The following is a 288,358-nucleotide window of genomic DNA, read 5'->3' on the forward strand; positions in this document are numbered from 1 at the left end:
TCTCTCTCCTACCCCCAAACCCCACTTCTGCCCCTCCTCTTTCCGTCCCATTCCTGCCCCCAGGAGGCTGGGTGGTCCAATGCCCAGGTTTCCTCCCTGCTTAGGGAAGTCTTCTCCCCCACCCCGTTTCCCCTGCTAACTCTGCCTCTCTCCGCTATCCCTCCCAGGTTGGCAAGTCCGTCCCCACGGGTGTAGGAGGGGGTCCTGGGCCGGTCTGTTGGAGCTGCGGGGATCCAGGGCATTTCCAGGACCATTGCCCCGTAATGGAGGTGAGTACACTGGTGTGGATTCCTAATACTCCACAGGCCACCTCCGATCGAGCTGGGGCATATGGGATACCGGTGAGTACCCAGGGGGATACATATCAAGCTTTGGAGGATTCTGGCTGTTCTCCAGAACCTCCATCCACCAACGCTTGGTGCAAGACGGGGCATTGGGCACAAATAATCAGATGAAGGTGTGGTGTGTGCATGGGGATATTCACACGTATCTGGTGGTTACCACTGAGATACTATTCAGGGGGAGAAAATATAGAGTGGAGGATGCGGTTAATTCCCGCCTCACCCATCCGCTGATTTTGGGGATGAATTGGCCTGATTTTAAGAATTCAGTTTCTCTGACGTCACCAGCCCGCTGACTGATCTCACTCAAAAGGGGGCTCCCGATCCGTGCCAACAGGCTTTTCTAAAGGTGAAATATGCACTTTGTGGGGGACCACTCTTTCATGAGGTGGAGGGGGAGGAGCGACCGGTGCTGTACATTAGTCGTAAACTCTCGCTGAGGGAAACTAAGTACAACACCATTGAAAAGGAGTGTTTAGCGATCAAGTGGGTGGTCTTCACCCTCCGCTACTACCTGCTGGGGCAGGCCTTCACCCTCTGTTCTGATCACGCCCCACTCCAGTGGCTCCACCACATGAAGGATACCAATGCGCGGATCACCCGTTGGTACCTGGCACGTCAGCCGTTCAAATTTGAGGTGATCCACAGATGGGCGCAGATGGCTGTGGCTGACATTCTCTCCAGAAAAGGGGGGGAGTTGGCAGGTCGGATGTTGCCCCGGCCTGAGTCGGGTGGTGGGGGTATTTGGTCATGGAGGTGTGGTTGTGTGTCTCTCTGTGGGAGAGAGGGAGTGGTGTGGCTTGTCAAGCTGGTTGACATGATTTTTAACAGCTGTTTCTCATTACAGTGATAGCGGAGAATTGCCTTAAAACAGCTGAACACGTCAGAGAAGGCAGAGAGAGAGAGAACTGCAGCGCTGACGTGTCTTATGTGTGTCTCTGAGTTTTGAGAATATTATTATTTTAAAAAGTTTATGTTCATTGAGAGTGTTGCATACTGAATTGAGTGAATTAAGAAAATATTGCATATGGTGCTGAAGGCAGAAAAATAAAAGCCTTACCTCCCGTGTGTCACTGCTCCCCATCTCCTCCTTTTCCATACCCGAACCTGTTACAGGGTATTTTCAATGCTTTAGCTATTTTCTTTTAGCCACTTCCCATTTTGTGAATCTCAACAACCTTTTGCCGGACATCATAACTATATTCTTTGGTCTTACACATTGTGATGGATGACTAAGGGAATTTGGATTGGCTGAACAATTTCATGTTCCTAGTCACCCAGTTGTACTAAAAAAAAATGTAAATATGAATGGGAATATACGTAGCGATGACGTAGTGGATCTAATCCATGCGTATTGGATTTTAGTGACGTAGTGGATGTTTTAATGCGCATGTGTATTAACATTTTAATGTTTTGTTTTATTACTGTAGCCTACTTAACGGTCATTAATACAGTATACAGTATATTCATATAACACACACACAGACACACACACACACACACACACACACACACACATTTATGTATTAGGGCTGCACAATTAATTAAAATAAAATTGCGGTATGACATTGTGCAATTATTTAACGCAAAGGGCTACGACGATTGAATCAAGCTGTTCGCTTCAAAGTCTATGCACGCTTCTCTGTCCTATCTGTATTGTGTATATGCATTATTACAGTGTATTCAGAGTGGTTCTGTGCTCCACAACTCCATCTCATGCTCAGAGTAGGCCTTAACAGATGTGATCCATTTGGTTCCGTGTGCTGAGTGCGTCATTTTTAAAGTGCTCCAGATTCACTTTATTTGGACTTTTACATACTTCCAAGTATTTTTGACCACTACATGTTAATATACAAATAATTCACCCCATGGCATTTATGTACAGTGGAGGAGATGTTAAAATGAGGAGCACATTATAGTGAGGAGTATATTGCTTAATTTATATATTTGTTTTCTGTGGGTGAAGAGGAAAAACAAGGAAAAGTAATTTACGAAATCCATGGTTATGACCATTTTTAAACACTACGCTATATTAAACAAATGTCTCAGTGTAATACTTTAATACTAAGTAATAATGTACTCAGTGCAACGCATAAAAACCAAAACATCCACTATGTCACCAAAATGCACTACGCAGAGGATTAGATCTACTACGTCATCGCGCTACAGTCTACAGCGAGAATGGCAGGCACTTTTATCATTTAATATTCAGATTTGACTATCCATAATTATGTGACTAGTCAAAACTCCAATTTCAGATATCTGTTGTGCATTTCTGACTAGTAGTAATTCACATTTAAGATATCTACAAAGCATTTCTGACTAGTCATAATTTACATTGACGATATCTGCTATGCATTTTTGACTAGTCATAATTAACATTTAAGATATCTGCAATGCAACTTTGACCAGTCATTTGTTTCCAATAGATTGCATTGAAAACTATTTTCAGATATCTATAATAGAGTTTTTCCCTTGTAGAAATTTTACAGATATCAACAACTGATTTATTACTAGTACAAATGATAATTTAAGATATCTCTAATTAAGTTGTTACTAGTGATAAAATAAATTGTAATTGTAAAACTGTAATTGAATTATGACTAGTCAGAACTTAATTAAATATATTTGTAATATGGTTTTTACTAGTCATAATTCAATTGCAAATATCTACAATTCTGCATCTTTAAAAATATCCTAATTACATTTTTTGATATCTGAAACTAAGTTATGACTAGGAGATATCTTTAATTTGAACTATTACTAGTCAATTTTCATTTAAAGATATCTATAATGTATTTATGGATATCTCAAATTGATGACAGACCAGGGAGATCTTTATTTGGAGACATCTGCAATTATTAATCTGACTGGGAAGAATTTTAAAAGAGATATCTTAAATCATCATTCTTACTAGTGAAAATTCCTTCAACAGATATATAAAATGCTTATGCAAATTGACTCTCTGCCATGCCCTGCCTTAAAAACAAACAAACCAAACCGCCCCCCCCCCCAAAAAAAAATTAAGTAAAAAAAAAAAAAAAATCCTACCTTGGAAATGTTTGCTGTCCGCCATTTTGTCTGATAAAGAATTTATCTTTTAATGTTAGTCTTGCATGTTTGGTTTATTTTAAACTGAATTTTGCAATTAAAAAATAAATAAAAATCCAATAATAAGCAACAGTGATGATGGAGCACTTGTAAAAATAAATTGTATCAGCCATCATTCCCAAATAAACTCAAAAAAAATCAGAAGGGACCCCTACATTAGCTCAAATGTCAAGTGCACATTGCATGTCTACAGTGGGCTTATAATAATTAGAAACGAACTTTATTGATCCATGTCTCTTCACTCCTACACAGCAGTCCTTCTCTCAGTGTTGCTGTTACACACTGCCATCAAGTGGGCTATAACGGTATTGGCAAATAATACACAAGCATGTTTAATATACTAATTAAATAAATGTATTTAATTGTTAGTACTATTAATTAATATAGGCTATGTATTAATTCAGTATGCAGAATTTATAGTAACTAGTAAATTCACAGCCGCTTAAAAGCAGTTATGATCAATTATTTAAATTGTTGAACGAGGCTTCTCTCTTTTCAATTGACTGTATTTTTTTATTTTTTTTTTAACTGTGTTTAAAATTTTTAACGGATTAAAAAACATGGGTGCCTTGATTCTGAAGCATTAAACCACTACATCATGAATTTATTTGCCCAATTTCACATTTTTACAGATTTTACCCGTTTGTGGTTGTCTGTCTTTATTAATCATTTAGGCTACACTTACATTGGTCCGTGCTGCAACATATAACAATCACTTTGCTACACATAGTTAACTGGAGACCTTTTAACATATATAAATGCAACAATAATTGTTTATTAAGTTCTCAATCATCGACTTAATCTTTCTGTTGCAGCTAGTTACTTTAACAGCTTCGATAGCGCTACGTAATGAAGAGTCATTGTAGGTCACAACACAGCAGATCGACTAAGGGTGAGGGCAATTTAGATATCGGAAAATATCATTTTGACTAGTCAAAACTGAATTACAGATATCTCTAATCATCTTTGTGGATGTGTGACGTGACTAGTGACGAAATGTGTGACGTCATTGCAGATCTCTTAAATGGAATTTCGACTAGGCTAAATATATTAACAGATATCTTTAATGTTCTTTCTTACTAGTCAAACTATAATTGTAGATATCTCTAATTAGCATTCTGACTAGTCAAATTATAATTGTGACTCGTCAAAATGCAATTGTAGATATCTAAAATATAATTTTACGGATAGTTAAACAAAAGCTTTAAACGACAAAACGGCTTGCGATATAGCGAGGACCCTCTCGCATTGAACGTATTCAGTGTCTTCACATGGTGTTATTCTATCAGTCTGTCGCATGAGGGCGCTTCGCCTCTTTTTATTATAAATCGGCCCCCACGTCGAACAAGCAGATAACGGAGACAACCTGAAGACGAGGCGTTTCCAGTCGCTGTCTAGGCTGCTGTACCTTCCCGACCGTCTTCTGGTGCCTTTCCCGTTGTTTGGAGTACGGACGAGGGGGAGAAAAACAACAACAACAACAACAACAAATAAAATAACCCATGCATAATGGAAATAGAGAACGTTCCTCAAACGAAGATCAAAAGATAACGAACGCGAGGAATATGACGACAAATGGACGTTTTAACTGTCGGCAACAACGAAACGGATGTTTGCCTGTCTAAAAATGTGCGAGACCATCGAGGAGACTTGCGGGCTCGGGATGTCCCATATGACTGCGCCGAAACTCTGCATTTGGTAAACGGTTTAAGTGCGTGCTTAGGAACAAAGGGGAAAAGTTTGATGAGATGTATTTATTTGGTTTAATACAGCACACATTTACTCAATCATGTTTCACAGTCTTCATCTGGTAACATTTGATGCTTCCTGGTGGAAGGAAATAAAGCAATGAAGATCAATGCGTTGAGGTCTCCAAGACTATTTTAAACTGAGATTTAAACTGTGACTGTCATTTTGTCGCCATTCTAAAATATTTTTGACACTGTTTTGAGAAATTGGTGATGGTGGATTCTCCAAAGCACAAATATTTTGTGTGTGTCTGTACTCTGAAGCCTAGACAGCAATACAAGTGACTGAGAATAAAGCAGAAAATATTCTGTTTAAAGAGGAGGAGAAAAGAAAACATGGCAGTTGAAGGCCGAATAACCATTCTTGACGTTGGACTGTTTGCCATGGTGGTTCTTCTTGGCCCTGTAGCTGGTAAGTAACAGTAACATGTAAGTAATAGTAGAAATAATGACAATAGATATCTCAGAATTACAGGAAAATTGCTGTTTCACACCCTAGTTTTCCAAATATCCCATATCCTCTCATATTGAAGGCGTAATTATTTATACCATGACCAATGTAAATATGTAAATGCTGCACGCTGCAACCCCCCCAAATGTTCAAGCCAAATCTACGCCCTTGTGTGTGCGTGTGTGTACTTGTGAAGAAGAAATACAGTGAGTAGGTGTGTGTCAGCAGACTGTGTTCGTCATTTATCAAGCAACATTTGTTTGTATGTGGTGTGTGTGCCTTTAAACACTTGTGGGTCTCTCTATGTGTGTAGGTGTGTTTATGTGTCCATTTATATATGTCTTTCTCTCTCTCTCTCTCTCTCTCTGTTTGTGTGTGTTTATGCTCTTTTTCTGGTACCAGCCCCAGAGCTGCAGTGGAGCTACTGAGCATCGCTCAGATAAGATAAGAGCTGACCCTGCATATGGGGTTCATGAGGGGAGAATAAAGGCTAAACACTGATTAGCTGATAAGACAAGCATGAAAAGTAATTTCTCATTATGCGGTTTGAAGCTTAAATGGCACATTGTGGCTCATCGCTCCGCCTCCTCCACAGCTAACCCTGCAGTCTGACCATTCAGTCTGAAACCAGAGCCAAATATCTACTCAAATAGATATTGGCGTATAGTACATCACTCAGCAGTGCTAAAAGCTTGCTTATGTCCACTACAGATCTGAGTTCTTATGGTGTCATAAAAGTAGTTATGTGATTACGTTGTAGAGTGTAGAGGGATACCTCTGATATCCCATGTTGCCTCAGTCCGTGTAGCTTGACCTTTAACATTTTTCCACCAAACCTATGTGTTTGTGTAAACACTGCTGTTTCCTCCCCTGTAATTCTTCTTTTGTGTGTGACAGTATTTTTGTGTGCTTCCTGAAATAGTCACCACATTCCTTAGTGTGGAATTGTCTCTGTTTCTTTTGTGTGTAGTGTGTGCAAGTGTATATACATCACACATTAGAACTTAAAATCAAAGGCAGGACAGTAAGTGTCATGTTGCCATAGAGACTGACATGTTTTTTTTGACACAGTGAGTTGTGAAGCATTGAGATGGTGTGTCCTTTCAGTGGTGTAGTTCTGATTTGTTCTGTACTCTCTGTAGTATGAGAGCATAAGGGATGGTTTATCTTTAAAAACATGCTTTGTTTACATACCCAGGTTTAAAGGAATAGTTCTCCCAAAAATGTCATCCCCCATGTCATTCCAACCATTTATTATTTTCTTATTTGTGTGAAACACAAAAAGAGATCTTCAGAAAGTGGATGGAGACTAATACCACCAAGCTCCAAAGAATAAAAAAACACCATCAAAGTATCAATGTGGTCCATATGACTCTATATCAAGTCAAGTCAGTATATTCTGCATAACAATTGAAAACTAATTTCCTGTTTCCTGATAATGTTTCCTAAGGCATTTGTTTTCAAACTGGGGATTAGGGAACCCCCAGAGGCTCGTAAGGGGGTGTTAGGGGTTCTACAAAAAAAAATGTTTTGGAAAAAGGGTAATATTTACCACGTTTTCTGCATTTTCTGCTTTCTAAAGACCGAAATCATGAGATTAATCATGATTATTTTATTCTATGGACCAGTCATAACTTAACGGTAAGAAATAAAAACAAATCTGCATACATTTTTTGTGAAAAAAATATTATATATATTAATATTGATATTAACATACCAATTTTTTTTTTATAAATGTTTATATTTATATTAAAAGTGCTGAGTTCTGCTTCCTTGCAGTGTATATACTTTCAAAAATAGTTTGTATGTGTCATATCTTTCTAGGGAGTTTATTATGAAAAGCGCTAAATAAATTTTTCTCCTCTGGTTTAGACATTATTACTCTAATAGTGGGTAGAAAAAAATATGCTGTCAGCTTAATACAAAATTAATATATTTTTAGATAACACTTTAATCTTTTTTATTTTATTTATTTTATTATTTTATTTTTGCTTTAGTCCCCCTGTTTACATTTAGCTTAGACAAATAAAAGCCAGTTATTTAATTTAGCAAACAACATGGCCTTTATATTATCATGCTTACTATTTCCTTACATAGTATAAATGGGTCTTTATGCACAAAAATATATAGCTGCCTTTATATTTTAGGAAGGAAGTACCTCACAAGGAGATCCGTATATTTGGAGGTCCTTGGCATGAACAAGTAAAAATAAAAACCTGTTCTAAGGAAGCGTGTACAGGGAAAATAGCAGAGGACCTAATACAGAGCCTTGTGGAACTCCATGCTTAACTTGTGTTTGATTTGACAGATTCTCATCACATGAGACAACCAATGGCATTTGGCTTCAATCACTCTAAAGGCAGCATTTTTTAATTGAACTCAAGTGCAAATTAGATTTGAGAGCATTAGCAGAGGGGAAGATTATCAGTGTATAATGGTTGTTTCTCACACAAAGATGTGTTATCTCTTCAGACTTGGAATATGCCTCTCAAGTCATACTTTTATGATACTTCCATGATGCTTCTTTGTCTATTTTGGAGTTTGACAGAGTGAAACACCAACCATTTTCACTGTATGAAAAAGAGCAGTTTGGACATTCTGCCTAACAACTCATTTTGTGTTTCATGAAAGAAAGAAAATAACATGCAGTTGTAATGACTTGAGGGTGAGGAAATGATGATAAAGTTTCATTTTTGAGTGAATTATTCCTTTAAATTCAAAAACATTTGCTCCATTCTAATTACTGGGATTATGGGATGGCAGATGACAAGTCTGCCCTAAAGGGGCATTCACCCTAGGCTTTGAGCATGCAAATTGTTTTCAGACAATGGACCAGGCTATGATGTCACGCGGGAGGGCTTTTGGTGTAAACAATTTATGACAAATAAAAATAATATTATATTTAATATGTAAAAATATATTGTCTACTAACTTTCCTGCAACAATAAAACACAGCTTTGAAATATGTATTCTTTGAATTGAAGAGGCCAGCATGTGAAGTTTCGATCTTTCAATAGTCATGCGTACTCTTGTCATACGGATTCAATGCTCAGAGTTCACCAAACTTTAACTTGTTTATGCAGCGGAGTACAAAATTTCTACGCATGAGCTTGCGAAGTTTCGAGTTCACCCAGAAATAAAAATTCTCTCTTCATTTACTCACCCTCATGCCATCTAAGATGTGTGTGACTTTCTTTCTTCGGCAACAAAGATTTTTAGAAGAATATCTCAGCTCTGTAGGTCAATACAATGCAAGTGAATCGTGATCAGACCTTTGAAGCTCCTAAAAGGAGATAAAGTCAGCATAAACTTAATCCATCAGACTCCGTTGGTTAAATCAATGTCTTCTGAAGCGATCCAGTTGGTTTTGGGTGAGAACAGACCAAAATGTAACTCCTTTTCCACTGTACATCTTAACAGCAGTCTCCTTGGCGATCCTGATTTCAAGCTTAATTACACTTCCTACAGCGCCATCTAGCACGCTGCGCTTGCGTCAAGCACTAGGTAGTGTAATCGAGCTTGAAATCATGATTGTGCCTAGAGACTGCTATGGCAAGATGTACAGTGAAAAAGGAGTTATAATTTGGTCTGATCTTACCCAAAACCAACTGGATCGCTTCAGAAGACATGGATTAAACCACTAGAGTTTTATGGATCTCCTGTTTGGAGCTTCAAAGGCCTGATCACCATTCACTTGCATTGTATGGAGCTACAGAGCTGAGATGTTCTTCTAAAAATCTTTGTGTTCAGCTGAAGAAAGAATGTCATACAAATTTTTGGCTGAACTATCCCTTTAAGTCACTTCTTTTTTTTTTACTTCTGACTCCCTCTCTTGCTCTCTCTCACTCTCTCCCTCACACACACACACACACACACACACAGACACGCATATTCAATATTTCTAATTTTGTGAAATTTTTCTGTGTACTCAAATAGTTAATTAGAGCAGCTGTATGTATGGATGGACAGATTAGTGCAAAGGCAAGGGAGTATTTTTTGGCTGCAAGTGGTAGATGTGAATCAGTATGTAGGTCGGGAGCACATTGCTGTGCATTGTAGCGCTGTTAGAAGTGGAGAGTCATGAATTATCCACTTCACCGAGTTGAATTTTGTTTGCTGTTGTGCTGTTGAAGTGCTTTATAGAGCAATTTGCTGTGGGATTAGCTTGTCCAGGGTACAATTAAAAATTATTTTGCAGCTTTCTGATGAGGCAAAAATGCTGCCATGACACTTGGCTGTACATCACTTTGTTCCCTTAGTCCATTCAATAACACACTAAATACATTTGAAAAGACATTTTATTATTTTTCTTTTCTTTTTCTCACTTGCTTTATGCTTCAGCAAGTCAGGTTTTCTCCACTCAAGCCATCAGAACAGTCCTCTTTATGAACAAACACTTACAAACACATAGAGTCTTCCTCCCCAAGGTGTTAGTCACAGAGGGATGAATAGACCACATTCATTATCCTGATATGTCAACCTGTGTCAGAACTTCCTATTGGCTGACTGCTCATTAAGCTGATGTGTCAGCCAGTGTCAGAAACCACCATTGGCAGATACTGTACAGGAAAATTCGTTTAGCTTTCAACCTCACTGAATAGTTTGCATTTGTATTATAACTGGTTCAGTAGTTGGCAAATAACATGGACATGAACTTTTTTATTTAATTGTTAAGATTTTAGGATGAAATTTATAGATTTGTATAATAAAAGTGTATGTTTTTCTCTTCAAAGAAACTATGGATGAAAATGTTTATTGACAAAAGTTTTTTTTTTTTTTTGACTAAAAATTTACGAGAAAAAAATAATCCTGCAAAATATTAACAATGTACTTACACTTTTTAAATTGATTATTTATTAATTTTTTTAAACAAAGAAAAATCTAGAAAGAATTCCATTCATAGTATATTGGGGATTTCCCTGCTTAAGCTGAACACCTTTACAATAAGCTGTATTACAGGTTTATTACCTTACTCTTACCTTAAACAGATCCTATATACACCGATCAGCCACAACATTAAAACCACCTGCCTAATATCGTGTAGGTCCCCCTCGTGCTGCCAAAACAGCGCTAACCCACATCTCAGAATAGCATTCTGAGATGCTATTCTTCTCACCACAATTGTACAGAGCGGTTATCTGAGTTACCATAGACTTTGTCAGTTCAAACCAGTCTGGCCATTCTCTGTTGACCTCTCTCAACAAGGCATTTCCATCCACAGAACTGCGGCTCACTGGATGTTTTTTGTTCTTGGCACCATATGGAGTAAATTCTAGAGACTGTTGTTTGTGAAAATCCCAGGAGATCAGCAGTTACAGAAATATTCAAACCAGCCCATCCGGCACCAACAGTCATGCCACGGTCCAAATCACTGAGATCAAATTTTTTCCCCATTCTGCTGGTTGATGTGAATATTAACTGACGCTCCTGACCCATATCTGCAAGATTTTATGCACTGCACTGCTGCCACACGATTGGTTGATTAGATAATCGCATGGATGATTGTTGGTGCCAGATGGGCTGGTTTGAGTATTTCTGTAACTACTGATCTCCTGATGTTGTAGTGTCAACAAACCCTAAAACGACTGTAAAAATGACAATTTAAACAACTTTACAGCTCAAATAATACATTAATTTTAACAGAAGAATTAATGTGTGCTTTTATGGAATTCTAAGTTTCACATTTCCGCCTTTAAACCCTCCAAAAATTGGCCCCATTCCCTTCCATTGGAAGTACCTTACTGTAACTTTGATTTTTCCTTTTTTAAAGAAAAGGAGGGATGAGTCAAATTACATTTTCGTGGTAATCAACATTATGCCACAAATGCTGTCGATTGAGCTTAACTTGTATTGAACCCGAAATATTCCTTTAATCTTACACTTACAAAATTAACCTTTAATATGTTTGATTCATGTTTAAATGGAAGTAGTTTATACATTTCTCAAAATTAATATTTGGTTAAAGTTTGGTCTGTTACAGTTTCATACATATTTTATCATTTTGCACATTATCGCCAACTGAAATGTTATTTTTGTCAACTAAAATTCTATGCCTTTTTTGTCAGACTAAAATAGACCTGATGAAATATTGATTAAACATGAAGGACATTTTTGTCAAAAGAAAAAAAATAAACAATGGTTTTCACCACTTTTAGTCAACTTTAAGGCTTCAGTAGTTTAAGGCTTACATTTCAGTGGTGCTGCAGTGTAACAAATAAACTTGTTAAAGAAAAAATATTCCATGTACTCTCTCAATTAATATGAGGTCATGAAAATTACACGCACAATAATTATAATACCATAATACATTAGAGGCAAACTCTGACAAATTTAGAAAAATGATGAAATTATGTAAATGATAAAATGATAAATTATTGAAATATAAGAGGAAAATGATTGGCCTTTTTTTTTTGTAAACAGTAAAATTGCATGTTGGGTCAACTGCCCATTAGTATTGATATATATTGTGTGTTTCCTGGACATGTATAAATTAAAATCAGGATAATATGTGTTTGTATAAGCCTGAGTGTGTGCACGCACATGATTCTGTGGACATAATGTGGGTAAGGAAATGTCTGTGTGTCTTTGTACCAGCTCCCAGGGTTAGCATGTGCGTTTAGTAGAATAGAGCCTCCTGAGTAACTGCTCAGTTGTGTTGCTATCAGAGAATGTTCACAACCTCCTCCGCAAGCAGACAAAGGAGAGAATGGAAGGGAGAGAGAAAGACAGAGAGTGGGAGACATTTCTCTTTGGACATCATAGCAAAGGATGACCTTGGACATAACATTCTAAAGTTGAGCTCACTTCCGCGATAAACATTATCTGCATTCCTCACAGATAGCGTCTTCAATCTGCCACCCTTAAGAAAAAACTTTTATCATACATACTGAAAACATCACCTGCACAGCCCTGTGTCTGTCAATAAGTAAGACGCTTTAGAAAGATTTGTTCTCACAAAGTCTTTCTGATTGAGATATTGCATTCTCAAAACAACTGATGGCCACAGAAATGCACCAGTCACATCCTTGTCCTCTTCTGCTATTGGCCAGTTGAAATTCTGTTTCATGAAATTCAAGCTCCCTCAGGCCCAGGTAGACAATAAATTATATTATGTCATAAGGCTTTATATAATTATATATATATATATTTTTGGACTTTTACATAATAAGCAAAATTATAAATCTGTTTTATTTGTCACATGGATTGCTGTTCTTTAATAATAGCCTTTTTGTGTGTTGCCCATTGTTTAGTGTAAATTCACAACATTCTACTTTGTATTATATTACGCTGGCTTTAATTACTTTTTAATTAATGTAATCTTCTAATATAGCTGCTGAGGAAGTGACATTAAAGGCCCAGATATACTTCATATGAAATAGAAGAATGAATGGGATGTCATTTAGAACAAAATCTGGGCAAAAAGAAGGTGTTTTTGCATTTGTTTCGTGGTTCGTAATAGCTCGACTGGGCGGACTTTTAGGAACTTCTTACTGGCTGCTAAACACCTTCTTGCTGCCATTGGTCCATGTCATCAGTAGGTGTGACCTGGGGCTCCACCTACTACTTTGTTTACATTTTTCTGTCAGTATACAACAGAATCTAAACAAGACAAATTAAACGTGTTCTACTGCATATACACTGGTGGCCAAAAGTATGGTTTGGAATAATGTACAGATTTTGCTCTTATGGAAAGAAATTGGTACTTTTATTCACCAAAGTGGCATTCAGCTGATCACAATGTATAGTCAGGACATTAATACCGTGAAAAATTACTATTACAGTTAGAAAAAAATTAAACTACTTTAAACTACTTCAAAGAGTTCTCATCAAAAATCCCTCCATGTGCAGCGATGACAACTTTGCAGATCCTTGGCATTCTAGCTGTCAGTTTGTCCAGATACTCAGGTGACATTTCACCCCACGCTTCTTGTAGCACTTGCCATAGATGTGGCTGTCTTGTCGGGCACTTCTCACGCACCTTACAGTCTAGCTGATCCCATAAAAGCTCAATGGGGTTAAGATCCATAACACTCTTTTCCAATTATCTGTTGTCCAATGTCTGTGTTTCTTTGCCCACTCTAACCATTTCTTTTTGTTTTTCTGTTTCAAAAGTGGCTTTTTCTTTGCAATTCTTCCCATAAGGCCTGTACCCCTGAGTCTTCTCTTTACTGTTGTACATGAAACTGGTGTTGAGCGGGTAGAATTCAATGAAGCTGTCAGCTGAGGACATGTGAGGCTTCTATTTCTCAAACTAGAGACTCTGATGTACTTATCCTGTTGTTTAGTTGTATCTGGGCCTTCCACATCTCTTTCTGTCCTTGTTAGAGCCAGTTGTCCTTTGTCTTTGTAGACTGTAGTGTACACCTTTGTATGAAATCTTCAGTTTTTTGGCAATTTCAAGCATTGTATAGCCTTCATTCCTCAAAACAATGATTGACTGACGAGTTTCTAGAGAAAGCTGTTTCTTTTTTTGCCATTTTTAACCTAATATTGAACTTAAGACATGCCAGTCTATTGCATACTGTGGCAACTCAAAAACAAACACAATGTTAAGCTTCATTTAACGAACCAAATAACTTTCAGCTGTGTTTGATATAATGGCAAGTGATTTTCTAGTACCAAATTAGCAATTAAGCATGATTACTCAAGGATAAGGTGTTGGAGTGATGGCTGCTGGAAATGTGGCCTGTCTAGATTTGATCAAAAATGACTTTTTTCAAATAGTGATGGTGCTGTTTTTTACATCAGTAATGTCCTGACTATACTTTGTGATCAGTTGAATGCCACTTTGGTGAATTAAAGTACCAATTTCCTTCCGAAACAGCAAAATCTGTACATTATTCCAAACTTTTGGCTGCCAGTGTATATATTACTTTAAATCATTATCGAGTGGTTAAAACAGCTTCTTTTACTGACCTCATGTGCATTCTACTCATAGAATGAGGCATAAAGTAATTGATAACACATTTTATCATCACATTTTCCATCTCTCTATATTTTTTTCTTCCAAAAAGTCGTGGAAATGCACAAGTCGATTCATTCTTAAACTGTGGGAGGAAATGGGAATGCAAAAATATAATTTGCTGTGGTTTTCCATTCACTGCTATAGAAGCAATAGTTGCAATAGTTTATTCCATCCTGATCTCATGAAAATTACATGACCGTGGCAAAATTCTTGCAAAACGAAATTACGTGCTTCATTAGGCGCAAATATTTGCTGCAGTTTCCCTGTGAAATATCCAGCGGAGGGCACCAAACGCGAGTGAAATGGTTCCATAATCAGACATGGTTTTTAAGGTGAATGATAAATAGGGCTGCTCGATTATGGCAAAAATCATAATCACGATTATTTTGGTCAGTATTGAGATCACGATTATTTAACACGATTACTCACTGACTTTGAAAACATCATGCATTTATTGAAATTTTTTTTTTTAAATTGTCTTTTTAAACAGTGGATTTCCCTGAACTTGAAATGTAAACTGCACTGGGTAGGGGAGGAGGCTGTTGTCATGTGGTAGTTATATTTTGTTACGTACAGTAGTCAAATAAATAAAGCCTCCATTACCACCATTTACAGCAGTGGTGCTCATACTTCTATGGAATGAGATCTATTTTTTCACCATGTTATTGCAGCAAGATCTACCATGTACAATAAAGGCTATACATTATCAAAATACCAAAATTTCAGTAGTCGGTGAAATTTGTCAGTTCTCAATACCAGTTCTTCAAAACCACAACCAATAATAACACTAACTAATTTATTAATTATGGATGAATGGTTTCAAGTTCTTAATTACTCAAGACTAATAAACAGTCAGTAATAAAATAACAACAAAAAACAGCAATGAATAGATATAGATTAAAAATAATAGAAAAAAAAATTAAGAAAATTCTGTGCTTTTTTTAACAGCTTTAAAAGTTTTAACAGCAGTAGTCTATCAAGTATTCAAGTAAACATTTAGAATGAAATACAACATAAAACCATTTCTGGTCTTCACTGTATGATTATAATACATTAATACTTTTTAAAGCTACTAAAGTTACCCAGTCAAGGGCAGTGAGTGTTTTCTCGTTTTCTTGTTATGGTTGTTTGATTATTATAATGACACACTAGATGGCAGCAGGTCTGTTAGCTTACATTTATACTTACAAGTCCACCATTTTAATACAAATCTGATTTTTTTCTCTGCTGTTTACATTCACTTTAGACATCACTCTCTGTGTTTACATGAATACCTCACCAAGACAGCCATTTTGGCAGAATTTTGAAATGTATTTAACCGTTCAGGTGCACATTAGCGTGAGCATTTTCGGATCACGTGCATGTTCAGCACACATACATATGCCGCCTGTCAATCAAACAGGGAGCAGCTGTTATTAGATCGCTAGCGAATTATAAAATTACATGCTCTGGATTACTTTCAACAGCAGAATAAGAATATGAAATTTCTAATAAGTGACACAGGCCTAGGCTATCACAAATATAGCCAGTTATTTTTTCGTTATTGACATTTTAATCAGTCTGCTTGTCCGGTCGGGTAAGTAAAATTCTATTTCACTTGCCCCTTCAAAAATCCACTTGTCCCAGACAAGTGTTAATGTCGAGCCCTGATTAAATATTGTATTTAACATTCTCCGATAAAATGTTTTTCTTCTGCAGTATAGCTCCTTAAGTAAATAAATGTACGCTGTTTTAAATGAGTTTTAGATATTATTTTGGAAAGCAAGCCAAAAAAGACTAATCAAAAACTTATTTTGTTCCAGTGTATAATGGGCTAAGACTACACTCTCTTACCTTAATGTTCACTTCGATCCATCTTTAACTCACAAAAAACAAACTTTCTTTTCTTATTAGAGCTGCGTATCGGCGATTGTCTTCATGATAAGATACACACAGTGAACGTAACACATATGTTATGATTCACTACGTCGCGAGCCATCATGGTATAATCTAGCTGCAACAAACGTGCGCGAGTGACGAGCGTCCCCGCGCCAGAGTGTGCATCACCCGGGAGAAGATTCAGTCTCTTCCCCAGTCACTTCAAGCAACTCATAGATGCGCTGTTGACCGCACAGAGAAATACCAGTTTCGGAGTTTATTTTCATAACCCACTTCCTTATTATTTGAACTTTAATAAAGAATCTTTAATTGCGGCACAGTAATCATTTTATTCTTGTTTTCATAATCGTTGGAAGCCAAAATCATAATTGAAAATAAAATTTGATGAATCACCCAGCTCTAATATTAAATGGAGGTTTTAATGAGTAAAATGTACCTCCTTTACCTTAAACTTTAACCTGAACCTAACCGATAGTGTCCTAAAAGCAAATGCGACATGAAAGCAAATTTTTTGTGTCACTTGAATGACACTTTCGGCTCACATGTCAGCTTGTGTGCATGGCTGGGCTAGAGCCTCGGTCTTCCCAGCTCAAAGTCCATAACTTTGTCAGGTGAGCTACTGCGCAACCTTATCATGTTGGAATAAGTGTGTAAATGTTGTTGAGACTGTAATACAAGCATTAAAATATATCGTTTTTGAAATAATACGTTAGAGTAAAAGTGTTTTGAAATCATTACATAGCAGTGTGTGAGTAACAGAGCAAAAAATAAGTGTTTATAAAGTCATAATCAGCCATTGTACTCGTGATTTGTGTGAAAGTGAATGAAATGCATAATTGTTGTAGCACCTCTAGTGTTAATTTCACCAAGAAATTGCAGCAAAAAGTAGAACGTGGCACATAAATCTCAGTTTGCAAAAATGTAGTTATAGTAACGTTCATTCAATGAGACTAGGTTGCTTTATTCCGCATTCCAAACCCAGAAATTTTAAAAGGGTCCATACAGGCAGATAAATAATTAAGCAATGAGGTACATGAAGCCATGCTATATTTTCAATATAATTAATTTTACTCATTTAAACAATGGAGTTTCTAAAGATATTTTTACACAATCATTTTAACGCTGCTTAAGCAGACTCTGTGCCTGGTTGCTGCATATAACCTACAGTAAATTAAAATATGCCAGCTCTGACTCACCTCAGCTTCTGGTGTCAAAGGAGGCTCTGATGCTGCACTGGTTCTGTGTAAATAACATGCAGCTTCAGTGCAGCCTTAATCTTTGCCATTGTCATGACAGAGTATATTTATAAGTTATTTTTAATTTCATATTTTAATTCATAATTTCATATTTCTATATTGATAATTTCACAATTAAAACACTAATGTCATCTTTATTTCTGCAATTGTAATTTCTCTGTAAATGCATTTGTCACTTGTGCAGCATTAAACAGTCTCCGTAAATGCAACTTTCTGTGAAATATTTTGATGATGTCTCTCTGTCTGCCTTTGTCTTGCTCTCATTTTTACTGTTTTCTCTGTCTCTTTCTATAGCTGCTCAGAGTGAGCAGAGGGAGTGCGCTTATGCAGAACAGCTGCAGGCTCTGGCAGAGCAGATTGGTGGACGTGGAAAAGGGCATGTCTTTCTTGAGAACTCAACCATTCGCTGTAATCATGGAGGTCACTGTTTTGGACTCTGGGGGAAAAAAAATAATGAAATTTTCTTAGTGAAGCAAGGTTGACAGTTACACTCCAACAAACACAAAAACAAATGCAATGAACTTGGTCACATGCAACCTCTCTCACCTCGCCTCTGTGTGCCTACAGGTTGCTGGACAAATCTAGGTGACTATCAGGAATGCTCTGACCGCTGCTTGGTGACCAACCCACCATCAGTGGTCAAGAATGGAACATATCGCTTCTGTTGCTGCAACAAAGACATGTGCAACATGAACTTTACTGAGGACTTCCCTCCCCCCTCCCCAACCACTGCACAGCCTCTCTGTGAGTTTGTAACCCCATTTGCACCTGGTTTTAAGATGGGTAATCTGATCACATGTGGCCAGCGTTAAATACAGGTCTAAATGAGGTCTAAAATGTTTTGTGATCAGATCTCAAAAACTAGATACGAATGAGGTCAAAAACACATGTGACCGCATCGCATTTGAGGTGTAAACGCTGATCCGTCCTGTATACTTCCGGCAGCAGTGAAGCGTCACTCCTCACCTGTCAATCAGCCACTGCGCTAAAACAAGAGTTTAAACTTTGCCGGCTTTAAAAGGAAATAAGGATACCTGACATGCATCTTAATACCAGGTGGATACAAGGTCAATGTGTGTGTGTTTCAGAGAAAAATAGACAGTTTTTAAGTTCAGCAGATGGAAACGGAAGTGTATGTGAGTGTTTGTAATAATGGCCAATCTGATCACTTAAACCAGATTTGGATGTAGTTTAAAATGCATGTGACCACATCACATTTGTAGTGTAAATGCTAATCCTGCCTGGTGTTTCCCGAACAGCAGTGAAGGACCGCTGATATACTTGTCAATCAGTCATTGCATTAAATAATAATTTAAACCAGAATCAAAAGCCTTGATTATCTCTTGCAAATATAAACTCTTTAATAACAACTTTCATGGTGAATATTTGCATGTAGTTCACTTTCCGGTCAGTTTATTAACATTTTGTCTTTGATCCCTTTAAGATTCTCGCCGGCTTTACAGAGAGGAAGCCATTGTTGTCACACTAGCAACTGTCTCCATGGTCACTGTCCTTGTTGTGCTGCTTTTTTTTGGGTATCGCATGCTAAGAGGTGAGTTACCATAGTGATTTTATGATTCCTACTTTAAATATACTGTGGCCCCAAAATGTCATTGCATTAGACACATTTTTTTTAAAAAACTAAGTGACATTCATTTTAAAGAAAGAAACGCACAAGCATACTTTTCAAGCAAAACATTACAAGTGTAACTGGTGCTGCTCAATCCGCTCTGAGTGGGATTTGAACCGGCATCTCCAGCATGGGAGGCGGGCACGCTAATGAGGAGGCTAAAGGCTACAGCATCTAGTGTCAGTTGCTAGTGCACCTCTTGAGGCTAGGGGAGTGAGGTTTACACACCGCACAGCTACCTACCAGCTGGCTACCGTTACACTAGCACAACAATTGTGTGAACTTAAAATTACCTTGAGATATGTAGGTAAAGCAATATTCCGGGTTCAATACAAGTTATGCTTAATCAACAGCATTTGTGACATAATGCTAATTACCACAATAATTTCGACTCATCCCTCCTTTTTTATTAAAAAAAGTAAAAATGGAGGTTACAGTGAGGCACTTAAAATGGAAGTGAATGGGGCCAATAATCATTATTATGCTGGAAATGCTGTCGATTTAGCATAACTGTTATTGAACCCGGAATATTCTTTAAAAGTAATTTAAAAGCGCAAGAAGGCATAGTAGATTTTATTTGACTTTTGGGGTCACAGCATGATCTTAGATTCATTCTACCAGTGAGGGCATGTAGATTTATGTGCTTGCTTGTATTTCAGGACGTGGTAAACACTCTCTGCACAGCCTTGACGTTTTGGAGACGGTGTTTTCTCCTCCTTCTCTAGATTTAGACAACCTCAAACTGCTGGAGGTAAGAGACCCCAATCACAGCTTGATTATGTCTGTATATCTTCCTTTATAACTATCTTTCTTCTCCTGTTTTCCATTCATGTCTTTCCTGTCTTTTCCTGACAGCTAATTGGCCGAGGCCGATATGGAACAGTGTATCATGGTTCACTGGATGAGCGTTCTGTGGCGGTGAAAGTTTTCAACTCTGCTAACCGCCAGCAGTTTACTAATGAGCGCATGATTTACCACCTCCTCCTGGACCACGAGAATGTAGCACGCTTCTTAGAGAGCGAGGAACGTGTGGGCACGGAAGGCAGGACGGAGTATCTTCTCTTGCTAGAGATCTACCCTCATGTGAGTATTTCAAGAACTCTGAAAACCCCAAACTAGAAAATGTTCTGAACAGTAAAGGTGCATTTTCTTCTTAACCCTTGTGTTGTGTTGATTTGTGCTAACTCTTTTTGTGTTCCCAGTCAAAAATTACCTGCCCACAAAGATTTTTAATAAATCTCTCATACTGCATATATAATCCCAAGATATTGCATTAGATCTTTTTGTGACTTTCTTTTTTAGTAATTATGACAGGCTTTGTATTTCTTTTTTTAACATACAAAAAATAAATAAATTATTGGTAGAAGAATTCTTTGAACTGAGCTTATACCGTGGGGGGAATTCCTTGCAGAAAAAATAAATATTATTATTATTTAATAAATGAATAACCATTTGCTTTATCCAAACAAAATAGGTGTCATTTTAAAGTTTAGAATCTAGACTTTACAATGCATATAGCTGATCCTACCAATTTGCTGTCAAATTAGATCCGTTTTAGTTCTAATAATTTGCAAATTTGTTATCACAACAATTATATTCAGAGTTGGTAAAAACCTAAAAAAAAAAATATATGTTGTATACCGTTGGAAAGGTCATTGGATTAATAAAATGCAATGAGCAAATTTGTTTGACTCAGAGGCCAATATTCAGTGAGTTAGTGTATGAAATTCCCACTAACACATAGTAAACAGAAGTGTCTATTTGTCACATCTTGCCTAATTACTTCCTGAAACATACAAATAACATTGTAAATTACAGCAGACTATCCCGATTCGAACTAGCATAATATAACATATTATACAACATAATATGACATAAGTCGATCTTGAAATATTTCTCAAAGTTTGTACATGGAAAGACAATGCACAAAAGGGCGCTCAACAAACATTGTGTGTGTGTGTGTGTGTGTGTGTGCGTGAGCACGTCAGAGGAGTTTGTATGTGCAAACACACATCCACGTATGTGCTTATCTAAAGGATTGGGATGCTCTTGAACACTTAATATTTCTGTTCCCTTACGACTCAGTACACTTGACATTGCGTAGTTACGCATATGGGGAGTGCCTTCATACAGGACCTAGTTGAAACCTCTCTACAATAACGGTGATATTCTAATATTGGCTATGGTGTTTGAGCCCCGCCTGTTTTGCCGTGAAAATGTCCGCCTTAAAAAATGGTGCATAAACACCATTTCCTCAGAATTTTTTCCTTCAAGACAGTGATCATCTCTTGTCTAGAAGCCCTGTACCTTCGCCGTCGATATACATGAGTCAGCGGGCGGAATCTTTGAGGGAAAACTTTCCGCTCCCTTGCAGTGTTCCGGTGAACATCACACCGCCTCGCTGATTGACGCTTCGCAGGTGAACGGGCCTCAGCATCCTAATTCCCCGCAGCGCTTTGGCAGGGTTTGTGTATCCTTACAAAGCAATTGTATATTGTGTATTGTATACTGTGTGATATAAATATAAATATGTATTAATTGATATATTTATATATCTAAAAGAGTCACTTACGTGTTCGCATCTTTTTAAAGATGTCGTTCCGTAAGTGTTCCTTGTGCGAGAGGCATATCCTGCCGTCAGATCAGCATGAGAGCTGCGTTTACTGTCTGGGCCACGGCCATGCAGAGACAGCTCTCATGGAGAGGGCATGAGTCTCAAGACGCTTTGCTCGTGAATCACCCTCATTCTGAGGGATGATTCAGCCGCACAAGCCCTCCCACCCGCGAAGTCGAGCAGGATGACTTTACACGCCCCGCGAGCCCCTCAATCTCTCCGAAGTGCATGTTTTCTGATACACTATGTGCGAGACGAGCTTCGGCCTCCTGAAAGAGTGGGCGGCCTCGTCTCGTGCAACGGTTCTGACGCTGGGGATACTAATGATAATGTCATTATGTCTCTCGCTGCATCAGGCGAGTGGTCAGTGGATGATGCTGCCTCCCCTCCTCCCAGCGAGGGCGAGGAACGTGCACGCACCACTGACAGGGTGATGCTCCGCGTCCTTACAAGGGCAGTCGAAGAGCTTCACCCTGAGTGGTCTCCCCCAGAGGAACCTGTACAGTCTTGCCTTGATGAATGGTTCCAGCAGTCCAGACGCTGTCAAATGGCAGCGTCCCGCAAATTCTTACCCGAAGTTCATAACGAACTATCCAAGTCCTGGCGCGCGACCTTTTACAGCACGCTCGCGCAGTGACGCCATCCTCTTTAATGTGGATCACGGGGAAGAAAATGGTTATTAAAGCGGCACAGCTCTGCCCAGTGAGTAATAGAGCGTGGAAATCACGGTCCATACAGCTTTCCAAACCGTGTCGACAAACGTCCGCACTGGCGGGAAAAGCTTACTCAGCAGCAGAACAAGCTGGTTCAGCACTCCACACAATGGCGGTGCGCCAGGAATTTCAAGCCAAGCTCCTCGATTCGATCCAGAGATATTCAAAGAGCTCCGCACCGCTACAGATTTAGAGCTGCACCACGAAATTCACTGTGCAGGCCATCGGCAAGTCCATGGGCAACCTGGCAGTTCTGGGTCGACGGATATGGCTGACCCTCATAGAAATGAATGATAAGGAAAAAGCCACTCTGTTGGATGCTCCAGTGTCTCCAGCCGGCCTTTTTAGCGGCTCTGTGAATTAGTTTGCTGAGCGTTACGAATGGAGTATATCACAGCCGGTTCACACTTGCTCTGTTTCGAGCCAGCGCTCGACTAAAAGCCCTGTCCCGTTACGTGGATGCGTGGTGAGCCCTAATGGGTATTTCAGAATGGGTGCAAAAACGAACGAACATGGTTATACGATCCAATTTTGCAAACCGGTCACCCCGTTTCAACGGCGTTCTGTCTTCCACGGTTTCGTCTGAAGACGCGCCAGTGTTACGAGCCGAAATACACAGTCTCGTCGTGAAAAACGTGGTAGAGATTGTGCCAAATTGTTAAGCACAAAAAGGGTTTTACAGCCATAATTTTCTTGTTCCAAAGAGAGACGGCAGGCTTCGGCTGATCCTGGATCTGAGACATTTAAATCGCACACTTATAAAGCGCCCATTCAAAATGAAACATTACTTAGAAACGGATCTTATCGCATGTACGCCCACACGACTGGTTTGCGTCGATTGATCTGAAGGATGTGTACTTTCATATCCAAATTGTACGACATCACAGGATTTTTTTGAGATTCGCGTTTGAGGGAACAGCGTATCAATTCAAAGTCCTGCCCTTCGGACTATCTCTGGCTCCTCGCACATTCACAAAGTGCATCGATGCAGTTCTGGCCCCTCTGAGACTGAGCGGTGTATGCATCTTGAACTACTTCGACGATTGGCTGTTACTGGCACAATCAGAGGCTCTGTTAGGCCAGCACAGAGACATACTGCTTCAGCCATTCTACAGTGTCCGTCTCAGTTCAGACTGGGGAGAACACTTCCACTGAAACTGTTTCAGAAAGCATTGGGATTTGTGGTGACGGCATCTGCCGTCATTCCATTAGGTTTCTTACACATGAGACCTCTTCAGTGCTGGCTGAAGCGCCGTGTGCCACGACGTGCTTGGCACCAAGGGCGCATGCGCATCACTATATCCCGCCGCTGTACAGCTGCTTTAGCACCACGGACAGCTCCTGCATTTTACCAGCGAGGTGTTGCGTTGGGGCAAGTTGTCATGCAGCGCCTAAAGCTATCCGCTGTATTTCTAGCCTTAAAGGCTTTTCAATCAGAAATATCAAACTGTTATGTCCTGGTTCGCTCAGACAACATGACAGTTGTGGCATATATAAACCGCCAAGGCGGAATTTAGGAGACTTCACCCTCAAACTGTATTGAGGATTTGGGAAATATCTGGCAAAGCAGAAATCAATCTATTTGCCCCAGTGGAGAATACCCACTGTCCCCTCTGGTACTCGAAGTCCCAAGTTATCAGGCAGAAAGTGGTGACCACGGATGCTTCCAACACAGGTTGGGGGGTGGTGTGTGATGGATGCCCGACATTCGGCACCTGGACAGGTGCGAGGAGGGCGTGGCACATCAACCGCTTAGAGCTATCGGCTGAAATTCTAGCCTTAAAGGCTTTCAGTCAGAAATAGCGAGCTGTCATGTCCTGGTTTGCTCAGACAGCATGACAGTTGTGGCATATATAAACATATACAAACAGCTGTAGGGCTTTACTGGTTGTTTAGATTAGTGTTACTATCAGAAATAATTAACAATTATTTCATTAGTTATTAATTATTTAAATTAATTAATTGAATCTAACTCATTAAAACCTCATATGGGGCTCCAGTAAATTTAGTGTGCTACGTTTAGGAGCAAGTTTGGTTATTAGCAATAAATAATAATTATCAAAGATAATTATTAATTATTAAAATCAATAGAACATTGATGAGAATCAATGTTAGCTTTTTTAATCCTTTAAATCAACAATTATCAAAGATAACCGTTAATTGTTAACATCGATGAAACATTAATTAAAATTAACACTAGCTTATTGATCATTCAAATTCAACAATCATCAAAGATAATTATCAATTATCAAAAATCAATAGAATATTAATAAGGATTAACATTGACGGGGCACCACCCTGGAATCAGGGACTAATAACCAGATAGTAAAACAGTCTCAATATTAGATTGTTTTCTTAGGAAAATCGACATCCGAAGAATATCGATTTTCGAAAAAAAAAAAACAATGAATGAAGGTTTGAATCCGAGCACTGACATCCCGTCAGCATGACACAGGCGTATGCAAAACAAACCAAAACACTTCTCTTTGTAATATAAACAAAGTTTATTTATGCAGTAATATCAATTAATAATTAATACAATGCAGTCAATAAACTTCCGACTTACAACTACAAACTAAACAGTGATATGATTAGATATGGAAATAAAAATAATCCTATAACACATAAGGTGTGTGTGTGTGACAGTGTGTGTGTGTGTGTGTGTGTAAGGAGGGACGTGCACAAAATGGCGGACGTGACTCTCGTGGAGAGTATGTCACGCGAGACTTCCGGCCAGGGAATATGACCGCGAATGGGGGCGGAGAGAAACCAGTCAATGGCGTCTACCAGTTACTGCGTGTATCCGCTTGTACGATAGCTTAGGGACAAAGCTGGGCTTTAGCATTTAAGCTATCTACGAGCCAAAAATGTGTGCCAGAATGTTTGTGAGGGGTCGCGTGCATGCGTGTGTGTGTGATTAGTACGAGAGAGAGAGAAATAACGGCCCTAAAGCCGATTTCGCGATCGTGGGAGAGAAAGCAGCTGTTAGTTCATCGCTCAGAGACGCGGTGGACGGCTCGTAAATAGTCCCGTGTTATTTGACTCTTTAATGGATGAACTCAGTTTACCTGTCTCACCCGCGATGACGAAATTGCCCAACAGTCCAGTTTGGTTGGACCACAATACAGCAAAACAAATTTGTGATAATTAATACCCTGAGTATTAATAATGAGCGGACATGGCGGTCCGTAAACTGTACAGGCAAAAAACCTTGAAAAACACAAGAATAACACACTATAATATTCTGTCTCTGCCCAGACGTAAACCTCTTACTTGAATTGCATGAGGACACAGGTAGAATGTGTTTTCCTCCGTCCTTTAACTCCGACCCGGTTCCTTGAGGCTTGGGTGATGACGTTTCCTCGCTCTGTCAACGGGCGGTACGGCTGTTGATTCTCGGCGGGCTGGCGGAGAACTCAGAAATGTCGACTTGATTGAAGATGGAAGAGAAATCTTTAATCTCTTCACTTCTGTAGGCAAACGGATGAAGATGCGAATTGCTCGGCGGTCTCCTTCGGATCCGTTAGAGTGTTCGGTTGAACACAGAGTAATCTCAACTCGTCCAGTGAGATGGAGATTGTATGGCCACAGTTTCAAGTCGGACATTACTTCCTTGTGCCACGAGGTTGCACCTGAGAGCAGCGATGAACTGCGTCTATACAGGACGAACAAAGTTGCTGGAAGCAAATCCTGGAAGCATTTCAGAGGTATTTCAACTCCTGATGATGTCATGTTTGAGGGACGTTCTGTTGTGTGCCTCATCCAATAGGAGTTGAGAGTTCGATCCTTTAGTGAGCAAGGCTTCATGGGATTTGTAGTCTGTTTTGGACTCCCTTTGTTTGATTTTGGCGTGATTTTTATCAGTATAATTTACGACTTGGAATGTGGGGGCCTGAGTTAGGTTTTTATGACTGTGTTAGGCCTGCCTTTGTCTTCTATCTGAATACACGAGGCCCAACACAGCCAAGGCAGAATTCATTCACTGCCACTGTTGAGATACTGGGCGAATGGAGACTACATCCTCAAACTGTACTGAGGATTTGGGAAATATTCGGCAAAGCAGAAATCGATCTATTTGCCTCAGTGCAGAATGCCCACTGTCCCCTCTGTTATTCGAAGTCCCAAGCCCCGCTGGGAACTGATGCAATGGCACACAAATGGCCGGCGAAATGCAAATATACATTTCCCCTGGTATGCCTTATTCACTCTGTCATATGCAAAGTCTGAGAGGACAAGGAAATGGTTCTATTAGTTGCGCAAAATGGCCCAACTAGCCATGGTTTCCGGAAATGATAGAGATGCTGTACAGCTTGCTCACCATGGGAAATACCACTGAGGAGGTATCTCCCCTCAGGCGCGAGGCACAATCTGGCATCCCCAGCCCCATCTGTGGAACCTGCATGTGTGGTCCCTGAACGGGGCACACTACACATGCCAGAACTGACGTGTTCATTCATGAACACCATTTTACAAGCCGGAGCACCGTCCATGAGACGCCTCTACGCACTAAAATGGAAGGTGTACACTGACTGGTGTCTCTTACATGGCAAGGACCCAGTAAACTGCCCCATACATGAAATTCTAATATTTCTTCAACGCTCAAAGTGTATGTGGCAACTCTATCTGCGTATCACGCACACGAAGCTGGCGCCTCTATAGGCAAGCATGATTAAATCATAAAGTTCCTTAAAGGAGCAAAACGATTAAAACCCACATCGGCCGGCTACAGTTCCGACTTGGGACTTAACTTTAGTCCTAAAAGCTCTCACAGGGCCCCCCTTCGTGCCTTTGGACTCTGTTGAACTGTGCATGCTCTCTGTTAAGACCAAACTACTGCTGGCTCTGGCCTCAGTAAAACAGGTTTGTGACCTGCATTCACTATCAGTCGACAATTCATGTCTGGAGTTTGGCCCCGGTCTTTCAAGAGCCACTGTCAAACCCAGGAAAGGCTATGTACCCAAGGTCCTAACCACGCCTGTCAAAGCGCAGGTGGTTCACCTTCAGGCCATCTTCCCTCCTCCATTTAATTCGGATGAGGACCAATCATTGCATTGTTACGTCCTGTACGGGCACTACATGCATATGTTGAGCATACTTGCCAGTTCAGACTGTCTGATCAGCTCTTTATATGCTATGAAGGACACACAAAAGGAATGTCCGTCTCCAAGCAAAGCCTCTCTCACTAGATTGTCGATGCAATTACCCCGGCTTATGAGTCGCAGGGTAAGACTTGCCCAATTGGTGTTAAAGCACACTCAACTAGAGGCATGGCCTCCTCATGGGTAAGGACGAATGGTGTGTCCTTACAAGACATATGTTTTGCAGCAGGATGGTCCTCTCAAAACACATTCGCAAGGTTTTACAACCTAGACGTAACGTCTCTTTTTTTCCACAGTCCTCTGTGTTTAAAGCACTTGCTATGCATTAGCCAAATATATGTATACTTATGCCCTTCCCTTTAAGTATGTGCTCCCCATCATTTACACAACAGCCTACAGTCAGGCCGTTATAATTTACCATAAAGTTGCAAGCACTTTCATTATAAATATACTCCCTTCCCGACTGGGTTCATAAGGAGTTAATTCATACTATATGACTATAGTTCCTATATTAGTTATGAGTGCTCTCCTCCTGGTCATCACGAGGATTACTCACTGTGGCATACTCATGTCGGTCGCCGTCCCACAAGACTGCGCCGCCATGTTTCCTCTCTGGGAAGTCGTGTCGTGTAGTGCGGCGTGATGGGATTCTGTTCCCCATATGCGTAACTACGCAATGTCAAGTGTACTGAGTCATAAGGGAACGTCTCGGTTAAGTACGTAACCTCGGTTCCCTGAGACGAAGGGAACGAGACATTGCGAACGCTAGCTGCACTACAAGACTCAAAGTTCTTGAGGCATGAGCGATGCGCTCCTTGTTCTCAGTCAGAGATTCTGAGGAAATGGTGTTTGTGCACCTGTTTTTATAGCGGACAGTTTCGTGCCAAAACAGGCGGGGCTCAAACACCATAGCCAATATTAGAATATTAATCTACGCAATGTCTCGTTCCCTTCGTCTCAGGGAACCGAGGTTACGTATGTAACCGAGACGTTTTTAGAAATAAAAAATGTTAATCTGTCAGTTTTGACTGGAACAAAACATAAGGGTTAATAAGGAATTGGGAAAAATACAGTGGGCCTATTTGGACACTTAAAGGAATAGTTCACCCAAAATTTATAAATTACTCACCCTCAGGCCATCCAAGATGTATCTGAGTTTCTTTATTCATCAAAACAGAATTTAATATTTTTAGGATTTCATTTCAGGCCTCCTCTTTTATACAATGCAAGTGGATGTACTCCATTTTTTGACAGTCCAAAATGCATATTTAGGGTGCATCAAAATAATCCACACGACTCCAGTCGAGAAATAAAGTTCTTCTGAACGCAAAAGATGTATTATTTTGAGAAACAAAACAATACTTATATACTTTTTAACTACAAATGTTCGCTTCCGTACATCTTTGTGATGCGCGATCGTGAGAGGGATGACGTAAGGTAAGGTCACGCGTCACGTGGAGGAGGAGGCAGGAAGCACGTCATTGTTTACAAGAGAAACTTGCACAGACCACAGACCAAGTGCCGTTCACAAACCAAAACAGTCAAAAACAATTTCTGTAAATAACCATCCTTTATTTCGGAGCAATGCCGTTGCATTATCTACTTGTGCTTTTTCATTAGCAGAAATATATAGGCTATATGACTGTCAGGAATGCAAGCCACACAAGTTGTAGTTAATGAAACCAAGTGCGAGAGCATTTACTGAGATTCACAGGATTTACACAGTTAGATCAATGGTACAGGTGATATCACACAGAAGAGAAGTTTCACAAACTTATTTATGCAGGCAGTGATGAGCGAGTAAATTGAGTGCAGGTGCGGTGAATTAGAATTCGGTTGATGAGGAGCGGAGCGCTGAGGGAGGTGCAGAGCCCGAGGGAGGCGTGACAATGACAAAGTTTTCACACATACCTGAGTTCGCTGGAAAAACAGCACGGGCACAGCCGATGAATTCAGATATCGACCCTTTATTTCTTTCAATGGTCTGAAATCCTCAGGTGTAAAATGTTCACTGCACACCCTCCAATATTTGAGAGAATGTAGGGGTGTACTGATATCCAGGTTCAGGGCGATAAACCAGAGATTCATTCGCTCATGATCATGTATAGGCAATCGATGAAAAGTTAATATTTTTCCCGGCGTGCATTTTCTTTGGGGTTTCTGAAGGTTGAAGCATCCAGTATACACATGCCAAACGACCATTTTAGACAATACACTTATACAAATACAAATCTACAGCAAAGACAATTAAACTTTTGTACAGCGCTCCTTCTCTTGTAAACAATGATGCTTCCTGCCTCCTCCCCCACGTGACGCATGACCTTACCAATGAGCTTACGTCATCTCTCTCATGAGCGCGCGTCACAGAGATGTACGGAAGCGAACATTTGTAGCTAAAAAGTATATAAGTTTTGTTTTGTTTCTAAAAATAATCAATCGTTTGGGTTCAGAAGAACTTTATTTGTCAACTGGAGTCGTGTGGATTATTTTGATGCACCCTAAATATGCATTTTGGACCGTCAAAAAATGGAGTACATTCACTTACATTGTTTAAAGGAGGAGGCCTGAAATAAAATCCTAAAAATCTTAAATTCTGTTTTGATGAAGAAAGAAACTCAAATACATCTTGGATGGCCTGAGGGTGAGTAAATTATCAGCAAATTTTTATTTTTGGGTGAACTATTCCTTTAAAGGCACACTTAAAAATGTATGAATTTCATTGCATCGTATTCAAAATAACTAGCAAGTGGCATCTGCGAGCATATGATGCTAGCTAGACATTTTCTCAGAACTAACTTCACTTTTTTGAGCCATTTTTGCAATGAATCTAACCAACAAACTCCTTAAAAAAAAAAAAAAAAGTTTGCTTGAAAAAGTGTGCTTGTGTTTTCTTTCTTTTAAGGAATATTCTGGGTTCAGTACAAGTTAAGCTCAATCAACAGCATTTGTGGCATAATGTTGATTATCAAAAAAATAAATAAAAATGTTTTACTCTTCCTTTTCTTTAAAAATACTAAAATCTAGGTTACAGTGAGGCACTTACAATGGAAGTGAATGGGGTCAATCTGTAAACGTTGAAATTCTCACTGTTTCAAAATAATAGTCACAAGGCACAAAAAAAATGCATGTCAACGTGATTTTAGTGTGATAAAATCACTTACTAAACTTTTCTGTGTGAAGTTATATTAAATTTGACAACTTCATTGTCATGATGATGTAAAACTCTAAACCCTGTAATCCTGCAAAAACGCTGATTTATTTTACAGCTCAAATAATAAACTAGTTTTAACAGAAGAATTAATTGTGGTTAAAAAGCACTTACCTTTTTATAAAATTATAAGCTTCACGTTTCTGCCTTTAAACTCTTTCCATTCATTTCCATTTCAAGTGCCTCACTGTAACCACAATTTTGCTTTTTAATAAATATTTGTGGTAATCATAATGCCACAAATGCTGTCAATTGACCTAAACCTGTATATAACCCAGAATATTCCTTTAAAATAAATGCCACATGGTTTGATATTTTGTTATCTAATGCAATGATATATTCATACTCGTATCTTAAGTGTGATTTAAGTGTACAAGTGTATTTGGGCCAGTGTATGCCCATGTCTGTTCTCTGAAATTTAGCTAGCCAGAAAGCACTGAAAGCAACAACAACAACAAAAAAAGTATCTCATTCTTTTCCTCCCAGCCACTTAGCTCTTCTTTTTTTCTCTCACATTCCTTCTTATTTACCTCATAACTCAAAGTGTTAATGCAGGCATTTATTTTGTCATTATATTTAGAGCCCTATGGGATCTGATGTCATGTTTGATCTTGTAACAGCAGCCCAAAAACATGATACGATATCTGCGGAGATCACCCAAAACTCTCACTCTCTTCCTCCAATTTTCCTCTCTGTCTTTTCCCCACTCAAACAAGCAGCTTAAATTAGCCTAACTTGGTTTGCTGGTCTCCCAGCCTGCTCAGGCTGGTTTGTGGGATGGTTTTAGAGGGATTTTAAGCACTTGTCAGACAGGAAGTCCAGCTGAGACCACTTGGCCAGGTTGGTTTGCTGGTTTGTGTTGGTTTGCTGGTTATAGCTGGTCTCCCAGCATGGTCAGGCTGGTCTGTTGGCTGGTTTTAGAGTGGTTTTGTCAGGCTGGGAGACCAGCTAAATCAGCTGAGCACCAGCTTGGCTAGACTGGGAGACCAGCTTAAACCAAATAAACTAACAAGCCACCTTAGGCTGGTTTAACCTTATAACTCCGTGTGTATCAAATATGATACACAACATTTGATGGCTCCTGTTTCACTCTCTGTTTAAGCTGACAAGCCAAACAACATATGATATGTAAGTGTCACATGTCTATGGCACCATATAGTGGTTATTTGTGAAAAAAAGTGGTTTCAATGTTTATATCGATCTATTTAAAATGGCGGCGGACTTGCGTGAAAAGAGACTCTTATGTTGAGATAAATGACAGCGTATTTGAATAAAGTAAAAGTGACAGTAATGATTATATTGTTACTGACATTTTAAAATGAGTATTTGCTTAATATAAGAAACTTGTGCTTGGTTAAAAATTTGAATATTATTTTATCGAAAACCCCCTTTGAAATCCTTGTATCAAATGTGAAACAACAGACTTCTGAGATATATCTCTCAATCACCATTATATTCCATTCATGCCCACCACAAAAAAATTAAAAAAAATAAAATGTAAAAAAAATTCACAGAGCTTTGAAAATTTTGACATATACATTTTATAAGATATGTTTAAAGTGTGAACTAACATTTCTGTGTGTTTTCATATACTGTATGCAGCCTGCTCTGTCATTCTAAAGATCTCATTATTTTACATTACAAGCTAATATGATGTCATCTTACCATAAGTTCCTGAGACCTAGCAAAAAAGTTTTACAATTTCCCTTTTTTAAATGTCAATATAGTGTTTGGTGCATAAAATTTACAGTATATGATAAAAATTGTTTATTGAAAAAAATCGTATTTGATGTACTAAATTGAACTGTGATACATTTCAATCTATATTTATAGACCAAGGAGAGGATGTTTTCATGGCCAAACTCTCAAAAATGTAGTATCTCTGAAAAGCCCAGGAAGTCTTCTGATAATACCCGAAGATTTATAACTGTAACATGTATGGGCTAAGAAAAACTTCAATAAAAAATGTTCTACACAAAAATGAATTGCTGGGCCTCAGGAGGATAATGACCTTTAAAGTCTAATGTATCAAATATGATACACAGATTTTTTTTAATTTCTTTTTATAGTTTGTTTAATGATATTAAAAACAGTTTCATGTCAAAATGTCAGGCTTTACAGGGCAATATATTCATCCTCTCTTTCTTTTTGTTTGCGATAACTGAACCAGAAAAAGGTCACAGCTCACTACAATATCCTTAATTTACCCTGTATATTTCCGAGCTCTAGCCACATACACCCATCCACAAACACTTGTTGTTTTTTAATAGAGGAAGAGAGATTATTGACTGAGCTGAGAATTTTTTAATTATTCATAACCATGGGCTCTCAGATCGTGCTTCCTGTGAGCTAACCTCAAGCCATGTTGCTATAGCGCAGCCCTGAGGTAGTCCCAAGGTAAGGCAGAAGTGCATTTAGACAGTTGTTTGTGCTGTAACTTGAATACACTGCCTCTATTTCTCCTTGCTCTACACCTTAATCTTAGCATCCCTCAGTTCACCCTCCTCTTCCTCCCACTGACTCCCCCTCCCTTCTGTTTTTCCTGTGAGTTACTCCCTGTTCTTTGCAGCTAATTTACTCCCTCTGTCTTTCCAAGGGCTCTCTGTGCACATATCTGAGTGGACGAACTGTGGACTGGCTGAGCTGCTGTCGTTTGGCTCTGTCTGTCACCAGAGGGTTGGCGTACCTGCACACAGAGACACAGAGAGGGGGTGAGACACAGTAACGGATACACAAACACTGAAAGTAATAGTTCACCCAAAAATTAAAATACATTCCGGTATGACTTTCTTCCATGAAACACAAAAGGAAATGTTTTGAAGAATATTTATGCTGCTCTTTTCCATACCGTGAAAGCATACAGTGACCTCTGCTGTCAAGCTCCATAAAGGCACATAAAAGCACCAAAAAAAGAAGTCCAAACAACTTGTGTGCTTTATTCCAAGTCTTTTGAAGCCCTACGAAAACTTTGTGTGAGAAACGGATCGAAGTCGTTGTTTAATGAAAATCTCGTAACATGACCATGACTTCAGACCTGACATGATACATCTTATAGCACTATATTTGATTTGAGAGCTACAGCAGAGGGGAGATTTTTAGTGAATAACTATTAAAAAATTTTGTCACACAAAGCTATCTAATGGCTTAAGAAAACGTTTTTTTTTTTTTACTTTTTTTTTTTTTTGTCATTTTGGAGCTCAACAGCCATATGGTGTTGTCATTCATGTGGTTGTGTATATGTGTTCATTATTTATAGCCTCAGTCTGAGAAAGCAGGAAGGCAGACTCGCAGGAATGGGTGTAATTCTCAATGCTTTTTTTAGTTTTCTGTGTCTTTGTTTCAGTGTGAAACAATAGTCATCAGGTTTTATTTAGTATCAGAGATGTGCATGGAAATGAGAGGGAGAAAGAATGAGACAAAAAGGAAATTAAGAGAAAGTGTTGCTATGTTTTCAGCTTAAGTGCAGTCATCCTGATATATACTGACATGTCCTTTTTTAACTCACAAACACTGGAATTCACAAACTCGCATATAAATGCACTCTCATATACAGTATATACTCTCATATACAATAGCATTATTAAAAGTATTTGTAACACTTTACAATAAGTTTCCATTTGTAAACATTAGTTAACAACATTAGTTAACATGAACTAACAATGAACAATACTTTTACAGCATTTATTAATCTTGGTTCATGTTAATTTCAACATATACAGTAATACATGTTTAAAATCAAAAGTTTACTATGTTAACATTCGTTAATGCACTATGAACTAACATGAACTAACAATGAACGATTTTATTTTTATTAACTAGCATTAACAAGGATTAATAAATGCTGTAAAAAATATATATTGTTCATTGTTGGTTCATTATGCCTAATGCATTAACTAATGTTAACGAATGGAATCTTATTGTAAAGTGTTACCAAATATTTTTATAAAACTGATAGGTCCGCCTATAAAATCTGATTGGATGGACCATGTTCAAACTGTTACAGGTGTGAAAGTCAATATATGCATCCACGTTATGTGACAGTCTACGCGTAGGCTAATGAACTGCGAGGAATTGTTTATTGTGATTATTATAATTGGCAATAAATGTAATTATTTAATGAGCATTTCGTGCTTTTATTAAAGTGCTTTTATAAAATGGCGTAAACAACAATCATGGCCACCCAAGGTCATTTATTGCAGTGATTTTACCACGGTAAAGGATGTTTTGGGCACTCTTAACAACAATTACTGTTATGTACAGCCTCTCGTGGCTTATTCCTTTATTCCAGATTCTCTCAACTGGTGGGTCAACCCGAAAATGGACCGCAGGTTTGCCTGTGTCATTTTGTATGTGTATAAATGCAAACAAATGGAAGAAAAAACATGCTAAATGCAAATAATAAGATGGAACAAACTTTGTAGTCATACATAGATATGATAGCAAAATACATAGGCCTATACATTTTTGAAAGGAAAGAGATAAACTTTCCCATATCCTTAGTTGTTAACATCAAAAGGCTGTGCATCCAATCAAACTACTGTATTTTGGTGTATATCTTTAACTTGGTAGAAGCTATCTAGCCAAATTAGTCAGGTGCTGACATGGTCGAGTTGCATGACATGCCCCATCCTTGAAATCATAAATGGAACTACGTAAGGTGAAAGATATACAGGTGCATATCAATAAATTAGAATATCGTGGAAAAGTTCATTTATTTCAGTAATTCAACTCAAATTGTGAAACTCGTGTATTAAATAAATTCATTGCACACGGACTGAAGTAGTTTAAGTCTTTGGTTCTTTTAATTGTGGTGATTTTGGCTCACATTTAACAAAAACCCACCAATTCACTATCTCAAAAAATTAGAATATGGTGACATGCCAATCAGCTAATCAACTCAAAACACCTGCAAAGGTTTCCTGAGCCTTCAAAATGGTCTCTCAGTTTGGTTCACTAGGCTACACAATCATGGGGAAGACTGCTGATCTGACAGTTGTCCAGAAGACAATCATTGACACCCTTCACAAGGAGGATAAGCCACAAACATTCATTGCCAAAGAAGCTGGCTGTTCATAGAGTGCTGTATCCAAGCATGTTAACAGAAAGTTGAGTGGAAGGAAAAAGTGTGGAAGAAAAAGATGCACAACCAACCGAGAGAACCACAGCCTTATGATTGTCAAGCAAAATCGATTCAAGAATTTGGGTGAACTTCACAAGGAATGGACTGAGGCTGGGGTCAAGGCATCAAGAGCCGCCACCGCACACAGACATGTCAAGGAATTTGGCTACAGTTGTCGTATTCCTCTTGTTAAGCCACTCCTGAACCACAGACAACATCAGAGGCGTCTTACCTGGGCTAAGGAGAAGAAGAACTGGACTGTTGCCCAGTGTTCCAAAGTCCTCTTTTCAGATGACAGCAAGTTTTGTATTTCATTTGGAAACCAAGGTCCTAGAGTCTGGAGGAAGGGTGGAGAAGCTCATAGCCCAAGTTGCTTGAAGTCCAGTGTTAAGTTTCCACAGTCTGTGATGATTTGGGGTGCAGTGTCATCTGCTGGTGTTGGTCCATGTGTTTTTTGAAAACCAAAGTCACTGCACCAGTTTACCAAGACATTTTGGAGCACTTCATGCTTCCTTCTGCTGACCAGCTTTTTAAAGATGCTGATTTCATTTTCCAGCAGGATTTGGCACCTGCCCACACTGCCAAAAGCACCAAAAGTTGGTTAAATGACCATGGTGTTGGTGTGCTTGACTGGCCAGCAAACTCACCAGACCTGAACCCCATAGAGAATCTATGGGGTATTGTCAAGAGGAAAATGAGAAACAAGAGACCAAAAAATGCAGATGAGCTGAAGGCCACTGTCAAAGAAACCTGGGCATCCATACCACCTCAGCAGTGCCACAAACTGATCACCTCCATGCCACGCCGAATTGAGGCAGTAATTAAAGCAAAAGGAGCCCCTACCAAGTATTGAGTACATATACAGTAAATGAACATACTTTCCAGAAGGCCAACAATTCACTAAAAATGTTTTTTTTATTGGTCTTATGATGTATTCTAATTTTTTGAGATAGTGAAGTGGTGGGTTTTTGTTAAATGTGAGCCAAAATCATCACAATTAAAAGAACCAAAGACTTAAACTACTTCAGTCTGTGTGCACTGAATTTATTTAATACACGAGTTTCACAATTTGAGTTGAATTACTGAAATAAATGAACTTTTCCACGACATTCTAATTTATTGAGATGCACCTGTATGACCAAGACTACATTAAATATAGGTTAACTTGCAATGAGGATAAACAAAGTTTGTGCTGACAACATTGTGCTTTGGGCCGTGAATTATTGGCTGCCGAAAGCATGAACCCATCGATAAACACAACTGAAATGTCTGTGAAACTGGTCCAGTGTTTGTTCTATGTGTTAGGCTGATAAACACTGTTACTATCAGTTACTATACTATAAGTTAATAGTCTTGCATGTTCATGGGACTATTCAGTTTTTGATTTTTACGGATATTTTTGGTGTATGTTGAGTCGCCTTTTGATGTCCAACATAAAATCTCAGGCCTGAAGCAAAACAAGAGAATCACTGATTTATTCTACACTGTTGTTTCTGGAGACACTAGTGGGTTCTAGTGCTCTCTAGTGGCATTTCTGATGGTAACACTTTAAAATAAGTTTGCATATGTTAACATTAGTTAATCCATTATGTATCATGAACTAACAATGAACAGTAATTTTTTTTACAGCATTTATTAATCTTGTTTACTGTTAATTTATTGCTAGTTTATATTAGTTCATAATACATTGACTTATGTTAACTTATACAACTATTAAGTCTAAAAATATATTAGTAGATGAAAAAATTAACATTAACCAAGATTAATAAATGCTGAAAAAGTATTGCTCATTGTTAGTTCATGATACCTAATGCATTAGCCTCTCTCTTGCTCTCTTCCCACCCTCCCTCTTCCTCTTATTGTTAGATGCGTATAAACCAGCCATGTCCCACCGGGATCTGAACAGCAGGAATGTGCTTGTGAAGTCAGATGGCTCGTGTGTGATCAGTGATTTTGGACTCTCCATGATTCTGACAGGAAAGAGACCACCCAGGGATGGGGAAGAGGACAACAGTGCCATCAGTGAGGTCAGCACACAGTAATCCAGACAAGTCCAGTCATATCCATTCCAGACTAGTGGTGTACTGTATATCTAATCATATCTGTTGTATCTCTCTCACTCTATAGGTGGGTACAATGCGGTACATGGCCCCAGAGGTGCTGGAGGGGGCGGTGAATCTGAGAGATTGTGAGTCTGCGCTGAAGCAGGTGGATGTTTATGCACTGGGTCTGCTTTACTGGGAGACATTCATGCGTTGTGCCGACCTCTTCCCAGGTATTGCACACAAATACGCACATGTGCAGCTCTCTCCATGTCATATCTGGTATTTGTTCTTAAAAGTGCTGTAAGCAATTTCAGCTGTTTTGCTCAATTTAACCACATGCCCTCTCTCATAAAAAATTGCTTACAGCTCCTTTAATCTCTTTAAAACTCATTTCCCATCAGGTGAGACGGTTCCAGAATTTCAGATGGCATTTCAGGCTGAGGTGGGCAATCACCCTACCATAGAGGACATGCAGGCACTTGTGTCGCGAGAAAAAGAAAGACCCAAATTTCCAGAAGCCTGGAAAGAGAATAGCCTGGTAAGAAATTAGGATGTGAATACTCCCTCAGCTTATTAACATTTATTAACACAAACTATAATATGTTTGTTGATGTTAATATATGATGGTGTGTGTTAATGTGCAGACGGTGCATTCTCTGAAAGAAACCATGGAGGACTGCTGGGATCAGGATGCTGAAGCCCGACTCACGGCTCAGTGTGCGGAGGAGAGACTCACTGAACTGCTGCTCATCTGGGACAGAGAAAAATCAGTCAGTCCTGCTCTCAACCCCAGCATTGCACTGTACAACCACAGGTAATCAATAACCAATAATCACTGATAACCCATCCCCAGCCGTACACTTTACAACCATAAGTAGCAAGCAGATGCTTTCTCAATGAAAACTTACTCATAACAAAAAGACATTCACTTGTCGCTACCTACTGGCAAAAAATTGGAATTTCACAGGGATGAATTAAAATCCCTATGTCTATTTCTCTGCACTGCTTTCACTGCTCTGGACTGGAATGACACGAACACAAGAGAAGTGATACAAACAGTAAAGCTTCCCAGTGCTGTTGGACTATATATTGTGCCAATGCCAAGAATGCTAATCAGATTCAAGGACCGCAGCTAACTGTTGATGAACATATTTAAGATGAACATATTTTTTTGTTTTCCTAACTACATAAGCATGTAATTCAGTTTGCTCTATCTCTCTGCAAAAAGTGCTATTACATTCCACTAGATGGCAGTACTAGGAAAAATGTTTTTCATCTATTACCTTAAATCACAAAATACAGATCTGAAATGTAGGTGGCGCTTTAACACAGCTGAGCACTCACACCATAGACATCCAGTAAAATTTTGGATCGCATGCATGTTTCCCTGTTTCGTCATATATCTTGGCCTCTGAATGGACTAGAAGCTCAATATAGGGTCATTGAAAAGCGACAAAGATGATATATAACATTTAATTGTCAATAGTTTGTAACATATTTTGCCAATGATTTGTTTATCATGCTTTTTCTGCTGGACTGGCATTTTTTTTCTGGACATCTGGACAAGTGCTATGTAAAATACTTTTATATTCATATGCATATTTCTACATCGTCACCTCTAGGCGGTGCTCATTTGCCACGCAAAGTTTTTAAAACTTTATTTTGTTATTTTATATAACATAAATACTAAAGTGATCAAGTGAAAAAATTTGAAAAAAATTAAGATTCTAAGCTTTCAAATGATACCAAATATGTGTGACTTAGACCCCGTTTACACCTGGTATTAAAGGGTTAGTTCACCCAAAAATGAAAATCCTACTTACCTATTTGACAGTCCAAAAGTCATATTTAGGCAGCATAAAAGTTATCCACACGGCTCCAGTCGATTTGCTTCAGAAGACATTAATTGATCGACTGGAGACGTGTGGATTAATTTTATGCTGCCTAAATATGCCTTCTGGACCGTCAAATAGCCAGCAGACCGGTGGCACCTGTTTACTTCCATTGTATGGACAAAAAGAGCTGAAATGTGCTTATAAAAATCGTCACTTTGGTTCTGCTGAAGAAGGAAAGACATACAAATCTGGGATGGCTAATAGGTAAATAAATCATGAGAGAATTTTCATTTTTGGATGAACTAACCCTTTTAAATGCATTTCGGGTGATCCGATCACATGTGGTCAATGCCAAATACAGGTCTAAACGGTGTTTAAAACTTTTATGATCAGATCACAAAAACCATATACAAATGTGGTCAAAAACGCATGTGACCACATCGCATTTGAGGTGTAAATGCTAATCCATCCTGTATGTGTCCCAGACGGCAGTCAAGCACAACCACTCCCCTGTCAATCAACCCCTAAAGCAAGAGTTTAAACTGTGCCGGTTACAAGCGGTTTTAAAAGGAAAATATGTCCAGGGCCGTTTCTTGGCTTAGGCGAACTAGGCGGTCACCTAGGGCGCCACCTGCCCAACGAGGACAGCAATAGGGATCTCGCCTAGGGCGCCATCGGGAAAAAACAAAAACTGATAAAGCACAAGAACTTCATGGATCTACTTTAGTTTGTCTGATATCAACATGGAGAGACACAAATGAGAAGCACAAACATCTGAAGCTCGTTTAACACAGGTAATTCACTAACATAGAGAATTCTGCTCAAAATTTTGCTTTTGTGCTTAGATTAAATTTAAGATGCATCTGGGAGAAACAGCACGCCATTTATTACTTTTTTTGCATTTTATTATTATGCAGTAACACAATTACACAGTGATTGATGTACAGTATGTCATCATAAAACAGAGACTCTCCCCTTGAAATCTGAACACAAGTGGTCATAGCAGACGCATTTAAGTGACCAGGTGTAAACGGGGTCTTATATATCCAGGGACTTTTACAATTTAAGCGCAAACTTAACATACATGTTTGGCCCCGCCAGTGGACCCACTGCCGGGTCCAAAGAGTTCAAGGGGCTTAAAACAGTATTATTTTAACTGTTACAAATCATCGCTGATTTTTAAAATTCATTTAATATGTTCTTGTGACTGTAATAAGTCTTTGTGCTTCTGTATCTTATATAGGAACTTCTCTATGGGACGGCTGACGCCTAAAGAGGGTTCTTGCCTCGAAAACTCATCCACAAACACTGAAGACCATGAGAGTTCCGCACTCAACAATGACACCTCAGCAGGCCCATCCTCAGTGGCAGCGTCAAATCCTGCAGAGAAGAACAGGAACTGTATTAACTACGAGTGGCAGCAGGCCCAATCACGGCAGTCTGGCGTAGAGAGCTCCACCCCCACACCCATCTCAGACACCTGCCCTGCCAACCAACCTCCACCAGAGGGCAATAGTGGCCCTCTTTGTACTCTGCTGACTCAGGAGGACCTAGAAACAACAAAACTGGACCCAAGCGAAGTCCAGAAGAACCTACGGGAGAGCTCTGATGAGAATCTAATGGAATATTCGCAGAAAAAGTTCTACCCTCCGGAAACAGCAAACTTGCACAGACCGCTCTACCCTCTCTTGAACATGGCCGCTGATGTTTCAGGGTCAGTGGGTTCCGGGCGCCATGCCGACACCCCACCAACCATCTTACCTAAGCAGCAAAACATCCCTAAGAGACCAAGTAGCCTGAGCCTTCACGTTAAGCCCTCTGGAAAAACACCAACATCCTCTTCTTCATCACTGCGGAAGAAATTTGGAAATCTTGGCAAGTCCAATCTGAAAAAAGTTGAGATGGGCATGGCCAAAGCCAGTGTGGTGAGCACAGCACATGAGCCTCGGCTGATTGTTGTTGCTAACAACGAAACTGTGGCAACAGCTAATAAATACGCAGCCGGAGCAGCACCTGAGTCAGCAGGAAGTGTGGCGTTGAGTTCAGAGGACTTGACCTTTAGCCTCTTGACGACTAGCCCTGATGAGCAGGAGCCTCTACTGAGAAGAGAGGCGCGTCCTGACAACACAAACAACAACAACAGCAATAACAACAACGGAGAGGGAGATGGTGACAGAGATACTGAGGGAGGAGGGGAAGGAGGAGAGAACAGTGAGAGTGTTGCTCCAACAGGGGAAGCTCCATCCTCCTCTACCCTGGAGACTGTTGCACTGCCTGGTCCCTGTCCTGCTGCAGCCGTGGTTCCTTCACAGGCCCAGAGCACAGTCCAGACACATAGAGAGGCCCTGCTCAGACAGAACCGGGTGCGCAGACCCGAAAGGCCCAACTCACTGGATCTGTCCATCACCACACTGCCATTGTTAGGTGAGTATAGAATGGTTGTATATGATATAACAATGGTCTTATTTCTTTTTCTTTCTTTCTTCCTTTCTTTTATTTCTTTGGCCTTTCACACTGGAAGTGATGCGATTATGTGAAGTGTATTTTCACATAGAAAGTGACGCGAGTGTACACCATTACACACATTCACTCCTTTACAATAGGGTAATCAACAAGCAGTTTTACCTGCGTATGGTAGGTGGATCAACACACCTCTTAGCTGGTCCGCCCTCTGCCTATGATAGAGGAGAGGAAGAACTACTTAAAAGTTGGCAAGCGAGTTCTCTAGCGAGCTGAAAAAAGATGGATTTCTCTTCAAGCAGCAGCAATGATTAGTTTATTGTTATTTTGCTCAACGAGGAACAGAGAAGAAAAAGGCGTTGATAGTGGGTTAACCCCGTTCTTGAGAGAAGAGAGGAACACGGGGAGTTTCACAGATTGATACAGGAGTTGAAGTTGCATCATGATCGTTTTCATCAATGGAGTGGTGGTGGCGTAGTGGACTAAAGCACTGAACTGGTAAGCAAAATGTTGTTGGTTCAATCCCCACAGCCACCACCATTGTGTCCTTGAGTAAGGCACTTAACTCCAGGTTGCTCCAGGGGGGTTGTCCCTGTAATAAGGGCACTGTAAGTCGCTTTGGATAAAAGCGTCTGCCAAATGCGTAAATGTAAATCAATACTTTAAAATGTCTATTGATGAATTTGAGACTTTGCATCTGCTGGTGGCACCCTTTTTGATCCGTTCTCGAATGATATAAAGCAAACCTATTGACCCTGAACACCATTTGGCCGTGTGTTTTCGGTGAGTTAATTTACATTTTTTATCACTTCTAACACTCACTGTTAAAAAAAGCTTCACTTTGTCGCATCGCAAATGTTTGCTCCAGGTGTGAATGGCTCGTTAGGAATCTATTGTTTCTATTCAAAATGTTAATTGCGGTGAGAAATCGCAGCAAAAAATTTGCGTTTGGTGTGAAAAGGCCTTAAAGGGAAAGTTCACTAAAAAAAAATTAATTCTCTCATCATTGACTCACCCTCATGCCATCCCAAAACTTTCTTTCTTCTGCAGAACACAAACAAAGATTTTTAGAAAAATATCTCAGCTCTGTATGTTCATACAATGCAAGTGAATGGTGGCCAGAACTTTGAAGGTCCAAAAATAACATAATGGCAGCATAAAAGTAATCCACACGACTGTAGTGTTTAAATCCATACTTTAGAAGCGATATGATAGGTGTGGGTAAGAAACAGATCAATATTTAATCATTTTTTACTATAAATCTCCACTTACATTATTCTTGCATATCGCCACCTACTGGGCAGGGAGGAGAATTTATAGTAAAAAAGGACTTAAATATCTATATAGCGAGTTTCTTTGTGTATTTAAATTGGAAAAATATAATGTCTTGTAAGTGGCTACTAAAATTGGGCATTCACAAGCCACTGAGGTTAATGTGGTTCTCACTCTTGTTTTATTGTAAACACTATCGTCATCCATTTTTACACCAACAGACCAGCATGTTCGCAAATGTATACTCACACAGACTCTATAAACACAAAAATTGGTCTCATGCAACATGAGCAGAAAAAAACATCTTATTATAATATAATAATTTTTTAATTAACAATTTACACAGATATTCATTCTGCTCGTGTTTCATGAATGAGGTCCAATGTTTTACTATTAAACATTTCACATGACTATAGCTAGACAATTGCCCCCTAAACAACGATTAAACAAGGTAATTTCTCCCACCGCAGGCAAGTCTGATGGCAACATGACAGAGGGATCAGGAGAAAAAATCAAGAAGCGAGTGAAGACTCCTTACGCTCTGAAGAAGTGGCGTCCTGCCAGCTGGGCCATCACCACGGAAACAATGGATGCTGAGCTTAACAACAACATTTGTCATGGAGGGCTCGGTCAGAACCAGAATCAGGGTCAGGCCGGTACCAGCAGATCTAAATCGGCCTCAGCAGTGTATTTAGGAAATCGAGGAGGATCTTGCTTCTCCAATGATTGTGACTTTTGAACTTTAAACTTGAAAGACGGGTAATGAGACAGGCTAAAATCGAACTCAACAGCTCTGAAAAAAAAAAAAACTATTTCTGAAGACTGTGGAGGCAGATGTGGACAGGACCTTATAAACTACATGTCTTAAAGTTAACCCCAATTAGTAAGAGTCTTAGTGGCTTACTTTACAGTGAAAAGAGCTATGCAGCCATCTTTAAGTTTAATGTTATCAAGTTCAACATGGCTTCTTTTGAAGTACATTTGTATGTTTTTGTGTAAATTATGCATCTTGTTTTGGTTGCACTTTTTCCTGCTACAATTCACAAATCATACGTATGGCCATTTTGGAGAATGGTCCGTAATCTTAAACTAGTGTTAACACTTAATCATCACAGGGTTCCCACGGTCATGCAAAACCTGAAAATATCAGGGAATTTTATAATTGTGATTTCTAGGCATGGAAAAATCATGAAAATTCATGGAAAAAGATTTTTGAATTTCTATTGTTGATATGACCTTTCTAGGTTTGCTCCGCTCTAAAATATTTTGGCTAGAAATTGCTCTGAATGAGTGCAATCTCTATAAAATGATTTTTAAAAATCCATATCCAGTAATCAGCTACTGGAAAAGTAATGGAAATTAATTGGTCAAACTGTGTGGGAACCCTGTTTTCAGAGTAGAGGGCTACTCATTAATGTAATTATTTGAATCTAAATTAAATACATTATGCCATGACTCTCACAAATTTGTCTAAAAGGTGACAAAGCTTACATTTTTGGCCATGCAGACCTGCAGAGTATGTTTATGTCCTTCTCAAATAATTTACCTGGAGTTTCCTTGAACTTTGAAATGTATGAGACCTAATTTTACTGAAATTCCTATGTGACTCTGTGGGCATAGCATCTAATATTTGAAAATAACATTGTATGTGCAAAACCTATTCCTTTAAAGACAGAAGGCTTCCTCTTCTGAGTTCTTAGAGAAACCGATAGACATTTAAAAAAAGCAAATTTAACAAATTTTCAGTGTGTGACACAAAATATCTCTCAGCATCAGGGAGACACTCAAGACAATATTTAGAAGTGGTGTGACCGCACACAGACTTGGCAACATCTAATTTGACCAGACACAGACCTCTCGCTCTCTGGGCAGTTTACAAGCATTATTCAGAAACAAGACAGAGCTGCACTGTATCGAGTACACTAACTGTTCTAGATCATGTTAAAGGGATAGTTTGTCCAAAAATTAAAAATTCGCTCATCATTTACTCACCCTCATGCCATTCCAGATGTGGATGATTTTCTTTCTTCTGCAGGACACAAATTAAGATTTTTAGAAGAATATCTTCACTCTGTACATCCATACAATGCAAGTGAATTGGGTCCAACACTTTGAAACTTTGAAGCACACAAAGGCAGCATAAAAGTACCCCATAAAACTCCAGTGGTTTAATCCATGTCTTCTGAAGCAGTACAATAGATTTTGGGTGAGAACAGATCAAAATGTAGCAAATTTTGACTGTACATCTTGCTATTGCAGTCTCTAGGCATGATCATAATTTCAAGCTCAATTTAACTTCCTAGTATTTGACGAATGCACAGAGTGCTAGATGGTGCTAGGAAGTGTAATCCAGCTTGAAATCATGATCGCCAAGGAGACTGCAGATTTTAAGATTTCTAGTGAAAATGTAGTTACATTTTGGTCTGTTCTCACCCAAACCCGATTGGTTTGCTTCAGAAGACATTAATTAAACCACTGGAGTCTAATGTTTTTTTTTTGTTTGTTTTTTTTTATGCTGCCTTATGTACTTTTTGGAGCTTCAGTGTTTTGGACCCCATTCTCTTGCATTGTATAAACCTACAGAGCTGAATTATTGTTCTAAAAATCTTTGTTTGTGTTCAGCAAAAGAAAGAAAGTCAAATATATCTGGGATGGCATGAGGGTGACTATCCCTTTAAAATGTCTTACATAATATGCTTTGGACCTACTTATTATTTGTTTGTTTTTCTACGTGTGTGAGGTAGTGTGCATGAATGCACAAGTTCAGTTATCCTTGTGTTTGTTCCTGTGTCTTTGTGTCTTGTCTCTGGTTGTGTGAAAGGTTTTTGTGCTGCATGTTTGTATCTATACCTGTGGGGATGTGCATCTTCATATGCACTTACCTGTTCCAATCATTTTATGATCAAGAGGTTAACAAACTGGCAAAGGCCAAAGGTCTAATCAGCTTGATCATAGTTTTTTTTAAAAGCACAGCACACAAGAGCTGCATTTTGTGCTATGCACAAACACGTTTAGCAAGCAGCTCTGGTCTGAAATGGAAAATTATTGTATTGATAATCTGCTCTGTCTTGTAAGTGATAATTAAATGGACACTGTCATTTTCATTGTTTAAACAGTGTCCCACATTATCCTCGCCTGATCTGACCGTTGCATGTTTTAAATGCATCTTAAAGAGCAAAACATATTTTCAGTCGAGACCCTAGCATGTGTATATGCACATGTGTGTATGTGTTTGTGCATGTATGTGTGGGTGAGTGTTCATATGATGTTATTCTCCTGTTAAAACAATCGTGGTAATCAGTGTTGTGGTCAATCATTTTATTACCCCCTTGCTGAGACCTTTTGAAAATTGTGATTTGTATAAGAAGGTACAGACTGTGTATTGTTATTTGCAGATTTAAATTAAATTATGCTTTGCATTTGCATTGTCTCAACTTATTTATAGTATGAGGAAAAGAAAAATGGAACTTCACTTTCATCTATTGTCGCAAGCAATTGGAATTGCAGTATGACCCTATTACCACTAGTCGGCGCACTAAAACACGTTAGTCCAACCTTTTACCTTTTAGTTGCACGTTTATTGGTTTGTTACCATCACAGTAAAGCAACATTTAAATTAAAAATTAAAAACGTCACAAATAATATGGTTTTGTATCGTAATAGTTGGCACACTTTATGTGAAAACGGTTTATTTAAATCTTTATAAAGGAATTCTTAATGCATTATAAAGTTAAATGTCTCATAATACACATTGTAACTGTTACATCTTTCTATAAATAATAACAGTTATAGTGCATTAGCATTTTTATAGGTTACACCTTTACTATTACGATAGGCTTTAACTTTATGTAATGAAACCTACTAATAATTATTAACCTATAATAATAGTAATACCTTAATAATGCATTATGTATGCCATTCAGGTCTCATAGTGAGTGTTATCCAGTGCTAGTGACACAGTTGTTCTCCTATTTAACCCTATCCTGAGCTCAAGATACCATGTGGTGCTGAATTGTAAGTAATCTACCTCACTTTGCTCGGATAGCTGTCAGTGTCAGAGCTGGAGTTTGTGCTGTGTGAAACTGAGAGGAGGTGTCGCTGCTCGCGCGGGAGTCTCATCACGCACTCACGCGCACGGGCAGTGCTAAACTGGCACGGAGCGGCGCGCGGGACTCCAGAGACTCGCGGTTACGAAGTAGCGGCGCAACGGGAACGCTTTACCTCTCTGACTGTCTGACGCTGCTAAAACAAACAGAAGTATGGAGTTGCGACGTGGATAAATGCCCAGTCTGGCTCCATGGTATTACTTTGAGGAATGCGTCGTCGCGTTTAGTTGTGAAGGACAGGTCTCAATTGAGGACTTCCTCGCGGGACTGCCTGTGTTATTTCTAGAGCCATGTGTTCATAGACTTCCTTTATCAAACAGACTCAATGTGCGATGGCTTCGTCAGCTCAGCCCGAAACGCGAAAGTTCACGCGCGGTCTGAGTAAGCCCGGCACCGCAGCAGAGTTACGCCAGAGTGTCTCCGAGGTGGTGCGCACTTCTGTACTGGTGGTGAGTGGAGGGGTCTTTAAAGTTTGTTTTTGATTAAACTGCATCGGTTATAGGAGCAGCCCACTTTTATTGCTTTAGTGCCTCTCCATTAGTAGGTAGGCTAGAGCCGCTGTAATGTATCCACGTTATGACCTAAATAAGGAAATATAGGACAGGGCTGTTAACAGGCACACGTGAAAGTTTCTAAATTGATAAGTAGATAGCCTACATGTTACTGATTGGATATAAATTTACAGCTCCTCAAAAATGTTTTTTATTTTTTGTAATTGTTTTTGTTTTTTTATTTTTTTTTTAATTATTTTTACAGCTCATTATAGACAAACTTCGTATCATATTAAATATCCTTGAATAATGTCACCTGCCACCTGTAATATTCTGTCAAATCCCCATAATTGCCAGCTTCATCTTCCATCTTTCCAGCCATGCCTCTTTGAAATTAAAAGTTTTCCACCAGTGTCTAGTCACTGATTGTGATTGTATTGGACTGGGGTAAAAAAAAAAAAAAAAGGCTTTTAGAAGCTTCCAGCTGTGCTCTTTCCTGCTGAAATGATTCTACCAGCAGCAGCTTTGCTTAACAGTTGAAATGTCACCTGCATTACTTCATCTTTCAGAACAGCAGAAGGAGTCTTGGAAACTCAGTATGTCATCTCTTCATCCATTAGCTGTTATGCAAAAACAGGAAAGTTCCACCTGGAATTAATGTAGATCATTGTGAGCCATCTGATTCCACCATAATTCAGTTGTTGCCTTACCTAAGTAACACTTGGAAACCATATGAAAGCGCTGAACTGAAGTTTGCCATTCTCATTTTGTGGAAAAACTGTTTCTTACGCCAGGTACACTATTTAAAGATCAGGGAATTTTTATGCTCTTAAAATGATGCTGCATTGTTTTTAGTTAGGTAACGTCTTATAGTCAGTTTAGTTTAGTGCAAAGATTATCTGAAAAAACTGATACCACAATTATAGACCAAATTGGAAGTAATTCAGAGAATGGCACGGCATTCCCTCCACGCTCAAAAAAGTTACTCTTTGGCTGAACTTGATTCAATTGTGGACAATGGTTCCAAGTGTTTGAAATGAGTTTTCATAACTTAAAATTATTTTGTAATATCAACACAAACACTTTGTGTTCAAAGAACTTTCAAGTCAAATTGGGTAAACCCAACAAAATTAGATGTGCCAATGTAACAGATAAATCTTTATTATTTATATATGAACTATCTAGTAAAAGTGAATGTTTGCATGCTAAATACCTGCTTTTTGGAAGCACTACAGAGTGTAGTTTAGTAACTATGCAATGGTTAGCCCAGCAATTGCTCCACGAAGCGAGCAATCCATTTCATTAGCTCAAGCTCCAGTCTTCACCATAATGTTAACACCCAAAACTCCAACATACATTTAAGCATTTGGCAGATGCTTTTATCCAAAGCAACTTACAGTGCATTCAAGGTATACATTGTGTCAGTTTGTGTGTTCCCTGGGAATCAAACCCATGATCTTGGCGTTGCTAGTGCCATGGTCTACCAGTTGAGCTACAAACATAACAGAGACTCTTCTAAATCTCAACATAACAAAACATTAAACAACACTAATAAGTATCCCTCTTTATATTTAACTCGCACAAAAACACATAAAATAACACTTAATTTTAAAATTTACTTTATCCCATATTAACATATCCCTTTCGAGTCCCTTGCAAAGCATGCTGGATAGTGGAAATCCCCTGCCCAGTTTCATCAATGCTAAATTAACACCAAAAAGTATTCATGTAGTCCCAACTCAAACTGATTAAGTAAACTTCCATTTTACAAATTTAAATGGATAGAATACAATCAAATCAAGTTGCAACAAAGAATTAAGCAAGCAGCTCTGGTCTGAAATGGAAAATTCTTGTACTGATAATCTGCTCTGGCATGTCAGTGATAATTAAATGGACACTGTCATTTTCATTGTTTAAACAGTGTCCCACATTATCCTTGCCTGATCTAACCGTTGCATGTTTTAAATGCATCTTAAAGAGCACAAGATATTTTCAGTCGAGAGACCCTAGTGTGTGCATATGCACATGTATGTATGCACAGGCTAGGATTGGCTTGGTTTAAATTCATTTTAATTAAATAAATTGATCTTTAAAATCTTTCAAAGATTTGATGCCCCTAACCACTTTAGTAAATCCATTGATTAGTTTTTGTCCAGTAGTGCTCATTGTATCAACCTGGTACCTTAAAACTTGGTTTACAAGCAGACTGATAAAAATAAAATAAAAATAAAAAATCGCTTGTGTGAAGTTGTGTAAAGCCAGATTAGGCCTTGCCAGATTGAGAAAATGCTTTCTGGTTTTGTGTGCAGTATGCATCAGTTGGTCAGTGACTGGACTGTGGGCGGTCTGTGGTTGTGCCATATAGACTGAGACTAGTTAATAAATTGTTATGGTCTCTTCATTCACTTCCACATTTGAAAATGTTAAGTTGTAGCCTAATTGTTAAGAGCCTGGGAAGCAGGGCCGTTTGCAGCTATATGCGGTAAAAGCAGTCACTTAGGGCCCCCAAGGCCCCAGGGGGCCCCAAAAAAGCAAGTTAGTTTTTGTATTTTTTTTAAATTTTATATTTAAATATACTAAAAGCTCAATTAAGACTCAGGCAGCAGTTATGGCTCAATTAGACAGTTATAGTCTGCCCCCTTGTGGCCTGAGAGGGAAGGGAGAATGTAACTGCAATTCATGGGTGGGCCTTGAGGGAATGAATTCATGGGGAATGACCTTGGTGGGGTTAATATCCGGCTCTGTCACCATTGTGACCATTAGCAAGGGACATACTGAGGTGAGTAGTAATGCGCTACATTTACTTTTTTTTGTTGTTGGAAAAAAATTACTTTTAAGAATATATTTAATGGTGGGTACTTTACACTCTTACTCAAGTAAATTTCAAATGAATTTTTGTAACTTTTATTTTGTTACAATGAGCGACGTTCCTGTCATTACATTACTGGTTTTCATTTAATTTAATTTTAAGTGAGCAGCAAGCGCTCAAAAAAATTCTTTCTTTCATGATGCAATGCCTTAATTTTACACCTAGACAAGGGGATATTTCAAGATTTAAATTGCAGCTTGATAAGTGTTGGCGATAATGATAACATGGGTTTGTCTGTGTCATGGTCATTTTTAGGGTGATTCTGTAACTATGGGCTCTTATGACCTCAGTTTATAAGTATACATTTTATATCAGTGCTGCAATATATCAGTTCCTACTGTATAAATCCATGTAGACATCTGCGTTTAGTGTAAATGTCTTTTGCTTTGCCGATTGCGTGTTTGACTTCTGGAGAGCGAGCTTGACAGTATTTCTGCAAATGCACAGCATTCCTGCTTTTCACAGATGCGGCGCATTTTTCTTATGGACAACAGAAAACAAGCTCTGAACTTAAATGAGCCTAATACGCTTTCAAACACAGAGATAAGGTGTAGTTTTCCCTAAGTGTACAGAACTAATTATCTAAATTCTTTCGACACTGAAAATACTGTAACTACTTTTGAAATAGCGACAGTAGGAATTAATAAAGCATGATCTTGCTTCGTTTTATTCAGCATTATATCTTATTGGGTCTGTGGGACATTGTTCACAGTTTTCATCATAATAATTACTAGCAGCTGGTTTCCAAACATATCTTCTAATTGACGGATTCGTCCAAATCTGACAAGTGTCCTTAAAGTAATAGTTCAGCGTAAATGAATGTTCTGTCATCATTTCCCCGCCCTCATGTTGTTCCAAACCCGTGTGACTTTCTGTATTTTGTGGAACCCAAAAGATGTTAGATAGAATGTTAGGGACTGACAGTCTCAGTCACCGTTCCCTTTTAAAATATGGAGGGGAAAAAAAAAACATACAATGGAAGTAAATGGAGACTAAGTAAATTCTGTCTTACATCTCCTTAATTGTGTTCCATGGAAGAAAAAAAGTAATATGGTTTGAAACATCATGAGGGTGTATGGTGACAATTTCCATTTAAAATAATAATAAGAAGAAGTAGAAGAAGAAGAATGATTATTATTATTAGTATTATTATTATTGTGTAATACATGTTAAATGTGTATTATGTAACAGAATATTGGGGTGTAAATGTCCATTATGTTATATGTGGATGTAACTAATTACTCGCTACTTGAGTGTTCTTTTAATTGGATACTTTCTTACTCTTACTCGAGTAATTTTTAACATTACTTCTTTTACTTCTACTTGAGTAATTATTTTTTTTAAAGTAATTGTACTTTTACTTGAGTAAGATTTTGGCTACTCTACCCACCTATGGGTACATACTGTAACTCTTCCTGTCATTGGTAAACTCCCAAGTCACACAGGCAAAAGGGAAGTCACAACATTAAAATGCTGTTAGGTCTACTTCCACAGTAAATAAACTCTTTGTGTTGTCATGTCCTGCTACTGGAAGGCACCATGGCAGTTCCCCAGATTTGTGGGTCAACCTACAAGACCCTGATTTGTTAAGCATTGAACCAAAGCAGCTTGTTTTCCAGTCCATCTAATATAACCATGGTTACTCATGGTTCAAGGATTAGACTTGGAGTTTGCCCTTTGACATCAATTAAGTTTGGCTTTGTGCTGTACATTTTAATGACATGCTTGATAATCAAAGAAAGAACATAAAAAGGTGAGGCAAACGAAAGATGGTTTATAAACTGTGTATGATGTGTGTTAGAAACTGTGTATGATGACACACACACACACACACACACACACACACAGTTTCTCTGCTAAATAAGTATGTGGCAATGGCTGCTAAACAGTAATGCTGGGGTCCACTAATGGAACTTAGAGTCAATGGTTCCTAATTTCTTTTCAAATGTCACTTTCTGACAATTTTTTCTCTCTTTCTCTCTCACTTTTTCTTGTATCTCTCTATCTCTATTTAACCCATTTTTCATGTTTAAGCATAAACCCACTTAAGCATTATTCTTTATATGTCACTTGAACAACTTTAGAGTGTGTAGATGGGAAATCAGCCCATAAAGCTGAATTTGTCTGTTCCGGTGTTCACATGTCACTGATCAAATAGATCTGCAGGGAGTGGGAGGGCTTGATTTGAAAATTGGTAAGGAGAACACATTTAGACACCCATGAATGCACTGAAAATGAAAACTATGATCTCGTCCCACAGTGTTTGTTTTAAAGACATGAATGATACTGCAAATTGTGCAGCTTGTTGTTCTTAGCAGACAATGAAAAAAATTGCATACATACTTTTAAGAAGGAATTTGAGCCATATCTAGGGACAAGAATATCATAGAGACCTTTGGGTGGCTATTTTGACTTGGACCAGTAACACACTAGCAATGCCCTAGCAACCACCCAGAACACCCTAGCAACTGCATAGCCAAGCCCTGGCAATCATTCAGAACACCCTAGCATCGTGGTGGCAATTTTTTCACAGGCTTACAGTTCTGACTATTTTAGTAAATAGTTCTGTGGACTTCTAAATCCCTAAGAGTGACCCACAAACGATCCGAAGCATTGCTCTCATCAATCCACACTAAAAACAATATATTAGAATATTATTATGACATTGACCTTTTAAAATGGTATTGCCTGAATCACAACTGAATCGATGTATTTTAATAATATAATATTATAATATTATAAATATTATAATGTTTACATTGAACTTTAAAAAAGGTATCGTCTGAATCGCGAGGGTATTTTTATTAATGTAAACTTAGTTAGAGATGCAGTTACCTCTCCCAAAAACTGAAACAACCCAATTACACCAGAGATAAAGGATTTGACAACTATGCGCTACCTGGTCACATCAAAATAAAACTGTGTAGCGCGGATGTTCATCCGTCAGCAGAATATCTATCAACTATGCCCTTTCCAGACTGGACATCGTCCGACAAATCATAGTGTACTTTTTCCTGTGGATGTGCGCTCGTTGCAGAGAAAAAAGGGGAATCACGGCAAATGCGGGGCTACCCGGTGTTTTGATTCAACTCAGAATGAAGAAATGTTCATCAACCGAAAAATATCTATCTACACCATATTGCCAAAAGTATTCGCTCACCCATCCAAATAATTGAATTCAGGTGTTCCAATCACTTCCATGGCCACAGGAGAAATTTCCTTGCTACTAAATATTCCACAGTCAACTGTCAGTGGTATTATAACAAAGTGGAAGCGATTGGGAATGACAGCAACTCAGCCACGAAGTGGTAGGCCACGTAAAATGACAGAGCGGGGTCAGCGGATGCTGAGGCGCATAGTGCGCAGAGGTCGCCAACTTTCTGCAGAGTCAATCGCTACAGACCTCCAAAGTTCATGTGGCCTTCAGATTAGCTCAAGAACAGTGCGTAGAGAGCTTCATGGAATGGGTTTCCATGGCCGAGCAGCTGCATCCAAGCCATACATCACCAAGTGCAATGCAAAGCGTCGGATGCAGTGGTGTAAAGCACGCCGCCACTGGACTCTAGAGCAGTGGAGACGCGTTCTCTGGAGTGACGAATCACGCTTCTCCATCTGGCAATCTGATGGACTAGTCTGAGTTTGGCGGTTGCCAGGAGAACGGTACTTGTCTGACTGCATTGTGCCAACTGTGAAGTTTGGTGGAGGGGGGATTATGGTGTGGGGTTGTTTTTCAGGAGCTGGGCTTGGCCCCTTAGTTCCAGTGAAAGGAACTCTGAATGCTTCAGCATACCAAGAGATTTTGGACAATTCCATGCTCCCAACTTTGTGGGAACATTTTGGGGATGGCCCCTTCCTGTTCCAACATGACTGCGCACCAGTGCACAAAGCAAGGTCCATAAAGACATGGATGAGCGAGTTTGGTGTGGAAGAACTTGACTGGCCTGCACAGAGTCCTGACCTCAACTCGATAAAGCACCTTTGGGATGAATTAGAGCGAAGACTGCGAGCCAGGCCTTCTCGTCCAACATCAGTGTCTGACCTCACAAATGCGCTTCTGGAAGAATGGTCAAAAATTCCCATAAACACACTCCTAAACCTTGTGGAAAGCCTTTCCAGAAGAGTTGAAGCTGTTATAGCTGCAAAGGGTGGGCCGATGTCATATTAAACCCTATGGATTAAGAATGGGATGTCACTTAAGTTCATATGCGTCTAAAGGCAGATGAGCGAATACTTTCAGCAATATAGTGTATCTATCTTTCTGCCTGTCTATCTATCTATCTATCTATCTATCTATCTATCTATCTATCTATCTATCTATCTATCTATCAATCTATCTATCTATCTATCTAGCAACGGGGTCAACTCCGTCTAACTAAGTAGCTCTTAGCAGTTTTTTTGAATAGGTTTTAAGCAAAAACTCCTAGCTAGGAACTCTTTGGAGAACTCCAAGTGGTAAGATAAAAATCTTTGTGAATATGGGCCCTGATCACTGATAGATTGTGTGACTGATCGCTACCATATTTTCTGTGCTTGTGTTGAAACCCGGTTAACACTGGGGCTGTCGTGACTCCAACTCATTGGGGATAAGTGGCCAGGGGCATGAATGTGCATTTGGATCAATATGAGTGTTACATTTCAATTAATGGCTCATCTCCTCCACCGACACACACACTTCAATAATCTACTGCAGTTAATTCATATTTGTAATCACACAGCTGTCTATGCCTGTTTCTTTCAACAGGTTTGTGTATGTGTGCATCTGTGCTCTGTGTTTTGTCACACATATCAAAGGCCCTACCCATGGTTTCTGTTACCCTCCCAGATGGGCTGCTTGTGACCCTGTCTGGGCAGCAAACATTGGATAAAACTAGAAACTCTCACTATTATAGCTCAAGTTACTATGACTCTGAATAATCTACCCCTATATAATCAAGTAAATTTAAATATAATTCTAACCTATTGCACTGTATTACATATGTACGTGATAATGCACAGTCAGCTGGTCATCATCGCAAAACAAACCGTGACAGGATGATCAGGACTCTGACACAAAGCAGAGTTGTCTTGTATTACCCCAAAAAAGTTTATTTGCCGAGAATGACTGGCCAACTGTACATTATCCGACTTATTATAAATGAACATCAATCAAAATTTTGATTTATTGACTTTAAATGATGTAATTATGTGAGAATAAATAGATTGTGGAGTGATGTGTGAAACATGAATCTAGTACAGCTATGTTGGAAATCGGTTGCAAACTATACTAAATCAGTTATTCAGTATCGTGGTCATTATACAAAAATATTTTACTGCAGAATGCCACGATTGACTGATGAAGTTTTTTCAGAGACCTGTGTAATAATATGTTTTATTCTATGCCAAATTTACTGTGTATTTATGTAATATCATGTAATGCTGTGTAGGAAGTTTGGCGTACTTTTCGTTTCTTGTTTTACTGCTGTATTTCAAGAGTCCTAAATTTAAATATATCTGAAATGTAGATAATTGGCCTCATTAGTACTGTAACGATGAGTCATTGGAGTTGAGATCCATGTGCAGCTTTATTAACAATAAACGTAGTAATGTAGGCAGGCAGGGATCAATCACCAGCAATAGTAATATACAAGGCAAATCGGAGAGATAGTATTAAATAGGCAAAAGGTCAGGGCAGGCGGCAGGCAATAACAGGTAATATCCAGGTAAACAGAGCAGTAACAGTAGGCAGGCAGCAAAACAGGGTAAACAGTCCAGAATCATACACAGAAAAGGCAGTAAATACAGAGAACGCTCAGAGATGGCAGCCAGGGCAAAACAAGACTTCGCCATGACAGCCAGTGAGAGTTAGTTTTAAATAGCTGAGTAAATGAGGGACAGGTGAGCAGGTAATCAGTGCAAGGTACGGGGATTATGGGAAATGGAGTTCAGAGAGTAAAAGTCAATATTCAGGTGATGGAGCCCTCTGGTGGTGAGAGGGAGGAACTACAGAGGCTGTATTCATGACAAGTACATTGGTGACTGTGTTGTTCTGTATTTGGAGCAGGTGAGGCCTGCTGACTAGATATCTACTACCATTTATAATGGATGAGGGGAGCTTGGGTGTCTGTTCTATTTTTAAACACTCTTTGTCCTGGGGGCTTGATAAAGGACACTAAGAAGCCTTTGATCATGTGACCTATGTATTGCAGGATAGTATGATATACTGAGCTGAGAGTCAGAGAAAGAAGCTCAGAGTGCTAGATGTTCAGAGTGCTGGGGGCAGTATTTCCCAGCACCCTCAGCATTGCTAACTAAAAACCTTTGCTTTCGCATGATGCTGCATCCTTGCCTGTAGTTGCCAGTATAAAGTCCTCCATCATGGGACAGCAAAATACTTTAAAAAAATTACTGAGTATGCCTTTAATAAAATGTGTTTCTGTAGAAAAGCATTTAAAGAAATAGACTGGCTTCCAAGGGACCATAACACTAGCTATTTTTCCATCCAAGTTGCAAATGTAATTTATGTGAAAAATCAGAATATCGCAAGAACAAAGTGCTAATAAAGCCATGTTTCCATCCCATGTGTTCAAATGAACAAAACTGTCACATCCGGGGAAATTTAATAAAGTACTTGCGTTTTATTGCACACAGACAAAAAACTTTAAATAACTTTTTCTCATGTCTTGGAGCAACAGCATGTCACACAATTTTGGGAGTGCAATGTGTGTGCATTTCTCCGTCCTTATGACTTTACCATGCAGATCTATTTGATATTTTTCAAAAGTGTCAATAAACCTGCACTGCGGCACAATTCAAGTTTGTATTCAACTTATTTTTCTGTGCAAAGTCTATACAGCCTTTGGATTTTCAGGACACCAGTATTTCAGATTGACCAGATCAACATTTCAGATGTGAGGATTGGTGCACTGGTTAGTCCAGTTATGAAATATATGAAATATTCACTCACGTGAATTTTTTGATGCACATCTTGTATTCCTAATAAATTCAATAGGAGATTATTTGGTAAATGTGTTTCCATCACAGTTTATGAGCATTTCTTTTTATCAAATAAAGTATTTACCCATCTCAAGCGAGCATATACATTTTTAATTTTTTATTTATTTCTTTATTTTTATCCCCTTTTCTCCCAGTTTGGAATGCCCAATTCTCACTACTTAGTAGGTCCTCGTGGTGGCACGGTTACTCATCTCAATCTGGGTGGCGGTTGACAAGTCTCAGTTGCCTCTGCTTCTGAGACCATCAATCTGAGCATCTTATCACATGGCTCGATGTGCATGACACCGCGGAGACTCCGCATGTGGAGGCTCATGCTACTCTCCGCAATTCACACACAACTTACCATATGCCCCATTGCGAGAACCACTAATCACGACCACGTGGAGGTTACCCCATGTGACCCTCCCTAGCAACCGGCCAATTTGGTTGCTTAGGAGACCTGGTTGGAGTCACTCAGCACGCCCTGGATTCGAACTCGTGACTCCAGGGGTGGTAGTCAGCGTCAGTACTCGCTGAGCTACCCAGGCTCCCTGAGCGTATACGTTTTTGATGCACGTTTTGGAGATTTTATTTGTGTATCGATCTTTCCATTTAGCAGTTTTTATGCGATATCCCAAAATGTGCATAAAAATATATGCATGGAAACCCAGCTTCTACTGTTTCTAATGATCTAGAACAAATTCAAGTGAATGTTTAATAACTACAGTATTTATTTCTCTGTATAAATGAAATCAAAATTATACATTTTTGATTAATTTACTTTTCAACTGCTCCATCAGACACTGTTTTTATTCTTTCCACCAACTGCTGAACTGCAGGATTTTGGGATATCATAGGCAGCGAAGGGTACATCTAAGTTGAATTCAAAAACCTACCAGATGAAGACATTTTAGTAGATGTAATACAAACATTGGACATAGTATGACATGGTGAAGTCGTAAGAAATGGTTGTCCCGTTGAGTTGTCTCATACAAAAACGTGAAGCGATCAGCGGAAAACCAAAGTCTACTGGGCTTTACCCCTAAACAATCCTTAAACCTAACCATGAATTTATATGAAAATAACTTTTGTGTACCATGGAAGAAAACATTAGGGTGTGGAACGAGATGAGAGATGTGTGTTACAGGTTATTGACATACATTGCTTAAAGAAATATGGAATAAGTAACCAAATTTGTTCACAGACATTTCCTTTCTTAAAATATTACCTTTTTGGACAAGACAAGCTGTATGATATTTTTCACAACCAATTTCCTGTTATCTGATAAGAATAGCTTTTTTATGATTTTATCGTGGAATTTTCTAATGTTATTATTACCTTGTTTCTAACATCTCGATTAAGAAGTATAACAAATACTCAATTATGAACACTGCCAGCATGTTTGTCGACTCCCATTTTGGCTCCGATGAGGTGTGCTGCTAACTGAATTTACAGTGGAACCAGGCTCCAGCAAACGTCAGAGAGCAGCACATCAGAGAGAACATAAGTCCTGCCTTCCTCTCATTACATCCTGCCACAGCAGTAAACAGCAGGCCAAGCCTGCTGTGTAATTGGCCTGTAGTGAAATTGATGCTGTTTGCCTTGGCAGCAAGAGTAGGCCTGTGTTTAATTGTCTGGGTACATCACACTCTATTTAAAAGGTGCAGGATGCAGTTTTTACAGATTTTGCATGAAGTAATGCAGCTTAGGGGTCAAATCATACAGTGTTATTTAAATGTCTTTCCTGAGGTCCACTTATAATATTAGTAAAGTGTTTTGTGCCAAAACTCTCATATTTTAGTGTTTCATGACCATTTTTCACCCTCTCTTTGGCTCTTAGAATAAAAAACAAAACATGATTTTGCTGCTTGCATAGCACATCCTGCACATGTGAAATGAGCAACAGCATTAAACGTTGAGCTACAGTGCTCATACCCAGGCTCGGGTTTGCTGTTGTGTTCAGTGTCATTTTTAACTCTCCCATCCTTCAGTAACAGCCTCTTTGCAAAGCCTGCTTTACATTGTGACAAATGTAATAATGTATTTATTTATCTTTGTTTATTTATAACATCATATCTCTTTATAGCATCACAAAGTTGCGTAAGTTCAGAATAAGTTTTTTTGCAGCTTAGTTTTAAGAAAGTCTCTTTTTGGACTGGGGAGGGGGTTTTGAATTTTGAAAGTTCCTAAATGTTTTATAGTGACTCAAGTACTTTTATCTAAAAAAAATAAATAAAAAATCCTCTTAATGACCCCTTTATTATCCCTCACTTAAAATGTACACTTAATAGTCATAAATAATATTTATATTAGAGGACTAAAAAATCATCAATTTGGTTGTTGTTGAGGCTTGTTTCCATGGCAGTGTTCTCATTATTTTGCAGTTGCCACCAATTACATTATTAACAACTCAAAAAGAAAGCTCTACATGTCTCCTTCAGACACTTCAGCTGATTAATTTCTCTTCTTCACTTGAAGAGATCTGCTTCTAACTGAACATTGTGTTGGTGCCCTATATTGCTGTGCACTGGTGAAAGGATGGAGTCTCACAGATCCACACTCACCACACTTCTGGAAAATCTATCAAGCCCTTTTTTTATTGTGGAAATTTGTCTGACGTCCACATTGAAAATGAGGGAATGGAACTGCTTGTGAAAGACTGAATTCTCAATTTTTAAGAACTCCTTTCACTGTTCCTCTTTCTCTCACACTTATATAAAAGAAGCATGTTGCTATTTTGATATCCTTTCACTAAATGGGCAAAAGAGGAAGTTAGATGGATAGAGTGACGCAGAGTTATTGACCATATCTTGTTCTTTGTGTCCCATGAAAGCAAAAATCTCCTTCTCACTTCCACCTGCAGGATGACATCATGTCTCAGCCTTAATTAGATGTGATTAATAAGCATAATACTGATTGATATGAGTGGGAACAGACACAGGAAAAAGACCACCCCTAAAAAAATGGATGGGAGAAATTGCAATGCTCAATATGGCAGATTGTAAGAAAGGAAATATATCAGCTGGACCAGACTGAAAAATGAATTTGTTTTAGGTGAACTAAAAAAGCTGAATGTTGTCAGATTTTATTGCAGCTCAAACATAATCTTGACAAACAGTTTTAAAGATTCTGGTCCTTCCCCATTCAAGTAGGTACAGTAGGAGCTGTACAGTGAATGCCTATAAGTACTTACTTAGAAAATAGCTGCCCATGAGTGTTATTAAGATGGCCATTGTGTGGACCGGCTAGCATTTAAGGGACTTTGGTGGACAAAATCCATACATAACATTCTCTGCCAACATTCAAATTCCCCCGTCAATGCTTTTCACAGGCAATGAAGATTGCTTCACATGGGCTTGCATATATTGTCTCCTGCATTCAGATGCGTTTGAATGCGTAAAGTGTAGTGTGACCGCCCCTTTAGTGCTACGGTAGCTTTTGTATTTGATGATTATTCTATATTTTATATGGTGGACTGTTGTTTAATTTTGAAATGATTTGAGTCCTGACATGAATTTTTCTTCACAGAGAAGTAGACTTGAGCTGCCCTGAACTGTTTGACATTGATATGGAGCAAAACAAAACAATCAGGGAAAACTGATCATTATATTCCACAACTCTAGCCCCTGTCAACCCTCTAGATGATAAAATGCAGCACAGTTAGTTGTGGATTTTAGTGTGAGCTGTCATATTGAGTGTGTTTATCTTTCAGTCAGCTCTTTGGGAGAAGAAAAAGCTTTGTTACGTAAACCCAGTTGACTCAGGCCTGAGTGAGAAACCAGGTTGCTGAGAAAGAGATTTCATCTGATACCCTGTGAGCTGAGCAGCAGTCTGATGAGAACTGCTCCATCTCTGCTTCACATGAACACATTCGCAGTACACAAGCGGTCAGTTTATACCATTTGTGGTGATAGCTGTTCTTCTTCTTTTTCATCGCTTTTGACTTCCTGAGGAGTACATAAACCAAACATGTTGTGTCTTTATTTGCCTAAACACTTATTAACTTCAATGTTGCTTTTGCATTTAGGCAAGTCCAGTAAAAATTCTCATCTTCTCATTTATGTGACAGCATTTATTTTGCTGCATTATTATGTCATATTTGTAGAGTTCAAAGAATAAAGACAGACCTGTGCAGTGTCTTTACTGGGGTCTTACAGGAACATTGTAAATTCACAGGGCCTTTTATTGGTTTTAAACCGGAGGAGAAATACTGGCACATACAGTGTTGGGGAGTAGTTTAATAAAAGTAGTGGCACTACTAACTTAACTACATTTTTCATTTACTCCGAGTTACTCCGTTAGTAATCAGTCCTTTTGGACACCTCTTGTAAATGAACTAGTTCACATAAATGTTTCCTTAAAGCCCCGCACAGCCTTCTGTTTAGAAGTGAAATAATTCAGTTATATAAATAGGATGTTTTCTAGTTTATTAGTGTATATTAAGTATCTACACTATATTGCCAAAAGTATTCGCTCATCTGCCTTTAGACGCATATGAACTTAAGTGACATCCCATTCTTAATCCATAGGGTTTAATATGACGTCGGCCCACCCTTTGCGGCTATAACAGCTTCAACTCTTCTGGGAAGGCTTTCCACAAGGTTTAGGAGTGTGTTTATGGGAATTTTTGACCATTCTTCCAGAAGCGCATTTGTGAGGTCAGACACTGATGTTGGACGAGAAGGCCTGGCTCGCAGTCTTCGCTCTAATTCATCCCAAAGGTGCTCTGTCGGGTTGGAAGGGGCCATCCCCAAACTGTTCCCACAAAGTTGGGAGCATGGAATTGTCCAAAATCTCTTGGTATGCTGAAGCATTCAGAGTTCCTTTCACTGGAACTAAGGGGCCAAGCCCAGCTCCTGAAAAACAACCCCACACCATAATCCCCCCTCCACCAAACTTCACAGTTGGCACAATGCAGTCAGACAAGTACCGTTCTCCTGGCAACTGCCAAACCCAGACTCGTCCATCAGATTGCCAGATGGAGAAGCATGATTCGTCACTCTAGAGAACGCATCTCCACTGCTCTAGAGTCCAGTGGCGGCGTGCTTTACACCACTGCATCCAACGCTTTGCATTGCACTTGGTGATGTATGGCTTGGATGCAGCTGCTCGGCCATGGAAACCCATTCCATGAAGCTCTCTACGCACTGTTCTTGAGCTAATCTGAAGGCCACATGAACTTTGGAGGTCTGTAGCGATTGACTCTACAGATAGTTGGTGACCTCTGCGCACTATGCGCCTCAGCATCCGCTGACCCCGCTCTGTCATTTTACGTGGCCTGTCATTTAAGTTGCTGTCATTCCCAATCGCTTCCACTTTGTTATAATACCACTGACAGTTGACTGTAGAATATTTAGTAGTGAGGAAATTTCACGACTGGACTTGTTGCACAGGTGGCATCCTATCACAGTACCACGCTGGAATTCACTGAGCTCCTGAGAGTGGCCCATTCTTTCACAAATGTTTGTAGAAGCAGTCTGCATGCCTAGGTGCTTCATTTTATACACCTGTGGCCATGGAAGTGATTGGAACACCTGAATTCAATTATTTGGATGGGTGAGCGAATACTTTTGGCAATATAGTGTATGTATGTTCAATTTAATGTTGTCACACTATTTGTTTAACTATTATAAAAATTAACCACAGCTTTACTGTAGTAAATTGTACTTAACATGACTGTAGTAACATGGTTATTTTGTGGTTACTGTAGTTTTACTACAAATACCATGGTTAATCTTTGGTCACTGTAGTAAAGGAATGTCACCCTAATTAAATAACTATCAGGTGATATTAAATTCTACAATCAGAATTCTTCTGGTTGCAGAGTTCTAATTGCAGAATTAAATAATATCATCCAATTGTTATCTAAAAATATTATTTTTTCTTATAGCTTCAATATAATGTAGCTAACTACTTTTTTTAAAAGTGTAGCTTGAATGTAGTTTAACTGCTTGAGTAGCCTGTACTGTATCTTGGAAAGCTACAGTTTCAAAGTAGCTTCCCCAACACTAAGTGTGTTTACATGCACTTTAAATGTTTGATTTTAGTCAGACTATAGCAAAAATTAGTCTTTTTAAAATGTCATGTAAATGCTTTAGTCCAAATGAAATCGTACCAGTCCTGTTTTTGCGAATTCAAACTAATAGACCTAGATAATCTGATTTTATCTCGGCTTCATCCAGCATGTATACACATTAATCGGACCACAATTGGCCTCTGCGTTTTGTGCATGATCCGAAAAACAGAGTTGCAAAACAATGTGTATTTAACTTGAATCTATGTAATGATTAATATTGTCCCATGTCTGCCAAACATGTTGAGTGGCCCAAACATCATCTGCAGCCTGAAACTGAACAGTTGATAGGAAGTTTGTACTGAATGCAATTAGTTGCATAGAGAGATATAGGATGCTCCCTTGCTTCCTATTTAGTGAATTACTTAACCTCCAGTGTGCTGTCTGTCTGCACTGGTCTCAGAACAGTTCGAAATGCACCTTATTTTCATCCTAACGCCATATAAAGCTTCTAAGAACAAAAATGTTCAGCTTTTGGATGAACCCATTGATTCTCAATGTGAAAATGCACACTAAATATAGGATTTCTAAGGTGAAAATGCATTAAAGTACACATTAGTGTACATTGTGTTTAGCATCATGGCGTTTCACAATAAATTCCTTTAAATTTTAAAATTGTGTATCTGATGAAACTAGAGACTCTAATCTTTTGACTCAAAAATTTCAATGTAAAAACGTAATTATGTTTTTTTTGGGGGGGGATTTTTCCCCTTTTTCTCCCAATTTGGAATGCCCAGTTCCCAATGCGCTCTAAGTCCTCGTGGTCGCATTGTGATTCGCCTCAGTCTGGGTGGCGGAGGACAAATCCCAGTTGCCTCCGCGTCTGAGACAGTCAACCTGCACATCTTATCACGTGGCTTGTTGAGCGCGTTGCCACGGAGACATAGTGCGTGTGGAGGCTTCACGCCATCCACCGCGGCAACCATGCTCAATTCACCATGCGCCCCACCGAGAACAAACCACATTATAGCGACTACGAGGAGGTTACCCCATGTGACTCTACCCTCCCTAGCAACCAGGCCAATTTGGTTGCTTAGGAGACCTGGCTGGAGTCACTCAGCACGCCCTGGGATTCGAACTAGCGAACTAGCGAACTCCAGGTGGTAGCCAGCGTATTTTACCACTGAGCTACCCAGGCCACGTAATTATGTTTTTAACTAAATTTAGTTTTTTCTCTCTCCAAAAGACAAACTTCGCTGTGGTCGGCGCCATGTTGTTTTGTAACATGACTCAGTTCATCAAAAGTTTAACCCTTTACTGACAGAACAGAGTCTCCTGAAGTTCTTCTTTGTTCTTAGTTCAGGGGTAAAAAGAAGTTTGAAACAGACAAGCAACGGTATACTATTTGTGAACATTCAGACACCCGCCATACCGCTGTGATCTGTGATAAATATGAGGACGCTCAAGCAGGGGCAGGTTTACGATTTCTGAGGCCCCAAGCATTCGACCAAGCCGGAGCCCATTTAGAAAATGTTTGCTTAAAAAATTAAATAAAATGTATTTTAAATCATAATTTTAAATTCATCCTATCAACCATTGTAGCCAAGTACATTCAAAATGTTTAATGAAATAAAAATCTAGTTAAAGATAATTAATGCATGTTTTCCAGTTTTTCCACAATACAGTGATAAAAAAAAACAATATTTGCCTACATATATTTAAAAAAAAACAAACAAACAATTATTTTCTTTTTTTTGTTGTTTTTTTGTGCAAAACCTACTACTTCACCCAGTAACATTTTGGAATTCAGTTGTTATTTATTAAAGGGGTCATCATATGCTTTTTTACATTTTCATCTTCATCAAAAAATGTCTGTAAAGTTACAAAACACAAAGTCCACTCCAAAGCGAGTTATTGTCTATATTAGTTTAGCACTGTTTCTGAACTCCCTAAAAGGACTACATTGTAGTCCTGAGTTTTTTTCTGGGATCCATCTACGTCACAGGATCCATCTACGTCACTAATTTAAATAATTCCCGCCCAAGGCACGTTCAAAAAATAAAGGGGGTGAGGCCTGGTTGAGCTGCTGTAGTAAAAAAAGTGAGCCGAGCTGTGCTGTGCAGTGGAAAAACTCCAATGTTTTGTCGACATGTCGAAGAGACGCTGTTTTTTCAACCCTCGTTCACAACTACCTTTTTTTAGCCTTCCTAAGGACAAAGAACATAGAGAACAGTGGTTAAAATTTATTTTTAACACTGTTCCTGAACATAATAACCCTAAAGTTTATCTGTGTGCTTGACATTTTATGGAGGACAGCTTTCATATCTTTGGGGAATACAATGCCGGCTTCTCTCAAAAACTTGCCTTGAAAGACGAAGCAGTTCCTACTTTGTCGGGACAATGTTGCGTTTCTGGATCACAACCTGTAAGTATGTTTTATTATTTGTTAATGTTTCTCTTATTGACAGTCCTAATTCAAAGTATTGTGTTGTAGCTACGATGTAGACTAAGTGCAAAGCTGTTTGGCTCTGCTAGCTAAATTGTGTTGTTATATTTTTTAGCTGCGTTCCCACTTTTTTCACTTTTGTAAGTTTCTGTTCAACGCTTGTAGTGCTGGCGACAAAGATTCGGCTACACCCGTTCTATGAAAAGATAATTAAATGTGCGTTACATTCTTTAGCGCCGTGGGGCCTCGAGAACACCCTCTGACTCGCGTGCGCATTAGACTCCTTGGTTCACGAGCCACCTTCGCCCTGCGGTGCACTGCCGGGAAAAGCTTTTTTGTGTAATACGTGGATATTGTGTATACAGAAACGTCCTGGTTACTTTTGTAACCTCCATTCCCTGATGGAGGGAACGAGACGTTGTGTCGATGTAGTGACACTAGGGGTCGTCCATCAGGGAACGGAGGTTACGAAAGTAACCAGGACGTTCCCTATCTGTCACTCACTCAATGTTGTGTCGATTTAGTGACACTAGGGGTCCCTATACAAAACGCCACAATACGCTGAACTCTGTTACGTGGACTGGCGGTGCGAGATGGGCAGACCGCTGTGTGCCTTGTAGCCAGCGCACCAGGCCGTCACGTAACCTCCCCAACGCTGCTATGAGTGTCGAATGGTCCCCTGCAACTCGGGGACAAGTCGACTGCCCAAAAAACTCCCAAGGGGAAGACACCGCGGCCCAAGGAAGATGCAGTTTACCAACAGGGAAACCATTTTGTGTAAGATACATCACACGGGGTTACCTACAGGGAACCAGTGCATGTGGAGCACCTACCCCAGTACAGGGCCTAGTTAGCACACGTACTGGGCTGGCAGTGAATTTCTCCACAAACCCGCCTGCCACAGGGCTAACATGAACACGACTTGGGGTCAAAGCGCACATCTTCACCTCGGGGAGGGGAAAGGTGCTATGCGCAAGCGGTACACCCGGCCAGCTGTCCCGGAACTTACGGCAGAGGATTCGGCTCGCTGAACACAACCGCTCGGCTCCGAAGAGAAAATCTGAATGAGTGGTTGCGAGCCAGCTCCTTTTATACCCGTATGTCCGGGGGAGTGGCATGCAAATTCCACTCGCCAATTCCCATTGGCCTATTCTCAAAGATCAGAGGTGTCTGGGGCTCCCAAGGGCGACCCCTAGTGTCACTACATCGACACAATGTCGAGTGAGTGTCAGATAGGGAACTGCAGTTACTTTTGAATAATTTATAACATCGCATCTGAGATGTATAAGAGAATTACAAAATAGAAACATACTATTGTGAAACGTCCTGTTCAAGTCTTGCTTGTAAATGTGGTTCTGGTCGATTCGCTTGTTCTTCTACATTCTCATTATCTGACTCGGGTTCGAATTTATAAAGCAAAATTGACGCCATTGTTAATGTTTACATCTGAGAAGCTGAATCTCGCGGTTATGGTAAGGGGAGTGACATATCGGAAACACCCTCGAAGTGGTCGACCAATCACAACACACTGGTCCACTTGATCAATCAGAGCACGTTGCTCTTTTCGGAAGGAGGGGCTTCATAGAAACTGGAACTAAACAGAAGCGTTTCAGACAGACTGGGAAGAGAGGTAATGCAGAAATGTATAATATGTGGTGCAGCATGTATGGACGTTCGTCCAGCACGTTTACACAGGAAAGCAATGGCAAAACAGAGCAGACGCAGACAAAAACACGTTCGGTGTGAATGGCCCTAACTCATCCGTTCGCACGTATCTGTGAGTGAGAGCGCGTGCGCGAAACAAGTTCGGATGGCCTATATAATATATATATATATATATATATATATATATATATATATATATATATATTTCATAAATTACAAACCTGAACCCTACTTAAAAAACTTACCTGTCCCGACCCCGGCGGCTTCCAATGTGAACTGCTCTAAGAGCGCCGACAACAGAATATTTGCGCATGTACCCAGAACATCATGTCACCCCTCAAGCATTTTTTGCAGGGCTTTCCTACCGGGGCGGGGGCCCCCCCGACGTCCGGGGCCCCACGCAATTGCGTGGTTTGCGTGGTGGTTAAAACCGCTACTGCGCTCAAGACTACATGTAAAACATCAACTAATGTGACACTGAAATGTGTTATCAATGACCTCATGCCTTATTTTATGAGTATTCACACTAGATCAGTAAAAGATGCTTTTTTAACCACTTGATGATTTAAAGTAATATATATGCAGTAAAAAATTCGCAATTTGTCTTGTTTACATTCTGAATTCATGGCGCTAATGCGCCAACGCGCTATACACGGCTGTAATATGTGCCAATTACACTCTGTTATTGTAATTTATTATGACAATGAGACAACTGCAAAGACTGGTGTATAAAAGAGTGTTAATGGAAATAATACAGACAAAAGCATGATGAAAGGCATATCTCACTTTGTGCAGATATGTGAATGGCTTTCACTGCAGGCACACAAGTGAAGCAGCATATAAAACAAAAGAGGGATTGGGCACTTAAGAGTATTTGAGTAGATTTTATTCCTTTTGTAGACTAATTAAACAAACAAACAAAAAAATAGATGACATGTTCTTGGAAAATGTCTCTAGGTGAACAATTGTAAAGATGTGGGTAAATTTGCACCAGCTCGCTAATAACTGCACACCAGTGTGTTCATGTTGACTGATCTTAACTGACTGAACGCCGTGAATGGGAATTAGCTGCTGGCCTCAAGGTAAGTGGAGCTCCAGGTCACATCTACCGATGACGTGGACCAATAGCAGTAAGAAGGTGTGTAGCAGCCGGTAAGAAGTTTTGCTAAATTTTGAACTGTTTTGAACCACCGAATCAAACACAAAAACACCTTTTTGGCAAGATTTTGTTGACAAATTTTGTTTGATTTTGATGACATCACACCCGTTCGTTCTTTGATTTCATGTGAAGTATATCGGGGCCTTAACTCCACAATGAAGGCTTCAAGACGGCGTTGCTTTGACGCTGCACACACTTGCCAGGTACGTAAATCTCGGTCTCACTGTACATCAATAAGACGTTGCATTTAATTTTATAGTGTTTACCATCAAGCTTTTGGTGATCGCAGTATGTTTTAAAAGTATCCCAAAAAAAACCTCAACCTGCAATTCTATCATTTTAACTTGCATCTACATTTTCAAAAAAACACAACTGTGTGTAAAAACCGTGAACCTGGCACGCACTGTGTCTGGTTGGTGTACAGCGCTCTGCACATGCATCAAGCTTGAGGAGGTGTGTGAAAAAGCTTCACTTATGAATGTGCCAAGGAGACAAGGGATGTCATGATTTATTGTGAATAAGGACTTACATTTTGGTCCGTTTTTCACACAAAGCTATCGTAACGCTTCAGAAGACATGGATTAAACCACTCGAGTTGTATGGATTACCTTTATGCTGCCTTTATGTCCTTTTCTGAGTTTGAACATTTGGGACCCCACTGAGTTGACAAAAACACCTCACACATTCTTTAAAATATCTTCGTTTGTGTTCCTCATAAGAAAGAAAGTCATACGAGTTTGGAATGGCATGAGGGTTTTATGAGACTGAATTATGAGAAATCTTTAATTATTTGGTGAACTATTTCTTTAAAGAAATTTTGGCATCATTTACTCACCTTCATGTCGAGTTCCGTGGAGCACAGTAGTTGTTAGACAGAGTTAGAGACTGATAGCCTCAGTCATCATTCACTTATGATTATCTTTTTTTTTTTTTTTTTTTTTTTTTTACATATTTACTATTTAATTTGTTCCATTTATCTATCACAGTTAAAAATAATCTTTATAAAAAATACAGATATTATTTGCTTTATTTATTTATTTTTTACAGTGAGAGAAAAAGTCAAATTATAGCATGCAGTGTGTAGTGGAGTCTGGGGCTACACACAGGGAGCTATATCTCAGTAACTATGAGGTTTTGAGTCAAAAGTCTACTGTAGTTTAAACCTAATTTTTTTTTGTGAATTCTTTCCTACAAATTCTAATTGCAATATAATCAAATTTTGGCATAGCTATTAGGTAAAGTGAACACAATAAAGCCACACTAGCACATTCAGATAAGGGACAAGTATATAATGAAGGTAGATTTTAACAGAAAGGTTGAACTCTGTTATCAGGACAAGTTTTCAAATATGTTTTCAAATATTGTAGTCAATAAATGTAAAAACATTTTTTATTACAATATTTGTTGGCCAAAATAATGGCTGGACATTTTTGTATGTTATCTTTTACATTTTCACTGTTTCATGAATTATTTTGTATTTCATAACTGTTTAAATTTGTCTGAAAAGCCTATATTTATTACCCTGTTAAAGTGGAGCATGTTGTCACAAAAGGTCAATGTATTCAATGAACTGTATTTTATTATGGTGGAAATGTTCAGTATCTTTTTTGTAACGAAGACTTTAAGGTACTGTAGTATTACACAGTGTCCTGACCAGACGTGATGAGATAAGATTCCATCAACAAGTAATTGATCTGTCCAGACCAAATGTGATTATGCTGCGTGACACAGCACACATAAAATATACAGAGTAAGATTTTTGACCACTGAGATTTCACTGAGGGTGGAGCTTGCCAGTACAACAACAGTGAAATAGAAAGCATATGACCGCCAGAATGTCCTGTAACGGCTGGTTAGGACAAAAACTACATTTAACAAGGAAGAGACACCTTTTATTTCTTTTTGCTTCTGGTTAAGACATGGCGTTAGTTCTAAACATTAGAGCCCATATTCACAAAGATTTTTATCTTACCACTTGGAGTTCCGAGCTAGGAGTTTTTGCTTAAAACCTATTCACAAAACTGCTGAGAGCAAATTTTACTAAGGAAATCTTAAGATAAGAGTAAGGCGGAGTTGACCTTGTTGCTATGGATGATGTCACGTTTTATTAGCGTGCTCTTTTAAATTGCTTTCAGTGATTGGTAGACAGGGAACCGCTATTTGTCAACTTAGACAGACAACAATGTGTATATATATATATATATATATATATATACATATATATATACACTATATTGCCAAAAGTATTCGCTCATCTGCCTTTAGACGCATATGAACTTAAGTGACATCCCATTCTTAATCCATAGGGTTTAATATGATGTCGGCCCACCCTTTGCAGCTATAACAGCTTCAACTCTTCTGGGAAGGCTTTCCACAAGGTTTAGGAGTGTGTTTATGGGAATTTTTGACCATTCTTCCAGAAGCGCATTTGTGAGGTTAGACACTGATGTTGGACGAGAAGGCCTGGCTTGCAGTCTTCGCTCTAATTCATCCCAAAGGTGCTCTATCGGGTTGAGGTCAGGACTCTGTGCAGGCCAGTCAAGTTCTTCCACACCAAACTCGCTCATCCATGTCTTTATGGACCTTGCTTTGTGCACTGGTGCGCAGTCATGTTGGAACAGGAAGGGCCATCCCCAAACTGTTCCCACAAAGTTGGGAGCATGGAATTGTCCAAAATCTCTTGGTATGCTGAAGCATTCAGAGTTCCTTTCACTGGAACTAAGGGGCCAAGCCCAGCTCCTGAAAAACAACCCCACGCCATAATCCCCCCTCCACCAAACTTCACAGTTGGCACAATGCAGTCAGACAAGTACCTTCACCTGGCAACCGCCAAACCCAGACTCATCCATCAGATTGCCAGATGGAGAAGCGTGATTCGTCACTCCAGAGAACGCGTCTCCACTGCTCTAGAGTCCAGTCGCAGCGTGCTTTACACCACTGCATCCAACGCTTTGCATTGCACTTGGTGATGTATGGCTTGGATGCAGCTGCTCGGCCATGGAAACCCATTCCATGAAGCTCCCTACGCACTGTTCTTGAGCTAATCTGAAGGCCACATGAACTTTGGAGGTCTGTAGCGATTGACTCTGCAGAAAGTTGGCGACCTCTGCGCACTATGTGCCTTAGCATCTGCTGACCCCGCTCTGTCATTTTACGTGGCCTACCACTTCGTGGCTGAGTTGCTGTCATTCCCAATCGCTTCCACTTTGTTATAATACCACTGACAGTTGACTGTGGAATATTTAGTAGCAAGGAAATTTCAAGACTGGACTTGTTGCACAGGTGGCATCCTATCACAGTACCACGCTGGAATTCCCTGAGCTCCTGAGAACGGCCCATTCTTTCACAAATGTTTGTAGAAGCAGTCTGCATGCCAAGGTGCTTCATTTTATACACCTGTGGCCATGGAAGTGATTGGAACACCTGAATTCAATTATTTGGATGGGTGAGCGAATACTTTTGGCAATATAGTGTATATATATATATATATATACATACATTAGTGTGACGAGGAGGAGGGCAGGGCGGGGCCGTGACTATACATGCCCGGCCACCAATCGGGCTAATCAGCCGAGGAGAGGGATAAGTGCAGCAGGATGAGGCAGTTCAAGAGAGAGAGCCACATGCAGCTGCCGCATCCCGCTGCGCTTATCCCTCTCCTCGGATGATTAGCCCGATTGGGTGCCGGGCTCGCACAGTCATGGCCCGGCCCCGCCCTCCTCCTCGTCACAAGTAGATTTGATCATAACATCAAAACACCGGGTAGCCCCACGATTGCTGTGATTCCCTGTGAATGCCCTCTTTTTTCTCTGCAGTGAGCGCGCATCCACAGGAAAAAAATACACTGAATTGTCAGATGATGTGCGATCTGGAGAGATTTGATAGATAATTCTGCTGACAAATGACAGAAATATCCAATTCATCTATGCTACACGGTTTCATTTTGCCTCTGGCCAGGGAGCACAGAGTTTTTATAACCATTATCTCTTTTTGGGAGAGGTAACTGCATCTCTAACCTAGTTTACAATAATAAAAATACCCTCGCGATTCAGACGATGTCAACATTATAATATTTATAATATTATAATATTATTAAAATACATCGATTCAATTGTGCTTCAGGCTATACCATTTTAAACGGTCAATGTCATAATAATATTCTTTTTAGTGTGGATTGACGACAGCAGCAATGCTTTGGATCATTTGTGTGTCACTTTTAGGGATGTAGAAGTCCTCCGGAGGACTTCTAAGCTTAATTAAATTACTTTAATTAAATAAGACCAGTTTATTTAGATGTTACCACATGGAGCACTTTTAAGGTTACCTCACAAAACATTTTTACAGTGTACCTTCCAAGTCAGGTCTGATAGTAACAGGGCAATTTGATAGGCTATCTAGTATTCTGCATGGCACACCTTTGGTCTGAGGTATCTGGTATCCAGTGTCTTACACATTTTGTTGGTTGATTCGCTTTAGGTAAGTATTAATGACCTTAAAATAATTTATGTCCTCTTTTGGAAGTGCAAATCTGTTTCTGTATGGCTTCCTGATTGGTGCTTCCTTGCCTCTACTCAGAAGTATAGAACTTAAAACTGTCAGAAGTCTATGCAAGTATGCTAAATGCCAGTCCACTAGCTCAGTGATTAGAATGCTGTTTAATTTCCTATGGGTCAGGTCTACTGCAGTGGTATACGGACTGTAACGTGTTTTGTTATTGACTGACTAGCTTCACTCTGTTATATGCACACAATTATATTCCTGTTTCAGAAGTACAGTGTCAGCTGGCATCATGGGTAACAGCCTGTTCTTTGCCAGCACAGTCATTAAACTTGCCTAAGTTTCAATACTCTTTAAGTACCAAATGTCAGTCATTTCCCATAATGCACACGTTGTACCGTGCAAGGCTGCAGTAACTGGGCAAGATCTAATATTAGCCAGTTAGCGAGTATTTGAGGTTTTGGAGTCAACATGAACTTAAATTGACATTATTTACTTTCTTTACACACGTGTCAGCTGTGTAGGAGACCCGGGTGCTTGTACCAGGTTGAAACCAGGAAGTAATCGTGTTTACTTAAACAGTGACGAGTGTGATTCAGAGTTTCTATTTCCCCTCTAATATTACATTTATTATTCCACTGAAGGTTAGCTTTAGGGTTGGGGTTTGTGTTTCTGGGTAGAGTTAATAAATATGCATTCCTCTTTACTGTATTTCATAATTTACAGCTAAAAACAATTCGCTTTACAGCTCAGTTTTGGCACCCCTCTGTGAGCATTTCACCTGGAAACTGGAGCTCACACATGCCCTTACTTTCAAAAACACTTACTGTTTGGCCACTGGGGGCAGTGCTTCGAATTTAGGTAAGCACAGAATGATTTTAGCTCAAGAAAAGTGAACCCACAGTTTCCGAATTTACAGTGAGATTAGGCTGTATTAAAAAAGGTATGCATCCTAAGTTTACTAAAGTTGTCGTACAATATTATACATAGTGTAATTTTGGCTTATATAGGTTGCGTGTGTGCAGGGGAGAGAAGGTTTTAAACCCTCCTCCTCTTATGGATCATCTCCTTTCAGTGCTTGACTGAAGAGGATTTCCCATGATTAAAGCAGTAGATTATCTCTGGAACTGGCGCCCTATATTTCTACTGTGTACAGGCTGTAAGATTATAGTTAAACCAGCCAGTGGGTCAAACTGGGCTCACTGACTGATGGACTGATTCTGGTTTCCTTTTCCGTCACTCTCTCCCTCTCTCTCTACAGTAGGCCTATCTTCATTTATCTTTCTTCCACTCTTTGAAGTTTAACCAATGCTGGGAAGTAATGGATTACATGTAATCTGGATTACGTAATCAGATTACATAAATCAAGTACTTGTATTTAGATTAAATTACATTTTGAGAATACTCCTAATCAGATTACAGCTACTTTTTAATGAATCACATGATTACATATTAATCAGGCAACAGCAGTAAATCGTTTCTAATTTAATAATCCCCCTAATTATTCTTTTTTAATCTTTTACATTTTTCATTCTAAATCAGCCCAACACTGATATACTATAAGATTAGTAAGTCTTTGAATGTTTTAGGAAGAGAGGGGGAGGAGAGGGGAGGGTTAAGGAATTGCACACACAGACCTGTTACTAGCCGTTAGCCTGGTGACTAAAATTACACTGAAGATGGAGCGGTCCCACTCAGCATTTGACCACTGGATTTACAAAAATAATTTCACTATTAAGGAGACACCGGGCAAAAACATTACTGAGCAATAGAAACGTTGGCTTCCGAAACGTATTATCCTGTCCAATGCAAACGATTCTATGTCAAATCTAAAGAAGCATTTAGAGGTGCGCTTGCTATTTTCTCAACTTTACTGTACATTGCATATCTAAACAACTCCTGATGAACACATTTAATTATTATTTGATTTAATGGTAACACTTTACAATAAGGTTCCATTCATTAACATTATTTAATGCATTAGGTATTATGAACTAACAATGAACAATATGTTTTTTACAGCATTTATTAATCTTTGTTAATGTTAGTTAATAAAAATACAATTGATCATTGTTAGTTTATGTTAGTTCATAGTGCATTAACTAAAGTTAACATATACAACTTTTGATTTTAAAAGTGTATTATGATGAAATTAAAATTTACCAAGATTAATAAATGCTTTAAAAGTATTGTTCATTGTTAGTTCATGTTAACTAATGTTAACAAATGGAACCTTATTGTAAAGTCTTACCGAATGAATACTGCGAGTCATTCATATGACCATGTGTTGCTATGTCTTTGGAAGGGTCTTGTCCATCAAACACATCAAAATACACAAATACACATCATTTCATATTCACAATATAGTCCACACATAAATGCTGAAACATTGCAGTAGTGCAGTAAAGTTATTTTAAGTTTCACATATTGCTTTGCACCCAGCTTATCAAATGTTTGTAGTGGCTTCCTTTAGCATTATAGCCACTTCCGTTTGTGGCAAAGAGTATTTGACACTACTCAAAGAAGATCAGAGAAAATCACTTTGCATTTATTAGATTACAGAAAATAACAAGGAAATAAAACAGTGTGTAGAAATAGTTGCAAATGTAGATAAAATAAACTGTCTCCCATCTCACTTCACTTTGTTACATCACTTCCTGTTTAAAATGGTTGCCTACAGGAAAAGCATAAGCAGGTGCAATGCATTCTATCTACCATAGGGGGTGCACCAAAAACCATATAATATAGAAATTTATACATTATTATCCTCCCTCTATATATTTAACTTTATGGCTCCTACAATGTTAATGAATGCACTTTTGCTTTTTTTTTTTTTTTTTTTTTTTTTTTTTTTTTTACACTTTTGAGACCATTTTTGTGATGTTGATTCACAAATATAACTGGTCTGATCTGTTAGCACAAATGGATGGTGTTTGTAATGCCGAAATTGCCGAGTAAGACCACATTTGTTTAACACACCCCGGGGTATCTGTCCATAATTTTAGAAAATCCAATATGAAATGTCTGTTAAACACAAACATATTTGAGTCTGTCATTGATGGAGGGTGTAAAGATCTATCAGCATGACAGTGAAAAACATGGAACTCCCTTCATATTTTTACACCTTGTAAATAAATTTCATTCTTCTGAATATGCGGACAAAAGCACCACTCAAATTTACTACACATTACTGATGTATAGCTGTGAAACACAGTGTCTACATTATATCCAGTGATGTAGTCCTACCAAAAAAGTGGTTTACTATTGCCCAGTCCCTGTTCGGGTTGGGGTGTTGTCTGTTACTATAGACTGTACTTTACTGTCTACTGTGTAGACTGTGTAATCTGCGTATAGAGAGCTGCGGAACCGCAACTCTGTATATATCGTAAATGGGTCATTCCTACAATTCGGTGACATTCTGGCTTTGAAACCTTTGAAAAATAAAAAACGTTTCTTCATGTTTCATCATTACAGGGACATATTAAAGATTGTATTAGTCATACTGGTCAAGATAAATTAAAACAATTTCAGATGTCCATCCAGTTAAATGGGCAGCACTCCCTCGGTGATGCAATCCTTAATCAGCGGCGAGGACTCCTTGACGGCGCGTCCTTCCTCCTTCCCGGGTTTCGGCACTAATGTAACACTTAAGAAGGTAAGGAGGAAGCTGGGACCGGCTTGACAAATACATAGACATTTAATGACACTTTTCTATGTATAAAGAAACAAAAACACGCACTGCTTTTCAGCCAGCTGCGTCAAATCATAAAGACATTCAAAGATGTGGACAAGGTTTGTACATCTCTCTGTTGTCTGCTGCTATCTCTTCTCCTTAAATACTCCCGCCTCCCCTCGCTGGAACGTGAGGCCGGTGTGGCGCTCAGGTGGAAGTCATTCGCCACTTATCTTCCCGGCCTCTCTCTGCCCAGACACCGATTGGCTCCGCCCTGCTCACCACATTGTCTTATAGGACTTTCTTCTTACTATCATTGACACTTGGTGTATCTTGTCACTCTGATAAGCTGAACACAGGCAACCATGGTATACCTCAAACTAGCAGATTCTGACGCACAGAAAAGCAGCACCGAAGCACAACTGATGTAAAAAAACTAAATTATGTTCCACCTCAAGTAACTTGCAATTTTTTGTTTCATCCACATATACCAATAGAGAGCCCAGAGTAGTGTACCTTTAAATCAGCAGAATTCACAAAAACCATGGTTAATGCATCACTAGCCTGACAGGGCGAGTGGACAGCTCCATTAAACTGGCTAGTTAACCTAGTTTTAAGCTCTGCATATACATTTAAAATTAATTCATGATCAATCATTTTTTTCACCTAATTTTTAATCTTTTTCTAATAAAATTTTCCAGAGCATCACCCAACATATACCATCTCCTCTTTTTCCATCTGACTGTTTTGTAACCTGCTTTCTGATGAGAAAGAGAGAAGAAAAAAGGTCAGAAAGGAAGTAACACAGATGAGAGAGAATAGAAATACTGAGGCTTTTGGCTTATATTCAGAGGTTTGGCAAAACCAAAATGTATCTGTGTACTTTCTCTAAGAGTTTTAAAGTGGAATGAAAGATGTCATTTTATTATTGCAGACGTAGCGTTCGGACCCTGTTAGCCTATCCTCAGCATGTAGGCTACCAGTTTCCCTGACACTTTTAATTAAAGATCTGTGTGTGCAAAGAGAAAAAAACTATTACCTTCTGTCTCATAACATATCAGGGCTGTGAAATGAGAAACCGTGACTGAAAGGTTTTAGGAGAGCTTATAGAGCAGTTGACACAGTTTATCACAAATGTAATTTGTTGTCTAAACCATTAATGATACATCATTGTTCTGGAAAAGTAATCTCAAATGCAAGATTAGCATGTAGTTCACATAGGGTTATCACCTTCACTGAATAGATCAGACCACAAGTACTTCTTTGGGATGAATGGGGGAAAAGATCAGTTTTCACAAATAATCATGTAACTGCCTGGGAACTAAGTGTGTTTGTTTCTGGATGCACTAATAGGCTATTCAAGTTTAATACCATACCATATCTTGATATTACATGTAGAACTAGCCAAGATTTTGAGAATCTGAGGCGGGTAGATCAGTTATAAAATCCACCCCCAGATGTGACCAGGGGCGTTGAGGAACGTGCAGAGGAAGGAGCTTACCAGATGGAAGATGGCATGGAGATTTGGAGATGGCACACTCCGGACAGCCTTGAACGTATCGTTGAACTTCCTGAGATATACGAGGCCACCAGTAGCGATTTTGGAGAAGCGCGAGGGTTTGATGGTAGCCAGGATGACCAGAGCCCAGGGAGGAGTGGACGGAAGTGATGAGGGGAGTCCGAAGGCGTGAGGGGATGTTTCTGCATCCCTCAGGACACCCAGGCGGAGCAGGTTCTTCCCGGGTAGCCTCCTCTATTTGGTCATCCAGAGCCCACTGGATGGGTCTGACAATTAGCGCTGGAGTTAGAATGGACTGCAGTGTTCCACAAGGAGGTTCTGCAACATACAGTCATGATAAAGCATCCGCTTTAGTGTTCTTGGACCCTGGACGATAAGATACAGAGAAGTTAAACCTAGTGAAGAACAAGGCCCACCGGGCCTGACGGGGGTTCAACCGTTTAGCTTCTCTTAGGTATTCTAGGTTGCAATGATCCATAATGACCAGGAATGGATGACGTGATCCCTCCAGCCAGTGACACCACTCCTCCAGCGCCAGCTTGATGGCGAGCAGCTCCCGGTTGCTGATGTCATAATTTTGCTCTGCCGGTGTTCGCTTCTGTGAGTAGAAGGCACATTGGTGAAGCTTAGGTGGATCCCATTGCCGCTGGGACAACACAGCTCCAACGCCGGAGGTGGACGCATCAACTTCCACAATGAATGGTTTTTCCGGATCAGGATGGACTACTATGGGAGCTGTCGTGAATGCTTCTTTCAGGTGTTGGAAGGCATCCAAGGCGGGCTGATTCCAGATCAGGGACTTGGGTTTAGACTTGAGCAGAGAGGTTAATGGAGCAGACATATGACTGTATGAAAGGTCGATAGAAATTTGCAAAACCTACGAATCTTTGAAGCTCCTTTATGGTGGTAGGTTTTGGCCAGGGTGAACTGCACTTACCTTCCCCTGGTCCATTTCCACCCCATTGGAACTAATGATGTATCCAAGGAACTGGCTGATGAAACTCACACTTTTCTAGTTTCAGGAATAGCTGGTGTTCTCTAAGCTTCTCTAGTACGGACGCTACTTGCTGACGATGTTCGGTCTCATTCCGGGAGTAGATGAGGATGTCGTCGATGTAGATGATTACAAATTGATGAAGATACTCCCGGAACACCTCATTCATAAAGCTCTGGAACACGGAGGAGGCATTAGCCAGGCCATAAGGCATGACCTGATATTCATAGTGGCCAGTTGGGGTCACGAAAGCAGACTTCCACTCATCCCCCTTCCGGATATGAACGAGGTTGTAGGCACTACTCAGGTCTAGCTTAGAGAACACAGAGGCTCCTCTTAGGAGTTCTAGAGCTGCTGGGACCAGGGGAAGAGGATACCCGAACTTGACAGTCACTTTGTTCAGTGCGTGGTAGTCAATACAGGGTCGCAAGCCTCCGTCCTTTTTGGCCACGAAAAAGAAACTGGAAGCAGCAGGGGAAGTGGAAGGGCGGATGTAACCTTGCTTAAAAGCCTCATTGATTTAATCCTCCATGGCCTTCTGCTCAGGAAGTGCAAGTGGGTAAATCCATTCCCTGGGCAATGGTGATCCTGGCATAAGGTCAATGGCACAATCCCATGGTCAAAGAGGTGGTAAATTGGCTGCTTGTTGTGGACTGAAAACATCCTTGAAAGCATTTATATTCCTGGGGTACGTCTACTTGAAGTTCACTAGGAGGACTCTCAACAGAAGTGGCAAACACAGACAAAGCTTTGCTGGAACATATGGGATAGGGAAGTTGTAAACATCCATGGAAACATTCCTTACCCCAAGCCATAAATTCTCCGGTAGTCCATGAGAGCTGCTGTGAATGTAGTTGTAACCAGGGACGTCCCAGGATAACATCAGCTGTGCAAACTTCCAGAATCAGAAATGAGATCTCCTCAGAATGTGTGCAAACCACTCAAAGTGTGACTGACTGAGTCTGATGTGTGATGATTCCTTTTCCCAGAGGTTTTCCAATTACTGAGTGGACGGAGATCGGGGAGGAGCATTTGATGAACGGGAGTTGGAGCCGGTGGCAGAGTTGTTCAGAGATGAAACTGCCAGCTGCCCCAGAGTCAGTGAGTGCCTTGACTGAGAGAGAGACATGTGGACTAGTCACTGAAACCATAGTAGACAATGGAGCATGTATCAAAGGCAAGGAAGAGGTGTAACTCACCGTTAGTCATGAGGGACGAACTGGACAGTCGGCGATCACATGCCCTCAAGTTCCACAATATAGACATAGTCATCCTTATATTCTCCGTTGATGCTCGAGTGGGGATAATCGGAATGAATCAATTTGCATGGGTTCTTCCACAGATTCTGGAGGAATCTCACAGAGGCAGAGAGATGAACGCAATCGCAGGGTTTATTGAACAGATGAAGTGATTCAGCAATGTAAACAACAGGTGGGACAATCTAGAAACAGATGCAATGATAACAGTTGGTGAGTAAGATCCAGACAGGGTTATGTAGCAATGTACAGATGATCGGTAAACTCACATTAAGTCCTTTGATCCTTTCAGGAAACATAAACAACACAGGATGATCCAAACACCGGGGAAATAACATGGAAATGCACAACACCAAACTAAGGCGAGGAGAACATGGAACATAGTAAGTATCAGCAGGTAAGTATCAATGAACTAGAGAGTCTGTGGTCACAAGTATAACATAGACGAGAACAGACAATGATAGTGAGTGAGAGCGGGGTATATATGCTGTCCTTGATTAGAACGCTGATGATGTGCAGGTGCATGTAATTAGAACTCAGGGGAGAGTTAGCGTAGAGTCGGCAGTGAGGGAGAGGGAGAGAGAGAGAGAGCCTGGTGGATCCGTGACACCGTAATCCTTGCTGCTGATTTACAGTCTTTGTTCTCCACACCCCCACAGGTGTTAATGTGTGTCGGGATGGAGTATTTCTTGTTTTAAAAAATGTCATTTTAGGTTTTCCATAAATACAAAGATTTTAGCATGTGTGAACAACATATCTTGCCAATGTTTGTGGTTTATTACATAATATGTCATTGGTTTCTAAGGAGTGATATTGTCTTAAAAATGAAATACCCTAACCAGGGGGACAAATGACCCACAATATTTTGGAATTGTTTAAGTTTAAAATTTTCAAAACTCACTATGTTTTTTACTTTACTAAGTATGCCCAGTAATGACCAGTACATGCATATACGGATTCTGCTTTGCACTGATTTTGTCAGGACGTTAATAATGAGAAAAATTACTATTACAATTTGAATTTTTTTTCAGAACTTCTTAACTCAAAGATTTCTCATCAAAAAATCCTCTATGTGCAACAATGACAGCTTTACAGATCCTTGGCTTTCTAGCTATCAGTTTGTCCATATACTCAGGTGAGAGTTCACCCCACGCTTCCTGTAGCACTTTCCATAGGTGTGGCTGTCTTGTCGGGCACTTCTCACGCACCTTACAGTCTAGCTGATCCCATAAAAGCTCAATGGGGTTAAGATCCATAACACTCTTTTCCAATTATTTCTTGTTCAATTACCTTTCCTTTTTGTTTTTCTGTACCAAAAGTGGCTTTTTCTTTGCAATTCTTCCCATAAGGCCTGCACCCCTGAGTCTTCTCTTTACTGTTGTACATGAAACTGGTGTTGAGCGGGTCGAATTCATGAAGCTGTCAGCTGAGGACATGTGAGGTGTCTATTTCTCAAACTAGAGACTCTGATGTACTTATCCTCTTGTTTAGTTATACATCTGGCATTCCACATCTCTTTCTATCCTTGTTAGAGCCAGTTGTCCTTTGTCTTTGAAGACTGTTGTGTACACCTTTGTATGAAATCTTCAGTTTTTTGGCAATTTCAAGCATTGTATAGCTTTCATTCCTCAAATCAATGATTGACTGACAAGTTTCTAGAGAAAGCTGTTTCTTTTTTGCCATTTTTGACCTAATATTGACCTTAAGACACGCCAGTGTATTGCATACTGTGGCAACTCAAAAACAAACACAAAGACAATGTTAAGCTTCATTTAACGAACCAAATAGCTTTCAACTGTGTTTGATATAATGGCAAGTGATTTTCTAGTACCAAATTAGCAATTAAGCATGATTACTCTAGGATAAGGTGTTGGAGTGATGGCTGCTGGAAAAGGGGCCTGTCTAGATTTGATCAAAAATTACTTTTTCAAATAGTGATGGTGCTGTTTTTTTACATCAGTAATGTCCTGACTATACTTTGTGATCAGTTGAATGCCACTTTGGTGAATTACAATACTAATTTCCTTCTGAAACAGCAAAATCTGTACATTATTCCAAACTTTTTGCTGACAGTATATATATATATATATAGTTCTACTTTCCATCTAAGATGAGTCCGAGCCCAGAGAAGTCAGTATCGCTTCTGGACAGTGTTGATGTAGGGCTTCTGCTTTGCATAGTAAAGTCTTAACTTGCATCTGTGGATGCAGCAGCGAATGGTGCTGACTAACAACGGTTTACTAAAGTAATCCCAAACCCATGTTCATGATATCCATTGCAGATGAATTATGTTTTTTAAGACAGTGATGTCTGAGGGATCAGAGATCACATGCATTCAGAAGTTGTTTTCGTCTTGCCCTTTACGCACCGAGATTGGACCAGATGCCTTGAATCTTTTAACTATATTATGCACTGTAGAGGGTGAAATGCCCAAAATCCTTCCAGTTTGTCTTTGGGGAACATTGTTCTCAAAGTGCTGGATTATTTGCTGAAGCATCTGTTGGCAAATTGACAAGTCTTGAACGATCCTTGCTCTTGAAGGACTAGGCTGTTGTTGGAGGCTCCCAATATACTGACAATTATATACAGTAATTAGAGACAATTGCCTCACCTGTATAACATCTCCTGTTTCACATTGCCTTGTTATTTTAACCTGTCAAAATGCTATTAGTCTTAAATTGCCCATGTCTCAACTTTTTTGGAGTGCGTTGCAATCATCTGAATTGAAATTACTGTACATAAAAAACAACAACAATGAAATTCACAAGGTAAAACATCATATAATGTTTAGTTGTAGTGCTTTCAACATAGCAAAGGGTTATTATAATTGACAAATCACTCCTTTTTGTTTTTATTAGCATTTTCCATACTGTCCCAACTTTTTCAGAATTGGGGTTATATATAAATATACTGTATATATATACTGTATATATATATATATATATATATATATATATATATATATATATATATATATGTACGTACGTATGTACGTATGTATGTATATGTATGTATATGTATATATATATATGTATGTATGTATATATATATAACTTTGTGAATGACAGGTGTACGATTTCTGCAGAAATCTGCTGTGGTTTCTGTGCAATTCTGCGTACACAGATTCCATGTGAGCCTAGTAATGACCAAAGACAACACACAGTGAATAATTATGATGAATATTTCTGAACCGGAAAAAAATGTGAACTGGTCTTCCAAATAACATTTCTGTGCATGCTTATGTCTGGCCAAAAGTCGACAGATCTTCATTTCACTGTTTCTGCTGTCTGCTTTACAGTATTGGTTCAGAGAGAAACTGGTCCCTGCCTGCTCCATTTTCACATGAGGAACAATGCTAACACTGTCCTGTGTTCTGATTTGCGCTCTGCTGGATCAGTGTTGTTGGTGTGTGAGCATAGCCACAGCCTATCACCGCTTAACTTAAGCCAACTCCAGCGTGTGAGAAACGTACTCTGTTCTCATGTAACCTTGCCATAAACTGGGCTTAATATAAAGGAATAGTTAACACACAAAAAAAGAAAATTCTGTCATCAACTACTCACTTTCATGTCAAGACTTTCTTTCTTATGTGGAACACATAGGGAGATATTTTGATGAATGTCTGAGTGGCTCTTTTCCATATAATGGAGGTCAATGGGGACTGAGGCTATCAGGCTAAAAAAAATTACAAAAAAGCACCATAAAAGTAGTCCATATGCCTCAAGACAACAATGACATCAAACATATTTTTTTTTTCCTGTGCTTGGTGACTAGTCGTGATGCAGTGTTTTTATATTTTGAAGATTTTCAGCCAACAACAACAACTTAAATTTAAGTCTGTTTCTCACACAAAGCTATCGTATGGCTTCAGAAGAACTGAAATGTAGCACAATAAATGACTACTTTAACTATGGATTTATGTTGCTTTTTGTCATTTTTGGAGCTTGGCAGTCCCAGTCCCCACCCACTTTCATTGTATGAAAAAAGTAAACTGGAAAGTTCCTTTTGTGTTCCATGGAAGAAGGAAATGTATACATAAATGGTGACATAAATAAAACATTTTGGGTGAACTATTCCTTTTAGTCCTGAAATCCATGATGAGTCATGATTTTTCAGGAGCAGATGTTGGAAGCGACCATGACCTTATAATGATGTTCTTTCGCCTACGCCTGAAAAAGATCACCCGGCAAAAGATCACCAGACTAAAGTTCAATCTGGACAAACTGCTAAATCCCAAGGTGGCACAAATATTCAAAGCAACAATTGGAGGGAAATTGGAGGGAAAAACGGACATCCATCAGTACTGACATGTCCTCAGACCAACGAAGAAGACACCCTTCCAATACTCCATGAGGAGGTTGAAGCAGCAATACAATCTGAACAGATTTTCAACCTAAGAATCATCTGCTAGAGGTACCTATAACATCAGCAACATCTTTACCATGTGTTTGTGGATTTCAAGAAAGTGTTCGACTGGGTCTGGCATGCAGCTTTGTGGGCGACCATGAGGAAGTACAACATCGGCTCCAACCTGGTCAGAGTCATCAAACATATGTATGACAAGGCCACCAGTGCAGTCCTGCAAAATGGAATTTCCATCTACCCAGCACATCACTAACGAAGTAGTCCGGCAGACGATCAGCAATAACCTTCTCACAACTGTCAAAAAGAGAAAGCTGAGATTGTACGGTCACATCACCATGACTATTAACTTTACTAGAATTTACTGGCTCAGAGATATACAAGCATGTGATCTTTTTCAGATGAATGTGTCATAAGGTACAGTAAAATAAAGCAGTATATTTTTGGAAGCAGTTTGTTTTGTGCCTCTAGATGGCAGGAGAGCCCAGTCCTGACATACAGGATGTTTTATTGCCATTGACTCCCTAAAAAGTATTGATCTTAGCTAATAGTGTGCTGACATTCCATTGTCGAATCATTAAGGTACTTTTAACATTATGTTCTCTCTCCTTGTATTCACTCCTTCTCTACACCCCTTTTTGTCTCTTTAATCTTCTCTACCTTGAAACACCTGCTGTTTAATTATTCAGCTTGCAAGGAAATTTTCTATTTTTTTCCAGAGCCAATTATTTCCATATGTGTATGCGTCGGTGTATGGATTTGTTTGTAGTGATGTTTGTATGTGTGCTTTGTCTTGTGTGAATGTGTGTGTGTGTGTGCATGTGCACTTGAAGGTTTTCAGACTTCTATAATAATGTCCAGTGCTGAGTATTGCACTATTATCTCTATGGCAACTACAAACATTACATCATAGTTTTGCACTGAGTCACCTGGACTGTAAGGCTCCTGACGTCAGTAACTATGACCCGCTTCTGCTCAGAAATCAAATCCAGACGCCGACCAAAACAATACGCACAAAACTTGTCCTTAAAAAGCAAAAATGAAGCAATTAAATGTCAGGCTCCAAGAAACTATTGTAAGAAAAAACTTTCATATGAACAGACTTTACATGAAAGCAGAGCAGCTCACACTATACTTAATGGAGTTTAGGTACAGGGTCATGTAAAAATGTGTTTGAAACAAAAGCTAGTATCACATATTTTTTATTTTATTTCTGTTTTTATATTTAATTAGGTTTATTTTTTACTGAGATTTACTAGAATTTGACATTTTGTGTTTAATGGGGTCATGTAATGAGGAATCAAATGTTCCTTGATATTTTGACATATAAGAGGTCTTTCTACTATTAAAACATAATGTAAATTTCAGAACTTGCCTCGTTCTCTACTTCAGCAACTTCCCTACGTCATTTGTGGGCCCATTAATTCATGTCTGCCTCTACAGTAAAAAACCATCAATGCCTATTTTACATTATTGCATCCTTGGCCCCGCCCACTGGTGCTTCAGTTTGTAAACTGAGAGAGAGCAGTATATAAAAATATTGTATATAAAAATGCACTAGACAGACATCTTTAACCACAGCCATGTAGCCAAAGGCGCTGCTTTTAAAAGACGCAATATCAAATTACAACTCTGAAGAGGAGACACCTTTTTCTGTCATTCAGCTGCTGCCTCTTGCTGTTTTGAACACAAACTCGTCCTGACCACATTCTTTTGCTTATCTGGGCTATTTTCAATTGTTGGTGTATGTAAACATGCACTAGATGGATGTCTTTGACTGTTTTGATGTGTTTCCAGAGATGTGATACTGTATGTTTGTGTGTCTATTCACTGTGCTTTGGACTATGTTATGTATGGGTTTTTTCCCCGGCTCATATCAGCATGGTGCTGAGTGTTAACGGTTGTGCTTGAGATGAACAGTTTAATATATTTGGATGTGTTGGATGTGCGTTATGTGTAAACCCTGAAATTTTGTTTTATAATATTGTGGAGCTTGTTCATTCTCTTCTGACTGAGTTTCAAATATGGCTGTATTTGAGGGGCTGCAGGATGTCAGCCAGTCATTACAGTGGGTGTTTACGTTGAAGTTTTAAGGAGGTGCTTAAGCCAAAACCGCAAGTCTCTGTGATATTCTAGTTCCTACTATGGCTTCAGTGTATTGAAAGTCTGTGGAATTTTACATAGTTTTAAAGTGTATTTGCACACGAATTTTGCTGTAAATAAATTTGAAAGAAATAAGAGCAAGAACATCAATCAAATCAAATCAAATCACTTTATTGTCACACAGCCATATACACAAGTGCAATGGTGTGTGAAATTTTTTGGGTGCAGTTCCGATCAACATAGCAGTCGTGACAGTGATGAGACAGTACCAATTTACAATAACATCAAATTAACACAGCACAATTTAAACATCTGATATACACATAATTACACTCAACAATATACAAATAATAACATACACTGTACAGTATACAATACGCACTATATAGATACACATTATTCAATAAAAAAATAAAATAAAAATATATAAAAAAGTATATATAGTAGTATATATAGAATGTACAGTATTGTACTGTATTGACATTCAGGCTGTTGGTTGATAGTCAGTTGTTAAGAGAGAATATAATATAATAATAATATAATTTATGACGGTCCGGTGTGAGATATAAGAGTAAGGGTAATAAAGTGCAGTGCTGATGTATTTTGATCGTGGGAGATCAAGAGTTCAGAAGTCTGATTGCTTGGGGGAAGAAGCTGTCATGGAGTCGGCTGGTGCGGGTCCTGATGCTGCGATACCGCCTACCTGATGGTAGCAGTGAGAACAGCCCATGGCTCGGGTGGCTGGAGTCTCTCATGATCCTCCGAGCTTTTTTCACACACCGCCTTGTATATATTTCCTGGAGGGAGGGAAGCTCACCTCCGATGATGTGCCTGGCAGTTTGCACCACCCTTTGCAGTGCTTTGCAGTTGTGGACGGTGCTATTGCCGTACCAGGCGGAGATGCAGCCAGTCAGGATGACTGAGAGACAAGAGAGAGAGGCAGCACAGAGCAGATGTAATCTCTGATTAGTCTCTCAAAGCATTTGCTGATGATGGGGGTCAGAGCAACAGGATGCCAGTCATTTAAGCAAGTTATTTTTGATTGCTTTGGAACAGGCACAGTGGTGGATGTTTTAAAAGCATGTGGGGACTACAGACAAAGAGAAGAGAAGGGAAAGGTTGAAAATGTCCATAAAATCACCAGCCAGCTGGTTTGCACACGCTCTGATGACACGGCCCGGAATGCCGTCTGGGCCCACGGCTTTGCGGATATTCACCCATCGGAAGGATCGGGTTACATCCGCTACAGAGACGGAGAGTGAACTAACCTCTGTAGCTTCAGCCGCGAGAGCTCTCTCCGCGAGGGCGGTGTTATTTCCCTCAAAACGAGCATAAAATGTATTTAGCTCATCCGGGAGAGAGGCAACGGTGTTCATGGCGGAGTTTTTATTCCCTTTAAAGTCCGTGATGATGTTAATTCCCTGCCACATGCTTCTAGAGTTGCTGGTGTTAAACTGTCCTTCAATCTTGCTCCTGTACTGGCGTTTTGCGGTTCTGATTCTGGGCATAACTGGCTTGTTTATGCTCCTCCGCGTTCCCGGAATTAAAAGCGGAGGTCCGCACATTAAGTGCTGCGCGAACATCGTTATTTATTCATGGTTTCTGATTCGGATAGATCCGTATTGTTCTGGTCGGAACCACGTCCTCCACGCACTTTTTGATGAAACACATTACGCTATCATTGTCGTCATCAGAGGTGGACCGGAACATCTCCCAGTCCTTGTGATCAAAACAGTCTTGTAGCATGGAATCTGATTGGTCCGACCAGCACTGGATCGTTCTGAGGGTGGGTGCTTCCTGTTTCAGTTTCTGCCTGTAAGCGGGCAGAAGCAGAATGGAAGAGTGGTCCGATTTGCCAAATGGTGGGCGGGGGAGGGATTTGTAGCCATCCCGGAAGGGAGAGTAGCAATGGTCCAAAACCCTGTCCCCTCGTGTGTTGAAACTAATGGGCTGGTGGTATTTTGGTGCGACTGATTTGAAACTGGCTTTATTAAAGTCCTGGTCACAATGAACGCGGCCTCAGGGTGCGCGGTTTCCTGCTCACTTATACTCCCATACAGTGCCTTGAGTGCCCGGTCTGTGTCGGCTTGTGGGGGAATGTACACAGCTGTGATAATGACCGCTGTGAATTCCCTCGGTAGCCAGAATGGTTGACACAAAAGCATAAGAAATTCCAGATCAGGAGAGCAGAAAGACTTGATAGAATGTACATTCCTCTGATCACACCAGGATTTGTTGATCATAAAACATACACCACCTCCTCTGCTTTTACCTGAGAGGTCTTTCGCTCTGTCCGCTCGGTGCATGGAGAACCCCGCGGGTTCAATGGCTGAGTCTGGAATCTCCGCAGACATCCAAGTTTCCGTAAGGCAGATAATGCAGCAGCCCCTTGTATCTCGTCGAAAAGAGATCTGCGCTTTCAGCTCGCAGAGCTTGTTATCCAGAGACTGAACATTTGCCAATAGAATAGTGGGTAGCGGGGGTCGATTTGCACAGCGTCTAACTCTGATGAGAACGCCGGCTCTGTTTCCCCTTTTCCTTTTGCGTTTCCGCGGCCGTACTGCCCAGACAAAGGGCTCCGCTTGCGTGTTTGTAAACAGCGGGTCGGCATTGAGAAATTTGAAGTCCAGTTTACGGTGTGAAATTGCTGAACCAATGTCCAAAAGTGTTTGTCTGTCGTAGACAATAAGGCAGACAACATCCAAGACAAAAAACATAAGAATTGTGAACAAAACAAACAAAACATTACTATGTATTGTCGGAGCTCGCAACGCAGCAGCCATATTCGGCGCCATCTGAACATGTTACATTAGTTGCATTTACTCTTTGTGAAGCCACTTTATTATTTTTGTATGTCCCACATTATATGCCCTAAAGCAAAGGGTTTGTAGAGAATTGATTTTATTGAACCACACTTTGCCTCTTGAGAGGTTTGCATGTGTGAGAGAATTAAAGACAAAAAGTGATTAAAAAGTATTAGTGCTTTTGATCTCTTTATCTGATATGCTGTCAGTGTCATGAATGTGTGTGTGTATGGGTTTGGGTGGTTAACGAGGAAATTTTTTTATTTTACAAACTGGTAATTACAAGGGTATTATGCTATAAATGTGGTTTATGAGGACATTTCTAGTGTCCCCATAATTCAAATCACTTAAAAAACATACTAAACTATGTTTTTTTGAAAATGTAAAAATGCAGAAAGTTTTTTGTGAGGGTTAGGTTTAGGGGTAGGTTTAGGGTTAGGGGGTAGAATCTATAGTTTGTACAGTATAAAAATCATTATATCTTTGGAGAGTGTGTGTGTGTGTGTGTGCATGTTGGGGGGCATTTGAAGCAGTGATGTGCCTTCACTAAAAACTTTCTCCAGCTTTGTGTTCATTACTCTCATTTTATCAGCATTCTCTTCTATAAAAAGAGGTGCTCATAAAGAATTTAAGTTTTTAATTTAATCTCAGAGGAGGAGGGCTTGGAGGGTGTAAAGGAAAAACACATCCTTCAAACATAACACAAGATCAACTCACAAAAAGGAGGGGTACATTATGATGACCTCAAGGGGTGTTTCTTTAATGCCTAATACTGAATTCCACTCAAGTGGAAATGTTCAGTAAATAAGGGCTATGTTCATCATGGGATAACTGCATGCAGCAACAACAGTAAGAACAATATGGTAGTACGCTATTCTGAGCATAGCCAAGCAAAAGCAAAAAGTACAAAAGAAGATCTGATTGGTGGACCACCACTTGACCAGCACCTGAAGCGTAAACTTTGATAAATCTGCTCTGAATGTAATGCTAAACTAATGTCTGGTGATCTGGAGCAGGGTTAAATCAGTCTTAACACTGCAGAACACTTAACATTTACGAAATATACTGTACAAGATCTATTATTTATTAACATTTGAAGGCATATTGCTATCAAAATGAAATAAATTTATGTTATGGTTACATTGACATAATGTACTGTGATGTCATGTCTTTGACAGATATGCTTATATGTGATCTCACAGACATGTTACCCCCATTCTTCTGGTCCTTGCAGCATGTCATCCTTGATATGTCTGAGTCATGTACTCAAAAGTAGGTGACTGTGTCAGTGCCTGATGAAATATTAACACATACTGGCGTAGAGGGGCTTTTTTGTGTGTTTATATCAACTAACTATTAAAGTCTTTAGTCTTTAGGCCATGATGTGTTAAGTTTTTGCTATCTTTTGTTTACCTTTATCATTAAGAATTGATTGTATGTTCTGTTTAGTGGTGCTTGCTAAGGCTAGCATCACATTTACTATAGTATTTGGCTCATAATTCCCACAAGTTCATGCTTCGGACATTAAAGATAACTCAAACTGTGTGCGTTGTAAAGGAGAGGTGTACTACAAAAAAAATCTGACAATAAAATAAAATAAAATTGCCAAAAAAAAAAAAAAAAAAAAAACAAAACAAGAAAAAACATAGACTTAAATTGAAGGGGGGAGCCTAGCAATGCCAAGGGACCAGAATATAATAGAGACTAAGGGATGGGTTCTTTTGACTTGGGCCAGTAAGCAGCCACCTAGCAACCATGCAGAAAACCAGAGTGGTTTTAATTCTAAAAACTTTAGCAAATGCCCAAGCAACCACCAACAACACCTTCCTTTGCAAAAAATGGTTTATTTGCGACAATGTGGCAGTTAATTTGTGGTAAACAAAATAATCTGCGTCATTTATTCAACGGTAGTTGTGAAACGGCAGCAAACCTTTGGCAACAGTGGACAATTTGCCACTATTGGCAAATGCTTCTATGACAAACCTGTGGCAGCAATGAAAAGTTTGGCGCAAAGCTCATTTGCATATGTTTGCCACAGGGGTTTGCAACAACTCTTGATTTTTGTAAGGGTTTACATTGTGCCAGCGAGATTTTCATGGCAAACACCCCTCTAGTTTAAATATATCAGTGTAACATGTGCCCACATTTGCGTGAGTGTGTTATAGTTAGCGCATGAGTGAATGCTCAAATTATGTTGTTGTACTGCTAGATATGGGTCAGGAAACACAGAGACAGCAATGTTAAAAGGAGAATGAGAGAGAGAGAGAAAGAGAGAGAAGGGGGTTGTAGAGGAAGCAGAGTGAGCATGGCACGAGGAATAGAGAGAGAAACAGAGAGAGAGAGAGAGAGAGAGAGAGAAACATCAGCGTCTCCAGGCAGTGGAGGAGTCGACGCCCAGCACTGATTCTGAAAGCAGCTCATCACTCAATCTCTTCTTTCAATCCTCAGCATTTCTCTGCCTCGTGCCCTAGATTCAGTGGAGCAAAGTCTTTTTCTACTTAAGAACATGCCATCGTAACTCTCCCGAGGGCTGTTACAGACAAAAACACACTTTTAGGGAGCTGCTAAATTAGAATCTCCCTCATTTGATTGAATGAAGTCAGTCCATTGTCATCCCTGAGGAGGAAACCTCCTCCCTTCTCTTTTGCTCTTATCCTGGTTTAGGGTGAATGATGGAGTGATGTGTCCCAGAACAGAGAGCTTTGTGTTGGGTCTGGATATCTGAGGCTGATTCTGTCTCTGGTTCTCACTAGGCTTCGGATCAGTGCCTAATAGCGGTCCAGGAGGAACTTGGGCTGACAGTTGAAGGAGTTAGATCTGATCTGCTCAGGGAGGTGTGTGTATATGTTTCTGGTTCCAGGTGCTATGGGTTGCACTGCGAGTGTGATCCTGTTTGAGAGACTGCGGCGTGTGTTGCACAGGAACTGTGGATATGTGTGTAAACCGGAGCTGGAGGCAGCAGAGCCAGCGGAGGAGGAAGACACACTCAGCCACAGAGAATCACTGGCAGTAACACCACAAGCAGTAGCATTGGTAATGTGTGTGTGTTTTCCTATTTGATAGTTTGACTTTGTGCTTGACAATATTAGAGGTGGGTTTGAATGTGGGTATTGTAACTGTGGTTATAGCAAGGAGTTATTGGCTTCCATCTCTAACAGTATTACTCAGCACTCTATGATCTGAAGTAACAGTTTGCTGAGAGGCTTAGGTTTTTTGGCTTTGGTTCGATGAAATGAAATGCTTCATCAATGACACTTTTGTCATCATGTTGGCTGTGCAAAGGAATCAAAACTGTCACTGTGCAGAGTAAAGGTGGTATAGAATGGTTAAATCAACATGATCAAATGGGAAGTTGACATGTTGCTACCGAATGTTTCGGTACCCTGACATCGACCCCATTCTACCCAGTTACTGACAAGCAGTATCTCCCATCAGACATCTTTGCATCAATTTAATTGTGTTTACCTTTTCCTGTGGTTGTGCAAGCAGCCTCAGAGCCTCAGAGGTTCTGGTCCTGTGAAAACCAGGAAGTAATCTCATTCACCTAATCAATGATGAGCGCGATTCCCTCTAAAAAGGGGGGGGGGTCTTTTTGTTGTGCATCTGGCCGTCCACTTCCCTCTCTATCCTGGTTAGAGATTGTTTTTCAAAACAGTAATGCATGGCATAGCCTTCCTCTCTCTAAAACAATAGACTTTAGGAGAAAATAGAATTTCAGGAGAAATGTGTTTCTTTTTGCCTATTTTAAAAACCAAAATTTGACTTGCAAGTGTAAAGCAACTTGTAAGAACTCAATACCTCAGCAAATATGAAGGCAAAAATAAACATTTCACATAAAGTTTAGTGAGAGATATGATTGATACAAACACTAAAAGTGGTTGTTCTATAAATGTATTATTGAATTACAGTTGAAATAATAAAGTCTTAATTAACATTATGGTTATTTAACATATTGAGATATTATTATTAAGTAAATTGTAGCATTTGGTTACATTATGTTTTGTGATTTCTCATTCCTTCTTTATATAACATCCATCCCTTGCGCACTTTTGGCCTCTAGCGGGTGAGGCTTTTCAGACAGATAATCAGCAGCACAGGGCAAGGAAATACAGTACAGCACCATAAGCAAGAGTGTTAACCGCTAGGACAGTTAATTTTGAACAAGAGGGGCGAACTCTTATGGAATTTAACGTGGGAGTACAATACCGAACTGATGCAGATTGATAGAAGTAGAGAGCACGTCTGTGCGCGTGATGGGTTCAGTGAAAAGTCAAAAGATCGCACTGTATGTAATTGTAACTATATCAAATATTATTAATAAAACACGGGAACTCGTTGCGTGGGCAATTTTTGCCTCCATATTTTGAATTTCTGTGGCTTTTTTGCCCCGAGTCCCTGTTAATTTCCGACACTATTGGCATTGTATCTTTCTAAGGTATTTAAAAGTTTGTTTTAGACATATACAGTGGCGTATCCAGGACATTTTTACTGGGGTGGCCAAGATGTGGCACAGACCTAGTGTGGGGTGGCGATACCGGGAGAACCTTTATGAATGGCACATGATCAAAATGTGTAAATATCACATTGCTTTGCTTCAACATCTACACATGTAGAATAAATGAATTCTTAAACTCATGTAGCATTCACTGAATTGTTTGTATTCAATATCAGACTGTTGTTTTGACATTTGACAGTTTTCTATTCCTGTTCTATTTCAACCTATTACAGTTTCTGGGAATCTCTGGTTATTTTAACATAACATCCATTTTTAAATCAGTAATTGTTTAGGAAACGTCAGTTACACATTTTTAAGAGCTATTCTCATTGTAGAGAATTAATCTGCGTATAACATCAGGTATAGTGTATAATCATATAGAGATACAAGTACAGGTGATAACTGATTGAGGCGCAATTCAATCAATCATTCAATCAATTATTAATTCATTTATTAGCTATAACTGCACTGTCCAGCAGAAATATTGTTAAATTGGGTACAAATCAGTGTGTAAAATTGGCTACGAGGGCTTATAGGTGTCTGTCTGGAAACCCCAAAATTGCAGATTGAGCTCTGTATACAGTAAAAAACAAAACTCTGTTTACAGTATCTACTCAGGTTTATTTTCCACATGTTCAAATAGCTTCAATTACTTTGAATATTACCAAATAAAATAGTTAGTCAAATCATTTGCGGAATTTAAGTGCAATTTGCCCTGCCTCTGCATATTTAAAATGTCAAAAAGGTATAAAAACTTTGAAGATTTTATTGGTCTGACTGACCAATAATACACATAAAGAGCTCATAAATAACTCATGTAAAGATTTAAAGTACAGTCACAGCACAAACCCTTGCATTTCACACACAGGTTAGGCATATATATAAATTTAGCTATTGAACATATACATCTGTAAAACGCTTTACACACCTCCATCATTAAATCAGAAAACATGGCATTTCATATTTCATGTCAATATAAAGATAACATGTTGAATGTGGTGTAGGGTCTACCTTACTCTTTAACCTGACTACTGTAACAATGAAAAAATGTTTTCACTTTCACATGGAAATTCGGGATAAATTAAACGATAGATTAGATGAACATACCTCTCAAATAACAGCTTTCTTTTTGACCACAAATCGACGTCGTCAACTCATTGGAAGTTGGAGGTAGACGCTAGCTCGTGTCAGCTTCGTGCTTCTGACCGACCGTTATACTCCGGATCTGGCGCCTGCTGCGCCCGCGACCTGCTGCACCTCCCTGGCCACCCGCGGCCTGCCCCTCCCCCCACTGATCAAAGATCAGCTCACACAGCTTCAGTCCCACCACTACTATAATGGTCAGAAATATAAAACTGACCCTGGGTCAGTGTGGCTCTAAATCAACAAATGACCTGAGATGTCATCTTTGATTGACAGGTGTTTCTATTGGTTCTTCGTTCTTGTGTTGATGAACATGATGAACTACCAGTCGGTTCTGGGGTGGCCACAGGGTGGCCAATGAGATTTCAGGGGTGGCCCAGGCCACCACAGGCCACCCCCTAAAATCGCCACTGGACATATAGTAGCAAGTAAACAAGATATCCCCACATATACAGTATGTCAAACTACACTATATGGCCAAAAGTTTGTGGACACCATATGTGCTTGATGAACATTTGATTTCAAAACCTTAGGCATGAATTTCCCCCTTTGCTGTAATAACAGCTTCCACTCTTTTGGGAAGGCTTTCCACTATACTGTATGTAGTAACATGGCTGCAGGGATTTGCTCTCATTCAGACACAAGGCTATCAGTGAGGTCAGGAACTGATGCTGGTCGATGGGGCCTGACTTACAGTTGCTGTTCCAGTTCACCCCAAATGTGATCAGTGGGGTTCAGGTCTGGGCTTTGTGCAGGCCAGTCAATTTCTTACATGCCATACACAGTAAACCATTTCTTTATGGACCTCACTTTGTTCACAGGGGCATTGTCATGCTGGAACAGGAAAGGGCAATCCACAAACAGTTGCCACAAATTTGGAAGCACACAAAGCCCAAGCCATTACATAAAGAAACATTAATATTTTTCTTTACTGGATTTAATGGAGTAACCAAATTTGTTAATTAGAAGGGGGTGTCCACAAACTTTTGGCCATATAGTGCACATTGTGTTTATGTTTAACACAGTTAAAACATTGACTACCTTAAAAACAAGTGAAGTTTGATCAGTGGTTAAACATGTTCAGACGGTCCCTGAATGAAAGGCTCCTTTCCAGAATAAAATGAAATATGCAGAAAATCACAGTATTACAGTTCTTCTATAGTGACAAGGCAGAAAGTCTCGAAGAAACTAGAGAAGAGAGGACACCGGTGGCAGTTTATGCAAACTGCTGTGCTCATGACGCTGTGCCCTGTGGGCTTCCATTGTGCTGCGCACAGCGCATTATAGTTTATAAACAGATTTAGCGCTTATAACTTTCTTCTTCCCAAAAATTCTGAAATATTATGAATTTTTTTGTACTTTGTAATTGTGGTGAAAAATAACTGTAGCGAAGTTGAATCAACTCAAGTAAAAGCACTATTATTTATTTATACTTAAAAAAGTTATGTGAAAAATGTACTCAAGTACTGTAATGAGAGTAGTTGTAATTCGTTACTTTCCACCTCTGCCCAGCCCTACCCGGCCTGAATGATACAAACAGATTTTAAGCTCGATCCCTCCCCGAACCCAAAATTGCTTACTGTCTTTATAATTTCTTCTCCTAAGTACTGTTGCAATAGGCTGTATTTTATGTTAGCTTTGTTCGTAACAGTATTGAAACAGTAAACATATACAGTTTTAACAAGGCACGTCAGCCCCTCAGTACACTAGAGAAGAAGGAAAAAAACATTGCCTAAACGTTTATTAAGCGCATAAACTTTGCTTGGTGCAGAACAAACTGGAATAATACACCTAATAGACATCTGTGCTAAAATGTGTCTTGACATGCGTTTTTGAAAATGTTAAGTTCTTTTTAACTTGACACGGTGTTTAAAATGTGCCGGTCCTACGCAACAAGCTGAAGAAACAGTGAGATATGGTGCAACAGTTAAAAACATTCGTCCAGCATGTGTTTACATAGGAAAACAATGGGAAAACAGAACAGACAGTGTCTGTGAGTGAGAGAGTGTGCACGAAACAAGTTTGGTATGCCTGTATATTTTTTCATTAATTACCTGAACCCAAAGTCCTACTTGAAAAACTGACCCGAACCCGTCCCGAAACCCGTCGGGTTCTCGGGTCCTATCGGGCACGGGTCTAGTTGCATTCCTCTATCACATGTGCCCATACGTTCAACAACACTTCCAGCTTCAGCAACTGGGGGCAGTGTTTCAAATTTCAGTAAGCACAGATTGATTTCAGCTGAAGAACTTTCAACCTACTGTTGTCGAATTTACAGTGAGATCAGCCTGCAATATATGCAAGAAAGTCAACACCAATCACAATTAAGTATGCACATAAGTGTAAGAAAAAAGGACAATCACAATTAAGAAAGAAAATATTACGTTACGTCACATTTTGACTGCTGAACATTATATCAATACTGCTTTTCCACAAATTAGAATCAAATTAGAACAGACTGACTGAACAAGTGACCAGCTGTGAATCACCATGAGCTAAAGGCATTTCACCAGAATGCTAACCATGCTGAGAAATCTGGGCTGAGAATGATTTGTAGTTTAACTGTACTGAGTTGTGCTCAAGTGGAAATTCTACTGGAACTGTTACTTACTGTGTTCAGAATCGTTCGGCTTGGTGGGGAAAAAGTGCTTAATGTAAACTTAAATCATAAATTCCTTAAAAAGTATAAAGTCTACAAAAACCAAATCACACCTAAGGCTGAACTTATCTAAAATAAAAAGTTTGAATGCAGTTTGAAAAGTTCTGAATTAATTGCAGGAGATCAATACTTAGGGTTAGGAGTTTAAACAAAGCCAGATTGGAGCCTCAATGTCAAGTCAGGTCAGTTTGATTTGTATAGCACTTTTCACTATACATATTGTTCCAAAGCTGCTTTACAGAAAATAGAGCCTTAATACCCCCAGTGAGTAAGCTAAAGGCGACTGGCAAGGAAAAACACCCAAAGATGTTAAGTAGGATGAACCTTGATAGGACTTTGGGGGAAGGGGGCTGGGGGAGCCCATCCTCCTTGGACAGGCACATTTTTAAAGATATGTCCATGTAACAAATATTAACTAGATACCTGTACATAATATTGTTAATAATATGTACATAGAATGCATTAAACTGATAATAATTTATGTAGAAATAAATACGTTAATATAATAAACCTTTACTCCAAAAAATATTTTTGCTGCTTGTTCAGTTTAATTAAAGCTGAAGTATGAACTTTTTTGGTGTTAAAATACAGGTACATACTCCTATCACATGCAGAGACAAATATACTGTAAGTAAGCCATTCTTAGGTTATTTTTGTTTTAAACTGTAAACACTGTGTCTCTTTGGAGCTATAAAAATTATAGTACCAAAACAGTCATTATTTAGTAATATATAATAATTTTCCACCCTGCCTCTAAACCTCTGTCTGAAACGCTTGGTTTTGACCTCAGTGCCTCCTTTATACTTCAATGTAAATGCCCACTGTTATGACTGGCTAACATCATGCAGCCCCTCAAATAATACAGCCATGTTTGAAACTCAATCGGAAGAGAATGAACAAGCTCCACAACATTATAAAACTAAATTTCAGGGTTTACATATAATGTACACCCAACACATTGGATTCAAATATATTAAACTTTTCACTAAAACACAGGAGCACCTTAAACTATCAGACAGTAATGACATTTGAAATATTCATGAGTAAAACTGTTCTGGTTGTGCGGTCAGGTCCAATAGTGTTTCTAACAGCCCCTTCCTTCGAACAGTTCCTTTGCAAAGCTTGAATCATATTATGATTGTTTCACAAGCAATCCACACTGATATGAGCCGAAAACATATACAGTCCACGCTAAAATGTTCAGGATACACAAACATAGTACAATCCAAGGTGATGTTATGTTCTTCAATAGGCCAAAGCAGAAATCCTGGTCTTCAAATGTGTGAAATCTCACATCTTCTGTGTTCTTTTACACACAGAATGGCATGTGTTTCTCCCAGTCTGTGGCAGCAGCAGAATGAGACAAGTTTTTTTAAAAGTTACGCTTGTACCAGTCTTAAAACGTGGCACATGTCACCGGAAACCCATTAAATTGACCATCTAGTCCATGTTTACAAAATACTTTAAATAGCACAGATAGGTGCAAAAACGGTATAGGATGCCTTCAAAACAGCAAGACAGTGTAGCTGAATGAAACAGAATAGGGGTCTCCTTTTTAGAGATATAATTTGACATCCCTTTTTTAAAAAGCGGCACGAGATAAATGATAATGGTCAAAGCCGTTCGTCTAGTGCATGTTTATGTAGAAAAACATTTAAATCCAGATGAAGGTGTCCTGTGTAAGTACCCTTTGGTGTAGATACAGTAAATTTCCCATTACAGGCCCATCACTCTCCTCTTCACCTGTCTGACTGAGCACCAGTGAGCGGGGTTAAGGGTGCAGTAATTAAAAATAGTCATAGATGTCTTGCTGAAGAGGCAGATGTACTTAGTTCTTGTGATGTCACAATTCACAAATTACAATCGGAGTCGGTTTTGCAGCTTGGTTTAAATAAATGCTCTTTTTCTATTAAGGGGGAAGTTTCCAGTTCTAAAACTTGCAGTATGTTTTTATAGTACAACAATCTCTTGTTTGTCAAAATATCAAGGAAAATTTGATTCCTCATGTCATGACCCCTTTAAGCAACTGTTCCAGCTTGACACAACAACATTCATTCAACCTGTGGCATGAGTTTGGGGTATTTAGTATTTAGTTGTTAGTAAATTTAATGATTTGTTATGTTGAGATTTAGAAGAGTTTCTGTAACATTGGAGTTTTGTGGTGAAGAGTGGAGCTTGAATATAGGTTGAGGACAATTACATATTGGGTATAATAGAGATTGCTTTACTCAATAAGGAGTTATTTTACTTATGACCTTATAATACTGCAACCAAACTCCACTTCATTGAGCTTCTTGCCAACACTATACTTATTGTGCACTGTTGCAAGCTGAAAGTTAAAGCTGAAGTTTGTAATTTCTGCGCTATTTGTGCCACCGAATGGAATGTAAAAATAAACGTTGTTTTCAAAACAGATTTCTGAATCCACCCCTGTCTGCTGTTGGTCAAACAAAGAGATAGTCCCACCTCCAACTCATGCCATTGGTTGAGTCAATAGCTGCTTTTCCACCTTGGGTCCAGTGTGAGCCAGGGCTATCAACTGGCCAGTCGGGGACAAAAGCCTCGGACCTCAAGCCGCGATACCAAAATCGGTCAGCTTTCCCACCATCAGGCCAATAGCCCAGCAGTGTTGCCCTAAAACCCACCCTTAATACAACGCCCTGGTGCCAATGTCACACAACCCGCCCATTTCACAAGCAAGAGGGAAACTCAAGCTGAGGTATCATGTTATCTAGTTATCTAGAATATCGAGTTTATATAATTTGTAAACATTAGCTAGCTAGCAAGATACTGTATGTTAGCTTTGACAACTCACCAACTGTAACTGCCAGTGGTCTCTCCACTAACAGCAGGACAATGTCCCAGCACACCATCCATGACCTCGAACCATGGAAAGTTCTTTCTTAGTGCGTTTTAACGGATTTGTACTGTACCCGCAAATGTAACATTTTTAATGACTCTGTATCATTGTGCACTGGATTCACAACCTGGCAAGTTCGGCGAAACTCCACCTTTGACATTCACCCCGCCTCACACCCCAGTTGGCCTTGTTTGGCCCAAGGGTAATCGCCGGGCCAAAGGCCATTGGCCCCAATAAACCCCTGAGGCGGTAAGGAGAAGCCCAGGAAGTGACAGTGGGAATGCAACTGGCCATGGCACACACTAGCATGCCCTCATTTGGCCCGATAGTGGAAACGCAGCTAATGTTGTTGTGTCTTTTGAGATGGGTCACTCAAAACAAACAGGACATTTTATAGCGCCACAGAGACACAGTCTTTACAGTTTTTGAAAAAAATTTACCTACAAACGGCTTACTTATAGTTTTCTCTGCATTTTAAACTGGGATAGGAGAAAGTATTTTAACATAGAAAAAGTTACATATTTCAACTTTAACTGAAACAGATATAATTAGTTGTCTAATTTTTGTCCAGTTGTTATTGTTGTCTACAGTAATTCTAGTTTGACATGTCTAATTTTAGGGTGATTTACTCAAGTCTGTTAGGTTACATTCAGTATTTAAGTTGAGTTTACTTGGTAACTGTATTATAAGAAAGCCTGTGAAACCACTGTCCAAAATTGAAATAATTTGAGCCAGTGTGGAGTGTGTTCTTGTAGCTCAATTGCTAAAGCATGGTGCTAGCAATTCCAAGATCATGGGTTTAATTCTCAAGGAATGCATACATTTAATAAATGTATACCTTGATTGCAATGTAAATCACTTTGAATAAAACTGTCTGCCATTTATAAATAAATAAATGCCAATTAATGATTACAGCAATTCTAATGACTAAGTTGATATTGAGGAAGTTGTGATTGAAGTGTCCCTTGCATGCCTGGCGTGTATTGGTTATAGCTGACAGCATGCGTGGCTCTGCAACACAGATGATGAGGAGATGTTTGATGCAAAGGCTGGAACGATGTATCTGGAGCATGTGTTTCACCTCTAGACCACGTCTCAGACTGCCACATAAGCTTTTGAAATACATTGACATCAAGGTAACGGTTTCCTAGAGAGACGAGCAGATTATTAGAATAGAACAGCACCACCACTTCTGCACACATGAATTAATTTTAGTGACCCGTCTCTAGCTGGGCTGCATATTTCTCCCATTTTGAAGAAAACATCATCAAATTTTCCATGATCTAGTTCTGTGAGCCTCTCTCTGCTGAGATCATATATCACACATGCTTTTAATCTGATGCTCTCAGCTCATCTCAGAATAATGCGTTGCTCTATAGTTTTCACTTTCACTGAACGGTGCATAAAATTCAGTACGAGTCTCTCATCGTGCTGTCAGCTACGTTACACCGCACCAGCTGGCTTAAGTTCAGGCCCAGCTGTGAAGCTCCCACTGTGGATGGGTGTGTACAATGAGGAAGGGGTTTCTAGATTTGTGTTTTTTCAATCTGTGGCCCCCACCCTGGCTCCCTACCCTGACTCCCTTTGGGAAACTTCCCAAATATTACGTCAAAGTGGGATTATGCAACTCACCCAAGCTTATGCCGTGGCCTAAGGGTGTGGAGAACAGAGTGTGTGTATGTGGGTGTGTGTGTATTTGCGTAAGTTATTGATGTGCTTCATATATTTAATTGCCTTAGACAAGCTATTGTTGTTTGCACGTGTAGAGATACAATTAAATAAAGTCACTCACATATACAGAATTTGGTTTGAGTGATAGATCTAGTCTATTTTAAAAATGTTGAATAAGCCAAGCATTTTGTTCATACCCCAAGCCCTAATTATTAAACTCATCCTGCACCATTTGTCCTACAGACATGAATGTGACCTCAAATCGTGCTGCTTGTTGAGGAGAGGTGCCGCAATCAAGAGTTTTTTTGCCTGGAGGACATTACAAAGGTGAAAAAAAAATCCATAGATTTAGATTGAAGTAGGGACCTGATATATCAGAGGTGGGTTCTTTTGACTGAACTAGTAACTACTGCCCAAAACAACCTAGCAACTGCATTGTAACACACTAACAACCACTTAGAACACCTCATATTTCACCTAAAAATGAAAGTTCTGTCATCATTCACTCACCCTCATGTTGTTCCGAACCTGTATGACTTCTTTCCTCCTTGGAACACAAAAGATGTCAGGTGGAACATGTGACTGACTGGGTTCCTCGTTGTCGCTATAGATCTAAGGGTGACCGTGCCTTTTCTGTGATAGGTCCTAATCTCTGGAACAGTCTCCCTTTCTATGTGAGGTCAGCTTCATCATTAGCCATTTTTAAATCTTCTTTAAAAACATATTTATATTCTGTAGTTTTTGAATAGATCATTGAATAGTTTAAAATAGATAAATACATGATGTTGTATTTTAAATGTTTTTATTTATTTTATTATGTTTTATATTAAATCACTCTGTCATTTTGTTTGTTTGATCTATAAAGCACTTTGGGTCAACTTCTGTTGTTTTTAAATGTGCTCTATAAATAAAGACTTGTCTTGACATGACTGAGACTAACTTCTGTTTCACTGAAGAAAAAAGGTCATATAGGTTTGGAACAGCATGAGGGTGAGTGAATGATGACAGAATTTTCATTTTTAGGTAAAATATAAGGTGTGCTGTGTGGTTGTTAGTGTGTTACAATGCAGTTGCTAGGTTGTTTTGGGTGGTTGCTTACTGGTCCTGTCAGAAGAGCCCACCTCTGATATATCAGGTCCCTCCTTCAGTCTAAGTGTATGGATTTTTTTTTTTCATTGTTGTAATGTCCTCCAGGTGAATGATAACATAATTTTCATTTTTGGGTAAACTATCCCTTTAACAATTGCTTAGAAATCGAGTTAGTAATATATTTAATTATTTATAATGAATAATTTTCTCTACTGGCATTTTACAACTCACTAATGTGCTATCTTGCCCTTTGACCCCTGAAAAGTGACTACAGGAAGCAAAATATTTAATATGTAAATATTTGTTTGTGTACTTGCTTTTGCTACGAAAATGCAACGGTGCTGGACTAAAACAGATAAGATGATCTGTGTGTGTGTGTGTGTGTGTGTTATTGCGCTGTGTGAATGTACTCTGAAGGATATTAGTTGTTTATAATATGAAAGTGTTTTTTTGTACTTAAAGCTGAAGTATGTAATTTTTGAAAACTAGCGCCACCTAACGGTATTGCAAAAATAAACAATGTTTTCAAAACAGCTTTCTGAATACAACCCTCTTCTGCTGTTGGTAAAACAGTCAGCTAGTCCCAACCCAACAACGTTACTCAGCCAATGGCGTGACTTGGGGGTAGGGCTGAAACGATAAGTCGATGTTATGGACATATTGTCGACAAACATTTTCGTTGACGAATAGTCGTTTGATCTTATTTAACATAACATGAGATCACATTAAACTCTAATGATGATGCATGAGAGCAGCACTGCAGTTTGCGCCTGACTGAGGAGATGAAGAATTACACAACTCACAGTCCAGATGCACTCTAAACTTTCCAAACAGCTCCAGGTGATGTAGATCACAAAAATACCAAATAAGTAAATACAGAAGCACTCTTGTTGTGGAATAAGCGGAGCTGCAGCTCTTTAAAGGAAACACCCCGGCGTTACATCTTAAATGCAGTTATATTTAATGCATTATAGCTTTATTAAAGTTCAAATAAAACGGAAGCAGATCATGTAAATAACTACAAACTCCGAAACTGGCATTTCTCTGTGCAGTCAGCGCCACTTCTATGAGTTGTGTGAATGTCCCGATCTAAGTGGGAGAGATTTAAACTGCAACCGGCTGATGCACACTCTGGCGTGGGGACGCTCATCCCTCGAGCATGCACGCTTAATTCAGCTAGATTATAACGTGATGGCTCGTGACTTATTGAATCAAAATACTGTATATCACTGTGCATTTCTTATCGTGAAGTAAATTGGCTATACGCAGCTTTATTAATACGAGAGAGTTTGTTTTTTTGTGAGTTAAAGATGGACTGAAGTGAATAGAAAGGTGAGAGATGGTAGTCTTCGCCCTATTATACACTGCAAAAAAATACATTTTTGATTTGTTTTTGTTTTAGCTTATTTTCCAATATAAATATATAAAACTCTGTTAAAGCAACGTGCATTCACAACGTAGGATTTTTAGATAATTTTAAATGTAAAACAAGACAAAAACACTTGATAACAATAGGATTTATTTTATTTTTTTGCAGTGAATTTCTTTACTGAATTAAACTTAATAAAAAGTATTTTTCCCCCCTTTAATTCAGTGAATGTAATTTAGAGGTATTTTTAAAAATGATTTTGTCCTCTTTATTGTTAGTAAGCACGTTTAATACAACCTTTAAAGCCGAATCCGACCCAAACCTGAAATCACTTACTATCTAATTACTTCTAGCAAGTACTGTTGCACTAGGCTGTATTTTATGTAAGCATATAGGCAACATTCGTAACAGTATTGAAACAGTAAACATACAGTTTTAACAAGGCACAGCAGCACCTTAGTGCACTAGAGCAGAATGGAAAAAAGCAATGTCTAACTGTTTATGCGCTGAAACTTCACTTGGTGCAGAACAATATGGAATAATATGAAACAATGCAACAGTCTCCTCTATGCAGCCTGAACTTGTTTAGAATGTTGAATCTTTGTGACACCTGCACTAAAAACATTCTAGACACAGTGCAAAGAATGAAAACGAGCGCAGGTGTCTCAACATGGGTTTTTGAAAATGTGAAGTTCTTTTTAACTTGACATGGTGTTTAAAATGTACCGGTCCCTCGTGAGACGCTGAAGATAAAGCGAGACATGGTGTAAATGTCAAAGACATCCGTCCAGCATGTTTTTACAAAGAAAACAATGGGAAAACAGAACAAATGCACAAAAACACATTCATGTGAACGGCCCCTAACTCGTGGGTGTGTGAGTGAGAGCGCGTGCTCGAAACAAGTTCGGTAAGCCTGTTTATTTTTTCATTCATACAAACCATAACCCGAACCCAAAGTCCTACTTGAAAAACTGACCCGAACCCGGCCCGAAACCCATCGGGTTCTCGGGTCCAGTTGAGCCCGGGTTGGGTTGCAGACCTCTACGAGTGGCGTATTCAGAAAGCTAAGCGGGTCTTTCAAAACTAACACAGGAATTTTTATATCACTACAGAGACAGTATTTATAGTTTTTGAGAAAATGTATCTATGAATGGCTTACAGAAGAAAGTATTTTAACACTGAAAAAGTTACATCAGCTTTAAGTAAGATATGGAGTTAAAAAGACAGAATTATATTTTCACACAGATCAGGATCAAGACTTGAAACCATCTGCAAAAAGCTGTTTTATACTCTGGCTGTCTTTTTTGTTTTTTTCATGCTCTACCATTATATGTCTTTCTGACTATCATGTATAATGAATTCATATTCATTCATATTTAATATGACTAATCTGTATAGTAACTTTGTCCTTCTTTTTGGCAAAACCCAATCACAAAATGAGGGAATTTCCATTGCTTTTGTCTCTTTATTTGTTCTTCTTGTGGTTTCTCTCCTTAGCTTTGTCTGTTTTTCTCTGGCAGGTGAAATGGACAGTTCAGATCTCTGTTTCAGCAGAGAGGAAGGACAGATGAGTGTGACATAACACAATAACAATAGTGTACTGGTCACACACACACACACACACACACACACACACACACACACACACACACACACACACACACACACACACACACACACACATGCCAGAACAGCTGTGTGAAGGAGTGGTCTTCAACTCTTACAAGGAAGAGAAAGGGAGGGACTGAACTGTTAGAGAAACACACTTGAGAACTCCACATGGTAAAGTTCAGAAGCAGAGAAGAGTGGAAGAGCAGAAAGAGAGACTCAGCCAGTAAAGAGAGAGTATGCAGGCTGTAGCAGAGATCTGGTGTTAGTTTCTCTTTAAAACGCTGCTCTAGACAGAGTCTGGGTCTCTATTCTGCAGTTATAACTTTTAGGCTTTAGCTCTGGGTTCTTCTGAAGGGTGTGTGTTGTGGATCATGCAGGGCAAGGCTGGACGAGCTGCCCGTAAGGATGCAGTGTGTGAGACCCCTCAACAGGGCAGGAGTCAGGAGGAGATGGAGGTAGAGGGGGAAACAACAGCACCTGTAGGGGTAAGTCTCTCTTCTGACCATCTAACCTACAAAGAACTGTTAGAGAATGTCTAGTACTGCTTGTTTACCTGCTGGTATACTAACAAAGGCTAAGTTTAAAATTGTATTCTACCACTCTATTCTACAGTAGTTGTATGCCATTCACAACTCAGCCAGAAGAAATCTCATGGAAATCTGTCCAGGTCACATTTCATCTCAAAAAACCACTAAATATACAGTGCATTCAGAAAGTATTCAGACCCCTTAATTGTTTTCACATTTTGTTATGTTGCAGCTTTATGCTAAAATGCTTTAAATTATTTTTTTTCACATCAATCTACACTACATACACCATAATGACAAAGCAAAAACCAGATTTTTGATAACTTTGCAAATTTATTAAAAAGAAAAAAACTGGAATATCACATTGACATAAATATACCCTATGCTATGACATTTGAAATGTAGCTCAGGCGCATCCCATTTCTCTGGATCATCTTTGAGATGTTTCTACACTTTGATTGGAGTCCACCGGTGGCAAATTTATTGATTGGACATGATTTGGAAAGGCACACACCTGTCTATATAAAGTCAAAAATCAAGCCATGAGGTCAAAGGGACTGCCTGCAGAGCTCACAAACAGGATTGTGTTGAGGCACAAGTCTGGGGAAAGCTACAAAAAAATTTCGGCTGCATTAAAGGTTACCAAGAACACAGTGGCATCCATAATTCTTAAATGGAAGAAGTCTGGAACAACCAGGACTCTTCCTAGAGCTGGCCACCCGGCCAAACTGAGCAATCGGGGGAGAAGGGCCTTGGTAAGAGAGGTGACCAAGAACCCGATGGTCTCTCTGGTTGAGCTCCAGAGATCATGTGTGGAGATGGGAGAAACTTGCAGAAGGACAACCATCACTGCAACACTCCACTGATCTGGGCTTTATGGCTGAGTGGCCAGACGGAAGCCTCTCCTCAGTGCAAGGCACGCAAAAAAGCACCTAAGGACTCTCAGACTGTGAGAAACAAGATTCTCTGGTCTGATGCAATGAAGATTGAACTGTTTGGCCACTTCCAAGTGTCATGTATGGAGAAAACCAGGCACCGCTCATCACCTACACAATGCCATTCCAGTGGTGAAGCATGGTGTTGGTAGCATCATGCCGTGGGGTGTTTTTCAGTGGCAGGCACTGTGGGACTGGTCGGGGTTGAAGGAAAGCTGAAGGCTGCAAAATACAGAGATATCCTTAATAAAAACCTGGTCCAGAGCATTTTGGACCTCAGACGAAGTCAAAGGTTCACCTTCCAACAGGACAATGACCCTAAGCACACAGCCAAGACAACGCAAGAGTGGCTTAGGGACAACTCTGTGAATATCCTTGAGTGGCCCAGCCAGAGCCCAGACATGAACCCAATCGAACATCTCTGGAGAGACCTGAAAATGGCTGTCCACTGACGGTCCAACCTGACAGAGCTTGAGAGGATCCGCAGAGAAGAATGGCAGAAAATCCTCATATCCAGGTGTGCAAAGCTTGTCGCATCATACCCAAAAAACTTGCTGCCAAAGGTGCTTCAACTAAGTACTGAGTTAAGGGTCTGAATACTTATGTCAATGTGATATTTCAGTTTTTCTTTTTAAAGTTATCAAAAATCAGGTTTTTGATTTGTCATTATGGGTTATGGAGTGTAGATTGATGTAAAAAAAATAAAATAATTTAAAGTATTTTAGCATAAGTCTGAATACTTTCTAAATGCACTGTGTGTGTATATATACATATATATATATATATATATATATATATATATATATATATATATATATATATATATATATAAAATCAGGCCATTAAGATTTATTTCATTTTCTTTAAGCAAAATATAATTTCTTTCTTTTGATTTTGGGGTGAAATGTGACCTTGACATGTTCTTAATATCAAAGTGGGGGAACAACGATTTACAGCGTAGTTAAACAGTGAGTGCCGTCTGCTTTTCCCTTAACATCCTCCCTCGACCCAGAGGGAGTGAAGCAGTTTAATGAGATTCCCTGTCCCCTCCTCTTCCTTTGTTGTTCCAGCCTGACATTTGACACAACACCTTTCTACAATCATGCACATAAACACGTGTGCATGTGCAAATGAGTGTGCCTGAAGTTGATCAGGATGTGTTCTTTAATCTATTTTAATAATTTTGAATAAGGCAAGCATCACTATTACTTTTGTTCATACCCCTAGCTCTAATTATTCAAATTGTCCTGCACCATTTGTACTACAGATATGAATTTGACATCAAATCGTGCCGCTTGTTGAGGAGAGGTGCAGCAATCGAAAGTTTTTTTTGTCTGGAGGATGTCACAACAGTGAAAAACCTTTCAATTTAAAGGTGTCTTCCTCAAGAGAGTGCTCGCTGTCCGTAAAAGCAGAATCCTACATTGGGCTGCATGCAAAAATCAGGACATTTTTTGACTTAGACAGGAAACATTTGTACACTGAAAGTAAGCTTGTTAAATTCTGTCAACTTCAAGGACTGGACCTAAAATACTACACAAATAAAATTCTGCTCTTGTAATCTCCAGAAAATATATTTTTAAGAATCTTAAAAAACGACTGTGATTGGTGCATCCTGAATAGCGCTGAGAAAAATAACAGGTGCCACGTGACCACACCTTTTATGTGCTGCTTCAGAAGAGGTAGAACAGCAATTTGCACAAAAATAATGACACTAAGAAACTTCAGTACTCGTTAAAATGAAAATTAAAACATAGTATAAGGTTGAGGGGTGAATATATATATATATATGTAATCTTTTATATAGATTATACAGGCCTAGTTATACATAAAAAAAAAAACTGTGTACAAATACAGACATATATATATATATATATATATATATATACATACACACAGTTGAAGTCAGAAGTTTACACTTAGGTTGAAGTCATTAAAACTCATTTTTTAACCACTCCACAGATTTAATATTAGCAAACTATAGCTTTGGCAAGTAGTTTATGACACAAGTAATTTTTACAACAATTGTTTACAATTATTTCACTTTTAATTGACAATATCACAATTCCAGTGGATCCCTAAAAGGAGTCATGGGAACCTGGCTGTGCACAGCTTGTGCAAAGGTGGCGCTCTGCGGAAACAAGTGCACTGCGAGCACCTTATACACCTGGGAGATCACCGAATACCCCCTGGCCACTCCGCCATCGAAGGTAGCGAGAGCGGGGGAGCTGAAAGACCGGGACTGGGCAGTAAAAGGTGCCTCCTCAGCTCCTCATGCACTTCCGGGAAGAAAGGAACGGTGCGGGGCATGGCGTTGGGCGGCGCCCTGAGCCCAGGAACCAATCGTTGAGCCGCGAGGGTTCAGGGGAGAGCGGAGGGTTCCACTCTAGCCTGACGCTCACGGCCGCCCTGGAAAGCATGTCTGTCATTTCCGCATCGGCCTGGGACTGGGCGACCATTCCCAAAGGAGGAAGCCCAGTCGAAGCCTCTGCGTCCGACTGGACGAGCCCGCTCTCCGATGCTGCGCTCGATAACTCGTCTTCTTCCCGGCTTTGAATGAGATGTCGAACTAAACCTGAGACGAGCCGGCGATCTCGTCTGAGCGCCCGACCGGGGCAAGCAAGCCTGCTGGAGAATGGGAGGTCCGTGGGGGTATACCCAATGGGTAGTCCCATTGAGGTCCCCAAATCGCCCCCAGTGCTAGCCGGCACAGCCTCATACCCGTAGGTAGAAGGACCGAGGCGGGGAGCCACTGGGATGGCTTGCTTTCTTACGAATGCAAGCCGCGACCACAACGTTGCCATGGTCATGTTCTCGCAATGAGGACAAGACCCATCCACGAACTATGTCTCCACGTGGGCAGCGCCCAGACACGTAAGACAGCGATCGTGGCCATCAGAGGCGGAGAGATATCGACCACAACCAGGAATAACACACAGACGGAAAGGCATCTTTAAAAAGACGTTCCGTGTGTGCCACTCTTTTAGAAAGAAAATATACTCTTTTTAGAATATACTCTTTTAGTTGTTTCTGCCGAAGCGCCCAGGGGCGTTCTCTGCACTCTACGGGTGCAGAGGGGGAGAAGCCGCTGAAATGCGCCGTAGAATCCAGCAGATGAGGTGAATGAACTTCACGGATGAATTCAGCTTCAATGAATAGAACCGCTCAGCTCCGAAGAGAATATCTGAATGAGTGGTTGCATACCAGCTCCTTTTATACCCGTATGTCTGGGGGAGTGGCATGCAAATTCCTGAAATAAAGGATGTTTTTTTTACTGCAGTAATGTTTTTTTTAAATATTATTATTTGGAAATTATTTTTTATTTTATTTTCTATTGTTTTGAAATTGTTTTGGACTGTTCTGGTTTGCGAACGGTGCTTGGTCTGTGGTCTGTGCAAGTTTCTCTTGTAAGCAATGACGCATTTCCTGCCTCCTCCACCACGTGATGTGTGACCTTACCAACGAGCTTACATCACCCCTCTTATGAGCGCGCGTCACAGAGATGTACGGAAGCGAACATTTGTAGTTAAAAAGTATAAGTATTGTTTTGTTTCTAAAAATAATAAATCGTTTGGGTTCAGAAGAACTTTATTTGTCGACTGGAATCGTGTGGATTATTTTTATGCACCCTAAATATGCATTTTGGACCATCAAAAAATGGAGTACATTCACTTGCATTGTTTAAAGGAGGAGGCCTGAAATTAAATCCTAAAAATCTTAAATTCTGTTTTGATGAAGAAAGAAACTCAGATACATTTTGGATGGCCTGAGGGTAAGTAAATTATAAGCATATTTGGTTGAACTATTCCTTTAATTTCTCCGATTAATTTGATAGAAAGGCTTTGCAATGGAAAAATAGGGGCAAGAACTTCCTGTTCAATACAAAACCGGGGAGGGGCTCTCTCAGGTGGAAGCGACCAATAAGCCAAATGTCTGAGACCGAATGCATAATAATAAAACAAAATCTTGGGTAGGCCTAGCCCACCTTTGTCAATCGGCCATTATAACTTATTAAAATGTAATCTAGGATGCTTACCATTCCAAATGAAGGTCTTCGCTATGCTATCAAATTGCTTGAAATAAGAGAGGGGGACATCTACAGGGAGAGATTGTAGTAGGTAGTTAAATTTTGGAATACAATTCAGTTTAATAACATTAACCAATCATAGATAAATGTAATGTACCCTACCTGCCCACATCACTCAAAATATTTTTTATTAAGGGATCAAAATTAACTCTTAACTAAATCACACAAATTTGCTGGGAATAAAAATCCCAAATATTTAATGCCCTGTTTGGGCCACTGGAAGGCGCCCATCTGGAAAGCAGTTACTGGGCAGTATGCTGTCAGAGCCAAAGCTTTGGATTTAGACCAATTGACTCCATATCCTGAGAACTTAAAAAAGGAATTAATAATTCTGTGGAGGCAAGGCATAGATCTAGTGGGGTTGGAGACGAATAATAAAATATCATCTGCGTAAAACAAAAGCTTATGCGACACACCTCCTGCCACCACCCCTGGAAAATCATCTTCCCTTCTTATCACGGCTGCTAATGGTTCCAGGGCAAGACGGGTGCCCCTATCCAGAGTAAAATAACCTGAAATTAATCCGTTTGTTTGTACCGCCACTACCGGGTGTCTATAAAGTAACTTAATCCATCCAATAAAAGTATCCCGAACCCGTATATTTCCAAAATCTTAAAAAGGTAATCCCATTCTACCATATCAAACGCCTTTTCAGCATCAAGTGAGATGGCCGCGACCAGAGTCTGATCATTTGCCACTGACCACATAATACTGATGAGATGCCTAATGTTATCAGAAGAGCTGCGGCCCTGAATAAACCCCACCTGATTTATATGTATAAGAGATGTCATAACTTCACTTAATTGGTTAGCAAAAATTTTGACAAAATTTTAATGTCTAGCTGGATCAGGGAAATTGGACCAAAACTTACACTCGCTTGGATCTTTGTCTTTTTTAAGAATCAGACTGATCCGGGCTTGTGTCATGGTTGGCGGAAACTTTCCATTCTTTAATGATTCTGTATAAACTTCTAACAAAATTGGAGCCAGTTCTGTAGCATAAGATCTAAAAAACTCAGCGGCAAAGCCATCTGGCCCCGGAGCCTTGCCTGTAGGCAGGGCCTTAATTACCTCGCCAAGCTCCTCCAAGGATATCTCAGAATCAAGAGAATTTTTTTGCTCAGTTGTCATTTTAGGGAGATCTAATGGTTCCACAAAGTTTCTAATATCTTCATCAGTAGATGAAAACGTGGAGCTATAAAGATCAAGATAGAATTCTTTAAAAGCATTATTAATGGCAATGGCTGAGGTAAAAAATTTACTACCATCAGATTTCATTGAGGGAATGGTAGAAAAAGACTCTCTCTGCTTTATATATCTAGGCAGAAGCTTCCCTGCTTTGTCCCCTGACTCAAAAGTATGACTGTCTTGCCCTGAATAACCAAAACTCCACCTTCCATGACAAAATAGTATTACATCTATATTTCAATCGGGTCAATTCTCTGAGGCCATCAGACAACATTCAGCGCTTCAGCTCTGCCTCAGCATTTTTAATATTCCCTTCCAACTCCACGAGTTCTCGTGCTTTGGATTTTTTTTATGAATGAGGCATACTGTATTATCCGACCCCTAAGAACTGCCTTAAGCGCCTCCCAAGCCATGCCCACAGAGGATACTGAGGACCAGTTGTTCTCCATATAAATATTGATTTCAGCCTTTAACATTTGTTGGAAATTAGGATTTTGCAATATGGATACATTAAAGCGCCAACTATATGATTTCTTTTCTCCATATGTGGCAACACCTCTAAACTCAACAGGGCGTGATCTGAGACTAAGATGTTTCCAATTGAGCAATCAACAACAGATGAAATGAGGGACACATATATATATATATATATATATATATATAAATCTATTCTAGAATAAATCTTATGGACTGATGAAAAAAATGTATAGTCCCTACCAGATGGGTTCAAAAGTCTCCAAATATCCAAATAACCTTTCCCAAACACGTTCCAAATCTATCTTGGTCGCTAGCGAGTTAGCAGCTAAATCCCTCTCCGATGACTCCAGATAATCCGTTTTTTCGACGTGCCCATTTCTTGCAACCAACTCAAAGAATTTCGTCTCCAAGGCTGTGATCGATCGACGTATTACAGCAAGATCCTCCAAGTCTGCAACAACCTTCGCCAGCATTGCCGACATACTCGACATAGTTGACGCTGAGTCTCTCCCGCTGCACCATCCAAATTGAGTCCCTGGTCTGCGACCCTGTCTGGGGTATCAGCTTGAGCACATAAGTGTCTTTTAATGTCTCCAGAGCCCAAGGATTTTGAATTCTTTGACATATTGTCTTCATAGAACAGTTATGGAACAGGGTGTATCGAATCTCACCAGTTTATGACACAAAAAGTATTAAAAGCTAGCAAAGTGCACAGAGCTCGCCATTCACAACTCCCGACATTTCACATCCTTAAAATATTGTAGTTATCTTAACTGACCTAAGACAGGGAATGATTTCTACGATTAAATGTCAGGAATTGTGAAAAACTGAGTATATATATATATATATATATATATATATATATATATATATATATATATATATATATATATATATATTGGCTCCCAGTGGGGATAGATGGGGAGAGACTTACAGGGAAGCAATTTTCCCAGTATGTCTATTAATTATTATAAATTAAACGGATAGAGTATTCTATTACTTTATGAAATATTTCATAGAACTTAAGTGATTTATTTATTTCTTTTATTAAATTATTTATAATTGAATACTGTATCTATTTAATTAGACTTTCTGGGAAAATATAATCTGTAGTACTACAGTCTATCAACTGGGAACCTACTATAACCTTTGTAATGTAATATATGTGATATATCACAGTGTAATATAAGTCAGTTGAATGACCCCAGCAACGTTTTAGTGCAATGTGTGGACTTTTCTGACGGTCCATTATGCACCGTAGGTGAATATCCAACGATTATCAAACTTAAATTAACTTTTCGCCATCATACCGGCTTAAATACAGGACAAATTACGTCCCATATTAATTCGATATGGGACACATCATTTCATCTCTAAATATGGGATGATCCCATATTTTATGAGACATGTGGCAACCCTAGACATGTCCCTACCATCCCTACCTAAATCTACACCTATGGAATTTACATAGCGCTGTACATTCAGAGGGCATTCCCTTAGCAGGGAGTCCCCATCATACACACGATAAGTGGACTACAGCCAAGAAATTCTCCACACACACACACACACACACACACACACACACACACAATTGATTAATCCCACAGGATTTTTCTCTCATCATTTACTCACCCTTATGCCATCCCAGATGTGCATGAATTTCTTTCTTCAGCAGAACTTAAATTGAAGATTTTTAGAAGAATATCTCAGCTGTGTTGGTCCTTTTAGTGCAACTGAATGGTGGCCAGAAATCAGAAGGTCCAAAAAGCATATAAAAGCAGCATAAAAGTAATCCATAAGACTCCAGTGGTTAAATCCATATCTTCAAAAGCAATATGATGGGTCTGGGTAAGAAACAGATCAATATTTAAGTCCTTTTTTACTATAAATCTATTTTTTTTAATATTATTGCACAAATTTGTTTTCCAGGGGGAAACCTGAGGGTTCCCCGAGACCCACCGCAATTCGCACTGTGTTTTCACCCAATAATTTTTGTTTTTGTTTTACACAAGCATCTTGTAAATCAAAGGCATATTATGCTTAATTTTTGTTTGATTTTCCAGACTGATATCACTGTGAATTCAGCAACAGTAGTTCGAAAGTTCTTTACCTGAAATCGGTCTGTGCTTACTGAAATTTGAAGCAATGCCCCAAATGGATGAAGCTGGAAGTGTTTTTGAACGTATGGGTATATGTGCGCTCCAGTTTCTGGTTGAAATGTCCTCAGAGTGGTGCCAAAAGTGAGTTGTAAAATAAGCTGTTTTTAGTTGTAAATGATGTTACTTTCAACAGGAATGCATATTTAATTAACATAGGTCCTAACCCAAACCCCAGCACTGAACCTCATCATTGTTTTCATGAACGCAATTACTTCCTGGTTTCCATGGACCAGAACCAGTGTCTCTGAGGCTCCAGTAGCACCACAGGAAAAGGTAGACAGAACTGAATTGATGCAAAGATGTCTGATGGGAGATGGCACTTGTCAGTAAATTGGCAGAATGTGGCCGATGTCAGGGTACTGGAACATTCAGTAGCAACATGTCGAGTTCCTGTGTGATCATGTTGGATTTTTCTTTGCTTTAATAAATTTCAGAGAGGGCTGTGGCAAACAGCTTTATGAAAGTTGTGTGTGTATGTGTGTGTCTGTGTGTGTGTGTGTGTGTGTGTGTGTGTGTGTGGAAGCATTTTTCCTCGGTGGGCACCATCCCATTCGTCAAATAGCCAGTTAGTGCCTGAAGCAGAGTTCTGCCACTCTGCTCTGTGTGTCCGTGTAAAGCTATGAAGTCACAATGGACACTGTAACAGAGACCTGTTCCTCAGTCTTCATTGGGTGATTCAGACTGTTGATGTTGGCTTTAGCCAATCATAAGATGGCTAAAGGGAAGATGTGTGTGTGAACTGTGCCTGGTACAGTTCAACACAACACTCATTCACAAGTCTCTTATGCTTTCTCTTTTCTACCTCTTTTTCTCCCTGTTACTCACTCACAAACAGAACAGATTATCTTCAGACAAAGATATTTATGTTTATCTTACTGAACATCATTTTCTCATCAGAGTATATATTGTATTTTTAATAGAACAGTATAGTACAAAACAATCCTAGATGGAACTTGTGACAGAAATTAAGTACTTTTTAGCCTAAATCACATTTTAATTATCTCAGAAGCATGCCAAGTCTTAACTATAATCAAAATGCAGAATAAAACGTTTTTGTCTGCAAGTGCTTTTCATGTGTTCTGTGTTCACTTCCTGTTCAGGTTCAAGTCCTGTTCCTGTTGTTGTCAGCACGCTGCACGAGTCTGTGTTTGTAGCTTGCTAGCCTGCTTAGCATGACTTATTCTTATACGTTCATTTTTTTATCCTTTGCCATTTTACCACGTGCTTCGGTTTTTTTCCGCTTTTCTACTGTTTCAACTGTGTGTATTTTACCACGTGCACCCATTTCTCTCTTTTTTCCCCGTCTATATCTTGCATCTCGACTGTGTGCATTTGTTTTCTCCTCTGTGTTTTACATGGATTATTACATCAATTTCAAACATCTGCTGATCAGGAACCACATCGAACCACATCGATCTCAAACCCTCGCCGCTGAAGAACAACCATAACAACAACAAACAATTGCAGTAAGTCATGGCATCCGCTCATGTTATTTCTTCCTGCATTGCATGCCACATGTTTACTATAGCTTCTTCCGTCAGCAGTGAGGGATTTACATTTGATAAATGTAAGGAATTAGTCAGGCTGACGGAGAAGGTTAATGAGTTAGAGACACGCATTCGAAAGCTAGTGGAGGTCAATGATAAAGAAAAGCCGCAACACACACACTTTGGTTCCGGCTGTAGAGCCCCCCACATTTGGGTGATGTCTCGGCAGCATACTCGCTCAGCAAAGCGACACCCCTCACCCGTTCCTGTTAGGGATTCCAATCGATTCTCCCCACTCAGTGATGCACCCACTGAGAATCATGTTGAAAGAGCATTAGTAATAGGTGATTCTATAGTAAGGAACGTGGAAATAGAGACTCCAGCCACTATTGTTAAATGCATTTCAGGGGCTCAGGCGTCTCACATCAGATCAAATTTACAAGTGCTGGTTAATGCTAAACATAGATTTTCTATAATTGTTATTCATGTCGGCACTAACGATGTGCGGCTTCGCCAGTTGGAGATCACTAAAGATAATGTTAAAGAGGTGTGTGAACTTGCAAAAATGATGTCAGACACAGTAATATGCTCTGGCACCCTTCCTGCTCATCGTGGTGACAAGGTTTACAGTAGATTAGTGTCACTGAATGGCTGGAAGTCTGAGTGGTGTCCAGAGAATAGCATAGGATTTATAGACAATTGGAAGAGTTTTTGGGGTAGACCTAACCTGCTAAAGAGAGACGGACTCCATCTGTCCAGGGAAGGTGCCACTCTCCTCTCTAGTAATTTGGCTCATAGTGTTAATAGTGATAGTGTTTGACTAAGTGGGGCCCAGGTCAGGAAGTAGACAAACGGGTTAATCCAAACATCTGCAAGCTGCCTTGAGACGTCACATAGGTCACATAAACTACAACACATAGAGACTGTGTCTGTTCCCCGAACTACCAAACACATACGGGTTGGGGTGTGGCAATAGTTGTTGAGTGGGGGTGGGTGGGGGTGGGGGTGTGCGTGTGTTGTGCTGTAGTAAAGACACCTCTGCTTAAATCTCTGTGCTCTTAAAGGCACCTCTGCACTCTTAAAGGCACCTCCGCTTAAAAGGGCACCTTTACATTTGTGAAGGGCAGCTTTAGATTTGTGAAAGAAAGGGGCAGGCTTGCACCCCTGTATCTCCCCCCCACCGTTCTGTGCACGTCAGTGACTCAGAGGACAGGATATACGTTTTATAAGTATTTTGAACTAATAAGGCTTAATGTGACATCGTCAGATATAAATAAAAAATATCTGTCGTCTTTTGCCCTTTCTACAGTATATAGATCACCCATGCGGTATTCTGATTTCCTTCGTGAATTTCCACATTTTCTATCAGATCTAGTAGTTTCTGTAGACAGAGCTTTAATTGTTGGTGACTTCAACATTCACATACGTAGATAATGAAAATGACACATTGGAATTAGCATTTATCAATATTCTCAACTCTCTTGGAGTCAGACAAAATGTGACAGGACCAACTCATCGCCATAATCATACGCTAGAATTAATTCTAACATATTAAGTTGATGTTGATACTATTCTACCACATCTCAGATCATTACCTTGTCTCTTGTTTGCTGCGATCAGCTAATGTCACTCAATCTACACCATACTATCGTTCAGGTAGAACTATTCTTTCGACCAGTAAAGATAGCTTCACTAATTATCTTCCAGAATTGTCTCACATACTCAGTAAGCCAAAAAGCCTAGAAGAACTTGATGTAATAACAGAAAATATAAATACAGTCTTCTTTAGCACTCTTGATAATGTCGCCCCCCCTTTGATTAAAGAAAATTTAAGAAAAAAGCCCCGTACCATGGTACAATGATCACACTCATGCTGTCAAGAGAGCAGCTCGGAAAATGGAGCGCAAGTGGAAGAATACCAAATTAGAGGTATTTCACAGTGCATGGAAGGATAGTGTCTGTAGCTACAGACAGGCACTAAAAGCTGCCAGGTCAGCATATTTTATTCATTTAAATTTAATTTAAATTCATAGAAAATAACCACAACAATCCTAGATGTTTATTCAGTACTGTGGGTAAATTGTTTAGGAAAAAAGCCTCGACTGAACAAGATATTCCATCACAGAACAATAGTAATGACTTCATGAATTTCTTTACTGATAAAATAGAAATCATCAGAAATAAAATTGGAATTATGCAATCAAATGTCACAGCACCTCAGAAAACAGTGTCTCATAATTTTCCTCATGAGCAACTTCTATCCTTCACTGTCATAGGTCATGAAGAGCTAACAAAATTTATAAAAAAAATCAAAATCCACAACATGTATTTTAGATCCAATACCAATTAAGCTCTTAAAAGAGGTATTCCCTGTAATCTCAGAACCTATTCTTAATATTATTAACCCCTCGCTATCCTTAAGACATGTCCCAAGAAACTTTAAAATGGCAGTTATCAGGGGCCTGGGTAGCTCAGCGAGTAAAGACGCTGACTACCACCCCTGGAGTCGTGAGTTCAAATCTCAGGGCATGCTGAGTGACTCCAGCCAGGTCTCCTAAGCAACCAAATTGGCCCAGTTGCTAGGGAGGGTTGAGTCACATGGGGTAACCTCCTCGTGGTCGCTATAATGTGGTTCGCTCTCGGAGTTGTGCGTGGATGCTGCAGAGAATAGTGTGAAGCCTCCACACATGCAATATCTCTGCAGTAATGCGCTCAACAAGCCACGTGATAAGATGCGTGGATTGATGGTCTCAGACAAGGCGGCAACTGAGATTAGTTCTCTGCCACCTGGATTGAGGCGTGTCACTACGCCACCATGGGGACTTATAGCACATTGGGAATTGGGCATTCCAAATTGGGGAGAAAAAGGGGAGAAAAAAAATGGCAGTTATCAAACCGCTTATTAAGAAGCCACAGCATGATTCTGGCGAATTGACTAATTATAGACCGATTTCAAATCTCCCATTTATGTTGAAAATACTAGAAAAGGTAGTGTCCTCCCAACTATGTTCATTTCTACAGAGAAATGGTATATATGAACAATTTCAGTCAGGATTTAGGCCCCATCACAGTACAGAGACTGCACTTATCAGAGTTACAAATAACTTGCTCTTATCATCTGATCGTGGCTGCATTTCTCTTCTAGTGCTTTTAGATCTTAGTGCTGCCTTAGACACCATAGAACACAACATTCTCTTGAATAGGCTGAAGAATTATGTTGGCATTAGTGGACTTGCATTAGCATGGTTCAGGTCCTATTTATCAGACCGCTACCACTTTGTATGTGTAAACGAGGAACTGTCAAATCAAACAAATGTTATGTATGGAGTGCCGCAGGGATCAGTTTTAGGGCCTCTGCTTTTCTCCCTATACAGTACTGTGCAAAAGTTTTAGGCACTTGTGAAAAACATTCAAAGTGAGTATTTCTTAAAAAAATAATGACATAAATAGTTTTCATTAATCAATTAACATCATACAAATTCCAGTAAACAGAAAAAGAGCTAAATCAATATTTGGTGCGAACACGTTTGCTTTCAAAACAGCACCAATTCTCCTACTTACACCTGGACACAGTTTTTCTTGGTTGTTGGCAGATAGGATGTTCCAAGCTTCTTGGAGAATTCACCACAGTTCTTTTATTTATTTAGGCTGTCTCAATTACCTCTGTCTCTTTGTATAATTCCAGACTGACGCAATGTTCAGTGGGGGGCTCTCTGAGGGCCATGCCATCTGTTGCAGGGCTCCCTGTTATTCTATTCTGTTCTATTCTATTTGCAAAAGGAATGTTTGGGAGTATAAAATGTATATTTCCTGTTGACACACTAAAGTAGCAGATATAAATAACCATCCTAAGACAAATGTTTTTGTGAAACATCTTATGTGCCTAAGAGTTTTGCACAGTACTGTATATCAGGAATAATGGAATAAGTTTCCACTTTATGCCAACGATACCCAACTTTATATTTCTTCTAACCCCGACAAAATGTCAAAATTCTCCAAATTAGCAGAGTGTATTAATGAAAACAAAGATTGGATGACCAGAAATTTCCTTCTACTCAATTCCGACAAAACAGAGGTACTGGTGGGTGGGGGTGGGGGTGTGCGTGTGTTGTGCTGTAGTAAAGACACCTCTGCTTAAATCTCTGTGCTCTTAAAGGCACCTCTCCACTCTTAAAGGCACCTCCGCTTAAAAGGGCACCTTTACATTTGTGAAGGGCAGCTTTAGATTTGTGAAAGAAAGGGGCAGGCTTGCACCCCTGTATCTCCCCCCACCGTTCTGTGCACGTCAGTGACTCAGAGGACAGGATATACGTTTTATAAGTATTTTGAACTAATAAGGCTTAATGTGACATCGTCAGATATAAATAAAAAATATCTGTCGTCTTTTGCCCTTTCTACAGTATATAGATCACCCATGCGGTATTCTGATTTCCTTCGTGAATTTCCACATTTTCTATCAGATCTAGTAGTTACTGTAGACAGAGCTTTAATTGTTGGTGACTTCAACATTCACATACGTAGATAATGAAAATGACACTCAATTCTCAATTCCGACAAAACAGAGGTACTAATTATTGGACCAAAAACCTCTAAAAATAAGCCACTAAAATATAATTTGACTCTCAATGGATGTACTGTTACGTCATCTTCTACAGCAAAGAACTTCTGTGTTATATTTGATTCCAATTTGTTCTTTGAAAATCACATTTCCAATGTTTGTAGAACAGCATTCTTCATGACCTCAAGACTGCATTATTGTAATGCATTACTGGGAGGATGTACTGCAAGTTCAATAAATAAACTTCAATTGGTTCAAAATGCAGCTGCCAGAGTGCTGACTAGAACCAAGAAATATTATCATATTAGCCCAATTTTATCATCGTTACATTGGCTACCTGTTAAATTTCATATTCATTTTAAAAATCTGTTAACTACATACAAAGCTTTGAATTGTCTAGCTCCACAGTACTTAAGTGACCTTCTACCATGCTATATTCCATCACGTTCATTATGATCACAAAATTCTGGCCTGTTAATAGTTCCTAGAATATCAAAATCCACAAAAGGAGGTAGATCCTTTTCCTATTTGGCTCCAAAACTATGAAATAGTCTCCCTAACACTGTTCGGGATGCAGACACACTCACTCAGTTTAAGTCTACACTATAGACTCATCTGTTTAACCTGGCATACACCTAATTTATCCATCAACTCACAATTAGGCTGTTTTAATTAGGTCTGCCAGAACCAGAAATATTTCTCAGAAACATTTCTCATAATCTATAACTCTGCCCTAAATTGAATGACATCTACGCTAATATTATTCTATTTGTTTCCCGAGGTTACCAGAGCTGGCCAGATCCAGCTCCGTTCTTGCTTAGTGTCAGACTCCACTGCTACGTGTCACTGATTGATGACGACAAACTTCAGCCGGTGCTAGCCAGACATCACTTCGGTCTTTTACGATGGACTTCAGAGGATGAACTGATGCCAACTCCACTGTAAGACATCAGATACTTCATATGCCACTGCCTGAACCTTGGACTTAGGATGGACCCCACCGAACCTCACCGAAATGACCTGCCAGTTGAACTACGATGCACCTCATTGATCTCTGCATGCTTCACCTTTGTTTATAGATGGACTACACTCTTGAAATGGAATACAAGACTATCAATTAATTGCCAGCAAAAGCCTTCATCAGCCAACTAACAAAGGACAATGCATCTATGTGAATGTCTGCAGATAATCCAGGATGGACGTCAAAGACATTTGTCATTAATATTAAAGTTCATACAAAATCATAGTTTAAACACTGGCCCTTAATGCTTACTTATTTTACAAACTTTTAAACCATGACTTGCACTACACAAAAAAACTAATATTGGCATTATATTCAAGCTGTTTAGCCAGAGGGGAACTGGCACCCACAGTGAGCCTGGTTTCTCCCAAGGTTATTTTTCTCCATTAACCAACACCTTTTGGAGTTTTGTGTTCCTTGCCACAGTCGGCTTCGGCTTGCTCACTGTGGTTCTAAATACAATTATTATGTAGCTATTTAATTACTTATTTTTATACACAATTACAATCATATTTAATCAAACTACACAATGATGACTCTAAGACTTTATAGATATTACAGTTTCATTTTCTGTTAAAACATGATTTTCTGTAAAGCTGCTTTGAAACATGTGTGTTGTGAAAAGACCTATACAAATAAAAATGACTTGACTTGATGTGGAGTTCAGAGCAGCGCTTGATGCTTGCATTGATGCCCTGATGTGAATCATGAACACGGCTTCACAATTGCTGTAACAAAGTGGATAGGATAGCCATAGTCTGCCAGCTGATTAATATTGTGGAGGATGAGAATGTAAGAGATTTAATGTCATTTTGCAATGAATATGCAACCTAGGTGGGGACTAGTTCTTTTAATTAGTCAAACTCCCACTTGTTTTTTTCATTTGTGAAACATAGGCAGAATGAATTTCTGTGTAAATTGTTTGTAAAACCCTTCTTATGAAAATTCCCATCACACTCTCACAGTGAAATCGTAAGGATTCGTACAACTTTTGTAAATTTGGCTAATTCTTATGATATCATACGACTGCACTCGTATGAATTCGTACGAGTTTCACTACAGCCAGTGACGTCGCTGGACATTGTTTCCATCTAATACGCGACAATTACTTGCTTCTGTCACACACGGCGGCTTACTATCATGTTTACACACTCTACTGATCGGTTAGGTTTAGATAAGGGGTTTGGGTAAGGGCATAATATTAATAAGCATGTCCTTGACACCTCGTGCGGAACTCGCGCTCACTTCCGCATTACACATTTGGGCATTTGCACGTGATGAAATTGTATGAATTCATACAAAAAATATCGTGTGAAATCATACAAACTTGTGAAATCTGTACGAATTTTAATGAGATCGGGTTGAAATTCCTTATCATTACAAACAATTTACCAGTAATTTGTTCTGCTCAACTTAATGAATGAGGCCCCTTGACTAACATTGTTAGTGTATATCAGGAAAAATAATTTGAATGTTAAAAATATGTACATGATTCCTTTAATATCCTGACTGAATTAAGCTGACTGTTTTTGGTAACCAGGTTGGTGTGAAGATCTGCGGTTGATAAACGCAATTGTTATAACATTATGACAAACCTCAAACTGTCATTAAAAATAATTCATGGCTGAGTTCATTTGAACTTCTTTTGGGGCAATATTTGTGCTGTTCATCTAGTGTGCCTCTGTAAATGTGTGTGTGTTTGTCTCCAGGTTAAACCGAAGGTGATCGAGCCATTGGACTATGAGAGTGTCCATGTCCAGAGGAAGACACAGATACTCAGTGATGTCCTCAGAGATATGCTGCAGTTCCCTATTGATGACTTCCAGGTCAGATCTTCTATTTGTCTATCCATCTGTCCATCCATCTTCCAGAACATCAATTCTTCCCTCTGTATTCCATTCTTTCATCATACTTCCATCCATTACCTATTCTTCCCCGCTAGAGGAACAGGGGAATAGCTACGTTTATTTGCACATGGTGTCTGCATGTGCTGTCTGCGTTTTAGCACCCAATTCAGTAAATGAATTATGCAATTAGGTAATAGCACAAACATGCCCAAAAATGTTGTGCTGGACACAACTTGCATATAGCGCAATTCCTAATCTTGTGGGTCAGTTCTGAGTGCTAGGTTGTGGAGGAAGCAGCAGACTACCACAATCTATACTACATACACATACTGGGACTGTACAGCATCACTTCACCGCTACGATCCAGGCATCCAGGCTCTTTAAAATGCAGAAATTACTGCAGCCATAATCAATAGAACCACACAAACATCCCTTTTTGCACTGAAATACTGCTCGTAAATGTGCCACAAATGTTTGGGGATTGCCCCAATTTAATTTCTGTCAGTATTTTTGTACATGCCTGCTTGCTTTGAAATTTAATTTTTCAGAATGAAGAGCATGAGAGCTAAGTGATGAGGAACCTGCCTAGTTGTTTGTCTTTGATACACAAAAACACACACATCTCCCTCAGCACATTAGTAAGATGTCTTTTCACTTTTTGTCTTAATGAGGGCTGGCTTTTTCATCACAACCATTACACAATCCTCAAAATATATTCCAGCCACATTCTCTCATGGGATCTCTTGAGCTCTGCTTCTCTGAATTGAGTCATCTACTTGTTTTCCTTTTACAAATGGGTGTGTATCAGAGATATTATGGTATGGACCTTAGTTTATAGGGGACCAAAACATAAAAATCAACTGTCCAGTTAGCTAAAAACATCACCAACATAGTTAAATTTTAAATCTTAAATCTAATTGTAAATGTGTAAATGTACCAATGGAAGCCCATGTTCTTTGGTAAATCAAAATTATGAGATACATTGTCATAATTATGAGATAAAAATTCAAAATTATGAGAAAAAAAGTCATGTTTATGATACAAAGTCATAATTATGTGATAAAAAATCTGAATTATGAGATCAAAAGTAATCTTATAATTAAGATTTAGTATCTCATAATTAGGATTTTGCATCTCAAAATTATGACTTAGTATCTTATTATTTTGATTTACCAAAGCATGATCTTCAGGGTCTCTGTACACTTAATTGTTCAGTGAACTAGTTATCCACATTAAGTGCCTTCTGTTACACACACATACTTGTTTACCTACTTATCTAAATGATGCCACACCATACTGCCCAACAAAGCCAAAACAGTGACTATGCCAACACTTAAATTAAGTAAAATGGCATATAAATGGTAAAATGGCATATATATGCCCTCACACACACACGATCATACTACACTTAATCAGTGTGTGAAGTCAAGCCCAGTCTAGTTGAGGCTTTTAAACTGACATCAGAGCATAACATCTCACTGGTTAGTTCTGAGTTGCCAGACAATATTTTGAAAGCATATTTTGCTTATTTAAGTTTTTACAGTGAGTATTAGAGATGCCAATAGCGCAGTTCTCACTGGCTGTAATGAGTACAAAGCCTCATGTAAAACAGGGCTGTACAGCGATGAGTAATTTAGCTTCACTTTCATGTTGGTCTCAAATTCATGTGTGTGCTGGAGTATGGATGCAGACTTGCTTTCGTTTACTGAGACAACGTGCCCTAGAAAGGCACATCTGAGCCTCCAATGTAATGATAAAGCCAGACACATGACCATTTAACCCCTACATGACAGTTATTGTACATGAGTCCATGTCCACATTAACGCAATCCTCTTTTTAATCCATTTGAAGGTAAAATCACAATGAAAACCACAGCTTTGCTTGTAATCCAGCATGATTAGTTTTATTTCTACAGGAATTGCCATTTACACCGAGGACAAGTTCACGAAACAGTTGTGGCACTTTTGTGCACGATATTTCAGTGCAAAAGCTACTTCTTATTCATTAACCACCCACAATCCATCTTCACCAGGCCATGTATGTGCTGAAATAGCACTACTGACTATTTAAATTAAGTAATTGTCAGTCTTTTCAGTGCAAACATGCCTACTTTCTGTAATTTAGGCTCATTATATTGTAGGTTGTGCCTTGTTAAAAAAAAACTTGGCATTAGTTGCCTGGTACAATTAATGTTGCACTATTACCAGATGCATAAAGCAGGCAGTAAAAGGGATGTTTGTGTATATTTTCTAGCAGTCATGGCAGCCATCATTCATCAAATGAAAAAGAAGTGCTTTATAAACAGGTGTCACGGTAGCCAGCTGATAGGTAGCTGTGCAGTGTGCAGATCGAGCGGGTCGAGCAGGACCATATATCCTGATGTGCAGCGTATTCGTGTACATTTTCAGGTGCGCACTATTATGCTGTGTGCATAATCAGGTGCCTGGATCACAGTGGTGGACGCTGTACACGCCTGGTCAAGAATGCCAGATTGTGTAAGTTTGTTGGATCATTTACAACCTAGAACTCAGAACCTGTCTGCAAGATTTGAAACTGCAGTGTCAAATTGCGATCAGAACTGTTGCTTGTGTTGTTTCCTTATTTGCATAATTCTGTTAGTGAATCTGGTGCTAAAACAATGCTAACAGGTGTGTAATTAAATGACGCTATCAGTGGGCACAATTCACTGTGAGTTTTGTCTTATTACTATGCACAAACTTTTATCTTTCGTTCTACATTTTCGAATGCTGATTTATGTCTGATTTCTGAAATATATCTACATGCATCTCTGTAGATCTCCATTTTAAAGCGTCAAGGCAGAACTCGGTACTCTTCAGTACCAGTTGGGGCAGAAAAGAGAGCCAGCAGCTTGCTCGTCCAGGAGGTAAGAGCTCACTATTACCAAATTCAGCCATAGATCAGAGGTCCAAGTATAGGAAACAAACAGAGTCTTATTGATCAGCAAGGATGCATTATAGACTGGGCCAATGGGGGCCATGGGAGAGTTATAGGATTTATGCACTACAGGTGAAAAGACTTTTGTTTGAATCTCGAATGTACAGTATGTTTTGCACTTTTAAGGAACCAAATAAAGGGGCCGCGAAAATGGGCTTCCTTAAAGGAATAGTCCACCTAAAAAAGTGAAAAAGGATTTACAATTTGGTCTGTTCTCACCTAGATCGCTTCAGAAGACATGGAGTCATATGGATTACTTTTATGCTCTCTTTATGTGCTTTTTGAAGTTTAAAAAAAAAATTCATCAGTTCTCACACTGTATACCAGTTAAAAATAGAGATGTGCACAGCTACCATTTTTAAACATTTGGTTAACCATGAAGTTTCACAAACAGTTAATTGGTTTTTCGTCAGGAGTTGGGATGCGGGAATAAAGAACGTTTATTACAAATACATTTTCTCAAACACTACTCAAAATAGCAGTAAATAAAGTGTAGGGTGAGATATGAGCCTAAATAGTGCAATACCTAGATCTTCAAATGATAACATCTCAGTCAAACAAAAGCCAAACAAAAATAATCAAACTGTCACTGACTGTATATGTGCTCTGCCCAAGCAGGTTCACATTTCCGTAAGGCAGCAAAGCTAAATGGTATCAAATCAGATGGTATTGAACTTGGAATTATTGTACGTAAATATGCACACCAGAACAAAACGAAAAAAAAAAAAAACTGTCTTACCGTTTATCAAGCACTGAAACTTTGCTCTGTGAAAAACAACCTGGAATCATGTTTAATGGTGTAACAATCACATTAATTCCTCTTTGCAACCTGAACTTCATCACAACGCAGCACAACAAATAAAACACAACGCAGGTGTTTCGAGATGCGTTTATTAAAATTAAAGTTCTTTTTAACTTTACTTGGTGTCTAAAAATGTGGCAATCTTGTTCGTGATGCAGTGAGATTCAGCGCAACAGTCAAAGACGTCCATCCAGCGTGTTTCACCCTTTACTTGACAAACGGACCCAAACTCCGGAACCGGAAAACCTGTCAGTTGGTCGAAACTCATTGAGTTTGGGTTGGGTTGAAGAACTCTAGTGCCTGTGTAGAATAACCAAATAGTGAGTTTGGTATTTGAATAGTCGTGCATCAAACGGTTAACCGAATGTTGACTATCCATGATCAACCCTAGTTTAAAACAAGCTTGTGTTGTATGTACATCCCTTGATAGAAAGGAATGGTGGTGGAACAGGTGAGAACAGAATTCAGAGAAGTTCCTTAAGCTAATATATGGTACTCCTTCAATAATTGTGCTTTGTATATGTACTAGAGCTGTCAGAATTAACACGTTAATGCATGTGATTAATTTAAAACGTTTAACACGTTAATTTTTCTTAATCGTGATTAACGCATTTATCGTTAATACAGCATAAACACTGGTGTGAAGGGTGGAACCTTTGTAATTTGTCCGCCCGGAGTCATTAAACTGACGCATACGCCACAGCACCAGAGCCCTTCTACCAAGGAGAGCCTACAAGCATAGCATACGCGACAGTCCCATAGACATTCTATGAGCGGAACTGTCTTAACACGCTACAGTTGACCGTTACGCTCTTTCCTATGTGTCTCACAGCACTTCTCTGTCAGTGATAAAATGATGGAGAAATGAGCTCTTAGCTCTATTTGATGTACAAATCAAGCCCAGATCATGTAAGGTGCATGGTGAGTTCAAAGCGGCGCTCGACACTGGTGTTGCCGCCCTGACAAGAATCATGAATGCAGCTTCACGATTGCTGTAGGAAAGCGGATAGCCACAGTCTACTGACAGATTAATAGTGTGGATGGTGAGATTTAATGCCCATTGCAATGAATATGCAACCTAGGTGGGGACTAGTTCTTTCAATTAGTCAAATTCCCTCTTAGACTTTGGGAAACATTTGATGTGACTTGAATTGGTGCTATTTTAGTGCATTTCTATGTTTATACTGTGGAAGGCTTTGTTTGGAAAATATTAATAAAGCATTATATTGCTACATATTGTTTTATTTTCTTCCTAAGATGGAAATAAATACATTTTGACAAGAAAAGATGTATAGTGTCAAATTTCAGCCCTTTCAAAAATCTGCGATTAATCACGATTAATTGCAAAACAATTATGCGATTAACCGTGATTAAAAAATTTAATTGACTGACAACACTAATATGTACCCATTTGTGTAAGGATCAGCAGCATGTTCGTGTGAGGTATGGGTCAGTGTTGGGTTGTGTTGATACACTATATGTCACAGGCAATGGGTGTCATCGGCAGAGAGTGTAAAATGATATTTCCTCTTGCTAAAGAGCTCAATGACTTCATCAAGGGCAGCTGGGCCAGAGCTTGGCAGTTTTCCAGCTTTTCACAAATCAAAACATCTGCCTGGACTGTTAGTCAAGACGAGTCCACTGGTCCACTGTCCACAGTACACTCTAAAGCAACAAGCATCTGAAGGCATTCAAGCATTGTTCTGCTAAAACTTGAAATCAAGCTCTTGCAAACAACATTGCTAAGATAAAAAAAAGGTTCAAATGAAATACTGAGTAAACAATTTTCGAGGTTTGACTCCAGAGCCAATGTCACTGTGTTTTGTAAGAGTTGTAATTAGGCCTGATCCACACAGAAAAGCAAACAACATAGCCAAATACTTTTTTAATCAGTTTTGTTTTGTCATGTCATAAGTCCTCAGTGTTGGTGGTTTAGTTGTTTTTCTTTTTAAATGCTTAATTACTACCTTAGTGGTGCTTCCTAAAGCAACCATGCTATTGGTTATTGATTTGAACAAACCCCTAACCTCAAGTATTAAAGTTCATAAGACTCTTTCCACACCATTTGTGCCACAGACATAAATATCTGTCCTTTTAACAATGTTCAGATTGTTAAAAATGTTTGTGCTATTACCGTTCCAAGAAATCGGACTTACAGATTTTGACAGGTGTACAGCAAAAGGGTAAAAAGTTCAAACAGACTGAAGGAGGGAAGCCATATTTTGACAACTCATTTTTTTATTATGGATTAATTAGCTGATTTTTATTTACAGTGTGCCTATTTATATAGTTTATCTATTTCACTGTGGGGAAAAAAAGAAAAACACTATCTACTGTATCTCTCTGTTAATTGGATTTAAAGTAAGAGCAAGAAGGTGTCTTGAATTTTTGAGTCTTTTAGTTTCTTCTTATCCCTTAAAGAACTGCTGAGGACTGAATGCTTGTCTTGCCAACAAAGCAAACATAATTGAATCTGCTTTAATGTAATGCCCAGCGGATACAGTGCATCCGGAAAGTATTCACAGCGCTTCACTTTTTCCACATTTTGTTATGTTACAGACTTATTCCAAAATTGATTAAATTCATTATTTTCCTCAAAATTCTACAAACAATACCCCATAATGACAATGTGAAAGAAGTTTGTTTGAAATCTTTGCAAATTTATTAAAAATAAAAAACGAAAAATGTACACATGTACAAGTGCATCTCAATAAATTAGAATGTCGTGGAAAAGTTCATTTATTTCAGTAATTCAACTCAAATTGTGAAACTCATGTATTAAATTCAGTGCACACAGACTGAAGTAGTTTAAGTCTTTGGTTCTTTTAATTGTGATGATTTTGGCTCACATTTAACAAAAACCCACCACTTCACTATCTCAAAAAATTAGAATACATCATAAGACCAATAAAAAAAACATTTTTAGTGAATTGTTGGCCTTCTGGAAAGTATGTTCATTTACTGTATATGTACTCAATACTTGGTAGGGGCTCCTTTTGCTTTAATTACTGCCTCAATTCGGCGTGGCATGGAGGTGATCAGTTTGTGGCACTGCTGAGGTGGTATGGAAGCCCAGGTTTCTTTGACAGTGGCCTTCAGCTCATCTGCATTTTTTGGTCTCTTGTTTCTCATTTTCCTCTTGACAATACCCCATAGATTCTCTATGGGGTTCAGGTCTGGTGAGTTTGCTGGCCAGTCAAGCACACCAACACCATGGTCATTTAACCAACTTTTGGTGCTTTTGGCAGTGTGGGCAGGTGCCAAATCCTGCTGGGAAATGAAATCAGCATCTTTAAAAAGCTGGTCAGCAGAAGGAAGCATGAAGTGCTCCAAAATTTCTTGGTAAATGGGTGCAGTGACTTTGGTTTTCAAAAAACACAATGGACCAACACCAGCAGATGACATTGCACCCCAAATCATCACAGACTGTGGAAACTTAACACTGGACTTCAAGCAACTTGGGCTATGAGCTTCTCCACCCTTCCTCCAGACTCTAGGACCTTGGTTTACAAATGAAATACAAAACTTGCTCTCATCTGAAAAGAGGACTTTGGACCACTGGGCAACAGTCCAGTTCTTCTCCTTAGCCCAGGTAAGACGCCTCTGACGTTGTCTGTGGTTCAGGAGTGGCTTAACAAGAGGAATACGACAACTGTTTCCAAATTCCTTGACACGTCTGTGTGTCAGTCCATTCCTTGTGAAGTTCACCCAAATTCTTGAATCGATTTTGCTTGACAATCCTCATAAGGCTGCGGTTCTCTCGGTTGGTTGTGCATCTTTTTCTTCCACACTTTTTCCTTCCACTCAACTTTCTGTTAACATGCTTGGATACAGCACTCTGTGAACAGCCAGCTTCTTTGGCAATGAATGTTTGTGGCTTACCCTCCTTGTGAAGGGTGTCAATGATTGTCTTCTGGACAACTGTCAGATCAGCAGTCTTCCCCATGATTGTGTAGCCTAGTGAACCAAACTGAGAGACCATTTTGAAGGCTCAGGAAACCTTTGCAGGTGTTTTGAGTTGATTAGCTGATTGGCATGTCACCATATTCTAATTTTTTGAGATAGTGAATTGGTGGGTTTTTGTTAAATGTGAGCCAAAATCATCACAATTAAAAGAACCAAAGACTTAAACTACTTCAGTCTGTGTGCACTGAATTTATTTAATACACGAGTTTCACAATTTGAGTTGTATTACTGAAATAAATGAACTTTTCCACGACATTCTAATTTATTGAGATGCACCTGTACATAAGTATTCACAGCGTTTGCCATGACACTCAAAATTGAGCTCAGGTGCATCCTGTTTCCACTGATCATCCTTGAGATGTTTCTACAACTTGATTGAAGTCTACCTGTGATAAATTCAGTTGATTGGACATGATTTGGAAAGGCACACACCTGTCTATATAAGGTCCCACAGTTAACAGTGCATGTCAGAGCCCAAACCAAGCCATGAAGTCCAAGGAATTGTCTGTAGACCTCAGAGACAGGATTGTATCAAGGCACAGATCTGGGGAGGGTACAGAAAAATTTCTGCAGCATTGAAGGTCCCAATGAGCACAGTGGCCTCCATCATCCGTAAATGGAAGAAGTTTGGAACCACCAGGACTCGTCCTAGAGCTGGCCGCCTGGCCAAACTGAGCGATCAGGGGAGAAGGGCCTTAGTCAGGGAGGTGACCAAGAACCCGATGGTCACTCTGACAGAACTCCAGCATTTCTCTGTGGAGAGAGGAGAACCTTCCAGAAGAACAACCATCTCTGCAGCAATCCACCAATCAGGACTGTATGGTAGAGTGGCCAGACGGAAGCCACTCCTCAGTAAAAGGCACATGACAGCCCGCCTGGTGTTTGCCAAAAGGCACCTGAAGGACTCTCAGACCATGAGAAACAAAGATTGAACTCTTTGGCCTGAATGGCAAGCATCATGTCTGGTGGAAACCAGGCACCACTCATCACCTGGCCAATACCATCCCTACAGTGAAGTATGGTGGTGGCAGCATCATGCTGTGGGGATTTTTTTCAGCAGCAGGAACTGGGAGACTAGTCAGGATCGAGGGAAAGATGAATGCAGCAATGTACAGAGACATCCTTGATGAAAACCTGCTCCAGAGCGCTCTGGACCTCAGACTGGGGCGAAGGTTCATCTTCCAACAGGACAATGACCATAAGCACACAGCCAAGATAACAAAGGAGTGGCTATGGGACAACTCTGTGAATGTCCTTGAGTGGCCCAGCCAGAGCCCAGACTTGAACCCGATTGAACATCTCTGGAGAGATCTGAAAATGGCTGTGCACCGACGCTCCCCATCCAACCTGATGGAGCTTGAGAGGTCCTGCAAGGAAGAATGGGAGAAACTGCCCAAAAATAGGTGTGCCAAGCTTGTAGCATCATACTCAAAAAGACATGTGGCTGTAACTGGTGCCAAAGGTGCTTCAACAAAGTATTGAGCAAAGGCTGTGAATACTTATGTACATGTGATTTTTAATAAATTTGCAAAGATTTCAAACTTTCACGTTGTCATTATGGGGTATTGTTTGTAGAATTTTGAGGAAAATAATGAATTTAATCCATTTTGGAATAAGGCTGTAACATAACAAAATGTGGAAAATGTGAAGCGCTGTGAATACTTTCCGGATGCACTGCATATTAGTGCCTGTTTGTGGTGCAGTGTGATGACAGCTTTAACAGCGACTAGAACAGGGATACAGTTTTCCTTTCCAAAGAGGAAATTATTTTCCGAAAAGCAGTTACCACACAGGGCTATTGAAAACATGATACTAATTAGATTACTAGGAATGTTTAAGCGTTTTTGGGATTATGCAGCATTGTGTGTGTGCATGTGTGTTTATGTATTTTCCATCAAACAGTATGGAGGAGACAGATGTTTTTTTTTTCTTCCACAGTGCATCAAGACCTACAACTCTGATTGGCATGTGGTGACTTACAAGTATGAGGATTATTCTGGAGACTTCCGCCAACTTCCAAAGTAAGGAGCATAACACCTCTAAAACTGATTGAAAGATCGTAAAAGAGAGGGAAAGAGGCAGAAATAGAGACAGAATTAGGCCAGTTAAAGAACAGCTGGTCTTCATAGAACATTCACCATACTATTTATACCAGGGCTCTTTTGCTAAACCTATTGAGCTGTCAACAGTGGCAGAATTTTAAGGCGTCCTGAGATGGAAACTGTTCCAAAAGGTAGAATACCTTGTAATATTTGTAATTTTGGCTTAATTCTAAGGCAACGTCAGATATATAATTTCCATAGAAGATAATCCCATTATGCATTTCAGTCTTTAGTGACCCCGGACCTCATTCCACCCCCTGTATCTCATCCATCTTTTTGAACTCTTTAGTATTGCTAAATTTTTCTCTTATAAATAGTTCAATACACACACATAAAAAAAAAAAAATAAGTACCAAAAGTGTATAGGGTCATTAGAAACCCTAGGTATGTAATAATGTCAGGTTTTATCTAAATAAATTTACTATCACAGGATATCCATTTCCTTGTTTATTACAAGACAAATGAGTCTTATATTCATACAAAAGACCACTATAGCATGTTGATTTTCTGTGCAACAATGGTGAATTATCAGTATCCCATATGCGTGTACGCATACATATTATACATGTTATTTCTTACTCAAGGTGGTGCTGTTGTTTCAGCGATTGACTTGATTTACATTTGACATTGCCATTTGATGAAGAAGCAATGTGGAAGTAAACTATAGCAAGTACAACATATGAAGAGTATGATATGGGTATTGTCATTTAGGTGTGCTATTGAAATGATGTAAAGTTGTGCATCTATTTAGACTCAATAAGTGCCTGAGAAAATACACATGTGAAGCTTCTGTGTAGCTTATGAGTATCATATGTGTTATGTGTAGCTCAATATGTGTTTGACAGCTAGTTGTGTCTCATGAATTTTCAGTGTGAAAGTAATGAATCCTGTTCTGGATTTGTCCTGATTTGTTTAATCAGCTCTTTAAAATATGAAAAATAAAACATCAAAATATATCAGAATATATTCTATTCTATTATTTTCTAATTGTTTTGAAAATATTGTAAACATTTTACACTACCTGGACATTTTGTAAAAAAAAAATACTTGAGGAATTAGACTCAGCTAGGGGAGCCCATCCTCCTCTGGCTTTGCGACGAATGTACATTTGGCAATATTATTTATTTAATAAATACAACATACATTTTCATTGCTATGCAGATGACCTACAGTTGTATTTGTTATTGAATCCCAATGTTCTGACTAATTTAAATGTTCTTCAAGCTTGTATAGCAGAAATAAAAAATTGGATGGCATGTCATTTTCTGCAGTTAAATACGGATAAAACAGAGGTTGTTATAATCGGTCATGGTTTTAAAAAAAAGTCAGATTGAGTCAGCACGTAATCAGGTGGTCACAAATATTCAGCAGGTGGTGAGAAATTTGGGCATCTATTTTGATTTACATTTAAAGTTTAAATATCATGTTAGGAAGTTATTTCAGTCTTGTTTATATCAGTTAAGGAACATTTCCAAGGTGATACATGTTTTGAGTTTTAGGGATACAGAGAAGCTTATACATTCTTTTATTTAGTCTCGCCTTGATTTTTGTAAGCATATTTCATCTCTGTTTGTCCATACAATGAAAGTGAATGGGTGCCATGAGGCTACTGGCTGTTTGACGGTCCAAAAGGCATATTTAGGAATCATAAAAGTAATCCACACAACTCCAGTCGATCAGTGAATGTCTTCTGAAACAAATCAATAGGTTTGTGTAAGATACAAATCGATAATTAAAACGTTTTTAACTTTAAATCGTTGCTTCCGCCCGCCACTGTATTGCTGTTTGAAATGAACTAACTCTCGCATGATGTTCGTTCCTCTGTTGTATACAGAGCTCACGCTTCCGACTTCTTGCTTGAACATGCCATTGCGCTTATGTCACACGACAGCTCTGTGATGGGTCGACTGGTAGCAGGAAGCGTTTTTAAAAGTTAATAAAGTTTTAATTATCGATTAAAGGGGATGAACTTCGAAACTAAAATAGTTGGAGAGAGTTTATAGTGCTGACAGACTAAAAGCACAACATGCTCTCAGCAATTATGTCTTGAAATTAATCCCATAAAAATATTCATGCTAAAACAAAGATTAAAAAATAATCTATATAACATAGTCAACCTCACTAATCGACTAGTCGGTTGGTGGACAATTAGTTGACTAGTCGACCATCCTGAACCAGTAAAGGCAGTAGACCGCAAGGCAATTCACTAGGTTTTGGAACAGAGCCCAGGAGTCATTGTCTGGCCACTGTGTGTGTGTCTGTGTGTGTGAAGCTGTTTTACACTAATTTGATCAGTGTCCTCATCCTGCCCTACCCCAGTGTTGACAGTGAGGTCTTGTCCTGAGCCAAATCGAGAAATGCATCTATCTTCACTCAAACAACAACATCAACAGTTCTTATCCTATTTCCTCCTGTCTTTTCCTTTCGATTTTGCCATTCAGCACATACATATTTCACCTGTTTCAGGACAGCATCCACACATCCACTCAGACGAGTTTCTGTTAAAGGTTTTCCACTGAGGTCACTTCCTGTCTCAGCTAACTGATAGAGAGAAATTATGTCTTAGCAACAATAACTGGCAAATCACATCGTGCAGATCAGGAGACAGTGTCTGGCATTTGATAAAGGTCGCAGAGAAAGCAGGAGGGATGAAGGCTGTAGAGGACACAGAGATAACACTGTGTTTATGTAATTCATCATCATGATCATCCTAGTCAAGAATGACCCACGCCCACTCATTCATGATAGCTCTGCTAATGCAGTTTCCGTTAACACACATTGTCTTGCACTCACACACAATCATCTGTGTTTTGCATCAGCTGTGTTTGAGCGATAAAAGCTATAGTGTCCTTGAGTCGTAAGTGCTAAACCTTTTGCCCAAGTTTAGTGACACATGCCGAATTAGTCTTTCATGATTATGTTATTATAATTAGACACTCATTGTAACTTCGACATGAGGATGACCTGTGAGATCAATGAAAATGAAATTATTGTATTACTGTACATTTGTTGACGTTTGTTTTGTTCTTTTACAGTAAAGTTCCACGACCAGAGAAACTAGCCAGTCATGTGTTTGAGGTGGACGAGGATGCAGATAAGGAGGAGGTAAGGGACAACTACCCATGAAACCTATCTGTGATCCCTGGAACTACACTTTGTTGTATGTGTAAATATGACATTATTATCTAGGGCTGGGAAAAATATATCTTTTCCGATGCATTGCAGTCTTCATGTGAACAAACTCGATATTGATTCTCAAATACCAAGAATGATTTTTCATTCTATGCGGCAACCCCCTTCAATGCAAGTAAATTACTTGCATATACAGTACGACCAAATTTTGCGCTATGCAAATAAAAATGTCTGTGATTTGCCACTGGCTTGCAAATTCAGATTTCACTCACCAGTGATTGAGTAGTATTGTGGCGAAGAAGTTAGCACCGAGATCCTTTCACTGTGTGCTGAGAGTAAAATCTTGGTTTGACACATTTTGTGTATTGTGTGTCCAAAGATGAGATCCACACAACCCATTTGTCATTGAATAATGTCTCTTTTAAAATCATTTCTGTTCTGTCTGTTCTTTAGCACTGATGTGGTAAAGAAGACATTGGACTCTACTCTCGTTAATATGCGCTTAGCCAAAACACTTCTGTGAGACGCTCACTGAACTGCCGCTTTTCTTAAAGAGAAAGTACCGTTTTAGTACTTGTTCTACATATCAATGTAAATACTACAAATTATGCAGCCTGATCTCATTTACTTTTCATGACCATGGCAACATTTTTGCAAAACAAAATTGCATGCTTAATTACACGTTTTGCTGCAGTTTCCTAGTGAAATTTCCAGCGGGGGCACCAAAACCAGGTCGTAATCAGGTGGGGTTTTTAAGGAGGTTTAAATGAGTAAAACATTCCTCCCTAACCTAACGCCTTAACCTAACCAATAGTGTCCAAAAAGCCAATGAGAGGTTAACAAAATAGACACTTACCCTAAACCAACACCTAAACCTAACCGGTAGTATCCAAAAGCAAATGCGACAAAAGCACATTTTCTGAAGCAACCATGTCATTTCATGTCACTTATATGACACTTTCGGCTCACGTGTCAGCTTGTGTGCTTGGCTGGGCTTGAGCCTCAGACTTTCGAATCCAAAGTCCAACACTCTATCAGGTGAGCAACTCTATCAAGCTAACCACATTGGAATAAGTGTGTAACTGTAGGTGGGTCTGTAATACAAGTGTTAAAAAAAAAAAAAATTTCTAATGATGCATTACAGTAAAAGTGTTTAGATATCATAACAATAAATAAGTAATTCTAAAGTCTTAATTAGCCGTTGAAGTCGTGATTTGTATGAAAGTGAAGGCAGTTATTGTAGTGTTCAATCTATGAGACTAGGTTGAATATAAACATACGTATATACACTCACTAACCACTTTATCAGGAACACTTGTACACCTACTTATTCATGTGATTATCTAACCCAATCGTGTGGCAGCAGTGCAGTGCATAAAATCATGTAGATACTGGTCAGGAGCTTCAGTTAATGTTCACATCAACCATCAGAATGGGGAAAAAATGTGATCTTAATGATTTCAACCGTGGCATAATTGTTGGTTCCAGACGGGCTTGTTTGAGTATTTTTGTAACTGTTGATCTTCTGGAATATTCACGCACAACAGTCTCTAGAGTTTACTTAGAATGGAGCCAAAAACAAAAAAACATAAAGAGAGCGGCAGTTCTGCAGACAGAAATGCCTTGTTGATGAGAGAGGTCAACGGAGAATGCCCAGACTGGTTCGAACTGACAGAGAGGCTACGGTAACTCAGGTAACCACTCTGTACAATTGTAGTGAGCAGAATAGCATCTCAGAATGCACAACACGTCGAACCTTGAGGCAGATGGGCTACAACAGCAGAAGACCATGTTGGGCACTTTATTAGGACCATAGTGTTCATAATAAAGTTCTCAGTCGGTGTATATAAGCAATATAATATATGCAATTTCAAGACATCATATTCTTATTTATGGAAAACATGAATTTGTACATTTTATGCACCAAAATGATGAAAAACTTTAATTTAATTTTGTAATGTATGTAGTTAGAAGGTTCCCTGTATAATAGCATTAGCTGAGAGAGAATTTCTTTCATATGTAAGCAAAATTGACATTTTAACTGAAATACCCATATGAATCGCAATCCAATTGAATTCAGAATCAAATCAAGAGCTTGCTAATCAGAATCAAATAGAATCTATATCAATACCAATAGCCCTATTATCAACATATGTGGGGATATTTTACATGATTAGTGGTGCTTGCTATTTTTCTAAGCCTATTTTTCATACCTAAGTGCATACATACTATAGGGCTAGGGGTTTCTGAAACCCCTAAACCTAAGTATTAAACTTTATACTATATATACTGTTAAGTATTATACTATATTTTTAAGTATGTTTTACTCTATACTGTAGAAAAGGTATTTAAGGCTTGGTATGAATAAAAAATTATTTGAGGATTGGTGTGGAAAAAAAAAAGTTTTCCATGAAAATTCTTCAAACACCCTTAGTGCTACATTAATGATACCCCAAATCATGCAGATTGCAGAGGAGAGTTGTGCTATGACTCTTCCCAGTGATCGGACTTCACCTGGGTTTTCACCTGGCAATCAGATTTTCACCTGGTGAAAAGTAAAGCTTGGGAGTGGGCTCTGTTGACTTAGGGGCAGTATGTTATCATCCAGAACAACTTAGCAACTACCTCAAAATGCCCTAGCAACCAATCAGAACACCCTAGCAACTGCATAGCAACATTCTGGAAACCACCCAGAACACATTGTGGCACGAGTTTTGCATGCACCACTCACATTTTCTTCAGAAAATTTAAAACTCTAATTTAGAATATAGTGCCTTATAATTAGTGATTAATTTTATAATAATTGTATATTCAGCTGCTCTGTCTTATATTCTACTCAGTCTGTCTATAGGCTTGTTAGAAGAAGTTATGAAAGAGAGAGAGAAGACAGAGAGACTTTTTTTTGGCAAATGTGCCAGTATGTTTCTTTTGTATGGTGACATGCAAAGGAAATGGGTTTGAGCATACTTCATCTGCCTATCATAACACATTACTTCTTTCTCTCTCCTTCTTTCTGTTCTCACTGGCTGATAAGTAGAGTAAATAAATAATAAGGAACTTGCAGCTTATTAGAAATTCGTCTGTGCTGAGCCTCTGGGACTACATTAGCCTAGGAGAAAGATCAGACCCAGGACTCAGCTGTCTCTGGGCTATCTGATCCCCTGATTGGGTTTCACCTACATTTCCCAGAATTCCAGCTCTGTGTCTGCCACTTTGTCTGAGCACTCGGTCAGGAATGGAGTTTGTTTGTTCAGTTTGAAGGCTGCTCCCTGTAGAGATGAGGGGGAACATGAATAATTGAGGGGGTCAGGTGAAAATGGACTTCATGTTGAAACATGGAGAAGGGTGTGCAGAGGCTTTAATGTAGGAAACTATTTTACATATTGACTTGTTTGTGTTCAGGATTAAAGAAACAAATGAGGCCATATTTGTGTGCACAAGTGCAGGACTGCTTCTGTGTGTTATGAATGTGTTGTTATGCATAGCTCATATGTTCTTATGTGTTGTGTTTTTCTCTAATTTCTAAAGGATGCTGCCTCATTAGGTTCTCAAAGAGGGGGTGTGTCCAAGCACGGCTGGCTACATAAAGCAAATATGAACAGTGCCATCAGTGTTACCATGAGGGTGAGTTACCACAAGCAAACATATACACATACCTTTGCCCGAATTTGTTAATGATGAAGAATTTTAAGATGATAGTGGCTATGTTTTGAATGGTATACTAGCATACTGGGCATTCAGACCAAACATGTTTTCGTGTCCGTTTTGACCGTTGCGCTGCATCTTGCTTTTTTTCAGCATTTTAAGTATGAAGACTTGCTACTGCTATGAACATATTTAGACATGCTGTGTCAAGCATGCAAGACATGTTGCTGCTGCGCTTCTGTACAACTAAACAATCATACAATCCCACTGATGCAGATTTATACAAGTGGTGCCGGTGAGGAGGTGGGTTTCACTGAGAAGAAGGCAGAGAGCAAACAACTGAGGCAATTTAAATGCTAGACAAAGAGAGAGTCTCCAAGTTGATTTGCTAACAGATTAAATGTCAAAGGACCTACCAGCTTGTGCCATATAGAGTTTCATGACTAAACTTGGCATAATTTATTTTGCATTTTTAATCCAATTTTGTGTTAAAGCGTCTTAACTCTTGGCAGTGAACCTAGACAGAGATGTTTAATGTCTTGACTGATAATACTTTCATGGTTCATTCATTACACTGGAAAGGTCAAGTGGAGCACATTGCATTGTACAGTATTCCATGCTGTGTGCTTTTGTTGTATACTGCACATATTATCAAATGTAGAAGGTTGTCTGGTTATTCCAGGCATACAGAATATTTGCATACTGTGCACAGTATACATCTGCATACTGCACAATAGTTTCAGTAGTTCATATGTTAATGTAATCTTGTGTTGAAGCAGTAAACATATTTGGCTTGCTGTCCGTATACTGGAGGGCTCGGAGCTCGAGATTCTTTGAAATGAGAGTTGGCTCGCGCTGCGTTCGAAAGGGAGGGCTCACACTACGATTCGAATGGGAGACTGCTTCATACAGAGATAGCGCTCACGGCATTCGAACGGGTAAGTCCAGCAAGCAATCGAATGGGGAGAAGGCTCGCGCTGTGTTCGAGAGGGAGGGCTCACACTGCGATTTGAACGGGAGACTACTCTATAGAGAGAGAGCGCTCACGGCATTCGAACGGGTAAGCCCAGCAAGCAGTCGAACGGGAAGAATGAGAATGAGAGTTGGCCCGTGTTGTGTTTGAAAGAGAGGGCTCACACTGCAATTTGAATGAGAGACTGCTCCATAGAGAGAGAGCGCTCACGGCATTCGAACGGGTAAGCCCAGCAAGCGGTCGAACGGGGAAAGTGAGCACTAGTTGGCTTGCATTGTGTTCGAAAGGGAGGGCTCACACTGCTATTTGAACGGGAGACTGCTCCATAGAGAGAGTGCGCTCACGGCATTTGAACGGGTTAGCCCAGCAAGCAATCGAACAGGGAAATTGAGAACGAGAGGAATGGGGCTTGTTTGCGGGGGTAGCCTCACTCAATAGACTACCCATAGATAGGGAAATATGGTGCTTTGAGAAGAGGAGGTGGTGACCGCTATCTCCTGTAATGCTAGTTGCAGCTGCTGAGAAGCGAAGAAAAAAAAGGCTTCGGCGGAAGCATGGTAAAAAAGCTGCTGCGGCAGTAGAGTAATGTGGGCCTTCTGCGGGAGCGGAGTTTAAAGCACTGCGGCAGCAGTGGATTGAGTATTTGGGGGCAAAGTGAAGGAGCTCCTGTGGGAGCGCTGCTGTGTTTCCATTGCTGTAGATGCACTTCTATGAAAGTATGGAACTTAGACATTGAAAGAGCCTGTGGAGAAGATATTAACAACTGTGTACACACAATTGGTATGGGTGGGGCACTGTTGCTGTGGTATCGAGTAGGGCACAAAAGACTTCATTAGATTTATTAACACCTGTAGTGGAGCAAATGGTTAGTTAGGAATACATTAATGTATTACCTTTTTATATACGTCTGTAAGGGAAGCAAAAGCTTAGTTATGGAAAACGTGTCAATTACGTTCATATGCAGCTTTGAGGAAAGCAAAAATTTAGTTAAGAATACAACTTTATTACATTTGTCATGGAGGGGCACTGTTGCTGCAGTATTAAGTAGGGCACAAAAGTCTTCATTAGAATCATCAACACCTGTAAGGGAAGCAAAGGTTATTTTGTACTTACCTGTAGGGGGAGCAAATATTAGTTAGGAATATGTACCTTTATATACATCTGTAAGGGAAGCAGAAGGTTAGTTATGGAAAACGTGTCAATTACGTTTATATGCAGCTTTGAGGGAAGCGAAAGGTTAGTTAAGAATACAACTTTATTACATTTGTCATGGCAGGGCACTGCTGTGGCAGTATCAAAATGTGAAAGGGGTGATGCTGTGGCATAATTGAGAGTATGCGGGCAATGCTGCGGCAGTATCGAGCGTGGGCGGGCGCTGCAGCACATTATCTGGTGGGGCACTGTGGCTGCAGTATCAAATAGGGCACACATAGTTTATCACATTTAGGCACACCTTATTGTGTGTCGGGCTCATTTCGACCATAAGCAAAGGAAATGCCAATGCCACGGTTAACAGGAAAAGCTAAAAGGCTCTTAAGATTACTGCACCACCACTACACTCGAACAGGAGAGCTCATACTGCGTTTCGGACGGGAGAGCCCACGGATTGAATGACGTGAAATCTCACACTGCATTCGAATGGGAGAGCCCACCCTGTGATTCGAACGGGGGAGCCTGCATTGCGGTTGAACGGGAGGGCCCACACTGCAATTCGAACGGGAGAGCCTGCAACCAATGAGCTGAGGTTCACACTGCATTCGAACAGGAGAGCCCACACTGCAATTTGATGGGAAAGCCTGCATAGCGTTCGAATGGGAGGGCCCACACTGCATTCGAATGGTGGGTGGTGCAGAGTAAAGAACCTTGCTGAATAGCGGTTTGATGGGTATACATTTATGAGCTGTGCCCCTTGAGTCTTAATAAAAGGAAACATAAGAGGAAACAGGAAACATGATTGTGGTGTTGTGGGAGATTTAGTGGCAGGGCCTGAAAGGTTCCACAGTTGCGGCACCTGAAAAAACACATTTGCGCTGCTTTGTGGTGTGGTGGAAGTTTGTCGCATGGTCTGAAGGACACCGCAGTTGCGGCACATGTACAGCACGTTTGCGCTGCTTTGCGGTGTGGTGGGAGTTTGTCGCATGGTCCAAAGGACACCGCAGTTGCGGCACCTGTACAGCACGTTTGCGCTGCTTTGCGGTGTGGTGGGAGTTTGTCGCACGGTCCGAAGGACACCGCAGTTGCGGCACCTGTACAGCACATTTGCGCTGCTTTTTGGTGTGGTGGGAGTTTTTTGCATGGTCCGAAGGACACCGCAGTTGCGGCACCTGTACAGCACGTTTGCACTGCTTTGTGATGTCGTGGGGGTTTGTTGCATGACCCAAAAGACGCCGCAGTTGTGGCACGTGGACAGCACATTTGTGCTGCTTAGGGATGTTTTGAGCCGAAGGCAGAAGCACCACAGTTGTGCTTTCTTAACTAAAAATGGTTGCCATCTTTGGCTCCTCGGTAGGTAATGGTGAAGTCTTGGAAAAAACACCTAGATAGAGAAAGTGAGAGGTAAACCTGCGTACAATCCAGTGACAGGGATTTAAATGGGCTCTCACAGAGACCTGCTGGAAGTAATATTGGTGAGACCCTGCGGAAGGCACAATTTCAGGCATTGCTGTAGAAAAGACAAAATAATCATATTCAGGTGAAACTTTAGAAAAAAATGTGCTAGGGAATACAGTACATCTTCATAAACAATGTGAAAAAAATAGCATAAAATGATCTGAGAAATAAGAGCTTTGGCTCTGTACTGCATACAGATATGCATGAACTTGCAATCATCATTGAAGGATTCATTTAGGCCATTTGCTTTTTAGGAGTATAACTGTAACCTGTAGTACAATATACTTCTTGCATAGGAAATGCATCACATAGCAATAGGTGTGAATTATCTAGGAATGCACTGAGTTGCAGCTCTGCACTGCATACAGAAATGCAGGAGATATGTGCTGGGAAATCAGTACATCTTAATAAACAATGTGAAAAACAGCATAAAATGATCTGAGAAATAAGAACTTTGGCTCTGTACTGCATGCAGATATGCAGGAGAAATGGACTTGCAATCATTACTGAAGGATACACTTGTGGTCATTCGATCCTTAGGAATATGACTGCCCCCTGCTGTACAATATACGTCAATATATGTCAATAATGCTGAGAGGAAGCAGACAGGTTGCAGAAAGATTATGAATGAGTTGGAACGCGGCGCATGATCCGCCTCTTGCGGAGCCGAATTCGGCTCGTGTCTGTTCGGACAGAGTCCGTGTATAACTGCAGTGTGCTATGGAATGGTCAGTGCCAGTGCTGCGCGGCAACGAGCTTGTGTTAAAATGTCTGCGTTGGTTTGAAAATAATTTGTCATTAGATTATCGGTCGATTGAAGGGAGTTCTGTGTTGCATGATGCCCCTGTGTTCAGAATGAAATAAATCACGCTCCGACGGGCACTTTGGAGGGAGAAACAATCGTGATATTCATGTTACAAGATGAGGAACAATCGCTGAATAAAGCATGCCCCCTAAACAAGTTGTGGCGTGGTAATGAGGCTGACAGGCATCACCTGTGTTGCAGAACCTGATTAAAAATACTGGGGGTTGAAATGGTGGCTGGATTGAATAGTTAATCTTTTTTTCTTTCGCTTTCAAATAAAACTGAATTCTAATGGCATGAAGCTGGAACAGCTCCCGTTCCCGGAGGCAGCTGGCACTGCTTTCCTGGTGGAAAGTTTAGATAAGAGAACATATGAGCAGTCGTAGAGAGCTGTTTCACATTTTTTAAAGTGCAGGAGCAGACAGTTTGTGGTAGCAACTTCGCTCTATAAACTGCTTCATCGAATGGAGCATAGAATGACAGACAGGATAAAAAATATATATATATATATATATATATATATATAAACACTTAACGTGGTAGCCATCAATACTGTTAAAAAACAAAGAGCTGCTGTGACAGCTTCTGTTGAATAACGAGACTGTTTGGATGGAAGAGCTGTTCTGGTGGAGCCGAATGCTTTGCAGGGAAGTTGCATCCGATGATCCGTCTGCCTGGGTCTGTTCGTGGGGAAATGAGCGGGGCTGAATGCCGGAAAGACTCTCATGTCAGAAGAGTTGTCACAGGAAGCAGGTAAGCAGCGGCTTATATATTCCTGCTCGTGGGCTGTAATTTGTCAGATTAAAATGAACATGCTCCTCCCGAACCTCTGTTAATTAACTCCATATGAAAAGTATGGTAGCATGCTATTCCGAACAAACCATCAAATCAAGTGCTGATCTCGTCACCAGCATGACAAGTTTGTGGTTTCTTCATAGTTTTGTTTTTAGCTGTTTTCAGCCTTGTTCAGAGCAGAGCAGATTCTGACCCTTAACCATGTGGAGTTGTGCTCACCATGTCACAGGCAGGAAGTGGGGCCTTACCAACTGCTCTTATTAATCAATTTTCCCATTGCGCCATTGACCTAGGTGTTATTTTTAGAACAGTTATTAGCTTTACCTCTAAACAGGGTCTGCTATATTCATGTTTATATTTTTTATCTTTTTCTTTCTCTCTCTTTCCCAATTTCTCTTTATCTTTAGTCTTTTAAGAGAAGGTATTTCCACTTAACCCAGCTGGGAGATGGATCATACAACCTGAACTTCTACAAAGATGAGAAAATATCAAAAGAACCCAAAGGAACCATTTTCCTGGACTCCTGCATGGGTGTCATCCAGGTAACTATCAGTAAAAGCCACAATGCCTCAAAATTCAACATTATCGGCTTGAATATTATAGTAAAAGAACCAGAATGGATTAGCATGTACCATCCGACTAAAAAGTCCATGACCCACTCATTTACATCCAATTTTATTTAGAATTAACTTTATTTATTAACAAAATTTAGGAGAAACATCTGAGACACATTGATACTTAAATTAAACGTAACTGACAACTCTATTAAGTTGACTGGTTCTGGTTTCAATACAAGTTAGGCTCTATAAACAGTATTTGTGTTGAAGCCAGAACATTCCTTTAAGGTTCATGAGGGCACCTGAATAAATGCTTTGTTTTTGTGTATTTACTGCTGCACAAAGCGGTTTATGGAAGTAGCCCATATCTCTAAAAACATCCTCATGAATCTCTTCCTTTGTCTGGTCTAGTGGGAATATCAGTGTTTGAATGACCAGTTCCTCATCTGGGGTTGCTCAGGGTTACAGAAAGACAAAAAAGATAAAAAGAGAGTTGGAGAGAGGGAGTGATGTCCAGTCTAGTTAAAGTATGGATTCTCCCAGGGTCAAATATTTCCACTTTCTACTGTGGTGCACTCAGTGTGTGTGTGAGTGCAAGTGTGGTCACATTCCTCCATTCACCATCCCTCCTGAAAGTATAAAGTATTCCTTTGGTATGCACGCCCTGTTTTGTCTGTTTTTAACATCTGCTTCTCTCTGTCTTTCTTTTAAATAATTTTTTTTTTTTTTTTTTTTTTTTTTCATTTTGTCTGTTTTTCATATTTCAGACAAAGAGGTAATAAAAGTTATTTCTAGGTCCAAAACCTAAACATTTCAACAGGTGCACATGCACAGCAGCCAGATATTCTGGGAATAAATGGCTTTCTGCTTCTGCAGGATGGATATATTTTCCAAAGTCATTTCTGGACTATATTCATCATAAATTTATCAAGTTTAAAGTTCATCCAAAATGTCTGGTTCTCTCACAGTGTGTGTATGTACTGTATATTCTTATAGGATAGAAAAATCACAAATGGGATATTCACAAAAAGTGCTAATGGAGATATCCCAAAAGTTTCTCAAACTGTGCAAAGCTTTGCCATAGATTTACTCACCCTCATGCCATCCCAGATGTGTATGACTTTCTTTCTTCTGTAGAACACAAACAAAGGTTTTTAGAAAAATACGTATCTCAGGTCCGTACAATGCAAGTAAATGGTGACCAGACATTTGAAGCTCCAAAAATTACATAAAGGTGACATAAAAGTAATCCATAAAACCCCAGTGGTTAAATCTATGTCTTCAGAAGCAATATGATAAGTGTGGGTGAGAAACAGATCAGTTTCACACAACAGACCACTTTCATTTTCTTTCACAATTTACAAGTGAATTATAGTAAAAGGGCTTAAATATTGATCTGTTTTTCACCCACACCTATCAAATTGCTTCTGAAGATATGGATTAAACCACTGGAGTTTTATGGATTACTTTTATGTGACCTTTATGTGATTTTTGGGGCTTCAAATGTCTGGTCACCATTCGGTTCTATGTAAGGACCAACAGAGCTGCGATGTTCTTCTAAAAATCTTTGTTTGAGTTCAGCAGAAGAAAGTCATACACATCTGGGATGGCATGAGGGTGAGTAAATGATGTGAGAATTTTCATTTTTGGGTGAACTATCCCTTTAAGTTGCCTGAGCTATGAAAGAGCAACCCCTAAACAATAGCATTTTCCTCTGGGTTGTCAATGTCATGATTATAAATGTGCCTCTTTTTCTTTCACTGTGTGTGCAGAACAGTAAGGTGCGACGTTTTGCATTTGAGCTGAAGATGCAGGATAAAAGCACTTATCTTCTGGCTGCGGATAGCGAGGGAGAGATGGACGACTGGATCAGCACTCTCAACAAGATCCTCCACAGCAGCTTTGAGCTCGCCATGCAGGAGAGGAGAAACGGAGAGCTACATGATGGTCTGTTTGTGTTTGTGTCTGCAGGATGGTGTCCATCCAGAGAGTAAATTCCCAGATGTAATAAATATGAACATATATGGGTGATTCTTTAAAAATTTGTCTATGTTTAGACATTCATCCAATGTCCTGGAATAAAGATCTGATCATGGCTTTATTAAATCTTCAAGTGGATTTTTGGTTTTGTGAGTGCGATGGTAATGACATTTCTCGCATGTAGGAGGAAAAGTTGGATTAGCTAAAAAGTTAACTAGCAGTCAGTTAATTGGTAAAAAGAATTTTCTTTTTAGAGAGTCAGTTAATTATTAGTCAGTCCCGTGCGTGAGCCCCTCCATTATGGACAGCAGGCCAGATCCATTTACCTAAATATGGTCAAGGACTATATGATCCAGTAAACTCATGAAACATAATATAATATAATACAAACAGTTTGAGCGCACAGATGTGTATCCGTCTTACAGAGACGTTTGGTGTGGCTGTTTCTTGTGATTGTGTGTGTTCTGTGATGAGACCACCCACTCTTTAAGTTACTTTTAATAGATCTGTCCATACATCCCACACTCTTGAACTGACTCACACAGTCACACCCTTTTCAGTAACACTTAACACCTCTTAAACCCTTTGAATTTCACACTGGAGAGAAGGTTGGGAGTATTTATTTGCATTTGATTAGTTTCAAGGGAGACAGCACATTCCTTTCTTCTCTCCTTGTATAAAACAACAAACACCTGCCAGCCAATCAGAGCGCAGAACCAAAAATGGCTAACTAGTAGTGGCCCTTACTAAGGCAAGCATCACTGTTACTATTCCTCATACTTATATGAACAACAAACACAATACTATTTTAGCAAGTAATATTACATTTGTTCATTTAGAAAATGTACAATTAAGTATTAGTAAACTTAATATTTGTGCAATTACATTTAAGTTATTGTTATTGTGATATGACATTGTTATCTTAGTCACTACCAGTTGATTTACAGTCGTTCTGGTTGTGTACTGTTAAATTAAATTTGCAGGTTTTTTAGTTTTAGTGCAGCATCTGTGTTTTTTTCTTACCCAGATGATGAGCTGGGCAAGACGGACATCTTGCCGGGGAATTTTCAGGACAGTTTCCAGGTATTGTAAACACATAGACACACATAAACACACATGAGCTCATGATTAGCTGATTGTACAAATAAGCATCTACTATATAGTTTTAAAGGATGTGTGTGTGTGTGTGTGTGTGTGTGTGTGTGAGAAGGTAGCATGAATGGTGAAGAGTAGTCCTCAGCTTTTGTGGCTTAATTGTAGTATGAGCTCAACACTGGCATCTTCAATGTCTGCCCTCTCTCTACACATCCACACATTTTCCACACAAAAACACACACACTCACATGCCCTTAGTCCTCTCAGCTAATGTTTTCCAACCATTCCACAGTAAACCACCCACTCTTTGGAACACAGACACATATGGTCTATCTCTTATTCTTTCTCTTTTTATCCTCCTCTCTCCTCCCTGGAATCAACCATCTAGACACCTCTTTTATATAAAGTCTGAATATTTTCTCACATATCCCATGATCCCTAACTTAAGGACCCCATGAAATCAGAATGTGATTTTTTTGGCGTGTAGTCCATGTCTGTATGCTTTGAGGCCATCTATATGCTAGTGTACACCTAAAAGTAGACAAACGTATTTTTTTGCAGATATACACGAGTCATGCTGTGAAATCTGTGCTTTTTTTCATTTCAAAAGGGTGATTATTAAAGTAAATATCTGTTTGGGACAAGATGTATATTCTCTTTTAATAACCGCTGGGACCAAGTCATTTACACATGATGTCGGATAGGCCACTCAAAACTCACACACAAATTTCTACTATCAGGGGAAAATCCCCCCATATGTGCATTGGATTTTTATATTGCTGCTACTGTGAGAATTTTTTTGTATTCCACTGACACCCTTGAAAAGGTTTTGTACATTAATAGGTACTTTAGGGTGTAAATTAGTAGGTATCTAGTTATGTTTATATGCTTATAATATAGAGGCCTAATATCTATAGCCCAATATTTGTAGCCCAAGTAATTTCATAAATACACATACATTTTCAAACATTAAACACACTATGAAGAATATATATATATATATATATATATATATATATATATATATATATATATAATTTTTATAGTGAACTTTTTTATATTAAGAATTTTTAATTTAATTATAATATAATATCATACAAGCCTATAAAAAATATTTATAGTTTCATTTTTCAAAGAGCCACTTTCTCCCACATTCATTGCAATAAAGAAAACAGATATGATCAGTTCTATTGTCACTGTCAAAGACACTGTCAACTTATAACTGCACGAGTGTTCAACAACACACTCACCTGAGATACTATGTTGAGATATATCCACTATGAATTCCAAAATTGCTCCAGTGAGAAGTCATAAAGGTTTGTTCACCCTCCTTAGTGTTTTGCGATGAAGTAACGCTTATCGCTAATGAGTCTCAATGCCGTTATTGCAGGATAAACTGTTATTTTTTCCTGTTATGACTGTTTTCATGACAAGCAAATATCTCTGTTAAGCTATTCATAAGAGTTTGACAGATTCGCGCTGATGAGTGACTCTCAGGTGAGATTGAGAGCGCGCATTCTTAATTGACAGACCGTGCGTGCGCACATACTGTTTCTATTAACGAGTGCCCGCTGACAGACCGCCGCTATCATTAAAGGTGCAATATGTAATATATTTACTGTACTAAAGCATACATTTATCATAATATTTTATCAGAGATTTAGGAAACATGCTAAGTCGAAATACTGGCTTCTCGGAAAACAATGCAACAGCCAGTAAATTTCTGCTTTGAAATGTCCATTCCGGGCCGGAATTTCTGTTTGTGTTTTGGCCTGTGTGATCCCACCCACTGCCCATTCCCCAATAGTATTTCGACACCCCGGGTTGCCAAATTTGAAACAAGTTAGGGGGCAAAAACAGTGTGCCGCAGCCATGGAAGCCAGCAATACATCTAGCTAACATTGACAGAGTTATAAAAATCCACATAAGCTTGTTTATAATTTGCAAACAATAAAAACATGTATACATTAGCTGATCAACTTACAGTGTAAGGCTCGTCGCTTGCCATTGCCAGTTTGCTCGTTCCTGCTGTGTGTCGTCAACCTGGCAACCCGCGTGAGCTTCGAGTCTGGGGAGGAGGGGGCGGGGGAGACAATTCTTTCCAATATTTTGAATATGGACTGCAGTACCCATTTTAAACGCTTGATATCAATGCTACATATTGCTCCTTTAAACATCAGCTGTGCTCAGATATTCTTTGTTGTTTATTTCATTCCTTACATCCTTTTGCAGTTTATTTCCCTCTCTAACTGTGCGGTGCTTCAGCCATTCAGAGAGCTACCGTAAGCCCTCTGATAAAGGAACACCTCAATTGAATCAATGCACATTTGATAGGCTATTGATAAATATATTTTGTATGATGAATGCAGCCCGCGTGCCGCGTGTTGGGTAGCGCTGCTAGTGCATGCAACGCTACGTAAAGTGACCTTTTCCAAAAAGAAAGACTCGTAGCATTTATGGATTATTGTGATTGGACAGCTAATAATAAACGTCAGAGAAATGCAGCCTCTGACTTACTGTCGTAATTATGCAAACCTGGATATATTAACACGATTCGACAATAGAGGTCACTGTTGCCCCAAACATTGCAAATGTACAGTTCTATCCTTCGTATTGGTAATTTGTACTCATGACAGAAAAGATCTCGTGAGGCAACAGACAATGAACCCGACCCACATTTGGGTCACGACCCAGTGGTTGAGAAACCCTGCACTAAAACATAAAAAAAAAATAAAAAAAAATAAAAAATAAAAAAAAATAGAGAGAGAGAATAAATAAAGGAAAATAAAAACAAAACAAAAGGAATCATCACAAAGAAAGACTATGAAATAATAATAATAAAAAAAAAAAAAACACTTAAAAAGGAAAAGTTACTGGATTATTGCTGATATGTTAAGAAAATTTCCAATGAGAACACGTTGTAAACGTTTGCATCAGCTATTCATTAAAGTCATAATGATAAAGTCATTGAAGATCTAAAACAGACATCTCGGAGATGTATATGTGCTATCTGGGGACTGTGACATTAACTAAAGTCAAAAGCAACGAGACGTTTGATATGTCCTGCCGTGACTTTCTGTTTCCATAGGAAATATGTCAACACAGGAAAGAAAACTGCACATATCATGCTATATATACACTCACTGAGCACTTTATTATGTACACCTGTACACCTACTTATTAATGTGATTATCTAATTAGCCAATCGTGTGGCAGTAGTGCAATGCATATGTTCACATCAACAATCAGAATAGGGAAAAAATGGGATCTCAGTGATTTCGACCGTGGCATGATTGTTGGTGCCAGATGGGCTGGTTTGAGTATTTCTGTAACTGCTGATATCCTGGGATTGTCATGCACAACAGTTTCTAGAGTTTACTCAGAATTGTGCCAAAAATAAAAAACATCTAGTGATCGACAGTTCTGTGGAAGGAAATGCCTTGTTTATAAGAGCAGAATAGCATTTCAGAATGCACAACACGTCAAATCTTGAGGCAGATGGGCTACAGCAGCAGAAGACCACGTCGGGCACTTTATGAGGACCATAGTGTTCCTAATAAAGTGCTAAGTGAGTGTATATGGGGTCTTAAATACAATTTGCAAAAACAAAACTCTGCATTCTGGTGTTACACAATGTGCTAAAACACACTCAACTGTGGTAATTGGTGTTTACCATCCTGTTTTATTTTTTTATTTTATTTTTTAATTAAGAGTGCAAGAGACATTGAGTCCAAGATGAGGAGTGAGACTCGTCTCAAGCTCTTCACTCTGGACCCTGACACACAGGTGGGTCAATCACAACTCCCCTAGTTAACACAAACAATTCAAGTCAAAGGACAAGCTGTTGGTTTTGAGCTCTATGTATTTTAGTTATATTGAGTTTGTCTGTGTATGTGTTGGCCCGTAGAGACTCGATTTGTCTGGCATTGAGCCTGACGTGAAGCAGTTTGAGGAGAAGTTTGGGAAGAGAGTTGTGGTCAACTGCAACGATCTGTCCTTCAACCTGCAGAGCTGTGTAGCAGAGAATGAGGAGGGACCTACAACTAATGTAAGATTCACGCACTTGACTAGGGATGTATTGTCGCAAACAACATGCCCATATGCATGATTACTCGGTTTACGTAATGGAGAGAAACATTTATGTGTAAGCTTTCATTGGTTGATTCTATGATAGCAAAACATTTATCTGTGTTTGAGTAACCTTCCACTGCAAATGGTCCAGAATGCAGCAGTGCATCTGGTCTTTAATCAGCCAAAAAGGGAACATGTCACCCCACTCTTGATTTCACTTAACTGGTTACCTGTAGCTGCCCACATCAAATTCAAGGCTTTGACTCTGGCCTTCAGGACAGCCAATGGAGCCTCACCCTCTTACTTCAGTTCACTTCTCCAGGTCTATGCTCCAACTTGCTCTTTGCGGTCTATGAACAAGCGGCGCCTGGTGGTCCCATCACATAGAGGCTCAAAGTCTGTTTCACAATCTTTCACTTTCTCTGTTCCAATGTGGTGGAATGAGATTCCAATCTTCACACAATCTGCTGATACCATCTCAACATTCAAGAACAAGCTGAAAACACATCTGTTCCACGAGTACTTAACCAGTCCACACTAATTGCACTTACTATTGAACTTAACTTGCATTTACTGTACAAAAAAAAAAAAAAAACATATATATATATATATATATATATATATATATATATATATATATATATATATATATATATATATATATATATATGTATGTATATATATTTCTTCTGCCCTAGCACCTATACTACTCCAGCCATGACAAATTGCTATGTTCCTCATTTGTAAGTCGCTTTGGATAAAAGCGTCTGCTAAATGACTAAATGTAAACCAGTTGTTATTTAAAAACAGTTAATAACTGTTGAAGTGTGTATTTTTTGTGTTTAAATACTTTATCCTATCCCAGTTTAATGTGCACTCACACATATAAGATCTGACTTCCCGAAGAGTAAACACTGTGGCTTTGTGGTGCTTTTAAAACATTGCTTTTTTTGTTGGAGCGTTCCAACATGTCAACTTCTGGCTCAGCACACAGTTCTGGTAAAGATTAAATGCAGCTTTCCTTGTTTTCTTCAGGTGGAGCCGTTCTTTTTGGTTCTTTCCCTGTTTGATGTGCAGAACAGCCGAAAAATATCTGCAGATTTTCATGTGGATCTGAACCATCCACTGGTCAGATCCCTAATTGCACCACCCAGCATGCAGATAAATGGAGGTGTGGACACACCTCACGGCGAAACGCTGCTTAGTGAACTACCGGAGGGGATGCTGCAGTACCCTAGAAAAGTAAGAGCACCAAACAATCCATTTCAAGGGACTGGTGTGGAAACCTTTGAAAAAGAATTTGATAGATATATAGATAGATAGATAGATAGACAGACAGACAGACACATTCACTTCCATTGTAAGTGCCTCACTGTAACCCAGATTTTTGCTATTGTTTTGTTTTTTAAATAAAGAAAGGAGGGACAAGTCGAAATTCATTTTTGTGGTTATCAACATTATGACACAAATGCTTGAGCTTAACTTGTATTGAACCCGGAGTATTCCGGGTAAATGTGTGTGTTTCAGGGTGTCTTCTCTGTGACGTGTCCTCACCCTGACATCTTCCTGGTGGCACGGATTGAGAAAGTTCTGCAGGGAGGCATCACCCACTGTGCTGAGCCCTACATGAAGAGCTCCGACTCCAGCAAGGCAATGAGCCAACACAAACACACGCACTCATACACACACTCATTCAATCAAACCAATAACTGGTTATAACATGGATAAAGAGAGAGATTATTGGGGCTTTGAATACGTAAATTTTCAAACAATTTTACCACATTTCACAATGACACAATGATAGCAACCAATACCCATGCAAACCTGCCAGGAATGTGCTGTCTGCCCAGATCACTGTTCGCAGTGTCTCTTGGGAGGATCTGGAGAACATTGTGTGTGTTTTGTTTCACAGGTTGCCCAGAAGGTTCTGAAGAATGCCAAGATGGCCTGCAGCAGACTGGGCCAGTACAGGATGCCTTTCGCATGGGCGGCCCGGTGAGCCAGAACTGTCTGCTGGAAATGTTCTGGTATTTTCTCTCTGTGTGTTTTGTCAATCTCAATATTTAACCTTTTTCTTCCTTTCCACAGGCCCATGTTTAAAGATGCCTCAGGGACTTTGGATAAAAGTGCTCGGTTCTCTGCACTATACCGGCAAGACAGTAATAAACTCTCCGAAGAGGATCTCTTCAAACTGCTGACGGATTTCAGAAAGTTAGTATTCACCTCATATCTTCAGTTGTCTTCACTAACATATTTCCTGTCCTCTTTACAGTATTTTCAGTAAAATAACCTACCTGTACCTATTACATCATTGAATTTTAATGTGAATATTTTCATAACATCATGCAGTGTTTTTGCAGCTTTGAATGGTCCCACTGTTAGAATGTGTTTTGTTTTTACCTCTCAGAGGGGCAGTTTTTTGGTCCTCCTACAGAGAAATGGAACTCTGACTATATAAATCAACTTTGTATCCACAGACCTGAGAAGATGGCCAAACTTCCTGTCATCTTGGGTAACCTGGATGTGATCATTGATAACGTCCCTCCTGATATGGCTAGTAAGTCCAGTAATATTTGTTATTACACCACTGTATACTCTATATCAATGTGCAACACCCATAGGGGCCTATAAACCTTTGTTCACATGTCAGGGATTATGTCTATTAGCAGACGTATAGCACTTAATGAATTTCCTTAATTCTATAACATTTTAATGCAAAATTGTGCCCTAAATATTTTTATCATGTAGTAAACTGTAACGGGTAAAGGTGGGCAAGGAGGAAGCGGGAACTGGTAGAACAGTCAACGTAAATTTAATGACAAAAAATTCAACTTAAAACAACATAAAACTCAGACGCACACACATACAGCGGCCGCGTGTGTCACTCTCTCTCTCTCAAACTGGTGTCTCCATCTCCCCCTTTATCTCGCTGTCCCGCTGATCAGCTGACTCAGCACCGGCTGTGCACCCTCACGGCCCGGCCACGCCCTCCTCCTCGTCACATAAACGTTTTATAAAACAATAAGGCACTCAAGGCAGTTGCTCTTGTTACTTATTGCTTAAAGGAATAGTTGTTATTCTGTAATTATTTACTCACCCTGATGTCGTTTTAAACCCATATGACTTTCTTTCTTTTGCGGAACAGAAAAGGATATATTTTAAAGAGTGTCACGATCTCCTATTTTGATTAATAGCAGTTGATAGAAACTCACTTAAAAAAAGACAGCTTATAAGTAGTCCATGCGACTTGTGCGTCATCTTCCAAGCCTTCTGAAGACATACAATAACTTTGTATGATGAACAGACCGAAATTAAAATCAAATTCAAATCATTGATCAATGCAACTTGTATTCATCAATAACATCAAACCTCATTTGTTCTTGCACATCTCGTGACCAAACGTCATGACATAATAACAAAAGAATAAATGAGGTTTGATGTTATTGATATTTCACTGTATTGGATTTGGGCCCTGTGTACAGGAGTTGATCAGTGATTTGATTTGAGAGTGAATAATGACTTAAATTTCGATCTGTTCATCATAAAAAGTGACCAGATGCCTTCAGAAGACTTTGCATATGATGCACAAGTCACATGAACTACCTACATTTACATTTGGCAGACACTTTTATCCAAAGCAACTTACAGTGCAATTATTATAGGGACAATCCCCCTGGAGCAACTTGGAGTTAAGTGCCTTACTTAAGGACACAATGGTGGTGGCTGTGGGAATTGAACCAACAACCTTTTGCTTACCAGTTCAGTGCTTCAGTCCACTACGCCACAACTTTTTTAAGTTAATTTTTAAAACTTTTAAGCTTTAAAAGTTTTTAAGTGAGTCACTATCAACTGATATTGTATGGAAATCAGCGATTGTGACATTTTTAGAAATATATCATATTGTGTTCCACAGAAGAAAAAAGTCAAATGGGTTTGGACAACAAAAAATTACAGAAGTTACATTTTTGTAAGGGTGAACTATTATTAACTATTATATTATTAATACTTTACTACTGTACATATTATTGTAATCTGTAAAAACATCAAACTGATCAAATAGCCATGTGTCATACAGTATATTGTTGGAAAGCTCTCAAACAGTAGAATACAACCAGCATATTTGTTTTACTCACAGACAAAAATATAGCTAGAAACAGATAAGTATATGTCTTTGACAAACATCTTAACAGGTGTTGCTTACAAGGCCTGTTTTCCCTTAACATAAAATATCACATACCATGACTTAGAGGAGGGGATACCGTTAAAACAAGCCTACACACAACGTAATCGGATGCATAGCTCATCAGATAATCCACATGAAGCACACACTGTGCTTTCTGGCTAAAACAGGTTAGCTTTCCTAGATCAGATGACTTCATCGGAAATTATGTAGTACGTTGTCTAGCGTCATGGAATGCTAAACCAATCATATTTGGATTCAGATCACTGCAACCAGAGGTGAAAGTCATCCAAATATGTGTAGAGAGGATCATTCATCTCTTTACATATAGCCCTGATTTTAAACATTTTTACCCTCTCCATGTGTGCTATAAATACTCTGCTGTGTCTGATCACATGAACTCACTTTTCTTCTCACCATTGGCTAGATTGTGTGACTCCATCCTACATCCCAGTAAGGCCTTTTGAGTGTAACGGGCAGAATGATGGTGTTCTGTTGGAGGTGGAGGAGTTTGTTCCCTGTATTGCCAAGTGCTCTCAACCCTTCACCACCTACAACAATCATCTCTACGTCTACCCAAAACACCTCAAATATGACAACCAGAAGTCTTTTGCCAAGGTAATACTGCAGTTATATCAGCTTAATCCCACATGCCAAGAAATGATGAATTCTCTCTTTTTTTGCTTTGAGGACAGAAAATCTCACACATAATGCTTTTTGTTGTTAAATAAATGTCCTTGGCCAGAGGTAATGACATATCATCGAGGTGGCCAGTGTAATGAAGGCTCTGTACACCCGTTGCTAATAAAACTTGCACTTAGTGATCTGACAGTAAGTAGTTTTCTGGCTCAAGTTCTGCCCGTCTTTCTCTTGTGTGACTTAGGCAAGGAACATTGCAGTGTGTGTGGAATTCAGAGATTCGGATGAAGAGAATGCACAACCTCTAAAGGTATAAGATCATTACCATCTTTTCTTATAAACATGAAATATGATACATATGATAATATTGCTCTGTGTGTTTGTGTGTGTCATTGTTATGTGCAGTGTATATATGGTCGTCCAGGAGGTCCTCTCTTCACCAAACATGCCTATGCTGCTGTTCTGCACCACCAGCAGAACCCAGAGTTCTATGATGAGGTGATGAATGAGACACTGTGCAAAACATGTATACATATTATGAAGGGCCAAACAGAAAATAATCATATATATATATACATGAATATATAAATGCAAATTCTGAATATTTAAATTAACTTGTAAATATTGCGTACAACACTTGCCTACATTGGATAAGCCAGTAAGAATGCCGGTAAGGTGTTAACATGCAACGTGAAATTGGGGTAATGGGCAAAAATCTACCTGTGTTGATCAATTTATTTTTAAGCGGTTTATGACCGTACACCGATAAAGGAAAGCTGTTTAATGCATTTACGTGACTACGCACGTTTTCGGCTTATTAAAGGAATAGTTCACCCAAAAATGAAAATTCTCTGATCATTTACTCACCATTATGTCGTCTTCAACTCGACTGGCTTTCTTTCTTCCGTGGAACACAAACTAATATATTTTAATGAAGATATGATGTTTGTTTGTTTATTATATGCAAGTGAATGGTGATCAAATTTTAAGCTCCAAAAAGAATATAAAGGCATCATAAAGGTAATCCATAAGACTCCAGTGGTTTAATCCATGTTTTCTGAAGCGATCCATCGGGTGAGAACAGAAAAAATGTATCTACTTTTTCACTCTTCATCTTGCCATTGTGGTCTCTAGGCACGATCATGATTTCAAGCTTGATTTCACTTCCTAGCGCTGAAGCATGTGCAGAGCGCTAGATGGTGCTAGGAAGAGTAATCGAGCTGGAAATTAAAATCACCAAGGAGAATACTGTTGTCAAGATTTATAGTGAAAACGTAGTTATATTTTGGACTGTTCTCACCCAAAATCGATTGGATCGCTTCAGAAGACATGTATTAAACCACTGTAGTCTTATGGATTACCTTTATGCTGCTTTTGTGTCATTTTTGGAGCTCGAAAATTTGGTCACCATTTACTTGCATTGTGTGGACAAACAGACATCATATCACTATTAAAATATCTTTGTTTGTGAAGAAAGAAAGAAAAGAAAAAAAGTCATACATGTTTGAGATGACATAAGGGTGAGTAAATGATGAGACAATTATAATTTTTGGGTGAACTATTCCTTTAAGCATAATCGGTGTAAGAACATGCATGTAAACCGTAACCGTGACTGTAAATTTTGACAGGAGGTTGAAAGTTCTGGAAGCTGGAAGTGTTGTTGACCCTTTTCTGGGTGAAATGTCCACAGAGTGGTGCCAAACGTGAATTTTATTTTTAGTAGTAAATTATGTTATACAGTCAACAGAAATGCATATTTTACTAACCCAACGTTAAACCTAGCCATCAGTGGAGTAAAGATGTAACTTTAGAGTGAAAGTGAGCGAAACCTCTGAATCGATCTCACTATTGTTTATGTAAACACAATTACTTCCTGGTTTCCATGGGACCAGAACCTGTTTCTCAGAGGTTGCACGCACAGTGCACTAAAGGGAAAGGTAAACATGTTTGAACTGATGGGAAAGTGTCTGATGAGGGATGGCACTTGTCAGTAATTCGGCAGGATGGAGTAGATTTTAGGTTACACAAACATTTAGAAGCAGCATGTCAATTTCCTGTGTGATTATTTTGGGCAAAAATGTAATTAAAATGGTGAAGAAGAAGTGACCAGTCACAACAACTAAAATTTACACTTTCCCTTATGCAATCATTTACAAAAGGTGCTGTAAGCGTTTTGTTGTTATATTTTTATTTTTTATGGAAAGGTACTGTATGCAAAAAAATGTCCTACTCCCTGAAAATTATCACTGAAATAAGTGTCATGAGATATCTCACCAGTCTCTGTAACAACTCTAGACTGTGTAAACAGCAAAAAAAAAATTGTCCGCGGGCCGCTGTCTCTGACGCTTTCTGCCTGTTAATCATTTTGCGCGTTCACATAGTATTGTCATTGAAGTGAATTATTGAGGCTTAATGCCATCTGATTTATAATTTGTCGGTTGAGGGCACTATTTCACTACTGTTGTCTTTGACAACCGTGGGAACATGTTTTGTGTCGGTTTCAACAGTATCGGTGCGGTGTTGAGGAAAGAGAGGGCATGGCTAAATCAACGGCTCAGTCTCGTGGAAGTTAGAATGGTTAAAATCACTTACAGCACCTTTAATATTGATTAAATAAAAGCTCATGGACATGTTATGCGTCAACTATCAATTTGCAACTATATATTCAGGGTTCCCATTTGTATATATTCAGATTATTTAAGATTATTTCCCGTTTGCCCCAAAATAATATTTATATTGTGTAAATATAGACAATATTGATCATATTTCAAATTATTTAAGAATTGATCTTACATTTCTGATTTTTTTTTTTCTTTTCCAAATTTTAAAAGATTAAAATCGAGTTGCCCACACAGCTCCATGAGAAGCATCACCTGCTCTTCACTTTTTACCACATCAGCTGTGACAGCAGCACAAAGAAACGGGACATAGTGGAGACTCCAGGTACTACCCTTCTCCAGAACCACATCACATGCTTAGTAATAGGGCTGCTTACAGGGCTAATGTGTTGAGGCCTGGGGCTGCTGGACACATCCAACTGTCTGTAAAATGTCCTTGCAATTTTCAGAAGATCTTCTAATTTAGAAGTTACAAACTTGAACGTTTTTTGGATTTAGAATTTGTATTATATTATCAGAGAGAGAGAGATGAACTTGTCATACGTGTCAACCAATCACATGAACATCATGGACAATAATTTCTTTTTTCTCTTACACTCTCTCTTAGTTGGTTCTGCCTGGCTTCCTTTGCTTAAAGATGGTCGTGTAGTTATGAGTGAGCAGAACATCTCTGTGGCATCCAACCTACCAAATGGTTACCTCAGCTGCCAGGAGGTTGTAAGCAAGGTAAAACCACCATGCGCAGTCATAACAAAAACATGCCCATCTGGACCAAAGTCTCACCCATTTGCTGACCAAATGTTAATCTGTCATGTTAAACTGTTAACATATAATGTTTAACTTAAATGATATCTGTTCTCTATCCAGTAAATGAGTTTGTGAGTGCAAATGTGTGTAAATGTGTGGTCTAATTTGCTCTTAGACTAACTGGATATACAGTACTTTTGTGAGCATCTAGATCTAATTATTATCGACCTTCTGGCTTTGCTCAGAGGTCTGAGTGGATATTATTGCATGTTATAAGTTTAAAATATATATATATATATATATATATATATATATATATATATATATATATATATATATATATATATATATGTTCAAAGCCCATGAGGAAAATGTTATCTTTTAGAGGTTGCGCTTTCATAGTGGAGTTCTCAGTTACTGAATGTTTCATTGAAGCGTCAAACTTTATGTCTGATGTTTCTCCTAAAATTCCTTCAGAGAAATAAGATCAGACACAAATTAGACAATTTTTGATATACAGTAAGAGTATCAAGCAATAAAATGAATGTGCATAGCACATGTGTAGCTCAGGTAATTTGGTGTTGGAACTAACTTAATGAAAAATGTTTGAGACTTTGTTAAGATCTCTTCTGAAACTCTAGAGGAGACACATGAGAGATTACTGGGGTCTTTTTCTCAGGAAAAAAATCTGATAAAGTCTTAATTTGCCCTCCATTTAAAATTGGATTGTAATGATCTAAGGAGAAACAATTAAGATATTAAAGAGATCTAATTTGTGAATTCTCTTTCCTATAGACCTTTTTCACAGACTGCGATGAAGCGTTTCCGCCTTATTTAGATCTTTTAGATTAAATCTAGCAAACTTTTTTTATATGATAATTTGTTTAAATATTGAGTGTAAGTTTATAACTTTATTGTTTGTGTTATATTACCCTGAAATTAGTTTAAAAAAATGTATTACCACAGCTGCGAGGGGGTTTCTATTACAGCTGCTGAGAGGGTGACAGTAAGTTTGGCATCTTTTCCCATCTGACTGTCTTAATCCACCGCTCTCTATTTTTTCCTCTTCTGGAAAGTCATTCATTTTTCTTTTGCTCTTGGAGCAAATGTGTAAGTGAAAATAATATTTGCTGTGATCTCCCATTCACTCCCATTCATTGCTGTGTATGTTCACACTGCTATCGTTTACTTCAGCGTTCCAAAACCCAGAGTGTGAAAAAGGTCTGTTGGTGGCATTTCAGTAAGCTATAATTGAAATAAACCATGTAAACATGATATGCTGTGTTTGCAGCACTCTTGTCCTGAGATAAAGTGGGTGGACGGAGGACGTCCTCTCTTCAGAGTGTCTACACATCTTGTCTCTACCATCTACACTCAGGTATGGCTAAATATATATATATATATATCCTAATTATGATCTTAAAAATATCCAATATTATTATTAATATTTTTTATTTAACATGATCAGGACATTATTAAATTTAATATTTAGTCTTGCTGAGACATTTAGTTTCTGGTTCTTTTTTAATCCGGTCCCAATCAATACTTTTAACATTAATCTTGGCTTAACCTCCTCAGGATCAGCACCTGCACAATTTCTTCCATCATTACCAGAGTATGCAGTCTGGTGCCACCCGTCTGACTGAGGGTGAGCTTGTCAAATACCTCAAGGTGAGAAGTTAGAGAAGCAGGTTTCTTCCATTTTTGGGATGTTTTCATTCACATATTTACTTTATCTTATGTTTCAAATCAGTGAATGAAATTTATTATGGTGTGCCTAATGACATTACATTGCCCATAAATCCTCAGAGTCTTCATGCCATGGAAGGTCATGTGATGATCAAATTCCTACCGACTATTTTAAACCAGCTGGTTTGTGTTCTGACCAGCACCAGTAATGAGGATGTGGCAGTAAACACCACCAGGTGAGGGACCAGGTGTCACCAAAATCAGAACAGGGAAAATAAACTCTTGTCTCTCTGTAGTGCTTCACACATGTTCTCTTGATTTTCCTCTTTTTCCACTGCAGAGTCATGGTTCACATTGTTGCCCAGTGCCACGAAGAGGGTCTAGAGCACTACCTGAGATCATATGTGAAGGTAAATTCAGTTCTGCTTAATGCAATAAATAAAACATTATTTCACTATGGTTACTGCTTAAGCAACAGGGAAACAACATTGTTACACTTTTGTTTACTAATTAAACAAATTGTATAAAAAAAAATTCCGGTTTTGTTTTGTTTCAGTACGTGTTTAAAACAGAGTCCTGCTCAACGAGCTACAATAAGACAGTGCACGAAGAGTTAGCCAAAGCCATGACTTCCATCTTAAAGCCCTCAACTGACTTCCTAACAAGCAACAAGCTCCTCAAGGTACTAAACACAGTTTTCAGGATAATGATTGTATTACCCCTCAATGACCACACAATACATCAACACACATACACTATATTAGAAGATACTATTACCGGTACTACTTATTGCCCAAAGAAATTTTGTCCTGAGGTGGTTGGTTTTGTATTTATCATTGGTTAAATTGTTTATATTGGTGTTTCAGTATTCGTGGTATTTTTTCGAAGCCCTGGTGAAGTCAATGGCTCAATACCTGATGGAGAGTGGCAAGGTGAAGGTGAGGAATAAAATCATGTCTTACTCAGAATTACCCTTTACAAAAATGTACAAGAGTAACCATAGTTTTTGTCAAAATAATACTGTAGTTACTACAGATATTGTTACTAAAACAAGAAAACAGTGGGTACATGACACATTTTTGTAACACTAAGTTTTGTAAGCCCTCTTTCCTGCTATTTGTGTAGCTGTCCAGGAACCAGCGATTCACGGCTTCATTCCACCATGCTGTGGAGACACTGGTGAACATGTTGATGCCCCACATAACCCAGAAGTACAAGGACAATCTGGATGCTGCCCGCAATGCCAACCACAGCCTGGCTGTCTTCATAAAGGTACAGCCAGGAGCTTAACTTCCCTCTCCCTCTGCTGCGAGAATATAATTTGGTGCACTGAATTTTGGTGAACTGAACAATTTGTTTGTGAAGAGCCTCTATGATGCATCAGCTCTAATCAAACACTGATTCGTCGCTGGTTTCAGTTTAATTTTCCCTTAATGTCCTGTCACTTTCTGTTCCACAGCGCTGCTTTACCTTTATGGATCGAGGATTTGTCTTTAAGCAGATAAACAATTACATTACCTGTTTCGTACCTGGAGATCCAAAGGTACACATTCATATCAGCATAATTATATTACACTAATGCTAATCCTTAAATCTATATTAAAATGACTTCAATCAGGTGATTGATTTATTTTATTTTACAAGCCCTTTACACTGTCAAGATGGATTTTGAAATAATTTGTGTCTCTTTCTGTTCTGCAGACGCTGTATGAGTTTAAATTTGAGTTTCTGCGGGTGGTGTGTAATCATGAGCATTACGTCCCTCTCAACCTGCCCATGCCTTTTGGGAAGGGACGCATTCAGAGGTTTCAAGGTAAACATATGAAAAATTCATATGCTTTTTTCTCCCTCCTTTTCTCTGTTGGCTCTCTCTTTTAGGCATTCTGTACCTATTGCTGACATGTTGCCTTCTGCTGTGGCTTTCCGCTGTTCTCTCTATCTCTTCTTCTCTCACTTTCTTCATGTGTGCTACTGTAGCTTTTCTGTGTCACAATTAGGAGGCTCATGCCAGATGTGTAGGTGAGCAGTGCTGCTTGCCCTATGAGTGAGCAATATTTCTGTATGTCGAGCCTTGAAAGAATGACTCATTCTGTGTAGTATCTCTTCAGTGTTATAACCATGATGGTTTCATGTTTCTGATGCAGTGGACACTTCTACAATGTCTCAAACAGAAGCAAATGCATTCATCAGTCTAGATGATTGATTGATTGATGATTCAGACTTGTCCACTCTCCTTTGTTTCGTCATTCTGGAATAACTGTCTGGCCACTGTGTCTACCTGTGAAATATCACTTCGTGTATGTGTTTTAGAGTATTTGTGATTCATTGTACAGACCTTTATTAAAGTGCATATTTTTCAAAGAGAGTTTTTTTTTTCAAGAGCTGTTTTGCGTGAGGCATTGTTTAAAGAAATTATTATTCAGAGCTCCTTAAAGGAATAGTTCACCCAAAAATGAAAATTCTCTCATCATTTACTCACCCTCATGCCATCCCAGATACGTAAGACTTTCTTTCTTCAGCAGATTGTTTGAAGAATATATAAGCTCTGCAGTTCCTTTCAATGCAAGTGAATGGTGGCCAGAAATCTGTAGGTCCAAAAAGCAGATAAAAGCAGCATAAAAGTAATCCATAAGACTCCAGTGGTTAAATCCATATCTTCAGAAGTGATATGATAGGTGTGGGTGAGAAACAGATCAATATAAAGTCTTTTTTTACTATAAATATCCACTTTCACTTTCAGTTGTGAAAGTGTAACTAAACAGATGAAACATGTGACTTTCAGATGTAAAAGAAAAAGTGGAAATTAATAATTGATAAAAAAAAAAAAAAACATAAATATTGATCTGTTTCTCACCCATACCTACCATATCGCTTCTAAAGACATTGATTTAACCATTGGAGTTGTATGGATTACTTTTATGCTGCCTTTATGTGCTTTTTGCACCTTCAGATTTCTGGCCACCATTCACTTGCACTGTAAGGACCAACAGAGCTGAGATATTCTTCTAAAAATCTTAATTTGTGTTCAGCAGAAGAAAGAAAGTGGTTTACATCTGGAATGACATGAGGGTAAGTAAATGATGAAAGAATTTTCATTTTTTGGGTGAACTATCCCTTTAAGTGTTTATAGCAAAATATTTCAGCTGAAATTTTCAAACACATCTTGCTAAATGACTGGAGGTTAAATTCTTTATTGGTGGTATCTGTAATGGCTTTCTTTCTATTTCATCTTTAGATCTGCAGTTGGACTATTCCCTGACTGATGATTTCTGCAAGAATCACTTTCTAGTTGGTCTGTTATTAAGAGAGGTTTGTGGAGCCCTTCAGGAGTTTGGTGAGGTCCGTCAGATTGCCATTCAAGTGCTGAAAAGTCTGATGATCAAACACACGTTTGACGATCGCTATGCCTCAAAGGTTAGGAATGCACATAAATATCACTGTCATTCTGGAAAAAGTTGTCTCGGGTCAGTTTTTACCAGTGGATACCTAACCTGTGTATGTGGGTATGCAGAGTCAGCAGGCCAGGTTGGCCACACTCTATCTACCCTTGTTTGGGTTGCTACAGGAGAATGTTCACAGACTCAACGTGAGAGACACATCTCACTTCACCACCAACCAGGTGAATAATTTTTTTAATCTTTCATACCAGATGGTTTGTTATATATGTACAATCGTGTTGTTAACCAAAAAATTGCAGTTTTTCCTTTAATTCGATTACCCTTGAGCTTACACATCATACGTGAACTTAAAATATTGTCATGTTTGGCACAGACATCTCAGCTGTGTCTCTTTCTATCATCAGTGTGTCATCATTAGTCAGAACTTCCAAGATCACTATATTCAGACGTGTGCTCTAAAGAGTTAATCTCTCATATTTCTGTCCAGAATGGGCGAGATGACCCCAGCATCTCTATGGCAACTCCCCAAAAGCCTGTAGGGAACCTTGACAACAGCCTTCATAAAGATGTGTTTGGAGTCATCTCAGGAACTAGTGAGTTACTTTACCTGACATCAAAAACATGCTTTACCAACAACTCAAGGCTTTCATACACAGTGAGATTATCAGTAGATTTTTCTATGAATTAAGTTTTTTCTGTGTGTAGCATCTCCTCACACTTCCACGCCCAACATCGGCTCTGTGCGGCATGCTGACTCTCGAGGTTCTCTGGTCAGCACAGACTCAGGAAACAGCCTCACAGAGAAGACCAGCTCCCTGGATAAGGTAGAGCAGACTGAGAATATGTTGTCTCAGGCTTAAAATAAACCATTATTTGCCTTGTTTAAATCTAATCTCCTCCTTTTATCTTTTAAAACAATCCTAAATGGAGGTCATTAAATTTCAGAAAGAGTTCCTTCCTCCACCACATGTGCTCAGGGGAACTTTAACTGGAGCTGTGATGTATACACTTTTCCACATGCCTCTAATACATTCAGTGAACATGTGAAGTCATGAAATATCTGTTATGTCCATATATCTATCAAGTTATGCTATATTTATCATTCACTGAGTCATCCTGAGGAAACAGTTTATGCCAGTAATTTTCAGGACATGTATTTAATTCTGTTTTATAATTTTTATTTCACTTGAAAATGTTTTAATAATTTTATTGTCAATTGAAAACCGCCATAGACATTGGGATTTTACAATGGCCGATTTTTAAAGGTATAGTTCACCCAAAAATAAAAATTCTCATCATTTACTCACCCTCATGCCATCCCAGATGTGTATGACTTTCTTTCTTCTGCAGAACACAATTAAAGTTTTTTAGAAAATATCTCAGCTACGTTAGTCCTTCCATTGCAAGTAAATGGGGACCAGACCTTTGAAGCTCCAAAAATCACATGAAGGCAGCATAAAAGTAATCGCTACGACTCCAGTGGTTAAATCCATGTCTTCAGAAACGATATGATAGGTGTGGGTAAGAAACAGATCAATATTTATGTCCTTTTTTACTTTAAATCTTCATTTTTACATTCTTCTTCTTTTGCTTTTGGTGATTTGCATTATTTGTGCATATTGCCACCTACCAGTCAGGGAAGAGAATTTATATATAAAAAGGACTTAAATATTGATCTGTTTATCACCCACACCTATCATGTTTCCTTTATGTGATTTTTGGTGCTTCAAAGGTCTGGTCACCATTCACTTGCATTGTAAGGACCTACAGAGCTGAGATATTCTTCTACAAATCTTCGTTTGTATTCTGCAGAAGAAAGAAAGGCACACATCTGGGATGGCATGATGGTGAGTAAATGATTAGAGAATTTTCATTTTTGGGTGAACTATCCCTTTAAACTATTACCCCCAATCCTACATATGTAGAAATAGCCTTACAAAGTACCAATAGTTATTTATTTTTTCAAACCCAAACTGCAAGCTGTAGTTCAACCCCCTAACACTAATACTGAACCAGATTTAGAGTGAGGTGTCACTATCATCCATACAGTATATCAGTTTCCCTAATTATTTTTTAATTTTTATCCTCCTCTTTTGCCCTTCACCATCCGACCTTTTAGCCGAAAGAGAGGTTCACACGTAGACACACCCTCACCGTATTGCCCCTCCCCCCTGAACCAGAGGACTCTGGCCCCCTCAGCCGGGCAGCCAAACGTGTCACAATGGATTTTTCACTGCTCTCAAGCCCCGCCCTCTACGAAAACGACACTAACAGAATTACTGACACCATACAAGTAGAGCAACCCAGAGTGTCCCCATCTGGGGAGTGAACCTGTGTGTGTGGTTTCTAAACTTTTATGTACCACCAGTGTATTGCATGTTTACTTTGTATGTTGTTTGTGTGTAGTGGTGTTACATGGGTTTATGTAGGGTCTCTAATGGTCCTTAATCTGCTGTGGTGTGATATTTTGATGTGTCTTCCATTATATACTTTATACATGTGTGCATTTGTCTATGTGTGTGTGTATGACAGACTCAGTCAGCCTCTGCTCTGGGCAGCTCTATGCTGCGCTGTGATAAATTGGACAGAGAAGAAGTCAAAAACCTGCTCATGTGTTTCCTCCATGTTCTAAAGAGCATGTCTGAAGGTAAGGACATGCACACACAATTGGGTGATTCTTCAATTATGGGAACTTGTCTCATACGTTGATTTTAAAGACAAAATGCTTTAAATGCAATCATTGTGGTCTTAAAGGATATTATATTTTATTGAGTCTCTTTTTTTTCTTCTAATTTTTGAGATTATTGAAGTGTCACATTTGCCAGAATTTTAATCTTTTGGGCTTGTCCCCTACTCAAACATTTTAACTAAATCTCTGTAATAAATGTTAAAGTCACAGAAATGTTACGTTACACCTTAAAAACACATTTTCAATTAATTTTCTCATGTGTAAAATTTATTAACTACAAACCAACATTTACCACCCCATACTGATGTCATTACCATCACGGCAAATATTTTAAATAATTTATTTGATTATCAAGGCAATGAGAAGTGACATCTCTGCTAGGGCAGCAGTGGCAGTTTGATAATCAGAAATGTAAATGATTTAAAGATTTTTACATCATGATCTGAGAGAATCTTTATAGGTGTCATTACCAAAGCAGTTCAGATTTAGAAACAATCTAAATCTAAAGGGGGTGGGGGGGATGATGCGATTCTGCAGATTTGTTTCACATTTTCTGCGCTAATTTTTAGGGGAAATGTGCAGAATTCTGCAGGCTTTTTTTTCACATGTTCTGTGCTAATTTTGGGGGGAAAATTGTGTAATTTTGCAGACTTTTTTCCCATTTTCTGCTCTGATTTTCGGGTGGTAAACTGTGGAATTTTGCAGACTTTTTTCAAATTTTCTGTGCTAATTTTAAGGGGAAATCTGTGTAATTCTGCAGACTTTTTTTCAAATTTTATGCGCTAATTTTTGGGTGGAAATCTGCTTGCTCACTTTTTTCATATTTTCTGCATTAATTTTTGGGGGAAATGTGCATAATTCTATGGACTTTTTTCACATTTTCTGCGCTAATTATAGAGGGTAAACTGTGGAATTCTTTTTTGGGGAAAATATGTGCAAAGTTCAAAGTTTATTGACTGCTAACTAACTCACTAACTATTAGCAAGTCGAAGACTTATCCAAAAGGTCTCCAAAAATACCATCATAAAGAATATCAAAAATCCACACTGTCACATATTATACCATAGTGCACTTCAGTGTTGATCAAGGCTATGGTCAGATATTTACTGAAGACATCTGATAAATGTTTTAACCTAGATGAAACTTAAAGTAAAGAAGTTTCATTTTTCAAGTAGTAAAAATGCCCTCATTCAGGAATCATCCAACTATGCTTTTCAAATTTCACATACAAGATTGCACACAAATATGCTTACCTTTGCTTTTATTTTTTTTTAGATGCCTTATTTACATACTGGAACAAAGCCACAAACTCAGAGCTGATGGACTTTTTCACTTTAGTAGAGTAAGTCATCCAGACAGGTACTAATCACATGAGACCATTAGACAACTGAGCATTAAGAGCATTAAGTCTTCTCTCTCTCTTCCTCTCTCTTTCTCACAGAGTGTGTCTGCATCAGTTCAGGTATATGGGAAAGAGATTCATTGCCAGGTAAAAATGCTTTGCTCTTTATTTTTTAAATTTGGGATTTTTCTCAGTTTATTATATATATATTTTGCGCAAAATCAGGGAATGTTAAGCTCAATGAGTAATCGTATTTTTGTGTACAAGGAAAATTATGACAAAACAAACCAAAAATATCTCTAATTTTATTACACATGATTTGTTCTCCTCTGTGGAGCCAGACAAATGCAAACACTAGACAACCACTGTTATCCTATATCTCCCTGGGTCTCTGTCTTGCTCTTTGATACTATGCCTCTGTCTCTCACTCACACATACACAGCCTCAAGTATTACACTACCTTGAATGACGCTACCCCTTTATGTGTGTATATGTTTTATTGGTGCAAATGCTGGCGAGGGTTCAGTTAGTCAGTGATACTGTAGTATCCTGGCTCCCCTGAACAGGGTAAGAGCTGTGTGCTTTTGAGTGGCCTTTACTAACAGCATGCTCACTCATTCCCACTACTTTAACTAACTTACTCACTGCTGTCTGTGTGTGGCTAAAGCATTTCCACACTCATGAATTCTTGATAGTGTCTTTTTGATCTATGAGTAGGTGCACAGGGCTTCATGGTATTCTGTTTAGTCATTTATTAGCTGCATGTTTGGTGTACATTGAAGACAAGAACTATAGTCTTAATATGCTAATAGATGACTGTGCTTACATCATCACCTGCTTTCTGTCTAATAGACAACCAGTCACATGACTATTACTTAGTGTGTACTGCAGATATTTTAGCCTGTTAACATGTTTAATAAACCATCTATAACACCATTACTATTGGTTTATGAGCAAGAATACAGGTGCAACTTTGCGGTATATTACATATAATTATATAATATAATATGAGGAATATACAGTGTTAGAAATAGAATATAGGCAGGCCATAGTGAATGCAGGTTATTTAAAGGGGTCATTTCATAAGAAATTAACTTTTCTTTGAACTTTTGAAATAAGAGTTTGATGTACTAAACAAAAACATACACGACTTTCTGAACTAAATCTTAACTTAATCTGAACATAATTTTAAGGCTAAAGAGAAAACTAAATTATGACACAGTCATTAAAAACCTTGACTAACATTATAAATATTATATGTGTGATATGACCCTTTCAGATTTGTATATTTTTTTATGTACATGATTGACCTCACTAGACCTCTCATAAAGGCTTTGCTTTCCCTCAGAAGCCAGGAGGGGGTGGGGTTTATGGCTCCGGACAGGAAATCGTTGACTCTTCCTGTGTCTCGTAACAGAGGGGGCGTCATGCATACACGCTTACACCAGCTGGGCAGCCTGGAAAACACACACACTTTCAACCACAGTAAGACACATTAACACATTTACACTCATTCATTCTCTGACGGATTCCTGTCCTCCATACCCTGTCTGAGATTAACATATTAATGCGTTTTGACAATCATGAAATTTACACTGTCTATGTGTATGTTTCAGTCTGAGAAATTGTTCTCGGGATCTGTGTAGACTAACTGGTAAGAGATTCTCGGGTTTCAAGTGAAATGAAAAAGCATAGTGTTATTATGCATATATTGCACATGACAGCCCCTGCGCCATCAATGGCATGCCTTAAATTCATAATTTAATTTCAGCCTCTGCATAGTATAATCCAGGCAGAGAATTTAGTCAAACAAGAGAGAGTAAAGGCACTTTCCATGAATAGGGTACAAAAGAGGGCATCAGAATCTTTTTTTATATATTAATAAAATGTATAACTTACATATATATATATATATATATATATATATATATATATATATATATATATATATATATATATAAATAATATATATAATTACAATAATTAAATAAAACTGATTTAAAGGGTGGGATTGTCTTTTAAACTACTTTAAATCAACTTTTTAATGATAGTTTTTGGGGTTTTTTGTGATAATTTTTGTTTGATAATAGTTGACCGTATCCAACATACTGTACATATATAATAGTTCTCACAAAATAATAATACATTTAAAAAAAAAAAAACATTTGTGCCTCTAATGCTTTAACCACTTGAACTCTGTGGAAAATTCCATCAATTTTGCATTTATGTTACGTAAAATAACAAAATAAAGTCTTAAAACTTTGTGTCAAAAATAAGCACCACCTAGAGGTGACGACATAGAAATATGCATATGAATATAAAAGTTTTTCCACATAGCACTTAAATAGACAAGTCATACATCAAATGAAAGCTCTTATTCTCAGGAATACGACTGTAGAATTTTCTCACCCTTACACCACAGTGTGAATGATTATCAAAAGAATCACGAAGTGAAATATGATCTCTGTAAGACAACAAAGACAAACATCTCATGTCGGCTCCAATCATTGTTACAGTAAGCCCTAAAGTAACCAAAACTCCATATCAGATGGGTTTCTTCTTTAAAATGAAATATATTTTGCTTGCTTGGTAAAATAATCCCGTGTTATATCTTGGATGTCCAGAAAAAAATTGCATTCCACCAAAAAAATGCATTATAAACAAATCATTTGCAAAATATTTGATCAACTATTGATAACGAAATGTTCTCAGCTTTACAACAATCCCTAGATTGAGCTTATAGTCCAATCAGAGGTCGAGATATATGTGGGAAACATGCATGCGATTAAAAATTGACTGGATGCCTGGTGTGAGTACTCAGCTGCATTAGAGCGCCACCTACATTTCAGATCTGTATATTGTGATGGAAGGTGATAGATGAAAATGTTTTTTTTCCCTTGTACTTTCTGCCATCTAGTGGAATTAAATAAGACTTTTTGCAGGGATATGAAGCAAACTGTAAAAAAATAAATAATAATTTCATAAGCAGGGCTTGACATTAACACCAGCCCACCCGCCAAATGCAGGTAGAAATCAGCAGTGGCAGGTAACTCCGTCACCCTTACTAGCCACTTTAGCAGATGGCCGAAGCAGAAGCAAAGTTAATTGTATTCATCTCGCGTCCAGCGTTTTATAAGCAGTAAATATGCTTCTCATATCTGACACGCACATCTCAGCGAGGAAAATGAGGCTTGGATTTGCGCGAACCGCCACAGCGCACATCAGCATGCTCTAGAGATACAGTAGAACCAGAGCTCTGGGACCGCACAGAGCGAAACTTGCGTGATTCATTCGGGCTGAAACAAAACTTATGTGACCCATTTGAATTCTGCAAAGTACATTCTAGTAAAAAAGCTCTATATGGAGTAAGTCAAACCTCTCAAACTGCTGACATTATAAACAGCACTGACGAGGTAAAGAGATAACGATAAGTTTTTTTATAAAACACCATCATCCAAACTAAAATGTTTTTACTGCAGTAACACTAACTGGTAACTGGTATAGATGTATATGAAATCGATTAGGGCGAATCACTTCATTTGTATTATTAATAATTATTCTGTCATTATTGAGTCACCTTTATCTTGATCCAAACCCTTAGTACTTTCTTCCATGAATGGAAAAAATAAGATTCATGTATTTTCCATTGCAATGAAAGTAAATTGTGACTGAGTTTCCAGTAAATTGTCGCCAGAGTTGCCAGTTAGCCTAAAAGTTAATGTTAAGCCCTGATCTTAAGATTGTAAACATATACAATATTATTTATGAATGACTGGAATATTTCCTTTAAATTTGGGGGTTAAAAATGAGGGGTTGTCTGTTAAAAAAAAAAAAAGATTTATGCAATTAGTCCTCTGTACGAGTGAGCTTTTAAATTTTAGGTGAAACATTGCAGGCGGCTGCCAAAAAATGCACCAGACTTGAAGAAAAAAAGTAATAGGACTCCAAACAGAGTACCCTTATTAGAGGAAAATGCCTAAAGGCCAATTCAGCTTATCTCAATGTTGTTCAGTTTAGTTATTAAGTAATATGATATTTCTTTACCGCTTTCTGTCCTTTAGCATATTGCCATGGGGATGCTGACACATGTCTCCTGGAAGCTAACGTATCAACGGAAGTGTGTCTGACTGTGCTGGACACTCTCAGTGTCTTCATCATGGGCTTTAAGGTACAGACAGCAAGTGGAAATGTGTGTTTGTTAGTTTGGTTTCATTTAGTTCTTCCCTGAAGCCTAATGCAATTTCAAATTACCCCATGTGTCCACAGACGCAGCTGTGTGCTGATTTGGGTCATAACCCGCTAATGAAGAAGGTTTTCCAGGTGCACCTCTGTTTCCTCCAGATCCCGCAGTCAGAGACAGCACTGAAGCAGATCTTTACCTCCCTGCGTACCTTCATTTACAAGGTGACCACCGCAGCCACCCTCACTGAAAAACATAGTCATCGGCCAACCATCCTAAACACCTAGACAACATCATAGTCACTCTTCCGAAGCAAAGCGTGTTCCAAAAGGTAGTAACTTAATTATTCTGCCTCCTAAGATTCCTTGGAGCCAAACTCAATTCATCATTTGCGGAGAAGTCAAGTCATTGCGATGAGCTCATTGAAAAAATAAATCCAAGTTGGCAGATGAAATGAGAGAAATGTACATTATAAACAAACTTTTATTTCATTCAGTCCTGAAAAGCACTGATTGAAAAATAGTTCAGTGAAATAAAAATATTATTTATCCAATATTTGTGTATGTTAATGGTCATTAGAGTATACACCAATCAGCCACAACATTAAAACCATCTGCCTAATATTGTGTAGGTCCCCCTCGTGCCGCCAAAACAACGCCAACCCACGCTGAATCTCAGAATAGCATTCTGAGATACTATTCTTCTCACCACAATTGTACAGAGCGGTTATCTGAGTTACCGTAGACTTTGTCAGTTCGAACCAGTTTGTGTTTCTGTAACTGCTGATCTCCTGGGATTTTCATGCACAACGGTCTCTAGAATTTACTCAGAATGTTGCCAAGAACAAAAAACATCCAGTGAGCGGCAGTTCTGCAGATGGAAACGCCTTGTTGATGAGAGAGGTCAACAGAGAATGACCAGACTGGTTTGAACTGACAAAGTCTACAGTAACTCAGATAACCGCTCTGTACAATTGTGGCGAGAAGAATAGTATCTCAGAATGTTATTCTGAGATGCGGGTTGCGCAGTTTTGGTGGCACGAGGGGGACCTACACAATATTAGATACTGCCCAACAATGACCCCCAACGTATGTGGACAGGCATCCATGTCCTCACAGATTACAAACCAGCGAACAGCACCCCCCTCAACCAGTAATGCCACCCTCCCAGACGAACTGAACACCTTTTATGCTCGCTTTGATCGTGGAAACACAGAACCACCCATAAAAGCTGAGCTCCCACCTGATGATCTGCCACTCACATTTTCCACCAGTGATGTGTGCTCCACCCCGAGCAGAGTGAATGCACATAAAGTTGCTGGCCCTGATGGCATCCCTGGCCGAGTGCACAGGGCCTGTGCAGAACAGCTGGCAGATGTCTTCACCAACATTTTCAACCTCTCCTTGGCCCATGCCATTGTCCCCACCTGCTTCAAAACAGCCACCATTGTACCAGTACCAAAGCATGCTGCTGCAGTGGCCCTCAACGACTTTCGCACCGTTGCTCTTACTCCCATCATTGCTAACTGTTTTGAGAGGCTGGTCCACTCCCACCTGAAAACATGCCTGCCCCCAACACTGGACCCATATCAGTTCGCCTACAAACCCAACAGGTCAACTGAGGTTGCTATCGCCTCAGCTATTCACTCCGCCCTGACTCATTTGGACAAAAACAACAAATATGTCAGGATGCTATTCACTGATTTCAGTTCTGCCTTCAATACTGTGAACCCATCCAAGCTGATCTCCAAGCTCTCTGATCTTGGCATCAGCCCCTCCCTCTGCAACTGGACCTTGGACTTTCTCACTAACAGACCACAGTCTGTTAGGTTCAGCAATCACAACTCCTCCCCCCTCACTTTGAACACTGGTGCACCACATGGCTGTGTGCTGAGTCCAATCCTCTACTCCCTCTTCACCCACGACTGCATACCTGAGCATGGCTCCAACACCATAATCAAGTTTGCAGATGACACCACGGTGGTAGGCCTGATCAGCGGCGACGATGAGACAGCCTACAGGGAAGAGGTACAGCACCTGGCAGTGTGGTGTGCTAATAACAATCTCGCACTCAACACCCAGAAGACCAAGGAGCTGATTGTGGACTACAAGGAAGGGCCACACATACACTCCCATTTACATTGACGGGGACAAAGTGGAGTGTGTGACTAGCTTCAAGTTCCTGGGTGTCCACATCTCTGAAGATCTTTCCTGGACCTACAACACCTCCACTCTGATCAAAAAGGTGCAACAGCGTCTTTACTTCCTTAGGAAGCTTAGGACAGCTCATCTGTCCCCCCACATCCTGCTGAACTTTTACCGCTGCACTATTGAAAGTATACTAACAAACTGCATCACAGTGTAGTATGGCAACTGCACTGTCTCAGACCAGAAGACCCTCCAGCGGGTGGTGAAAACTGCCCAATACATCACTGGTGTTCAGCTACCCTCCATCAAAAACATTCACCACAAACGCTGCCTAAGGAGGGTGAGAAGCATTATCAAAGACACCTCTCACCCCAACCATGGTCTGTTTACTCCTCTCCCATCTGGGAAACACTATAGGAGTCTTCGCTGTCGCACCAGCAGATTCAGGGACAGTTTCTTTCCCTCAGCTGTCAGCCTACTGAACTCTAAACTCAGGCGCTGTACACTACATCCCACTCAGACTACATATTTTTTTTTGCACATTCCCTTGCACATTTCTTTGCACATAATTTCTACCTCTTGATGCCACTTGCACTGTTATGGTCACCGGCCATATATATATTACATATTTATACTTCATTCTGTACAATGCACCTTCAGTGTTTATACTTCTTCATTTGCACCTTGTACTGTATTCATAGACATTTGCATTGAGCTGGTCTCTGCTTCTCTACCTCATAACTTTGCACTCCATAAAAATCTTTATTTTATATATACACATTGCTATTTGCACTTCTGGTTAGATGCTAACTGCATTTCATCGGCTCTGTACCTATACTCTGCACAATGACAATAAAGTTGAATCTAATCTAATCTAAAAAAAATTAGGTAGGTGGTTTTAATATTGTGGCTGATCGGTGTATGCTAATGGCAAACTCCATTGAAATCAAATGTGAGTCGAGTCTCCCATGCAGGGTGCTATTTGCATGGCATGCGGAGTTGTTACCTAAATCAGTCACTTATTAAGTTCCAGTTCAGTTACGATTTTGCCTTAGAAGGCAGAGAGTGAGGTGCTCTCTAGTTTTGGGACAGCTACTGTATGATGTCCACATAATCTAAGACTGTTGTTAAAGGAATAGTTCATCCAAAAATAATAATTCTCTCATCATTTACTCACCCTTATGCCGTCTCAAACTCGTATGACTTTGTTTCTTCTGCAGAACACAAATAGTTGAATATTTTCAGTTGAATAATGTGTTTATATCCATATAATCCACATTCATGTGGTCCAAATTTTCAAACTCCATAAAGGACATAAAGGTAGCATAAAGGTAATCCAGACAATTTGAGTGGATTATTGCATGTCTTCTGAAGAAATATGATTGGTTTTGGGTGAGGAAAAGACCAAAATGTAACTCCTTTTTCACTATAAATCTGGACATCTGCAGTCTCCTAGGGGCGATCATGATTTGAAGCTCGATTACACTTCCTTGATGCATAGGCAGAGCGAGTACAGCGCAGTACAGATTGTATTGCTTCAGAAGGCATGTATTAGACCATTCAAGTCATATGGATTACCTTTATGCTGCCTTTATCTTTTTTGGAGCTTGGACTTGCAATGTATGGACAAAAACACCTCATATCTTTATCAAAATATCTCTTGAGTTTGAGACAGCATAAGGGTAAGTAAATGATGAGAGAATGTTTATTTTATGTATTTTATGTATTTTATTTTATCCCCTATTCTCCCCAATTTGAATGTCCAATTCCTAATGCGCTCTAAATCCTCATGGTGGCATAGTGACTTGCCTCAATCTGGGTGGCGGAGGACCAATCTTAGTTGCCTCCGCATCTGAGACCGTCAATCTGCGCATCTTATCACATGGCTTGTTGAGTGTGTTACCGCGGAGATATAGCGTGTGTGGAGGCTTCATGCTATTCTCCGCAGCATCCACGCACAACTCACCATACACCCACCGAGAGCAAGAACCACATTATAGCGACCACGAGGAGGTTATCCCATGTGACTCTACCCTCCCTAGCAACTGGGCCAATTTGGTTGCTTAGAAGACCTGGCTGGAGTCACTCAGCACTCCCTGGATTCGAACTCGCGACTCCAGGGGTGGTAGTCAGTGTCTTTACTCGCTGAGCTACCCAGGCCCCACAAGAATTTTAATTTTTGAGTGAACTATTCCTTTAAGTATTTGTCAAGTAACAATACTCATTCTTCTGTCCATGTCTCTTTTTTTCTCTCTTTCTCAGTTTCCCTGTACTTTTTTTGACGGACGTGCGGATATGTGTGCCTGCCTGTGTTATGAGATCCTGAAGTGCTGCAATTCCAAACTGAGCTCCATACGCAGTGATGCTGCCCACCTGCTCTATTTTCTCATGAAGAGCAACTTTGAGTACAACGGCAGGAAGTCTTTCGTCCGTACGCATCTTCAGGCAAGAAAGCGAACAGGGGTGACGTGATGGGTCATATATACCAAGTAAAGAGTCAATCTAGAATGTCACTGTTCAATCTAGAGTCCATATTTTCCATGTTTCTCAGGTCTTGTTCTTCTTAGACACCAATTTAGATTTATTTAAAAAAGAGGATCTGGGTAAAATACGATGACTGTCATTTTCTTTAAAACTATTTTTTTTCTTAGGTGGTGATTGCTGTCAGTCAGCTGATCGCTGATGTCATTGGGATTGGTGGGACACGGTTCCAGCAGTCGCTGTCCATCATTAATAATTGTGCCAACAGTGATAAAACTGTAAAGGTAAGACAGAGTGATGCCTTCAGGCTAATACACTTCAGTCAGTGTTTAGCATAAAGTTTTGTTTCAATTTCAAACATAATAATTTATTAAAAAGTATTCAAGAAGTTGATTTCCAGATTTACATAATATTGTTGTTTGCTTTAATAAGAAAGCATCTGCTTATGATAATAGAAATACAGATAATATACACCGATGAGCCAAAATATTATGACCACTCACAGGAGAAGCAAATAACGGTGATCATCTCCTAACAAGGCCACATGTCAAGGTCTGGGTAGATTAGATGGTAAGCAAACAATCAGTTCTTGTAGTCAACGTGCAGGAGAAATGGGCAGGAGTAAAGACCTGAGCGACTTTGACAAGGGCCAAATTGTTATGGCCAGACGAATGAGTGAGAGTATCTCTGAAACGGTAAGGCTTGTGGGGTGCTCCCGGTCAGCAGTGGTGAGCTGAGAAGGGACAAACCACAACCGGCGTCAGGGTGTTGGGTGCCCAAGGCTATCCCGTGGCACAAGTCACAGAAAATTTTAATGATGGTTACAGGAGGAATGTGTCACAGCACACACAAACCGGTGACAGAGTGTTGGGTGTCCAAGGCTATCCCATCTGGTCCAAACTGACAGAGGGTCTACTGTGGCACAAGTCTCCGAAAAAATTAATGATGGTTACGGGAGGAATGTTTCACAGCACACAGTGCATCGCACCCTGCTGCGTATGGGGCTGCGTAGCCGCATGATGACCCCTGTCCACCGTCAAAAGCGCCTACAATGGGCACGCGAGCGTCGGAACTGGACCTTGGACCAGTAGGAGAGGGTCGCCTGGTCCGATGAGTCCCGTTTTCTTTTACATCACATGGACGGCCATGTACTTGTGCGCCGTTTACTTGGAAAAGAGATGGCACCAGGATGCACTGTGGAAAGACAAAAAGCCGGTGGAGGGAGTGTGATGCTCTAGGCAACGTTCTGCTGGGAAACCCTGGGTCCGGCCATTCATGTGGACGTCAATTTGACAAGTGCCACCTACCTAAACAGATCAGGTACACCCCTTCATGTCAGTGGTATTCCCTGATGGTAGTATCCTCTTTCAGCAGGATAATGTGCCCTGCCACACTGCACACATTGTTCAGGAATGGTTTTTTATTAAAATCACCTGTATATGTACATGTCATGTTAGATGTGACTATTTGCCCTGCCCGCATTCTCTCTTCCTGTTTCCCCAGCACACTGCTTTCCCCTCTGATGTGAAGGACCTGACCAAACGGATCCGCACGGTGCTGATGGCCACTGAGCAGATGAAGGAACATGAAAAAGACCCTGAGATGCTGGTGGACCTGCAGTACAGCCTGGCCAAATCCTACACCAGCACGCCTGAGCTGCGCAAAACCTGGCTGGACAGCATGGCTAAAATCCATGTCAAGAACGGAGACCTGTCTGAGGCAAGCTGCACAAATAACAAAACTCTAAAGGAACTTAAGGGTTAAAAGTTAAAGGATATTTAAAACCCTTAAGTATAGCACACCATGTTACTTATATTAATTAGTTAGTTGCTTTTGCAGTTTTCTAGGACTCTTAATTACTTTTAAATGGTTTAGTAGTGTATTAAGCTTCAGCTCATTTAGTGTTTAATTAAAAGGAAGGATCATTGCTGGATAATGATGGTTAATCATGCCTTTTATTAATGGCTTGTTTTTCTTTAGGCAGCGATGTGTTATGTGCACGTGGCAGCACTGGTGGCTGAATACCTAAAGAGGAAAGGTGAGGTTCCACTAGGGGGCGCAATAGATTTAGTTTGCATGTACCAAGTTTAGAAATTAACTTTTTGTATTTGCCCGCTTAAATGGATTTTTTTTTTTTTACCTTAATGGTGCCATATTTATGAGATAACATAATAAATGCTCTTATAGAATACAAATTAAATAATTGGCCTGCCCCTTTGTGACATAATACAGCTTTTACTGTCTACCGTTACGGTACATTTCTAATGTTGGATGTGTTTTCTTTAAGTTCCACATTTTCATAAAACACTTCTTAGGCAGATTCAGCAACATTTGCCTTTAAAATTGCTCAAATATGCAGAATGTATGAAGGAATTACGAAATTGTGTGTTGTGTTTTAGTTTACAGCAAACATTCAGCTTCAATTCACATAAATATGGCTGAATAGGTTTTGTCAAGAGAACAAAGACCTCAAAAGGAAAACCACGTATAACGAAACTTGTAGAATTATTTTATTAGCAACAATTAAAACATAGGATAGTATATTTTTGTTTAAGCAAAGCTATCATTGATTTTATTCTGTAGACCCACTGAAAAAATATTGTGTTATTATAGTGTAATATAGTGTTTATATAGTGTTTTTTCTGCATGCGCACACACACGAAAACACATACACACACAAACACATTTATAAAGTCTTCTTGTTCAAGGTTCAACTTAATTTACAATGTCATTTTGAAAAGTGTTAATATCTTTGAGTGTGATAACAGCACTAATGTTGCGGGGTTTCGAAAACCAGATACATGTATGCACACAAACACATACACACACACACACACACACACACGTGCATATAAAATGCAATGACAATGTGAACATTTTCAGTGGGGTAGTTGAGATTTATTAAGATGAGATTTTTCCTTTCTCCAAATTCCCAGAATTTTTACAATTTTATCTCATAGTACTTGGGTGTGTGTTTTCCCAACCTTTGAGTCTTCACCCGCAGACCAGCCATAGTTTAAATGCCTGATTTTTTTGAGAGTTTTTGTGTGTATTGAGAACCTGCTTCAAACAAAATCATTCTGCTTGCTATTTCCCACTCCTTGGCAGGAATGTTTCGACAGGGCTGCTCGGCATTTTGTGTGATCACACCCAACATCGATGAGGAGGCAGCCATGATGGAGGACGTGGGCATGCAGGATGTTCACTTCAACGAGGTTCAAAACAACTCTCTCCTGACAACACTGATTTATAGCCACGCACATTACCACATAAGCCACACCCATTGGCACCTGAGCCACACCCTTGTTCCCACCACAAGGGTGTTTAATGATTCTCCACATGCACTGGAAGGGATTCAGAACAATTATCCTGATAAACAATGTCTGTAATAACCTTTTGTGGCAGAAAATGTTCTCAGATTTCTTATCTAATCAGTATCAATTGCCCCTGTTCAGTGGGTGTGTTAGCAAGGGAAGTCAAGATAATGGGCCCCGAGATTTCCTCGTCACTGAATAATCAGTTTGTGAATTTGATTAACTCTTTGTGTAACATTTAGACATTGTCTAATTGTTTGGTGCATATATACACTCCGTCTTCTGCTGTTGTAGCCCAGTCGCCTCAAGGTTCGAGATGTTGCGCATTCTACAATTGTTGTGCTCACAACAATTGTACAGAGTGGTTAACTGAGTGATATAGGTCAGGAGCTTCAGATCATGTTCACATCAACCATCAGAATGGGAAAAAATATAATTTCCGTGATTTCGACCGTGGCAAGACCATGGCAAACGAGTATTTCTGTAATTGCTGATCTCCTGGGATTTTCACACACAACAGTCTCTAGAGTTTACTCAGAATGGTGCCAAGAACAAAAAACATCCAGTGAGCGGCAGTTCTGTGGACGGAAACATATTGTTGATGTGAGAGCTCAACGGAGAATGGCCAGACTGGTTCGAGTTGACAGAAAGGCTAAGGAAACTCAGATAACCACTCTGTGCAATTGTAGTGAGCATCTCAGAATGCACTGCACGTCGAACCTTGAGGCAGATGGGCTACAACAGCAGACGACCACGTCTGGCACTTTATTAGGACCATAGTGTTCATAATAAAGTGCTTAGTGAGTGTTTGTTGTTTGGTGAATGCATGGGTAAAGATATGTGTGTTTGTCTGCAGGAGGTGCTGATGGAGTTGTTGGAAGCTTGTGCTGATGGTTTATGGAAAGCTGAACGTTATGAACTCATTTCAGACATCTACAAACTCATCATTCCAATTTACGAACAACGCAGAGACTTTGAGGTGCACACACACACTGTCTGTGTGTTGTTGGCAATGAAACTTTCAAGTAGCAGAAATTCAGTATACAATGATCTCATTTCCATAGTTATGTACACAGTAAGAATGTGGTTTTGTGCTTTTGCTTAGAAACTGGCCCACCTGTATGACACATTACATCGGGCCTACACTAAAGTGATGGAAGTGATGCATTCTGGGAAGAGGTTGCTTGGCACCTTCTTCAGAGTAGCATTTTTTGGCCAGGTAAAACAATGTTTCTAGCAGTCCAGCTAGCACAGAGGAAGAGTATGCTTGACTGAGGATTTAACAGCACTCTAAAATACTAGCACATTTTATTTTATGAACTATCTTGTGAATGGACTATGAAGGAGTAGTTCATCCAAAACTGACTATTCTGTCAACATTTACTCACCCTTATGTCATTTAAAACCTGAAGTTTGATTGATTATGTGATGTCTCTTACGAAACCTGTCAAGAAAATGTTCATATTTAACTCTAAATCAATACAAAAATATGAACTGATATTTTGAATAAAGAAAATTAAGCCTATATTTAGGACCATTAATATTTTTTGCATTGACATTATTTTCACAGTTTATGACACCCCCAACCCCACCCCCACCCCCCATCTGATATCCGTAACGCATCAGAACAATTTACTTTTGATGATTTTAACCATTTATTCTGATTACCGTAACAACCCTATCAAAGTTAAAAAAGATGCTGTTGTATAATGATTTTAAAATTAAAATTAGCAAATATGAAAGACAGTATATACAATTTAAATAATATCATTGTATTTGCATTGCAGTAATGAGAATATCATAATGACCATCTTTTTTTATTAGGGCATTGCGGTGATGAGAATTGAGGGGTAAAATATGTGTATTTGTAGTGAAAATAATATCACAATGTGAAAATTCTTATTAGCCCTAAAATTACGCTTTTTCAAAATAAGAAATTTCTTATTTGTTTCTTTTTTCTTTTTTTTTTTTTCTTTCTTTTAAAGGGTCCTAGGGCAAACTGCACATATAGTTCAAATAAAAATAAGCATTCCTATATGCATGATAACCTAACCTGCATGATAGCATGAGTCTTGTTTAAAGCATGTTTGAAGCGTTGTGGGTCTCACTTAATCAATATTTTCTGCTCTCTTCTCCTCCCTAAGGCTGCGGTAAGTGTTGTTGTGAACTATGTTTGTGTGTGCTGTCGTACTCATTAACATACTCAGGCAAGGTTTTGCTTTGCAACTGTTATAGTCTCACTAAACCACTGCTTGTTTGCCTGCATGCCTGTTGTCTTAGGGTCAGAAGAAGAAGAGGCCTGTCTCTGTGTGCAAGCATTGTTCATTAGTCTTTAAACACATAACACATTCCCTCATCTGTACATCCTGTCATTACTTCATCCTGGCTGAGCTAGGCAGCTTTCTGACAGGCCTTGTTTACTATGGAAGCCATTTTTTAATGGGTTTGGACCATAAAAATGAGCTAGGCTACACTTAGCAAGCTCTTTTGCTATACGCTGTGCCCATTAACCTTACAGAAAATGTGTGATTTTATGGCTTGAGTTCTTTCAACATTTCTGTCCGCTTGTGAGGACAGAAGCACAGTGAAAGCTTTGTGTTGACATCTCAGAAGCTATATTCTATGCAGGACCACAGAAAATAAAGATATCACTGATTATTAAAAGATAGGAGGATGAGAGTTCTCAAAAGTGCAGGAGACCAGATCCTGATAGTCTGTGCTCTGTCAGGTTGTGTTATCAGTGCAGTGAGCACAAGGTTTGCTTTAAAATTCAGTATAGGTGGGAGATTTTAAAACAAAGTTCAATTAAAGGTGTAACAGAGATGTGTGTCCATCAATCAAAGCCTTTCATTTCCACTTGTGTGACATAAATGTTTGTTGATTATAGGATTGAAAGCTGATTTTGTTTGCTGTAAATTCATAATAAAATCAGTATATGCATATGCCACAGACAAAACTACAGACTCGCACACAGATTGTGACATAGGCACTGTGTTTTTCAGGGTTTCTTTGAAGATGAGGATGGAAAGGAATATATCTATAAAGAACCCAAGTTTACCCCTCTCTCCGAGATCTCCCAGCGCCTTCTCAAACTGTACTCGGACAAGTTTGGCAAAGAAAATGTCAAAATGATTCAAGACTCCGGCAGGGTGAGTAAACATAAACACAGTAACACACTTACTTTTTTATCAGCATTCTGAGAATGAGTAAGCTCAGGCAACTTTGTATGGCACTTTCCACGAATAGGGTACAAAACAGGGCCAGAAACTCTTCTCTTTCTTTTGTTAGCGAAAGGTGGTGATTGTTGATTGTCAACCTCAGGAGGTCTAACCAAATATTATATAAGCTGTTTTAGTTTGTGTTTGTTAAAATGTCCTATTTTATGTGAGGTTTGCCATTTTTAAACCCTGTAACCAAAACTTGGGACATATTACAGCTTTTAAAGGAATATTGCAGATTCAATACAAGTAAAGCTCAATTGACAGCATTTGTGACAAAATGTTCTTAACCACAAAAAAAAATAATTTTGACTTGTCACCTCCCTTTCTTTTTTTTTTTTTTTTAAAAAGGGAGAAAAAATATTGTTTTACAAATATTTTCTCCATATGACCTGAACAAGATATGTTTTCATAAAAATTTCTAAATATCTGATTATCTTTTTCTTTCTCAAACTTCACACAGACACACAGAAGGGGTCATGTTAGTTTGATTTTTTTTTTTTTTTTGTCAAATGATAAAAAAAATGGCAACCTACATGTTGGTTACACAAAATGACTTTAATATTTGAAAAAATTGTCCCCCAAATCAAAAATATTTTAAAACAAAATTGTTTCACTGCTTATTTTTTTAAAGAAAATATTACATTGCACTACTCTCACCAACATTTATTTTTCCAAGAATTTCAGCTGACTTTTGTACTGTTTCCGTATGGTTGTGCCAAATGTTTTTTTTTTACTTTAAGCCCCAGAAAAAATATCAAAATGACTTTGAACTCAGTAATTCAAAATACGGACAAAAAAATGTGTCATGCCATTTACCCATTTTTTGGCAAAAAACATTACATAAACATAAAAAATTAATAGATACATTTGTTTGGGACCAAATGTTGTTTTGTAGTTACTGATAAACTTTTATTTACTATAAATAAATAATAAAAAAAAAACCTCTTGGTTGGATAATTTTTTTTTCTTACAAAAACAAGGTTGAATGAATAAACTTGACGAATACATTTTTTTGTAATGGTGGAAACACAGGCGGTAACCGGGTTGCATGCAAAACTTGGGACACATCTTAATATTACATTTCTGGTAATTAAAATAAGTTAATCTTTTTCATAACAAACACATTTTTTCAAAATTATGACAATGAGCATGTTTACTATACATGCTCAATAATATGCTGATAACTATAAAATTAGCCTATGAGATTTGAAATCATCAGGTTACTCTGGTAATCTGGTTTTGACGTCAAATCATAAACAGGCATCTGCGCACTACTTGCGCACATTGGATAAGCCACCAGAACACCTGTAAAGGTATTTACAGAGCAAAATCAGGGTAATGGGCAAAAATCTAGGTGTGCCGATCGTTTTTTTGTTAAAGCCATTTATGACTTTCCGTGATAAAGAAAAATTTTCAAGTTGTTTACATGACCTTGCATATTGCCAGCTTTTTAAGCATAATCGGAGTAAGATTGTACACGTAAACAGAGCTAGTTTTGAAGAAGTTCAGTCTTTTAGTGAGTTTAAATCATGTCTTAAAATTTATTTTTTCCGGGAGGCTTTTAACTGATACTATAGTATTCAATTAATTTAATACTATCATTTTATTTACTGTGTTTTATCATTAGTTGTTTTGAAATGCATTTTTATCCATTCGTATTAAGCTATGTATTTTTATATTTTATTTGTATTTTTCCTTTCTGTGTAAATTGCTTTGAGAGGTTTCTTTAAAGGCACTATATAAAATAAAGTTTATTATTATTATTATTATAATTTTTGTATGATTTTAATTGTTGCAGACATTCGAGAAGGTCAGAGCTAGTTATTTGCTTTCAAACCAAAAAATACATGCGATTTGTGCCTTGAGTGCTTTAAAAAAAACACCAAAGTGTACCGTATTCACGGAAGGTGCCATAAGTAATCACATGAACACAGATTAGCCTAGTACACACATATGCACAAACACGCAAGAAGAGCTTTACATCGAAGATTAGATAAGACCGTTTTGACAACAGTCATCCTGATATGCAAAGGGTCTTGTCACACCTTAAACCTTATGCACTTACAAACAAGAATTCTGTTTATACATGTATTTATCTGCATTTTACTCCACCCGTCCACACAGAACGGTATACAACTATCTTCTCCCAACTTGTCTCAGGTGAACCCTAAAGACCTGGAGGCAAAGTTTGCCTACATCCAGGTGACGCACGTGACGCCGTACCTGGAGGAGAAGGAGCTGGAGGAGAGGAAGACTGACTTTGAGAGGAGCCACAACATTCGACGCTTTGTGTTCGAGACACCATTCACAGAGTCGGGCAAGCGGCACGGGGGGGTGGAAGAACAGTGCAAACGCAGGACAGTGCTCACCAGTGAGTGGGCCCTATTACAGACCTCAGAACAGATCACTGCTTTGGTCTTATTTAATTGTACCATTCTGTTGTGCGTTCTGCAATTGCAACATGTACAATGCATAATAATGTATAATAGCTCAGATTAAAAAAAACTTATTTCCCAAATTATTTGTTGTTGAAAAAAACAAGCTGACTTTCAGAAAACTTAAAGATAAAAAAAAGATATAAAACAAGATTTAAAAAACAAAAACAAATAAACATTTAAAACAAAGATTTAAAAATAAATATTTTTTTTTTTTAAAAGATGTTAATTTTTCATCTTCAGTTAAAAAAAATAAAAAAAGTAAACTTGTTTTACTTTTTTCCATTTTTCATGTTAAATTTTTTTTCTCTTAAAAATTCTTCACAATAAAGCACAATTCTGTGTAAATAAATTCATTTAAAAATATATATATATATAAAGTTGTTCCTTAATCTGTGACATTCTTAAATTATTAATTTGATTGTGATTATGTAATAATCATGTGATGATGATGATGATGATAATTAAAGCTGACCTGTGGACAGGGAAACAAGATTTTATGATCATATGTCCCTGGCTTAAATACTGTATGATATAGTACATTTATTTAGCTAGTTCTTTCATAGTCAATTATTTTTTATGATTTCATTTTGGTCTGTAATTCTTGCATTAATATATCCTGATCTTGGACTTTGGGCTGCAATTATGTGCAGCAAAAGTTAATCAAATTCTTTGTCTCAAGTTTAGTGTTATATAAGTTATAAAATTGGATGCTTGAAAGTTGAACCCTAATGACCCTCAGATGTGTTAATGTTGGAAGTTATTCAAAGAACTAACATGTTTTTTCAATTTTTGAGGGAATAATGTCCCAACATCCACGTATGTGGGCATCATGTTTATCAGCACGCTAATGCGTGATAAATAAATAAAAAAAATATAAAGCAGCATATCAAACAAAACTAGACAGTGAATGTGTACTCTTTAAACCCATATAGGTTTCAATGAAAAAACGTAGAGGTTTCTTACCAGAGGCACATTTGTTGGCTCTGCGCACGTAGAAGCGCTTCAAGGAAATCGACGTCATGTTGTTGTCACGTTTAACCCTTAAATGACAGACTAGAGTGTTGTGAACAGTATTCAGTCAGTTTAAATTAATTTAAATTATGCATTGCATATAGAGAAGCCAAAATACAATGTCCACGCATGTGTACGCAGTGTCACACGAGGTTAAAATGTATATAGTGGGTCTGCTGATTACTGCAGGAACATGATTTCAGCTGGGATCTTAATGTGTTTGTCCCTCAAGCCGCCACTTCTCTGAACATATACTTCCACTTCATTCATTTCATATGGTCTATCTGTTTTAGCCACACACTGTTTCCCGTATGTGAAGAAGCGTATAGCAGTGATGTATCAGCACCATACAGACCTGAGCCCCATCGAGGTGGCCATAGATGAGATGAGTGGGAAGGTGTCTGAACTCAGAGCGCTCTGTGCAACCAGTGAGGTTGACATGATCCGCCTTCAGCTTAAACTACAAGGAAGCATCAGTGTACAGGTGTGTGTGTATGGCTACTCTGTTCCAAAACCTATTGAACTGCCTAGCAAGGCAAAAATTTGGGGCATCAAAGGTATGCTCATGATGCAGAAGTTGGGCAACAAAATTATGCTGCCATATAACGTACCTTGTTTTGGGCAAAATCTTAGGCAGCATCGTATTCATGCTAGCGCCATCCCATTTTTAATGGGAATGAAAACGAGGCTGTGAGGGATAGACTTACCAACACTTCAACGGCACAAACTGTATGAAGCTGCATAAAGCTCTTAAATCACATTTGATTTTCCACAACTCATGTTGTCTGGAGTTCTTTTTATACTGAATGTTCTTGGACAGATATTTTATCAATGTTTTGTCCTTGCAACGATCCAAAAACACTTTAAATTGCAGTACAGCCCACTGAAGAGGCTGTAAGTCTATCCACAGCCTCGTCATCATTCCCATTAAAAATCAAAGATGGTGCTAGTGTGAATAAGGTCTATGTATCCTTTGCAGATAAAACAATCCCAGAATGCACTGCAAAGAGTTCGGTGAAAAATTACGTCAAAGATTAAGTGTCAAATTTTGACTGTTAATATAATTTATTTAACAGTGAAATAAAAAGCGCACTTCACTAAATGTTTTTGTGTGTGTTATGTATATTTTGTGCTTATTGGAAAATCAAGTCATTAGCTTAGCAACATGCTAACATTAAACTCTGAAAGAAGTTCAGTATGTCATGTGCTTCACGTGAAAGTTATTTGGCCAGTAACATTTTACGCAAGCACAAAAACGCGGACGCTAGTGCTTGGCCAATGCATGATCCAGTTGAACATACTTAACATGCATTCTTGTGTTACTGTGGTGCTAACAAACCTCAGTTCTCAAGAGGACGAAAGTTACCTTCAAGTTTGTGCCAATAAACCAGTAGTGTTATTATACAGGTGAGTTGCTATAAATATTGACTTTAACCTGTTCAGCAATATTCTTTTCAACCTGTTTCTCCACCAATACAAACTTGCTGTAGAAGCAGACTTTTCATACTAATGTCAACTTCTTGCATGTTTAGATCTGAGTTAAGGCACTATGTAGTTCCTTTATAAAATGTTTTAAGATGTTTGTAGGTTATGCTATTCTCGTAGGGACATTTGCAGAATTTTCTTTCCCACAAGAAAAGCAAAACCTGCAACAAAGCAGACTTTTACCAGTATATTACACCGATTTCAATTGACATGTAGACACATGTTCAATTATTCAAATAACTTTTAAATACATTGTCATCCTTTTCTTCAGGTCAATGCTGGACCACTTGCATATGCCAGAGCTTTTCTTGAAGATGCATGCGCCAAAAAGTATCCAGACAACAAAGTGAAACAGCTGAAAGAAGTCTTCAGGTACATAAACACAATCAGCTTTCATTTCAGCAAGCTTGAGCAATATCTGTCAAACTACACACAAATGTCACGTCAGAATTGAGTAAAGTTGTAATGGACTCGACATGGAGGCGAAGGTAGAATCCATAGCCAAGAAGTTTATTACAATCAGCAGACAAATCCAAGACACAAGGCAGAGACGTAATCGTTGAAGCAGGCAAAGTAGTCGTTACACAGGTAATCAGTCCTACCAGGCAAACAGAGCAAAACAGTAAATTCAAAATCGGTAATTCAGTAAAGCAGGCACAATGGTCATAACAAGTAGGCAATAAACAGGCAATGAGAATAAGTGGGCTCCCTCTGGTGGTCGGCTGAAGGGATACCAGCCTCATTCGTTACAAAAGTGCTTCGTGGATGTATATGTATGTGTGATATGTTTGTGTAAGCAGGCAGTTTGTGGAGGCATGTGGACAGGCACTGGCTGTAAATGAAAGGCTGATAAAGGAAGATCAGCAGGAATATCATGACGAGATGAAAGCCAGTTATAAAGACCTGGCCAGAGAACTTTCCCACATCATGCATGAACAGGTCAGAGGATTCACCACATATGCACAAAGTAAGAGGTATATAAACCAGTAGGTTACCAGCCTCACCTGAATAAAGACTTAAAGACCCCAGAAAATCAAAATTGGAGTTTTGTGGATTTTAGTCCATGTCTATTAGCTTTGAAGCAATCTATATGCTAATTTTACTAAATGTTGACTAAATTAACCTTTTGCAGTTACACACATTTCAGTCATGACAACTCTCTGAATAAATTTAGGGTTTTATAATGGATGGTAGGTTTGGTCTAGGTGGATTAGATCTACTTACACTGCTGGTGCTAAGTGCAAAGACTTGCTGTTTCTATAGCATACACAGACATGCTGTGTTGAGCATGTAAAACAGGGGTTTTCAAACTTTTTGATGCCAAGGACCCCCAAATATGGCAATCCCCTTGCGAGGGACCACCTTCATTAAATATAAATCCATTTACATTTATGCATTTGGCAGACGCTTTTATACAAAGCGACTTACAGTGCACTTATTACAGGGACAGTCCCCCCAGAGCAACCTGGAGTTAAGTGCCTTGCTGTAGGGATCGAACCAGCAACCTGACTGCCTGATTTGATTACCAGTTATGTGCTTTAGCCCACTACGCCATCACCACTCGCTGTATATTTTAAATTTAAAAGCCATCTGTATATTTTCATGTATAAAGATTAATTTATAGTCTTTGAAAAAAATTAGTAACCATAGTGTTTTCAATATTTAGTCCATTTTACTCTAATTTTAGTCAACGGAAATAACATTTTATTGATGATAATATGCAAAATGACAAAAACATGTCAAACTGTTGTAAACTGTATAAACATTTAATTTAATTGTGTATCATAAAGGATACAAAATACAATGTGAAAATGGTATTTGTAAAAAATTGAGCTCATGAAACAATAGCATATAAAACACTGAAGTATTTGCTACTTTTTAGAAATTACAGTATTCTGAATTCTTCATGCTATAGAGACTGATATTAACCTTTCATATTTTATCTACACAATTTAAGCATTCTAAATAGCACGTATCTTGAAGTTCACCAGTTTATTTGCTTTATTGTCTGTGCAGATGTAAGTTGTAATATTGTTTGTGGATATAGTGATTAATCTCATGTATGAATAGTATGCAAGTATGCGTATGTGAGGTAATTAACTTGTTAAGCGGTTCATTTAGCCGGTTTTCAGGTCTTTCTGTTCACGCAGGTCAAGCGGTGAAATATCCAACATACTGTATCAAATCAAATCTTTCTAGAGAGTTCTTCTAAAAACAGACGTTTCTCTCTGTTTGTGCACTGTTAATATCTTGTGGTACTATTTATTTTGTTGTTGTCATATTTTCGTCAACAGTATGTTTTAATTTAAATTGTTTAATTATCATCATAATCATGGAATTTTTAAGGAATTCATGCTTAAATGGCATACCCAAAAGTAAGAGCTTATAACTTAATTTTGAAGAAAATATATTAGGATCAAGCTTAGAGACTCTCGTGTTACAATATGGTAGACAAAACACACAAAAAAGACCACTAAAAATAAACTTCTCAGTTTTTAATGTTTGACATGATACCTTCTAGACAGTAAAAACAATTGTGTTGATAGGACAAAGCAATCAAAAGTTATAGCATATGGAACCATGGTTCCCAAGGTTGACTTTTATTTATTAAAGTGTCCAAACACCTCTCCAAATGTCAAAAAATAAATAAATAAAAAAATTAAGAATACTTAAACTTACATCAACTAAGTGCCTAACAATAAGATTCAACTCTCATGGGCCTCCTTATTCCATAACCCTTACCCTAACCCAAATCATGTTCAAGGCTGTGATGTAACTAAAGCCTATTAGCTATTTAAAAAAAAAGAAATGAGCCCCTCAATTTGTACTGCCCAAACTTCCTATTTCAATAGGAACTACATCAACATGGGAAAGATAGCTGTCAATCGATTTCTTGGGGTCTTTAAAGAAAGCTCATATGAATATGAATGTTTGGTTTGCGTTTACTGTTCATGACAGCCGGTCTCTCTCTCTCTTTTGTGCTGGCCTTTGTAGATCGGATGGTAATAAACTTTGAATTTATCATCTTATTTATAACAGATTATAGTAAACATCTAAATGTTAGTTTGACCTGTTCTTCATCATCTGAAATTCTTCCTCTTCTTCAGATCTTTACTGTGGAGGGCGGAACGAAGAGACCACTTTCTGATTCGCTGCACATTTTTAATGCCATCAGTGGCACGCCCACCGGCACCACCCTGCATGGCATTTCTAGCTCCGCCTCTACTGTGTGACTTTTCACCCCTAGCCTTAAACTTCTGACCCTACCCACAGCCAGAGAGAGATGGACAGAGTGAAATACATACAGACATAAAAACAATCATTGGTATTTCATTGTCAGCCTGGCCTTTTCTGGTGTTGTATGTCTAAACCCAAAACAGATGTTCACACAGTCCTAAAGGGATTTCACACCATTTTGCACCTACTGGGATAAAGCAGGTGTGTCCTGTGTTTGGAAAGGCCAGTTACATGTTACATTTCCATTGTGGCTCCCTCAAAAAGGACCTTTTGAAATCTTCTCCCATCCATCTATTCACATGTTTCCGTGGAGACAGTTGTTTTTATTCATTTAGCAACCAGATAAACTTGAGCATGAAAAGTTTGCCTTTTATTATTCTCTCAATTATGCCTGTATTTTGTATGTTTCCTCTTTCCAGATATTTCCCCTTTCCTTAAAGGTGATGTTTGTTTTTTTATGTTAAGAGACTTTTTCCTATCCCAACTTAATCTGCAGAGCTATAACTACAGTATAAGTAAGCCATTTGTAGGCTTTATTTTCTCAAAGTGTGAAACTGAGGAAAATGGCTTTAAAGTTTTTTGGTTAAAGTGTTGTTTATGTTGTTTGCAATTTTCACACTTTTTTTTTTTTTTTTTTTTACTGAATCTGAGCATAGTTAAGACAAACCCGACCCACACAAGACAGATCATAGTAATTTTTTACAAAATCTGTTGTTACAGCATTTTGCATGGGTTGTTTGTTTGTTCAACATGATCACACGGGAAATCGACATGCTGCTTCCGAATGTTCATGTACTCTGAAATCAACCCCACTCTGGCAATTTACCAACAGGCACCATCCCACATAAGACATTTTTGCATCAATTCAAATGTGTTCATCTTTCCCTGTTGAGCTACTGATAGCGCGATTCGCAAGCAACCTGGGTTTGACAAGGATTCTGGTTCCATGAAAACCAGGAAGTAATTGTTTACATAAACAATGGTGAGCATGTTTCATTAGTTGCATTTTCACTCTAAAATTAAATTTTTACTTCAATGATGGTTAGGTTTAGGGTTTGGGTTAGGGAGTAGGGCTAATAAAATATGTATTCCTTTTGACTGTATTAAATCATTTACAACTAAATATACAACTCTCTTTTGACGCCACTCACATTTCAGCCGGAAAATGATCAACAGCACTTCCAGGTTCATGCTATCTGTTTTTTTGATCCGTGGCAGACAGGGGAGTGTTTTGGAGACATTTTTGATTTTTTTTAATTTTATTTTTGCAATTACGCTAGTGCCGCAGAAATTACACACTTCACCTTTAGGTTCATTGCTGCTCTGTTCATATAGGGCGGCTGCAACCTCACTTTCTCTGTCTGTTGCAGTGATGATCCATTGAGTTGTAGGCAAGTGAATATATCTGTGTCTTTGCGTAGCAGGAAGATTGAGCCCTACTGTACAAGACTCCCATGATCACCTGAGCCACTCAAATGTCTGTACAGCCCACAACTCCACTTCCATTCTTCAACTTCTATTTTTCCCTTATGTAAAAAGCCAAGGAACAAATGCTGTTTCTTTGTAGCAGAGTGCAATAATTCTCTTTCTTTGTCGTGTTTTTTGTTTCCTGAAGATCTCTTGCCAAAGTGGGAGGGCTAAATGTGAAATACGTATGGACAAAAGAGAGGAACACAATGATTTTTTTATAACTATTTCATGTTTGTTTAAATGTAAATTGTTTTATAACAGGGGATTAGATATGGGGGGTATTTTTATTTAAAAGAATGTTACACTTCTGGAAAGATATTATTAATATCCATAAAATCTCTGAATAAAATGTATTATCTTACATTAGTTTTCTTGTGTTTTTCATTCAAAGGTTAGAAGTGCTTCCTCTTACGTATGTTTATCTTTATTACTTTATACTCTATTTCATTTACCAACCAAGATCCTTATAGAGATCACTTCAAATCAATTAGTTACAATATTTATGGTGTCTGTAATCATTGGTTTATGTCAGGGATGTCCAAACTTTTTCGGTTGGGGGCCAAATGCAGAAATAAAAATAAGGTGCCGCGGGCCGCATCACTGTAATAATTTAAAAAATAGCTAGAAGCTACTTGATTGCCACTATGCATAATCTTTATATTGTACGCTTAATATTATGCAAGTCCAAGATCAGGATATATTAATGCAAGTATCTCTGCACAGAGAACACACTAGCAGAGACGATGCGCTGTGAATAGCGGCTGCACATGATAGCGACATCCAGTGCCCAGAATATGAATTTCATATAATTTCTCTATAGCGGGCCTAATTCTGTTCTATTCCTAAAGTCTCTCGCGGGCCGCATCGGAGCAGTTGGAGGGCTGCAGATGGCCCACGAGCCGGACTTTGGACACCTGTGGCGGTTCTAGCTTGTATGGCGCCTTGGGCTAAACCCGCTTCAACATGCCCCCAAAGTTGTTGACCGAGGGGGAGAGGTCTGTGCCGCCCCCGCAAGATGCCGCCCTGGGCAACTGCACATGTCGCCCATGCCTAAATCTGCTACTGATGGACACCCTGGTTTATGTCCTACCACAGTGTTCTGATCACCATGGATTATGAAGGCTTTAATCACAATTCAGAAACTAATAGCCCCTCATTAATCCTATAATAAATAATCACTGCCACTTTTAAAGCAACCTATACATTTAGGTAGATTCATAGAGGGAAATGAGTAAAGAAAGTAACATGGACATTACAATTTTATTTTTAAAGTGTGTTCTGAATAAAACCTGCTGACTAGACTCCCTCTCCACTCACACTGTCATCATGGCAAATTGCCCCCTAACCCACCGTAATTCATTGTATCACTGAAAGGGTGGGGGCAGTTTGTTTATCCCCCTCTCTCGCTCTTTTCCAACGAGTCAGACATCTCCAAACACAATTCATCTCATGTGAGTGTTCATGTCCAAATTTTGGCCTCATCTTTAGCTTTTCAGTAAAATGAGTTAATGTTAGTTATTTCAGTATTGCATTACAGTTGACTTTGTGGTTGTGAGGTGTCATTCACATCACTTGGACCTGACAGTCAGTAAATAGCTTAACTATGTAGGATTTGGTGTCACTACGTTTACATGCATATAATTTTCTGATTAAGGTCCATATTCTGGTTAAGCATTTATTCAGAAAAAGATGTTTACATGCTCAAAAGCTATTGGAATATTCCTGTATATAGAATAGTTTGAAAAAACGAAATCATTCATGTTCTTTTCTCATTCATGTCCTTAACAATATCACATACGAGTGTGATGAATTGAAAAATGTAGGCCATTAACTCTTACGAAAATAGACAATTACATTTTAATAACTCATTATCTTTTTGTAAAATGTTAGTAAAAAATAAATAAATAATTATCCTTCTTGCTTCAAAAAATTTGTTTCTTCAAAAGTTGTTTCTGGTATCACCCAGACTTATCTTTGCTTAGACATGCACAGATATAAATGATTTTTTACATATGTTGGATATTCTAAATAAGGTGTTTACATGACCCAAAATTCAGATTAATATGGGCATGTCCCAGGGGTGGGAATCAGAATTTTAGGAACCAGAACTGGCCTAAAAGGAATCGGGCAATCAGCTTGAGGCATGTACATGACACAGCAACAAACTGGATATTGCCATATTCTGTTTAAAAGAGGAATATTGATGTCCATGCAAAAATAGTCAGTATTATGGTGTTGTATTTGAACATTGTATCTGGACAAGGTAATAGATGACAATCACACTTTGATGTCTTGACAATGATTTGATGTGGCCGCATTATCCACCATATCTAATCAATACAATAGGAATGTTAACCTCTTCTCAGCATTTTTGGGCTGCGGCCTGCAATTTTTCACTCTTGAATTTAACAGCTCACCATTAACACATACTGTGGACTCATTTTTTGTTTTTTAAAGACTTTTATATTCACATTAATATTTCTACCACATGAACTCTAGGTGGCGCTGATTTGCTATGAATGTTTTGAATGATTTCTGGCTTTATTTTGTTATTTTATGTAACATAAATGCAGAAGTGATGGTTATCTATTAAAAGATCAGGTTTTTATCTTTCAAACAATACCCCATATGCCTGACTTACACCAATGAGCCAAAACATTATGACCACCTGCCTAATATGCTGTTTGTCCTCCGTGTGCCACCAAAACAGCACCAACCCGCCAAGATGGACTCTGCAAAACGTCTTGGTTACGTATGTAACCTTGGTTCCCTGAGACGAAGAGAACGAGACATTGTGTTTATTAATGCATATGGGGAGTGCCTTCTTACACAACCTAGTTGAAACCTCTCTAAAATAATGTCAATTTTCTAATATTGGCTTTGGTGTTTGAGCCCCGCCTGTTTTGGCGTGAAGCTGTCCGCTATAAAAACAAGTGCACAAACACCATTTCCTCAGAATTTCTGACTGAGAACAAGGAGCGCATCACTCGTGCCTCAAGAACTCTGAGTCTTGTAGTGCGGCTAGCGTTCACAATGTCTCATTCCCTTCGTCTCAGGGAACGAGGTTGCGTATGTAACCGAGAAATTCCCTTAAGACTCAGTACACTTGACAATGCGTTTATTAACGCAGATGGGGAACAGAATCCCATTACGTGCACTAAACGACATAACCTCCCAGAAAGGAAGCATGACGCCGCAGTCTCGTGGGACGGCGACTGACATGAGTATGCCGCAGTGAGTGACCCTCGTGTTGGGCCAGGAGGGGACTACTCAGAATGAATATATGAACTATAGTCATACAGTATGAATTAAGCCGGGAAGGGAGTTTATTTATAATGTAAGTGCTTGTGACTTATGGTAAATTACAACAGCCTGAATGCAGGCGGTTGTATAAAAAGATGTGGAGCTCGTCCTTAAAGGGAGTAAGTATATATATTTGGCCAATGAAATAGCAAGCGCTCTAAACAGAGAGGACTTGTGAAGAGAGAGACGTTACGTCTAGGTTGTAAAGCTTTGCAATTGTGTTTTGAGAAGACCATCCTGCTGCAAAACATATGTCTTGTAAGGACACACCATTCATCCATGCCCATGAGGAGGCTTACCCTGCGCCTCATAAGCCAATGCAATTGCATCGACAATCCAGTGAGAAAGTCTTTGCTTGGAGACGGACATTCCTTTCGTGGGTCCTCCATAGCATACAAATAGCTGATCAGACAGTCTGACCTTGTGTGTACGCTCAACATATGCGTGTAGCGCCCGCATGGGGCATAACAAACGCAAAGATTGTTCCTCATCCGAATTAAATGGAGGAGGGAAGAAAGCCTGAAGGTGAACCACCTGTGCTCTGAAGGGTGTGGTTAGGACCTTAGGCACATAGCCTTTTCTGGGTTTGACAGTGGCTTTTGAAAGACCAGGGCCAAATTCCAGACACGAATTGTCGATTGATAGTGCATGCAGGTCACCGACCCGTTTTGCTAAGGCCAGAGCCAGCAGTAGTGCAGTCTTAACGGAGAGCATGCACAAATCAACAGAGTCCAAAGGCTCGAAGGGGGGCCCTGCGAGAGCTTTTAGGACTAAAGTTAAGTCCCAAGTCAGGACTGTAGCCAGCCGAGGTGGGTTTAATTGTCTTGCTCCTTTAAGGAACTTTATGATTAAATCATGCTAGCCTATAGTGGCGCCGGTTTCATGAGCATGATACACAGATAGAGATGATCCACATACACTCCGAGTGTTGACGGAGTGAGTCCTGCATCTAATCGCTCTTGAAGAAATATGAGAATTTCATGTATGGGGCAGTTTACTGGGTCTTTGCCATGTGAGAGACACCTTTCAGTAAACACATTCCATTTTAGCGCATAAAGCCTTATTGTGGATGGCGCTCTGGCATGTAAAATGGTGTTCATGACTGAATGCGTCAGTTCTGGAGCGTTTAGCATGCTCCATTCAGGGGCCACACATGCAGGTTCCACAGCTTGGGCTGGGGATGCCATATTGTGCCTTGCGCCTGAGAGAGGAGATCCCTCCTCAGCGGTATTTCCCATGGCGAGCTGTACAGCATCTCTATCATTTCCGGAAACCATGGCTGGTTGGGCCATTTCGGCACAACCAATATAATCATTTCCTTGTCCTCTCGGACTTTACATATGATGGAGTGAATCAGGCACACCGGGGGAAATGTATATTTGCGTTTTGCCATTGTGTCCGCTCCCAGCGGGACTTGGGACTTTGAGTACCAGAGGGGACAGTGGGTATTCCCCACTGATGCAAATAGATCGATTTCTGCTTTGATGAATATTTCCCAAATCCTCAATACAGTTTGAGGATGAAGTCTCCATTCGCCCGGTATCACCCCTTGGTGTGACAATAGGTCTGTGCTGTAATTCAGGCGGTGTGGGACATATGTCGCTCTTAGGGAGAGGAGATGGTGCTCACTCCATAGGAGGAGGTGACGCGTCAGTCTCAACAGTGGCGGTGAATTAATTCCACGTTGGCAGTTTATTTGTGCCACAACTGTCATGTTGTCTGAGCGAACCAGTACATGACAGTATGCTATTTCTGACTGAAAAGCCTTTAAGGCTAGGAATACAGCTGATAGCTTTAGGCGGTTGATGTGCCATGCTTTCTTCGTACCTGTCCAGGTGCCGAAAGTCGGGCATCCATCGCACACCGCCCCCCAACCTCTGCTGGAAGCATCCGTAGTCACCACTTTCCACCTGACAATCTGCCCCAGCGTAACACCTCACTGGTAAAAGGCAGGAGCTGTCCAAGGTGCTGAAGTAGCTATACAGCAGTGGGATATAGTGATGCGCATGCGCCCATAGCACAAAGCATGTCGTGGCACGTGGCACTTGAGTCAGCACTGTAGAGGTCTCATGTGTAAGAAACCTAATGGAATGACGATGGATGCCGCCGCCATAAACCCCAATGCTTTTTGAAACAGCTTCAGAGGAAGTTTTCTCCCCAGTTTGAACTAAGACCGACACTGTAGAATAGCCTGAACGCACATGCTCATGAGGTGCGCACGCCCACTCGTGGAGTTGAGGCGGACTCCCAAAAAGGATATTTGTTGGGTGGGGAGAGCGTGCTCTTCACCCAGTTTACATTGAGGCCCAAGCTGTTTATATGCTGAAGCAGTAAGTCTCTGTGCAGGCATAACAGAGCCTCTGATTGTGCCAGTAACAGTCGTTGAGGTAGTTTAAGATGTGCACCCTGCTCAGTTTCAGAGGGATGAGAACTGCATTGATGCACTTTGTGAACGTGCGAGGAGCCAGAGACAGTCCGAAGGACAGGATTTTGAATTGATACGATGTTCCCTTGAACGCGAATCTCAAAAATATCCTGTGATGTCATACAATTCTATCTAGATCTATCGACGCAAATCAATCCTGTGGGCGTACATGCGATAAGATACATTTCTGAGTAATCATTTTGAATGGGCACTTTGTGAGTGTGCAATTCAAATGTCTTTCTTTGGGACAAGAAAATAACCACTGTAAAACCCTTTTTGGGCTTGACAATTTGGCACAACCTCTATCGCACTTTTCACGAGGAGATTGTGTATTTCGGCTCGTAACATTGGCGCGTCTTTGGACGAAACCGTGGAAGACAGAATGCCGTTGAAACAGGGTGGCTGGCGTGCAAATTGGATCGTATAACCATGTTCGATTGTTTTTTGCACCCATTCTGAAATGCCCGTTAGAACTCGCCATGCATCCGTGTAATGGGTCAGAGGGCAATTTGGTTTGCTCACCGTATGATATAATGCGTCGCTCACCATAGAGAAGCGGTTTCGCATAATGTGTGGGCGTTGAAGAGGAAAAGGGCTCTTTATTGAGAATGTGTGCATTTGCAATGAGTGCTGCATTCTTTTTATCATTTATTGCATTTTTTATTGTATTTATTTGAGTGCAAGACACAGAAACAGCATTTTGAACAATATTGTGAACAAAAATATTCCTTTCCCTACAAACTGCATTGGGGAGATGGGGAACAGTGTTTTGTGTCTCCAATCGAGCCTTCTTTGGAGCAGACCCAGAGGGAACCCAGGCTCTGTTTCCACTTCAAAGGGCTGTGCCCGTCAGAAGCACTTTTGCTGCACGGGGGGTTTGTTCCGTTGGCGCAAGGTGGGCGCTGATACGGCTGCTTCCTTTTGGGCCACGGCTTGCGTGGCCTCACCGGTGACTCGGCAGCGGCAGGTGACGGCGCTGAGGCAGCAGATATGGGGCTTCAGACAGTTCATTATGAACTATGGGGAAGAATGGGGCAGATTTGCGGAACGTGGCCACTTGACGGCGTCCGGACTGCAGGAACCTTTCATCGAGGTGAGACTGTTCAGGTTCCTCTGGGGGAGACCACTCATGGTTAAGCTCTTTGACTGCCCTTTTAAGGATGTGGAGCATCTCCCTGTCAGTGGAAGAACCTCTTCCACATACTTCCAAACAGATGGCTCAATCTGTAGAAAGCGCCTGTTCAGAGCTTGCGGTTCTGGCATTAGGCAAAGTATCTGCCCATCATGGTACCAACTGATGTCCTCCCAGGGACCTGGCCAATAGAACTTTGTGCAATTGCGGTGCAAACACTTAACTTTCACACTGTGCCCTTCCACATCCATGATGACAACTGGGTAGCCTTCATTGTTGTAATTAACAACGCACAACTCTCCAAAGAAGTATGCTGACTTGAGGGTGTCTTTCTCTCACTACCTTTAGAATTGGATCAAGGTGGGCCCAGATGGCCACAGGGTCGTGTCTTCTGGAGGGTGATATGGAGCAGAAGATGTGCGGCGCCTGTTCACCTGCAGTGTAGAGCACTCCAGTGTGCAGACTGACCTGCTGGTGTGCGCCTCCAAAATGCACAGACTGGATTTCTTCACTGTACTTGCATGAGTAATTTTCACTAAAATCCACATGCAAGTGGCACTTGTTGCGCTTCAGTTTCCTCCTGAGCTCCCTGATGCACTTCCTCCCACAGTAGGTAAGATCCACAGGATACTTTGTTCTCTTCTTAGAGTAGCCAAAAACAGTCAGGGCATACTTTTGGAGCTTGTACTTCTTCACTATATTTCCAGTGACCACATTCGCAATCAACTGCTTCTCTTTGTTTGTTTTTGCATTTTTGTATTTTCTTCAATTAGGGATGCATGGAAAAGAAGAGCTCTTTTCATGGGTGAATTCACTTTACGATGACCCAACAAAGCATTGACTGTTGCACGTGGCGATTTGGAAGAACTTTCTTTCTTGGCCCTATGGAAACTCTTCTTATATTTCTCAGTTTTAGTTTTCTCTTTTGCCAGCTGTGCCTCCAATTTTTCGATGTTTTTTTTTTTTTTTCAGTTTGCGCTTCAAACTCCTTTGAATGCTTTCCTCTTTACGTCATTGCCTGAAACACAAAATATTTGTTAGGATTTTTAGTAAGATTTTAGGGAGTTATCAATATGTAATTTTATGGGGAAATAAAGAGTTGATAATTGTCCTTCAAATAAATCTAAACTTTCTAATAAATCCTATAGCTAAACTTCCATGTTCTAACCTGGAGGGCCCTGGCTCAGGCTGATTTTCAGGAGTTTCAGGAATTTTAGGAGAGTTGGGGGTGTCTCTGACTGTAGCAAAGCACTGCCCCTGGCTCTGGCTCTGGCTCGCCTTTTTGCCTCCTTTTATTTCTTTCTTTTTGCCCTCTTCTCTCTCTCACTGAGCTCATTAACACCCTTCTTCTTTCCAGTCTATCTGTCTTTATTCCATTTGTCCCTTTCTTTCTCAAGGTACTTTTTTCTTCTGTCCGGGTCAACATCACAACGTTCCTTATATCTCCTTGCTATCTCAGCTCTACTTGGACTCATTCCTGGAAAAAGACAATTCAAAACGTTCCCTTACAAACCGCTAACTCCCCCTTCAATTGGTGGTCCGGCTAAACTAGGCTTGCCTAGTCTTGTTAATTTACATCTGCACAGCTGTATTTTTTTCAAACAGGCAATGAAATCCATTATATGGACTTTGTTTTGATCACAGTCTGTTGTTGTTGTTTTTATTACATAGAAAAAAAGTTTATAAAATGTCCTCAAATTATCATCATCATCAAAAGGCCTGCTGATACCGATATCACCAAAAAAGTTCATATCACCCACTCCTACTACGTATAGCATCTACTATTATATTATGTTTGTAATAACTGTTCTAATATGTGTAACATTATCAGAATATGGCAAAAACTACGCACATGTCCTCCTTGTCATGTACCATGTCCACTCTGTCATGGAAAACTTGGTGACAGGGTGGACAATAACAGGGTGGAAATTTTTGGCTAAAGTTAGCAATTAATGAACACATGGTGGACCTTCAGTTAGCAAAGTGATTCATTGTTGAAGGTGACTGTGTACTGTTTAAAAAATATATTTTGAATTTCTGAAAGGTTTTTATATTAATTAATATTTCACTATGACAGGGTGGACATGTGAAGCTTGACAACATCCAACTACAAACACAATATGATGAAAATTAGGAAATATAAGTGTAGATACTTACTGTACTTGCAACAGTTGTTTTAACCTCCATTGAAGAAAGACAAAATGGTGGTAGTGATGTCACTGGTTACATCAGCCGGTTTCTTAAAGGGGCAGTTAACCCATAATGACAGGGTGGACAGCAATTTCAGGGACACATGCAAAATGTTTAATGTTATTATGAAAATAGAATACAAATGATCAAAAAGACTTATCAAATAACTTGTTGAGGACAATGAGAACATTTAAAAAGTATTTTAATTTGTGTAATTTAACCACTTATTACACTCATTGAAGTTAGCAGAGCAGCGTGTGGGACATGCCAATATCACGTACACCCAATCAAAGAAAATGGTATAAAATGAGGGAAACACATTTCAAGAGACTTATCATTGTACTGATAGGTGTATAAATGTTTGGCCATTTATAATAAAACCTCAGAATTTCATTATTTTGCAATATGTTCATGATAACTGAGTGATTCTGATGAGGAGGCACCAAAGGCACTTTATAGTGATATTGACCCCCCTGTGTTATCAGGCACCAAGACATTAGTAGGGGTGCACTGATCGATCGGCCACCATTGGCCGATCTTTGTCTTAAATCTGTGATCAGCGATCGTGCCTAAATTTAGGATCTTTTTTGTGTCTCGTTTGGAAGGATGCGTCCTCCGGAGGTCGCATTTGTCGGCCGCATACGTCATCGAGACTGTCTCGTTTCAGAAAAGCGAATAGGACACTTCGAATGCAGCTTTCGAATGTGACCTTCTTTCAGGGGAATTCGGAGGATGCATGAGGTGTATCCTTCGTGGGCACTCATAACCCACAATACTTTGCTTCAACGGAAATGTCTAAAAAAAATGACGCCAATTTGCCCGTAAATATGATGTTCAAATGCAAGGAATGTTAATTCCCAAGTTGAAGTACCTCAGTAGATGGGTGCAGAGTATATAATATGTATAATTATATTAATATATAATTAAAATAAAATATTAGATTAAAAGTACACCTGTAAAATCTTCATCATTATAACTCTTCTAAAATGTATCTCATACATTCCCTTCTAAAGGGACTTTGTTCCCTTCTCACTCAAAGCGCTCCCGCTTGTTAAAGAGTGGCGTGCTGTCATAGCAACCATGTTATGTTCTGTTTCCATTTGTCCTACGAAGGCCGTCTTGTTTAAACAAGGCTTGTTTAAAGGAGGACACTCGGTATACTGCAGCCTTCAAAGGACACGTCCTACCTAGCATGCAGCCTTCCAAACAAGACAGCCATGTTACTCTAAAAATTGCTCAGCTCTTGAAACATGACAGTGTGGCCTCTGGAGGGTGAGATGTTGGCAGTTCTAAGCAATCACGAATTTAAACTTTAAGACATGCTGTAATTCAGATTAATATGTTTTTTTTTTGTTGTTGTTGTTGTTTTTTTTTTTTACGTGTGAGAATTACATGTCTATGAAAATTAAGTTGCCCATTTTCTAGAGTTATTACGGTAGTTCTGACTGCTGTACAGTGAGCACGGAGAGGATAAAGATACTGCTAACTGGTATAAAAATGAATTAAACATCAAATAACCTGCGAATAAAAATCTGAGTATACGGTATGTAACGTGAGTCGTGACAAGACGTTGTGTGGAGCGAGACTGTTTGACCGATCATTAGCGCTTTTAATGCGCTCTCTCTGTGTCAATCAAACATGTGCACTGTGCTCTTAATATCTCATCGGCCACTCATCTCAGCGCTAATCTGCGAGGATCCCAATTTAAATCAGATTAATCCTGGTCGCAATACTTCTAATAACAGATATAAAGAACAGTTTAACCTTCAATAACGGCACTGCATCTTTATGCATTTGCTTAAAGGTACTATATGTAATATTTTTACTGTACTAAATCATAAAATTACCATAATATGTCATTAGAGAATTAGGAAACATGCTAAGTTGAAATACTGGCTTCTCCGATAACAATGCTACAGCCAGTATATTCTACTTTGAAGTTTCCATTCCGGGCCGGAATTTCAGTTTATGTTTTGGCCTGTGTGATCCCACCCACTGCCCACTCAACAACACTGCCGGGTTGCCAGATTTGAACAAGTTTGCAGGCAAACGACACTGCGTGCTGCAGCAATGGAAGCCAGCAAACGAACTGGACCAGAGATAACAGATTCCACCCGACCTAAAAAGCCTCGCCATCTGTCTAAAAACCACCACAATCAGAGGCGTAGTAAAACAAGGATAAATATTGGAGATGCCTTCGGAAGATGTAGACAGCTAAAAGCCCAGAAGTCCTTTAAAACGGATACTGAGATGGCTAATTCTGGCAACCCGCATGAGCTTCCGAGACTAGGGCGGGGCAGACAACTCTCCAATATTTTGAATTTGGACTGCAGTACCCATTTCAAACACTTGATGTCAAACTTACATATAGCACCTTTAATAATTAGTGATTTGTGTTACAACAAAACGCCAAAGACAGTAACCCAGATAGCACACATACATCAATGAGATGTCTGTTTTAGATCTTTTCATCTGGAAAACATCACAATCTAATTAACATCTGCTAAACATCTTAAAAAGATCAGATTTACAAACAATCTAAATCATAAACATCTCAGACATTCTGCTGAATGTCTTATTGACATCCGAGAGGAAATGTCTTATAGACATATTGCAGATGAGCAAACAACCTAAAAAATGCGTCTTCCAGATATAAACACACACATAAAATAGACGTCTGGATGACGTATGTGTGCTGTCAGGGAAACAAATAATGATAATAATGATTTCTCATTGGAGCAGTTTTGGAGCTTGAAATGGATATATATATACAGTATATTTCTTATTTTTGAATGTATCTCTTCTGTGTGTGATGCTCTCATATTTTTTTTATTTTTTTTCTGGTTGCCAGTATGTCACAATAACCTTTGATATTGACAACAGAACTATTCATAACGGTTTTCAATACAAATAAATGTTAGCAATGAACAATTATTGTAATTTAAATGTAATTTTGGTAACACTTTATAATAACGTTCCATTCATTAACATTAGTTAATGCATTAGGTATCATGAACAAACAATGAAAAATATATTTTTTTACATAATTTATTAATGTTAGTTAATGTTAGTTAATAAAAATACAGTTGTTCATTGTTAGTTCATGTAAGTTTATAGTGCATTAACTAATGTTAACTACTACAACTTTTGATTTTAAAAATGTAAATGTTGTAACTAACATTAAGTTCATTAGTTCATGTTAACTAATGATAAACATTTACATTTATGCATTAGGCAGACGCTTTTATCCAAAGCGACTTACAGTACAGTACATTTATTACAGGGACGATACCCCCAGAGCAATCTGGAGTTAAGTGCCTTGCTCAAGGACACTTATGGAACCTTATGCTTACCAGATCTATGCTTTAGCCCACTACACCTCACCTCAATAATGTTGTTAACTAATGTTAACAAATGGAACCTTATTGTAAAGTGTTACCGTAATTTTACTGTGTGGCATAAACATGTAACTGCAGCAGCATATAAATTGGAAAAGTGTGGCAAAGGGCACTTTGCCCAAAATTAGAGACCGGTATCGGCCTCAAAATTAGCAGCAGATCCTTCAAGTCCTCTAAGTTAAAAAGTGGAGCCGTCGTGGATCAGATTTTTTGGTCCAGCACATCCCACAGATGCTCAATCGGATTGAGATTTGGAGGCCAGGGCAACACCTTGAACTCTTCATCATTTTACTCAAACCATTCCAGAACAATGTGTGCAGTGTGGCAGGGTGCATTATCCTGCTGAAAGAGGCCACTACCATCAGGGAATACCATTGACATGAAGGGGTGTACCTGGTCTGCAATGATGTTTAGGTAGGTGGCACTTGCCAAATTGACATTCACATGAATGGCCGGACCCAGGGTTTCCCAGCAGAACGTTGCCCAGAGCATCACATGCCCTCCACCGGCTTGTCGTCTTCCCACAGTGCATCCTGGTGCCATCACTTCCCCAGGTAAACGGCGCACATGTACATGGCTGTCCACAAGATGTAACAGAAAACGGGACTCATTGGACAAGGCGACCTTCTTCTACTGCTCCAAGGTCCAGTTCCAATGCTCGCATGCCCCATTGTAGGTGCTTTCGACAGCGGACAGGGGTCAGCATGGGCACTCTGATCGGTCTGCGGCTACGCAGCCCCATATGCAACACACTGTGTGTTGTGACACATTCCTCCCGTAACCATTATTAACATTTTATGTGACTTGTGACACAGTAGACCTTTGCCCTCGTGCATCGATGAGCCTTGGGTGCCCAACACCCTGTTGCCAATTTGTGGTTTGTCCCTCCTCGGACAACTGTCAGTTGACCGAGAGCACTCCACAAGCCTTAATGTTTCAGAGATGCTCTGACCCAGTCTTTTGGCCATAATAATTTGGCCCTTGTCAAAGTCGCTCAGGTCTTTACTCCTGCCAATTTCTCCTGTATTCAACATGTTGACTAGAGAACTGATTGTTCGCTTTCCATCTAATCTACCCAGACCTTGACATGTGGCCTTTTTAGGAGATGATCAACATTATTCGCTTCACCTGTGAGTGGTCATAATGTTTTGGCTCATCAGTGTATGTATCCAGAGACTTGAACATTTTAAGTGTAAACTTTCTTTGCAACATAGTGCTCCCTTTTGGACCCACCGGCAGGTCCACAGAGTTGAAGAGGTTGTATAATTCAAACTTTCTGATTTTATCAAACCATTCTGTTTTATTATTCTCACACCAGATACAGTACGACTGTACTGAAAGAGCAAAAAGTTTAAAACATTAAATGTAAAGAATAATTTAGAAATGTGTCAAGTCATTTTTATTTGTATAGTGCTTTTCATAAAACACATGATTTCAAAGCAGCTTTACAAAACATTATGCTGTAACAAAAAAGCTGTAATGTCTGTAATGTCTTGGAGTCATCATTGTGTGGTTTGATGAAAACGTGATTGTAGATTATGCCTTTAAAAAAGTCATGTTTAGCACTTTACTGGGTGGCTTATCTTGCCCAATGACAAAATTGGTATATTAATTTTTAACTGACTATCTTATTATAAAGGCCATAAATTCATATTATATGATTTACTGTATAAATCGATAAGGATGCCATAAATAACTAACTACTCTTCAATTCCCTCATCCCCCAGCCACATGTGCACACACACAGTCATAAATCTCCATGTCAATCCCATTTTAACCCAGTGGTGGCCAGGGATACATTTTATTGTTCAGAGTCTATAAAACCCTGATACCTGTCTCCCAGGCCCTCAGAGTACAGCTCTCTAGGAGTGTGTGTTTTTGAGTGTGTGTCTACAGTAAAGGATATTCTGTTTGAAAGGACTAGAAGGCAATCCCAGACAAATCAGTCATGATGGCAGGTGAGTGAACCTGGATGCTTGTGGGCATGTTGGGATATGGAAATAAATTAATAATAATAATAATAATAATACACACTTTTAAATTTGGTTTGATATTTATAACTGAATTTATAGTAAAGAGAGATTGCATGTGTGCATATTCCTTAACTAGATGCACAATAATCAGACACTTCAAATTGGGCATGAATTAATATCTTCCATTATTTAAACCATTTCTAAAGAGGTACAAATCATATAGATTAATTACATTTTGGAAAATATTTTGCAGACAAAGAAGAAGGAAATATGAAGAAGCCCAAGAAAAGGGTAAGATTATATATGATCTGATCAGTTTATCACTGTAGAGTCATTATAGGTATACTAAGTGATTTTTGTAGTTGTTGTTATTTATTGCTAAACTTTTAAACAGAAAGAAATGAACAGTGTTATATCTGTCCCCAGCTGATCACCTTGTATGTTGTATGTTTGCCTGTTTTCTTAGTGACATTGCATCCTAGCATGTCCCAAAATATTTAAATTTTAAGTAGACAAATCAATAATTACAACAAGGACATTTTCCTTTCATGTTAATTCAGGAATAATGATTATTCACAAGGAAAAATTTGTAAGAAAAGGAGAAATTTACCCCCTAAAACAGATGTTCTCTAATAATTTCTCATCAAAGTTGACTATGTTCCAAATTTCCCACACAGAGAAAGGATACTAATGTGAATGTGCAAACTGATAATTACAGTTTAAACTTGTAATTAGAAAGGAAATAACCTATTCACAATGTTACAACTGCGTTACAACTGTAATTGGTCTACTGGATCATCTGACCTGCCGAATATTACTCATTTTATCTCAATAATCCCCTGTAGGCTATTTAGATGCTTTCATTCATGGAATAAATTAATCATGGCTACGAATAGTGCATTTTAACAATTGCATTGGAAGCTGACAACTTTTGTTCTTGCGTGATGCTGCATCTGCAGGTGTCAGCAAACATAGACAAAATAAGAGCACCCTTAAGTTTCCTACAGCACAAATATTTCAAGTGAAAATTGAAGAAAATTATGTTTCGGAATCATTCCCTGTATTTAATTATTTAACAAAAATTAGGAAATATCTATAAAGATGTAAACATTTGGACTGTTTTTTTTTGTGTGTGTTTTTTTGTTGTTGTTGTTTTTTTTATATTGAAAGATGGAGTGCTGTGGATATCCTCTCAGTATATTTTTTATTGTGGTGAATGAGTTCTGCGAGCGTTTCTCCTACTATGGCATGAGAGGTGAGACAAAACATGAATACCATGGCCCTAAAAATGCTATTTATTCTACACTTAAGCCACATAAAAATGTATAAACTACTGTATATAGGCCTAACAAAATATTGAAGCAGATCAAACAAAGTGGCATTTACTTTAAAGAAATATAGCACAAACTCACATTTCAAGCAAAATGTTTCATTAATAGAAGTTTGTTTTGAAATGACTATATATATATATATATATACTGTTTATTTCCCAAAATTAAGATAGAAGTATTTGGACACTTTCTGGTAGTCAAGCTTTGTGAAACATGTCTATAGTGAATGTCATGAACTACATCAGTGGTTACATTTGCAAGGGCACCTGTGTGAACCTGAGGGGAGCTGACTTCTACATCGAGTAAAAATCACCTTGAGACCAGTTGCTGAAAAGTAATTGCAAAAATGGCTTAGAAAGTTTAAAGGAATAGTTCACCCAAAAATGAAAATTCTCTCATCATTTACTCACCCTCATGCTATGACTTTATTTCTTCTGCTGAAAACAAACGAAGATTTTTTTGAAAAATATCCCAGCTCTGTAGGTCCATACAATGCAATTGAATGGTGGCCAGAACTTTAAAGGTCCAAAAAGCACATAAAGGCAGCATTAAAATAATCCATACGACTCCAGTGTTTTAATCCATGTCTTCAGAAGAGATATGAAATGTGTGGGTGAGAAACAGATCAATATTTTAACCTTTTTTACTATAAATTCTCCTCCCTGCCCAGTAGGTGGTGATATGCACATAGAATGTGAATCACCAAAAACAAAAAAAGAAGAAAGTGAAAGTGGAGATTTACAGTAAAAAAAGGATTTATGTATTAATCTGTTTCTAATCCATTTTAATGCATTTGGCAGACACTTTTATCCAAAGCAACTTACAATCCATTCAGTGTATACATTTGATCAGTTTTTGTGTTCTCTGGGAATTGAACCCATGATCTTGGCATTGCTAGTGCCATGCTCTACCAGTTGAGCTACAGGAACTGTAGCCACACTTATCATATTACTTCTGAAAAAAGTCATATGGACTATTTTTATGCTGCCTTTATATGCTTTTTGGACCTTTAAAGTTCTGACCATCTTTCACATGCATTATATGAACATACAGACCTGAGATATTTAAAAAGATATATATTTGTTTGAGTTCTTCAGAAGAAAGAATGTCAGACACATCTGGGATGGCATGAGGGTGAGTAAATGATGATTTTATTTTGTTTGTTTGTTTTTTTGTTTTTTGTTTTTTTGGGTGAACTGTCCCTTTCAGTTTGTTCTTAGAGAAGTTCTGGCATTGATATTTATATATTTTGAATGCATGTTAATAAGGGAGCTCAAACCTATTAAAGTGTGATCTACGTGTCCAAAAGTGTCCAACAAATTTTAGGGCCACTGTACACACATGAAATAATATGTCAACTTGTGTTTATTTCTTATGTTCTAGCACAAAGATCCACATAGACAAATCTGACTCTTATTTCTTCACTTTCATTCTGACCCCTTGATCTCCCTCTTTCTGTCTTTTAATCTGCAAACTCACCTGTTACCCATTCATCATTATCAAACATCTCTGTTTTTCACTGCTTGTCTACCTGACTCCCCAACCCCTCTTGCTCTGCTTCTTTTCTGTTGCAGCTGTGTTGGTGCTGTACTTCAGGTACTTTCTGCACTGGGATGACGATTTTGCCACGACCATCTACCACACGTTTGTAGCTCTGTGCTATCTAACACCCATACTGGGGGCCATAATCGCTGACTCATGGCTGGGCAAGTTCAAGTGAGTGGTCGAGATGACCCAGTGTTGGTCACAAACAGTTGTACATGTACCCCTGGTTGGGAATCACTGATATTGAGTTTTTTTGGAATGGCATACTACTACTACTGTAGGAATTCTGTATTCAGTGCTTACTGTATAATATGCCACAATAACCAAAGTCAAAGGGTTTTGACTTGCATTTGGATCTCTATTGGAATTCATGTTCATACAGTATATAAAACCAACTATTTCTGCAGGACTATCACATACCTATCCATAGTGTACACCATTGGTCAGGTGGTCATGGCTCTCAGTGCCATCCATGACTTCACAGACTACGATAAAGATGGCACTCCAGATAACATGACTCTACATATGTGAGTAATTTCGTGCAAGATTAACATACATGTGAATGTACGGCAAATAACCTGATTAATAAAAACATAATAAATCTGCCCTTTAATCTTATCATGCATGCACTCTGTTAGGTGCTGCATAATAAAACTAATATTTTAAACATCTGTATTTACTTATATTGTTATTTTGTGATGTATAACTTTATTTGACTGACCTTTGGCGTGAATTTTAATTCCCTATCTTTCATTTAGTGCCTTGTCCATGCTGGGGCTCATATTTATTGCCTTGGGAACAGGTGGGATTAAACCCTGTGTGGCAGCGTTTGGAGGGGATCAGTTTGAAGATCATCAGGCATGTGGACCCCTATACACACATATAGACACACATGCAACATAAGTGCACTGCACACATATACAGTACATACAAGCACAAATGCACACAATCAAATTCTTTGATACAGTATGTTACATTTACACATGCAATACATAACATCATGTTCCTTTACTGTTGCCAGAATTGAACTCCAGTAGAGTACCAAGTACTGTATATGCTGATAACTGTCTTAATTAGCAGTTCTGATACAATCAGAGCTCAAGGTGAAGTGTCTGATACAGAGTGTTAGAGATTAACAAACAGATAAATAAACTGATCATTCACCCCTGCCACAGGGACATGAGGTCTAAAGTATAAAGGTCAAAGTATGAATCCTATGACACACTGAATTTAAAAGATGAATCAGCATTCCGCAGATTTACATTTCCACACACACACACACACACACACACACACACACACACACACACACACACACACACACACACACACACTTACCTTTTTAAGGCAATAAAAGCGTATTGGGTCCTTTTCACACTCTAAAGAAGTGCTACCACACATTATTAGCCTAATTATAAAACGTTTAGTTTAGTTTAGTTAAACAGTATGTGTGTGTGTGTGTGTGTGTGTGTGTGTGTGTGTGTGTATGTATGTGTGAACTTTGCTAATGGGATGATAACATGATGTGGATGAATTTTGTATGTATGCATTTATGTTGCAGGAGAAACAAAGAAGTACTTTCTTCTCCATTTTCTATCTGTCCATAAACGCTGGCAGTCTTCTCTCCACTCTCATCACACCAATTCTGAGAGGTGTGTATTTTGTACACGTGGCATTTAGAACGATACCGTTTACATCTGTTGGTAAATTGGTAAATACATGGTATATTATTGAAACAGTTATGAACGATCTCTGTCATTGTTTTAGTGTGTATTTGTTGTGTTTTTCAGCTCAGGAGTGTGGTTTCCACACTAAGCAGAAATGTTACCCACTGGCTTTCGGAGTCCCGGCGGCTCTCATGGTGGTTGCCCTCAGTGAGTGTTTTGAGTCAGTTAAAGCGGTTCACTTCTTTTTCTTAATACATGTGCTATACCCTTTATTGACTATCTATAAAAGAGATTTCACTCTCCTCTCTGCAGTTGTGTTCATCGTAGGGAAAGGCATGTACGTCGTGGATGAACCTAAGGGAAACGTCCTGCTGAAAGTCATGAAATGCATTGGAGTAAGAACACACACAAATATCACTATATTATAAACATTACAATTGTACTACTAGTGTTTTCAAGGCAGCACAACATAGTGTTGAAGTTTTGGGTAAAATGATTGAGAGAGATTGATTTGCATTCCCTAATTTAACTTCACTTTCCAGTGATAAAGCATATAACCCGAATATTTAATAGAGATCAATCACATACTGTTTACATACGGCAATATTGTAATAATGCAATCGTTGAGAGATAATTAAGCAATATTACATGAGCACGGTTGCCTTTATACAATAGTTCAACAAACAAATAAATAAGTAAGGGATAGTGTACAAGCCCCGATGCACCCTGTTAGGGTTTATTTTGCAGTAAAAACCGGCTGACTGTACATTATCCCACATATTACATGGCTTCAAGCCAAATAATGGACGTAAAATACTGATTTGCATTGAAATTATTTAATTATGTGAGAAGAATTCCACCTCTGGTTTGCCTCGTAGTTCTGTCTACAGAACATGTTAGCAACATAATTTTTTTTCAAAAACACAGAAAAACAAATGGTGACACATCCCATTGTGGAACATGCATATCACACCTAAGGATGAAATTATCTGCATAACATAGTTTGAATGCACCACGCAAGCACTCACTGTAACTATCATGTAATTTTTTCAAACGTTATAACCATTAGTTGCATGCAACTAATAAAAAGTGTAGTAAAGCCCCATGCTTTCAGACTAAACTGATTATTTCTGGCTTTTCTTTTCTGCAGTTTGCAATTAAGAACCGTTTCAAGCACCGCAGTAAGAATTTCCCAAAGAGAGAACACTGGATGGACTGGGCCGAAGAGAAATATGATGTATGCTACACACAAATAATAACAGTTTTTCTCAGTCGCTTTGGCTCATTTTTTGAAACAGTCTTAACATTCTCTAAACAGTAAGTGCAATTGTCACAACTGTTTTATGGGACATCACAACTCTATTGCATGTCTGCAAAATTTAGTAACTCACTCAAAACATTTAATTCATGCTTCAGAACCTAGTTGTTGTGTCAGTAAATTGGCCAATGCCACCAAAATGAGAAGTTTTTTGTTTTTTTTGTCATCGTGTGAGCCATAGTGGTCAGAATGTTTAGATGTGTTTTTCACCATGGCAGTCAACCCTGGAAATGTTTGTTATATACAAATTTCATTTCATTTCACTTTTTTGTTGTCACTGACTGCTTACTGTACTATACAAGAATGTCAGTTTTGTCTAGCTGAATGCTATTGTGTATCACACTGAGCTTTTTTCAAAGGAAAAGGATATACACATTTGTATGTATACAGTAAATTTATTTTTGTAGCAATGTGTTACATCTAAACAGAAAATTCACATTTGCATGTCCATTTTTACACATTTCTTACATGTAAAGTCATATATAGTAGAAGTTTTGAAGAGTATGACAATTTCATTGAGAATCAACTCATCAGTTTTGATCAGTAAGCCATGTTCATTTAGTTATTGTGCCAATTGTAGACAATTGTACTTACTCTTTTGCACACATGTGCCAAAACACGTGCAATTTGCTTAAATTAATAAGAAGTTCAAATCTGGTGTAAACAAGAAACAAATTGTTCAGAGATTTGAACTTAATGTTTTGAAAAGAATAATTCTCATTCGAGAATTGAGCCAAAGCGATTGAGAAAAATTGTAAATGTATAACATACACAATACACAAAAATCATGCAAGAACATACATGAAAAAATGGACAGGCAGACCTTCACTGATATAATGAGACAGAACACAATCACTCTTTCTCTCTTTGTAGAAACTCCTGATTGCTCAAGTGAAGATGGTATTGAAGGTTATGTTTCTCTACATCCCGCTGCCAATGTTCTGGGCTTTATTTGACCAACAGGTCAGTATCAAGTCACAAAGTCATCCACAAACTACTGAAGTAGGCACTGACAAACACAATCACTTAAGACCTTAAGTCTGTGTTTTTCAAAGCTTGTTATTGTGTTTTTTTTCCAGGGTTCCCGCTGGACTCTCCAGGCCACCACTATGGATGGTGACTTTGTAAGTTAGGGGATGTAAAAAAAGTGTATTTCAACAGTTTTAAAGCTGAAGTGTGTAATTTCTGTGCCACTAGTGTCATCAAACTTAATTGCAAAAGTAACTATTGTTTAATGAACACTTTGTCTTGTAAGCCAGGATAGGAGAAAGTATTTGAACAAATCACACCCATCAGCTCTAAAGAAAACTAAAGAGAATGCATGCATACCAATCCAGCTATAATTTTCTCTTTCTCTCACACACACCACAGGGAGCTTTTGTCATTCAGCCAGATCAAATGCAGGTGAGACTGATTTGTTTCAATATGCTGTGCCATTTGTTTTATGTGTTTACAACTGTATTTTACTATTAATGCACCATTTAAACAACATATATGATTTGATCAGATAAATGATAACATTGTTCTTACAGTGTGTCTTAATGTGTTGTTTTGCAGACCGTGAACCCTATTCTGATTGTGATTATGGTGCCGATCATGGACAATTTATTGTACCCACTTATCAAAAAATGCCATCTTAACTTCACGTAAGTTTGGTTTGCTAACTGATATTAAAGCTGCACTGAAATTGTAACTGGGGCCAGCCTTGCTGATTTAAATCCCAATATAGTTTGACTGTGTGTCTGTGTATGTGTGTGGTGACTTTCCAGGCCCCTACGGAAGATAACTGTGGGTATGCTGTTGGCTGCATTAGCATTTGTGGCTGCTGCTCTTTTGCAGATTCAAATTGACGTGAGTAACATGCAAAGATGTACTGTAGTTTTGATGTTGATCACGCCTTAAATGTCTTAAAGCTCCTAATGAACAGCTTTACCTTAATGTCTTTAAACCCCCAGGTGACTGGCAAGAAAAAAAAAACTCTATAATATGTTTAAGTAGTGGAGAGAAAAAAAAACAACATGCTTATAAATTTTGTCCTGAGCCCTGTGTGCTTATTGGCACTTCATTAAGTACTCGATTTACAGTATGTACTTAGCAAGTGTATCTGAAATTTCTCAACACTGAATGTTCTCAGAAGAGAAAATTAATTGCAGTGTACATTTCTAACTGTCAATCCTTTCTTAAAATTTAACAGAACTCACTGCCCAGCTTCCCATCCCCCTCTGAAACCCAAGTCAAGTACCTGAACTTACAGAATAGTCATCTGCAAGTTGCAGTGGCTGGACAAGAACCATTTGTTGTGCCTAGTTTTCAGGCAAGTACACACCATGGCAAAGCAAAAAGTTTAACCATATTCTCAATTTTCAAAAGAATCTGCAAACAAGTTAATACAAATAAAAATGTACATGCATACAGTAGCTATCTTTTTATTAACTAAAGAACTAAATGTAAGCTGTACAAAAACATCTTACAAACACACTTTTATGTCCTCTTGCTCCCCCCAGACCTCAGGTGAATATATGACTTATAAGAAAGAGAGCTTTACTGTCTCTGTTAACGGAGAAACCGCTGTTACTGCTGAGTTCAGGAAAGGATCCAGACAAACTGTTTCAATTAACGCTTTTGGAATCCACGCGATTGTAAGTGCTACATTCATTTTGTAAATCTTGATACTACCTTTAGTACATTTGTTTTTTTAAATGTCTCTGTTTACTTTGCGTTTCTGATGACACATGCAATTGAATTTTATGGGAGTCATGTTATCATGATGCAGTGGTTACACACATATTTATTTTTGTTCAAAGCTTGAAGATTTATCTGAAAAACCACTGGATGGTAATAATGCTATTAGGTTAGTGAAATTCTAAATGATTCTTTGTAAACTTTGTTATTCTAAGATTCCTTTCTTGTATTCCATTCTGAATATTCAACAGTTTTAGCTGGAAATAGAGGACTTTCAATAACAGCTATCATATTTCTTAGGTTTTCGAATGCCCATCCCACAAAACTAAACATCACATCAAAGTCTTTCGAACTGGATTTTATCTCTCCGTTTGAAACATCAAACTACTCCTTGGTTGCTCAGGGCAAGTACGTGTTGTTGTGGTGATCTATGTATTGTGTGTGCATGCGCATGAAAGGAATCATTAGCTATAAATATATAACTTATCAAATACTGTACATGATAGAGCCAACATAATCACTTTTTCCACAGGGGTGATATACATCTATTTGAACTATTTTCACTAAAATAAATAAAACATTAAATACTGTATGTTAAAGGTACTCAAATTCCCTTTACCCTTTGAAAATTTGCAACCAGTTCTCCAAATAGTCAGTAATAGGGTATATCATGAAGGAACAAATACTTTTTCATTAAATCGTAGCTCTTTGTATAGATGCAAATACAGAGGGTATATGTGTCTCAAATAAAAAGCAAATTTCAGGAAACAACAGAGCAGAAAGTCTTGAAAGTCTGCATTAATTTGCTGATTTGGTGTTGCCTTTCCCCAGAGCCCTCTTCACTATTAGGAACATGAACGGAGATGCATGCAGCTGCACCATGGAGTTGGGCTTTGGTAGTGCCTACACGGTCGTGGTCCCCAGCAACTTCACTTTTGGAGAAAACGTAGGTTTCAATATCACAGTCGTAGAAAACATGCACACATAGCCCTTCACTGCTTAATTATAGAAAACCTACAGACTCAAAGCCATGTCTGTAGGCTTTTATGCTATTTATATACTAGTGTACTTACAATAGTTGACAAATAAGGGGCTGTTCAGGCTGAATGCATTCTTCTGAATGCTAAAAAAGCTAGACACAGCACAACGAATGGAACAGAATGCAGAATATCTCAATATGTGCTTTTAAAAGTTGAAGTTCTTGATAACCTGACATGCGTCTAAAAAAAATGCAGCAATCAAAGATGTTCGTCTAGTGCATGTACACATAGAGAAACAATGGAAGAACAGCAGTTTGACGTAAAAACATGTTTGATGTGAACAGCCCCTAAGGATAAAAAAATCATGACTTGCACAACTTAGATTTTTTTTTCCAGTCAAATGCTCTGTAGAATAAGAATTTTCCTCCAAACCTTTCGATATGTCACGGCCAAACTTCAATTTCAGTAGAAAACGTCAACAAACTACACTCGTCAAATGATTTCATGAGGTCTTAAAGGAACATTCCGGGTTCAATACAAGTTAAGCTCAATCGACAGCATTTGTGGCATAATGTTGATTACACACCAAAAATAATTTTGAATCGTCCCTCCTTTTCTTTAAAAAAAAAAAGCAAAAATCTGGGTTACAGTGAAAGTGAATGGGGCCAATCCATACATTTTTAAATACATACAGTTTCAAAAGTATAGCCACAAGACATAAACAATGTGTGTTAACATGATTTTAGTGTGATAAAATCGCATACTAACATTTTTTTGTGTAAAGTTATAGCCAATTTTACAACTTCGTTGCCATGACAATATAATGCCAACAAACCCTAAAAGGACTATACAAATTATGATTTAAACAACTTTACAGCTCAAATAATACATGAGTTGAATACATAAAAGGAGAATGAATGCAAGAGCATTTATAAATTTACAGGCTTCACATTTCCGCCTTTAAACCCTCCAAAAATTGGCCCCATTTGCTTCCATTTTAAGTGCCTCACTGTAACTTTGATTTTTGCTTTAGTTAAAGGAGGGATGAGTAAGAATTATTTTTTGTGTGTAATCAACATTATGCCCTTCAAATGCTGTTGATTAAGCTTAACTTGTATTGAATCTGGAATATTCCTTTAAAGTCAATGTCAGTTTACAGAAAATGAATTTATTTGAATATTGCGGGTAGTCAAAGCAAATCCAGATCTGGCTGAAATCACAAAGCACTTTATCTGGGTGTGTTGCAGTGCGCAGACTACATTATACCAATAGAGGATATACCGCGCAACAGAATCCACATGGCCTGGCAGATCATCCAGTACTTTGTGTTGACATGCGGAGAAGTGGTCTTCTCTGTCACTGGCCTGGACTTCTCCTATTCACAGGTTTGCGTGGCTGTCTTTACATTTGGAAACATTTGAGTGTTTTTTTTACATACATAGTGTCTCAGAATTTCACTGTTACCCTGTAGGCACCAAGCAACATGAAGTCAGTTCTTCAAGCTGGTTGGCTATTTACTGTTGCTGTGGGCAACATCATTGTGCTCATCGTGGCTGAGGCAGGCACACTTCCAGAACAGGTATGCCACTGTAACTACTGTCCTTATTTGACAAGATCCTGGGTCAAAACTTGAAGTCGACATCCATCTCAGGCCTTGTCTACACCTGACATTAACATCAGTCTTGGTGATCTGATCACAATGGGTCAGCCAAGACAGATAAATATTTATTAGTGATATGTTTATGTAGTGATACATTTTTGACTACTAGTAATCCGATTACAAAATATTTGGACACATTTATGTATTTACCGCTGACCATTTGTGACTGCATCACCCAAGATTGATGTTAATACCAGGTGTAAACAGGGTCTCAGTTAATAAGTGCATGTGTTTGCTGTTTAACAGTGGACAGAGTACCTGCTGTTCGCCTCACTCCTGGTAGCCGTGAGTATAATCTTTTCCATCATGGCTTACTTCTACACCTACATTGACCCGGCGGAGATTGAGGCTCAATTTTTAGAGCACGAGCCAGAAGACAAGGAGAAGAAAGCGCTTGAGATGACAAGGCGAGACTCTGTTTCAAGCTCACACAGCAAGAAGTCAGAGGGCAAACAGACGAAAATCTAGATCCCTCACTTCCTCTTCCTCCTGCTGTAATTGTATTAAAAGTGTTGGTATCTGTTTCACTGTACTGCTGATCAAAGAGTTTGATTTGCCATTTTCTTAACATGGTTAGGCTCAGAAAGTCATTATGGTAGAAAAGCTGATCCTAAATCAGCCCAAAAATAAATTCCAAGAAAAGTCCAAATCTACACGGAATGGTGTGTTTAGGATGGCTGACAGGGTCAGTAGGTTTGGTAGTGTTAAGTTTAATGTTAAAGTGGTCAAGTGGCACTCTCAGATGTGTTGGTGACTTTGCAGGTGGTCGTATTTATTAGTGTATTATGTTACTATCAATTAGTAGATGAATAGAAACAAGTGTTGCCTTTTTTAGGGGGGAAAAGCAGGCAATGCAATGTAGCACTGCCATGGAAAACAATAAAACAGCAGACTGAATTGAAGACAAACAATTTGAAGTGGAAATGCAACAAATTGCTATTAATTTCCTTCTTTTATGCTAATCGAGCAACACTTGTTTCGGTAATCGTGTATTGAACCTTTCAGAAAAAGTCTAAAGTGATATAATGTGTCTTTATTAAACATTCATCTATGATAAGTAATGGGTAAGACATGGTACTGTGAAGAGTTTTAGTAAATGGAATTCATTTTGCACCTTGTAGTTAAAGGAATATTCCATGTTCAATACAAATTAGGCTCAATCGACAGCATTTGTGACATAATGTTGATTACCACAAAAAAATATTTTGACTTGCCCCTCCTTAAAAACAAAGTCTGGGGTTCAGTGAGGCACTTAAAATGGAAGTGAATGGGGCCAATCTGTAAACATTAAAATTCTCACTGTTTCAAAAGTATAGCCACAAGACATAAACAATGTGTGTTAACATGATTTTAGTGTGATCAAATCGCTTACTAACCTTTTCTTTGTAAAGTTACAGCCAATTTTACAACTTTGTTGCCATGATGATGTAACGTCAACCAACCCTAAACCCTGAAATGACTGTAAAAATGATGATTTAAATAACTTTACAGCCAAATAATATGTTTTAACAGAATTCATGTAAATGCTTTTATAAAATAAGTTTCACATTTCTACCTTTAAACCTCCAAAAAGTGGCCCCATTCACTTCCATTGTAAGTGCCTCACTGTAACAATTTTTTTCCTATCTTTTTTTAAAGAAAAGGAGGGATGAGTCTAAATTTATTTTTGTGGTAATCAATATTATACCACAAATGCTGTCGATTGAGCTTAAATTGTATTGAACCCAGAATATTCCTTTAATGCTGTTTTTTTTTTGTTTTTTTTGTTTTTTTTTGTGGACTAGATTTGAATGATTTGGGGTTACTATAAGGAACTGCCAAATAACTATTTTATGTACATTCAGTGTTGTCATATATATATATATATATATATATATATATATATATATATATATATATATATTTTTTTTTTTTTTTTTTTTTTCATAATATTGACATAAGCCTTCTAACTGTTTTGGGTGCAATACGTTATGAAATACTAACATGGAAAAATGAACATTGGATAAGTGCTTCAATAAAGAATAAATCTTGCACACTTGTATATATCTTGCATACTTGTGTTAGGGGGAAAAAAAACTGTTGGCAGGATCTCATATCTTATGAGTAAACCCTTTAATTTCTTATTAAAATTAACAGAGCACCCCGAAAAATTTACATTTGATAAAAAGGCAAGGCATTTCAGTAATGGCCATTTCAGGCTTGATTTTTTAAATATTTACCTTTCTTTTGTTTCTAACAATATCTACAGAAGCTCTTGGCCATCTGTACACAGTGATTCATTTGCAAAAATCCATCATCTCATTTAAAGGTCTGTAAAACTGAGACTATATACACAGATCTGTACACAAATCCAAACATAACACCATCTGTCTTCCTGGATGACTAGTCTGCTCATTGCAGATTACCTGAGACTTCAGTGAAAACTGCAATCTCCTTCAAATCAGGGCTTTGATGCGTGTGCACACACTGACAGACATCTGTCTTCACACATGCATTTTGTTCAGAGTCATGCACACTATCTTTTTTTTCATTTAGGGTAAAAGAGCAGGCGACTGACCTGTCTGCTACCCTGTGATGGCATACACTTAATGCATTCTTCCAAAAGCTTGGGTGCGATATCGCAAAACTACCTGTCTCAATATCATTCTGTGCTTTGCCAAATGAGTTACACCTAAGTTTTGTCCATTGCTTAAGAAGTCTCCATTACAAACACACCATGACACACACATACACACGCACTCACTCCAAAGAGTGTTCCAAGAGGTTATAAAAGAAAAGTGAAACTAGGGGAAGCTTGAGGAGTTTGAGAAGTTCTCTTGATAAGCTAATGAAGGACAGTTGGTCCTCCAGGGTAGACGTCACAGAGTCTGCTGGTGTCCGGATTCGCTGAGCTGATGCCGGGGGGGGCGGGATTGAAGAGAGACGGACAGGCTAATGGAATAATCACTGGTGCGAAGAGGATGATGTTCTTGCCCTAGAGAACCTGCACATGAGGGGGAAAAAAAATGAGAAACTCGTGCATGAACAAAACTCTGAAGCTGTTTAGCGTGTCAATATTTTTCACATGTTCAACTGCCAAATGGCTACTGGGGTTTTCTTGCCTCTAAAAAGAACTTAAAAAGAACCAAACTGAGACCCTTTTTTCAATTCATCCACAAACAAATAAATATATAAACAGTGAAACAAAGAAAAAACACTGTTTTCTTCATATTCAAATTGTACCCATCCATCATGTAACTGTTTTTGTCCATTTTGTGATAGGGTCTCAGCCCTCAAATCATCATTGTTAGTTTTTGAAACCCAGTCAACTTGAATATTAGGGATGCTCAAATGAGGATTTTTAATTATACCCCATTTTGTATTCCGCGTTGTTATTATGAGACCTGTGCCTGGCAGGGACTGAGATACTCTACCGCAGATGATAATAAAAACCGCTTGAGGAGGATGCTCCGGTTTAGTGTAAATAAAGCGCTTAGTGCATATAAACAAACTGAACCGAACTCTGAGCACTTCTGTTACTCCAAGCATGAGATGGAGTTGTGGAGCACAGAACCGCTCTGAAAACACTGTAATAATGTAGTATTTAATATACTACATTATTAATATAGACTCGACAGAGCAGCGCAAATAAACTTTGAAGTTAGCAGATTATATATTTATTTAATTAAATAGCAGCCCTTTGCGATTTAATAATCGCACAAGGTCATATCGTGATTTTGATTTTATTTCAATTAATTGCGCAGCTCTACAAGGGAATTAAAAATGTCTTTTGTTTTCAAGATCCACATATTAAAAACGGCATTTGAACTTGCACATAATATTGCGTGCTTGGTGTACTGGTGTTTTCGACACTTTCTGACATGATTCAACAAATCAATTCTTCATATCTTTTGAAACATTGATGTTTTTTCCCCCCCCCGGAACAGGAGTTACCTAGCGGAATATCCAGGCTGCTCTTTTCCATACAACAGAGGACAATAACTTGTCAAACACCGAAATGAACAAAATAAAAAGCACCACAAAGTAGTTAATTCGACTTGTACGCTATATTTTCTGAAGCCATTCGATAGCTTTGAGTGAGGACCAGAATAAAGTTATTCAATCAAACTTGGCACATTCACATTGTATGAAACAATGAAGATTGTGTGCAGTTTCTTCTTTCTCGTCCTCTGGTGTTGACTGTGCTGCGTTTATAGCAGTATACAAACAAGTACTCACATGTAAATTGTGAGTAAACCAGTGCAGATGGCAAGATTTTCAATGTAAACTTGGAATATCGCAAACAAGTCGTATGGACTACTTTTTTGGTCCATTTTGAAGCTTGACAGCTCCAGTTACCATCCACTTTTGTTCCTTGGAAAAGAGCAGCTAGGACATTAAATTATACAACATAAGCATTAGGGTGAGGAGATGATAGAATTTGCATTCAGCCACAAGAGATTAATGAGCTGTGAGTTAAAGGGACAGTTCACAAAAAAATTATAATTCTCACTTACTCACCCTCATGCCGTCTCAAACGTATGACTTTCTTCTGCGGAACACAAACAAAGATATTTTGAAGGATGTTTGATGTGTGTTTGTCCATTCAATGCAAGTCAATGGGGATAAAAAATTTAAAGCTCCAAAAAGGCAGCATAAAAGTACTCCATGTGACTCGAGTCGTTTAATCCATGTATTTCAAAGCGATATAATAGCTTTGGGTGAGAAACAAAGCAAAAAAAAGGAGTTCTTATTCATGAGAGAAGCTCGTACCATGAGAGAAGCTTGTTCACACATCCCCACACTTGACGCATGAGCATTTGCATGTTCACGTATGTGTTAAGCATGAGGACGCATGAACAAGATTCTTTCATGAAAATGCATAGGTGAGCTGGGCGGAAGTGAATATTTTTGGTGAATAAGGACTGAGTTTTTGCTTGCTTTCTTAATAAAAGCTATCATATCGCTTGAGAAAACATGGATTAAACCACTCGAGTCATGTGGATTGCTTTTATACTGCCTTTATGTCCTTTTTTGGAGCTTTCAATTGATGGACCCAATTGAATTTCATCCTATAGACAAAAACGCAACATACCTGTATATCCTTTAAAAAATATTTGCTTGTGTTCCACAGAAGGAAGTCATACAAGTTTGAGAGATGGCATGAGGGTAAATAAATTATGAATTAATTATCATTTTCTCTAAAGTGCCAAAGTTGTACACAATCCTTACCGTTGTAGCCTCTGAATAAGCTGAGTGACCATGATGTCTGAGATCCCTGGATGTGTCTCTTCAGCCAGGAAAATGGCCTCCCCAAGCTGCTCCAGAACTTCAGACTTCACTGCTGACTCTGCTGATTCTCCCATCCCTTCCTTCAACTGAGAGAACACACATAATTTGGTATTCAGCAGGCACTTTTATCCAAAGTACACTTACAGTGCCAGTGCATCTAGAGTAACCTAGGGTTCAATGGTGAAAGTTCATGGATAAACCCTTTCAGAGATTTGAACCTGCAACCTTACGTTTATCAGCCCAGACCTTTACCCACTAGGCCACACGACCATGTTATATAGGCATATACAATACATACTACTAATGCACCAATTTCTGGACTTAGACTAAAAATCAAAACCTGAAAATGCTTGTGTAACAAGGTAAAAGGGAAAGGAGGTGGCGAGAACCGGCAAAGCATCAAAGTAATGTTTTAATGATAAATTAAAACATAAAGACAAAACATAAACACAAACGCATACAGGGCAGCTGCCTGTAGCTCTCTCTCTCCCGAACTGCTGCCTCCAGCAGCCTTTATCCCTCTCGTCAGCTTGATTAGCCTGATTAGGGGCCAGGCGTGCGTCATCACAGCCCGGCTCCGCCCTCCTCCTTGCCACAGCTCGTTTTAAATAAGCCATTTTTGGAATAATAATGTTACAATATTTCTAGGTGATTACAATAACTTCTTCCTTCAACTGGTGTGACTTTACAATAACATTTAAGCTCCAACAATTTTTAAAATATTAAATAAATAACTGTATCGAACAAACAAATTTATTGTAAAGGTGTTCATTAATTTGCAATAGAGCATTCATTTTTAACAGCAATGTGCTTCCATAGTCTTCAGTGAGACTGTTGTCCAAATCATGACACATATATGACCAATAACATTTCGGCCCACCCCAATACAAACAATCAGTTAAGACTTCAAAATCCCCATATAACAAATGATTTAACTAATCTTTGTTTGTTACTTCACTTGTAAGTGTCAAGAGTTAAATATCTGCTTTAAACACTGCATCTGAACAACATCTGTAACCCCTCCTTTACTGCATCTCTCTGACAGCACCACAAGAGTGACAGTCCAGACTACAGTCCACTGCACTCTCATGAACAGCATGACAGGAAATGGAAGGATTTGTCCTTGAACGGAGGAGAAGGTGGAACAAATCAGTGTGCAGTCACTTGTCCCTAGGCTTTCTTTCCACCATTCCTATTTTCTGCTCTCTGCCTCAAATACATCATTGCTCCATATTGATTAGTATGAGGCCTGAGGAAGTGACTGCTGCCTTCAAAAGATGCTTTTAAGATATAATAAACAATCAAGGGCCACTTTAATCCTCATGCTGATATCGCTCATGTAAGTACAATTATAAAGAGGTCCTTGAACATGAACGACTGGTTGCCTTTTGCATTGACAGCTACAATGTAAGGCCTGTTTTACACATACTGCATCTGTGGGGTTGAGCGGCACAGCTGCGTGACTCCAATGGCCGGCACTTTCAAAATTATCAGTGTTTATAACAGATATAATTTATGAAATGGCTATAGGGAGTGAGCTATTGAGAAATATTACATACTTAATCGTCATTAAATCTAATTTACATGAGGAAGGGCATTACATTTACATCCAAGAACATAACCCAAACCTCAAAACTGCAGAATTTAAACTGCTTAATTGTCTGGATTCCCCATTTTCAACGTTTTTGGTAAGCGAACAATCAGTTCTCATAGTCAATGTGTTGAATGTAGGAGAAATGGCCAGGAGTAAAGACCTGAGCAACTTTGACAAGGGCCAAATTGTTATGGCCAGATGACTGGGTCAGAGCATCTCTGAAACGGCAAGACTTGTGGGGTGCTCCCGGTCAGCAGTGGTGAGTACCTACCGACAGTGGTCCGAGGAGGTACAAACCACAAACCGGCGACAGAGTGTTGGGCACCTAAGGCTCATCAATGCACGAGGGCAACGAAGGCTATCCCGTCTGGTCTGAACCAGCAGAAAGTCTACTGTGTCACAGACAATTTTAATGATGGTTACGGGAGGAATGTGTTACAACACACAGTGCATCACACCATGCTGCGTATGGGGCTACGTAGCCGCAGACCGGTCAGACCGGTCAGAGTGCTCATGATGACCCCTTTCCACGGACGAAAGCGCCTACAATGGGCACGCGAGCGTCGGAACTGGACCTTGGAGCAGTGGAAGAAGGTCATCTGGTCTGAGGAGTCCCGTTTTATTTAATACCACGTAGACGGTCATGTACGCCGTTTACCTGGGGAAGTGATGGCAACAGGATGTACTGTGGGAAGACGACAAGCCAGTGAAGGGTCCGGCCATTCATGTAGAAGTCAATTTGACACGTGCCCCCTACCTAAACATTGCTGCAGACCAGGTACACCAATTCATGGCAATGATATTCTCTGATGGCAATGGCCTCTTTCAGCAGGTTAATGTGCCCTGCATAGGAACATGTTGGAGAGTTCAAGGTGTTGCTCTGACCTCCAAATTCCCCAGATCTCAATCCGATTGAGCATCTGTGGGATGTGCTGGACCAACAAGTCCGATTCACAGCGGCTCCACCTCGCAACATACAGGACTTGAAGGATCTGCTGCTAATGTCTTGGTGCCAGATACCACAGGACACCTTCAGGGGTCTTGTAGAGTCCATGCCTCTGTGAGTCGGCGCTGTTTTGGCGGCACGCAGAGGACCAACAGCATATTAGCAGGTGGTCATAATGTTTTGGCTTGGTGTATACATAAATACATACTTTACACACACACACATTTTCAAAACAACTTAATATAAAAAAACTTGTCCATTTGAACTCACTTTCTGGATCCCACTTGAATTATAATGTAATACTGAAATATTATTATTACTATAAGGATTATTATGAGGATTATATTTGTTTTGTATAACAGTAATATATTTCTGTCCTATTAACTTCACCAGGAACTTTTATTTTACCGCAAAGCTTAAAGTGCTGTTGAATTAACTTCCTCTGGAATTTTTATTTTAGTGGAACACTGAAAGTGCAGTGTGTATTTGACAGTTTGCAATGTTGCAGTCACTACAAACCTGGTGAAGCGCTGTTACGTTCTTTTACGTTCCCATTTTTAGATTTGTATAATAACTTGTAGCGGTTACAAAAGTTTGGAGTTGCGGGAATCTGCATCACTTTGCTTTCACAATGCACACAAACTGCTCTGAAATGCTGACCACTGAAAAGAGCATATGAGCCCCGCACAAGCACACAGAACAGCGTCATATGTTCATTCTGAAGCACACACAGACCATGTATTCACTGAATTATTGCTGCCTTTTGTAGTTTAATAATCATCGCATGACAATACTGAGAATTTGATGTTATTTAGATTCATTGTGCGGCCCTGAAAGAACGTGAAATTAGACAGATTTCGTGGTCTCCAGGAAACAAAGTGGCTAAATAAAAAGCACACTACAATAATCGCGATGTTCACATCATTGCTACATTTTATATTGCAGCAAAATCATAGTGAATATTCAATAAATCGCCCAGCCCTACTGACAGACCGCTATTTTTACCACTGTTTTGACCGTGAGCAATGCGTACAGTTCATAAGACTGTTTTCCCAGTAATTTATCTGCCTGGTAAGCTTAGTCAAAACACTGCATTTTATCACGGAGATTTTACAGTTTTTCAAAGTTATTAATGCGTGGATGATTGATAATGCAGAAAACGAAGTAAATGTTACAATATATGCAAATACTGTATATGGAGTTTTGCACAGGGAGATTTTGCTAAAAGCTCTGACTGCATACGGTGACCAAAATAACATTGTTAACAATAAGTTAGTGAACACTGCCATTGAACGCACAGTAGAGTCTCTGAGCACTTAGGTGCTATTCTTTACATACCCACCAGATGATGCCATTTATCTGTAAATCTGTTACTCAACAACCGATGACCGATTAATCAAAAAAGTGTAAATATCGAGAGAAAAAAATAATAATAATCTGTCAATCTGATTATCGTCGACCTCTATTTTCCACTGTCCAGCATCTGACACACAGGAAAAATAGGCTCAGCGCTGAAACTCGGCAATCAGTGCGGTTTCTGGGACGCAGCACAGCCGAAAAAATATGCATCACTTGCATGTTGCAGATGTAGGAACAAAAACATCTGATGTCACTTCCTACCTCAGTTAAGACAGGAGTGATGACAGTGGATAGACTCTGGGACAGTGGTCTCTTCGTTGGCTCCTGCACAAGCAGAGGATATCACAAACTGAGATAAAGAGCTTTAAACACAATGCAACAGTCAGGTATTTTTTTGAGTTCTGTTGCCCACCTCCTCTCCTGTAGAACTGGCTCCATTCTGCAGTTTTTTGGGATCTTTCTCTCGAATGGTGAAGATCCAGTTGTCGTTGCCAAAGTCATTCCCACCAGATGCCTGGCCATCCGGTTCTCTGAATGAACCAGAGACAAAAAATAGAAGGAATTCATTACAGAGGGGGGAAGAAAGACCAAGGAGAACAGAAACAGCCAGATGAGCAAATTAACTTTATTATGGGCTTTTCACACTTTTTAACCATGGGATATTGTAATCCTGGGTTACTTAGTTCCATGTTTCACACTTTCGTAGTTTACCCTGGGTTAGTAATTAATCCTGGGTAGTCACGTTTAAAGATTTCACACTGTACAGTTGTAAACCAGGAGTTAACGTTCATTTCATTTAAATTCAATGTTCATATGTAGAAATCATCATAGAAATTCTCTCTGGTCAACCAATGTTTCTTGAATAGACTTTTCAGTCTATAAAAATAAAACTGTCCCTTCATCACTCCATTAATGCATTTGCCGTTACTGTTTGACATTTTAACTGTTTCACTCAAACGATGGATCTAAACACATTTCTATGACTGCACAAAGCGCTGGAATTGCATGAAAGCGCAAGTATTGCTACATTTATTATGGGTTTTCCTTGGCTAAACAACTTGCCTTAACATTCTAGCATGGCAGTGATTCTCACTGTATACCCTGCACTGTAGTTAAGGGTTAAAAGCCGTGCTAACCTCCTTTCAAAATTATGTGAAAAGTTAACCCAGGATTATGCATAGTGTGAAAAGCCTTCTTTGAAAGAAAATCTTTTGAGTGGCGTACGAGTCAGAATCATCTGAACTGGACTCCGCTCTAGACTGTTCCGCCTTCCAGCGCTTGTATCTGTCGATGAGCTCCGTCAGATAAGAGGTTTTCTTTGCATAACGCACAATGAGCTTGTGTTTCAGCAACTCTTTGGCTGTCGGTCTCTAAGAGAAAGACAGATATGAGAAAGAGTGAGACGAGTCCTTGGAAATAACCAAAATATTGAATGACTAGCAGCACTATTTTTATTTGATGTAGACACTCTACATAGGCAGCAACTCTGCACACCACCAAATAGTAGCCTACTTTAATAAACACAGGAGACTCAACAAACAATTTATTCCAATTAAAGTTTGACAGAAGCATATTAATTTGGCAAGACAAACTTTGATGTTGGCTTAACCAAGCTGGATAGTCAGACAGACTGTCCCATAAATGGTCAGATAAACAATCAGAAAGATGGAGAAAGTGAGAGAGCGAGAGAGAGAGAGAGAGAGAAGAAAGAGAGTAACTTAAAGCAGATTAAAAGCCTTTTGTGGGTTTGTTTACATTTGAATTTTTGACAGTTGGAGTTTGAATTAATGAACATTCCGTTGGCCCATTTGAACATTCCATCAATGTAATGGGATTTTTCCGATCTTTGATTGTGTGCTGTGCGAAAACTGTAAGACCGGTCAGTTAGAAAAGACATAGCACACTATTCCAGAATAGTCTGAAGGTCTGTGTCAAAGTCTTTCAAGGATATCAGTCCACTGGTGGCCATCTTTGGAAAGCTCCCGGGAAGGTATTTCCAGTCATGAAAGTGCAGCTTTCATGGAAAGACTGAAATCTCCAAAACGGTTGGTGAAAATTACGATCAAAGAACATATTTCAGATCAGCAGTCAAATCTGACAACACTGGTATCATAAATCGTGCTTCTTTACCTCAGATTACGACCCCCCCCCACTCCCAGTTTCCTGGCTTGTATAGTTAATGCGCATGCACGTTTTTTTTTTTTTTTTTGTATGACAGGCGATGTCTGTATCTAAAAGGAGATTGGCTCTTTTACCTGTAAGGCGGGACTTTCTTTCTACATCTGTTGACCGTTCCAATTTCTCCCATTTTTTAGTTACAGAAGTGGCCCGTCTCTGCCTGTTCCAAGTTATATGTGTGTAGCTTAAAAGCTCTAGGAGGAGTTAGTGTTACAAATTTCGGTCTTGGATTAGGTATTTAAAAATAAATAATTAAATAAATGTTCGTAGAATAACGGTATGCTATCTCTAATAAACTGTTTCGCCACAATAATCAGTGAGCCAGACGAAAAGGAAATGAACTCTGGGAATTCCCTATGCTCATACTCACAAAACTGGGCTCCTTGTTCAGACAGGCCTCAACAAACTCTTTCAGGGGTTTGCAGTAGTTGCCCTCCAGTGTAGGGGGGTTGTTCTTTGGAATGAGGAACAGCACCTTCATGGGGTGCAGATCGGAGTGGGGGGGCTCACCTTTAGCCAGCTCAATTGCTGTAATGCCCAAAGACCAAATATCAGCCTGTCAGAAATGTAAACAGAATCCGGGTGAAGAAAAACTTCCATTGCCACATGACCTGACAAGCTTCATCAGAATGAATCATAAGGAAAAACTAGGATGAACTATCTCCAGCACCCCTCACCTTTGAATCATAGGCAGACTGTTTGATGACCTCTGGTGCCATCCAGAAGGGTGTGCCCACAAATGTGTTCCGTTTAATCTGTGTGTCTGTGAGCTGACCGGCCACACCAAAATCTGCCAGTTTCACCTCCCCTTGCTCTGACAACAATACATTTGCAGCTGAAGGAAACAAAGAGCAAAACAGGGAAAGTGTGTGAGCAAGAGAGTTCAAACAAACAATAGGACACAGCCCTAACCCCATGTTTCCATTTAAGATAAAGGCAGTGCAAAGCAAGCACAACAATTTACTCAAACAGTATAATTTCCTGTCATACAACACATTTTGTGGACATAATTCTGTCAAATCAGTTGCATATTAGGTGTTGGATCTGGTATGATCTAGTATAAGAGGTGTTACGAACCTGGCCTTCCTCTCTCTATCCTATAGGTGGCAGTGTGGGATAGTTTTGGGTTGGCTGGGGGAGTAATTGTCTAATTGGTTTAATTGGGGGTGCGTTAGTATTAAAGTAACCCTTTTTGTTTGATTTGCTGCTCTCTCTTTGGGTTAGGTTCACCTCACAAAAGAAGTGACAACTCTGCTATACTCACCTGCAGTTACCAGCTCAATATGATTTTGGTTCTTCTGTTTAAAACTAGACATTTTTCTTTATTATGTTTATTTAAATTAATTTACAATAAAATTATATATTTAATTACATTTTGTGTCCGACTCCCTTTTATGTTGTGCTGTGTGAAATTATTTCTTTGCCCAGGCCAAAAGATCTGTTATTATGGTATGATATATCTCAGATAACCAACTGTGATTGATTGCTTAAAAGGTTCACTCATTTAAAAAGTTTTACTTCTAAAGAAATAAATAGTAATTTTGAAACATATGTATAAAATGTATGACCGCTCATATGAGATGAAGAGTTCTTCTGTTATATCAGTAACTTTATAAAAGCTCTTTTATTCTACATGGGGCAGGGGCACCTCATGGGGGCAGCCATGTTAGCATCACATGACGATCTGAATACTACTCAACCTCAATAACTGCCCTGTTATTGGACACTTTCATTGATGGATTAAATGAATCCTGGCCTACTGTGCATCGTGAATTTCTACAATGGCATTGATAAATGAAAACTACTGTTTAAATAATGCAGCATCCAGGCCACTAGGTGTCAGTAGCTGTATCCCAAATGACACACTATCCACTATGCACTTACAAAATATACTATGCACTTAACCATGTAGTGTATGAATTGTGGATGAAAGTAAGTGTAGTATTGTCCTAAATGGAACACTTAACATTTTGTTACTATACGGAAGCATTCGCCATTTAACAGCTGACGGAAGTGACGTTTTAAGCGCACGTGATGTGTTGCCGCTAGCTTTAGCGCATTAGCGGACCTCAGTTCAACACTTGGATCTCAAACAACGAACATATTCACATAACGTGGTGTGATGGTAAAGCATTCAACTTACATATTTAAGGTGCTGTCTACAGAAGTTTCACTAGCTGCTACATTCTTCATCATTTACAACTGTTTTGTCAGATCAGCAACGCAGCCAGGTAACTCCGCCCCTTCCACTATGTACGGCAAGCCGCGAGCTCTGAGTGCACAAAGTGTCCAACTTTCCACACTTTATTTTGACGGTTGAAAAAGTGCATCATCCGGGTACTTAAAGTACACTTCTTTTTGTTGCATTTTCAGTGTAAACATTCTACACGCACTACTTACACTACAAAATGACGTAGAATAGTGCAGAAGTGTGCGGTTTGGGATGCACCTAGAGTAAGACAATGTAAGCCACTTCGACATTCTACAAAAAATGACTGAGTGCACCTTTAACATGTCAGTTAGATGGATCTTCCTGTCTAGGCAAAGGTCTGGCTACGTGAGACTGTCTAAACATATTTACTTTTAAATTAATAAATTAACTTTACATTTAATGAAAAAGATATTTTTTTTCTGGCACATATAATATACATTGGCAAAATTAATATTAATACATTTTCGTGGGTGGGCCAGTGCAAATGTTGGCAGGGCAAAATCTGAACTAATGGTCTGAATGGGCCAGCAGAAAAAAATCGTTATTGTTGAGCCCTGCAGGGTGATAGGGTTTCAGGACAGTTGTCCGAACTGTCTCTTATGTAGTGTTAATTTGTGCCGTTTTTTCACTGTAGTCATTTTTGTCTTTGGATGAATCCAGGGCTCAACGCTAAGGATTTTTTTCTACTGGCCCGATTGGGCCAGTGCTTCAAATTTTTACTGGCCCTGCCATCATTTTCACTGGCCCCAACACAAAAATGACAAATAGCTGTTTTTACCATCATGGCTTTAAAAAATATGTCCGAAGATAAATATTTTATACATATCTTATGTTTTTAATACAATGCCCCCCAGGGGCCTGGGTAGCTCAACGAGTAAAGACGCTGACTATCACACCTGGAGTCGCGAGTTCGAATCGAGGGCGAGCTGAGTGACTCCAGCCAGGTCTCCTAAGCAGCCAAATTGGCCCGGTTGCTAGGGAGGGGAGAGTCACATGGGGTAACCTCCTTGTGGTCACTATAATGTGGTTCGCTCTCGGTGGGGTATGTGGTGAGTTGTGCGTGGATGCCACGGAGAATAGCGTGGGCCTCCACACGCGCTATGTCTCCGCGGGAACGCGCTCAACAAGCCACGTGATAAGATGCACGGACTGATGGTCTCAGACGCGGAGGCAACTGAGATTCGTCCTCCGCCACCCAGATTGAGGCGAGTCACTACACCACCACGAGGACTTAGAGCGCATTGGGAATTCCAAATTGGGGAGAAAAAAATTTTAAAAAAAACAATGTCCCCCAAAATTGAATCACATTTATAATTTACAAGATATGATTTATGCCTTATGTAATCCCATATATGCGCTTTATAGATATAAATTCATAAATACATCATTAACTGCCATTTACACATGTGCATTTAAGCCAAGAGTTCTGTGGAGGAGATGATGGGTTTTCGGTCACCCGTTTAGTCATGCTGTCATGCAACTTTTGCCCATGTGTAGTGTTTTCACAAGAAGGATCAAAGATTATTCACTGAGTTAAAGATTTGATTACTGGCTGAGAGAACAGACTTGCTACTAAATCGGTTGTGATGTGTAATATACAGTAGGTAGATATAACATGAAGTCAGACAACCCAAACAAGATCAACACGGACTGATATACAAAGCACAAAAACAAAAATACCTGTATGGTCCAGAAATGAGACATGTAACAGGTGTTTTATGAGGATGATATGAATTAGACTGTTTCAAATATTCATTTTCACCCTGCAGCTGAACAGCTCTGATAATAATAGCCTAATAGCCATAGTGATCTTGCTTCTTTTCATATCAAACACCATTATAATGTCGAATTAATGTTTACGTTTTGAATTAACATTACCTAATTAAATGTATCCTTACATACTGGATACTGAGCAGCTTGTGATTTCCAGACACGTGTATAACTGGGGTTTAACAAAGTTTATTACGTCTCATTCTGCGCTTCATCTCTAAAGGCGAATTAATGAGAGAACATGTTTTGTTTTTTTTACAGTGGGAATAAAACTAGCGCTCTGTCCCTTTACGAGAGCACATGCATGTTAAACAGTCTACGCTGCACAGAGAGATATGATGATGAGACCTATGCATGGAAAGACATGGATTTTCAGTCCTATAGAAAGAAACTGTTGATTTCTTGTGTTCCAGTGTGTGGATTACTAATTTTCACCAACATGTAAAAACGAAAAATGTGGGGATTTCGTGCACTGTGAACACGGAATGTGCGGGGATATTTAAAATGTTGCACAAGACATTAAATCCCACTACGAAATTCATTAAATGGGTTTTTTTCCTGCTGTTGTCTACACATTGGTAATAGCTGCTGCTAAGACACTTGGAAAAGAGCGAGGACAGTGCTAGGAGAGTGCGCTTGGTGTCTGCACAATCTTGTGCGTGCACGCGACTGTGCCTTGGCGCGTCCAGTATATTATGCATTTGCGCGTCTTTGCGAGATAAATATACTCGCACTCACTCCTCGGTAAGACTTCGCTTGCTCAGTGTAATTTTTGTGCTCTCTCACTTGTTGTTTTCTTGCACTAATGTTATATATGCAGCACTGGCCCGATCGGGCAAGTGACAGTTCTAGCAACTGGCCCGAATCTCTCTCACACTGGCCCCGCGCCATCAGCCAGTCCTTATTGTCGAGCCCTGGAATCTTCTTTAAATTATCAATATTTTGTCATGTTCACCATTTTTTGTTAATATAACTCTAAAATGATATAATTTTAGTGTACGAAAATAACATTTTAGTTGACGATACTATGCAAAATGACAAAAACATGTCAAACTGTAACAAAACAAACTTTAATTTGGAAAAATGTATTAATATTTATTTACACATGTATCAAGCATACTAGAGATTAATTAATATAAATTTGTGAAAACTTGTTCTGAAAACTCCTGAATAGCATATAATGACTATTTAAGTATTAGCTATTTTTTCAAAGTTAATGTGTTGTGAATTCCTCACACTTTATAGATACTTATGTCACAACACAAGTTATGAAAATACATCATGTTTGTGAATAAATTCGTTTTTTTCCTACTTCACGATATATATATACAAAACGCAATATCCAATTACATCGGCAACCCCTGGGCTGAGGGATTGGTGAATATTCTTGCTTTAGTGATTTCGTATTGAAAATTAAATTAATTTATTTAAAAAACGAAAAACAAATCAAATAATCTAAATTCAAATTGCACTCCAAACTAAACAAAAAAGCAAATAAAATAATGAAGTGATAAAAGAATAATATATATATATATATATATATATATATATATATATATATATACACACACACACACACACACACATATACACCTTTCCATTTACCGTCAGGCAAGTATCCGTCTAAACATGCAGGCAGAAAATTACTTACACAAATGAAGAAATAAAAACAATTATAAATGTAAAAATAATAATTATAATGATGATAATAATCACTGAAAAATAAATCATGGTTCGAGGTGAACGTGTTTTTGTATTATTTTATGTTTTAATCACAGATGTATAGGCTGCAGAGTTGCGTTCACAATGAACTGCTCTGTGGAAATAAAGCAAACTGAACTCAAAACACCTCCTGAGGTCATTTGAAGCACTCACAGACGATACTGTTCTTGCAACAAAAAAAAAAAAAATCAGAAGACAGAAACAAAGAAAGAATGACAACCTTTTACATGCGCGTGTTCCACGAGACTGCACGCCTCCGTATCAGCACGTCATACATGCGCATAGACGGCTTCTCTGTTGTCTGTTCTTAATGATATTATAAAGTGTGTTTCTTCAAGAGCATGTCTGTGTGTCTATGGGCAAATTATTTGTAATATTAATTTGATAATAATAATAGCCTAATAATAATTATTATTATTTAATACATGGTAAAAAGAGCCAAATATCATCTTGACATCATCAAAGGCATCAGCTATTGGCATTCACTCTGACCATCGTCGATCCCCGAGATCATCGTCTGTTTGGCACAACCCTAATGTGCATTTCACTCTATAAATTAACAACATGTTCAGACAGTCTCCTTGCTGGTTTTTCCGACACATTCAGAATCATTACCGCTTTTGCCGGTGTCGCTGCGGCTCGCTTCATGCGTGCGCTTGTAAAATTTATATTTTAAAGGCTCATTATTAAGGTTAAGTATTTCTCTGTAATGTAGAACAGTGTTAGCTATGTTACTTATTCTTTCTCAGCCTTGGAACTCAAACCATTTTATGATGCCCCCCAAAATATATATATTTAAGTAATTAAATTAATATCATAAACGTGCGACTAGTCGACTAATAAATAAATAGCCTAAATAAATAAATAAATAAATAAATAAATAGCCTACTAGTCGACTAGGAAAATCTTTGGTCGGGGGCAGCCCTAGTTTTAATAAAAATAAATAATAAAAAAAAAAAATTCGTCATGCTGCGTCTTTTCCATCTCGTCTTCGTTATCGTTGACAAAATCAAACAAACATTTTCATCAGCAATTTGTTGATGAGATTAACATTCCACGTGCCCTAACTGAAACTTTTTTTTCCCCCTATGGACTTATCAAAACCTGTGAGCCTAGACTCCTGGATGTTGCATAGAAGCCAGCCAAAGCCAGATTGGAACTTGAAATTTTACCAGCACTTCCTATTTTGTGTGCAGATGGTCCATGAACAGTTCATGGGAGTGTCGTCTGAAGCTGGGACTACAATGATTCAGGTGTTCATACCTTTGATGTCTCTGTGGATCTTTTTCTCAGAGTGGAGATACTCCAGGCCTTTCAAGATCTCTCTCAGGATGGTGGCGATCTGCGTTTCGTCCAAAGCACCAGGCTCCAGCTAAAAGATAGAAATCATCTCTCATCATACATACACATATTGTATACTGTATATAAATATAATGACATTGTTCCGCATTCGTGAGATTACGGAACTGAATTACTTTAAATGAATGTCATGTTTCTACTGCAATGTGTGCATTTGTTTTAGTCTTTTGAGACCACATGTTAACAACACAGGGATTTGGATACATCATAGAAGTACATAATTCCATTTTTTTATAGGGTTCATCATAGACTGCATTTTTAGAAGATAAAATCCTGCATCATACCAGATCCAGAGCTGATCCACCACCTAAATACTCCATGATGATCCATAACTTTGTATCCTACAGTAAGAAAAGGAGATAGAGGAATAAGTGAGACTGGGTGTCAACAGGCGAGAAAAATCCAACAACTCACAAACAAAAACTTTTCCTGAAGAGCTGGGGCATTTGCAAGTGAGAGGGTAGAGGTGTAATCCTAATCCGTCCTTCAATTTGGGATTAGCTAGACTGAGAGAGAGAGGAAGAATTAAAATTGGGTTGCATACCTCCCACCACACATGATGAGCTTAAAAGAGATTGAGTGTGAGTTTATTTGTGTAGACACCGAAAACAAAGAAGCATGCTGAGCACCCCCTTAAAATTGAATGGTTCACCACAGAGCAGCTGGAAAGCATGTACTGTACTTTCTTCTTTCTATCTCTATCTCTATCTCTTTCTGAGCACTGATGGGTTCTTTTTGTATCTCTTTTACACCTGGAATAATTATTTTATAGTCTAGGGGCATTATGCTGAAATGAGTGCAAAAAACATTTTCTGAACTTTATTGTTGATTAGAAACCACCCCTAACACTAAAGGTACGTTTACACGACAACGATGTACTAAAAACTAAAAAAGTTTTTCTTTGCGTTTTTGAAAAGTTTCGCATACAGACGACAACGTTGTCAAAACGATCTCCGTTCACACGGATCCGTGAAAATGACTAAAAAGGCTGTATTATGCATGCCAGGCCAGTAGTTGGCGATGTCACTTTGTTAAGAAACACTACGCGCCTTCGCACATAAGCATTCTTCCACAGAGCGGTGAATACAAACAATGAAGATGGCGATTGCTGGTCTTAGTAGTGATGCAGTAAATCTACACTTTGCTGGAGAAGCATCAATAAACACAATCTTAAGCAGCACAAACACAGTCCTGTAGTCCGCCATTGTAGTTTTGAATGTCTTGCGCATTGTTTTGAAGTACTCGCGCGCATGCCTATAGGCTGAACATGTAATACGCGTGCGCACGACGTCATCGTTTTCACAAATTCGCGTTTTTGTGTGTTTACACGGAGACGATAATGGCATCATTTTCAAAAACTTGCACTTTGAAAACCGTTTTCAAAAGTTTGCGTTTTCAGGCCCCAAAACGCCGTTGTCGTGTAAACGAACAACCAAAACGCATAAAAAGTTTTCTGTTTTTAGTTGAAAACGTTGTCGTGTAAACAGCCCCTAAGAGTTCAATTCACAATCACCTTTTTGCCTATGTATTCTTAATCGCTTTCCACTCTTAATTAATCTACAAACAAATAGAGAAAAACGTTTATCCAGTCTGAATTTATTCCTTGATGCTTACAAGCAAAATGTGACAACTGTTTCACAAATCGCATGCCCGAAGCAGTGTATGAGTGTGAGCTCCACCCGCTGAGCCTTCAGAATTTCCACAGAATCCCTCAACAGTGCAAATGAATGCGCATCTAATGTCAGATTGTCAGATTCATCTGCCAATCAGATTGATTTATTTGTTCTTGGTGGGTGTGGTCTTTAGGATATTTCCTGGTCGAGGCCTTCTAGCTGGGCTTGAGTGACGCAATCACGCTTTAAGTGATGTAAATAATTCAAGAGCGAAAAGCACAAGATCAAGCTGTCTGACAGTCGGCTGTTATCACTGCTGCTATCGCCACTGAGAAAGAGATCCTTATGGATTTAAAAACACGAGATGTTCTGCATGACCGTGTGATTGCTTAATTTATTAATCAGGAAAGGAGGGCTGATTTTCACTTCAAGTAAATTGGTAAGTGCTTTTTGCATTGTTATAGCAACATCAGGAGTTTTCTAAGTGTAAATTAGGCTGCTGGAGCATTCAGTGTCGGATCAAGTTTTGAAAAGTAGTGCTGCGTTCCATTCAACTCGGAAAGTCGGATTTTACAACTTCCTAATAGGAAAAGTGCAATGGAATGCATCTTGAAGTCAGAATTACAACTTGTAGGCTTGTGCAGAAATTCTCAACTACGATTTCGCCGAGATGCAGGGGCATGATGTCACACAAACATGTCAACATTCAGGGAGATATACAAAGTAAGTGATAAACATTCACTTTATTAAGTAATATCGATAAGTGAGTTTGTTTCCACATTACATGATATTAAAGATTGTTTAACAACGCATGCAGAAACAGGTGTATAAAACAATATAATCTCTTTTGATAATCATACACCTGTAGCACAAATGCTAGCGCTGCAGCATTGTTTATCAGTTGGGTTGCTAGGAGACATCTCTAATGAGAGTCAAACCCCTGCAAAGCTAATGGGAGCATTGCAGTTTTGTTTCCTTAAACATCATCTTCTGAATATGGGGGAATGGAATGCATTTATGGTCGGAGATATCAAGTAGGAATATTCCTCATCCAACTTGAATGGAACGCAGCATAACCGTGTACCCTGACGAAACGTAATTTATTGCAAGCAACATTTAAATCGCAAATATTATTAGATAGATTTTTCCAGGTATTATAGACCTCCTTTGTAGATTCATATGAAAAATTATGATTTTTGAATGTCTGTTCGGGAGATGTTCATTTCACAAAACAGTCATTCTGCAGTTAAAATTAGGCTTGCTTGAACATTAAGTGTCGTTTCAAGTTCTGGCTTTCGTGCGTGGACGTGTTTTTAAAATGTCAATTGGTATTACTAGTTAGCTGCGACATAATGTATGATGCCCAAAGTCATAGGGTGTCTTATTCATTGTGAAACTGTGTTTTCTTAATGGCATGAATCACACTGAAGGCCTAGACTGTAAATACACGGCCCGCCACTGGCTAGTGGGTAAAACATTTTTTTTTTATCTTTTTACCCCAGTGTTAGCTATGAAAACAGCATCTTTCTATTTCCCTGCTCCAGTTTTCCTTTGCTCCACCACTGAACTACCAGCATCACCAAAGAAATTATATTTTACCCAAGTTATGAGATTGCAGTCTGAACTGAATGTGGTGACACAAAAAAGCGTGCACAGTGAAATATTCTATTCTATTGCTGGATGTACTCAACAACAAACACGGTGACTGGTTTAGTCCGATTCATGACTAAATGACTCTTATGAGCCGGTACTTTTAAAACAGTGATTCACCAGCTCACGAGTTCTTGTTTTGAATCAGTTTGATGAATCCTTCAATGAATGAACTTACTGAATTAGGCTGCTCCGAGGGGCTGAATTAATATATGATATTGCTCTCAGTCATGTCGAAATGAATGTCAAAGTTGATAAAATATGATAATATATGATATTATTTTAATACATAATTTTAGAAGTTATTTAAACAAAGTTAAATAATCTATACTATATATATATATATATATATATATATATATATATATATATATATATATCATACATACATATATACACACATACATACACACACACACACACACAGTATATATAATTTACAAATATAAACTTCGGCCCCCAAGCAATGTCGCTTGGTCCAATCAGGCCCGTGACCCAAAATGAGTTTGACACCCCTGGTCTAAACTCACAAAGAAAAGGTCCGGTGTCTCATAGCAGTCGTAGCATGCATGCACCAACCACTTGTGTGTATGCATGCACAGTTATATGGAGTATACTTTGACAGGCTCGCGTTCAACTGTACGCAGATGCTGAGCAGTCGCGTCAAAATGGAAGTATACCAAGGGCTTTAGGTAAGTTGTTGAGCCAACTCCAATGTCATGGTGGCTATTTTTTCATGGCCGAGCACCACTCACACTGTCTTGAAAAAATCAATCTTAAAATATATAAAAACACAGCCATGCTCTGCACAACTCGAACCAGTGACTTCAGTTCCTGTTCTGCTTGACAGATCAAAGTAATAACTGATGCTATGGGCTGATTCACTTCCTAAAATACATGTCGTAAACTCCCCTAGGACAAAATTACAGCTTTTTTTTCTTTCAGGCTAGCAGCTTTAAATGAAAAACCAAAAGAAGTGTGACTTTAAAGCACAAATCTGTGGTTCCTTTTCATTTGGTCACCTGGTAAAACAGCCTTTGATTGCATGTAGCGAACACCCACAATTTCTGCCTCCATTTGTAACAATGGGGCTAAATCTGCAAGTTTAATTTTGAGAATCACAACTCTAAACGGAGCATCAATGATTATGAACATTTGGTGCATGCTGTGGTCGAGGAAAGAGCGTGAGGAAAAGACAGAAAGGGTGAAATGGCTTCAAGGATGAACACCCACACACGATAGTTTTAACACTTCTGCACTGAGGAAAGGGTACTGAGCATTCTGTTTGTCAGTGCGCCAAACAGTAATATCTGAGGTCATCAGCGCGAGCTAATGTCATATTATCTGAGCATTATCTGAATGAAAGAAGAAAAATGTGGTATGATCAGTCTTACTCCCTAAAGGCTTTACCTCCTTTGTGATTATAGTACACACAAAATGTGCTAGGCTTTGACCTCTCTGTGTCATGATGAAGTCATGCATGACCCTCTGCTCTGATGTGTACAGTCACATCCCTGAGGTCATGGGGTGTGACCTCACATGTGCATGGCCACAGAGGTCACTCACCTTTAGGTAAGAGCCATAGTATTTGGTGACAAAGGGACTGTCGCACTGGCTCAACACTGTGATTTCCTGCTGAATGTCTTCAATCTCGTCTTCGGCCTCTTCCAGATCGATGTTCTTGATGGCCACCACTTTCTGTGTGCGATTGTCGATGCCCTTGAACACCTCTCCGAAAGAGCCCTTACCGATTCTCTCCAGCTTGGTGAATAACTCCTCAGGGTCTGCTTTTAAATTCTGAAACGAAAAGGAAAAAAGATCATTTATTTGTTAAAGACTCGTGTGTGCTTTTGTGTTAGGGTAACGGCCAAAGTATACTTTTGTTGTCTGCATTGCTGATCGCTCCACGCACAGTATGCGTAACGCAAATTTCATCATCAGCAAAATCCGTCCAGATTTTCTCGACATGTGGACAGTCCTCCTCTGTGCGTATTATTGGGCATGCACCTGCCATTGACTGTACTAAAAGAGTATCACAAAGTAGTTATGATGCACGTGTCGAACGCATTCATATTCGCTTGGGGTCAAAAGAGTATACTTTGAAAGGAAACGTGGTCGACCGGGCTCGATCCACAATGCAAAAAAAAAACGAGGGTACTCGGGCCTTAAAGGGTTAGTTCACCCCGAAATGAAAATTCTCTCATCATTTACTTACCGGAAATTATGATTTATAGTTACAAAGTACTTAAATATTGATCTTTTTCACAGCAAAAGCAATCATTTCACTTTAGAAGACATTAATTTAACCAGTGGAATTGTATGGATGACGTTTATGTTGACTGTTCTTTCTGGAGCTTCAAAGGTTGGATCATCATCCACTTGCGTTTTAAGGACCTACAGAGCTATGATATTTTTCTTCAAATGTGTTCTGATGAAAAAAGAAAGTCATAATCACCTGGGATGGCATGAGGGTGAGTAAATGATGAGAGAATTTTCATTTTTGGGCGAACTTTCTTTAAGTCACCCATGCAGAAAAGGCTGTGTCGGCATAGTAACAGCAAGCAACATAGAGGCTCCCAAATTAGGGAATTTGTGGACTGCTCATTCTTTAGAGCGAACTCGAGGTTTTGATAATAATCATAACGTGAAGGGAATGCTAATTAAAAAGATATTGACGTTGTATATTATATAGACAAGCTAATACCATAGGGATGGGAACATAAGGATGAGAAACAAGAAACGTTTTTTATTCAGAAGCAGAACTGGTCTGATTAATTTTTGGAATTACTGGAACCTTTAACATTGAAATCCATTAACGATTCTCAAACGTGCATTCTTTCACTGATGTGGATGCAATATTGTTCTAAAATACTGTCAGGGTTTCCTGCAGCGCTATTCTGAGCCACTACAACTAGTATAGTCCGATTCCCAAATGAATGACTCTTATGAGCTAGTTCTTTTTAGTGAATCAAAACATACATCGTGACCAGTGTAGTCCGATTCAATTATTGAATTGCATTTATGCTGCAGCATCTAAATGGTTCGTGAAACATCTCCCATAATTTGGCAAAATATGTTGAGGGCAGTAAATGCAAAATGAACTGCATTCTTTTTTTTCTTTATCCCCTTTTCTCCCGATTTGGAATGTCCAATTCCTTAGTAGGTCCTCGTGGTGGCACGGTTACTCACCTCAATCCAGGTGGCGGAGGACAAGTCTCAGTTGCCTCCGCTTCTGAGACTTTTAATCCACGCATCTTATCACGTGGCTCATTGTGCATGACACCGCGGAGACTCACAGCATATGGAGGCTCATGCTACTCTCTGCGATCCACACACAACTTATAACACGCCCCACTGAGAGCGAGAACCTCTAATCGCGACCACGAGGAGGTTACCCCATGTGACTCTACCCTCCCTAGCAACCGGGCCAATTTGGTTGCTTAGGAGACCTGGCTGGAGTCACTCAGCACGCCCTGGATTCGAACTCGTGACTCCAGGGGTGGTAGTCAGCGTCAATACTCGCTGAGCTACCCAGGCCCCCATGAATTGCATTCTAAAACATTTATTTCTCAGAAGTACTAAAAGAAACAGTAATGGAAACGTTAAGGAACTAGAATCGTTGAGAGGAATCTGAATCATTAAATTCCTTATGATTCCCATCCAAATCACCGGACTGTATCTAAAATTTCTGACACAGCCAGAACTCTGTTGGATGCCAAGATTCATTGCAAAGAGCATGTCACACTAAGCAAACAAAGACTTAATTGAACCCGATTAATGAAATTTGTTTCAGACTGCAAAATTGGGGAAAAATTAGTACAGTGTGCCCCCAGCTTTATAGACATACCACAATGCTTCTTCTGAGTCATCCTAAAATATATATAATTCAATGTTTATTTCTAGCTTTGATTAGCAGGTCTTTCAGTTTGGCTCATGCTAGTGAAGCAGGACCTGAGCATGTTTGAGATCTGAAGCACATCTGGCCAGGACGCAACTTCCCAGAAGTCACAGCCATACCCTGAACATTTCAGACCCTTGAGGCCCTCTTAAAGGAAACACACAAAGTCACTTTTAGCAGCATTTAAACTGAGCAGCACTTAAGTAAATAAGACCAGTGCTAGCAGAAAAAGGATGTAAACCACTAACAACTTTGAGTTTAACACTTACACGCTATCTTAAACTTCCAAAGGGTTGCTCTCACAACCTGTCCCAAATATCAACACTTCACACATCAAGATCATTCTGTTACAGAGGAAAACAACCCATGCTATGCTCAATGTGACCTAAATTCAAGACAATTCTTAACTGCTGCCGTACACATCCTTTGAGCTCACAATAATTCACGACCTTAAAATCCTCCAAATCTCTCTCGCTAGCATAAAATATAAACCATACCCAACTTAAGAGTCAAACTGCCACCAAGCACAGCAGCAGCACAGCTTGTCCAGCGCAATATCACAGGGGTTATGGGAGGTACATATTGGTAGGATTTCATGGGGACCTCATAAAAGTGTGAAATCCAGTTTAATGGATGACGACAGAGCCGATCCTACACAGAATGAACGCAATACAAGATGAAAGGGAGCAGATTTTGCCCCCAGCCTGAAGAACATTATTCAAATGCGTAATGCCTCAAGGTTCCTTGAATTATCAAGGAAATCTTGACAATGCTTTGAAAAGAAGGCTAGAAGTACCTGTAAGAAATGTTTAATGGGATAATTCACTCCAAAATTTAAATTCTGTCTTTATTTACTCACCCTCATGTTGTTCCAAACCTGTAAGAATGGTGACTCAGACTAGCAGTCAGCTAAATATTTCTGAAAGAAACAACATTTTGGGTGAATAAATGATGACAGATGCTGCGTTCGAATATCCACACTTCTCTACTATAGAGTATGCCAAAAACAGTATGCCACTGGAGTAATATGTACGAATCCTCAGTATTCATAAAACAGTAAGCAAGCGAGAAATACCCAGATGACCTACTATTTCTGGCGAGATTTTGAAGTGCGGATTAGACTGGACACTTTACTATCCCATAATCCCTCAGGAGCAGAGGAGACGTCAGGTTCAAAACGCTGGATTTAAAAGAATGGCGGTGGACCACAAGTTGGATGCCTCTTTTCAACTGTGTGTTATATATACTGTCTATCAAGAAAAAAATTTCCTGTGCTTAAATGGTGCTTGTTTAACAAAACCAGAGTAGATCATTTCTGTATTTACTGGCCGAGAAATGCATCCTTTATTAAATACATAATATACTGTGACAGTATTCAATTTCTGACACAGGGAGAGTTTTTAACCCTTTAAAAGGATAGTTCACCCCAAAAAGAAAATTCTCTAACCATTTACTCACCCTAATGCCATCCCAGATGTGGGATGTCTTTCTTCTGCAGAATACAAACAAAGATTTTCAGAAGGATATCTCAGCTCTGTAGGTCCATACAATGCAAGTGAATGGTGATCAGGCTTTTGAAGTAGGGCTGGGCGATATGTAAAAAATATTTTAGCGATAATTGCTTTAAAAAATATTGCGATATCCGATTACATCTTCAACCCCCACCCCGCTGAGGGTCGTGAATTTTTTTACTTTATTGATTTTGCTTTAAAATTTTGATTCATATATTGAAACACGAAAAACATAAGACATTTCTAAATTCAAATTGCATTTTAAGCTAAACGAAAAAGCAATAAAATAAAGTGATCAAAAAAATCATATTTAACCACCTCCCCACACCCAAACATTTACTGTCTCCAATGGCTCCAATTGCCATCACGCAAGCGTCCATCAATGATAACAGGTGAAAAATTACTAATAGCCTACAGATTAAGAACTAAAGACAATTATAAATGTAAAGACAATAATAATCAAAATAAATACACCTAATAAATGCCCTCGTGTTCCCAAAATAATGCTGCCAAATGTTCTTATTGAATTTGTATTTGTATTCCGGTTTGGTAATACAGTTAATGCTGCCTAAAGAAAAGAAAAGAAAACTCAATTTTATGTTCAAGGTGAACGTGTCTTGTATTACTTTATGATTTAAACACTTTCGTCTTTGTTTCTTTAATACATTATATATTACTATTTTAATATATTACTGAACCTGCAGAGTTGCATTCACAATGCATGCCTCCTGAGATGATCGGATATTATTTGCAGCATTCTCATAGACAACATTATTCTTGCAAACCGTTTCCAGACAAATGAAACAGAGAAAAAAAAAAAAAGAGTGAAAACTCTTTACATGCACTTGTTCCACATGACAGGCTTGCGCTGCATGCCTCTGAACAAACAGCGAATCAGACACAAGCATTGATGGCTTTTCTTTTGTCTGTTCTTAAAAATATAATAAAGTGTGTTTCTTCAAGCATGTCGTTGTGTCTAACAGCTTTTCTTGTCATGTGTCACTCCGAGACGTCTTACAGGTCACCCACCTGTTGTGGGTAGATGAGCAAAATTACCCGTGCATGAAATACATTTGGACGAGGAGCTTGTGAACTGGATTCAGCCTCGTCATATTTTGCGGGTGTTAGTTTCAAACCCTTAAACAGTTTTGTTTTGCCATTTCCCGATATTGTTGATCATCGTCTGTTCGCAATCAGCATCGGGATCTTTGAAAGACTTCGTCGATATCCGATTACATTGTCCGATCGCCCAGCCCTACTTAGAAGCACCAAAAAGCAGATAAAGTCAGCATTAACATAATCAATCAGACTTTTATTCAATGTCATCTGAAGTGAGTTGGTTTTGGGTGACAGCAGTCTCCTTGGCGATCATGATTTCAAGCTCGATAACACTTCCTAGAGCTCCATCTAGCGCTCTGCGCATGCGTCAAGCACTAGGAAGTGTAATCGAGCTTGAAATCATGATTGTGCCTAAAGCCTGTAATGGCAAGATGTACAGTGAAAAAGGAGTTATATTTTGGTCTGTTCTCACCCAAAACCAACTGGATTGCTTCAGAAGACAGAAGACCTATACAGCTGAAATTTTCTTCTAAAAATCTTTGTTTGTGTTCAGCATTAGAAAGTCATACATATCTTAGATGGCATGTGGGTGAGTAAATGATAAAAGAATTTTCATTTTTGGGTAAACTATCCCTTTAAGAGTGTTTATTCATTTAGGAGGACGATTGAGGATGTGTTTCAGCCAACACTGTGTTTCAATTTAATTACGTTTCATACAAATTGTGTTTGTTTCCTTTATAGGATGCAGATCAACTGATTACAGCACTGTGCATTATATCTCAGAAGATGACACAACCCTTTGAGGCAGAAAGAAAAAGAGGTTAGCAAAAAGTAGTTCCAGTGATTAATAATGTGTGTTGACAAAGCATCTAGGAGCCTGATTGCCAGTCTTCGCTCTGTCAACTGAAGTGATCCTTTGAAACAAAACCATAAAAACTAGAGCTGGGTATTGTTCATTCCAATTATGGTTGGGAACTTGGGAACCAATAACCGGTTCTTATTCCCATTCCCTTGTTTTAAAAATACTGGAACGGAATAATTTTCAGCTCTGTTAACAGTTCTCGAATGTGCATTCTTCCGCTGATGTGGACAGCAGGCACACTGTTCTTAAATACTCTGGCAGTGTTTCCTGCGATACCATTCAGTGGCACTGAAACACTACTCCTAATCAGCAGCGCGAAACATAACAAACAGATCAAGGTAGCCTGATTCCCGAACAAATGGCTCTTATGAGCCAGTTCTTTGCAATCTACAGTGCGAAAAACACAGAGTGACCAGTGTAGCCTGATAAATTAAGGCTCGTAAGACTTCAATCAGAGTACTGCAAAAAAAAAGTAAAAATGAAGATTCAGTTCGAAACCAGGGCATGCTGAGTGACTCCAGTCAGGCCCTTTAAGCAACCTATTGGCCCGGTTGCTAGGGTGGGTAGAGTCACGTTGGGTTAACCTCCTTGTGGTTGCTATAATGTGGCTCTCGCTCTTGGTGGGGCGCGTGGTGAGTTATGCGTGGATGCTGCGGAGGTTAGCGTGAAGCCTCCACACATGCTAGGTCTCTTCGGTAATGCGTTCAACAAGCCACATGATAAGATGCGTGGATTGACTGTCTCAGATCGCGGAGGCAACTGAGATTCGTCCTCCACCACCTGGATTGAGGCGAGTCACTACGCCACCACGAGCACCTAGAGCACATTGGGAATTAGGCATTCTAAATTTGGGAGAAAAAAAATAAAAATAAATTAAAAAAAATAATAATTAAGGTTCACCCATTTCAATTTTATAACAAAATTCCATCAAACTGAATTAAGTAATCTTTAACAAACAAACAAATATATACTTTTTATATATATATATATATATATATAATTTTTATTTTCTCCCAATATGGAATGCCCAGTTCCCACAACTTTGTAGGTCCTCGTTGTGGCGCGGTTACTCACCTCAATCTGGGTGGCAGAGGACAGGTCTCAGTTGCCTCCGCTACTGAGACAGTCAATCCGCGCATCTTATCACGTGGCTTATTGTGCATGACACCACGGAGACTCACAGCATGTGGAGCCTCATGCTACTTTCCACGATCCACGCACAACTTACCATGCACCCCATTGAGAGCGAGAACCCCTAATCGCGACCATGAAGAGGTTACCCCATGTGACTCTACTCTCCCTAGCAACCGGGCCAATTTGGTTGCTTAGTTGACCTGGCTGGAGTCACTAGGCACGACCTGGATTCGAACTCACGACTCCAGGGGTGGTAGTCAGCATCAAAACTCGCTGAGCTACCCAGGCCCCCCCAAAAAAAATAATTTGAAGTTTTATTCATTTAATTTTGTTTCATTAAATTCAATTTGCTAAAATTTTGTTATTAAGTTAAAATGCGTACATTTATAAAAAAAAAAAAAAAAAAAAAAAAAAAAAAAGAGCGTAATTACTGGATGGTGGTTCATATGAAAATGTGTAGTTAAAGGTAAACAATACAAGGTTTATTGTAATTAGTGGTATTTTATAAAAATAAATAAAAATCTTAACCAAAAAGTCTGTGTAAACACCTTTTGCGAGATTCTGTTCTGTTAAAATACAAATCCTCTAAGAATCACATTTCTTATTTCCAAATACATCTTGGTTACATCACAATGTCAAATAGATAATGGTTGAAACTGCACCAAACGTGCTAGAGAGTGAAGCTGTGGGACTTATAATCATTTCAGAGTTTGCTCTTTTTTAGGCTACCTCCTTAAAGGGATAGTTCACCAAAAAAAAAAAAAAAAAAATGTTTTAATGGAACACAAAAGATCATAAACAGAGTGTTACCCTGAGTCACCATTCACTTTCATTGCATCTTTTTTTCATTTAATTAATAAAAAAATTATAACTTGAGCAAGCATTCTGCTAAATATTTCCTTCGTGTTCCTTGTTAAAAATAAAGTTATGAGTGTGAGGGTGAACTACCCTTTATAAGAACTGTAGAATGTTACACGAATGCATGCATAAACTAAAAATATCGATAAAGGCATCTAAATCTCTATATATCAATAAGTGATTTTATAGGCACAGCCCTAACAAACAAACAGACACATACAAACACACATAGATCATTTTCACACATCTGTCCTAAGCGTAAACACACACATACACACACAGACATTTAATGCATCACTCAGTGATTTATTAGCTGTCATCTACTCTCCCCATCAGAGAGAGATGATGAAGGCTTTGCTCCCTGATTCAGCCCTAATGCTGATTGCTCGCCTACACTCCCAGCTGATCTCTGTAATCCTGATCCCAATGCACACTGACAGGTGTAACAGCAAACAAATTCTTTTAGAAGGACTTGTCATCTCTTGGCTTCAATCTGAGTTTGTGTTTTAGGTAGCTGTAAACGCTGAGGCCGGCTATATGATGAGTTACAGCAAGGTAAAAGAGTGCGTGGGCCTCAGAAATGTGTCCATTCATCCCTAACAGAGGACCAAAATAATTTCATCAGCACTAAGGGAATGACCTGACATGCTGATGACTGGAGAATCTGAGAGGAGAGGGGGATGGGAAAGAAAAAGACAAAGATGGAGATCACATCAGCATGAAAGCTTATTTCACTACTTTGCTTTCATATCTGTGGAAGTCTATGACCTCTTACATAATTACGGTTTTCTTTTTAGCTTCATTTAACTGACTCCCTTTGGGTTTGAGGACATGATCAAGACGTAACACAAGTCCATGTCTCTCTTAAAGGAATAGTTCACCTAAAAATGAAATTATGTTGTTATTTACTCATCCTAATGTTACTCCGGTCTGTCAAGTTCCAAAAAGAAAACACCACAAAACCACAATAAAAACAATCAATACAACTCATGCACTATATTCCAAGGCTTCTGAAGCCATTCGATCACTTTGTGTGTTAGAACAAAATTTAAGTCGTTATTCACATTTAAATCAAATAAATAATAAAGTGCTAAAATCAAATATGTCAGCTACATTAATAACATCAAACCTCACTGGTTCTTACAACATGACGTCGTGATGTTTGACGTGATGAGAACAAGTAGCTGGCTTTTTCAGCCAACTATTATTTTGATATTTATGCATAAAGCCCCATTCACACCGTCAGTAACTTTGTGGCTTGGTGTCGTTAGGCTCTGCGATCTGCGTAAATAGTGGCTGTTTCTACTGTTTGTTGCTGTAACGTTATTGGAGGACTGCATGTCTGGCCACATCTTTTCCAAATTTGATCATGGATGAGACATAATACCGGTAAAATTACAATTTTACAAGGAATCAGTTCTCTTGTCTCTAAAATTGTACATTCTGCAGTGTAGACTGTTCAGGGCAATAAATCATTAACAAGACAATCAATCTATCACGAATGAATGAATCAAACTCACTCGGAATGCAGATAATTTCTGACACGCTTTTCCACGCATCGTTTTATTATATCCATGCATGTGGTTACAGACAAGTAAAAATCCCTCACGAAGCTGAAATTTCTACACCGTCTTGCCTGCACTCGTCTCCAGTGTGCCGGGAGACAGATGACGTGAACTCCGCTGTCTTCACTCTCATTGGTAGTCGCTCGTCATTTGCACAAAGTTGAAATTTTCTCAACTTGTCTTGTTGCTCTCCACAGCGATGTCTGTCGCCAACGGCCGTGACAACTCATGTCGCTGGAAGTAGCTGTGCTCTCATTGAAAATGAATGGGATAGTGTCGCTGGCGGCGTGAATGGGGCTTAAGAAATCCTGAATGGAAACGCTTGACATGCAAATTAAGTCTCAAAATTCACTTAAATGTGGGGGGCCTGGGTAGCTCAGTGGTAAAGACGCTGGCTACCACCTCTGGGGTTTGCTAGTTCGAATCCCAGGGTGTGCTGAGTGACTCCAGCCAGGTCTCCTAAGCAACCAAATTGGCCCGGTTGCTAGGGAGGGTAGAGTCACATGGGGTAATCTGGTTCGTTCTCGGTAGGGTGCATGGTGAGTTGAGTGTGGTTTCCGCGGTGGGTGGCGTGAAGCCTCCACACACACTATGTACACTCCGTGGCAACGCGCTCATCAAGCCACGTGATAAGATGCACGGGTTGACGATCTCAGACGCGGAGGCAACTGAGATTCATCCTCCGCCACTCGGACTGAGGCGATTCACTACGCCACCACGAGGACTTAAAAGCACATTGGGAATTGGGCATTCCAAATTGGGAGAAAAAGGGAAAAAAATAATATAAAATAAAATAAATAAAATAAAATGTAATGCGCTAGGAGGAGGTGGATGTTCTAGAGTAAAAATGAACATTAAGGTGGTGGAAAACTATGTTCGCAAAATGATGGTGTGTTTTGACCATTTGCGCACGTGTTATGAGTGCGATAGCTTAATGTGACTGGCCAAACACACAATTCTTCGAACATAGCCCTGGACATTTGAAAATGTTTAACCCACAGCTGGTCATTGAAGTGGGTCCTCACAATCCACCAGAACATTTTTAAGTGTGTGTGTGCTCCCAAGTATACGGAGGCTGGCGGTGTTTGGCCATTTCAGCCCTAATTATATCAGATATTACACTTATTCTGCGGTGTCTCCTGGCAGCATTTAATGAAATGAGGAACAATTGCTTCAATCCTGCAAATAAAACTTACCCTGAAGCAAGAAGGTCATTCAGCTGCTTCCTCAATACAATGTAAGGAATGATGTAGTGTATGGAAACATACAACGATTCGCATTTTCTTTGGTTGAATTTTTAGAGATGTGCTTAAAAAAAAAAATGCTAAACATTTCGATGGAAACCCAGCTAATGAGATTTGATGTTATCAACGTAGCCGCCATATCAATTATTTGATGAAAAATTACTTACGTTTCATTCTGTTTATCACACAAAGGGAAAGACATGGTGTTTTTATTTTATTTTATTTCCCCCCCAAGCTTGACAGACCGGAGTCACTAATCACTTTTATTGTATGGCAAATACACTGTGCAAGGAATTTTTAAAAATTCCACTTTTGAGCTCCACAGAAGAAATCAAGTAATATGGGTTTGGAGCAACATTGGGGTGAATAATTAATGACAGAATTTCCATTTGTGGACTAACTACTCCTTTAAACCTTTTCCACCGACAGGGTGCTGATACTGGGGCCCAATCTGGAACATTTTTGGGCAGTTCCAATGAATGAAAGGCAGTTCTGGGCCAGAACAATCAGCTCTGCACCGGCACCTTAAACTTGCTAGTTTTGAAAGAGGAATGCCAGAGGGTATAATGTCCTAATAAAGTACAGTTATTCAAACAAAAATGTCAACTCGAAACTACAAAACTATATCGCTCCCATTAAAAGAAACAAATATGTCTAGAGAGTTCCAGAAGTTTGCAGATCCACCGGCCAAGCACCAGCACCATTTTGGTGGAAAAGGAGTCTACACCAATGGACTAGAGAGGTTCTCTGCCAACAATGGCATCCTGTCTCTTGAACCCAAATGAGTGATGGGCCATTTCCACTCTTTCATATGGCAGATTGCTCTTCTGTCCTGAGGGTAGACCAATCATATGGCCCAGTGTGAATAGAGACCAAACCAAGTGACCCAGTTATGATGGATACTCTCTGGAGACATCTCTCCATCCCTCACTGCCCTCTTTCCTTTTGTCTCTATCCATCCACTTTGTTTTCCTTTCTTCCCTCGCTCTCTCTCTAAAGTCTGTGCATAACTGGACCTTTTTGAGCTTTTAGAAGGGTCTTTTAAACTGGCACACTGCACTCTGTCACTCTTCATGTGATTTTGGCTCTCTTGGTTTTACAAGGGTAATGCTCTCTAGGGGCTACAACATCATAATTTTAATATTTAATGGAGATGCTTTCTGATTCATGCCCTCCAAGCCCATTGGATGCTGATGGACTCAATGCTTTGCACTGACTCTTCATTTACATTAATATTGTAAATACAGTATTCCAAGCCTGGTCTGACCAACTCTGGTCCACCTATTCCAGCATGCGAAGTCACCATTTATGGAAAACACACATTCTTACACCAGCTTGCATGACACAAGCTTGGGTTAAACGTAATTTCACACATTAAGCAAAGTCTTAACTTTTTCCTGTGCAAACTGATTTCCTTTACAACTTCATCAAGGGAAATCATTTGCAAGTGAGGGGCATTACACAACACATACAACCAGAAGACTGTAAAAGATGCAGTATCTTCTTTACCTGCATCCCAGGCAGACTGCCCTGCACTGGAGAATGAGCCATGGCGTCACTTAACCAAAACTGCCTCGCAAGTCACAAAAACACTATTTCCGTACAAAATCCAGCGAATGCTGCCCTGGATCTTGTTTGCCCAAATTGTAACGCAGCCTTAGATCTTTTACAGGCGGATAGTACAGTAAAGAGCATCCACCGGAGGACCGAAAGTGCATTTGAAGAAAGATGACTGGCGTGAAAAGCTCTCCTCCACTTCCGCAGCTTTAATGAGAACTGCTGCTCTTCCTCACGGACAGCACCGCGAACACCAATCAAAACAGCCTCACTCGGACTGATCTGATGGGTTCAGTCGATGTAATATGCGAAGTGTTGTTGAAACGCTCTTTCTGTGACTCCTGGCGTGGGTTTTGGAGGCTCATGCAGGCCAGGTCTTTCGTCAAGAGTTGATGGTCCTCTTTGCGCAAACGGATTTCCAAAACATAGCGGAAAAACCTGCGCTCGCTTGCGTTAAAATGCCCCGGTCTCGGCTCCTAAGACAGATCTGCGGCACATTAACAATATTGCGGTTTTATCGAGGAGGTGTGTGGTGAGATCCGGACTTGTTTTAACTGAAGAAATGATGTTGACATCCTCACTTCACTTCTCAGCTGGCCGCCATCTTGTCCGTGCTGTCACCGGGACATCAGGGCGGATCCGGACGCATTAAGTCACGCCCCCTACGGGGCTTGTCTGATTTCTCTTGGAAAAATAGGGGGAAATCTAAATAAAATAATGAAAAAATAAATGTTTTACAATCCATGTAGGCACTAAATTGAAAATCCTATTTTGCTAATGCTTTCTCTCTGTCTTCCATTCCTCTGCATTGCTTCAGCTTTTCTGGATCATTATTCAATCTAATACTTGCACTACACTATTCGGTAACGCTATACAATTGCAGTAAATTATTATTAATTAATTAGTAAAAGTATTAGGTATCATCATAAACTAACATCTAACAATATTTTTACAGAATTGATTAGCCTAATCTTGGTTAATATATTTACAACTTGTTAGCCTATATGGTGAAATCAAAATGAATTTAGATTAATAAGAGCCATAAAAGTATTTTTTTCATTGGTTATGTTAACAAATGTAGTTTAACGACTGTTAACAAATATAACCTCATTATAAAGTGGTACAAAAATAATGTAATTGTAATCATGTAAAATGCAATGTAATGTAAAGTCTTTGGCTGCCTTGTTTATTAAATTTCTTACAGTTATTGAGACTATGTCCAATTTTCAAAGCAGTTGTTTGATGGTGCCATTTTATTTAGCCTACTTTATTTTTCTCCTTTTACATCTAATTTTGCACCCTTTGATTTAAATAGTATTATTAACAAAATTAAAATTTAGTTAACATGAATTCATATTGCTTACATAAAGATGGTGTACCTGAAGGACTTTCTTTCTTTCTTTCCCTCTGTTTGCACATTGTGGTGCATAAACAAAGAACAATGAACTCTGCATTATGGAAATTGTAAAGGGACAGAAAAAAGGCTGAAGTTTCATTAAAAAAAAAAAAATAGACATAATTTACAACACATTTAATTACATTAATAAATAAAATTAAAATTGTTGTTTTGATGGTGCCATTTTATTACTATATTTTCTCCTTTTTTCCATCTTATTTTGTACCCTTTTAATTTAAATAGTATTATTATCAAAATTAAAATTCAGTTAACATGGATTCAAATTGCTTACATAAAGATGGTGTACCTGAAGGACTTTCTTTCTTTTCCTCTATTTGCACATTGCGGTAGCCTACGTAGACAAAGAACAATGAACTCTGCATTAAGGAAATTGAAAAGGGACAGAAAAAAGACTGAAGTGTCATAAAAAATAGACATAATTTACAACACATTTAAATGAATAAATGGCCACAAACAAATCACGATGTAATAAGCATGATCACCGCTAGATGGCGACCGTGGTTTAATTTTAAATGACAATGTGTTCCTGCATATACAGTATTTATATATTGGCCTCATCGTTGAATACAGACATAAAAACCTATTTAGACTTTAGACTTCTTGAAGGCCCATTTTTCCAAAGCGTCATATGTGAATTCTTCATTGTGAACATATTTGCTCTTTTACGTTTGGATTAGCCTAACTTGGTTGATTTTGGATTAACACATGAGAGGTTGAAAACGTTCATTTTCCCATACGTCTCATAATGTTATTTGCTTTACCTAAAAGCTGAACTGTATGTCAACTGACTTTGTCCAAGTCCATAAGCTTGTCAGTTCCACTCTTTATCTCCACAATCTCTATTTTATTGGAATGCTCGGTTGAGCTTCACCTCCTGAGGCATCAGATGCTTCTTCAACCAAGCCTTATGCTGAGAATAAAAACCTAATCCTCAAACACTCTCAAATTCCTCCAGAGGGGCTCTTCATCGCAAATCTGCTCAATTTTCTTCAAAGCTCACTCAGACCTGTGAAAATTGGGTAGATATTTAGTGAGGGCCGATCAAAACAGTGTTCAAGTGCACCACTCTCGACCGATATACCTCCCGCACACAGCGCTCTGAAGCAGCATGTGGATCTGTAAAATGCGTTTTTACAGACTGATGATAAAATGTAAAGTTTTCACAAGCTGGGGAGTAGTGTCAATCACCAGCAATGTTTACAGACCAATCCCCTGAGTGCTGCTTTATCTGCTCTTGGGCCTGAGCAAAACGCTCCTATTCCCCTCTCACTTTCTATCTCAAATTCTCTTGCTGGCTCATACACACATACCCACATATTCAAGTCTCGCCCCATCTGTGTGACAGTGAATGCGTCCATTTAAGGCCTCTATTAGATTAGGTATATCTGTAAAGTTCAATTTAAATGAAATTTTCTCATTTGCAGACAGGAACAAACAACAGAATTAGTATTAGAGGTAAATTACGTTGATAAAAAGGCAGCATGAGGTGCACTCTTGCATTTGACAATGTCTATGAGGTGAGCAGATGCTGCTTTTTTCAAACGCACACACACACACACACACACACACACACACACACACACACACACACATATATACACTACTGGTCAAATAATAACATAAATGGAACTATGGGAATTATGTTGTGACTAAACAAAATCCAAAATAAATCATAACTGTGTTATTTTAGCATCTTCAAAGTAGTCACCCTTTGCCTAGTATTTGCAGACATGTACTCTTCACATTTTCTCAACCAGCTCCTTGAGGTATCACCCTGGATTGCTTTTTAAACAGTATTGAAGGAGTTCCCATTTATGTTGGGCACTTATTGGCTGCTTTTCTTTATTATTTGGTCCAAGACATCAATTTTAATTACATTTTAGTTTTATAATGAAATAAATTAATATGGTGGCACAATTATATTTTTGTCTACAAAACTAATTTCAAACATTTAAGCATACGCCTTCAGATCAAAAGATTTTTAAGATCATGAGAAACATTTCATATATATATATATATATATATATACACACACACACAGTGGATATAAAGTCTACACTTTTGAAGGGTTATTATTATTTTTTTAGGATGCTTATGCCTATCAACCAGCTCTACTCCTTTACCGAACTGTGGCAGTACAGTGATGGTATCAAATACAGTGATAGTATCAAATAGGATATGTGATACAATATATAACTTGGTAATGAATGATTACCATATTTATGGTGTTTTCCTAGTACTCCAACTATTACCATGCATATTTCCTTAGTTCATGTGTGAAAACATAGCATTACCATACATTTCGGTGACATTTTTTTGTTCTTCTGTTCTTCACAGATCTTAAAGAGACAATATTATCACATAACACTATGTTTATATATATATATATATATATATATATATATATATATATATATATATATATATATATATATATATATATATACAGTACTGTGCAAAAGTTTTAGGAATTTGTGAAACGTGTTGCATAGTGAGGATGTCTTCAAAAATAATGACATATATAGTTTTCCTTTATCAATTAATGTCATACAAAGTCCAGTAAACATAAAAAAAGCTAAATCAATATTAAGTGTGACCACATTTGCCTTCAAAACAGCACCAATTCTCCTAGGTACACCTGGACACAGTTTTTCTTGGTTGTTGGCAGATAGGATGTTCAAGACTTCTTGGAGAATTCACCACAGTCCTTCTATCTATTTTGGCTGTCTTAATTGCTTCTGTCTCTTCATGTAATCCCAGACTGACTCGATGTTCAGTGTGTGGGGGGGGGGGGCTCTGTGGGGACCATGCCATCTGTTGCAGGGCTCCCTGTTCTTCTATTATATTCTATTTGCAAAAGGAACATTTGGGAGTCTAAAATTTATATTTCCTATTGACACACTAAAGCTGAAGATATTAAAAAAAACATCTTAAGATAAATGTTTGTGCCTAAGACTTTTGCACAATACTGTATATATATATATATATATATATATATATATATATATATATATATATATATATATATATATATATATATAAAGTTTTCTTAGATCATGGCTATGGATATTCAACTTACAGTACATAAATTAAGAGACACACAGTAGAAGGCTTGTTTTCTTATCTTTATCAAAGCTATGGTCCTCAGAGACAATGTGAAACAACATACTGAGTCCTTGTTTTGAGCCCATACTTTGATGTTGGACTTTCCATCAGTTCTACGACCCAGAAATAAGAATGACCTCAGTTACAAAAAGACCATTCTGTCACATTTTCAACTTTTCAGTCCTAGTTGGTAAATATGCTCTAAAATAAAAACCCTCACCAATATTTGTGAGATCTTTACTTGTGAAATATAAATTTGTACCTGAAATTTGATGTGCTGTTACAAACATCAACAGAATACATTTGATTGTCACAATATTTTTTTTAAAAAGTCAAATGCTTTTTTCCCCCTACTGAATTATAAGATCCTTTATTTCTTTGTTCACATAATCATTATCATTTCACCAAATACACAAATGTAACAGTGAGTGAAAGTCTTGGGTGCCTGATTCACCTACATTGCAGTCATGTAGTGTATAAAACAATACAGAAGATGAAAATAATACACAATATACTCACTATGTACACACTCAAAAAAGGGATTTTTGCATGTTGTTCAGTTTACTTAATTAAAATGAACTAAAGTAACACAATTCTAAAACTTTTTGTCAACTTGATTTCATTACGTTTTATCCAATTAAATTAGTAAAATTGAAGTTTACTTAATAAATTTGAGTTAGGACTACATAAATACTTTTTGTAACATTGATGAAACTGGGCAGGGGATTTCCATTTCCCAGCATGCTTTGCAGGGGACTGGATGGGGTGAACAAATGTTGAAACGAAGCATTATTTATTTATTTATTTATTTATTTATTTTTTGCATTTTTGAGTAAGATAAGAATTGGAAGAGATTTGTTCATGTTTAATGTTGTGTTACATTGGCATTTAAAAGGATTGTTTGTTAGGCTGGTGTTTTTGGAGTTATTATTGTGGTGAAGATTGATGCTTGGTCTCAGGTTGAGGATGTACTCTCACTTTGATTTGAGTGCTGCATAGCTCTGTACGCAGTTGCTATCAAACTGACAGTGCAACAGTTTCACCGTCATTACACTTGCTCAACTGGCATATACTAATGGTTAATAAAATATATTTAATTGGGCCAACTTAAAACAGTTATTTAGATCATGTCTAGTTTTAAGGTTGTAGAACAAGAACAAATAAGGTCAAACCACTTCTTTTTTTTTTTGTTGGAAAAATTAAATTTAATTGTGTGGAAAAGTTTTACTCCATTTAATTAAGTTCAGTGAACTTAATTTTTTCCTTCTTTTTTTTTTGCAGTATGCACATAATACACTATATATCCACATTATGCAAATAACGGTAACAACTTTCATGAATGTTTCTTGTGTTAAGGGTTTATAAAGGGGTTCATTAATTACCAATAAGTCATTTATAATGCTTTACAAGCAATTTTTATGTAGTTATAGAAACATGTATAAAAAGGGCAACTTTCATCCAATATTTGCCAAACAGCAAGCATTTTATCTTACTGTACATGCTATAAATGCTTAATAACACTTATTCAAACTTATTTTAAAAACAATTAATTTATGTCATATCAGAGCAAAATTAGACTATAAAAGATGGAATATATAATTTTGCCACAGTCAGTTTTGCGTTCATATTAATTACTGTAATGCTTTGACTCGCTTTCCTTTTCATGTTGATATCAAAAGAATGGTGCTACTCCGAGTGATGTCCCAACTAGTCGTAGTTACTAAAAGTCCTCTGTAAAAACACTTTTTAGGTTTTCATGCTCATTCACAACATATATCATATAATAAGACCATTAAACCATACGGAACTTTATGTACATAGGTTTCTAATGTTGGCAACTCTCTAATAAATTCTTCATTACATAAACATTTATGCATTTGGAAGATGCATTTGTCCAGAGCGACTTACTGTGCATTCAACGTATACATTTGATCAGTTTGTGTGTTCCTTGGGAATCAAACCCATGATCTTGTAGTTGCTAGCACCATGATCTACAAGTTGAGCAGTAACCCTTCATATGCTTCATATTTGTCCATTATACATTAAGACAGATTTTCATAGGTGACTAATGTTGAATAAGTGTTATTAATCATTTATAAAATGGCTCACTGTTTGGCAGGTATTGCATGAATGACAGCTTTTTATGCATGATGTTATAACCGCATATTTATGATTTATAATGCATTTGTAAATGAATTATTAGTCTTTAATAAACCCCTTTATTATCCTTTAAAGGAATAGTTGACAAAAAAATGAAAATTTTCTCATGATTTACTTGCCCTTATGCCATCTCAGATATGTATGACTTTCTTTCTTTTGCTGAACACAAACAAAGATTTTTAGAAGAATATCTCATCTCTGTAAATCCTCACAATGCATGTGAATAGGTATCAATATTTTGAAGCTCCAAAAGAACATAAAGGCAGCATAAAATTAATCCAAACAACTCCTGTGGTTAAATCCATATCTTCAGGGGTGATATAAGTGTGGCTGAGAAGCAGATCAATATTTATGTACTTTTTTACTATCACTCTTCACTTTCACATTCTTCTTCTTTTGTTTTTGGTGATTCACATACTTTGCACATATCGCTATGTGCATTTTGTAGCTTCAAAATGTTGGTACCCATTCACTTGCATTGTGAGGACCTGCAGAGCTGAAATATTCTTCTTAAAATATTTTTTGTGTTTAACAGAAGAAAAACAGTCAAACACATCTATGATGGCATGAGAGTGAGTAAATACTGAGAGAAATTTCATTTTTGGGTGAACTATCCCTTTAATAAAGTGAACATTAAAGGAATGTTCTGGGTTCAACACAAGTTAAGCTCAATCAAAAGCATTTGTGGCATAATGTTGATTACCACAAAATTTTATTTTGACTCGTTCCTCCTTTTCTTTAAAAAAAAAAGCAAAAATCGAGGTCCTTACAATGGAAGTGAATGGGGGCCAATTACGTTAAAATGCTCACATTTTCAAAAGTATAACCACAAGACATAAAGGATATGTGTGTAAACATGATTTTAGTGTGATGAAATCACTTACAAACCTTTTCTGTGCAAAGTTTAAGCCAGTTTTACAACTTCGTTACCATGACTATGTAGTGTTAACAAACACTAAAACCCTAAAACGACTGTAAAAATGACAATTTCAACTACAAATAATACAAAGTTTTTAACAAAAGAATTAATGCAAGTGCATTCATAAAATTATAAGCTTCACATTTCTGTGTTTAAACCCTCCTAAAATTGGCCACGTTCACTTTTATTGTCCCCATTCACTTCCATTGTAAGTGCCTCAATGTAACCTCGATTTTTGCTTCTTTTTTTTTTGAGAAAAGGAGGAACGATTCGAAATACATTTTTGTGGTAATCAACATTATGCCACAAATGCTGTCGATTGAGCTTAACTTGTATTAAACCCGGAACATTTCTTTAATGTAAAGTGTTACCCAAATAACACACAATCTACTGTACACACACAATAATACACATTTTACACAGTATACAAGACACTAGTACTTGGACAAGAACAGTTATACTGTAGTGGCAGATGCTTTTCAATATACATATACTTTTAAATTCATATACTGTGTATAAAATGAAATGAGCCTAATGCAAGGGATCTTAAAACAATTCCTGGTGGAAAATCAGTAACATAAAACAGTGATTGGGCAAAATATGTGGTACTACAGTGCAATACCAGGCAATAATAATTCATATACTGTTGGTATGCTTTTCAGAGTCCAGTGTAGACTCACATGCTCCACGCTGACCATGTGTAATCTCAATATACATGGTGCTTGCTTCAGAAGAGCTAGAAAGCCTGACTCTTTATGCAGAGATTAGCTTTCCTGGTCTCTGGTATATACTTAATTGATCTATGGTGTTATATTGTGGGCCATCATTCTTCAGTAGAGTCTAATTTATTTTGTGAGTGTGTGTATGTATGTGTGAGTGCATTCATGCATATGTACAGAAGTGTGTGTGTGTGTGTGTGTGTGTGTGTATGCAAGATAAGTCTCTAACACAGACACACTGCACCATGAATCACTGTGCTGCTATGCTGTGGATCTGAGATGTCATTGTAATTAATGGTAATACAAGGCAGTGGAAACAGTAGCGGACTTCCAAGCTCTTTAATTAGCTGCAGTGATGAAGGAAGACAGAGCAGAACAAGTGGCCCGCAATGGTGATGAATAGGCCGATGCTAGGAAACACCACAGAGCTCATGATCCAGTCGTTTTGCTTTGTCATAATCTACACAGGGGATCATCGAATCAGACATCGTGACACCTTGGAAAAGACCAGAATCTCAAACTCAAAACAACATGCCATAATTCATCAAATTATGGTTCAGAGTGCAGTAAGGAAAAAGAGCTGGCGGGGGGAAAAAAGTCTGTAAATTTTCCCTGCATGCACTTGTGGTATTTTGTTCAACAGAAGAAGTGCTGCTAAAGGGCAGCAGTACCAGTGTCTTAGCTTGCTCAAGTAGAGAGGCATTTGTCATTGCCAATGCACTACGGTTTAATTAAGTTCTCAGAGCAGCCCCCCTGTGGGAAATATAGTTAACATTAGTATAGTATAGTATAGTCAGGGTTGGGAGGGTTACTTTTGAAATGTATTCCACTACAGATTACAGAATACATGCTGTAAAATGTAATTTGTAACGTATTCCATTAGATTACTCAAGGTCAGTAATGTATTCTAAATTCTTTGGATTACTTCTTCAGCACTGGTAGATTTTTTTCACTTGTTTTGACTATAAAAACTCTGCCAGTACAATAAGACAAAATACACGTTAAAAATACATTCTCTGAAAAACCTAAACATCTTAAGCAGTGTTGTTTCTAAAACAAGATCAATCTAATTGATCTTGTTTTAAGGATTTTTAGATATTTTTACAGGAAAACAATACAAAAATTATTATCAAGAATATGATTTTTGCCCTAATATCAAAGGTCTTACTAGGAAAAATGAAATTATGATCCAATGTGAATTTTATTGATAAAAATTATGATTGTGCCTGGTAACGTGCATGTAAAATGGCTAGAAATAGCATTTTAGCTTAGTGTAAAGCTGACAGTTTACTTTTATAAAAGTAAATTTATAAAAGGTTTATTTCTATTTCTTGTGCTCCAAACTTACTTCAAACTTACTTCTCTGTCTGCTCGTATGAATGTAACACATCATAAGAAAGTGTTTCACCACTGTTCAAATGCACTGTGGATTGCATCATTTATATGTATAAATGTTTTCCATCTAAAACGACTAAATATTAAATGAAACAAATGACAATAAAATGCAAAGTAATCTAAATACTTTTTGAATGTAACTCTATTCTAATTACCAATGATTTAAATTGTAACTGTAGTGGAATATAGTTAATTATATTTTGTATTTTAAATATGTAATCCTATTACATGTATTCTGTTACTCCCCAAACCTAAGTATAGTATAGTATTGTATAGTATAGTATAACATCAACCACACTGGAATGGGCCCCTCTACCATCCTGGTCTACAGAGACACTTTAGTACATATAATGAGACATGCCAGCTGGTTAATGTAGTTCTGCTTTAGGCCACTATTTGACAAATTGTTCTAAAGATATACAAACAATTTCTACCAATGTAAATATGTAAGGAGTAAATGACGACGGACTGTTAAATTATTAAACAAATTAATGCACTTTGTGTCATGGCCACATAACCACCTTGTGCATATATTATTTTTCAATAAATCAATAATTCACTACACAACACGACCACTCCAAGTAACGCCCCCCCTTGGATCACAAAGCTTTTGAAATCCTATGTAATTGCTGTATGATGTTGTCTTAAGTAACTATGAATTACTTTTAAATTATACATCACATATCATATTATTAACCGAATATATAAATGGTGAAATGAAACATTTCTCTGTTCAGTTGTCTCCAGTTAGCTCCAGGGTTATTATAGTTAACTGAAACTAAACCTAAATTCTAAACAAAATTCAAAAAAATAACCTAGGAAAACAAAATTAAAATTAAAACGTCTACGTTGTGTCGATGTAGTGACACTAGGGGTCACTCTTGGGAGCCCCAAACACCTCTGATCTTTGAGAAAAGACCAATGGGAATTGGCAAGTGGAATTTGCATGCCACTCCCCCGGACAAATGGGTATAAAAGGAGCTGGCTCGCAACCACTTATTCAGGTTTTATGCTGAGGAGCCGAGACAAGGTCCCGGCCATTTCAGCGGGTAGTTCAGTGTTGTGGCAGGAGGGACACAACATCTCGTTTCCTCCATCAGGGAACGGAGGTTACGAAAGTAACCAAGATATTCCCTATCTGTCACTCACTCGACGTTGCGTTGATGTAGTGACACTAGGGGTCCCTATACAAAACACAACAACTAGCTGAACTGTGTTCCGTGGACTGGCGGTGCGAGACGGGCAAACCACTGTGTGCCTCGTAGTCAGCGCACCTGGCTGTCACGTAACCTCCCCCAACGCTCCTACGAGCATTGTACGGTCCCCTGCACCTCGGGGACAAGTCGACTGCCCGAAAAAATGGGGACAGGCTAGCCCAGCCATGGCCTCTTCTTCTCTTTTTCTCCCGAAAAAGAGTGGAAATCATTTATCAATTGGGGGCCATATAGTGTCCGTGTCGGGGGGGTGTCACTCCCAAGGGGAAGACACCGCGGAGACCACACCCTGCACGAGGGGGAGGAATTGTGTGGAAATATGAGTCCCCATGGTAGGTCCTACCCAGGGTAGGAGGAGCTCTACAAACACGACTTCCAGGGGCAGAGGGGCCTCTGCCCAAGGAAGATGAGGGTTCACCAACGGGGGAACCGTCTCACAGAAGAAACATCACACGGGGTTACAAATGGGTAACCAGCACATGTGGAGCACCTACTCCAGTACAGGACCAAGTTAGCACACGTACTGGGCCGGCAACGAGTTTCTCCAAAAACTCGCCTGCCACAGGGCTAAGGAGAAAGGACATCCAGGGTCCACGACTTTGTGGACACGACTGGGGGTGAAAAGTGCACGTTTTCGCCTCCGGGAGGGGAAAGGTGCTATACACAAGCGGTACACCCGGCCAGCTGTCCCGCAAACTTACCTGTTCGTACCTGACAACACATGGGACAAAACTGGCTCAACCCGGAGATTGTAGAACCTCGCAAAGGTGTTGGGTGTTGCTCAGCCCGCTGCTCTGCAGATGTCTGCTAAAGAGGTACCATTGGTCAGATCCCAGGAGGCCACCACACTCCTAGTAGAGTGTGCTTGTAGCCCCAATGGGGGCGGCACGTACTGGGCGTGATATGCCAAAGCGATGGTGTCAATGACCCAGTGGGCGATCCTCTGTTTGGAGACAGTACTCCCTTTCTGCTGTCCTCCAAAGCAGACAAAGAGCTGCTCAGAGCATCTAAAGCTCTGCGTGCGATCCAAATAGACGCGTAAAGAACGCACTGGACAAAGCAACGACAGGGCTGGGTCTGCCTCCTCCAGGGGCAGCACTTGCAGGTTCACCACCTGATCCAAAGAGAGTGCCTTTAGCTCAACTGACTCCAGGGACTCAAACGGGGCTCCCCGCAGGCCCCGTAGGACCACGGAGAGATCCCATGAAGCAATGAGGTGCGGCCTGGGAGGGTTCAGCCTCCTCGCGCCTCTAAGGGACCTGATGATCAGGTCGGCTTCCCGAGAGACTTACCGTCAACTGCGTCGTGGTGCGCCACTATAGCGGCCACGTACACCTTCAAGGTGGAGGGGGACAGCCGCCCCTCCAGCCTCTCCTGCAGGAAGGAAAGCACTGACCTGACTGCGCATCTCTGGGGGTCTTTGCGTAGGGAACAGATGGCATTTCAAGGCATACAGGCACCTCATCGAAGGAGCCCTAGCCTGAGTGATTGTGTCTACCACCGTGGGTGGTAGGCCACTTAGGTCTTACGTGTCCCGTCCAAGGGCCAGATGTGGAGGTTCCAGAGGTCTGGTTGCAGGTGCCAGATGGTGCCCCATCCCTGAGAAAGAAGGTCCTGCCTCAGGGGAATTCGCCAGGGGGGGCTGTCGTGAGGAGTACAAGGTCTGAGAATCACGTCTAGGTGGGCCAGTAGGGTGCTACTAGGACAACCTGCTCCTCGTCTTCCCTGACCTTGCACAGGGTCTGTGGAAGTAGGCTCACTGGGGGGAATGCATACTTGCGTAGCCCCCGGGGCCAGCTGTGTGCCAGTGTATCCGTGCCGAGGGGAGCCTCGGTCAGGGTGTACCAGAGCGGGCAGTGGGAAGATCCCGGGAAGCGAACAGGTCTACCTGCGCTTGACCGAATCGACTACAAATCAGCTGGACCACGTGGGGGTGGAGTCTCCACTCTCCCCTAAGCGTGACCTGCCGTGACAGCACGTCCGCCGTGCTGTTGAGGTCGCCTGGGATGTAAGTGGCTCGCAACGACTTGAGTCGCTGCTGACTCCAAAGGAGGAGACGGAGGGCGAGTTGCGACATGCGACGAGAGCGCAAGCCGCCTTGGTGGTTGATGTATGCTACCGTTGCCGTGTTGTCCATCCGGACCAACATATGCTAGCCCTGGATCAGCGGCCGAAGCCTTCGCAGGGTGAGTAATACTGGTAGTAACTCGAGGCAGTTGATGTGCCAACGCAATCGCGGCCCCAGCCAGGAGCACACGGTGCCCCAGCCTGACTTGGAGGTGTCTGTCATGACGACGACTCACCTGGAGACCTGCTCTAGGGGAACCCCTGCCCGTAGAAATGCCAGGTCTGTCCAAGGGCTGAAAAAACAGATCGGTGTGATGCCCACGCAATGTGCCCTGTGGTGCCATGCCCATCTCGGGCCTCGAGTCTGAAGCCAGAGCTGAAGCGGTCTCATATGCATCAACCCGAGCGGCTTGACCACCGCTGAGGACGCCATATGCCCCAGGAGCCTCTGAAATTGCTTCAGTGGGACCGCCATTCTCCGCCTGAACAATTTCAGGCAGTTCAGTACCGACTGCGCACGTTCACTCGTGAGGCACACCATCATCGAGACTGAGTCTAACTCCAACCCGAGAAAAGAGATGCTCTGAATCGGGGAGAGCTTGCTCTTTTCCCAGTTGACCCAAAGCCCCAGCCGGCTGAGGTGCCTGAGCACCAGGTCCCTGTGCACACATAACAAATCCCGAGAGTGAGCTAGGATTAGCCAATCGTCGAGATAGTTGAGGATGCGGATGCCCACTTCCCTTAGCTGGGCAAGGGCTGCCTCTGTGACTTTCGTGAAGATGAAGGCTGGAGGGACAGGCTCTATTGTATCCTTCCGCAGAAGGGTCACGATCTCCGCATGCAGGGCAGCAGTGTTCTCGCCCTTCACCGAAGTGAAGCAGACGGCATTGAACCTGGGCGGACGCCTGGCGAAATGAATCGCATAGCCGAGTCGGACTGTCCGGGTCAGCCATCGCGACGGGTTGGAAAGCGCAAGCCACGCCTCCTAACTCCAGGCAAGGGGGACCAAAGGGACAATCACGTCGGATGTACCGGCGGGTGGGGCCTCGCGGCGGGGCGGAGCCTGAGGCACTATGTTGAGGGGGCTCGAGCCCCGAACCCATGTCCGTGCTGAGTCTGGGGATGTCGAAGCACTTACCTGGCTCCGGATACCCACCATAGGACCGGTCAGGGAGGGGGGAGGAGGGAAGTCATCCCCGTAGTCAGTCAAAACTGCCCTGGTGTGGGTGTCTTTGTGCCACAGCTAGGCTCGACGGGGTGGGGGGCCCGCCTCCGGGGCGCCATGCCTGCTGTAAAGGGGCGGTGTCCGGCAGTCGTGATAATGACGGCCATGAGCACCGAGTGTGTGACCCAGGAAATGAGGAAACCGCTCTTTTTAGAGGCTTATGGGAGTCGCTCAAGTTTAAAACTAATCTTTTGTTGACAATGTGGGTCAAATCTTTTGTGGGTCAAATCATTTGCCCTCTGGGCATGCGACGAAATCAACAGAAAAGGAAACAAAAGATTCTTCTCCACTGGGGGATGTAGTGGTCTGTTCACCACCTCCAGTGCAGTTGGTCTCCTTGTCCCTGGATCGCCCGTCTCAGGGGCGCTTCGATGCCTTCCTCAGGTTCTTGGCGGCAGGCCATGAGATGGGGGCATCTGCTTCATGCGGGTGGCTCCATGCCGGGGCCGGACTGTGGGGGCAGGCTGCGGTGGAGCCGGTGTTGTTGCCGCAGGGGGACACCCTTGGTGACGAGCAGATGGGGTGCGAGATCTTGATTCGCTCTGGGGCAGGATGTGCTGAATAGCCTCCGTCTGCTTCTTAACCACCGAGAACTGCTGGGCAAAGTCCTCGAAGGTGTCGCTGAATAGAGGAATCGTGCCTTGTTGGCCTCCCTCATCTCGACCAGGTTAAGCTAAAGGTGGCGTTCCTGGACCACGAGGGTGGACATCGCCTGCCCGAGAGTCCGCGCCGTGACCTTTGTCACCCGGAGAGCGAGATCGGTAGCCGAATGCAGCTTCTGCCTCACTCCCGGGTCAGAACTACCCTCGTGCAGTTCTTTTAGTGCCTTGGCTTGGTGCACTTGCAGGAGAGCCATGGCGTGCAGGGCGGAGGCTGCCAGTCCAGCGGCACCGTAGGCCTTAGCCGCCGGAGACGACGTAAACCTATAGGCCCTGGACCGGAGTCTCTGCGACCGCTTTATCCACCTCAGGAATCGCCGAGTACCCCCTGGCAGCCCCACCATCGAGGGTAGTGAGAGCGGAGGAGCTGAGAGACCGGGTCCAGGCAGCAAGAGGTGCCCGCCACGTCCTCGTAAGCTCCTCATGCACCTCTGGGAAGAAAGGGACTGGGCAGAGCATGGCCGTGAGCGGCCCAGGAACCACTTTTCAAGCCGCGAGGGTTCAGGGGGTAGTGGAGGGTTCCACTCAAGCCCGATGCTCGTAGCCACCCGGGCAAGCAGCTCTGCGTCGGCCTGCGACTGGGTGACTACACCCGAAGGTGGGAGCCCAGCCGTGTCCTCAGCGTCAGACTGGATGAGCCCGCTCTCCGATGCTGCGATTGACAAATCATCCTCTTCACAAGCCCCGAATGAGATGAGCCGGCGGTCTCATCCCAGAACTCGACCAGGGCGAACGAGCGTGCTGGGGAATGGGAGGTCCACGGGGGCATACCTGGTGGAGCGGCTCCCATTGGGATCCCCAAATCACCCCCAGTGCTATCTGACACAGCCTCATACCCGTAGGTAGAAGGACCGAGGCGGGGAGCCGCTGGGGTGGCTTTTCCTCTGACGAAAGAAAGCCGCGACCGCAACATTGCCATGGTTATTTTCTCACAGGGAGGACATGACCTGTCCACGAACGCTGTCTCCACGTGGGCAGCGCCCAAACACGTAAGGCAGTGATCATGGCCGTCAGAAGTGGAGAGGTAACGACCGCAACCAGGAAAAATACACAAACGGAAAGTCATCTTTAAAAAGACGCTCCCCATGAGTGCCACTCTTTTAGAGGAAAATATACTCTTTCAGAGGAAGAATATACTCTTTTAGTGTGCCGAAGCGCCCAGGGGCGTTCTCTGCACTCCACCGGTGCAGAGGGGGAGAAGCTGCTGTAATGTGCCGTAAATCCACCAGTTTGTAGAAGTGAATGGATCGGTGGAGGAATTCAGCTCAGTGAAACACAACAGCTCGGCTCTGAAGAGAAAATCTGAATGAGTGGTTGTGAGCCAGCTCCTTTTATACCCGTATTTCCGGGGGAGTGGCATGCAAATTCCACTCGCCAATTCCCATTGGCCTTTTCTCCAAGATCAGAGGTGTTTGGGGCTCCCAAGAGTGACCCCTAGTGTCACTACATCGACACAACATCGAGTGAGTGACCCATAGGGAACTAACATTTTCTAAAAAACTCAAACTAAACTGAAACTATCATGCATTGCTTCAAAACTAACTAAAACAAAATAGAAATGCTCATAAAATATTTTTAGTTTTTATTTTTAATACTTTGACTTGTGCATGTTACAAAATAGTTTGTTTCTTTTAACGTCTCCATCTGTTGCATCGCAAACATGCATCTACTGGCCGTGAGTTTCATGTGCATGTGCCCAAATTCGGTTATGGGCTCAATGTTTCAAGATAAATGGATTAGTTTGTTTAAACATCATCCATTGCTGTTCAAAAAATAAAGGGATACATACACTCACTGAGCACTTTTAGGAACACCAGTACACCTACTTATTCATGCGATTATCTAATCAGCCAATCATGTGGCAGCAGCGCAATGCATAAAATCACGCAGATATGGGTCAGGAGCTTCAGTTAATGTTCACGTCCACCATGAGAATGGGGGAAAAATGTGATCTCAGTGATTTCAACCGTGGCATGATTGTCAGTGCCAGATGGGCTGGTTTGAGTATTTCTGTAACTGCTGATCTCCTGGGATTTTCACGATCAACAGTGTCTAGAGTTTATTCAGAATGGGGGCCAAAAACAAAAAAACATCCAGTGAGTGGCAGTTCTGTGGATGCAAATGCCTTGTTGATGAGAGAGGTCAACGGAGAATGGCCAAACTGGTACGAGCTGACAGAAAGCCTAAGGTATCTCAGATAACCACTCTGTACAATTGTAGTGAGCAGAATACATAATTCGTACATAATTTACAAGTTGGCTATTTCGTATGGTCTTGCACGATGTTGTTCGCATAAACTCGTACGACTTCATCACGTGCAAATTCCCGGATGTCTAATGTGGAAGTAAGTGCAAATTCTGCGCATGCGGCGTTAAGGACATACTTATTAATATTATACCCAAACCCCTTATTTAAACTTAACCAATCAGTAGAGTGTGTAAACATGGAAGCTGCTATGTGTGAAAGAAGCAAGTAACTGTCGCATATTAGATGGAAACGATGTCAAGTGGCATCATTGGCTGTAGTGAAAGTCATAGGAATTCAAATGAGTGCAGTCGCATGATATCATTCGAATTAGCCAAATTTAGAAAAGTTGTATGAATCCTGACGATTTCGCCGTGAGAGTGTGTTGGAATGCATAACACATCGAACCTTGAGACGGATGAGCTACAACAGCAGAAGACCGCGTCAGGTTCCGCTGCTGTCAGCCAAGAACAGAAGCCTCAGACCGACTCTTCTCACTCATTTTGATTTTGTTAAGTAACCATTTTTTCATATTACATCTTTATGCCAGCAGTTGTCGACAAAGGACTTTATGTTATGAGTGAATCAACTGATTCATTAGAAAACACCAAGTCTTTCACAAAACAATGGAAGGGAATGAGTATGATTCGTTCTCTTAAAAGATTCACTTAATATCACGACTCATTTCTGAATTAAAAGACCAGAGAGTGAAGTTGTGCTTGGTGCTTTGGCTTCTTTTAGAAATATTTTCGATGGTGGAGAAGACATGCATGAATTAACTAACTAGCTCATTTTTGTCCGAAAGTTTTTCAGTATTATTTACTTGGTTGTAGAACTGTTGTATAAAAGCAATCGCACACTTGCAATTGTGCTGTAGGTCTGAATAACTGCAGGGGTTTGGTAAAAACCTTTGCAAAGCCTTGCACCATAAACCTTTTTTTTTATTTTATTTATTTATTTATTTTCATACATAGTACATCTGATATAGTAGCACTTAAATTGTATTTTATATTATATATCATATGTCGAATTCTATTTTCATTAGGTTCCAACCTTGTGAATATTTTGTGTCAAATATGTGTATGAAATTTAAAATCTTCAGTGACAATAGCTTGTTATCATTATTATAAATGCAATTACATGACATTATAAACATTTATAGAATGTAAAATTTGTACATCTATAAAAAGCTAAAATGTGATTAAAATGATGAAAAGCAAAATATAAAATAAACTATACACTCACATACTATATAACACATGAATTCAAATATATGATTATTATTCAGTAAATACAGAATGTCAAGATGCCCCCTTCCTGGTTTATTTCATATCTTTTCAGTTGCATTACGCTTACATGTCATCAAAAAATGTACTTGCAAATGGTGATTCTTTCTCTAACATGTCCGTAGAGGGTTGTGGGGTAAGTTGTCACAGTGGGATCATGCAATTATACAGCCTATTATGGGGTGCTTCATGTTTTATAATATGAATATGGTTTTATAATACTGCCATATACTGTAAATATGACTATATTGTAGTTGAGTTTAGAATTCATAACAGTTTAAGAGTTTGGGTTAGATGTTTGAGACCAACATACAGTAGACAACCATTGCTAGAGAAATTTGTCAAATTCGACTTTTGACTCAAAATTGTATAGTTACTAAATTACAGTTCATAGTGACCAGAGGCTGTCAAACTCCCAAAAGTGTTGCTGTATGGAAAAGATCTTCTATTTGAAAAGAATCTTCTATGTGGCAATTCTTTAAAATTCTCTTTTTGTGTTTCACAGTATAAATAACAGCATGTGGGTAAATAATTTTCATTTTTGGTTAAAACGAATCCTTTATAATTTAGGACACATAGCGGCTATCCTTATGAGGACTCTCCATAGACATAATGATTTTTATACTATACAAACTATAGATTCTATTCCCTAAACCTAACCCTCACAGAAAACTTTCTGCATTTTTACATTTTCAAAAAAACATCGTTTAGTATGTTTTTTAAGCAATTTGAATTATGGGGACACTAGAAATGGCTGCATAAACCACATTTATAGCATAATACCCGTGTAATGACCAGTCTGTAACCTAAAAAAGTGTCCTCGTAAACCACTTAAACCCGCCCACATACACACACACACACACACACACACACAGTTATTGTGTGTGGCAATTTTTCTTTTCCTGGAGTAATATTTCATTAGGGTATCTGTACTTTTTCTCAAGTACAGAATTAGTGTTCTTCGTCCACCACAGATGATATTGCACAATTTTATTTTTACTGTGCTGATATATTTCCTATTAAACAAACAAGATGTCTTGTTGGGACATTTTGAAGCGTTTGTCTTTTTTTTATAACTAACAACCTTTAGTTTGTCACAGCCCCACAAAACCATGATTTGCTACTTGGTATCGATAGTTTTAGTAGATATTGGAGGAGCGGATATTGTCATTCAAGAGAGCAATTTATGGAACAACATTTTTGATATCCCCATGAAAACAAGACGAGTCATCAATATTTTAGTACATTTTCCCCGAAGAGAAAAACTGTACATTTTAAACGCATTTATTCATTTTGTCTATTTTTTGGAGTATATAGTTGTCCTTAAAGCTAACAGACATGGACCAAAAGCTGCCAAACTCCAATTTCGAATTTACTTTTTACCATATTATGAATGTCTAACTAAGTTTCAAAAATATTGCTGTATTATGTTTGTCTGATAATATCTGACTACAAAATGGTTTCAAACAGTGTTGAGTTGTGAATTATGGTTTATGTCATGTGGAAGCTGCTTGTTTTCTCTATTACATGATGTATGATCATTTCTGACCACAAATTAATAATAGACTTTTGAGCTGCAAAATGATGACAGTGACGCCAGTTTACCATTTAGATTGATCTGGTGTGTCTTCATACGTGTCATTAATTAATCCAATCAATCATGTTCAATAAACCTTTTAAAAATCAAAAGAATCAAGTAAAAGGTCAATCACGCTCCGTGGAGTGATTTGTCGGTTTTGCACAGCAGAGAGGATCCAGTGCATTTCAGACTGGTGGATGCCTTCATCCAAAGTTAAGAAGATCATGCCAGTAGCTAAACCTCTGTTTATTCTCTAAAAGAGATGGCAAATTCTTAATAAATGTTTATAACATGCGTCATTACAACAATATTGATATTTTTGACACTTATAACACTGTCACCCTGTTTGGTTAGGAAAAAAAATGTGGTCTTATTTTTTGTAATCTGAGCATCGCCTTCTGAATACTAATGGGGGAGAGGCAATGACCTAATACAGCACAGGTACACAGAGCATCTGATTCCCTGTGGCCCGTGTCTTATTGGAGAGACAGTGAAAGCTGTGTTTACTCTAGTTCTACGAGACTTTCCATTACAATGAAGCAGCCTAAGGTGCAGTTCTGCATGAATACAAGTATGACAGGTGTCTGTGTGTATGAAATAAATCTATTTTAGGTAGCTTATAGATATGTGCACATCTTACCAAACACCATTTGTGTCCACCCTCACTACCTCTGTTATCAAGCAATCAGCTTTAGATATTTATCTTAAGACCAGAGCTTTACTCTTTCAACATATATATATATATATACACACACACTGTACAAAAAAATCCTGTTGTTTTAAAAAAAAAAAAAAAAAACAGCTGTGGTTGCCAGAATAATTTTGTTAAAAACACAGTAAAAATGTAAACAACTTTACAGAACAACCTGTCAATTTTGCAGTACCGTCATTTATATTATTAAATTATCAACTTAATATATTAACCTTCTGAAACTATAAAGTGAAAAGCAAATTTTTACAATGTATTGTTAATTACTGTAGTAATAACAGAAGGGCACATAATGACATGAAGTTCATCAATAGTGGCCTTTCCAGGAGCAATGACCAATAAACATGTAGAGACAGTGCATAGTGTCACTCACACAAACACTAAACACCATCAGGGTAACACATGTGAGATTAAAATTATGCAATAAACATTAACTAATCTACATCAAATATAACACAGAACACCCCAAAGTACATAACTGATATTAAAAATAAGAAGAAACATAACTATTCCCATTAAATATAATGAAATGTAATGGGTCATGCAGGGAATTCTGGGAACGCCCGATTACTGTTTTTTTTACCGTAATTTTAACAATAATTCACCGTAAAAACTACATGTTCTCGCTTGTTTGTCATACATTTTTACGGTTAATTATATGTGAAAATCATAATTTTACATCTAAAAAATTAAAATTGTACAATATTTTACCGTAAAACTACACGCATTGGCTTTTTAAATATATATATATAAAAGAAATTACGTATATTTTACAGTAACTGCTCATTAACCAATTTATGTTTTTTACTGTAGCATTTTTACAGTCTTTTACCATTAAAATTATGGAAAATTTTTACAGTGTAGTATATATATATATATATATATATATATATATATATATATATATATATATATATATATATATATATATATTAAATCATTATTGTTTTTAAATAAAAAAAGATACAAATATTTTTCTTCATAGTACACGTCTTATATATCTGGTTGTGATCAATAAGCAAATGAAAAGCTTCTACACTACTTACAGTGTTATATTGATGATGCACAAATCTACATAATGGAGAATGTCTCACAGATGGCCACATGTGCTACAACTCAAAACTTGTCTTTTTCAGAGAGATGGAATTATCCAAAGAGATTTCTAACTGGGAACAGTGACATATGATTAACCCTGAATCAAATAATCAATAAATCTTCCAGGGCAGGGAAGAGTGAGAGAGAGAAACACAGTGGATGTAAAAGCAGCGTCAAAGAAAATGTGATGGGGAAGATCTGTAGGCTTTATGTCTTTACCTTACCGCTAGTATTTTTCCATTGCACTTCACAGAAAGACTATAGCTGTGTCCTAATTCACATATTTTACAGGCCACCAAAAGTATGTACTTTGCTGGTGATGGAAGTGTATATACTTTTGATTTTGGAGCAAGACAGTACATCATATGGAACATACACTGTAAAAAATGAAATGCCATTTTATCCAGTTTATGGGGGTTTGTGAGTCACAGAAATTCAAAATGTCAATTACTTTGCATCTATATAAAAACGCATGTTAGACCGACAATATTCCCCCAAATGCTGTCCCAACTAGTCTAACAGAGTTGTCTGAATGAACAATTTCACATTGAACATTGTTGTTGTTTGCAAGTTTCCAGCATGCATTGCAAAATGAATAAATTATGTGGTTAGGGTTATTTTTTTATGTTTGCTGACTTTATTTATTCTGTTTTTATAGTTTTTTTGTTGTTGCCACAGTTAGTGCAACACACTCTCATGGCGAAATCATCAGGATTCGTACAACTTTTCTAAATTTGGCTAATACGTATGATATCGTGCGACTGCACTTGTTTGAATTCCTAAGACTTTCACTACAGCCAGTGATGTCGCTGGACATTGTTTCCATCTAATATGCGACAATTACTTGCTTCTTTCACACACAACAGCTTCCTATCATGTTTACACACTCTACTGATTGGTTAAGTTTAGATAAGGGGTTTGGGTAAGGGCATAATATTAATAAGTATGTCCTTAACGCCTCTTGCGCGGAACTCACGCTTACTTCCGCATTAGACACCCGGGAATTTGTACGTGATGAAGTCGTACAAGTTTATGCGAACAACATCGTGCGAGACCATACGAAATAGCTAACTGGTAAATTATGTACGACTTTTCATGAGATCAGGTTGTAGGTTTGTGTGTTAAGGGCTGAGCTGTACTTTGTGTCTATATAAAAAAATTGCCTTGCAAGACATACCTCTCTTCAGAGACAAAGATTGTCATTAACTTCATATAATTGAAATGGTGACAAAATTAAAGTTCTCATATTGTCAACTGATAGTTGGCTGAAGAAGAAATTAGTAGTTCTCTCAGTGAGAATTTTTGCATTTAGTGAACAAACAAATTCAAATTGACTAAACAAAGCAATGTTAGGGACTATTTTGCAGAGAAGGGCCAATTCTAATAAAATGAATGGGAGAAATTGGAATGCCCATCAATCAACGGATGTAGAAAGGAAGTCCCGCCTTACAGGTAAAAGAGCCAATCACCTTTTAGATACAGACATCACCTGTCAATCAACTCGAGAATGCATATGCCATGAATATTCGCCGCATGATAGCACTTGTCTGAACTGCGGCACTTTGGGTTCGAATACAAGTGGCAAAAGATTTGGAACTACCACGCCAATTTCCTGTATAATCATGTTGCCACACTACCACATCATATCATTTAGTCTTTGCGCCACAGACCCTTTACTGAGTACTTTTTGCATTGTTTGTAAGTGTAAGCATCCAGCTAAATTCATTACCTTAAAATTCATAAGGCTCTTCGATATATAGGCTCATCCAGATGTTGCAACTCTCGTCAAACGAATTATGTCAGAGTTAGTTTAGTTTGCTTGGCTAATGTTAGTCCTTAATCCGTTCTTATATATATTTAAGTATAGAATTTATTTAAGCGCTTTCAGCCTTTTGCACTTTGATGGCTGTAGAAGATACTTAATTGTTTTAAAGGTCTCACATCATTAACAATGCAATTAAGGTAATTAACAGATCCCTATGGTGGAAGGTAACTGAATGGGTTAATGGCCAGAGAGTTGTGGATGTACAGTCTCTATGGGGTATTCTGTTGTTCAGAAACCTACTGTGCTCTTACCAAGTCCATCTGTGATGGACATTGATTCCATTAAGAGCAATTGTTTAGGTATATTGATAGCATACTGTAAATATCCATAGGAATTGATAACTCATGGAGTCAGCCTATACATAGAAGTACAATTTGTAATAGATGCAGGCAGCATAGCTATAGAATTTACTTTTAAAATATAAATAATAACATTAATGAAGGCTTATTTATACTCACTTATTTGTATAGTCTGTACAGCTATGTACTCTGCCCTCAGGGCTAAATTATAGGAAACAAGAAAAAAAGTCTGTTGTCTTATTGCTCGACTCCAGGTGTGATTCAAATGTCCCATGAGATTTAAGACATTGGCACCAAGTCCTAAAAGACTTTAACTTAGCTTTAGGCTGGCTGGTGGGTAAAAGCAAAAAACACTGAGGATATCAGGTCTCATTTTTCCCAGTGGGCAGAACAAAAGCGCTGACTGCACCTTGTCAAAAGCACATTTTTAAAAGTTTTTTTTTTTCTTCTAACCACTCATTTTTTAGTTGTGTCGTATCAAATGAATGAGCATTTTGAGATGCTAATTTACAGTTGTATTAACTTATAATAACTTAGGAACCCAATCACTGTTAAATTCTGTATTTTGCTGTCTTTCTAGGGTGTTCTTTGTTGTGATGCAGATTGCAAAATATTTTCTGGTTAATGTTCTGTCCATTTCTTATTTTGAAAGACTTTATATTTCATGTACTCAATAGTCAATATAAGCCCTGCAAAGATTTGCACAAAAACCGCCCCCACCCTCCTATCAGCCGCAGATAGACTCTTAGGATGGGTTCTCTGATAAGAGTCTTACTGCTTTATAGTTAAATCAATATAGACATCAAAAGCCCAAAAGTTCACAGAATTAATTCCTGTGGTTAAGTGCTTGCTTTACAGGCACCTCGGAATTGCCTATCCTACAGGCGATACAGGCAGCCACCTAAGGCTCCGACATGCCTGGGATACCCCGCAAACACATCCACAGTAAATGAACAAGTCATAAGATAGAAACATTTTCCTGATTTTTTAACTTCTATTCACTTTTACACACATTCTGGCCAACTTTTTGTTTTCATTGATTTTGTTGCTCTAAATAAACATTTACACATAGTTATAGTTGAAATGGAATTTCAAGCATTGTCAGCAGTGTCGTATACAATTAAAACTATCTAAAATGATTTTAGACTTTTCTTATTTTGTGTTACTTTAATGGATAACACTTGTGGTTGTATTTGTTAACATTAATTAACTACATTAGTTAACATTAACCAAATATGAACAATACTTAATAATCTTGGTTAATGTCAATTTCTACATATAATAGTCAATTTTTAACATTAAAAATTGTATAACATTAGTGAATCCAATATGAACTAACATGAACAAACAATAAACAGTTGTATTTTTATAAATTGACATTAGCCAAGATTAATACAGCACATTGTTAATGATACCTAATTGTACTTGTTGTAGTTACAACCTTATTGTAAAATGTTACCCAGTAATTATCATACTTGCAGTTTCCATGACCTCATATTAATTGAGACATTGGTTTATTTGTACTTCTAGAAAAAAGTTAAAAGGTGACAAAAATAAGGTGATAAAATGGTGACTTGTCACAGCATCTAAAATACACATATTCCCTTATGCATGCATGTACATTTTAACCAAACATCTTCATGTTGGGAAAAAACACTATTGGATACGTTATTTGTCATCTACTGAGCTATACATTATAGTGCTTCTTTTTTAGTGCTCTCTATTAAAAAAATCTGCTCATCATGTTTGCAGTGGTTCTATGAATGTTTTAAAATTATGACAGTTTTCACACCGGGGGGCCCATTTTCATGATTTCACCTAGGACCCCACAAATCCACGGGCCGGCCCTAGCTATACAAAATTAATATATCTCATATTGGACAACATGTGATGTTATGTGAAAAATACTAAATTAATTTAAATGCTGTAAGGATAAGTACCCCATATGTGTGACACAATCAATTAAAAGGTTGTCAGTGGCATCATGGCAATGTAGGCTAATCAGCTTTGTTTAGATGACTCTATTCAAGTTAGCTAGTCTATTTAGATGACTCTCTTTTTGTCACTCTCGCTCTCTCTCTCTTTCTCAAGGGTCAACTGATTATTTAACACTGTGAAACTGATCTGTTACGGAAGATGGCCTTATTACAGAGCGTGACTACTTAAATTCCACTCACATTTCAAAGCTTGATTCCCCTCCATTTAATTTCTTTCGGAGTAATTAACAACATCCGCTCTTTCATATTTCATTTGTACGTATCCATGGTGATAGCACACTCACCAACCCCCATGACATAAAGCACAGGATGAATATCCCATAGTTAAGGTGGAGGAAGGCTGCTTTTGTCAAATGATGTGAAGGTGGGCAGGGCAACCGTCTGATTTACAGTGTATTAAAAATGTGGATTAATGGCAGAAAAAATAGATGTGGTCATTGTGCCTGCCAACAAGATGAAATAAAACTGAGAAGAGGCATGGAGACAACAATATGTGGAGATAAAATATGTCTAGACACACTAATTTTAATAAACATCTTTTTTTAGGCTAATCAAACAGATGCCTGTATACAGCAAGCATTTTATCAGAGTGAACCAAATAAAACAAATTTACTCAGTGGTCTAATAATCTTCACAGCATTGAAGAGTAAACTAATTTGCTGAGAAGCATCTGATATAATTGCCAATAAATATTATTCAAATTGCTACTTTTCAGCAACATTCTGTTGCACAGTTTTCAAATGTACTCTACTAAAACTATTTACAGCTTGGCAATTTCATTACCATCATTCATTTCAGAAAGATCTGTGGAATAAACTCTAATTTTTTATGTGGTGTTACATAAGCCTTCAGGTCCCAGCACACTTATGGAGAAGTTCTTCTTGGTTCTTTGTTCAGAGTTAAAAAGAAGTTTGAAACAGCTGAGCAACAATATACTGTTTGCGAACATTCAGACACCGCCCACACTGCTGGGGGAGGCATTTAGAGGTTCATTTAGATATGAAGATGCTCAAAACTACATGTAAAACATAAACTAATGTGACATTTAAATATGTTATCAATGATGACTTCATGGCTTATCCTATGAGAAGAATTCACACTAGATCAGTAAAAGAAGCTGTATTATCTACACGATGATGATTTAAAGAAATATATGCAGTAGTTTTTTTTTTTATCCCCTTTTCTACCCAGTTTGGAATGCCTGATTTCCACTGCTTAGTAGGTCCTTGTGGTGGCACAGTTACTCACCTCAATCCAGGTGGTGGAGGACAAGTCCCACTTCTGAGACTGTCAATCCGCGCATCTTATCACGTGGCTCATTGTGCATGACACCGCAGAGACTCACAGCATGTGGAGGCTCATGCTACTCTCTGCGATCCACGCACAACTTACCATGCACCCCACTGAGAGCGAGAACCACTAATCGCGACCACAAGGAGGTTACAACCATGTGACACTACCCTCCGTAGCAACTGGGCCAATTTGGTTGCTTAGGAGACCTGGCTGGAGTCACTCAGCACACCCTGGATTCGAACTCATGACTCCACGGGAGGTAGTCAGCATCAATACTCGCTGAGCTACCCAGGCCCCCATATGTAGTAGATATTGTGTAATTTGTCTTGTTTACATTCTGAATTCAAGACGCTAATGCGCTAACATGCTGTATGCAGCCATAATATGCGCCGATTACACTGTTTTTATGAACGCTGATGCTGCTGCAAAGATGGGTGTATAAAAGAGTGTTAATGGAAAGAATACAGACAAAAGAATGATGATAGGCATACCTTACTATGGGCGGATGTATGAATGTCTTTCGGCTGCAGATTGAACAGGAGTGAATGAGCACTTAAAAGTATTTGAGTGGATTTGATTCCTTTTGTAGACTAATTAACAAAAAAATCACCAGTGTGTTCATGTTGACTGATCTTAACTGACTGAATGGGAATTAGCTGTCAGCCTCAAAGTAAGTGGAGCTCCAGGTCACACCTACTGATGACACAGACCAATTGCAGTAAAAAGGTGTTTAGCAGCCAGTACAAAGTTTTCCAAAAAGTTAGCACAGGCCGGCTGTTACAAACCATCGAAACGAACTTAAAAACACCTTCTTTTTGGCCAGATTGTTTTCTAAATTATGTCACCCTCGTTTGTTCTTCGTTTTCGAAAGGAAGTGTGCAGAGGCCTTTCCTCAACTCTTGAGTGTTTTTAGCATTTCTCAGCAGTGGGTATAATGTTTTTATCATAAAATTCAACGTATTCCAGTTTACGGCATCACTTAGTTTATGTAAAATTTAAATTAAAAAGTGTATGACTTTCTTTTTTCTGCTGAACACAAACAAAGATTTTTAGAAGAATATTTCTGCTCTGTATGTCCTCAAAATGCAAGTGAATGGGCACTAAAATTTTGAAGCTCCAAAAGGACAGGAAGGCAAGATAAAAGTAATCCATTTGACTCCAGTGGTTAAATCCATGACTTCAGAAGGGATGTAATAGGTGTGGGAGAGTAAAAGATCAATATTGATTTATTTTTTATTTATTTTTTATTAACATTTTTATTGATTCCATCTACAAAAACCAATACAGAATAAAATACAGAATCAATTATATAAATTAAACCCCTCCCCCCGAATACCCCCCCCCCCACCTGACACAAACACGCATTACAGTGGTCTCTTACAATTATAACAAAAAATTAGAAACAAGCTAAAAAAATATACTTTCAAAAAACAAGAGTGCACATACACATCAAACTAAAAATCAAAAATCAAAACTCCCGCTCCACTGCCCCTCCCCGAGAACCCTCCAAAAAATCCAAATATCCACCCCACTTCCTATTAAACTAATCCCACTTTCCCAAATTTCTATATATCACCTCCTCAAATGCTGCAACCTCACTCATCTCCCCGCACCACTCCCAAAACGAGGGTGCCCCAGCCATCTTCCACCCCCTGAGAATTATTCGCCTGGCCACCATAACTCCGGCCAGGACCCAACCTCACAAATGGCTATCCCCAAAATTAATGACCTCCCCATCACCCAAAATGCAGAGTCTGTGGCAAAATGAAAACCGTGTGTCCAACACATCACACATAAATCCCCGAATCTTCAACCAAAATTCCTGTATTTTAACACATCCCCAAAAAACATGGGTTGTGTCCCCATCTTCTGACTGGCATTGCCAGCAGGTGGGTGTGTCTTTAAGACCAAGTCTATACAATCTAGAGGGTGTCCAATATAATTGATTCAAAATCTTAAATTGCATCAGATGGACTATTGAATCTCTAGATGTAGACTTTTTAAAGATTTTTTAGAATCTTAGCCCACACTCCCTCTTCCAATACCAAATTTAAATCTCTCTCCCATAATCTCTTGAGAGAAGTGGAAGCTCCATCCCCTAGACTCTGAATTAACAGGGAGTAATACACTGATGCCTCATGACCTTTTCCAAAAACAGTAATCACAACTTCTAGAATATCTGCCCATTTAGGGGCGTGTATGCTACTCCCAAAAATAGTACAGAGCAGGTGGCGCAGCTGTAAGTACCTGAAGAACTGAGATCTAGGAATCCTGAAATGTTGGACCAAATTTTCAAATGATCTCAACCCACCACTCTCATATAGGTCACCGAGTGTATTAACACCCCTCACAATCCACTCCGACCAGCAGAAAGGGGAATCACCAATACACGACTTTGGGTTTAGCCATATGCTCGAGGCAACATTTAAATAAATGTCTGAATTAAACACGCTGGACACTTTTATCCATAGCGCGTGCAGATGCGAGATGACGGGGTGCGACTTCTCCAATTAGTTTAATAGAAAGGCTTTGTAATAATAAAATAGGGGCAATAA

At 39.1% G+C, this 288,358-nt stretch overlaps 4 protein-coding genes across 9 annotated transcripts; 3 read left to right on the forward strand and 1 right to left on the reverse strand.

Annotated features, from left to right (window-relative positions):
• Nucleotides 1-4,815: 4,815 nt before the first annotated feature.
• LOC127445823 (bone morphogenetic protein receptor type-2-like) lies at nt 4,816-47,168 on the forward strand. Of its 2 annotated transcripts, none has more exons than XM_051706225.1 (13): nt 4,816-5,612; nt 18,045-18,227; nt 18,318-18,494; nt 19,195-19,302; nt 20,040-20,131; nt 20,236-20,463; nt 33,611-33,725; nt 38,000-38,160; nt 38,261-38,408; nt 38,580-38,716; nt 38,823-38,992; nt 41,257-42,437; nt 44,216-47,168. In XM_051706225.1, exons 1-13 carry the CDS (start codon nt 5,537-5,539, stop codon nt 44,482-44,484), a joined length of 3,045 nt encoding a protein of 1,014 aa, XP_051562185.1. In that variant the 5' UTR covers nt 4,816-5,536; the 3' UTR covers nt 44,485-47,168. The 2 variants fall into 2 exon arrangements, with proteins under 2 accessions (XP_051562185.1, XP_051562186.1); XM_051706226.1 differs by having other exon boundaries at nt 18,045-18,170.
• A 618-nt stretch (nt 47,169-47,786) lies between these two features.
• On the forward strand, nt 47,787-197,982 carry LOC127445817 (dedicator of cytokinesis protein 9-like). 5 transcript variants are annotated; one of them, XM_051706206.1, is made up of 54 exons: nt 47,787-48,300; nt 107,949-108,056; nt 125,719-125,835; nt 128,651-128,740; nt 135,518-135,600; nt 138,717-138,786; nt 142,342-142,437; nt 148,049-148,183; nt 149,971-150,145; nt 151,206-151,261; nt 154,985-155,059; nt 155,181-155,321; nt 156,380-156,586; nt 156,872-156,994; nt 157,257-157,339; nt 157,433-157,555; nt 157,822-157,901; nt 159,952-160,142; nt 160,408-160,473; nt 160,569-160,661; nt 162,995-163,106; nt 163,389-163,507; nt 164,820-164,906; nt 165,107-165,199; nt 165,338-165,453; nt 165,558-165,627; nt 165,774-165,899; nt 166,084-166,155; nt 166,343-166,489; nt 166,677-166,760; nt 166,919-167,030; nt 168,453-168,631; nt 168,729-168,836; nt 169,103-169,208; nt 169,321-169,439; nt 171,148-171,262; nt 172,580-172,646; nt 172,746-172,793; nt 173,995-174,131; nt 176,708-176,814; nt 176,913-177,050; nt 181,236-181,418; nt 181,625-181,738; nt 182,958-183,173; nt 183,435-183,492; nt 184,563-184,669; nt 185,625-185,747; nt 185,874-185,987; nt 187,771-187,917; nt 190,150-190,360; nt 191,732-191,922; nt 193,195-193,295; nt 193,724-193,862; nt 196,031-197,982. In XM_051706206.1, exons 1-54 carry the CDS (start codon nt 48,184-48,186, stop codon nt 196,154-196,156), a joined length of 6,321 nt encoding a protein of 2,106 aa, XP_051562166.1. In that variant the 5' UTR covers nt 47,787-48,183; the 3' UTR covers nt 196,157-197,982. The 5 variants fall into 5 exon arrangements, with proteins under 5 accessions (XP_051562166.1, XP_051562168.1, XP_051562170.1 ...); XM_051706208.1 differs by lacking the exon at nt 107,949-108,056; XM_051706210.1 differs by lacking the exon at nt 107,949-108,056 and having other exon boundaries at nt 174,064-174,131.
• Nucleotides 197,983-212,306: 14,324 nt separating this feature from the next.
• On the forward strand, nt 212,307-225,066 carry LOC127445866 (solute carrier family 15 member 1-like). The gene is made up of 22 exons (XM_051706307.1): nt 212,307-212,342; nt 213,222-213,306; nt 214,957-215,098; nt 215,335-215,454; nt 215,686-215,785; nt 216,489-216,579; nt 216,718-216,801; nt 216,907-216,989; nt 217,745-217,831; nt 218,786-218,875; nt 218,992-219,036; nt 219,284-219,316; nt 219,470-219,558; nt 219,682-219,763; nt 220,107-220,226; nt 220,417-220,551; nt 220,717-220,763; nt 220,895-221,002; nt 221,426-221,540; nt 222,822-222,959; nt 223,046-223,153; nt 223,481-225,066. Exons 1-22 carry the CDS (start codon nt 212,322-212,324, stop codon nt 223,700-223,702), a joined length of 2,145 nt encoding a protein of 714 aa, XP_051562267.1. The 5' UTR covers nt 212,307-212,321; the 3' UTR covers nt 223,703-225,066.
• A 128-nt stretch (nt 225,067-225,194) lies between these two features.
• Nucleotides 225,195-259,225, reverse strand: LOC127445851 (serine/threonine-protein kinase 24-like). The gene is made up of 11 exons (XM_051706281.1): nt 258,549-259,225; nt 246,475-246,705; nt 241,930-241,986; nt 241,550-241,658; nt 235,260-235,417; nt 234,953-235,138; nt 233,629-233,774; nt 232,817-232,934; nt 232,666-232,728; nt 228,446-228,591; nt 225,195-226,217 (listed from the first exon to the last, which is right to left on the reverse strand). The coding sequence occupies exons 1-11, from the start codon at nt 258,588-258,590 to the stop codon at nt 226,178-226,180; spliced, it is 1,296 nt and encodes a 431-aa protein (XP_051562241.1). The 5' UTR covers nt 258,591-259,225; the 3' UTR covers nt 225,195-226,177.
• Between the last annotated feature and the right edge of the window lie 29,133 nt (nt 259,226-288,358).

This window comes from Myxocyprinus asiaticus, chromosome 9 (assembly GCF_019703515.2).
Source record: "Myxocyprinus asiaticus isolate MX2 ecotype Aquarium Trade chromosome 9, UBuf_Myxa_2, whole genome shotgun sequence".
Classification (NCBI taxonomy): Eukaryota; Metazoa; Chordata; class Actinopteri; order Cypriniformes; family Catostomidae; genus Myxocyprinus; species Myxocyprinus asiaticus.

Coding starts and splice junctions, on each gene's coding strand:
- LOC127445823 (XM_051706225.1), top strand. CDS start 5,537: ATGGCAGTTGAAGGCCGAATAACCATTCTTGACGTTGGACTGTTTGCC. Junction 18,228..18,317: donor AATTTTCTTAGTGAAGCAAG/GTTGACAGTTAC, acceptor GTGTGCCTACAG/GTTGCTGGACAAATCTAGGT. Junction 38,161..38,260: donor ACAACAGTGCCATCAGTGAG/GTCAGCACACAG, acceptor CTCACTCTATAG/GTGGGTACAATGCGGTACAT.
- LOC127445866 (XM_051706307.1), top strand. CDS start 212,322: ATGAAGAAGCCCAAGAAAAGG. Junction 212,343..213,221: donor TGAAGAAGCCCAAGAAAAGG/GTAAGATTATAT, acceptor TTATATTGAAAG/ATGGAGTGCTGTGGATATCC. Junction 223,154..223,480: donor CAGGCACACTTCCAGAACAG/GTATGCCACTGT, acceptor GCTGTTTAACAG/TGGACAGAGTACCTGCTGTT.
- LOC127445817 (XM_051706206.1), top strand. CDS start 48,184: ATGGCTTCGTCAGCTCAGCCCGAAACGCGAAAGTTCACGCGCGGTCTG. Junction 142,438..148,048: donor CCATCAGTGTTACCATGAGG/GTGAGTTACCAC, acceptor CTTTATCTTTAG/TCTTTTAAGAGAAGGTATTT. Junction 163,107..163,388: donor GGACATAGTGGAGACTCCAG/GTACTACCCTTC, acceptor ACTCTCTCTTAG/TTGGTTCTGCCTGGCTTCCT.
- LOC127445851 (XM_051706281.1), bottom strand. CDS start 258,590: ATGGCTCATTCTCCAGTGCAGGGCAGTCTGCCTGGGATGCAG. Junction 235,418..241,549: donor GATCCACAGAGACATCAAAG/GTATGAACACCT, acceptor TGTTTCCTTCAG/CTGCAAATGTATTGTTGTCA. Junction 232,729..232,816: donor CCAGTTCTACAGGAGAGGAG/GTGGGCAACAGA, acceptor CTGCTTGTGCAG/GAGCCAACGAAGAGACCACT.